This window comes from Aulonocara stuartgranti (genome assembly GCF_965226115.1).
Source record: "Aulonocara stuartgranti genome assembly, chromosome: 17".
NCBI lineage: Eukaryota > Metazoa > Chordata > Actinopteri > Cichliformes > Cichlidae > Aulonocara > Aulonocara stuartgranti.
Window position 1 is genome coordinate 20,384,498 of NC_138953.1, and position 285,408 is coordinate 20,669,905.

A 285,408-nucleotide genomic window follows, 5' to 3' on the forward strand; every position below is an offset into this window, starting at 1 on the left:
ACGGGTGAGAGGTTTACATGTGAAGAAGGGGAAAGAGTCATGTGATTGTGGGCCACGTGCACTCTGATTGGTCGAGTGTCTTGAAATTCAAGTTAAAAGTGTGTGATTTATTTATTGTTTTTCCCACATCCATCTTTAAATGGGGCTCATCATCATCATCATCATTGGATGAGAGTGATGATGCTCAGATGCTGAATTCCCCCCCCAACCAGGTTTCATCGTTGCCATGGTGATGGGGCCGCTCCTCCACGCCCACACTGCTTACCCCCTCTCTCTCTCTGCTCTCTCTCATGCTCACAGCGAGCGAGCGAGGGAGAAAAGACAAGGAAAAAAGAAAGAGAGCGAGAGAGAGGTGTGTTTTCTAACCCACGCATTGGAGTGGGAGACAACGTGCACACTCACACGTGCACACACACACACACACACACTTGCATCCACAGTGTGTCATGCTAGCAGTGTGTGGGCTGAGCCGACCAGCCTTCCACTCATCCTGCTTCTCTCCCTCTCTCTCCCTCTTCTTCTCCTCTCTCTTTTTGTCTCCAGATACTCCTCTTCTTCTTCTTCTTCTTCTTCCTCCTCTTCTTTTCTCCTCATCTTCCATCCTCTCCCATCCTCTCCTCCTCTGTGTTTCTCTCTCCATCTTTTCTTTTCAGTTTATCATCATGGAGAACGAGTCGGCAATCTTCTGGGTGAGTCTCTCTCTGCAGCGCTCTGTGTGTGTGTTTGTGTGTGTGTGTGTTAAAGGTTTGTTTGGATGATGTTTCAGCAATATGTTTGCAAGTGTGTGTGTGTAGGTGTGTGAATCAGTAATTTGTAACTTTAAAACTCACGATTCCTTTTATTCACACTTAACCATTTTTACCTCTTCTTATCATATGTTTCCTTCCCTCATCCCTCCTTCCCATCTCTTTCCTTTCCCTAACTGTCTTTCATCTCCTCCTTTCTATCTCTTGGTCCTTTTTTCTTTTTTCTTTCTTCATACTTTTTTCTCCCCCCCCCCCCCCATTAGTTTCCTTTGCCAATCTGTCCCCTTCCTCTTTTCTTTATCCCCATGTCTCTGTTTTCCATCTCACCTCTTCTGTACCTTACCTTGTCTGTTCCTTCCTTAATTTTTATTCTGCTTTCTTCCTTCTTTCCTCTTGATTCCTTTACTCTTCTCATGTCCTTCTCTATCTATCTTTTAATTCCTTTACGTCTGCATACCGCCTTCCCCTTCTCTTCTCCTCTCCTCTGCTTTCCTTTCCTTTCCTCTCTTGTCCTGCCTTTTTATTTCCTGTTTCTATTTCCTCCAGCATCACTTTACTGTCCTTTGAGTATGTGTGTGTTATGTAAGCGCAGCTGTCAATGTGTAGGCTGTAGTCTCAGACCGACCACCTAAACACATGATCCCCTCCAGCCCATCCCACTAAAAAAAGAGAAAGAAAAAACCCCACTTAAAACAGGAACAGGAAGTAGATCTTCTTCTAAAGCACTGACTCTCTTTGACATCTTGTTGCTGTCACAACTAGGTGGTTAAAAGCTGTTGTGAAAGAAATTTATATCACAAATTAATGCGAAAAGAAAGTGTAATTTAAAAAATTATAGAGGCTGATTTTTTTCTGGAAAGCTTTGGAAAAACTCCATTCTTAAATGCCAGATCGTGGTTTTGAATGAATGGTATAAATGGCGTTCTTCACTCATCAAACAAGACAAGACATCTGACATCTGATAATTAATCCGGTTTGCAGTTTGTGGAAGCTGGCTTGTGACTGAAGCTGGCCAGATTTTTAAAAATCATACCTTTCCTCTGATATTGATTACATTCTCACATCGTAGAGACAATGTTAGATTCAATTCAAAGACAGTTTCACTAAGACTAGCTACTAGCAGCTAACCACAGCTAACAAAAATAGCAGCAACAAAAAAGCAGCGCTTTCAGACAGAAAAATTCAGCATATCCTCAACAACTCACCACAGTATAGTTGTCATCAGTCAGAAGTGACTTGTATCAATGACTTGTATCAGTTCTGACTGATGACTCCAGAGTAAAGAGTGTAGAGACTTCTCACCCAGCATTAACAGCTGAGGTAAGCAGTGGACTGACAGCCTTCCACAAATAGGGAAAATCTGCAGGTTCCAGTACAAACAGTAGTAGAAACACACAGGTTGGCTTAAGCTATTTTGGAGATTGAAACATTTTTGTCATACAGCAGCCATCTTAGCTATTGTTATGCACTTGAACTGGGAGGGGTAATAAAGCAAAAATCCGCTGATCCACTGACATCTAGTGGTGAAACTTTTACACATTAGCAATTTTAGAAACCTGTTTATTTCTTCTGTAAAGTTAGACATTTGAATGTAGGAGTCTGTGGGGACTGGCTGTTGCAGCCAGCTTCAACTTTTTTAGTTAACCTAATTGTTAAAAAGGGTTGTTTTGTTGTCCATTAAGCTCATTTACATTTCTCCGAGGAGTGATTACACTATTAGAATTTATTTGTGTGGAAAATGGTGAAAATTGTAGTTAACAGATGTTTCCAAAGGTCCAGCTGTGTGGAAACCTCCGAAAGGCCCCGAACAGGCTGGCCTTGGCCACGCTAACCCCCATTTAGTCCATGAAGGCCCTGAGGCCAGAAACACTAATTGTCTTGTATCTTTGTTGGAAAACATGTTTGAATTGGCATTTGCATTTACAGTCTCTTTGAGTCTTTATTGTCCGTTTGTCATTCTGTGGTCTTTGCGGTTGTTTTTGAGCCTCTTTTTCTCAATATTACATCTTGTTACAGCCTTATATTTGATATTGATATTTTTAAATCTTTTAATGGTCATGCTATCTTTAAAAGTATCTCTGTGGTGATTTATGGGATAGAACAAGAGTGTCCACCCTTGGGCACTCTTGTGCTGTTGTTGATCCATGAGACAGCTGCAGAGAGATGTTCTAACATGCAAAGAGCTGAAATTAAAACAACCGTTAAAAACAATAAAAAGTGTCCACTGTACCCACTGTCTGAGCTTTTTGGTCTTTGGTGTCTTTTTCTCCTCTTCTCCTGTTCCTGGTGAACTCCTTTGTCTCTTCTTTCCTTGTTCTGGTCTACTAGTCACCCATTTAGAATTAGATTTGCATCCGGTGTGCAGTTCGCATTTTGGAGGACTGCACAGGAGCTCATTTATGATGAATAAAAATGCCTCTCCATAGGCTCTCTGTAAGCAAATTTCTCTGTAAATAGTCAAAACAACAGTAGCATAAGCTAAACTAAGTAGTTTTTAGTACCTAAACCAAACCAGGTAGAGTTCAGGAACTAAATCAAACTAAGTTTTTACATAAAACAAATCAGCAAAGAGAAAAACACATGCATACCACATACATACAGTGTATTCTTCCACCACCTAAAGTGGGCACTGTGGGGCTGTAAAACGAGGCCTTTATCTCTTGGCTACAGATATTGCTGCAACCACTTCGTCAGGGCACCGATGCCAAGTGATGCCTTGAGTATAATGAGAAAACGCTGGATGCATATGTTGAAACAATATTATGTTATGTCTCGAGATCAGAAATCGTTGTTTGGTTTTTATCTTTTCCAATTTGCTGTGCTTTGTCTCATTCAGGAGAAGACACTGATGCTCATTCAGTCCATTGTATCAGATGCTGTAAGAATTCTTGTTCTTACTCTAATGTGAGAAGTACAGATTCTCCTCAGATTTTAGGTTCCCAGTGATGTGCGAAACTTGACAAGATAAAGTGTGTGTCAGAGGGAGAGAAATTCAGTGTGTATTATCAGCTCCTGCTATTGGTTACCATGGTAATGGCCAGGGGAGCTGCATTTCCAGGACACACACACACACACACACACATCTTGTTCACACCTTACAATAAAAAGCATCTTTGGTGATCTGACCACAAATGGATGGATGGCTTTAAATCCAGCTGTGAGCACACCTGAAGCATTCAGACGTGCTATCAGGATGTGGCTGTTTATATTCAGAGCGACACATGTGGCGAGAAGTGCAGCAAGAGCGCAGATACATAATGAATGCAAATGCAGTCAAAAGCTCTCTCAACTGCTGGGAGAGGACTGAAATTATCATCAAATTAAAGTCATGAATTCAAGATTCAATTTAGGGATGTTTTCACTTTGGTTCGGCTAAAACAAACTGGTCTGTTTGCGCAGCTACTTCGACTCATTTAGGCGAGTGAGAAATCTCATCTCGTATAAGGACAATTGTTTGAAATTCAATTCTGGATTTTACAGCAAGGCAATGAAGAGAAGCCAATATGAGAGAAATATGATGTCTCTTAGTACTCTCACAGCAGCATTTTCGGATCACCTGGAGGCTTTTTCAGAGAGCTGTTAGGACTTCCTGATATTAAGGATAAAGGCCATTTTTCACTTTCATTCTGAGACAGGGTGTTCCTAATTTTGACAAATTAAGTAACTGAAAGAACGTGGTCCTCCAGATGTCTTTTGTGTGCGAGTTAAAGGATATGATGACTCCAAGATTCCTTACAGCATCACTGAAGGCCAAGATAATGCATCCACAGTGACTATTTGATTGTTAAGTGTGACGGTATTAACCTTTTCTAGGTCCATATCTTCTTTTATTTCCCAAAAGTAAACAAGGACAGAGTTAGCACTAAGAGTTTCAAGGGCCAAAACCTATAACAAGTCCAATAAAGTTTCCAGATATTATAGTCAAACATAGAGGCCAGTCATCCGTGAAGGAGATAATTTAGTAGGTTGAGGTGAATTGGAAGTTTGGAAGTAAGCTAGCTCCAACAAAAACATAGAGAAGTTGGTATAAACCTTCAACCTTTAAAATACTTTTGTATTTTGTTATTTGGCTGATTTACGGTAGCGTGAACCTGTACGCAATCTTAAGGAAGGCGCCTCTTTGCTTATAAGGTCAGTCAGTAGTAAACCAGAAAGGATATAGGCTCCAGGTCGGACACAAAGGATAAAATAAACAAACTAGTAAGCGCCTTGAAGCAACTGTTGTTGTGATTTGGCGCTATATAAATAAAATTTTATTGATTTGAATCTGGAGAGTTAGCTAGTTTGGCTGGTTTACATATAATTATCTCTCATCAGATGGCTAACATAGAAAATAATTTTCAGTGTAAGGGTTAAACTGCACACAGTGAAACTATATATTCTGAGGTTCAATCAGTGAGGTACAGCAGTGGCATCATAAGTTCCTACTGCCATCACATATCAGCACAAACACCATCCCCAGAGTGGTTTGGTGTGACATGCTGCTGTGTGGTTTGGTCTACTCACTGTGATAAAACCCTGATCCTCAGCCTCAGAAAGCTTAGAAGCCCTCATAGTGATTCTTTTATGAAGCATGTGTGGTAATGTACACCATGACTTTTTAAAAACAGGAGTAGTCCTAATAAAAAGCTGGAGAGGCAGAGTTTTTAGGGTTTGTGGTCTATACAAGTTCAATACAATATTTTTTAGTAGTAGTTGCAATTTTGATTTAAAAAAACTATAAGATTTCTAGTTTTTTGGTTCAGAATTTGCCTCTGAGAGATAATAACTTTATTGGCATAAATTAAAAAAGAGAGTTGACAAAGTTTCTTGACAGACATCACACAGTATGGCCAAAAATAAAACAATAGTGTGAATGGGAAATTAAAACAGTACAACTCTCCATAAAAGTATACAGCACATTTTTAAAATGATACACTAGCAATTACAAAACAATAAGATATGATAGAACAATAAATGTCAGAAAGAGCAACGAAAGAGAGAATGCATCATATAAAACACATAAATATGTGATTTTTAGAAGCAATTCTGAGAAGTCACACTGATTTCAAAGGTAGGTCATTCCAAAGTCCTGATGGCAAAAACATCATCTACTTTAGATTTAAGTCTCAGAACAGCCAGGAGGGCTGAGGATCTAAGGCTTTGAATTGGCTCATGTGGGGTCAACATATTTGCTATGCAGCTTGGAGCCAAACCACATCGGGCTTTAAAAATATCAGTAAAATCTTACAATCAATTCTAAAACCTACAGGGAGCCAGTGATGAGAAGCCAGGATCTGGGTGATGTGACGCCATCTGCTTAAACCAGTAAGAACCAGAGCTGTTGTATTTTGAACCAGTTGGAGACGAGTGACATTTCATTTATACCAAAAAAACAAAAGAAAGCGAGAGTAATCTAACCTGGAAATAAATGCACGGACAACTTTTTCACAGATCACATTTTGAAAGCACTGGTTTAATTGTGGCGACAGATCTGATTTCGTTGAAGCAAGACTGGAAGACTTTCCGGATGTCTCAGTTAAAGTTTAGGCCTGAGTCAAACTGTAGCTTTAAGTGTCTGGCGGTTGGGTACATGTTAACATGTGTGTTGGCATGATGGCATCCCACAGTTGCTGCATACTTACATACATCCATGATGGAAATCTGTTGTTTCACCACATCTAGTGAGATCTGGTGACTGTGGAGGCCACTTAAGTAAAGTGAACTCATTGTCATATTATAGCGTCTGTTATAATGGCATCTACTGGGGGGGTCTTCCCACTAAGACCCCCAGAGTGTGTGTGTTGCCTATAGCCATTACAGCCAGCCAGCCACACCTTTCTCATGTTCTCCTGAGGGAGACCTTACCTTTGTAACATGTTGATACAGGTATCTACCTGAAACTGACACATGTAGAGCCGTGGAGACCTGTCCTGTGTGGTCTTGTTGTTATGCCAAATAAAAGCCTAGTGTTCTACCTACCTGCCTGGACTATGAGTTATCTGGTTGTCCCAGGCTAACTAAGAAATTAGTTTGAAATGATAGGAGCTTCTATGACATGGATTGTAATCCTGCTGGAAGCAGCCATCATAAGATGGGCGTAGTGCGGTCATAAAGGGATGGACATAGTCAGCACCAGTAATCAGGTAGGCTGTGGGGTGTACAGGTTTCACAGTTGCTACTAAGGGGCACAGAGTGTGCCCAGAAAATACAAGGTATGATGGATCCTTGTTTTCATTTTAGTTATTCAAAATTCTGTAGCAGAAATCAGACAAAGCAATATTTTTCCAGTCTTCAATGTCAAATTTTGGAACTTGTGTGAATTATAGCCTCGGTTTTCTGTTGTGGCATCTGGTGTGTCGTTCTGCTGCTATCACCCATCCACCTCCAGGTTCGACATAAGCATTCAGAGATGCTCTTTTATATACTTTGGTTGTAACAAGTGTTTGTTTGAGATAGGGTAACGCAGATAACCACTTTGATTGTATGGGAAAATCCTAATAGACAAAAAGATAGCATTTCTTCCCCGTGGTTGGTTCGAACTTCAGTAGGTCGTCTTCACCATTTCTATATACCTAGAAGCATCAAGCTGCTGCCATGTGATTGGGGTATTAGACACTTCCGTTAAGAAGCAGTTGAACATCCATCCATCAAGTCAAAACAGAGAAACTCAGACCCTACACCCTCTTCTAGCTCATCCGGAAATTCCCAGGCCAGCTATGAGACATAATATATCCAGCATGTCCTGGATCTTCCCTGAGTCTTCCTCCCAGTAGGGCATGCCAAGAACACTCACCTTCACCTAGGACAGGGGTGTCAAACTCAAATACACAGTGGGCCAAAATTCAAAACTAGAACAAGGTCGCGGGCTAACGTTAATATTTATTGAAAAATATATTCCTCCAGATTTAAGAATTAATCTCTTCTTATGGACTCAAACAAGTTTTGCTGAAAAACTGAATGTGGAACAAGCAAAGCTTAATACTAAACAATGTATATATTAGCTGTATAATACCAGTAGGCCAGCTCTAATAGTAATTTGGTATGGCTTCGCGGGCCAAATGTAATTAGGCTGCGGGCCAAATTTGGCCCGCGGGCCAGAGTTTGACACCTATGACCTAGGAGATGCCGATTAGGTATCGCAGATATATGCCCTAATCAATTCATTTGTCTCCTATCGATGTGGAAGAGTAGCAGCAGAGCTTAGGTAAATCAACAGCTTCACTTTCAAATTCAGCCCTTTCTTCACACCAATAAACATGTACAGTATGCGGGGCCCCAATCCATCTTTTAATCTCTTGACCTCTGCTGGAAACAGCACCACAGGGTAATCAATATATTTTGGCATAATTTCTGGACAGCTGTTGTGTTCCCTACTTATATTCAGATTTCACATACTCAAACCGTTAAAAGCACTTAAAAGTTTCAGTTGGTTTTGTCAAATCTGTGGTTCATAAAGGCCATCAGAAAAACAAAACAATCCCACAGTAATCATCCCAGTATGTTTCTCTACAAGACGCCTGTTTGTTATTATTCATGAAGTGATTGATTTGCAGGCGAACAATGCAAACTCACTACAGGCCTAAAGGGTAACTATAACCCTAAATTAGACGTGAAAGTGATCGCTACTGTTAGTCTTTGCAGTCGTCTCTGAATAAACTCTAGTGTCTACATTTATAAATAGAAGGAACAGTCTTTCTCTCTGAGCAACAGTGCAGCTCACTGATGGTTTTTTTGGACAACAATGGAGCTCGATGACACAGAAAAGACATGTACAGACAACACTTGTAAATAGGGTACATGCTGTGCTGCGTTTGGTGTTGTGATGGGCTATAATATTTTTAAAAATCTCCAAAGATCGTTTAATCCACACAGGATTTGGGGGGGATTTGTAATGTGTTCATCACATAATGTAACAGCAGGTTTTAATACTTCATGTTGGATGTGAAATATATCAAATACAAATTAGGACACAATTAATGTGGTCTTGTTCGTCCATGTTTATTCGGACTGTGAGTATTAGACCTTTTTTTTTAAGTACTTTTAGTTCTGTTCTGTAGTTACAGCTAAGGAAATAACAATGAGGCTTCTCAAAAAGATGTAAATAGAAGAATATGTGGATGTGTTCTTGTTCAGGTATCAATGTGAGGACTTCTGTAAGCGTTTGACCTTCTGAGGACATTTTGTCAGGTCCTCGCTTTCTTAGAGGCTTGTTTGATGGTTCAGGTTTAAATGAAGTCACATCAAAGCAATTGTCAATGAGGGACCTCAAGAAGATATACAAGAATATGTGTATGTGCATGTGTTCTTGTTCAGCTGTGAGAACTAGTGTGAGTGCGGGGACATTTTATTGGGTAATAATGTTATTGCAGAGTTTAGTGGGGTTTCAGGTTAGAATCAGGTTACAGTTAGGAAAATGTGATTGGATGAAATCGATGTCAATCGCCCAGTTAATTCTCTGGAAACAACATCAACATTCCTGGATGAATAGCGGGAGGGTCTAAACTTTTTCAGTAGCGTTTGTCTTGGTGTTTACCTGATGAGCATCAGTAAAAAAAAATATAGTAAGAAATATACATTTTTAGTGTTAACCTTTTTTTCCATTTTATTACTCTGTGAGTATTAACCCTTTAAAACCGGTCAGAGCGGGCACGCTCCGTTTTGCATAACTATTTTTAAATCCCGGTAGCACAGCAACCACGTGAGCTAGCGCAATAATTTTTTTTGCATATGAGACCGGAGGAGTTGTACTTACATCTTATGCCATCAGCTTGTCCTAGGTCACAGTTTCCTTCCACATATAGCTTTGCAAAAACTTCATAAAAAGCACTTGCAGCAACAAAAACATGATATTCCAGAAACACGCTTTGCCGATCCGATCAGCTGTTCATAACACTTCCTACGTCCATCAGCGTGAACTATCGCATGTCCGCCATGACCTGCCCAAAACCGGAAGTGACGTCATTTTCGCGGAAATGTAGTTTTTTTACCATCAGGGCCTCATGAGCTTATACTGGTGTTTTTAAAACTTATGTTTGACTTTATGACTTTCTGTATCGTTTCTGGGATGCTTAGGACTCATATTGCACTGCTGGAAATAGTTTATTTTGATGCATGTGCTGCTTTTTTGCAAATTTGCAGTATAATATTTATTTTCGTTTTTCCTGCAGTGTATAAAAATTGGTGTATTTCAAAAATAAAACTATGAAGACACTCAAAATAAATTTCCTGTGGTGGGAAACTAGTTTGTGCAACTTTTTTGTATTTACAGTTTTGAGGGATAAGCCTCTTAAATTTCTCTAACTAGAAATATATGTTAAAAAACAAAAACGATTTTAAATTTTTTTGCAGTTTATTGCACTTTTTTTTGCCATTTATGTAATTACTATGCACGTAATGCATGCATATTATTACAATTTAGGCTGTAATGGTTGTATTGATGTATAGCAACTTGAAATGCTCCCAAAAATGGCTCTACAACATGTAAAAATATAATATAAGCTCTGGCGGACTTGGTTCTATAGGTCTTAAAGGGTTAATGTATGATCCTATAACAGGGCTTCTGGACCTTATATCAAATTTGCATGTATTCTGAGTCTAGTCTGTCTGAATTCTGTTTTTATAGTTAACATTTACATTCAGGCATTTAAACACAATCTGTGTCTTAATCCCAGAGGTCAGGATTTTTTCTCAATTTTTCTTCCTTCAAATCGTCTTAACTTGAATAATATAGTAGGTCTTTTACAATCTTCCTAATAACAAAACCAGCACAATGTCATATCCTCTTCCATCTATTGATTTATGCAGAAATATGGGAATATGGTACTCAAGAAGCCTGCCTCAAGTGGACATTAGAGCAATTGCAATTTTTCTTCAGCTTCATTTTTCAGCCCTCTGGGTTGCCTCTTAAATTTTCAGTGATGGGGCATAAAATGTTAAAAAGCTGTGTATGTGTATGTCTGTGTTCTTGTATAGCTGTTTTTATGAGGACTAATGTAATAATTATTATTATACCATCATTGGGTTGTCTTTTTATCACATGCCTTTTTGAGGGTTTAATGTCAAATCAAGTTGCAGTTAAGGAAATTTCAACAGGGTCTGTCACAAAGATAGAAGTTAAATGTGAGTGTTTGTGTGTTATCAGTGAAGTCCAGGTTCTCAGCTTTTTCCTGGCAAACATCCGTTTCCTTGGCAACCCAGACAGGAAACAGGAAGCGTGAGTCAGAGGAAGTCCTTCTAATCTTTGTCTTTACTTGTTTTAAATTGTGTTCTTGTTTGCAACATGTCCTCCTGTTGTCTGCGTTGCTGTGGACACATTCCGGTTTTACAGACAGACCCACACAGACCAGCTGGCTAGCATGCTGTTAGCAATTAGCAAGCCACCAACTGCCTGCAAGTAGGCTAACATAAGCTATCATGCTTTTTACAACTACATGAATGTACTATTGCTGTGTGATTCATTACTATTACTGAAGGCTACTCACCATACCAATACCAACTAGATTTTTAAATCTTAATATAAAATGAGTAGCAGTAGGTGGACATTGGGTAAGGCATGCATGTGTTGTTTGGGTTTCCACCAGCGTGGAGTTACCAAAAATAGAGAGAGCATAGCTTAATATATGAAACAAGAAAAGACCGCTATGTAATCCATTTATTTCAACAAAGTAACTGTATTCTGAATACCACCTTTTGAAAAGGTAACTGTAACGGAACACAGTTACTCATATTTTGTATCTTAAATACGTAACGCCGGTACATGTATTACGTTACTCCCCAACAGTGCATGTAGCCAAATTAATCGAATAAACCGAATTAAAGCAACTGTTGGATTGCTGGTTAAGAAAATAGAAGGACAAGTGTAAGTTGAAATAACCTTTTGCTCATTTCCAGCTCCATATTCTTATTCTTGGACTCTACTAGAGTACCATGCTTGACTTATAGTTCAAAATAATCCTTGCTGGGTTTTGGTGCAGTTCTGCAGTTCATCTTCTCTCTGAAACTAGTTAAATTAGCTCTAAATCCAAAGACTTTAAAAAGCGGAATAAGTTAAAAATTTACAGGAAAAAAATGGAGTTCATTTTGTATGGTAAAATAGCTCTATAAATGTAATATAGAAAAATAAAACAGAATTTACTTACCAAATGTAATAGAGAAATACTTAATGAGTAAAATAATTGGCGACTGGCTCCCTGATGCTAAGTCTCATGGTTCAAGGTTATCTTTGAGTGTCAGTTTGCAGTCCATGCACTGGCTCGCTCGTACATGCTAGCAGCTAATCAACCCTGCTAGCATGTACGAGCTTCAGCTGCTGCAGTGAGGCCCTCAGCCAGTTCACGTTTCTTTGTACTCGGCTTAGAATAGAAACTGAGAAATAAATCAATATGTAAAACTTTACATAATTCTGCCAGCATGGCAGTGGATAAGGAAAAAAGGTTTGCAGCCTTGTTGCCATGCTAACAACTTCATATTGTGTAACTAAGTGAACCTGAAATGGCCTCCGTGAAATGCAGCTGTGTCTGACCCACTTCTGATTCACACTGCTCCACCATCTCCTAACATGTTTTTTCTCCTTCTTTTCCCCCTCTATATCCTGGCCTCCCTCGCCTTTACCTCCCACCCGTCTTCCTCTCGCTCTTCCTCATCTCTCTTCCTCCCTTTCTACAGGATGGGCAGGGCAGCTCCCAGAACACAATCTGAAACCCTGAGACCTCTCACTCCCCTGCAGGATTACTACACTTTAACTACAGTATTACAACACAAAATCTTTCATAGTTTGAAGGGTTCAACAAAAGGCACTACAATATAAAGGTCTCCATCTGCTGCAGAAAGCACCCATCCGACTGCTACTACAGGATTACACCACATCTTCATCCAATCAAAACCTTTCAGAGACACAGGAAGCAGGCACCCCAGGCTGCACCAGGCTGCCCCAGGACCAGAAACCAAAGAAATCACCAGACCAGTAACCCAGACCAAAACAGAATCAGGAAAGACCAGAAGAGACCAGTCGAACTCAGTAAAGGACAGTGGAAAAGTTTGATGGGACTCTTGACGATAGGTGAGTAAATCTATCTTGATATTACTAGGTTTCCTCTCTTCACTTGAAGCGATGATGGATTTGCTTTTAGCCATTTCTGACTCTTTGTTGTCACTTTCAGCTGTTATGAGACTGTTTTGAGTTTGTTTTAAGTCATTTTTGCCCTTTGAGTCCATTTGGAGTCTTTTTTTAGTCATTTGTTTTGTCTCTGGAGTCAATATTAGTTGTTTTATGACTGTTTTTAATCTTTTTGTTCTCACTGTTGGCTATTTTTTGTGCTTTGACTCTGATTTTAGTCATTGTAGTCTTTTTGTGGTAATTTTTTGGGGGGTGTTTTTTATGAGGCTACTTAGTCATTTGTCATTTAGTCAGTTTGGTTTTGGTCATTTCATTCTTTTAGAGACATATTTAGTTTTTCTGAGGTCATTTTGTTGTTTTTAGCGGTTTTATAGCACTGTGCAAAAGACTTGAGCCACCACTCATTTTGCTAGAAACACAATATATTGAGAGCATACAGAAATCGAGTTTGTAACATTCTAACAAACTTGACGGTCAATATTTGATATGATCACCTTTATTCTTCAGCACAGTTTGAACTGTCTGAGCCAGCTTTCTGTAATTTTTTTAAAATAGTCTTCATGAACATTTCTGCTGGCTTCTTGAAGGACATTCAAAGCTCTTCTTTGGATGTTTCTGCCTTTTATTCTGATCCCACACTTCTTCAAAATGTTGAGGTCCAGGCTTTGGGGAGGCCAATCCATGAATGATATTGTTCAACTGTGTGCTTTTCTGTCCAGATATGCCTTTATTACATTAGTCTGTTTGGAATCATAGTTATGCTGAAAAATGAATCTATTGGTACTTTCTTCATAATTCCATCCCTTTTTGTCAAGATCTTCAACACCACTGGCTCAAATGTAGCCAGACCATAACAGAGCCTCCACCATCTTTTACAGATGGCTGTAAACGCTCACTGTTGGACCTCCTTCTGGAATTCCTCTCCCTGTTTCCTTTATTCAAGAAGGGTTTCTTGATAGCTGCTTTCCACTGAGACCATTTCCAATGAGACTTCAGTAAACAGTAGATGGATCAACTTCAGTTTTTTCTTATTTCTTACACACATGACTTTAAGGTAATGATTGTCTGCTGTAGATAGTTTTTGGGCCTGGTACTTCTTTTGTATTTTCCTGTCTTACAGTTTCGACTTGAACACTGCACTCAATGCTGAGATATACCAAGTTTCCCACTATTAGTCCTCTGAAAATTGTCAGGTTCAAGGACTACACTGAAAATCAATGAAAAAGCCGCCAATGTCCTTAAGAAACTCTGAACAACTATTACTCAAGAGCACTTTAAAAACATTACAAGTCACACTTCCTAAAAGCAAATTATAAAGACATTAGTGGTGGTTCAAGACATTTGAGCAGTATTCTACATTGCAGTGATTTTAGGACATTATGTGGTCTTTTCTTAATCTTCTAACTGAGCTTTGTGGATTTTACATGAAAAACAATTAGAGCCGCTTCAAGCAAACAAATATCCAGATGAAAGTGTGTTTTCAATCTTAGGCCAGTATCATAGCACCTGAGAAAATGATGTAAGAAGATGGCTTGTCTTATTATGACTGAACATACATTTATGGAGCACTGACATTATATTCTGAACCTAAAATCTGGAAGCATTTAAGTAAATTTGTAAGTTATTTTCATCAACAACTGATTCAACAACTGAGTAATTTGCCTGGATAAAAGCCTGTAACTGCATGGAGTGAGTCTTTTATTTTTTATTTATCCTGGATCATCTATCAGTTTTCAGATGTGTGTGTTGAGAAACTGTCGATCCGGAGACTTGATGCTGCTACATCGCTGTTTGCTTCAGGACAGGATTTGTAGTAAAAGGACTAACACAAGAAAAAAAGGACAAGTGTGATATTTTAAAACACTTCCAGACACTCATTCATTTGCAGTCTAATATAGGACCCCGTTTCTGCTGGTTCATCCACCTCTTCATTTAGGTTCCTCCAGCATATTTAAGGTCAATGAAGTCTCTTTTTTTATATCTCAGTCTATAAAGAGCATAAAAAACACTCCTCACTGGCTCACATTCATGCCACAACATTGCAAACCTTGAGTCATGTTTGCAGGTCTGAAGAAGAAGTGAATTAGCTTTTCTGCTGCCGTGATTCAAACAGCGCTCACATCCTGCAGCTATTGGCTGCAGTGAAAGCAGCTGAGGCGCCCTGTCAGTAGTGGAGGAGGAAGCCATTTTTTCTCTCTTTGGGCTTATTTTGAGTCTCTTCATGGCTGTTTTTAGTCATTTTGAATATGCATGTATAGAATCACCAGTCGAATTTTTACCTTTGGAAGTTATGCCTCTGCTGCCACCTTTGCTGTTGCAGAACTCTCCCATAGGTTTAATTCAAAGTTGTCTGAGTATAAAGTCTATATGTTATCAAACCTATGGATAAATACACTAGAGAATTTAATACTGAAACTAGTGAAAAAATTAACTAGAACTCAACTACTTGATATAAACTGAAAGAAAACTAAACAGAATTAAAAAAAAATAATTGAATGAAATGCTGGACAAGTACTTGAGTAACAAAACACAACAACGTGATTAAAGAACAATCACCAAAGAAAAAAAAATATTTAAAGGTACGAAGACCCCTTTCTGACCTCGAGTCCAGGAAAACTAACCCGGTGTTCCCCTCCTGACTCCTCCAATAATAACGGCAATATCTGAAGTGCCTGATTAATTGGCTTTAGGCCAGTTCTATTGTAACAAGGTGGAAGTGTGTATGTAGGCTGAAGGCAAACTGTCAGCACAAGTAAAAACGTGCTTCTCACTTAGCCTTCACTCGACAACTTGCTGTGCTTTTTTCCTTCTCTTTCAGCCTCTGAAACAGAATTTGAAATTCAGGACGTCAAGCTAATTTTTTTTTCCAAATTATTTTATTCTGATCACTCGGTGTGTAAAACAGCCAGACTGTGATCGCTGTCAGCTGGAAACACAGATGCTCTTCTCACTACAGAGGAACATTCAGTCTTTCTGAATTATACAAGAGGGCCGTGAAAGTACATCTGAGCTTTTTATCAGTTTTCCAGCTGTCAACTAAAATTATACTTAACTTTCAGATGTCAAAATGTAGACTGCTGATACACTCGTTGGATTTAAAATGTTTTTTTGAGTAAAAAAGGCCTTTTTTAATGGAATTTGGTTGGTATTCATCACATGACAGCTCATCAATTTCAAATGTACTGAGAGAAACTGAAGGCTTTCTATGGTCTTCACCTTAATGTATCAGTGACATATACCATATTTACATATTTGCCTAAACTGCCATAAATACAGCTGTGGTCATGCATATCTCATGGTAATTTGTTTTTAATGATTTCGTTGAACTGTTCTTTTTCCACGGTGGGATGATTGTACAGCATAGGTCTTTAATTACTGAAACAAGAACTGGAAGCACAAGTTGGAATTCATTTGGGATTGTCTCTAATACTTTTGGTATCCATCAACAAGCTGCAATAAATGAAACCCATTTGACACCTCAGAGTTAATAGAAAAATACACCTGTTATGGGATTCACAAAGATTTAGATTCTGTTTGAAATAGATGGACTGTATCATTGGGCAGTTAATGTTCATCAACCAACTGGTGACAGAGAAAATTCAGTGTTTGTGTGTAAACTCTTACTATTAATCAATTCTTATCGGACTCTTCCTGTGGTCTTCAGGAACCAAAGCATTTTTAGACCTCACTTCTACTTCCAGATGAAGAATGTAGCCTCAGCATTGTTCTGTGTGGGAGGACAGTGGCTCCACTCAGGACAAAAACTGGAAATGATCAAAGTGTTGACCCCAAGTTATTTCAGGACAAAGTCTCCTGCTGCTCTAATCGAACAAACAATTTCTACTTTTTCCCAAAAGTCGAGCCTAAATCGGAGAAGCACAGAACATCCTTGATCAGATCGGTCCTGAAAGAAACCTGAGGACCAACCCGAGGAGACATTACATAACAGAGCACTCTGCAGGGTAGAGTGGAGGAAAACAGTCACTGTGAGCAACACAAAAGCTGCTCCTGCTCCCACTGAGTATTACCTGAAGGACCCATTAACATTTACAACAGCAAGCACAAAGATAACAAGGAGCTGCGCTTTTACCAGGGAAAATATACTTTGATTGCCGATATGTAGCAGAAACGTTTTGCTCACTCAGGTGTGAAAGTCTGATTTTCAGAGCGGCTGAGATGGAGGGAAGAATGGGAAGAGAAGAGGGATGAAACAAAATGGAAGAAGCAATGAGAGATGGAAAGAAAAAAACTGAACCTGTCTACATTTTCCAGGTGTTTGAAGATCTATTTGCTGAATTGATTTTAACCTTTTTTTATTAGCTCTACTTCTCCGTCAGATTTATGAAAGGGCAATACTAGAACTTTACTCAAATTTCTTATAGATCGTCTGCTGTTTGGCATTTTAGTTAATGAGAGGATTTATACTCCTAACTTGTCTCATATTGCCATTTGGTTAAGGTCCTCTGGTATAACATTTAACAAGCTGGGCTCCTCTCTACCTTCATTTTTCAAAGTCTAGTGCAGGGTAGGATCTGTACAATGAAAATAGAAACTATATTTCCTTTAAGGCTGAAGACATTTGCCTTTAAAGTGGATATAAAAAAAAAATCTCAGGACTTTTCCCTTGAAGACAGCAGTTCAGATCCAATAAAAAATCAGTTGTAGAAACTGCATGGAAGCATTTGTGTATACCTGCAGGTCATCAAAAGACATCTGATAAATATCAGATATGGTAAAAACTGCCATTGATCGACAAACTATTCAGTTTTATTCCATCTATCTAAAACATGTGTGGGCAGATTTTTTCTTTTCTCTGAGAATGTGAAAAAACTGAAACATGAACCATAATGCTGAATTGTGGTGAACTTCATGAATGTGGTAATCATAATGTAAAACTTCGTTACAGTACACTAGGACCAGCTAGGTTCGACTACTAGAGTAGTAATGAGTGTAGCGTGTAATAAAGACCACAGACCAGAAAATAAGTTACAAAGAACAAAAAAATGTAAAAAAAAACTGAAAACAATTCAGCAAAAGGCTGAATAACCCCTTAAACAAACAAACAATCAAAAAAAGAAAAGTTGTCTCTGTGTCCTTTAACTATTAATCCCAGAATTACTCTGAATGCTTATCCGGTGCTTTGAGAGTCAACTGTTCTTTTGCAGAGGTGTATGGATTAATCCTACCAGTTTTTTTTTTTCAGCGAAAGAGCGCAACCTCCAGCAGGGGGTGCTTTTCCCGTTTCCTGCTCAGCACAGTTCAATCGGTCTGTTGGTGGCTCACCATCTTGTTTCTTGCTCAGCGAATCAAGCTTTGATTTTAGCTCGGCATTTCCCAATCCAAACCTTAATGGCCAAGTCCCGTTCAGTTATGTTCAGAATGTCACTAAGGCAAGGACAGGTTGGAAAGACCAAAATACATTCTCCAGAGTACAAAAATGGCTTTATGTAGACTTCTGGCTTGTTTTTGAATATTTTTTTCACTTGTTTAGGCAGCAGCTCCGCAAGGACTGTCTGCATTTCTCCCTCTACAGCAGGGGTGTCAAACTCAAATATACAGTGGGCCAAAATTTAAAACTGGAACAAGGTCGCGGGCTAACATTAATATTTATTGAAAAAAAAAAATCTTCCTCCAGATTTAAGAATGAATCTCTTCTTATGGACTCAAACAAGTTTTGCTGAAAAACTGAATATGGAACAAGCAAAGCTTAATACTAAACAATATATATATTAGCTGTATAATACCGGTAGGCCAGCTCTAATAGTAATTTGGTATGGCTTCGCGGGCCAAATGTAATTAGGCTGCGGGCCAAATTTGGCCCGCGGGCCAGAGTTTGACACATATGCTCTACAGCATCAAAAGGAAGGAGCAACCCGGTTGGGTGTGGCTGGTCACAGGAGTCACGCTGCAGCGTGCCCTTTCACAATAAGAGTCTGAACACATATTTTAGCCATCTTACCTGACTTAACATAAAAACACCATGAATTAGCAAGTTTAACCTTTATGATCTATTTATTGACTATTTATCACCTGTAATATATTTCTTATGACTGTTTTTACTAACAGGCTTTTATTTATTGACAGCTATGTTAACCAGGGTTACAATAACATATTTCTTAACAATAAGATTGAGATCCTTGTTTTAAAACCCTTTTAGAAACAGATGACTTTGTGTTGTACACTGCATTGTGTAAGTCCTGTACCAGGAGTAAATGGTTGTATCAACCAATGACAGAAATACTTTAAAAACGGACACCAATTAGGAACATAATACAGACCTGAATTAAGATTAAGGTCATATTTGCAATTTATGATTTTTTTTTTTGTACATGGATTCTGTGAATTATGAAATGTTGTCATATATCTGTAGACCTTTCCATAAAAGGTTTGAATTATGGCTTCTGATGCCAAAATATCCACTATAAAAGGGCAGATGTTTAGTTCAGGGGCAGTTTGTTTGCACAAAAACACGACAAGCCCTCTCAAGTCAAGTTAAATACCAGTACTGACTTTTAGAGTTATTTGCCTAGAGTTTATCTTTTACCTTTTTTACTTTTAGAAGGGTTGTTTACTTTTCCCTTCAGGACGTTGAGAGCCTGCGGGTCTATTTTAGTCTAAAGTCACACTAAAGCACTTTACTAAGGATTCAGTATTGTCAGGGCTCTGTGTGCGGGCAGGCAGAGATGAGGATCCAAATGCAGGACTCGAACACAGAATTGAAACTCAAAAAACCTCAGCTTTATTGCTGGCAGAAAAACAAACATGGAGTGAGGATGGAACACTGAGACCAAGGACACACAGGCATAATTCTGAGGGTACGACGCGACACTGAGCATGGGAAAACACAGGGCTTATATACACAGGGTAGTAACGGGGGAATCGGCAACAGGAGGGAGACACAGCTGGGAGAGATCAGGGCTAACGAGACGGGGGAGCTAAGCTGCACACACTAACATAAGACAAAGACTCACAATAAAACAGGAAACATGAATTACTAAACAAGCATGCAGACTTTACACTGAGAGACAGACAGAATGACACATGGAATCTGAACTAAACTAAACGTGAGATATAACTGAGAACAAATCCTTAAGCACGGATAAACAGAAACAAGAAATAATAATCATCATCATCACTACGAGAAGAAAACAATCCATGAAGCAGAAATAAACCAAAACATAATAAACTCAAAATACTGGGTCCAACGGACCCAGAACCGTGACAGTACCCCCCCCTCTAAGGGCTGGCTCCTGACAGCCCCAAACAACAAAAGCACAACAAAGCACCAGGCCAGGGCAGGCGGAGGGGGTCCAGGATGGAGGGACAGGCCCAAGCAAAAAAAAAAAAAAAAAAAAAAACAAGGAGCACCAGAGTCCAAAAAACGCAGGAAAGCATATCAAAAACAAAACGAAACCAGAGCTCACTAAGAGTCTACAAAAAGTCCAGGGGGCCGACCGTGCACACGGCAACGGTGGCGACGTGCGAACAGTTCTGGAGGCCGACCGTGCGGACGGCAACGGCGGCGAGGAAGCAGTTCTGGGGGCCGACCGTGCGGACGGCAACGGCGGCGAGGAAGCAGTTCTGGGGGCCGACCGTGCGGATGGCAATGGCGGCGAGGAAGCAGTTCTGGGGGCCGACCGTGCGGATGGCAACGGCGGCGAGAATGCAAGCCTGGAGGCCGGCCACGCGGAAGGCAGTGGCGGCAACAGAAGTCCGGAGGGCGGCCACGGTGGTGATGATGCCCAACAAGCGGCCTGGCAGATGACCGACAATGTGGAGGTGGTAGGAGGGGACCCGAAGGCTGCGTGGCCCCTGCAGCCCCAGGCGAAGCGGAGGTTGGATCAGATGAGGCAGAGGCTGAAGCCGAAGCTGGGCCAGGCGACGCTGAAGCGAATGCGGAGGCTGAACCAGGTGAGGCTGATGCAGAGGCGGGGCCAAACGAAGCTGGTGATGCGGGAGCTGGACCAGACGAGGATGCGGACGCGGAGGCTGGACCAGACGAGGATGCGGACGCTGGACCCGGCGAAGCTGAAGCCGGAGCCGGACCAGGCGACGGCGTGGGTGGAGACGCGGAGGCCGCAGCTGGCGTGGGTGGAGACGCGGAGGCCGCAGCTGGCGTGGGTGGAGACGCGGAGGCCGCAGCTGGCGTGGGTGGAGACGCGGAGGCCGCAGCTGGCGTGGGTGGAGACGCGGAGGCCGCAGCTGGCGTGGGTGGAGACGCGGAGGCCGCAGCTGGCGTGGGTGGAGACGCGGAGGCCGCAGCTGGCGTGGGTGGAGACGCGGAGGCTGGACCAGACGCGGAGGCTGGACCAGACGAGGAGGCTGGACCAGACGAGGATGAAGCAGTGGCTGGACCAGACGAAGCAGCTGATGAGGATGAAGCAGTGGCTGGACCAGACGAAGCAGCTGATGAGGATGAAGCAGTGGCTGGACCAGACGAAGCAGCTGATGAGGATGAAGCAGTGGCTGGACCAGACGAAGCAGCTGATGAGGATGAAGCAGTGGCTGGACCAGACGAAGCAGCTGATGAGGATGAAGCAGTGGCTGGACCAGACGAAGCAGCTGATGAGGATGCTGAAGCTGGGCCAGGCGAAGCAGCTGATGAGGATGCTGAAGCTGGGCCAGGCGAAGCAGCTGATGAGGATGCTGAAGCTGGGCCAGGCGAAGCAGGTGATGAGGATGCTGACACGGAGGCTGGACCAGACGAAGATGATGCTGATGATGATGCTGATGATGAGACCGCAGCGGGCGAGGATGATGAGACCGCAGCTGAAGGCTGGACGGGCTCCTCGGGCCCCCCAGCTGACGAGGCAGGTGGCTGGACGGGCTCCTCGGGCCCCCCAGCTGACGAGGAAGGAGGCTGGACGGGCTCCTCGGGCCCCCCAGCTGACGAGGAAGGAGGCTGGACGGGCTCCTCGGGCCCCCCAGCTGACGAGGAAGGAGGCTGGACGGGCTCCTCGGGCCCTCCAGCGAGAACAGTCTCAGGACCAGTGGGCACAGGGGCCCCTGGAACACACAGGACAAAACCAGCAGGCACACGGGCCTCTGGCAGGGACAGAACAGGACCAGCAGGCGCACGGGCCTCTGGCAGGGACAGAACAGGACCAGCAGGCGCACGGGCCTCTGGCAAACACATAGCAGACTTCAGCCGCCCAGAGCATTGACTCTGCTCAGGCAGTGACAGCCGGGTGCAGTCCTCAGCTGGGTTCCTAGCCTCCAGGGGTCCAGAGTAGGCTGAGGGCTGAAACTCAGCCTCTGGGGAGGCCCTGGAGCGCGTCACAGTCTCTGAACTGGCCAGCTTTTTAGGAATGATTACATTATCATGAGGTTTGTTGCTCTGCTTAGAACAAACTGATGAAACAGTTCCTTTTAGATTGATTTGACTGAGCTTGAGGCCGGGCGGCTGACTGAGCTTGAGGCCGGGCGGCTGACTGAGCTTGAGGCCGGGCGGCTGACTGAGCTTGAGGCCGGGCGGCTGACTGAGCTTGAGGCCGGGCGGCTGACTGAGCTTGAGGCCGGGCGGCTGACTGAGCTTGAGGCCGGGCGGCTAACTGAGCTTGAGGCCAAAGTGGTGGTGGTGGAGTTGGTGTCTGGGCTACAGGCGGCTTCTGAGCAGGAAACACAGGACACTGAGCTACAGGTGGCTGCCGAGCAGGGGACACTGGAGACTGAGCTACAGACGGCTGCCGAGCAGGGGACACTGGAGACTGAGCTACAGACGGCTGCCGAGCAGGGGACTGAGCTGAAAGCGGACGGGCAGCTGACTGAATAAACATAGCTCCAGAATAAACAGATCCAGACGGAACAGTCTTAACTCCTGGATCTGAAAAAACATCAGGCGCACAGTCTTCTGAACCAATGGGAAAATAGTCATTCTTAAAACGAAAACTCTTATTTTCCCGAACCGGAGAAACACGAGCTGTAGTGTTCATGTAGCTGGCGTTCACAGCTTTGGGGGAAACAGTCTGTCTATCCCTTGACAAAAAAGGCGAATGAAGGGAGACTCTGTCACTCACCCTAGGCGGTTGTTTAAGCTGAATCCCAGGCTCCTGCTGGAGCTGTGAGTGCTGGCTGCGTGTTCGCTGCCTCCCTGTTGAAGAGGGAGCGGCGCTGGCGGAATGTGACGAGGGAGGACTCTGCTGTGGCTGCTCCTGCTGTGATGTGGAAATGCTGGGTGAGTCAGGTGGCACGATAATAATCCCTAACATCTTGTAAAAGGCTTGTGCAGGCGTGAGCTGATTGCTTGCAGGCTCGTAGTAATCCTCCCGGGACCGGCTGGAGCGTTTTCTGCGAGACCTGGGCGTCCGCGGGGAGGAAGCAGACGAGTGGGCCGAAGGGTAGGCTGCCAGCGAGGAACGGCAGCACGGAGGCCCTCCAAGCGCTAGCCGAGTCCCGTCAAAACGGGAGCTGCGCTTCCACGGTGAGTCCGCTGGATCCATTACTGGTCGCGTCGTTCTGTCAGGGCTCTATGTGCGGGCAGGCAGAGATGAGGATCCAAATGCAGGACTCGAACACAGAATTGAAACTCAAAAAAACCTCAGCTTTATTGCTGGCAGAAAAACAAACATGGAGTGAGGATGGAACACTGAGACCAAGGACACACAGGCATAATTCTGAGGGTACGACGCGACACTGAGCATGGGAAAACACAGGGCTTATATACACAGGGTAGTAACGGGGGAATCGGCAACAGGAGGGAGACACAGCTGGGAGAGATCAGGGCTAACGAGACGGGGGAGCTAAGCTGCACACACTAACATAAGACAAAGACTTTCACAATAAAACAGGAAACATGAATTACTAAACAAGCATGCAGACTTTACACTGAGAGACAGACAGAATGACACATGGAATCTGAACTAAACTAAACGTGAGATATAACTGAGAACAAATCCTTAAGCACGGATAAACAGAAACAAGAAATAATAATCATCATCATCACTACGAGAAGAAAACAATCCATGAAGCAGAAATAAACCAAAACATAATAAACTCAAAATACTGGGTCCAACGGACCCAGAACCGTGACAAGTATAGTGTTTCAATCAGGAGCACAGGCAATGTCTGAACTAACAAATAACAGAACCTCAGTTTTGCTGTTAAGGTTTATGGACATCCAGATGTTTAGGGCCCCTAAACAATGTAAAACCAATTGCTAGGTCTTCAACTTTACTAGTAAACGTAATAGAGTATCGTCTGCATAGAATGACATCCGTTTTTAAAGTAGAGCCTAAAGGAAGCAGGTATAGTTCAGAAAAGAATAAGACCATGAATGAAGCCTCGAGGGACACCACAGGTTGGGGAAAACTCAACATGGCTCCAACCTTGCACACTGTGTCAAGCGAGAAAGCGTGATACTGTTGAAAGAAGCAGTGTAGCTTGACAATGAAGATTTCTTAGATTCCATGCTGGAATAAGGGGCCAGCTTATTTAACTGCCACTTACAAAAATAGTTCAATGAAATGTGTTTTTGAGAACACTTCATTATTCTGTCGGATGGTATAATCACTTTTTGGGAGTTTCCAAAAGGGAACCGTTCCCCACCTCACATCTGCCTCAACTTCAGACAAATGAAGAGGCAGCAAACGTGACTTCTAGAAAAGCAGTGGATGGGATGCATAAAAAGGATTAATCCTGGGGACACGTAGCATTTAGAAACTCCTGTGTAATCAAGCTTTTCATCAACAGTGCACGTCGCAAATTTATATTTGAACAGCTGTCACATTGTTGGCTCGCCTTTTGTCTTTGCCTTCATTTTGAAGGTTAATCCGTCAAAACAACAGTGAAAAGCTCTAATTTATTGAGCTTTTATTTCAGGCACTGAGGCATGAAAATGCAGTTTGGCTTTTTCTGTGCGTTCTTTTGTTACGACCGATGAGAGTGTCTCAGTTCAAAACCCTCAGAACAGGTGGAGATAAAAAGAAAAATGCACACAGGAGTGAAAACCTCAACAGCTGCAGGGCTATTCAGAAATGCTTCGTCGGTGAGTTTGGCTTCAGAAGTGTTTGTTGCCTTTTTAAACAGACAGAGAGGGGGATTTCTCGGGTCTCACCATGCTAATCACAAGCAGAGAAAACATAATCTTCAGTCAGTTTAGTGTTTCTTGACTCCAGTCAACCACCTTCTCTCTCTATGAAAGGTTATTTGAATGACAGGAAAGTGATTCAGCGTCTCTGATTGGTAGAGCTGAAGTGGAAGCTGAAGTGGAGGCTGAAAATCAAACCCTGCAACTTAAAGCTGATTGCAGTGGGAACTGTCAAGGCAGCAAGTGGACAGAGCTGGACATTAATACAAGCTCTGTGTTTGAGAGTGCACCAGGTTATTTCAATAAGCACAGATGCAGTACACTGATATTATATGACCTCCTCTTTTGGTGTTAGGAGCCATTATTTACTGGGAAAACAGGGAGCACAGAAACACTCAGTGAGCTGATGACAAATTGATAATAACACAATTTTCCGCTCATTTTGTACAACAGAAATTCAGCGGCAGAAGACAAAAGAGCTGAGCTGAAAAAACTAGGTTACAGTAAGTGTGTCTCCTGGGATTTCACTCACTTTTTGTCCACACTAGTATTCCACTGCTATTAGATGGATTATGGATCAGCCACAACATTAAAAAATCCACTTTTCCATCCATTGTCTTCCTCTTATCTGAAGTTGGGTCATGTGGGCAGCAGACTAAGCAGCATTTTCCTGGGGGGATCCCAAGTTGCTCACAGACGAGATGACTTATATAACATCTTTCAGTAATCTGTCTAAGGTTAGGGTTAGCGTCAGAGTTTATTTCACAATCACCTTTTATATACTTTTATAGTTATATATAGTTTTTCCTAATTACGGATTTAAAGGGGGAAAAAATCTGTTAAAAAAAACACTGCAAGACCAAAATGAATGTGTTGCACTTTATTTGCCTAATTGTTGTGTGGCTAACACAAACTATACTAGTGGATGTTAAGAGGTTAAAACCATTCATCCAGTTTGTTTTGCTCATGTAAAGTCAGGTTACAGTTGTAGTGGCTGAGCATTGTCCTCTGGATGTCATTTCCTCTAGCATTGTTTTCTAGTTCCTCTTAGAAGATCACGAGGCACTCCCATGTCAGATCTGCAGGAAGTTCTGGGTTTACCCCAATGTCTCCTCCCAGCTGGATATTCTCAGAAAAACACCAAGGAGAGACACGCAGGAGGATTGTCTGACTCTAAAACCAGAGGCAAAATGACTTGATCATCGTGTATCACAAGCATCGCATTAATGGTTGGTTCCTAGTGGGCATATAAAACTATGTTTGCAGAGGTAACCCTTTAAAGCAGCGGTCCCCAACCTTTTTTGCACTACGGACCAGTTTATGTCCGACAATATTTTCACGGACTGGCCTTTAAGTTGTCGCGGATAAATACAACAAAATAAAACCAGTACTGGTACCAAAAAAGAAGATTTATTCATAACACACGGGATAATGATAAAAATGATAAATGATAAAGAAAAAAAAAAAATGCTAAAAACCACTAAAAACCCTGAAAACCATCAATTTCACACCTGAGCCTCAACTCTCACGGTACTGGTCTCATGATCTCATTCTTTTGGTTAATACCCAGGCTTAGATTGACTGGTAAACCTTTGTCTTCCAGCATTTGAAACCAGTTGCCTTTTTGTTTAGATCCTCTGTGTGCCAACCAAGCTCCTCTTGTCCGTTAGGAAATGGATATATTCCTTAGGGTTGTGGGGTGAAGTCTCCCTGGATCAGGCTTGTTCTGGCCCATGCCAAAGACAGAGTATCAGAATCTGGAGGCCTGTTTAACAGGCTCGGCTCTTTTGGAGCAGTATTTTGCATCGGCCATGAATAATTTCCAGGAGAGTGCTATTGTCGTAGTGTATATGGTGGTCTGCAGTGGTATTTAAAGTGGGAGGCAAATTTAAAAAAAAGCACGTTTAAGACATCCTCCATGGATCAGGGTTACTCTAACGCCTCAAGCATTCAGGTGCTAATTGGGATCTTGGGAGACTGGAGGGCAGTTAAACACCTTGGGCTCTTTGTCGTGTTCCTCGAGCCATTCCTTAGCAGTTTGTATGGCAGAGGAGGGTGCAGTGTCTGCATATGGATATGATCCAGGATGTTGGACCTGTCACCCCATAGAAACATTAGAAGCGTTTTGGAGCAGAAATGATGACAAACAAAACTCTGAACATTTAACCAGAAAAACTCCCACATCAAGCAAGAACTGTAAAGGGTTCAGCTTTAACAACTACACAAATTTGTGTCCTCGGTTCCCAAAACACTTACAGAATGTTGTTAAAAGAAGATCTGATGCAACACAGTGAAAACTCTGCCTCAGCCCCAACTTTATTTGAGTTTTTTTGCAGGCATCAAACTCAAAATGAACTGCTATTCTAAATAAATAAATAAAAGTTCTCCATTTCATCATTAAATCCATTTTCCCCACCGTTTTTTAAATTAAATGTAGAGTTTAAGTTATAAAACGTCATACAGAATTCAATTTTTTTTTAAAAACAGGGATTAGAAAAAAATGATTCAATTGTGATATTTATATTGATGATGTTTTTAATCTTGATTTTACCGAAGTTGTCAGAAGCCCAAATGATCGTTTAAAATTATCATTGCATCCCTACAGTAAAACTATCCTGAATTAACCTTTAACAGTACGAACAAGTCAACAGTAGGAAAACGTCTTAAGAACAAAGACTTTATAAACCTTGCATACGTGTTTCTATGAATGTTTTTGTTTTTAGCTTTGTGTGACCTCTGCCCAGTGCATGCTGGGAAACTCTCGAGCCTGCTCTAGCTCTGAATAGCTGTGTGTTGGTGTAAAAGGAATGAAAGAGTCTTTTTAATTTGGTCCTGTGACGTTTTACAGGCTGACATGTCATCCTGTCTGCTGAGGATTCCTCCACAGGGTGAGATGTTAGAGTGAAATATATCAGCAATTACGGGGCTTTTACTGCAGTAAATGAAAGGAAGTGATTCATTTCAGGGAGCCGCTTCTCTGTGTCCTGTTGGCGCTGCTTGATTACCCTCAGTTCACTTCAGCATGCTGTCAAAATCAGCTTAAAGTGTGTTTGGGGTATTGGCTTTTATGGAAAACTGAAATTATGGTTGTGTAGTAATGCTGCTGAGAGCGGGGACCGCTTTGAAAATCCGCTGCTGGTGCATTCAAGGACACTTTCTCAGTATCTGAGATCTTTAAAGCTGGGAACTCAATGGAAAGATTTTAATGCAGCAAGCAACAAATTCAGACAGTTTTCAAAAGCTCACTTTCCGCTCAAAGCTCACTTGAAACATAGCTATTTATGGAGTGCGAGGGTACTAAAAAGGTCCAAACAGCTGCTTCATGTCCACTAAGTGTCCAGGTGTTCAGAAGTACTACTGCGCATGTGCACAAAGTTGAAGTCCACAAGCTGGAAAAGTTTGTGGAGTTGGAATGTAATGAAATTAAACTTTGCATGATTGGCCAACACAACACCAAAGGAACAGATAGCGCCTCGTATTTTGTCACTAATCCCATGAAAATTTGGCATTTCGACCATATCATTGAGGTTTGTTCAGATTTAATTTAATTAATTTAAGTGTTCATACTCTCTATTTTGCCTTCATCATATTTGTAGTCATCAAAGCAGATCTGGCAGCAGCTCACGATTAGATTCTTAATATTTTTTTAAAAATACCAGAACAATACTACACCATACTCAGCTCGCCTGGCCTCTCTTCACCTTTTTGTCTATCCAGGATGAGCCCCATTTATGTTACGAGCCAGCTCAAAAGCTGCGGCATAAATAAATATGGAGACTAATACATACCAACGTTGGCTAAAATAGCTGGTACCACTAAGAGTAGTGAGCCACCATGAAAGGCTGCCTTTATCCACACCTGACTAGGTGTGGTCAATTAGCAACAGCTGAACACTCTTGCACTGCAGCTGCAAAGAGATGAGGGGCTGCAGAGGGACGCAACAGATCCATCTTATGGTTTTATTATTTGTTTCTAGTAACACCTTTAATGGATCAGCATCACCATAGCTGCAGCGTCAAGGTTGCTGAGGTGCAAGGATCAGTGTCTGCGTATGGCCATGTTAGGACATTGGCAGGTCACCTGATCTACGACCTCATTAAACACTTTCCTTATCATTTCAATCAGTACTTTCAAGCACAGACTGGATATAAAAGATGGAGGTGGGCACTGTGACATCACCTGCGAGAAATCATATTTTTGAAGCTTTAAAATCACAGTTACCATCTGAGCTTTGAAAGCAGGTGACAGAGGAGAGACTTAGACAGAGAAACCACAGGACAGGACACTCATGAGTCATGACTTGCCAGCTGCCCTGTTTCATTGTCCTTTCTGAATCTAATGAGAGTCATAATTTACAAAATGAACATCATACTTAATTCTGTAAATCATCAGATGTTATTTAATTTCTAGTCTGGTCTGATCCTGAGATGTGCGGCTGCGATTATGAACAACCAAACCAATTATTTTGTTGCCTCCCTCCTCACAATGCTGCTCTGGTTTTGTCTTGTTGTTATGAATCCAGCCAAATCCTTGACAGCATATGAATAATAAAACCAAATCAGCTTCTTAGTCCTGTGGTGAACAGCACATATGCTTTTTTTTTCTTTTTCAAAAGCTGGGTGTTAAATAACCATGATTGTAATTTTTGCCCTACTGAGATTGGTCTGTTTTTAAAAGTTTAATTGTTTTTATATGAAACTTTTATATTAAGCTTTTTTAACCGTGTTGTCGAAGAGCCTTTTAAGGAGTTGCCTTTTTGACCTCAGGGAAACAAGTCTGTTGTTTTTAAGAACAGGCATTAAAAAGAAAGCAGTAGTGTGGTCCTTTAAACATGAGTGGGTCCTGCTGAGTTCATAAATCCATCTTCAAATAGCTGAACTGCCTCTGAACTCCCATCTGCTTCTCCTCCCGTCAGCTTACATCGATCCTACGCTGAAAATCATTGCGTTCCCATAGCTTTTATTTCTTTAAATGCAGCTGAAGTGTCTCGGAGTGGATGGACATATAGACTTTAAGCTTAGTGCTGCGATGGCTGAGCAAGCATGACAGACAGGAGAGGAGGAGGAGAGAGAGAGTCAGCAGGTTGATGTTTTAAACGGGATCTGCGAAAATTGTTCAACTCCGTTGCCATAGCAACAGCGAGCATGTAGATCAGGAGGCTTTTTTAAAAACACGCACACACATACAGAGTGACACAGTGAGGTTAGCACAGGATTCCCTGCTATTCCAGTTTCTATGACAACTCACAACTCATCCTCGCCTCCCCGTCTTCCTCGCTTTCATCCTCAGCTGTAATGGAAGCAGCCATTAAGTTCTGACTCCGGCTCTGCCCAGCTTTATCAGCGTGAGGGGTAATCAGCTGTTAATTAGTAGCAGTGATGATTAATATGAACAATGATTAAAGGAGTACTAATGCAGTGTTAGAGCATCAGCAGCAAGAGGAGCATCGGTCAGGAGAAGCTGCTGGGAGGGACTTGTGTTAAAGCTTTTTTCTCCTCTGACCTCTTTAGCTCGGTGGAAGCGATTGGACCATTTGGCCTGTCAGTGTTGTCCATTAAGGCTAACGACAAGGTCGAGTCTCTCTCTGCTTCATGTCCAGAGTCTCTTAGACTGTTTTCAACCACAGGACTTCGCAGGTTTGGTGTGTCCTTCTTATCACAGGAACTGCTGCTTTCCCTTTTTTTTTTTTTTTTACTTAAATCACTCAAAATCACAACAGTCATCAAGCATGTTTCTAGTATAAGGTGAAGGCCCAATAACATTATACACTCAAGACCAAGAGATCCAACAAGCACAACAGCAGGGAGAAAAAAATCAGCTTCACTTTAAAAGGAAACAACAGTCAGTCTTCTTCATTCATGCTTCATCTCGAGGACACACATGGTCTGATGTGGCTTTCATTTCCAATTAACCTGTTGTTGTGACTCAACACAGGAACCAAAAACAATACCTAAATACGTCGGAGAGCAACTTAGGGTTCGTTTCTTACCCAAGGATACTTTGGCATGCAGAGTGGAGCAGCAGTAGTGCTCTACCTCCTGGCCCCAGCCACCCAAGTAGTTTGTAGTACCTAAAGGTAACCAAGTTGTTTGTGATATCTTAACCAAACCAAATAATCTGTAGTAAAGGTGCTTGCAACTTAAACAAATCAGGAAGTAAATAAAAAACACAGGCCAGACATAAAACATGACTTCCTGGCAGAGGTGGGACCAAGTGATTGTTTTGCAAGTCTTTATCCTCAAGTCTCAAGTCAAGTCTCAAGTAATGTCAGGCAAGTCAGAGTCGAGTCTCAAGTCACTGGTGTAAAAGTCCGAGTAAAGTCACAAGTCTGAAATTTTGAATTTCAAGTCCTTTCGAGTCTTTAAAAAAAAAAAAAAAACGAAAAAAGCATGTTGCAGTTATGCTAAATGTAAATATTAGACCATGTAATTTTAAAATCTGTGTTTTTCTCAACACATGACAAAATAGTGAACTTAGAAAATATACACAAATTGTGAAATTGCACCTCTTTAAAATGCAGCTCAATTAAACCTAGCTCCAAGAATAATTTTCACCGACAGTTCTGAGATAAGCTGCATGTTATTCTTGGATGCGGTTGTAGGACCAGCTTTAAAATCGCATGACAAAAATATCATACACATTAAAAAAAACTGTATCACCAACGTAGCCTGGACAACATTTGCTAGTTAGATGAAGTCAGCTATCTCATCGTAGCATATTTATATGCATATTTATAATTATACGGTTCTTGGAGTGAGCGCATACACTCATGAAGTTTAGTAACTTCAGGTCACTGCAACAAGCCCAGGTACAGTTTACCGACGGATGGGTGCAGGACCTTGAAATGCACCGTGTAGAACGAAAGACCATCGTACGTATCATAAGTTTACCAGTCTCACAAATCGTCTTCATAAATACACATTCGTTAACCGTTTATTAATAGGACCTTTGAGCTCAAGGGTAATTAATTAGTAGTGGAAATAATTTCTGGTACGCGTTACAGAAATGTAGCAGTGACAATAATATTGTATGCTGTAATCGTACTGGGCAATTAGTGATACAAAACAACTGTTTTATCCTGTGAATAAAAGTATATGTTTTTGTTAATGTACCATAATAACAGAAGCGAAACACAATATCATGTCAGGACAATTCACTATTTATGCACAATAAACAAAGGAGCATAGCGCGACAATTTCTTTTCAGTGCCAGACTTGCTTGTAACCTATATCACCAATTATGTTAAGAAAATGACATATTAACTACTAAAAAACACTGACCTTCGTGTAAATGCTTGGAGCAGACTAACCTGTGAGCTGGAGTGTTCTGGGACGTTATATTTGATCTTTGAATGGCTGCAATCCAGGCCACCCGTCACCTCTTTGTTACTTCGGAAACATGGCTCGAACAATTTCTCTTCAACGACGTAATCCGATAACAACCGATCTCTTTACCCGTCGGCTTCCCGTGGCTGTCATGCGACCGGCTATTGCAGTTAATAATACAACAGCTTCTTGACATTTTTGTGTTTCTTTTTATCGCTGTTTGACTGATTTCAATTGAAAGCCTGCGTGCGCTAGTACCTCTTGCCACGAGTTCCCAGAATCCTTTGCGGTTTTACCCCTGAATGACGTCACATTTTCAATCTCTATATAATATGCATGTTAAATTTTACATTTGGGGTGAAATATCAAGTCTTTTCAAGTAAACCGGTTCAAGTCCAATTCAAGTCCCAGGTCATTGGTGTAAAAGTCCAAGTCAAGTCACAAGTCTTAGAACATTTTTTCAAGTCAAGTCTAAAGTCATAAAATTAATGACTCGAGTCTGACTCGAGTCCAAGTCATGTGACTCGAGTCCACACCTCTGCTTCCTGGCAGAGCATTTCACTACTTAGGCCATTTCCATCACTTTAACCTGCTGACAAAGATGCAGTTTGTAGCTGTTATTTCTCTGAGGTTCATATTGTGGCAGCTGGCGGGTCAAGGCAGCTATGCCAAAGGACATATTGTACACAGGTGGCTTCTGACAAAACAGCATCTTATTGGCCCCTGGAATGAGAACATATTGGACAAAAGCTCTGAGAAAACAAGGCTCAAGGAGGAGCAGCCATCTGTTGTGACTGGTTGCAGAGTGAAGGGAAAGCAAAGAGAGAATAGAGGAGCATAAGGACCACTGACAACAAACAGGACAAAAGACAAACTACAGGAGAGAGAAGACAAACATTAAAGACATCCAGTAGTGGCAAAGAAACACCTGAAGACTGAAGAAATGCTTATTGCAATATGGGAAGTCCCCCCAGCAGCCTGAGCTTAACGAAGAAAACAAAGTGATGGTTCATGGTCACCTGATCCAACCCAAACTATTAGCTTTTCCAAAAAGGAAAGTTTGACGATCGATCTTAAAGGTAGAGAGGGTGTCTTCTGAATCTGAACTGGGAGGTGGTTCCACAGGTGAGGGCCTGAGAGCTGAAAGCTTTGCCTCCCATTCTACTGTTAGAAAGTCAGGAATCACAAATAACCCTCCACTCTGAGAGCGAAGTGTACTGTTGGGATATTAAGGTATTATGAGGGCTTTATGATATGATGGGGTGTTGTTATGGATCAAGTGAAGAGTTTTCAGGGAGCTTTACAACCAGATAAGAAATAATTACAAGTCTAGCCTAGAAATAATAATTATGTAGACTAGTTTTTCAACATCACTCTGAGACATGATGTTTCTCTTTACTGCCATCAGACTTTTGTTTAATGTTTGGTTGAAGGACATGTCCTGTCCAAAAATTACTCCCATGTTCCTCAGTTATGCTGGAGGCACACTAAGTATCTGATTAGACATTGTGGTTTTCAGGTTTTTAGGCCCAAGAACAATAACCTCCATTTTGTCTGAATTTAAAAGAACAAAATTACAATTAATCCAGGCCATTATGTCTTTAACATAGTTCTAGTCTGGCCTAATGGATGTTAAATGGACTGGTTCTTTTATAGCACTAACAGCACTTTAACATGCCCCATTCACCCATTCAAATCATGTTTTTCTACTCCATTCGCAGTCCAATGAACACTTTGCGAAAAACTTGGGTTCATTATCTTGCCTAAGGATACTTGCTACTTCACATGCTAAATGCAGCAACCATCTACATTTTGATATTCAGCCATGATCAATAGAGTTCGGTGTAGGGTTGGGCCATATCATACCGTTCACGGTAATATCGGTATAATGTTGGGCAACGATAAGAAAATGAAATATCGCGATAGAATATGGGTAAAACGCGCATGCGCAGTGCTTTTGTTTTCATACGCACATGGCAGCGACTAAGAATGAGGAGGGCGAAAGCGGATTGTTGAATGTAAAGGATGAACCAGAATTGGTTTGCAAAAATGCTGCAACTTCAGTGGTGTGGAACTGGTTTAGCTTTTGTCCGTCAGAAACACAACAAAAAACTATTTTTGGTAGAGCATGCTAGCGGGCCGTCGTTATTACCGTGTTTTTTGGAAAATACGGCACACTTAAAATCAATTCTTTGATTTTTCTGAAAATTGACATTGTCCCTTATAATCCCGTGTGCCTTATGTATGAATTCTGGTTGTGTTTACTGACCTCGAAACGATTTTATGTGGTACACGGTAGAGATGGCACGATACTACTTTTTTATGTCCGATACCGATATCATAAATTTGGATATCTGCCGATACCGATATGAATCCGATATAGTGTGTTTTAATCAACATAACTATTTTTTTTAAATATCTTGCTGCATTTTGTATAAGTTCATACTCAAGTTTAAAACAACAACTACACTAAAGCTATTCTGTTATACCTGTATGCAAAAAAAATATTTCATAGTTCAGCAATACTGATCAATCTAATAAACTCAAACCTACACCATCCTCCCTATTCTGGTATTTTAAAGAGTACTTAGCATAAATATTAAGCAACCTAACTAATAGGGTTCCAACTCCCAGCAACAACAAAAATAAATAAATAAAAAATAGGGAACCACCCCTCACGCTCCACCTCATGATGCTTAATTGACGTAATCAACCTTAATTTGATGCAGTGTGAAAAAAAAATGCACAGAAATCAATTATTTTTCAATATATTAAAATATTAAATAAATTCAACATCTTTCTTCAACAAAATTGCACACTGCACAGATGGTACCTTCCCAAAGGAAAAAGTACTATAGCTTACATATTAGTTAGGTATATATATATATTAGACTTAATAGTTACTATATACAGTAATGGACTTCTATTCATTTTACATCAAATTAAAACTTTGGGTGTCAGATAATTATTTATCAAAAGCTAGACATTTTAAATGAGAATAAGAAAGAAAAATATGTCTTTGTGCCCCCTTTTCCCTGTTAATGCCCTATCGGCCCCCCTGGCTAAACTTTGCTAAATCCGCCCCTGCACAGTTACCAGCGTCAGCTACGTAGAAAAAGATCCTGGTGTAGAAAGTAATATTAAATAAATTCTAACAACAGCTTATCAAGCTGAAACGTGCTGCTGTTGTTCAGCCGCTGGTTTCCTCTTTCTGGTGCAAAGTGGGACAAAAACAAAGAAGCGATACGGACTCACGACAGAAAAGCCGATCAGCTGATCATTAAGCAGTTTCATGATTGAAGTCGCAGCAAGAAGAGGCAGTTGCTCCATATATCGTTTGTTAAGCTTAACACAGGAATGCTTTACAAACATTCAGAGATGGACTTACACACTTGCTTTACTTCTCTCGGGGATAACTTTGTCGGAGATGAAATGCCGGGTTGCTAGCGAAGCTCCACATGCTATCCAGACCACCGACAGGTCCCGCATGCCACAGCCGCTCTATCACGTGATGCATACTGCTCCGACGTGCTAACGTTCTGAGGCGAGTTACGGCGTGTTGCAAGTTTTGTGAGGTGCTTTCGTGATATTTAATGGATCGGATTACATTTTTTATTTTTCTCTGATATCCGATCCAGTAATTTAGGTCAGTATCGGACCGATACCGATACGTAATATCGGATCGGTCCATCTCTAGTACACAGCGCTCGAAAATCTGTCAAATGTTTTAGTACGACTTTGCTAAGGCACGAAGCCGCACCGCTTGATGGATTGTCTGAGCATTAGGATATCGTAGGCAGGAGCCTCGCGGAGTGGTACGTACTGTGCTTCAACATAATATTACCGTACTGTGTGTGTGTATAACCTCTTTTTAAGTTTTGTGGATATTATACATGGTTATGCTGAGGATATGTCGGCCAATTTCCACTGGAAATGCCTTTTGGTTAAACTGTCAGCAAGGAATTTGCATTTGCACTGCAAATTTTTTATAAAACTTTAATGCACATATAAAACAGCTGTTTGTTTAAGTGAAAATACATTGATTTTTTTTTCACTAATAAAGTTGTGGAGTTGTAAAGTATTTTGTCTAGTGTCAATTATATCGTCAGTTACATCGTTATCACAATTTTTCAAATGTATATCGTGATAAATATTTTTGGTCATATCGCCCTGCTCTAGTTGGGTGTCATCTGCAATGGCGTGAAAATGTGTGCAGTGTTTTCTTATAGTATTTCTGACGCAAAGCATGTATAATTGCAGTTAAAAGTATGGGTCCGAGCATGGAACCCTGTGGAACACCATGACTTGCTTTAATGTGTGACAAAAACTCTTTGGAAATAATCTGCTGAATATCTAATAAGTGCGCATGCGCCAACCAGCGTGCAGCCTGTTACAGTCGCTCCTGCTTTTCTCTTAGTTTAGCTCTTTTTTCTTACGTATTCTTTTTTTTTTTCTGACTTGTATTTTCCTCCGTTTTCTATCTCTTACTCAATCACGTGGATTGAGAGAGTTTTTGTTCTTCTGGTGGCCGTGGAACTGTTACTTTTATCAAGGAACGGGACCGCGGCACATCTCCTACACGCACGGACTGTTTACTCCAGAGATCAGCTGATCGCCCTGATGCCGGCCGGCTCGCTGGCCAGGCCCGCAGAAGTACCAGCTGAAATTTGGAGGAAAACACATCGGGGATGCAGAGGTCAAGGACAGAAGAGAAGAAAAAAGGTGACGGTGAGACAGCGGAGGCTCGAAGCGAGGAGGAGGTTTAAACCGTGTCTGCCGTCTATCGTGATGGGAAATGTGCGATCGTTGGCAATTAAAATCGACGAGCTCTCAGCACTGGTACGGAGTCAGAGGGAATACCGAGAGTGTAGCCTGATGTGTTTCACCGAATCATGGCTGCACCAGGACATTCCCGATGAGAATGCTTCCGTGGAAGGCTTCCACACTGTTCGGGCGGACAGGGACAGCATCGCTAGCGGTAAGCGTAAAGGAGGTGGGCTTGCTGTTTTAGTTAACAACCGGTGGTGTAACCCTGCCAACATAACAATCAAAGAAAGGATTTGTTGCCCGGACACTGAACTGTGTGCTGTTGGACTCAGGCCGTATTATTTACCCAGGGAATTCTCTCACGTCATCTTGGTGGCTGTCTATGTTCCCCCCTCTGCTAACCCCACAGCTGCATGTGACACTATCCACTCTGCCATAGCTCAGCTACAGACTCAGCACCCGAGTGCCTTTATTGTGATCTCGGGTGACTTCAACCATGTATCACTGGACAATACACTACCAACATTCAAACAATATGTGGACTGTCCCACCAGGGGAGAGAAAACTTTAGACTTACTGTATGCTAACGTCAAGGATGCATACAGCTCCTCCTCCCTCCCCCCACTTGGTAGGTCAGATCATAACCTGATTCACCTCACCCCCCGCTATGTGCCAATTGTGAGGAGGGAACCTGTGACCACCAGGACTGTTAGGAGGTGGTCAGAGGAGGCAATAGCGGAACTACAGGGCTGTTTCGCGGTGACCGACTGGGAAACACTCTGTGAGCCTCACGCCGAGGACATCAATGGGCTTACTGAGTGTATCACAGGCTACATAACTTTCTGCACAGACTCCATTGTTCCAGCTCAGACTGTTCATTGTTACCCAAATAACAAGCCGTGGGTGACTAAGGACATCAAAGCCCTCCTCAACAACAAGAAGAGGGCTTTCAGAGGGGGCAACAAAGAGGAGGTGAGGAAGATCCAGGTGTTACTAAAGGACAAGATCAGAGAGGCTAAGGACAATTACAGGAGGAAGCTGGAGTGGAAACTCCAGCAGAACAGCATGAGAGAGGTGTGGAGGGGCATGAAGACCATCACTGGATTCAGGCCAACCAACAGCAGGGGAGCTGAGGGAGGTGAGAATAGAGCCGACGAGTTGAATCTGTTTTTCAATAGATTCGACACCACAGTGTCTGCTCCCACCCCCACAACCTCACCTGCAGTCAGCCTGGAATCCAGAGCCACACCACTGTGCCAGCCTCTCTCTTCACATGTTGCCTCCTGTGAGATTCCTGACACCCCTCCCCCACCCATCACCTTCACTCAATACCAGGTTGAGATGCAAATGAGGAGACTTCACTCAGGCAAGTCTGCTGGACCAGACGGAGTGAGTCCCCTTGTCCTCAAGGCCTGTGCCCCCCAGCTGTGTGGAGTCTTTCATAAACTGTTTATGCTGAGTCTGAGTCTGCAGAGGGTCCCAGTGATGTGGAAGACATCATGCCTCGTCCCTGTACCAAAGACGCCTCGTCCCAGTGGCCCCCAGGATTACAGGCCCGTGGCACTGACCTCCCACATCATGAAGACCCTGGAAAGGCTCATCCTGGACCAGCTGCGACCCATAGTAAGACCACATCTGGATCCCCTTCAGTTCGCTTATCAGCCTCGTCTCGGAACAGAGGACGCCATCATCTACCTGCTCAATCGTGTCTACACCCATCTGGACCAGCCGGCGAGCACTGTGAGGGTCATGTTTTTTGACTTTTCCAGTGCTTTCAACACCATCAGGCCGACCCTCCTGGGTGATAAGTTAGCAGCGATGCAGGTGGATGCTTCTCTGGTGTCCTGGATTGTTGATTACCTGACAGGAAGACCACAATATGTACGTCTCCCACAGTGTGTGTCTGACAAGGTGATTAGCAACACAGGGGCACCACAGGGGACTGTCCTCTCCCCCTTCCTCTTCACCCTCTACACCACAGACTTCAGCCACTGCACAGAGACCTGCCATCTTCAGAAGTTTTCTGATGACTCTGCGGTGGTTGGATGCATCAGCAGGGATGATGAGACAGAGTACCGGGCTGTGGTCGACTCCTTTGTCACGTGGTGTGAGCAGAATCATCTGCAGCTCAACGTGGCAAAGACCAAGGAACTGATCGTGGACTTCAGGAAGACCAGGAAACACTTGACCCCTGTTTCAATCCAGGGGGTCAGTGTTGACATTGTGGAGGACTATAAATACCTTGGAGTACACATTGACAATAAACTGGACTGGGCTAAAAACACCACAGCACTTTACAGGAAGGGCCAGAGTCGTCTCTATTTTTTGAGGCGACTGAGGTCCTTCAACATCTGCCAGAAAATGCTGAGGATTTTCTATGAGTCTGTGGTGGCCAGTGCGATCCTCTATGCTGTTGCATGCTGGGGGAGCAGGCTGAGGGTCGCAGATGCCAACAGACTCAATAAACTGATCCGTAAGGCCAGCAATGTTGTGGGGATGGAGCTGGACTCCCTCAAGGTGGTGTCGGAGAGGCGGATGCTGTCCAAGATAAAGACAATGTTGGATAACACCTCCCACCCACTCCATGACATGTTGGTCAGTCACAGGAGCACGTTCAGTGAGAGACTGAGATTACCGAAAAGCACCACTGAACGACACAGGAAATCATTCCTGCCTGTGGCCATCTCCCTGTACAACGCATCCACTTAACACACTGTTTGCTGCTACAGCTACACATGTTTCTTTTCCAACTATTTATTTATAAGTGACTTATGTATGTATGTATGTATATATATGTATATATTGTACTATTCTTAGTTAGCGTATTGTCTGTCTTGTCTTAATGTTGGTTTAAAATGGAGCACTGTAACAAAAAATAATTTCCCCCAGGGATCAATAAAGTATTCTGATTCTGATTCTGATTCTGATCTAGTGCAGCTCCTTTAATCCTTTTGATATGGCCTTCCTTTTAATTTAAAAAATAATAAAGATCATAAAACGTTATCAAAACATGTATGTTACAATTATCAACAAAACATATAGTACTATTAAAATACTACATTATTTTCAGAATGAATATTGCAAGATAACTGAGGAATGAATTTCATCCAGCTCCTCTTTCTCCTCTTTCCTTTCCCTTCCCTGTCTAATCATTTTCACACAGCAACTAAACTTTAGTCAAACTGTTGTACAGACACTTCCCACTGTGTGAACGCTTGGTTAAGGGGTGAAAAACAGGATGTGATGTAACATCCTGAGGACATTATTAGCGTTGGAGGAGGTGGAGGTCATATCAGAGTCAGCAGCAGACTATATGAATAAGATATCGTCCCACGATCACAGAGAATTAAACTATGAAGATACCTGGTGTTTAATTACATGAACGCTGATGTGCTACATTTGGTGTGCGGTGGAAAACACTAATGGAAAGCAGCCATTTTAACTGTTAACCTCTGTAAATGCAAAATATCCCCTGTGAGTGTCATGATTCGGCCGTGTGGCAGGCAGGATGAGGACCCAAATTGCAAACTCACAGACACGGGGGATAAACTCAAAATGCAGCTTTATTGCTGACAGGTGATAAACAATAACGATGATACAAAAGCAATGCAAAACTACACTAAACTGGGAAAAGCTAAAGTAACATATACTGGAAGACACGGGGAGAACCACACACGGCATGAGGGAGAACGCGACGCCGAACAGAGGGAGACTCAGACAGAAATACACAGAGGGTAAACGAGGAAAGTGGGCACACACGGGGAACACAGGTGATACTGATAATCATAACGAGACAGGGCGGGGTGAACTGAACATGACATGTACAGGCACAGAGGTTCAGACAGGAGGAGAGAGAGCACGGGGAAAACACAGACATAACGGGCTGGGGAAACATGAAACAACCACAAAGGGAGACGAGGGCTCATAAATACATAGAGGGCACACAGGGTGGAGAGAGAGCACGGGGAGAACTTAGACATAAAGGGCAGGGGAAACATGGAATAAAACATAAGGAGAGACGAGGGCTCACAGATACACAGAGGGGCACACAGGGGGTAAAAGCCATGAAGGGAAAACACTTAGGGAACAACACAACAGGGCAACTCAGAAAACATGGCCTAAATAAGGAACGAAATACAAACATACAAGGAACTAAGAATACTGGGCCCACATGGCCCAGGACCATGACAGTGAGAGATGTCTGTAGGAGGCTGTTAGATTCATGCCAATATCTCTGTCATAATAGAGACCATTTTTCAATCCATATTTTAATATGATTTTAAGGTCTGGACATCTCTTCATTTAAACTTTATTTAAAAGTTAAAGTGGGTCCATGATTGTGTGTCCCAACAAAGCAAAAGTGTGCAAAGCTGACCCAGTAACTGTGTCAGAGGAAACTGAGCACAACAAGTAGAAGCAATGTGAGGATAGACAGACAACAAAAAGGCACATAGAAGGTAATAAATAGAAATAATGCAACAGACATGGGTTTCATTCAGAAACAATGTGAAATGAAGGATTTAGACTGGAGACAGGTTGCAAAGTCACTTGCAGCAACTCTAGCCAGTCTAAAGCAGCTTGAGTAGCACAGTCTATATGGTAACAGCTGATCACTGGCTCATGCAGACTGGTTTAGGTTCAGCTGAGTTTGATTACATGGCCTGTCTGAATAAGCACACTATTCATTGTTATCTTTCACTACTGAAAGGGTTCTCATTCTGGAGTGTTAGTATTTTGTGAACTTAACACGAGGTGTATTTTGGCATCTGTGCCTTGATGTGCTGCCTGTTGAAGTACAGTGGGGCAAAAAAGTATTTAGTCAGCCACCGATTGTGCAAGTTCCCCCACTTAAAATGATGACAGAGGTCAGTAATTTGCACCAGAGGTACACTTCAACTGTGAGAGACAGAATGTGAAAAAAAAATCCATGAATTCACATGGTAGGATTTGTAAAGAATTTATTCGTAAATTAGGGTGGAAAATAAGTATTTGGTCACCTCAAACAAGGAAAATCTCTGGCTCTCACAGACCTGTAACGTCTTCTGTAAGAAGCTTTTCTGTCCCCCACTCGTTACCTGTGTGAATGGCACCTGTTTGAACTCATCATCTGTATAAAAGACACCTGTCCACAGCCTCAAACAGTCAGACTCCAAACTCCGCCATGGCCAAGACCAAAGAGCTTTCGAAGGACACCAGGAAAAGTATTGTAGACCTGCACCAGACTGGGAAGAGTGAATCTACAATAGGCAAGCAGCTTGGTGTGAAAAAATCAACTGTGGGAGCAATCATCAGAAAATGGCAGACATACAAGACCACTGATAGTCTCCCTCGATCTGGGGCTCATCCCGTGGGGTCAAAATGATCATGAGAACGGTGAGCAAAGATCCCAGAACCACACGGGGGGACCTGGTGAATGACCTGCAGAGAGCTGGGACCAAAGTAACAAAGGTCACCATCAGTAACACGCTACAACGGCAGGGAATCAAATCCCGCAGTGCCAGACGTGTTCCGCTGCTGAAGCCAGTGCATGTCCAGGCCCGTCTGAAGTTTGCCAGAGAGCACATGGATGATACAGCAGAGGATTGGGAGAATGTCATGTGGTCAGATGAAACCAAAGTAGAACTTTTTGGTATAAACTCAACTCGTCGTGTTTGGAGGAAGAAGAATACTAAGTTGCATCCCAAGAACACCATACCTACTGTGAAGCATGGGGGTGGAAACATCATGCTATGGGGCTGTTTTTGTGCCAAGGGGACAGGACGACTGATCCGTGTTAAGGACAGAATGAATGGGGCCATGTATCGTGAGATTTTGAGCCAAAACCTCCTTCCATCAGTGAGAACTTTGAAGATGAAACGAGGCTGGGTCTTCCAACATGACAATGATCCAAAACACACCGCCCGGGCAACAAAGGAGTGGCTCCGTAAGAAGCATTTGAAAGTCCTGGAGTGGCCTAGCCAGTCTCCAGACCTCAACCCCAGAGAAAATCTGTGGCGGGAGTTGAAAGTCCGTGTTGCTCGGCGACAGCCCCAAAACATCACTGCTCTCGAGAAGATCTGCATGGAGGAATGGGCCAAAATACCAGCTACTGTGTGTGCAAACCTGGTAAAGACCTATAGTAAACGTTTGACCTCTGTTATTGCCAACAAAGGTTATGTTACAAAGTATTGAGTTGTATTTTTGTTATTGACCAAATACTTATTTTCCACCCTGATTTACGAATAAATTCTTTACAAATCCTACCATGTGGATTCATGGATTTTTTTTTTCACATTCTGTCTCTCACAGTTGAAGTGTACCTCTGGTGCAAATTACTGACCTCTGTCATCATTTTAGGTGGGGGAACTTGCACAATCGGTGGCTGACTAAATACTTTTTTGCCCCACTGTACTTGTTGCAAAGAGATAACAGTTCTTTGAATCTGTATTAGTTTCTTCTGTGAGTATGCTAGGGTTCTGCTTGGGTTCAAGTGACATTAATAAAATCATCAGCTGCCGATCCAAGGCACACGTACCTGTCTGCTAGTTTTTTGGAACCGCATAGATTCATCTATGGGGCATTACACATACACAGCACCAACTGAGCATGCACTCTCCACATATGTGGACATCCCAAAATGTGATGTCCACATATGTGGACAGCAGGTCCTAGGAGGTTAAAGAACTAAAATGGCACGATAACTTGTCCATTCTGTTGTGTTTGGCGTGTGGAATTTCTAAGACAATTTTTGCAACCATATAATCCATGCTTAATGGTCATCTGGAACCTATTGTTTGTGCATATTTTTGTTGTGCAAATGGTTTAGCTTTTTGCCAGTCACTGCTTCATTTCATTTTTATTTGTTTGTGCTTTTAACAAAAAACTACTTGGTTAGATTTAGGTCAGGTTTAGACACTGAGAATAACTTGGTCAGGTTTAGATACTGAGAACCGCCTAATTAAGTTTAGGCACAAAGAACTACTTGGTTGGTTTGACATGAAGATTGTGGTTTGGGTTAAAACAGTCCCCCATCCATGATGACTTGGGAGTGGCAGAGCTGTCTCAGTGATTTACCAGCAGCTTTGAATGGCATTATTAAATCCAGCGGGTGTGACAAGGTTCTAAAGTTTTGCCTATATCTGCTCTGTGATTAGTGCAGCAGTCATAATCACCATTCTTTCTGTTTCAGCCACATGCCTCTGAGTCCGGCTGCTGACACCAAACATGATCGCCCGCGGCAACAGGCGGTTACAAACGGCAACCCGGCAGGCTCTGTTGTTGCCAGGGACGACGAGGGAGAGGACACGCCCACTGGGAACAGCATCGTCGTCCGCATCGGCATCCCGGACCTGCAGCAGACGGTAACACACACGCACACACACAGGCGTACTGTGTGTCGATGTACAGTTTGTATATAAACATAAGGCACAGCACAAACCTGTCTGTCTGTCTGTCCGGCTGTCTCTTTCTCTGTCTGTCCGCCTGTTTCTCTGTCTCTGGCTCTCTCAGAAGTGTTTGCGGTTGGACCCAGAGTTACCAGTTTGGACCAGTAAGCAGAGGGTTCTGGTGACGTTGACTCAGTCTCTGTCGGATGTTTTGAACTATGGTCTCTTCCAGCCGGCGTTCAACGGCCGAGCCGGAAAGTTTCTGGACGAGGAGCGGCTGCTGAAGGAGTATCCTCTCCCGCCCATCACACCCATCCCGTACCTGGAGGTAAACTTTACCTCAGTGTTTCTACAACACTGAAACATACTAAAACGTACAGCACTGCTATAACTTATAGAACATTATATTAGGACTGAAGTGTTGTAATATTTAGAGAAAACCCTGTAATATTTTTCTAGATTAAAGTTCAGTTAATCAAAAACCCATGTAGTTTCAATTTTCACATTTAAGTGAAGATATACATAACAAACAGATATTTGAACCTGTGGATTAGAATATCAACAACACCTCTTTAGAGCAACTTTCTTCCAGCAGGCTGTTTTCTCTTGTTTAATCTGCATGCAGACCTGGCTGTGAAGTTTTCTCCCTTTGTTGTTTTTTAGTAAAATTAACTCTTAATGATACAGACAAACCTGTGCACAAGTATAAATGCAAACATCTGCATCATACTAATGCAGTCAGAGTATCCCCCAGTCTCTTTTGAAAAGTAGAATGCAACTAACTATCAATACCATAGATAGTATAAAACAAGGGATGTCAAACTCGTTTGTTTTTTTTTTGTCATGGGCCACATACAGCCTACTTTAACCTTAACTGGGCCAGACCAGTGAAACTCCCCTTTCTGTCAGTATTATTTACACATTTAAGCCTTGAGATATCTTAGTATAAGAAGAAGTGCAATTTCAACAGTGCGTTTCAGTTTTTTCTGCATGAAAAAGAAATGCTGCTGTAGTAAACGACTACTGCAACTCTTAAATTGTAAGGAAAAAATAAACAATTTCAATAGTAGATAGTGAAAAAAAACAGGAACCTTTCTGTCATTTAATTTTTTCTGTATTAGACCTTAGAGGAAGTCTTTACTACTAAAGATAAACTAAAATACAGTTAAAATTAGCCCCAGGGCCTAATGTTTGAAACCTCTGGTATAAAATATGGATGTAGCTTACATACATTTCCCTGAAGCACCTTAAACCTGCTTTCTTTCTTATGGGCAGTAGAGGGCGACTTTTGTGGTTCCAAATAACTTGCAGTGGTAGACGTGTTTGTGAAAACAGATTTCCGTATGGAGCTCTGTAAACACTTTCTTGATCAGTTTATTATGGTCATTAAGTTATGGTCACAATAAAAATCAATAACGGGGATTATTTACAAGATGCTCATTAGCTAATCATGAGTCATTCACAATTGGCCAATGAGCATGTGATATCACAGTAAGCCCCACCCCTTTCAAAATAGACTTCTTGCTGTGGTTCCAGCAATTTTTCCCACATAAACATGCTGCTAATACACCAGAGGGCGCTACTGAAAGAGGTTAATGTCAGATATTTTTAACAGGGAATGACACTTATTGCTCTTGGCTGTTTGGTGATCTTTTTAATCACAGACCGATTTAAAAACATGACGCTAACTCTTGAAATCTCCTCTACATGCATCATGTAGCTTCAGTTTATTCCAGACTTGACTGTTTGTGTCTCTTTTTTTGAAGTTTCGTTACAAGAGGAGAGTTTACACCCAGAGTTACGTGGACGACAAACAGCTGGCAAAGCTGCATACCAAGGTAGGAAACACAATACTGTTAATGCAAGATTTAAATGCTGCAGAATTATTACAGTATTAATGCAAAATGCTCACACTTTGTCTCTAAATAAGGACACAAAGAGTTTTACTGCTGTATTCCCACAGTTACAATACTGCTGCAAGTGATGATATGAAGCTTGGGTGAAATAAATAATGAAAGGATTTAAATAAATATGTACAAAAATAGTTGTACATTTAATATGCAGAGGGATGCTTTCGGAGATGTGTTATTTATATTTGGCTGAGAGTGCAAAAAGGATCAGGAAATTTTAGCAGCGTTTGCTTTACTGCGACTCCTCCACACTCACCTCAGATTTAATTTAGGGAGTTTGTGCTGCTTCTTCATAGAATATTATTCAGTAAATAAGAAAATTATGTTGTGTTTCTTTCCCTGTTAGGCCAATCTGAAGCGCTTCATGGAACATGTTCACCAGAAGAATGTGGAGAAGGTCTCCAAGTGGTTGGAAAAAGGCCTCGATCCCAACTTTCACGACTCTGACACGGGAGGTGAGCAGAAGCAAATCCCTTCAGCATCATTTTTCAGTGTGTGAAATTGCATTTTGGAAATATAAATATAAACATATTTCTGCTGTGCAATTAATTTTACTAACAGTCCAAGAAGTCTGACCTCCAGTTTTGTTGAATTAAACTTCTGTATTGTATTTATTGGCTGGATGCTACTGAGCATAATTAGCATGTATCTGTATCTGTGTAATGTATTTAAAGGGACTGTTAAAGCTAATTTGGATTTTCAAATGTTTCCACCTGAGTGAGAGAAAGTCCTCCATAAGCCAATTGCTACACAAAGAGAAGGACTAAAAAGGTTCAGTTTTAAAGAGTTCAAACACTGTTGTCTTTCCATGAAGTTTTGAGTGGCTATGTATTAGTAGGCAGGTTGGTGGGTGTCTCCATGCCAAATTTTCTTAGGCAAGGAACCCCAAGTAGCTACCAAAATGTTTATTAGAGGGTGTCTGAATGTTAGATAGGAAGTAAGTAAAAGTTTATTTGTATGATTGGGTGAATGAGACATGTTATATAAAATGCTGAAGTGGAGAAGAAAAGTATGTATGAACCAGTCCATTTACCATCACTGGCTCTTCTTTCCCAAAACCATCCTAGCTATGATTAGTCTGAGAAACATCCTACAGTCTGAACCCACCACATGCTTCCCTCAGGCAGCATCATTAGAAGGCACCGCATCCATATTCACTGCTTTGCAGATGATACCCAACTTTATCTATCCATGAGCCAGGCATGAATGAGTTTTTCCTTCCCAGTGTCACCAAGTGCTTGCTCAAACAGGGTCCTTTGATTGTCTCTGTTATTGTAGCATCTTTATCTTGCAGTAAAGGTATTTAAAGCCATTAGAAAACAGTCATGGGTAAACTTTTAAAGAAACATTACTAACACACTTGCATGTGCAGCTCAATCTTACCTGACACAGAAGGAGCCGGGAATGTACTTCATACTTTTCTTGGTTAGCAGCGACTGGGTTTAAATAAATTATTGCCCCCTGCTGGTACTGCAACTTAAGCGTGTCCATTTCACGCCTACGAGAGGCAAAACCGTGACATCCACACGATGAACCAGTGGGTCTGTTACATGCTCTGCAGTGATATAGGTGCTTTATAAATAAAACTGAATTGAATTGAACATCATCCCCACTTGGTTTCCATGTTGCTTCTCACATATTAAACAACTTGTAGGTGGTTTTCTGATTAGCATCGATACCCCTTCTGTTATCTGTTATGTACCAACCTCTGAATCCATTTTAAGACTTCCTGACTCACTGTTAGGAGGCTGTTTTTTAGTTTCTAATTACAGCTTTGATGAGGCAGACGTGAAAATGTACGTTTATACAGTTTTTCCAGATTTTATTTCTCTCAGGAGTGTCTGATCTTCGGTGAGTGTCATTGTTCAGTTTGCCCTCACAGCTGTGGAGCTGTTACTGACTTTAAAGATGGATATTCTCCTTCAGCCTAACAAAGACTTGTTTCCATGTGCCTCAGAGTGTCCTCTGACTCTGGCCGTGCAGCTGGAGGAGAGCTGCGAGCTGATTAAAGTTCTTCGCAATGGAGGAGCTCACCTGGACTTCAGGACCAGGGACGGCATCACTGCCCTTCACCGGGCCGTCCTCTGCAGAAACAGCGCCGCCCTCACCGTAAGAAAACACTTTTTTTTCTCTGGTTCTGTCTCCATGTGTTCACTTTATTTTGAATCACACCACAGCTCGCTAATTTTTGTAGGTTTCAGCCAACAAAAAGACATTTCAGCCGAGCTTTTCCATCTTGTGAGCTACCAAAGTCCTGCTTCCTGTCTGGGTTTAACATTAATATACAGCGATGTTTCTTCAGTGAGGACAGAGTGACTCATTCCATCTGACAGCAACATTTTAAAAAAACCCGACTGAAAAGACACATCACCTGATAAAATCCACCAACTCACCTTTATATAAATGTCGGCTGCTGCCTGCCTGTTCAGTGTTTCAAGCTAGTGAGTTAATGCCATTAAATACATTTTTTTTAACATAAGCAAGCCAGAGAGCAGTATTTATACAACAACGTGTTTTACAGGAAACAAGATTAAAGGAACAGAAACTTAGAATAGCTAGAATATATACGGTGGCCCTGAGAGGCCAAATGGACTGCAACTTAAGAAAACACCAGCAATAAGAAAAACGCTGCAAAAGCACACAAAACTCAACAGAAATAGGAAACACGACAACAAAAATGGTAAAAAAAGAAAACAGAAATAGTAAAAAACACATGGAAAGTTTTTCTGGGGAGACAATAACCCGACGGACCAGTTGCAGGAACCCAAAACATGGTAGGCGTGTTTTATCATGATTCATATAATACTGACGACGGATTCTTAGGCTAATAGTTAGGTTAACACACTTATCTCTCATCTTTTCTTTCCTCACAAAACCAACAGATCCTTCACTTCTTTTCAGCAGGCAGGGCCTCCTTGGATAACGATGTCTAGTGATAATTGTCGAAACACCCGATGAATCCAAGGTCCACTACTGACGATGTGTCCCAAATTTTAACAATTTAGATCAGATCTCTAATCCCTGAACCTAACCAGGGAAAATGTCAGGTTAGCCTGGGTAAAAGAACGAGATTTGAGGCACACAACGATGTGTGCTGCTGGTAAAGTTGCTGGGCTGCTTTTCCTCATAACAGCCATCCCTCAAGATTTTCTCCATTAAAAGCAGTACATTGTCCGGGATTGTAACATCTAGTCCTTTACTGAATCAGTGTCTCTCAGCGCAATTCTTTCCATACTTTGGTTCCTGCAACTGGTCCGTTGTCTGGTAAATATATCCTAATTAAAAGCAAGAAAACACAAAACCAACTACATCAAAAACAAAAGCAGCTCCTGCAGCAGCAGTGGCTTAATTAATTAGTAATTTCATGATTAGTGTGTCTGCTTGACCTCCATGGAGGATGGTTATTAAATGGATTAATGTCAAACTGCTCCGTGTTGGCCAACATGTTTCCACCACACTGCTGCCACCATCATTTCAAAAACAAATTTAACACCAAACCATCAAAACCTGCAGTTCCTCTAACCATTTTAAATTAAAGACTTTATTGGAATTTAAAGAATGCATCTTTAATCTAAGAGAAAAAAATAATATTGAACATATTTTCCTCATTTCTTTGGCTCACTTGAGATTTAATAAGCTGTTTATGGCCCATGAATTAAAATCACTGAGACCACAGCTGACTGTTTTCACCATCTTAGTGATGGGGATGAATCTGCACGTAACACGTGAGGGTTGGATTTACTGCTTTATGGTCCTTTCTAGTACTAATAAGACCCTAAATTTAGATTTTTACTTCATAGACTTCTACACAGTGGGTGCAGAGGAGTCTCCCCCGGCTGCGCATTAGAAACAATGCAGGTTCAAAGTACTTGCTCATTCTTTAACATCACTGCATTTTTGTTGTTTCTCCTGGTCCTCAGACTCTGCTGGACCTCGGGGCATCTCCAGACTACAAGGACAGCAGAGGCCTCACTCCGCTCTATCACTCGGCCATGGTGGGCGGCGCCCCCTACTGCTGTGAGCTGCTGCTGCAGGACCACGCCACCATCGGTATGAGGGGGTCTCATAGGACCGATCTGACGAATCATCTGATATGTTGTGGAGCTCTATTATTATGTATTTATTTTATTCATATTTTTGTGTTAAAAAAAAACACTTTAGCACTAAGAGTACTTGTTGTCATGGTTACAGGGATGACAGATGAGAACGGGTGGCAGGAAATCCATCAGGTGACACACACACAAACACACAATCAGGAAAATTACTTGCACTGATGGCAAGTTCAAGCCCTGTACAATTATGACTCTGTGTGTGTGCGTGTGTGTGTGTGCTTGTGTGTGTGGGCGCATGTGTGTGAGTTCAGGCATGTCGCTATGGCAACGTGCAGCACTTGGAGCACCTGCTGTTCTATGGCGCTGACATGAGTTCCCAGAATGCATCAGGAAACACTGCACTGCACCTCTGCGCTCTGTACAACCAGGTAACACACACACACACAAAGAGGTAATGCACATGTTGGTCATGTGATGGCGCCCTGTGGGTGTAATGTATGTTGTTAGTCACATTTTGGGGGTTTGGGGTTTTTTTTCATTAGGATAGTTGTGCCCGAGTGTTGCTGTTCAGAGGAGCCAACAAGGACATCAAGAACTACAACAACCAGACGGCCTTTCAGGTAAACCAGTCAATCAATCAGCAGATCAATAAAAGAAGCCTTTAAAGTAAAAAAAAAAAAAACCAAAACAACCAGACAGCTTTTCACATGAAAATAAGTAAAAAAAAGATTATTACACTTTAAAATGAGCTTTTAGTTTCAAAAATTATAATCCAATAATTAATAAATAAAATAAAAACAACAACAAAGTCTTTTTTCTTAACCTTCTATTGAAGTAAAAAACAAATAAAATGATAAATAAATATCCAAAATAATCAATAAAAATCAAATAAAGACTAAATAAATAAGATAAACATAAAGAAATCTAATGAAAAAAACATTTCCGATACAATATTATACAATATTATAAAATAAGAAACATATATAGACCGTTTAAAAATACAAATAAAGGAACATTATGTGCCTTTAAGTAAAAAATATTTTTAGAATTATTTATTATTTTATTATTTATTTTTTAATTTATGTAATATAATATATAATTTAATATAATGCATTTATTATTTTTTTATTTCTGATAAATAAAAAAATGAAATACAAACAAGACTATATCTACCCTGCTCGACATAAAGACCAGGAAGTCAAAAAAACGTTAAAGTTAGAGCTACAGAAACAAAACACAGCAGTTACTGGAAAAAATAATTAGCCCACCAAAAACAGAAAGGAGCGCTTGTTTCAATGCCAGAAATGATATCACTGCATTTAACCATCAGCACATCTAATTATGTTAACATCTCAGCTTCACAGACACATTTGCAGTTCTGTGATTGGATGCCTGCTGCTATACTGGCTCTTTAGTTTCTCTTTAATCTTGTGCTTTCACGCCTCATGTTGTACCTGTGAGTTTTTATTATTTTCTAACCAGGAGACTTGTTGAAAGAGAATTTTACTTTGAAAATCCTGGAACTCTCTGGAAATCTCCGGAAATTATTTGCAACTTCAGAGATACAGAAATGTGAATCTGTTCAATCTGCTCCTGTGATGTTTCGTGTTTCAGGTGGAAACGAGATTAAAAAGCTGTGAGTTTAATTTTGAGCCCTACGGTTTGTGTGTTTTTATGACTCCTGGCTTGTGTGTGTGCAGGTGGCAATCATTGCCGGGAATTTTGATCTGGCAGAAATCATAAAAATCCACAAAACGTCTGACGTTGGTGAGTTTCAACACATTTAAATCGTGTGCGTGTGTCAATGTTAGCACAGTGGCTGGATATTAACTCTCTGTGTGTTTTTATGTGTGTGTGTGTTTGTATATATGCGTCCAAGTAGTTCCCTTCAGAGAAACTCCCTCCTATACCAAGCGCCGCCGCATGGGCTTGACCCGGACAACAGCTGGAAACGGCCTGTCATCTCCTCGCTCCCTGATTCGCTCAGCCAGTGACAATGCCTTGGAAAGCCCTGCCTCCTCACCTGGCCCCTCCCTTCAAAGCCTGGAGACGCACCACGACACGCACACACACTCGCTACGCCGACACACACGCCGACTCAGGTAATTATAAGTCATTAATGGTGCCTTTACACATGTAAAAGTTACCCATGAGATGTGCATGATTTCACCTAATACTAACAAGGATGCTGGCTTTGTGTTGCTGAAATAAGCAAGATCATCCCTGAAAATACATCTTCTGGTCAGCAGCACATGAGGCTCCAAAAGATGCTCCGGTGTAGCTCATTTATACATCTTTCAGCATTAATGGTGCCTTTACAGATGAGTTACCAGATTCCAGGTTCTCATTTTCTTCCTGAGTGGTCGTCAACAGGTTTCTCGCAAAACTACAACATCACAACAATGTGATTGGTTACTTGCAAGTCCTCAGACATATCCGTTATGCACGGAGATCTTTTGATCACATTATGAACTGTAGATTCATCCATCGTGTCGACTGCTTATCCAGTTCAATCCAGTTCCATTCCAGCATGTTACAGCTTTTCTAGGCGTTTCTGGTTTTTGACACAACTTTTTTGAAGCCGGTTGCAGGTTCAAATTGAGCATGTGTATATAACAGGTTTCTCAGTTTTACATTTAAAATGTTTTGTTTCATTTTCTCATAAAATGGTTTTTCAGTGATTTTATTTGAAAGTTGGTTACAAGATGTCCTTTAAGGTGTAGTCAAGCCAGTATCTCCTTTCTCACCTGCAGTCCAAGTGGGGGAGGTCATGTGGAGACCAGCCCTCCCTCCTCTCCTCCCCCGACCCCACAGATGAGGAAGAGGAGGCTGTATAGCGCCGTCCCGGGACGCACCTTCATCGCCACCCGGTCCCACGTCCCTCAGGGGACTGGAGAGATCCAGCTGCACCGAGGAGAGCGGGTCAAAGGTTTGACCAGGATAATGATTCTTATCGAAAGTGTAAATCAGGAGCTAAACAAACTCTAAATGTCTGACTTTTATAACTCAATAAGGATATATAACTATCACCAAAACAAAGGCCAAAGAATTAAGAATAAATAAACACTGAATACAAAACTTCCATAATCAGATTCAGACCTCACGTTATTTATTTATTTAAAAAACCTTTATATCTGCATAGTTCTACATTAATAATCCTCCATCACAATAATGAGCTCAAACAGAGGCAACGCATGTGTGAGGTGGTGATAATGAGCGTGTGCTGTGTTTACAGTTCTCTCTATCGGTGAAGGAGGATTCTGGGAAGGAAGCGTTAAAGGCCGAACTGGCTGGTTTCCTGCCGACTGTGTGGAAGAAGTCCAGATGAGACAATACGACCCAAGACTGGGTAAAAAAACACATCCACAGCAGGGTCAGGGTCTTCTCTGCGCCTAGAACATGCTGCTGTGCGTCACAGAGGGAAAGCAGCATTGTTTATATATCAGTACTTTAACTTTGCGTTCATTTACTCGACCATATGGGTAGCATTTGATGGGATATATTTAATAAATAATGTGCTATGTAACATACATATGTAACACGTATGTTTCAGAGACGCGAGAGGACCGCACCAAGAGACTGTTCAGACACTACACTGTAGGATCCTACGACAACTACACCTCCTACAGGTAACACAGCACCACTAACACCATCTACAGGTAACACAGCACCACTAACACCATCTACAGGTAACACAGCACCACTACACCTCCTACAGGTAACACAGCACCACTACACCTCCTACAGGTAACACAGCACCACTACACCTCCTATAGGAACTCAATGGCAGGTTCGACTTTCTTCAGAATCAGGATCATCTTCATTAAAGTGGTTTTGTTTGCAGATTCTTCTGCTGCATGCATGAACATGTGACAGACCTAATGAGACAGGTGACCCTCTCAGGTGTAACCCGGTGATTCAGCAACCGTGGCTGTTTCAAACTATAGAGGAAATTTTTATGTTTAAGATGACGCTTGTTGATGTTTTCAGCTTTTCTGTCTCAGTTGCCGGAAAACAGACGCCAGGCTGGGGAAGAACTAATAAACATTTAGAGATGTTCATTTATGTGAATGTGAAGTTCTCCCTGATTCGTGTGTTATCAGTGTTTATGGCCTTTTTCAGTGAGCTGTTCATATAACACCATCACTAAGAGAGGGTGCAGGGTCTCCTGCTCTGGCTCTAACTGTGAGCTTTATCAAAAAGGAAAGTTTTTGATTCTGAAAGCAGAAAAAATGTTTGTCTTCTGAATCCAAACTTTGTCTGAGAGCCAACTGTACTTAGATTTGAGCTCGGGTCACTGATGAAGAGGTCATGTTCAGTTGCTGTCCTTGCTGAGGCTTTTACAAAAAGTACCTTTATTAATAAATCATTCATTTCATGTCTGCAGAGCATTGAGAGCGTGGCTCAAAAAGCTGGTGGAGGACAGTTTAATGTTTTAACGATTATCACTTGTTCGTCGTCATCTGTAGTTATGCTTTAAAAGCAATTTCATTTCAAGTGGTTCAAACCTTGGAGGCGCAATAGAAGATGGAGGGATCTTTTGTGAGCCTCGTTTCTTTCTTCATGTTTCAGCGATTATGTGATCGAGGAGAAGACGGCCGTGCTGCAGAAGAGGGAGAGCGAAGGATTTGGCTTCGTCCTCAGAGGAGCTAAAGGTAGAAACCGAGGGACGGGTAGTGGAGTGGTGGGCGTTTGGAGGAAGAGGAGGAGAGATTTAAAAAAAAAAAAAAAAAAGCTCCTTGCTGTGTTTCATGACACCTACACAGTCCACAGAGTCTGGCTTCCTGTGGAAGCAGAATCACACTCCGTGGACTGAACCCTCGCTAGTCTGAGGTGGGAGGAGCTTCCCTAACTCACCGGCTCTCTCTTCATTTCCAGCTGAGACGCCCATCGAGGAGTTCGCTCCAACCCCGGCGTTTCCCGCCCTTCAGTACCTGGAGTCAGTTGACCAAGGGGGCGTGGCATGGAGGGCGGGGCTACGGACCGGAGACTTTCTCATTGAGGTACTAGCGGACTTCATTATATATTCAAGTAGACATCAGTCAGCTGACACATTTACTGACATTTTTTCATGTTTTTTTTTTCAATACTTTATTTTGTTTCTTATTCATTTTATTTTTAACTTATTTTTTATTTTCATATTTTTTTGTTGGTTTATCATTCTCAAGCATATTTGTCATATGAGCACGCTCTGTGAACAGAAAAGAAAAGATTAAGGTGGAAACTTGATATTTTCTGACCTCAGTTTTAACAGGTTTTTTTTAACTTTTTAATCACCTACAGGGACAAAAAGCTGTGAATCTTTGTGTTTGGGCCCGTGAAACATTTAAAGCATTATGACTTGAGTTGTTTGTCTTTTCTCCAGGTGAACGGTACCAACGTGGTGAAGGTGGGTCATCGGCAGGTCGTCTCTCTAATCCGGCAGGGAGGAAGTCGCCTCCTGATGAAAGTCGTCTCAGTTTCCAGGAAATCTGAAACCAACCTGATCAGGAAAAAAGGTAGAGCCACCTGCTGTCCAGTCTTAGTAAGATTAGATTTTATTGGTACACAACAGTGTACAGTGATTTAAAGCAAAGAAAGTCAATCTTTTCAGGCCTAAAAAGGACTACAATACAATAACTTAGGTGTCATATAAAGTGGGTTTTATTCAGTTCTGTTAACATTTAAATAAGAAAAATAAAAATGAACTGGGAAGAATAAAGTTTTATTTTAGTTTTACCCCCTTGTTTCAATAAATAATCAAAACAAATCAAGATGTAATTGTAGATGTAACAGTCAAACCATTGTATAAATACAAGACGAAGTTCAAGTTTAGTTAGCGAGGAGGCAGCTGCACGTGCTCACTGGAGCTTCTGTGTATTTGACATGTCAGTGACATGACGGCTATCTGTGAACATGTGACTCTTTACAGGGAAACTTATCTCAGCGCTCTTTCTTTTTATAAGTGCTGTAGACCAAAATACCCCCACCCCCCAACACACACACACTGTGTACCACTAATATGCAATCTTGCCTTGTAGCACCGCCCCCTCCAAAACGAGCCCCCAGCACCTCCCTGACCCTGCGATCCAAGTCCATGACGGCTGACCTGGAGGAGATAGGTAAACACACACACACACACACACACACACACACACACACACACACAGTTAGACTGTAGCGGTGTGTGTTGCTGACCTTTGCTCTGTCTGCAGCCAGGAGGAGACGCTTCGGTGAGTCACATCGACCTCACGGTCATCGTGTTGTGACCCTGCGGTGACATTTGTCTTTGCAATCTGTTAGCATGATGTCGCAGTGATGTCATCAGCTGCATTTCCACCAGAGTCCAGGTTATTTCTGTGCAGACAGTTTTAACCAGACACAGTCGCACAGCAATGACACCAAGCTCTGAACATCCACTGGAACTCCAAATACCCGCCTTTGTGTAGTGACCGTGGACAGGTTGCTGGTGACTGAGTAATGGTTTAAAGATGAGGTGTCCGTCAGAGTCGCAGTCTGACAAATATTTAGCAGCCCACCCTGCAGTGCAGTGAAACACTGTTTGTCCCCTTCCTGATTTCTTAGGGGGTTTTGCATATTTGTCACACTTACATGTTTCGGGGATTTACGAACAAATTTAGCGCCTCTGACCACACACACAACCAAAAGATGAAGCCGTGCCTCCAAGTGACACTAATCCCCCAAATACTCAGAACATTAGCACGAACATAACTCCTCCCAGCCCAGATGGGGACTTTGTGAAACCCACAAAGTTAGTCACCTGGCCAGCCTTCATCGAAGCACAACAAAGCTGATTTTAAGGGCACAGGGTGGATGACAGAGGAGACAAGAAGGCACAGAGTTAGGATTTTGGGGAATTCGGGCCAACACTTTGGCCTAATTTTATCTCCTGGAATGTTAGGTGGAAAAGCAGCTGATGTTTTCCATTGATGTCGCGACTTTTCAGGGCTGTAGCTGAATCGAGTATAGCTTCTACAATTACACACAAACAGCACATGTTCGGTTTTTATTTGAGGCGTCCATTTTTTTAAGGCATCATTGATATAAGTTCATCTACCCCCTGACCCCTGTTTTTCCCAAAAGGGGGGGGATGCTACAAAAAAATGATGCTTGAAAAACCTAAAAAAAAAAAAAAACAGTAACACTAAGTGCTTTTAAATTGAAACACCTCTTTTTGTCTATTTTGACACTTTTGAGAGTTGTTTTGCGTGAAGTCCTGCTGCAGCCCTGGTGACTGATGTTGTGATGTAGCTCTGATGTCATGATTTCGCCACAGTGTTTGTCACGCTGTTTGGAAACTTTCACAGTGGTGTGGTCGTGTACCGGATGCTTAATCATGTCTTGTTAGGAGTCTGTTCATGTTCCTTTTTGTCGCTCCAGAGAAACTGGATGAGATGTTGGCCGGAAGTCAACAGGAAGTCGTCTTGAGGGGCCGCCCATCAGATGACTTCAGGGCGGCGACGGTGAAGCAGAGGCCAACCAGCCGGCGTATCACACAGGCAGAGATCAATGTAAGACACGGTTGAGCTAATGTGATAAACACATAGCAACCGTAGCGAGAGGATGATTTTTAATCAGAGATTCCTGAGTCGCAGGCTTTCACAGCTCAGTGTTTACCTGCACACAGATTAATCAGATTTTCTTCTCTCAAAGCCTTCAAGCCCCCATAACATCAAATAATAAACTAGAGATGGCACGATACCACTTTTTTATGTCCGATGCCGATATCATAAATTTGGATATCTGCCAATACCGATATAAATCCGATATAGCGTATTTTATAAACAATAAAATGTTTTTTTTAATATCTTGCTGCATTTTGTATAAGTTCATACTCAAGTTTAAAAAAAAAACCAAAACTAAAGCGATTCTGTTATACACTACACCGAAAATATTTCATACATCAGCAATACTGACCAATCTAATAAACTTAAACCTACACTATCCTCCCTATTCTGGTATTTTAAAGAGTACTTAGTGGAAATATTAAACAACCTAACTAATAGGGTTGTCAACTCCAAATAAAAACCATAGGGAACCATCCCCAACCCTCTGCCTCATAATGCTTAACTGATGTAATTGACTGTAATTTAATGCAAGTGTAAAAGGAAAATGCACAGAAATCAATAATTTTTCTACAATAATTAAATAGATTCAACATCTTTCTTCAACAGAATTGCAGACTGCACAGATGGTACCTTCCCAAAGGAAAAAGTACTATAGCTTACTAGGTTATAAATTTAATTTCTATAAAATGTTCCTATATACAATAATGGATTTCTATAAATTTTACATCAGATGAAAACTTTGGTTGTAAGATTCAGATAATTATTTATTAAAAGTAGTGCTGTCAGCGTTAACCTCATTAAAATGATGTAATTTTAACAAGGTTAACGCTGACAGGACTAATTAAAAGCTAGACATGACAATTAGAAAGAAAAGTATGTCTTTGTGCCCTCCTTTCCCTGTTAATGCCCTATCGGCCCCCCTGGCAAAACTTTGCTAGACCCGCCCCTGCACAGTTACCAGCTGTCAGCTACATAGAAAAGGATCCTGGTGTAGAAAGTAATATTAAATAAATCCTAACAACAGCTGATCAAGCTTAAACGTGCCGCTGTTGTTTATCCGCCTGTTTCCTCTTTCTGGCGTAAAGTGGGCAATAAACAAACAAGAGAGACGGGACTTGCGTCAGAAAAGCCGATCAGCTGATCATTGATTAGTTTCATGATTGAAGTAGCAGCAGGAGAGGGAGAGAGAGAGGCAGTCGCTCCCAGCATTCGCTGGGAATGCTTTACAGACATTCAGAGATGAACTTACACACTTGCTTTACTTCTCTGGGATACCTTTAAATGCCGGTTTGGAAGCAGTAGCGAGGCTCCAAATGCTCAACCAGTCCGCCAATAGGTCTCACACGCCACAGCCGCTCTATCGTGAGACGCATGCTCCTCCGATGTGTAAAGGTTATGAGCTGGGTTACGCTATGTGGCAAGTTTTGTGAGGTGCTTTTTTGATATTTAATGGATTGGATTACATTTTTTATTTCTCTCCGATATCCGATCCAGTAATTTAAGTCAGTATTGGACCGATACTGATACGTAATATCGAATCGGACCATCTCTATAATAAACAAGCATTTATTTTAGCTGAACTGGTCGCTACTTACTGGAAATAGATTTGGTCACGGTAAACATTTCAAAATCGGTGGAACGGTCTCTGTGCAGATCAGTCAAATATGGCTTGTTTGTAGCCGGGTTCATGCTCAGAGGTATTGCTAATCAGGCACAGGTCAGGCACCTGAATGTCAGTAGCAGAATAATCTGTTTGGCATTGCCAGAGAGAGATGGTGGATGGTAAAAAGAAAAACATTGTGACTAATAAGTATTTCTGTCCAAAGACTGATTTGAACACTTTTGCTGAGAAAGGGGAAAACACCTGTACTTTAAAGGATGTGGTTGAGATCACAGACACCATAAGAATACTTACTCGTTGGGGTTGTTACTTTTCTTAAAAGTACCAAGTATTTAAGCATTTAAGCAACACATTTATTTAAGAGTATAAGCAGCTGACTGAGAAACCCTGGGTTGATTTATTGAGCCAATAACCACCTTTGTTTGAACATTTACCCTGGTTGCCCAGGAAAATAAACTGGGTTTATTTACTTCATGGCAGTACTGACTTCATATGTAAAAAGTACATAGTTGTTAGCATAGAAAAGCAAATAAATATCTTAACTCTTGGATTTTTGACAAAATCTTTGTGTTGTTTGTGTCTGTAGTCGCTGTTTGAGCGTCAGGGTCTGGTGCCCCCTTCAGCTCCAGAGAAGAGCACCATGCCTTTACCCAGAGGGATGTCCAGAACCAAAAGTTTTGGTGAGAAATGTAGCATTACACCAAACTATCTCATAGGCTCACATTTTGTAAAATATGTCACTGGCTGAGCATAAGAGTACCGGAAATAGGAAAGTCGAGGCATCATTGGCTTCCCATTTTATGACCCAAGAAGAAAGCCAAATCATCATAGTGCTGCTGTAATAGGCAGACTGGTTTCAAGCTAGCTAACACCACAGATAACTTTATACCAAGAACTTTAATTCATTGATCCAATGCAGACATAAGATCTCTTCGTAAGACCAATCGGTGTGGTCGATTTATTTTGACATCTCATTGTTACTACAACAGGCACACCGGACGACGACAGAATCACAGCTCTGATCAATGAAAGTCGGTTTCCACGGAGCTCTTCGCTGACAGACAGCTTCATCCCTCCTCCTCCTCAGACAGCACCGCCTCCTCCACCCTCTGCATCCTCTACCTCCTCGCTCTTCATACTCGACTCTGGCCCTCCTCCCTCTTTTCTCCCTCCTCCTCCTCCAGCACGAGGAGATGGACTGACCCGCTCTAGTTTCAAGCCAGGGGCAGAGCCAAGGCTTCAGGAGCTTTCAGATTCACCAACGAGGAGCCACACCCACGCCGAGCGGCAGAGGAAAGCAAGGTCCATGATCATCCTGCAGGACACGCCTCCACCACTGCAGCCTGATGCTCACGGTGCCCCTGCTACTCACACACTTCACACCGCCACACACACCGCCACACACACGCTTCACACCGCGACACACACATCTACGCTATCTCTGCACAGCACTAGCCCCGCCCTTGGCCACTCACCTCTGTCGCGACGTCGGGGAAGAGCAATAGAAAACCCCTATGCTAATGTGGGACAACAGGCTCCGCCTACCAAACCCCAGAGGAGGAAGTCACCATTACTGAAACAACTTCCTGTTGAAGAGCAGGGTTAGCATTTTTCTGTCTGATGTCTGTGGCATGTTTGTCTCAACCCTAAGTGCATGATTGGATATGTTGTTCAGAGAACCATGACTCGTGTTTGCTTATTTTTTAAATATATTTAAAATAAAATTAGGCTGAGACACCAAAACAAAAGAAAAATAGACTCCTAATATTTACATTTTCCAGGTCTTGGGATCAAAGATCACGATTCATCCAAAGAAGGAGGTGGACCCAGCAGCCCCAGCAGGGCTGAGCTGTACCAGCAGCAGGTTCTTTCAGAGCGTGCTCGAGTTCAGGGTCGCCGGTCGTCTCTCTTCTTGTCAGTGGAGGGAGCGGGGTCCGAAAATCAGGCACCGCCTCTTCTGACGCAGAGCCACTCGATGGATGACCTCGGCGAGCTTCCCCCTCCAGCTCCGGTCCTGTCACCTTCACCGACGCCTCATACCTTCCTCCACCCACTGACAGGGAAACCTCTAGGTCTGTCTGACAGCACAGAGTTAATGAATGTTCTCAATGAGAATCAGGCTGCCACATTTTGTATGGGTTAATAACAATAATCACCTCTGGAAAAGTTAGTTTTATTCAATTCAAGCTTAGAATAGAAAAGAATAGTAGAGCCTTGAAGTGCTTGACAGATCAAAAGGGGTATACAGGTAAAACCTTGCGGTACCGGTGAAGAAAATAAATAAAAAATAGAGATTTTAAAACTAAGGAGGTATTCCGCAAAACACTAGTGGGGAACAACCCAGGCCAGAAAAAGTGTTAAGGCTGAAGAAGGTATCAGACAAGATCTTAATGTTCTCCACGTAGTAGAAGAACACTTTACAAAATAAAACACAACCTAGAACACAGGGTTGAGGCTCTTAACAAAACATGAAATGGCCAGACAAAGTAAAGGCATTAAGACTGAGGGCAGACAGGGCCTTTGTGTACTGTGCATAGTAGAAGGCAACTCAAAAGAAAACCACTTTACAGAATATAACAGGACCCGGGACAGAGCTAGCGACTTCAGAAAACATAAGATAGAATATTAAGAGATATTGCAAAACAAAACACAACCTAGGTAAGATCCTAGACCTTGACAATATACTGAACCTTGGAATTCAAGTTTTTGTCTGGATGGATTTTTATTCTCACTTGTGTTGTTTGTCTTCAGACCCGTCCTCTCCACTCGCCCTGGCACTTGCTGCAAGAGAACGAGCGCTCACCGCCCGCACACCGAGCCCTGAGCCTCGAACTAAACACGCTTCTGGCTCCACCACACCAATCCCCACCCCGGCTGCCAGTCCTGAGGGCAGACACAAGCGAACGCCCATCACCACCCCACAAAGCAGTCCTGAGCCACGATCCAAGCGCACCACTCCTCAGACAAGCCCTGAGCAGCGGACCAAACGCACCACTCCCCAAACGAGTCCTGAGTTAAGGCATAAACGCATAACCCCACCCCTTTTCCCAGATGGACAAGTTGAGCGCCCAGAAACAGAGGGAGGAGTGACATCACCTGCCGCACCCTCCCCTGAGCGCTGGAGACCCTCCCCTTTGCCACCACTGGCCAATGAGGCTCATTCTCCTCTGATTGATAGACGTAGAAGCCTCACAGTTGGCAGTTCAGAGGAGGAGGGAGGGGCTTACACAGTGACACTCCCACCTGCCTTGTTATCATCCAGCGATGAGGAAACTAGGGAGGAGCTGCGTAGAATTGGTCTGGTGACTCCCCCTCCTGGCTTTAGCAGCCCTCCTGCTGCTCCTCCCCCATCCTCTCTCACCTTGTTGCCACGACGAGGTGGAGAGGGAGGGGGAGGAGAGAGTGGTCCTGAATCTTTGGGTAGACGAGGAGATGAGGAGGAAGGAGGTGATGAAAGGCTTCATGACAGCTCGTCTTCCCCAAGCTCCCTTCCACCCTCCATCACCCTGGCTTCTCCTCCTGCTCCATCTTCCCCATCTTCCCCACCCGCTACTCACCCATCTCCTTCATCCGCCGCCGTTTCCCCATCAGGTTTGAAGCCTCGCCTTCGTTCACCTATCGGTCGAGGACGTTCTGCACTCCGGGACCCCCTATTAAAGCAGTCGTCAGACAGTGAGCTCCTCCCATCTGCTGCATCATCATCCTCCCCCTCCTCCCCACTTTGCTCCTCTCCCACCAGTGGCGGAGGCCGACAGCCACGCTATTTGTTTCAAAGGAGGTCTAAGTTGTGGGGGGGTGGGGATCAAGATCGACGGGGCCTCAGTCCAGAGGAAGGGGGGGGGCGTCCAGCAGCCTTGGGAGGCCAGGGATCCGGCTCAGCTGTGGATCTAACAAGCCGGTCAGCTTCTGCACTAGAGCTAAGCGGCAGAGCGGGGTCTGGACTGGATCTAGCCAATCGGCTACAGCTGCTCAACAAAGATAGCCACTCTCTGGGGGAGGAGCCAAGCCCCCTCGATCCAGGTCGAAGGTCACCAGTAGGAGGTGCCAGGTACATCAAATATTGTAAATACTGGTGTGGTGTGCTGTTGATCTGGCAGTCATGCAGTGTGTTTGCTTGAGTAGATGTTTTGTAACAGTCTGTTATTTGTATTGTTCCAGATGTGTGGACAGTGGGGAGAGTAAATCGTAGGTTTTAATCTCTGGTAAACATTTCTTGTTATTACCAAGAGATGGCTTTCATCAGCTAACAGCTGACTAACATGCACCACCCTTGACTAACTACTAAATATCTCAAATTACTCTCCCATCTGTCTTTTGAACTAAAGTAGGGAAATCTTTGATAACCACATCACCTGAAAGGAATAATCTTTTTAGTGCTCAGCAACTATAACAGAGCACAACAGCCCTGTCAAGCCTTGTATTTGTTTATATCTTGAAGTTGTACAGGAAGTTTTTGGGGGGAATAGCTTCTGTTATCATTTTCAAATCACAAAAATAGAAGAGGAGCTAGGACTAAACCTAATATACACCAAAACTAAGAGTGGGGCTAGGACAGAGACAGGCAGACACTAAGGAGTACTTTGAACAGTATTTTAATGTACTTTGATCTAAGACAGATTACATACTAAGAAGAAGGAGATAGCCTAGCTTAAGACATAACTCTAAGGTACTTAGCAAAATAAAAAGGACCTAGACCAGAGCCTTGAGGTACTCCACGAAACATGATAGGATGTTGGCCTTTGACAAGGCATCAATTGGACATTTTATCTTACCCTAATCTCTGTGTTTCTTGTGGGTAGCACAAGAAACACAGCCATCTTCATATATTCTGTACAGAAATGTAAACAACCAAACCAAGTTATGTTAAAATGGTTTATCGGTGTGATCTGACGGTTTAACTTCCAGTGAAACAATGCTACACATGAAGTTTCATGACTGTACAACATGATCAGTATTAGCAAAGATATGAAATTGCTTGCCCAGCGTTAGCCCCAGTTTTTCAACAGAAAGAAGCCTGAAGTAGTTTTCCAAAGTCCTGCAGAACCAAAGGTTCTTATCTAGACAGTCAAAATGCAGGGTGTTCTCTTCAACAACTGTTTCAAAATTTGAAAAGAATAATGTACAATTTATCTGCCACAACTTTCACATAAGAATACAATACTTGACAGGAAGCTGTAACTAATGATTATAAGGCTTAACAAAGGATCATTTACACTGTGTTTAACTCATAACTAAACATTCTATTTGCTGTGTTGCAGGTTGTTCTCCAGTCTCGGTGAACTTCACACCATCTCCCAGAGAGGATATGGCGCCTCCTATACAGTCCGACCTGGAAGTCGCTACCCTGTCACTCGCCGGAGCCCTTCTCCTTCTCCCTCGCCCTCTGATAGGTCAGTGGGACTCCCCTCCACTACCGCCCCCTGCTCTGAAAGGCCAGATCTGAGCTCAGGTCGCGGTCTAACCATCCTAAAGTCCTCCAGTCTCAGCCTCCCCTCAGAACCAAAGGAGGTTCGGTTTGTGATGCGAAGCGCCAGTGCACGAACCAGATCCCGTTCCCCTTCCCCTTCACCCCATGCCTCGCCCTGCCCCTCCCCGGTCCTCAGTGGGCCCTTGTTGTCCCTACGACCATGGAGGCAGCGGCCCCTCAACTTGTGGAATAAATACGATGTGGGTGACTGGCTGGAGAGCGTGGGTCTGGCCGAACACCGCCAGCGCTTCCAGGACCACGAGATTGAAGGCTCCCATCTCCCTGCCCTCACCAAAGAGGACTACGTGGAGCTGGGAGTCACCAGGCTGGGACACCGGATCAACATTGAGAGGGCACTCCGACAGCTGCTGGATGGTTCCACTTGACCCCTCACCTCTGACCACCCACCTCTTAGATATCCTAAACTGTAACCTCAGACCCCCTGACCTCTGGTCAGACAGTAGGCCATCTCTTTGAATTGAATAATCTTAGCAGTGACTGATATTTAGACCTTAGACCAGAAGTTTTCTGGTTTATCAGCTCTTTGATCAGCAACATAAGGACTGGTAGCAGCTGCAGACCTCTGATGTTTCGTTTGCCTGTTAATGTCTGCATGCCCCATAAAAACTCCCAACCAAACCAAACCAAACACTGAGTTATGACTGACTTATGGTTGCGTAGATTCATTTAAAACAAAATTAACATGAAATTAAATGTGCATGGCATGTTTTTAATAATCTTGAACATTGTGTTAACTCAATGTTCTTGATTATACCAAAAGTTTTAAGTCAAATGAACTATAGGCTAATATTTTAAATGAGAAATTGAATCCTTTTTTATTTATGTACAGTGATGAATGATTAAGAGACAAATTAACAATCTGACACCAACAAAGGTGGTCATGAGGAAAATCATGAGGTTCAACTGCAGTATTTCATTTGGCGTTGAAAATAAGTCCATGCTTCCCAGAATATTAAAGATCAGAGAATTATTTTTTTCAAATACGCCACCTCAGTATTAGTCCAAAACAGTTTTCTTTTTGTCAAAAAACCCCCAACAAAAAACACTAAAACATTTAACATTCCCAGACATGGACACTCAGTCATTTAACTGGGAATTATAAAATGTCAGAAGACACTAATAGAAAATATCGATGACAGACATGTGAAAACTGGTCGCTGAACTATTGAAACAACCAAATGAACTGACTAAATCTTGTCAGCTGGACTCGGTTTTACACTGTGACAGATTTGTCAGTGTTCTCTGATAGCATGTTTGCTAGTCTTTCCAATTGCTGGGATAACATTACCTATAAAAGCAGAATCTTCTCCAGTATACAATTTCACTACAAGCCACTAAATTTTACTATACTTAGAATTAAAATGTACCAGTAAGTCCCACAATGTGAACAAACTGGGAACCATCAAAGTTTCCCTGACCGTGATGTAACTTATGAAACAGCTGCTTCTGTACAGCCAGGATTTAAAAATGAAAAATAACAGTCAGTGCATCTGAGAAAGGCAGAACAATGAAAGGAACTGAAAAATCTTATCAACACGACTCTGCTCTTAAGCTACGAGAGATTTGAGTGGCCTTTTTTTTTTTTAATCCAAAGGTAACTACTCAGTAACTGTTAATAAAATTTATGATGTATTACGATTCTTGAAGACTATAAGCTGCAGCTTAAATTCAAACAGTTGCTTGTTGTTACAGTTTTTGATGGACAGTAAACACTCAAACATCTGGAAACATCAGCTATGAAAGCATTACCTGAATTCGGGTCTGGACCATTACAAACAGCTCTGCTGCCAGCCTCTAATGGTGATCAAAGAGCTGATGTGACAATCCGACTACAAACACATCGAGACGGGTCGTGTCCTCGTGCCGTTCTGCTTCCCCAGACGAGTTTAGCTGGACCTTTGCTAGCGGAGCTGGATGACTGGCAAGCTACTGGGAGTCTCTACTGTAACACCAGGAAATTATAGCTGCGGATATTTGTCCGTCCTTTTCTTGTGACTTAACTTTTGTTTTCCCAAATAATCACTCATGACGAGTTTGTGTTAATTTTTGAGTTCATACTATCTTAAAGCTGATCATTTAGAATTTATGAATAACAAGTAACAATAATGTGGTGGTGATGAGTTTATAATAGTCCGGAAAATGATTTTGAGTTCCTTATGATTTGACAATGAGTTGAATTTCAAGGTCATCTCGATGATGTTTTTGGAATTCATAATGATTTGTCAATGAGTGTGACTTTGTGCTGATGTGCTATGTGTTTCAGGGAGAGCTGCAGCAGAGCTCCAACTGTAAACCTCTCTGGTTTCTAACCTGCTTATTGAGGGCTTACTGTACATGGTGCTATTTGTTTAAAGCCATCTGTACAGAAAATACTTTCCTCCTTCCCCTCTTTATCTTCCCCACCCTGATATCTATTAATTAGCCCCCTGAAATTTAATCAAAGAACGACTTTCAGGAACAGGCCATAAATGGAGTTTCCTCCCTGCCATACTGGGGATTTTTCATCCCTGCCATATGTGGGGTTTCCTCCTGACCGCAGAGTTTACATCAGAGTTCCCCTGTAAGACTTAACATCCATTCATTTTAATTCTACTTCATCTTATTTAATTTTTCACCGTGAAACGTTTTTATGTTAAGTCACAGTTGAAATGCAGAGGTGAAGGATTTTTGTGCAGTTTCAGTATCCAACACAGCTGCAGACTCTAGATCACTCTCTTGCAATTAATTAAATTGAATGTATATTTACACTTACCAGCAGTATATAAACTTGTAATAAAGTATTAGCGCCACTAGATGGATAGGCAACAGGGAACGATATTATAAGCAGTGTAAGATATGGCTTTTCTGGAGATTTAGCGCCTTCCCCTAAAGGAAATTTACCAGGACTCTTATAAAGATATATTTCACCATTTGGATGGATTCAATTTAATCAAGCAAACAAAAAGAAATATTGATCTGTAGAGCTGTCACTCAAAATGTAATCTCAGATAACAGAAAAGGAGACTCAAATGAACCGAAAATTTCTGAAACATTTTGGGTTTAAATACTGAATAAATCCATGATGTTTCCAAAGTAATCGAGTTTAAATCAAATTATGATCACGGCTGATCAAAATAGTCAGGATTGCAGTTTTTGCCATCACGTCACCAGAAATAACAGAAAATCTTCTGCTTGCAGTTGTAGTTGCTCCTCAAAAGCTCAATTTGAGTTGGAACAAACCTCTGGACATATATGACACACTACAAATATTAACTACATGTTTATATGCTGCTAATAAATGTAAATAAGTAATTTATCTGCCTGCTGTGGAATCTAATCACAAAGAAGCTGAAAGAATTCATGTAGTTGGAGATACTGTCCAAAATTACAGGAAGCTATCTAAGTTAGAGTTTATGGAAACCGGCTGGCGCACTTTATCCTGATGTGTCGTTCACGCCAAATGTGAAGCAAAGTTTCACCTCCCGTGGAATCAGCCACACTGGTGACCTGTGAATATTCACCGAGCAGCCAGCGGGATAAAGACGAAGCTGCAAACAAGTTCCAGAAACGCATCCTCACAGTTTACACTCTGTTTCCTCCGAGCTCGCTCCTTTTTTTCCCTCTTTGTCTAAAAGCAAAGTCGAACCTTTCAGCTCCAGCTGTTCTCGACCAGCGCCGATAAGCTCCTCCCTCATTTCTGATCTCACTGGTATCAGCAGAGGATCACCGCTGATGGGTTCTCATGCGAGCAAATGTGGATTTGCCTGTATTATTAAACAGACTGATCGTATCCGTACCGTGTGAAAACTCTGCTTCACGTTTGTTGTGAACGCACCGTTAAAGGGGACCTTTATATTTTTATACTGGCGCTAGATCAGAGTAGCTTTGTACAGGTCAAAGTTCAAATAATCTTCATAGTAACATTCCTGTCTTTATACAGGCCCTCAGTTCACCCTGTCTGAAACAAGCCAATTTATCTTCGGGCTCTTTCCTTGACAGCCTACTTTGCTCTTATTGGCTAACTTCTGGAAGCCTGCCGAGGGGCGGCATCCAGTGCTTGTGAGGTGTACTCTGAAGGCCAAGTGTTCGGCTCACAGGGATTACTTCTACTCATGTTTACCTCATTATGTGTTTATATACACACATTAAACATCACAACATCAGACAGATGACAACAAAATAAGTAAAGGTTTCATATTTTACTACAGCACTAATAATGATACTATTATAATCCATCACTTTGACCTCTTGCCCTGAGAAAACAGACTTATTGAGAGCTTTGTGTTTATCCTAACTTAGCACAAAGCATGGAAGCAGGAGGAAACTGTTAGCCTAGCTCCATCACAAGGTAAAAGTGAATGTTCTAGCTTATGTACACAGTGTAGTGTTGTATTCAGAAAACTAAAATAGAGCAGTCCTGAGTACAACTCAAACAGCCTCCTTTTTATTTCACTGTCTTTCTACATTTGCACATTAACAGCAAGTGGGTGGAAACTGGATTCCTCCAACCTATAAACCAGCGTTCTTTACATACCGGAGACTTGAATAGAATTTTATTTCAGACATTTTCTTAAAGTCACATCGCCCCCTTCTTTTCTGAATATTTGAATTTGGTTTAAAAAAGAATCCCTCCGTTTGCCGCCCTCTAAAGCACAATCGAAGTTTCAGTGCCTGTTCCCGCAGCAGATCGACTGCTTCTGTCTCGTTTCCTTCCAAGTCCAGTTCCCAAACAACCTGCCGAGCTGCAGTCATGATTTCCAAAGTTCTACAAGTTGATGTTGACATGCTTTTATGGACAAAATAATATAGAATGTACAGACTATTTACAGCACATTACAGTAGACTATATGGTCTGTATAATATATATTATGGTAGAATAAAATGTAGCTATAGTGTAAAATACAAAGTAGACAAAGTTTATTTAAAAAAGTAATATTTTGGTAGGCTGTAGTCTATGAAGTCTTTAATCTAATGAGATATTCAGAGCTTGTAAGCAGCTACACTGAGCTCCATCTGGAAACAGTGCAAGTTTCAATTAAACCAGGTTTCATTTTTTCAATGAAGAAATCAAACGTGCGTACATTTAAATATACAATAAATTAACGGTGTTTTTGTCCACAGAAACACTCACCAGTACTATTACCTTACATTATTGAGGTGACTGTTGTTGTGATTTAATGCTATATAAATAAAACTGAATAGAACTGAATTGAATTGAATACACTATAAAATAAAATTCTGCTTAAGTTCAGGATATTTTTGCGTTGGGTTCATCCAATCTTAACCTTCAGTTCTACTTAAATAAAGCTACACATCTGATGGGAAATCAGATGACCAAAGTCTGGCTTCTTGTAATTCTTCCTCTTGCGACAGACATCCTGGAAATCAGGCCTATACTTTCTGTTTCTGGTTATCCAGACTAGACTGTAATGACTCTAGTCTGAAATAACACTGGAAAAAATGTGACCAACAAAACAAAAAACAGAAGTGGCAGAGAAAAGAAAATGGCTAGTACCTGATTCTTTTCTTGCTTCCCTCAATTGATGTTGTACTTATTGTGCGCAGACTGAGCAGAGAAAGATGCTCTGCAGAAATGCTTTAAAATAAAACACAATAAAAAGAGAATCAGTGGATGGTCTGTGTGGAAAGCTACAAAAACTCAGTTCGGGTCATCATTATTGCTTCCTTTGGTTTTATCGATTAGCCAAACCGGTCTGGACCAAAAGTGTCTTTGAATGTTTAATCTGCAGCTCAGAGTCCTGCAGTGTGGCTGCTTACACTGAGAGAATATCACTTGAGTCAGGTATTCTGTACATGTGTAGTATATATTATAATGGACTACTGATAGTCTACTGTACAGAGTCATGCGCAGAATGAGTCAGTGAAGCAGGTTGGAAGCAGATCAGCGACCTCGGGTCCCCGCCTGTGCTCTGTTACACCTGACATGAGGTCAGTCGCCCATCGTAGGACTTCTCAGCCAATCAGAAATGACAACATTTAATCAGTTCTGTCTTATTTGAGCCAATCAAATGTAAGTAGGGCTAAACAGCAGGTGGCACCAATTCTTCTACTCACCCAGTGAGACTATTGTTTTTCAAACTTTCTTTTTTTTGTTGGTTATTAACAACAAAATAGATCCAAGTAGACGTTTACGTAAAGCTTCGTGTCATTTGACTGTCGTCATCATGGTTTCAGAACCACCTCATTAAACCATTGAATAATGTCATTACAACAGCTCCAGTTATTTTTTTTTTCAGTTAACCCTGTGAGGCCTCAGTCATTGAATCCATGCACAGCCTGCAACTGAGTACGTAGGTCGCTGACAACATTCACAACATTTATATACTCGTGTGATGCGCCCCGCATCACTCTACTTAACCACCAGCTAGTTTTTTGGTGGTGGAGTTTCTTCCATGAAGTGACTGAAAGCAGATGGAAAGTCAGAAACGTGTATGAGGAACTGATGCTATCGAGAGCCAATCACAGTCCCTGCGGCCTCAAAGATGTAATGTGTGCTTATATTTCAGTTACAGAATCCCACTTTGCACTAACTGTTTAGATTTGGACTCTTTTAAGAAAAAATGTGAATTTTTTTGTGTGTGTGTTTTAATGGTTTTAAGACGTCCCCGAACAAAGACTGAGACCGCACAGTGTGAACATAATTAATTATCCATAATTAAGCCAGTAATTATACAAATAAAGTTTTATCATTTCTATGACTTTTACTTTACTTAGGCAATAAATAAAGACGTGTCTGTTAAATCTCAAAAACAAATTCTCACTAATACCATTTATTGACACTCATATTGGCATAGCAGTTTTATAATTAAAACTATCCTTAAATCACATGTAAATAAAGATCTGGGCTCATAAACCATCCCATTCAGTAACTTTAAATACATCTGAAGTGAGCTGGATTACAGTGTTATTCAGTCTACAAGATAAAACCCTGTCCAAGTACTTTTGGTCATTTTTGGTTCTACAGTTTGTGTTTGCGTGTTCCGGCCATCTACAAAGATAATAAGTCAATCGGAAAACCACAAAAAAGCTGCCTCGTGATTTTTGTGCTATTTAATACGAGCTCAGATTGTTTATTTCTCTAAAAAAATACCTGCATATATTCATATGTATATGTGAGTGCCTCAAAACTTTTGCACTTGGCACTACTTGGTCACTCGAGGGTTAAATATGAGCTGTAAACCTATCAGAACAATGTCATTTATATTTGACTGTTATAATCAGGTCTGTGATGAAAAGATTTTTAATAATTCCTCTAAGAGAAAAATGAGGATATAAATCAAACCATAGCTCCTCAGCCGTGGTTTAAACCTCTAATATTTATTATTTATGTTCCTCGATGTTCGGTAGCTGAGGATGGTCATGCCTCTTTTACCAGCGTTCATGTCCATGAAGTGTCAGAAAATACACAAAGTTCAGTAACGTTCACGCCCACGGCAGAGTAAGGAAACTCAAGAGTTCAGATTTTTACATTTTTGTGTTTAAAAAAATGAGAAGTTTTTATTTAGAGATTTTACAGTCCAAAAACAGAAGGGAATAGAAAGCCATCATTTATAAATGTTCACTTCACATATTTGTTGGTTAAAAGTTGGTTGAGAACAGAATTTCTTTTGCTTAGGGTTAGACAACTGTAGAAACCAGAGGCCACCCAGCAGGGGGTGCTGCAGATAAACGTTGAAGCGATAACTTAAAAACTTCCAGATTCTTCCAAATCTGTGTGATAAAGTGATAATTGATCAATAGAAGCAGGATAAATCTGAAAGAATGAGCCAAAATGGAAAACTGGAAAATAATCCACAGCTTCCTGCTGATTGGCTGAGAATCCTGGCTTTCTAACCTGCGTGTGAAACCCTCCTCCCCCTCCTCTTAAATCTCCACCTGCTTATAAGTTTATGGTTTTATGGTTCCCCCCCCTTTCTAGCTTCCTCTTTTTACAGTATGTTTGTAGTTTCTTCTGGAGTGAGTGGTGTGCGTGTACTTGTAGTTTTTTCTTCCCTTTTCTAAAAACCGAAGAGCACACGATGACAACTGATGAGCTCTGCAACGCAACAGATTGTAATCTTTATAATAAACTGTCATTTATTACAAACTGCACTCACAGCCTTCACGTGTGCTTCTTTCACAGGTTTATGACCTCAGACCTTCTCTGGCCACTAAAGTGTGAAGTCGAGTTAATGACTGATGAGTTTCACCTCAGATGTGCGCTGATGATGATTTACTACCCGACTTCATATTAAAACAAACACTAAACCTGAAATATTTAAAATATTTGAGAAGTTCAAACTGTTTAACAGCTGAATAATGAAAGCATCAAACTTTATAACAAAGTCCTTTAACAGAAGATTTGATGTCATGATTTTATCCCGTCTTTCCTGTGATGACGCATCTCTTCTGTAGCTTCCTGCACTCTGCCTGGACATCTTCCCCTTTCTTCACTCCTTCTCTTTTTTAAACTAACAGTAAATATTTAAATATCATCTGACATGAAAACGTCATGTGGTTAGCTAGCCAGCTGTCAAAAAGTAGCTATATCTTGATTTATGGAAAATATGGAGGGTAGGTATGAGTAACTCCATGGCTACGATTTACTGTGATGTCAGCACAGCTCCATGACCTTTTTACTCTCACCTGAACAATAGGTGTCAAATCAGGGAAGATTCAGGTTTCCAGTCATGTGACTGTTAACCATGTGACATTAACTTGTTTGCTATTTTGAAATGTATAATGCTGTCTCAAGAGTCTGAGAGACTCATAACCATTGGTAAATAGGAGCACTAGGAAAAATGTGGTTGCTGGCAGTCCAAATGCTGCAGTCACCTTTCATTTGCATGGAAGACGCCAACTTGTCTGCAAACACTTGCCAACTGCTCACCAAGCAGCAGTGAAGCTGTGAAAAGTAAAACTGCAAATGGACACCGTTCTCCTTCAAAGTACAAGCTGACCCTTTTGAAACTTTTACATTAAAGGCAAGTGTTCTCAGTTTCTGGTTTACATCAAACTTTTTCCACATTTTATACCAGTCTGTGAACAGTTGGTGTCTCACATGCACTTACACGAATCTGTAACAGTGTGCTAGTGAACAAAGCTATCACAGGAGATTTTAGTGACCCTGTTCGGGACTGACTTCACAATGACTGCCAGCAACCTCCAGCAACAACTTGCCAACCAGTCAGGGAAACCTCATACCTAGAGGTTGCTAAATGTTATGGACTGCTCTCTCGGCCTGTGTGACTGGGGCCTTACTCAGTGATAAACCTGTGTTTGTCACTCATTTAGTGTTAAAAGCCTTTTCTTACTCTAAATACTCCAATAATAACACACAAAAGACTAAACTTCCCACTGAAACTTTTTCAAACTAACCTAAAAGTAAAGTTTTTAAAAGCTTAAAGTGGCACTGAAAGGAGTAAAGTCACTACAACTGTCATGGTGGATGGAATTAGAGGACTCAGGTCCGAGAGTCCTTGCGAAGTGATGGTGAATTTATTTACAGTGAAAACAAGGCAACAGTTCGACTGTAATCAAAAAGAGCACGGTGACTTCTCCCAGCGTGACAGTGCAATAATAATCCAAAACTCCGTCTCTCGCTGCTCCTCTGTTCCCCGGATCCTGGAGACAGGCGAGAAAACAAACATACAGTAACTAAACTGTTCTCTCACGTTCACAATCTTGAAACACTAACCGCGGCTGCGCTACCCGGCTTAGCTCAACGTTCCAGTGCTGGCTCTCATCCGACCGCACCGGTAATTAGGTCTGGATGTCAAAAGATTAGTAAGTAAGTAAGTAAAGTTTATTTATTAAGCGCTTTTCACAGACAGACAGTCACAAAGCGCTGTACACAAATATTAAAATAAACAATACAATCAATAGACATATACAGTGTAAAAGATCAAATGTAAATAATGTAAAAAATATATATAAAATGAATAGAACAACAAAAGGCTTGTTTGAACAGAAAAGTTTTTAACTGTTTTTTAAAAGAATCCACAGAGTCAAGCAAATGTAATTGTAGTGGTAAACTGTTCCACAGCCTTGGTGCAACAGACTGAAAGGCTCTGTCCCCTTTTGTCTTCCGTCGTGTACGGGGAACAACCAGACTCTGAGTCTGTGAGCGGAGATGACGAGCAGCAGTGTATTTTCTAAGAAGCTTGGATAAATAATCTGGAGCCTGGTCATTTAGTGCTCTGTATGTTAAAACAAGAGTTTCAAAGCGAATTCTAAACTCTATTGGGAGCCAATGTAAAGAATATAAGATGGGAGTAATGTGGGCACGCTTGGTAGAACGAGTTAGTAGTCTGGCTGCTGCGTTTTGTATTGCCTGGAGGAGAGAGAGAGATGATTTATCCAAGCTAGTAAACAGGGAATTACAGTAATCTAAGCGTGATGACACAAATGCATGAGTTTTTCCAGTTCAGCTGAAGAGACCATATGTCGCAGTTTAGAGATGTTTCTTAAATGATAGAAACAGGAACGAGACAAAGATTTTACATGAGAGTCAAGGACTCTAGTAGCAGCCGGCGAAGCGATTAAGCACAGGTGCGGCGGGTCAGCTGCCGTTCTGTGCCACGGCTCCCCGGAAGTACATGTTTCCACATCACAAGAAAGAACACAAACACACACGGAACGGAGAGGAGAAAACAGCAAAAGTGCACAAAAACACAACCCAAACTGGCAGATCGACCGGTGATGACCGTCTGTCTGTGACAACAACAAACTGAAACTAAAGATTTACCGGCAGTGGCTCTAACCGCAGTGCGGGTGACATTATTTGTCAGACAGTGCATTAAAAACTCTCCAAAACACACCAAAAGCTGCAGCCATCCACCTGCCACTGCTGCAATAATGCAAGCTTTAAACCGTAATACAGTTTAAACAGGTGAGTTATAAACCTGCGCGTCTCATAGAGTGAAACGTGATGCTGTGAGCTCGCGAGACTCCCAGTGACAGGGATTTAAAACATTTACATTTAAACAAACAGCTCTCAGTAACCTAAAACAAACATACACCATTCAGCGCGGAGGAAGACAACTCCCACATTTCTTCTGACAGGTGCGTCATGGAGGAATCCGACAAACAACCGGATAACCTGACCAAGCGGTCCAACACAACGAGAAAAACCGACTCATCAGCGGATACCGAGGACCTACTCGTACCCGACATGCAGGCAAGTGTGTAGAATCCAACAACAAAAAGCTGGATGTTCTAGCCATGCTTCACCACGAGATCAAAGATTTAAATTCAGTTTCCCCTGCGCGCTCCGGTGTTCCAGATCTACTGGCGTTTAGATCAACTGGCGTTGGTCGAACAGATGTGTGGCAGTCTTGCGTTTCAGTAGCTCCTACCGACAAACCAGCAAAAAAAACGCCAAATGTGTCACCTGTGACACTTGTGAGGTTGTCTCAAACACACTCCGTCAGTCTTGATGCTGTTGAACAACAAAATATTTAAAAATGTGGCGAGTTTACCTGGTGATATCCTCATGCGCGACGCGATCGCGAAAACAGCAAACAAGTAACACCACGCCGTTGTTGTTCACAGGACAGCAAGAGTAAACGATCGGGAGACTCTTGTCGTCGTTATCGTTCCCCTCGCACGGTTTATTTCTCCGAATTCAGCGTTTTTGCTTCACAACTACAGCGTGCAGTTTACTTTGTGCACTAACATGGACTCGAGTCAACCAGCGCCACCTCTGGCCAAGTGCCACAGCCTACAGCCAGATCAACCTGTGACACATCTGCACCACGTTTGAATTCGTGTCATGCACATTTGTACCTTTCAATTGTGTCTGTTTGTGCGTCATGCAAATAAACCTTTGGAAAGAATGAAATGATATCATATATTCCTTATTGGCCTACATTTGTACAGAATTCCAAATTATATACACAAAGTCATAGAAATCACTGCTCCAATTGGTCATCATGATTTTAATATTCTCTTTTTCCATAACAATGAAATACGCCTTGGACAAATATGACACATCAATATTTCATTAGTGTTGTCACATCACATCCTGTAAGCATCGTCTGTCTGTGTCTTTTCCCTGAAAATGAATATTTCCAGCCAATATAGGCAATTCATCAACATGGCTGGAGTTATATACAGTCTGTATAAGTGTGGTTAATCTAATGAAGATTTGTAAGGAGACGGCAGTTACTGTGAATTCACAGCAGTTACACAGTGATTAGTAATAAACAGCCAGTGAGAGTGAGTGGATATGACTGTTCCCACCACTAACACATGACCATAGGCCACTACTAGATTAACTTGTGACACATCTGCACCTGCTGCTATGATCACATTGAGTAGAGGCTGAGTGGCTGCACTTACCCCTGGTACATCCAAATCTGCCCACAAACATGTTGAAAGATGCAATGCCAGCAATGTGGATTGTCAACACTAAAAACAATCGGTAAGCAAAGACAACAGGGATCACTTTTTTCTGTTTATTTAGCACCCACAACATTTGTAGTCGCCTTCTGCACAGGGGAAGTCCACACACACCGTGTGGTACCACTTTCCACAGAAGGTGCAATCTGCAAGATTGAATGAGATTGTCAGAGTCATTGTCTGACTGTTTATTACTAATCACTGTGTAACTGCTGTACATTCACAGTAACTGCCATCTCCTTATAAATGTTTATTAGATTGACCACACTTATGCAGACTGTATATCACAACCAACTCTAACATGTTTGTTTGCAGAGGGAAGACACAGGCAGACTATGCTAACGACATGTGATGTTACAACACTGGTGAAATATTAGTGTGTTCACGACATTTTTCGTATGGGCAAAAGTATTGATATCAGGATGGTGATTCTTATGTGTATGTCATTTGGCATTTTGTACAAATGTAGGCTGATAATAAATACATGATATCATTTCATTCATTTCAAAGGTTTATTTGCATGACGCACAAACAGACACAATTGAAAGGTACAAATGTGCATGACACGAATTCAAACGTGGTGCAGATGTGTCACAGGTTGATCTGGCTGTAGGCTGTGGCACTTGGCCAGAGGTGGCGCTGGTTGACTCGAGTCCATGTTAGTGCACAAAGTAAACTGCACGCTGTAGTTGTGAAGCAAAAACGCTGAATTCGGAGAAATAAACCGTGCGAGGGGAACGATAACGACGACAAGAGTCTCCCGATCGTTTACTCTTGCTGTCCTGTGAACAACAACGGCGTGGTGTTACTAGTTTGCTGTTTTCGCGATCGCGTCGCGCATGAGGATATCACCAGGTAAACTCGCCACATTTTTAAATATTTTGTTGTTCAACAGCATCAAGACTGACGGAGTGTGTTTGAGACAACCTCAAAAGTGTCACAGGTGACACATTTGGCGTTTTTTTTGCTGGTTTGTCGGTAGGAGCTACTGAAACGCAAGACTGCCACACATCTGTTCGACCAACGCCAGTTGATCTAAACGCCAGTAGATCTGGAACACCGGAGCGCGCACCGGGCAGCAGCTTCCATTCAACAACTAAACTGTTTTACCTTAGTGAAACAGTGAAAGATGAGTGTCGGTGCATTGCCTACGGTCAGTTTGTGGGTTACAACAGAAAATGACGCATTTATTGTTCTCGGGCGGGATTATTTCAACAACCCGAGGACGTTCGGCCGAATAACAGAGAACCGTGTCTGTGTAAACGCCATCCATACATCCATTCGCTTCCGCTTATCGATTCACATTAACTTTGACGCTGAGTATACGTTCTAAAACCACGCCTGTCCAGGATTTGGACAGGGGAGCAAACTGCGGCAGGGTCAGTCTGATATTATTTGTTTCATATTTATAACTCAAGTCCTCACAGCCCATCTCCATCACACAACACTTTCTCATATATTCATAAACTTTAGGCTACACAGACACACACCCAGATCCCATACTGCACATACATACATCTCCTTAGGAAACACATCTACAAAGTTCACATTCTTTGTGTGGTGCCTGTCACTCTGGTTTCTTGGAATGTGCGCGGTATTCGTTCACAGGTGAAAAGCGCAACAATTCTGGAATATGTCACAAAATGAAAGGTAGCCATTCTCCTCAGGAAACACTTCTACAAAAATCAGAAGAAAGGTACAGGCTCTAATTGAATCTGTCCTTTTCAGCTTGTTATAATAGTAAACAAAGAGGTGTGTCTATCTTGTTACATTTGCTCTAATAGACACAGAAGGTCGATATATAATTATTAGGGGTGCAACGACACTCGTATTGATATAGAATCGTTCATACAGTGCTTTCGGTATGCATATGTATCAACAATACAAAATTTTTAATTTATTTTATCAACTTTTCTTCTGACGATGCTGTCTGTGTTGAGAGCTCAGTGGACCTGCGTTCGACTACTCCGCCTAGACTGCACTGTCTAGCGCAGATCCACTGAGCACAGCGTAAGTCAGAAGCTAAGCTCAGTAGTGATGGGATTTCCAGCTCTTTTTAGAGAACTGGCTCTTTCGGTTCGCCTCACTAAAAAAGAGCCGGCTCTTTCGACTCCGAACCGGCTCTTCAGGTTGTTTTGTTGCTTTCATTTATTTATTATTAGCAATAATATAAAATTATGCACAAAAGGAATTACTAATGTAAAAAAAAGTGGTTTCATTTACATATATATATATATATATATATATATATATATATATATATATGTGTGTGTGTGGTGGCCCCTAGAGACAAAGCACGTACAAACTCCAAAAAGCACATACAAACTCCAAACCCCATTTCTAGCATGAACTGAACTTCCAAAACAGAGCTACCAATTAAATTACACAATTGCAAGCATGAAAGCATATGTGTATTGTTTGTGTATTTATACACAAGCATTCATATATAGTCAAATAATAAAAATAAAAAAAATGTTCATTTACCTGTTATTACCACACACCAAATCTGGTCGTTGGTACTTGCTGGCTTGTGTAGCCACTGGGTAACAAAAGCTCAATGCTGCCCCTAGCATCCTGGAGCAGTTCTGTTATCTTTTGTACGTGTTTTGAGTTTTTATGTTTTTCTGAGTTTTTACGTGTTTTGGAGTTTGTACGTGTTTTTACATGTTTTGGAGTTTGTACGTGTTTTGGAGTTTGTACGTGCTTCAGGGTTCGTACGTGATTCGAAGTTTGTATGTGCTTTGTCTGTAGGGGCCACCGTAAATATACTTTTGTTTATTCACTCCACATGAAATGCAATAAATAAATCATATAATACAAAAATCAACTACTCACATTTCAACTTTTAACTATTTAAATTTTCAGCTTTTTCCTTTTACAAATTTAAAGTGAAACAACACAAAACACTGCAAACCACAACACAATTAAATATAAATTATAATATGAAAACAAAAGGAACATGCATATTCTCTGTCATATGGGCCTGCATGAATAAACTTTCTGAATCCTTTATAATCCGCTACTGAAAATAGTTGTGGATGATTACTATACCTTTCTAATGTGACGTTGTTGTCCCTGGCTCTCTTTCTCTCTCTCTCCCTCCTGGGGCCCGTTCTTCGTACCTCGCTAAGTAAGTTAGCTGGATTTGATTGTTGACGATTTCACGTGATCTTAGATCGTTCGGTTCCCCGAAGCTCATCCGGGACTTGCTGCCATAGCAACAGAGCCGTAAGCGTAAACCTGCTCGGGAGCAGGTTTACTTTATGTAAACAGGATTAGATCGCGGCCACGCAGGTATGTCCGCTTCATGTATACGAAAGCAACAGCGATATTCCACCACTGTTTCACCATAAATAAATAACATCAATGTAACTAAAGATAATGCAGCACTTGATCCTGTTATTGATGTCACACAGATACATACAGGTCATTTCCTAAAAAAGGGAAATGTACTATTAAAATTCTATTACATGTATGTGATTATTACAGATGTAATTCATATTTCAGAGTAGTAATTGCAAATTACTTTGTGTAATCAAGATGAGAGACCACGGCTATAAAAGTGAAGGTGGATTTGGGAAGCCTGTCCGTATATGCGAGCCACCCATTGCGGAAGGTGCAAGATTGATAAGGAGAGTCCTCAGAATTCAGCGTATATTGCGGGATAGACAGGATCCTTTAGCTCAGCGCGACAGTGTGCTCATAGAGAGATATCGATATTCCCGTGAGGGTATTATTTACTTAACCAACTTGTTGACGAGGGGGTGCAGGACCACCACCTGTCTTTTGTTGCTCTGCCCTTTTCTTGGTTGCTGTCATGGACAAACAAACAGATTATTTCAGGGTCTCTTTCCAAGAGACGAAAAGCAATATAAGTGATAACTAGAAAAATTTGCATTTCCTGCGAAAATGCTGTGTGGATGCCTTAATGCTGAAGATGTCGGCTGAAAAAAGCTGAAAAAGTTGAAAAAACAAAAACAAAAAAACATTGCCCTGAGCAGGATTCGAACCTGGCCCTTCTGGTCTAAAGGCAGCGTCTCACCTCAGTGCGCCAATCTCTTTCTAATAAACAGAGGTGGATAGACTGACAATTCTGGTGAAATTAGCAGAAGCTGCTTAGAATTGTGCTGATAAGAGGTGAAAAGACTAAAAACTTTGCAGAAAAGAGGTAAGGAAGCAAAAAGATGAGCTGCAAAGAGATGAATCAGCAGAATTTCTGCTCAAAAGAGTTTTTTCTGAAAACAGCTGAGATTTGTGCTAATAAGAGGTGAAAAGGCTGAAAGTTTTTCAGAAGAGATGAATAAGCAGAATTTGGGCATAAAAGAGGTGAAAATTCTGCTGAAAAGAGTTCAATCAGCAGAATTTCTGCTGAAAAGAGTTGAATGAGCAGTATTCTGCTGAAAAGAGGTTTTTGCTGAAAACAGCTGAAAAAGCTGGTATTTGTGCTGAAAAGTGGTGAAAAAACTGAAAATTGTGCTGAAAAGGGCTGAAAAAGCTTAAATTTGTGGTGAAAAGAGTTTAAAAAAGTTTTACTGTTGACTGAAAGAAATGTTGCCATAAGCGGGATTTGAACCCGGGCCTCCCAGTCTGAGAACGGACGCTCATCTCACTGAGCTAAAACACAGGTCAAGCCGGCAAGGAAAATCAGTGAGGCCACTGATAATATGCAAAAAAGGGCAAAAAATATTGAAAAGAAAAATCAATATCTCAAAAAGTATAGAAGTTATGAGCACCAAAAGATATAGCACCCATTAGCAGAAAGAGCAGAATTTTTTAAGATTTGAACGGTGAAAATAGCACAAAAGCTGTGGGAGGAGTAGCGGTCCAAAAAACGTACGGAAGCAACTAGAATAACTAGAAAAAATTGCATTTCCTGCGAAAATGCTGTGTGGATGCCTTACGCTGAAGATTTCTGCTGAAAAAAGCAGAAAAAGTTGAAAAAACAAAAAACATTGCCCTGAGCGAGATTCGAACCTGGCCTTTCTGATCTATAGGCGGCGTCTCACCTTACTGGACCAAACTGATTCTTACAAAGAAGAGGTGGAGAGACTGACAATTCTGGTGAAATTAGCAGAAGCTGCTTAGTATTGTGCTAATAAGAGGTGAAAAGGCTAAACATTTAGCAGAAAAGAGGTGAATCAGAAGAAGTTCTGCTGAAAAGAGGTAAAGAAGCAAAAAGATGAGTTGAAAAGAGGTGTAGAAGTGCTTGCTGAAGATGGCTGTATGTGTAATGACACACTGGAGAGTGTCAAGAAAGCAGAGCGCATGCAAGCAGGGAACATGTGTAGCAACTGTCACAGGTAGGATTCGAAACTCTGCCCCCGGGTCTCACGGCAGCTGCCCTACCCTCTGAGCCAAATGAGTTCTGGTCTCAAGCAAATATATGATGAGAGAGAAAATGTGCACTGTGGAGCAGAAGCTCAAATTAACAGAAAAGAGGTGAAGAGGAAGAACTTTGTTGTGAAATGAGGTAAAGAAACTGAAATTTGTGCTTAAAACAAGTGAAAAAGCTGAACTCTGAAATCCTGCTAAAACAGTAGTAGAGGCTGATATTTTTCAGCTACTCACTGAGCCAAACTGGTTCTCACGTAACTGAAAAAAGGTGGAAAAGCTTAAAATTCTAATGAAAACAGCAGAAGAGGCTAAGTGCACTGTGGAGCAGGAGCTCTAATTAGCAGAAAAGAGGTGAAGAGGAATAATTTCTGCTGAAAAGAGGTAAAGAAGCAAAAAGCCGAGTTGAAAAGAAGTGTAGAAGCAGAAGTGCTTGCTGAAGATGGCTGTATGTGTAATGACACACTGGAGAGTGTCAAGAAAGCAGAGCGCATGCAAGCAGTGAACATGTGTAGCAGCTGTCACAGGTAGGATTCGAACCTCTGCCACCGGGTCTCACGACAGATGCCCTACCCTCTGAGCCAAATGAGTTCTGGTCACAAGCAAAGATATGATGAGAGGGAAAATGTGCACTGTGGAGCAGCAGCTCAAATTAGCAGAAAAGAGGTGAAGAGGAAGAACTTTGTTGTGAAATGAGGTAAAGAAACTGAAATTTGTGCTTAAAACAAGTGAAAAAGCTGAACTCTGAAATCCTGCTAAAACAGCAGAAGAGGCTGATATTTTTCAGCTACTCATTGAGCCAAACTGGTTCTCACGTAACTGAAAAAAGGTGGAAAAGCTTAAAATTCTAATGAAAACAGCAGAAGAGGCTGAGTGCACTGTGGAACAGAAGCTCAAATTAGCAGAAAAGAGGTGAAAACAGCAGAAGAGGGTGAGATTTGTGCTGATAAGAGGTGAAACTGCGGAACCAATCAGAGGTACTGCTTCTGTCTGCTTCATCAGGCTGTGTACTTGTATGTATTTCTGCCATAGACTGTTAACCAGAATCTGAGGTCCATATTAGAAAAGCTGCTAAAATCATTAAACTTTGCAGAATTGTAATAAATTATCAATATGAATTACCGGTCTGTGATAGTGTATAAATTTGTAGTTAAAAAAAAAACATGTGGGCCAAGGTGGAATCGAACCCACGACCTCTGGTCTGAAGAGCGGTGTCATTACCAATCGCGCCACCTCTAAGGGGGCGGGCGCTTTGAAAAAAAGGGTGATGAGGAGTCAGAATTAGATCGCGGTGAGACGCGAAAAACGCCGTTTTTTGGAGTTACAAAACGTCGTGTAACTCAAAAACTAGGTGGGATAGAAGCATAATTCTTGCACTGGGTGAATCAGCGGACTTTGGTGTACTTTGACTGCGATTTACATAGCTCTTTGTATCTCCGTCGCGGAGATATGACGAGAGAAGAAACGGCTTCATTTTCGGAATTTGAAAAATGAGAGGAGGACAGATTTCCACCCCTCAAACAAGTCTAACTCATCTCAGAACGGTAATAGGTGAGAAAATAATTCTTGAATTGTGAGTGTCAGGAGTGTCTGAAGATATACAGGGACAAGCCTCATGTCTTAACTTTGCTTCGTTAAGGAGATATGACGATTTGAAAATGCCTTCAGTTTCAGTATTTCAGCTCTGAGTTTCACAACCTCCCCATAGACTTTGAATGGGGAGTTTTTAGACCATGTGTCACTTCGAGGCAAATTGTGAAAAAAACGTAACTCTCACAATAATTATAGTGACACTGTCTTAAAGCCAGCAAAAATACCTACGTTTTGATGTATAATTTGTGGAAGTTGAGTGGAAATTGAGCGAGTAGCAAGGAGTTGTTCAGACATGAAGAGAAAATTCAGAACGGACGAGTGTGCAGTGGGAGTTAATTGCATAGCAACCATAGCAACACATGTATTTTCTGAAAAATCACAAAGTTGTAACTGAAAACTTAAAGAGTCATTACATGAAAACGGTAACAGATATGAAAAAGCTGAATCACACAGGAATAGCCCAATCATCTGAGAACGTTTTAAAGTTTGAATGGAGTTTCTAGGTGAAAGTATGAGGAAGTAGTTAAGTTTCAAAGACAAGCAAGTTTTAGCAGAATTGTAGAAGTTTCCCATTCATTTCAATGGGACAAATTAAAGGAAAAAAGTGTAATATTTTAAAAAGTATAATAGTAATAAGTACCAAAAGATATAGCAGTCGAAAGCAGAAATAGCAGAACAGTTTAGAGTTTGAATGGTAAAAATCGGCTGAAAACTGAGGGAGTAGTTAAGCGGCAAAGAAACGGAGCAACTAGAATAATAAAGGATAAAGAATAAAGAGAAACAGGATCTCAATAGTGTGGATGCCTACGGCATCCACCCAACTAGAAAAATTTGCATTTCCTGCGAAAATGCTGTGTGGATGCCTTACGCTGAAGATGTATGGTGAAAAAAGCTGAAAAAGTTGAGAAAAAAAACAAAAACAAAACATTGCCCTGAGCAGGATTCGAACCTGGCCCTCCTGGTCTAAAGGTAGCTATTTAGCTCACTGAGCCAACCTCTTTCTCACAAAGAAGAGGTGGAGAGATTGACAATTGTGCTGAAATGAGCAGAAGCTGCTGAGAATTGTGCTGATAAGAGGTGGAAAATATGAAATTTTTACAGAAGAGGTGAATAAGCAGAATTTCTGCTGAAAAGAGTTGAATGAGCAGAATTTCTGCTGAAAAGAGTTGAATGAGCAGAATTTCTGCTGAAAAGAGGTTTTTTCTGAAAACAGCAGAAAAAACTGAATATTTTGCTGAAAAGAGTTCAATCAGCAGAATTTCTGCTGAAAAGAGTTGAATGAGCAGAATTCTGCTGAAAAGAGGTTTTTGCTGAAAACAGCTGAAAAAGCTGGTATTTTTGCTAAAAAGTGGTGAAAAAACTTACAATTCTTCTGAAAAGAGGTGAAAAAGCTGAAATTTGTGTTGAAAAGAGTTTAAAAAGTTTTACTGTTTTTTGCTGAAAAAGAGCTGAAAAAGTTTGGATTTGTGCTGAAAAGGGGTTAAAAAAACTGAAAATTTTGCTGAAAAGGGGTGAAAAAAATGAAATTTGTGTTGAAAAGAGTTTAACTGTTAAGTGAAAGAAATGTTGCCATAAGCTGGATTTGAACCCAGGCTTCCCAGTCTGAGAACGGATGCTTATCTCACTGAGGTAAAACACAGCTCAGCCCATCATGCAAAATCAGTGACCACATAGATAATGTGTTCCATTCATTTCAATGGTCAAAAGTCATAACACACATCAGCAGAAATAGCAGAACTTTTTAAAGTTTAAACATAGCATTTCTGCTAAAACTTAGTATTTATACTAAATAATATTTTTTTCCTGCCAAATCATAGCATTTGTGCTGGAACACAGAAAGTTCCACCAAATCATACAATTTGTACTAAAACATTATTTATGATTTAGCAGAAACATTGGGACTTGGTAGAAATACTATGATTTACATGAAATACTTTGACTTAGCAGAAGTACTACAATCTAGGAAAAAAGTACTAAAGCATAGCAGAAATTCTATCATTGAGCAGAATTACTAGGATTTAGAAGAAATACTAAGATTTGGCACAAACACTGATGTGGCTCAAGAACCTTTATTGTGCAGTTATACTATGATTTGGAAGAAATACTATACTTTGGCACAAATACTATGATTTGGAAGAAATACTATGTTTTAGCACAAATACTATGATTTGGCTCAAATACTATAACTATCCTCGGTCAGAAGGAGAGGCTGACATCCAGGGATTAGATTACCACAGGTGGAGTTTATTGCGGTCAGATGGATGGTACAGGGAGGTATGGCATACAGTAGGAGGATGTGGAGAGGTGATATGGTGTGGTTTCTATGATTAAGAACAGGGTATGCATTACAACATGCATACAGATTAAAGATTAAGAAAACTGGTAACAAATTCCTCCACTACAAATCAGTCTGATGCCACTTTTTACAGGGTTCCCGTTTACTAAGGCACTACCCAAAAGGCGCCACAAGAGGGCACTCCAACACAAGAGATGACCTATTTACACTGATGCACTTAGTAAACAGCCCCTACTTAGCCACTACATAATACAGTGATATTACAGTATACAAATTCACACAAATACTATGATTTGGCAGAAATACTATGACTGAGTAGTAATACTATAACATAACAGATTTCCTAAAAAAAACTATTAAATTGCAGTAATTCTATGACTTGGCAGAGATACTACGTTTTAGCACAAATACTATAACAACGCAGAAATACTATGACTTAGTAGTAATACTATAACATAACAGTTCAATGTTCTTGCACAAATACCACAATATGTTTTAGCAAAAATACTGTGATTGAGCAGAAGTACTAAGATGTAGTATATGTACTTTGATTTAGCAGAAATACTATGGTTGAGGAGTAATACTTTAACATAGGAGAAATATTGATACACACAAACATACACAGAGGGTAAAGTGAACAGGGGCTGTTGAGAGTCTGGGCTTGGTATATCTAGGTCAGTTAAATTAGCTGCACCTGCTGTAGTCAGCCCTTACACACACAGACACAGAGAGAGGTGTGAGTTTTCTTCAGTGTATTTCTGACATTCAGGATTCCCCTCGAACAAATAGCCATAATTTCCTAATTTCCTAATTTCCTGCAAAAATGCTGTGTGGATGCCTTAACGCTGAAGTTGTCTGCTGGAAAAAAGGTTGCCCTGAGCAGGATTCGAACCTGGCCCCTCTGGTTTCAAGGCAGCTACACATCTCACTGAGCCAAACTCATTCTAACAAAGAAGAGGTGGAGAGACTGATAATTGTGTTGAAATGAGCAGAAGCAGCTGAGAAGTGTGCTAATAAGAGGTGAAAAGGCTGAAAACTTTGCAGAAAAGAGGTGAATCAGCAGAATTTCTGCTGAAAAGAGTTCAATCAGGAGAATTTCTGCTGAAAAGAGTTGAATCAGCAGAATTTCTACTGAAAAGAGTTCAATTAGCAGAATTCTCCTGAAAAGAGGTTTTTGCTGAAAATAGCAGAAAAAACTGAAAAACTTGTCTGAAAAGAGTTCAATCAGAAGAATTTTTGCTGAAAAGAGTTCAATGAGCAAAATTCTGCTGAAAAGAGGTTTTTACTAAAAACAGCTGAAAAGCTGGTATTTGTGCTGAAAAGTGGTGAAAAAACTGAAAATGTTGCTGAAAAAGGTCTGAAAAAGCTTAAAATTCTGTTGAAAAGAGTTAAAAAAGTTTAACTGTTAACTGAAAGAAATGTTGCCATAAGCGGGATTTGAACCCAGGCCTCCCAGTCCGAGAATGGACGCTCATCTCACTGAGCTAAAACACAGGTCAAGCCGGCAAGGAAAATCAGTGAGGCCACTGATAATATGCAGAAAAGAGCAAAAAATATTGAAAAGATAAATCAATATCTCAAAAAGTATAGAAGTTATGAGCACCAAAAGATATAGCCACAAAGAGCAGAAAGAGCAGAATTTTTTAAGATTTGAACGGTGAAAATAGCACAAAAACTGAGGGAGTAGTTGAGCGCCAAAAAACGTACGGAAGCAACTAGAATAAAGTAGAATAAAGAATAAAGAGAAACAGGATCTCAATAGTGTGGATGCCTATTAAGGCATCCACACAATAAAGAGAAACAGGAACTCAATAGTGTGGATGCTCAATAGTGTGGATGCTTAAGCATCCACACAATAAAGAATAAAGAGAAACAGGAACTCAATAGTGTGGATGCCTAAGGCATCCACACAAATATTACCATTCTGTAGAATATTCTTATATTTCACTTTTACTTGTTCCCATGTTCTAGTGGGTCCTGTCGTCGCTCTAATGTGAAAGGGGATATAATATAACATAATATAATATAATGTAATATAATATTGGATAATATAGTGTAATATAATAAATCTACCCTACCGCCTACTGGTGTTGGCCAGAGGGGCCGATGGCGCGATATGGCAGCCTGGCTTCTGTCAGTCTGCCCCAGGGCAGCTGTGGCTACAACTGTAGCTGCTTCCACCAGTGTGTGAATGTGAGAGTGAATGAATAGTGGCATTGTCATGCGCTTTGGGTGCCTTGAAAAGCGCTATATCAATCCACTCCATTATTATTATTATTATTATTAAATTACTTACGAGTTTAATTTGTCAGCAACTTTCTGCCAGCCCTCTCTCCTTGCTTTTGCAGCCTTTGCAGTGTTCCCTTGCGTTCTGATTAAACTCTGAAACTCCTGAAATCGCTCACTCAGGAGTTCTTGCTCTGCTGCCGAAAAATACCGAGCGCGCCCCTTCGACATTTTCGCCGACCAATCAGAGGGTTGCCGATCAATGTTTCCACTATCAATGCGTAGCCCCTTTTACGACACCCAGTGATCTCACATTACTTCATCCAGCTGTACTAATCGTCAACAGCAGGTGTGTTCGGAGAACCGGATTAGCGAGCTCACGGTTAGCGCGATGATTTGGTCTTGGATGTGTCATTTGATCTTGGATGTAGTAAGCGACGTACGAAGAACGGGCCCCTGCTCTGTTCCTGTGCTACTGAGTGTAACTACCGCCCCTCCCCCCTCTGCCCAGCGCAAAGCACAAGGCTCGCATGCTGAGTGAAGCGGATAAAAAGTGCGAGAGAGGGTGAGAGAAAAAAAAAAAACATGGCTCGTGATAAGGATTCGGCTCGCGTCGTTCACTTCAAAGAGTCGGCTCTAAGAGCCATTACGTTCGCGACCGACCCATCACTAAAGCTCAGTGCAACATGGCAAATTGAACCTCCCCCACCCTCATTCAGATCTGGCCTTTGGAACTATTTTCATGTGATGTATGACCCTGAAGGTAAGCGCGTCATGGACAAAAGTAAAACAGTATGTCGGATGTGCCACGCAATGCTCAGTTACATGGGTGGGAACTAGTGCTTTAGCGCAGTTAGCTCGTTAACGTGTTGACGCTGTCCAGCCCCAGGCACGGATAGCTCGTTAACGGAGATTTGCCGTGTTGTGGCGTTAATGTCATTTCAGATTAACGCTGACAGCACTAGTGGGAACACAATGAATATGACTACACATTTACGTCGACATCATCCTAGTGCAAAGACAAGTGGAAGCAGACAAAAACAACAAGCACGCATGCTACAAACTTTACCCGAGTCATCTAGACAGCCGTTAGCACATGATTCTCCTTATGGGGACCTGATATGTTTAATATGCTGCTGAGAATATAGCCCAGAAGAAGCGTATAGTATAGCTTTTATTTTGGAAAGAGCCATTTCTCTGTAATAAACTCTCTTTTCCAAAGATGAGTGATTTCTCGATCAGATAGATAAATTTTTTTTATTACTTTGTTGTTTCAGCAATATTAAATTTAAAAACTGTACTTTTAAGTTAAAATATCTATTCATAATTTTAATAAATGACAAATTAAAAAAGCATGAACATTTTTTTGTATCGAAAAAAAATCGAATCGTGACACCAAAGTATCGAACCGAACCGTGAATTTTGTGTATCGTTGCACCCCTAATTATTATGTACTATTTCAAACAATATTTTTACAATCATCGATCTGTGTGCTCCTAATAATGATGATCCGGCTTTTTTAAATACAGTTTTCTATCAGAGACTGAAAATGGAAAATGTGACATCATTTCCGGGGTAAAACTGCAAAGAATTGTAGGTACGAGTGGCAAGCGGTAGTAGCGCACGCAGGCTTTCACATGAAAACATTCACACAGCGATAAAAAGAAACACAAAAAATGGCAAGAAGCTGTTGTATTATTAACTGCAATAGCCGGTTGCATGACAGCCACGGGAAGCCGACGGCTAAAGAGATCGTTTTTTATCGGATTACGTCGTGGAAGAGAAATTGTTCAAGCCGTGTTTCCGAAGTAACAAAGAGCTGACGGATGGCCTGGATTGCAGCAATTCGAAGACCAAATATAACGTTCCAGAACACTCCAGCTTACAGGTTAGTCTGATCCAAGCAGTTCCACAAAGGTACGTCTTCTGTTGTTGTTATTACGTAATTTATCATAACATAATTGTTGATGTAGGTTACAAATAAGTCTTATATTGATTTGAATTGAATTTGTTGCGCTATGCTGCTTTGTTCACTGTGGCTTTGCGGGCTAATATTTGTTGTGTTTTGTAGGAAAACCAGCCTACAAAATGCTGGAATGCGATCCAGACTGGGCACCTCTATCAACCTGGGTCATACCGAGTTTAAAGCTGCTACCACAGCGGGATTTGATCGGTTAAGAGAGAGAGCGATATCAAAACAGCCACGAAAAGTCCCGCATACAGTGGGGCAAAAAAGTATTTAGTCAGCCAGCGATTGTGCAAGTTCCCCCACCTAAAATGATGACAGAGGTCAGTAATTTGCACCAGAGGTACACTTCAACTGTGAGAGACAGAATGTGAAAAAAAAAATCCATGAATCCACATGGTAGGATTTGTAAAGAATTTATTCGTAAATCAGGGTGGAAAATAAGTATTTGGTCAATAACAAAAATACAACTCAATACTTTGTAACATAACCTTTGTTGGCAATAACAGAGGTCAAACGTTTACTATAGGTCTTTACCAGGTTTGCACACACAGTAGCTGGTATTTTGGCCCATTCCTCCATGCAGATCTTCTCGAGAGCAGTGATGTTTTGGGGCTGTCGCCGAGCAACACGGACTTTCAACTCCCGTCACAGATTTTCTATGGGGTTGAGGTCTGGAGACTGGCTAGGCCACTCCAGGACTTTCAAATGCTTCTTACGGAGCCACTCCTTTGTTGCCCGGGCGGTGTGTTTTGGATCATTGTCATGTTGGAAGACCCAGCCTCGTTTCATCTTCAAAGTTCTCACTGATGGAAGGAGGTTTTGGCTCAAAATCTCACGATACATGGCCCCATTCATTCTGTCCTTAACACGGATCAGTCGTCCTGTCCCCTTGGCAGAAAAACAGCCCCATAGCATGATGTTTCCACCCCCATGCTTCACTGTAGGTATGGTGTTCTTGGGATGCAACTCAGTATTCTTCTTCCTCCAAACACGACGAGTTGAGTTTATACCAAAAAGTTCTACTTTGGTTTCATCTGACCACATGACATTCTCCCAATCCTCTGCTGTATCATCCATGTGCTCTCTGGCAAACTTCAGACGGGCCTGGACATGCACTGGCTTCAGCAGCGGAACACGTCTGGCACTGCGGGATTTGATTCCCTGCCGTTGTAGTGTGTTACTGATGGTGACCTTTGTTACTTTGGTCCCAGCTCTTTGCAGGTCATTCACCAGGTCCCCCCGTGTGGTTCTGGGATCTTTGCTCACCGTTCTCATGATCATTTTGACCCCACGGGATGAGATCTTGCGTGGAGCCCCAGATCGAGGGAGATTATCAGTGGTCTTGTATGTCTTCCATTTTCTGATGATTGCTCCCACAGTTGATTTTTTCACACCAAGCTGCTTGCCTATTGTAGATTCACTCTTCCCAGTCTGGTGCAGGTCTACAATACTTTTCCTGGTGTCCTTCGAAAGCTCTTTGGTCTTGGCCATGGCGGCGTTTGGAGTCTGACTGTTTGAGGCTGTGGACAGGTGTCTTTTATACAGATGATGAGTTCAAACAGGTGCCATTCATACAGGTAACGGGTGGGGGACAGAAAAGCTTCTTACAGAAGACGTTACAGGTCTGTGAGAGCCAGAGATTTTCCTTGTTTGAGGTGACCAAATACTTATTTTCCACTCTAATTTACGAATAAATTCTTTACAAATCCTACCATGTGAATTCATGGATTTGTTTTCACATTCTGTCTCTCACAGTTGAAGTGTACCTCTGGTGCAAATTACTGACCTCTGTCATCATTTTAAGTGGGGGAACTTGCACAATCGCTGGCTGACTAAATACTTTTTTGCCCCACTGTATATGTGCCCAAGTGTTGTATTGAAGCAATCAAGTGATGAACAACTGTTTTCCAGTATGTTGTTTTGCAGTGTTGTTGTGTTTTTTTGTTTTTTTTTTGTTGTTGCATTGTTGATTTGTTTTTCACCAAAGCAGCTAATAAAGCACAATGAAATACAATTTTGCGTCTTTCCTGTGAGATTCTATAATAGAATGAAACAATAATGCCAGTTATAAATAAAGACAATAATTGAATGAATTATGAAACTCATTTTTTTCTATTAGATCCGAAAATGTTGTGTAATACTACAACCTGAAATGACAAATAGATTGTGTTGGCCTGTGAAGGAAATAAAGAAAAAAAAATCTAACAACAGCTGTGAAATGGAATAGTCCAAATCACCAAAGTAAACTGGGCGGGGCTTGTTGCAGGGATCTGAAGTTACTAAACATTTTGTGAGTGTATGCACTCACGCTTAGGACCATATAATAATAAATATGTGTGTGATGAAAGTTGGGCAGCACGCTAACATCCTTACTCCACTCTGTATGCTCGTATGGGTCTAACACTTTCACGCCTTTGATTTTTTTCCTCGTACCGTATTTTCACAACCATAAGGCGCACTTAAAAGTCTTAGATTTTCTTCAAAACGTACGGCGCGCCCTATAGCGCAGTGCGCCCTGTGTGTTGTAATGAGGCCGTAGTAGAAAACACCATGAGAACGCTAAAGGGTGAAGTGTATGCGTTGACTTTATCACACATACCTGTATAAAAGAACAGGTATGTGCATTATGCAGGACATCGTTGTTTTAACAACCCTGAAAATGGCAAAGAGACACGCTTACGAAGCACAGTTTAAACTGAAGGCCATCAGCTACGCGGAGGAACATGGAAATCGAGCAGCGGCGAGAGAATTTAAGATTAATGAATCGATGGTTCGCAAATGGAGGAAGCTAGAAAACAAGCTCCGGCAGGTCAAGAAAATGCAGCTGAGTTTCCGCGGACATAAGGCGAGGTGGCCCGAGTTGGACGAAAGACTCAAGCGGTGGATCATCGAGCAAAGCGGGAGAAGCGTTTCGACGGTCACCATTCGGCTAAAAGCAGTTTCACTAGCTGAAGAGATGAACATTGAACATTTCCAAGGAGGTCCGTCTTGGTGCTTTCGTTTTATGAAACGGTGCCATTTTTCCATCCGGACCAGGACTACGGTAGCGCAGCAACTTCCAGCGGATTATAAGGAAAAGCTGGCCATCTTCCACTCCTACTGCAGCAAACACATCGGCGACAAAAACATCCAGCCCAGCCACATCACAAACATTGACGAGGTCCCGCTCACTTTTGACATCCCGGTGAGTCACACTGTGGAGAAGAAGGGGACCAGCACGGTAGCTATACGCACAACGGGGTATGAAAAGTCTTCTTTTACTGTTGTGCTTGGCTGCCATGCTAATGGACAGAAACTGCCGCCTATGGTGATTTTTAAGCGAAAGACTTTGCCTAAAGAGAAGTTTCCAGCAGGAATCATCATTAAGGCAAATGAAAAGGGCTGGATGGATGAGGAAATGATGAAAGAGTGGCTGAGGGAGGTGTATGTAAGGAGACCAGGTGGTTTTTTTCCACGCATCACCATCGCTCTTAATCTGTGACTCTATGCGTGCCCATCTCACAGCCGATGTGAAAAAACTAGTGAAACAAATGAACTGTGAGCTTGCTGTCATTCCGGGAGGCCTGACAAAGGAACTCCAACTGCTGGACATCGGTGTGAACCGCCCGTTCAAAGTAAGGCTGCGAGCGGCCTGGGAGCGATGGATGACCGATGGAGACCACAGTTTCACCAAGAGTGGAAGGCAGCGCCGGGCGAGTCATGCCACAATTTGCCAATGGATTGTAGATGCTTGGGCTAACATGTCTGCTGGCACTGTTGTTCGAGCTTTCGCAAAAGCTGGCATCATTTCCAAGGAGCCGCACGGCACGGAAAGTGACTCTGACAGTGAAGAAAGTGAACTTGGCATGTTTGGTGGAGATTTAGCGCAGCTGTTCAATTCAGACACAGAGGATGAGGACTTCGATAGGTTTGATTGATGATAAAAATGTGAGTACCAAACTTTGTTTTGCTCCTGCTTTATTTTTTAAATATGCACACTTGTATGCTTGTGTGTTGTTGATGATGATGATTACTGGTAATAAAAATGTGACTAAGGTACCGAACTCGGGTTTGCTCCCGCTTTATTTTTAAATACGCATACGGTACTTGTCTGCGCCCTATGATCCAGTGCGCCTTATGTGTGTGTTAAATACAGTAATGGCGCACATAACTGAGACTGCGCCTTTTAGTACAGTGCGTCTTATGGTCGTGAAAATACGGTACTTTTTTTTTGTCTTTTCATCAAGTCTGTCTTTGTAAGGACCTGCCGTGTTCTCCGTCGTTTTGTACATAACTATTTTTGGGCCAAATAAAATGCAAGTAGAGGTTAAAACCGCAGAATTAATGATTATCGGTGCTGGAAATACTAGCGCTTGATGCAGTGTTTTGATTTTGTTGCTACTGGTACCTACAATGCAATGCGCGAAAGTCACGTGACCTTACTGCAAACTCGTATTAAACCCTTTGAGCGCTCCAGTAATTCAGCTAATATAGCACATTTACAGTCTGCCCGAATAATACATGAATATATGGAAGATTTTAGTGTTTGTGATGTCTGGAGACTCAGAAATGAAGCAAACAGGAATTATACTTTTCTTCTTTTTTTTTTAAAGTAAAGTGTGCGTGTTAGTCCCCATAGGGAAATAGTTCCTCTGCATTTAACCCATTCACCCAGTGAAGCAGTGGGCAGCCACCAATGCAGCGCCCGGGGAGCAGCGTGTAGGGACGGCACCTTGCTCAGGGGTACCTCAGGGTAGCCGTTCAGTGGAGTCGAACCCCTGACCTTCCGATCATGGGGCCACCACTCTACCTACTGAGCTATCCCTTCTGTATATCAATCTTTTTCAGGAATATATTTTTTTCATAGGAGTAATTCTATCATTGAAAAAACAACTTCTAGAATACACCCTATTACAATAAGTGAGCATGCACCCATATCCTTAACTTATAAGATAAGCGATAAAATAAGACTTTATTGATCCTGCAGTGGAGGAATTAATGCATTACCGCAGCTCAGGTAAAGATAGCAGAATTGATCCCATTTTAAATCATCTCATAAAGTTTAATATCACCCTTTTAATGGATTCAGAATTTGATAAATTTATAAGGGAAGAGTGGAAAGTGGAACAGAAAGTAGAACACGATATTGAGGGAAAAAATAAATATCTAACAAGCAGATATGCAACAAATCCAATCAAACAAACATGGAAAGAACTGCAAAATGTTAAATTACAACTAGACAGTGTTGGGGAGTAATGGAATACATGTACCGGCTTTAGGTATTTAAAATACAAAATATGAGTAACCATATTCCATTGCAGTTGCCGTTTAAAAAGGTGGTATTCAGAGTACTGTTACTTTGTTGAAATAAAGGGATTACACAGTGGTCTTTTCCTGTTTAATATGTTAGGCTATGCCCTCTCTATTTTTGGTAATTCCACGCCGGTGGAAACCCAAACAAAACACACATTAAGAGGCTCTAATGCCTGTGTCTCATGACGTGAAGAAATATTTTTAAAAATTGTTATTCAGAAAATTATTTAATATGAAGGCAATAGGCAGAGTGTTACAGGCAAAGCCCTAAAGAATGTAGACTCATGGGCAGTGTAGTCCGTGCTGCAGGGAGAGTGGACTGCCATTAGTGATGTGCGGATCGATCTTGAAATATCGATTCCTCCGATACCAGTCATTTATGTTCTAGAACCAATTCCCACATTAAATATCGATATTTTTAGTAATTTAGGGTTAATTTGTAGTTTATCATTAACAGCAACACAGTGGAAAGAAACTATAACATTCGGATTGTCTACATTCAAAGGAACTACTTCCTCTTCCGCCTTTCATAGTCATGTGCGAAATACGGCTGTATAAATGTCTGCAGCCCCTTGGCTCGCGCACTCACAACAATGGCTGAGCGTAATTGTGTGGACGTATTTTACCTCCACAAACAGCTGAGACATGGTTTGCGATACATGTGGCAAAAAAGTGCTCCAAGAGTGAGGTGTTGTGGCCATACTTGCCAACCTTGAGACCTCAGAATTAGGGAGACATTCAAAAGGGCTGTTGGGGGGAGGGGGGGTGATAAATACATTTTACAGTGTTTATTTATCGGATAAAATACGTTAAATGTCACCGTTATTATTAGCCGGCCTGGAAACAGCGGGGGGTGTCCAAATTCAGAGGCTGCTTCCACCTGAGGACCCGCCCTTCGCGGTCTAAAGAAAGCCGGGTAGTACGTCACGAGCTCCCTCGGTGGAGTGAAACAGCCGCCTGCTCCTTGCCATCTAAAATATAACCGGGCGCTGGCGTAAACTCTCGACCGTCTCACACTTTCTTTAATTAGTTTTCTGTTTGATGTTTATTCAGCTGTGTGAAAACCCCGGAGGAACCCTCCTGAGGGATTAATAAAGTTAAATTGAATTTAATCTAATCTAATAACTTTAATCTCAGCCAATCCGATTTACTCACGAACAAATAAAACACTGAAAAAGCCCAACAATAACATTTTTAAGTTATCAAAGTGACTTATATATCATGTTTAACCCGAGTAGTGAAAGACCGCGGGGGTTTGAAGACGATGTGTCGATCGGCTCAGATATTTGAAGTTTACACAGCTACATTCTCACCTGAAAACATGTTAAAAGTTGTTTGTTTTTTTTGCGACCCAGAAAGAGAAATAAGAGTAATATTAAAACTAAGTAGCTGCCGCCATTGTTGGAAACTGGAATTAGCTCGGCCGCGCTCCGTGAGAGACGTCTGTCTCGCCCTAGCAGCACCTGTCCCTCTCCTCCTCTTCAGTTCGTCTCAACATACGCTCGTCATATTCTGTGATATGATTTACTCTAAGGTGTTTGACAAGGTTAGTGATGTTGCCACAACCATACATGCCAACCCTCCCGATCTTTCCGGGAGAATCCCGGAGCCACCATTCTCCCGAATTTCCACCCTTTAGTGCTGCAGGCAGGCAGGTGTTCAAATAGCGCACAACTTCAGTTTTTTTATTTCTATATGATGAACTCTGCAAGTAATACGATGTCGTGTAATCATTATGACGCTATAATTTGAGATACACTAAATAAAATATGTTTTTGCATAAAGTATCGGTATCGGATCAGTATCATCGATACCACCCTGAATATTACTTGGGATCGGATCGGAAAGGAAATCAGTGGTATCGCACATCACTAACTGCCATACCCGTTATGTGTCTGTGAGGGAGAGGAGGGAGAAAAAGGAGAGTCGAACAGTACGAGTTGTCACCGAGCAGAAACAGGAGATGAAAGCATGTAAATATAATAATAACCACTGCAGCCAAAGTAAGTTTAAGTAAGCTATTAAGACTCGACTGTACACCGTGTTCGCGTTTTCCTCTGAAACAATAAGTTCTGTTGGAGCAGCCTTTCAACACCTCTCTCTGTCTCTCACTAGCAAAGTTGACCCAGACAACAAAGTAAAGCTAGTTTTTGGCTACAAGCCCGACAGGAACCCAACGTATTAGCCAGAGGTCCCTTTACTACGGTTTGGGGCGCGGACCTGTTTTATATACGCACGAATAGTTTTTTATATGAGATCGCTGCAAAAAGTGCAGCCTTACCTTAAGATATATTAAGATTTAAAATTCTAGTTGGTATTGGTATGGCGAGTATCCTTCAGTAATAGTAATAAATCACACAGCAACATTCATGTGGTTGTAAAAAGCTTGATAACATATTAAGTAATCCAAAGTATTCCGTTATGTTTGGGAGCATGTATTCTGTAATCTGTAATGGAATACATTTTAAAAGTGACCTTCCCAACACTGCAACTAGATTACATTTTATCACAAAAAACAGAATCTCTTCGACAGTGAATGCAACAATACTGGGACGGGAAATCAATAATACTTACTATTAAGTATTACTACTACTTTTACCATTATTTCTATTCTGCTGAAAATAAACCTAATCACCCCTATCTGCCAGGGACTTACACTGTGCTCTAAACCAAATGCCTAATGGCAAGGCACCAGGCCTGGATGGATTCCCTGCTGAATTTCTGAAACATTTCTGGTCCGTGTTATCTCCACTATTCTTCATAACTGGCACAGAAATAAAAACAAAAAAACTAAAAAAACAGTCTAATCCCTCCCCATATGAAAACGGCAGCAATAAAATAGTTACTAAAAACAGAAAACGACGCTACCAGCCTTTGTCACTAATTAATACCGACATTAAAGTTATTCCTAAAGCACTTTCATCTAGATTAGAAACAGTTCTGCCCTCAATAAATCATAATGACCACACAGGATTCATCAAAGGCTCACATGTCAAAAAATGTTTTAGTACGACTTTGGTAAGCTACGGAGCTGCACCGCTTGATGGATTGTCGGAGCATTACGGCTACCGAGGAGCCTCGCGTAGTAATACGCACTGTGCTTCAACGTAATATTACCGTATTATGTGTGTATAAGCACCATAAATGGCACCTGAAGCGGATTTCAAACTCCAGGCTGTCAGTCACGCAGTAGAAGTTGGGAACAGAGCTGTACAACAGGCAGGGAAAAAAATCCATGCTCCTTTTGAAGGAAAGTTTAAAATGAAGAAACAAACGTCCGGAGGCAATTATTACAGTTAAACTAAACTTAAAATACCTTTAGTTATTCCGAACTTCTCGTAACTCGCACATACTTTCATATCCTTACAGCACATACAGAAAATGTTCAGAACAAAATAAAAGTAAAGTATTTAAAATAGTAAAAGCGGAAGGAAAAGGAGCCCAAAAACTGAAACCGAAATACAAGAGGACCCGTCTGAACCGATAACAGCTGCCTGCACGTGACACACAAATAAACAGATCATCTGTAAACACACAGCACATGAACTTCACTTAGTGGGGACATTTGTCAGCTTTTTTTTTCTCTGAATGACCAAATCAGAGGTCAAAGGTTAGTGGCTCACTTGTTTTCCTCTCCCTGCTCTCCTATTGACTGACAGACTCACTTTATGAAGGACCACGGGGTCGATGCCACTTCACAGACTGCAAACATCAGACCAGGTACTGTACTCTGACTCTGTCTTACTCTCATAACAGGGATGTTTTCCTCTTCTTCAGAGCTGAACTGTTAAATTTTACCTGTGGTTAGAGGTCGGTATGGTTAACAGAAAATCTGCAGGGGCTGAATGGATTAAGGCTGTTTGTTAATAAGTTTTTAAAGTGTTCATTATTGTTCCTATTGTTGTTTTAGAGTTTAAACAGATGCGCTGATTGGTTGGTTTATTTGAGAATTCAGAAGGTAGAGAAGAGGAAGTGGAGACAATAAAAGCAAAAACAAGTCACAGGCTTTATTTTGCTAATTAGGTGCCAAACACATGTATTATTATTGTTCTTTTGCCTGTAACGTGATGATTTGTTAAATCTCCCCGATGTTTCTGTGTGATACAGATAAGGAGCTGAATGTCTAAAGTGACTAAAACCTTTGCACAGTACTGAACTTTCACCAGCAGAGCCACCTCTGACTTTATGAGTCCAACAATAAACTGGAGTCATGGCAGTACTGGTCCTTTGAGTCACAGAGGGTGTATAAAAGATTTACAGCTGGCTAAAAAATAATGATAATATCAAAAATAACAAAGCTAGCTGGCTATTAATTTTTTTCTGCCTTTGCAAAAGAAGTGAGTCTGTGAAAGATTTTTTGCTGGGGGAACTAGATGCTCATCCTGATGTTGTTTCTGCTGAGTCCATTTATAGCTGCTGCACACACACACACACACACACACACACAGAGAGAGAGAGAAACTTGCCATCGTGCTGCTGCGCTGTTAATCTGCATTGCACCAGAAGCTGGCTGTGTGGTAAGCATTTCGATTACAAAGTGCTGCAGAGGAAGCAGAGGTGATGTATGAAACAGCTTTATGTAGGACAGGTGGCTTTCCACCAGCTTCTTCAGAAAGATGATTCAGAGGAACAGGGCGTGTGACTGGCTGTTTTACACAATTAGTGCTGAGTTAATTAATTGTGCAAGTTTTAACTTTTATTCCTGAAAAGAATTGTTTTTTGATGCTTTTTTACTTTATATACTATTTTTTATTACTTAATTGTCAATTAATTACATAAAATTTGAACTTTTTAATCTTTTAGGAAAGTCAGTAACAGAAACTCTCCATGTTGATATATTTGTCTTTATAAAATGAGAAAGATGATGTGGCAGCTCAAACAGATTGATTCCTGTTTTAATGCCTTAACTCAAACTGTGTTGCCTTCTCAGTACTGCTAAGAGGTTAATCTACTTTGTTTGTGTTTCAGTTTTTTTGGCCCTGTCTTTTAAAATCCAGAGAAAAAGGAAAAACAAGTACACAGGAAAGAACTATTAATAAAACCAGATCCTGGTCACTGAATGATTGAAAATTTTTAGGTCTCAACAGACTTGTAATGTTTTTACTTCTAGCAGACATGATAACAATCCCAGATCTGATCAGGAAGAAGAGGGATGGAGGACAGTTAAGTGATGACGAGATCAAAGCCTTCATCCAGGCCGTTAAAGAGAAAACCATTCAGGACTCTCAGACAGGTACAAACCATCTGACATGCATTCACATTTCCTCCTTTGCATCTTTAACGTCTCCCACTCTTTGTATTTAAGGGGCCATGCTGATGGCTATTTGGCTGAATGGGATGGTCTCCGCCGAGATTAAGGCCCTGACCCGAGAGATGATGTCATCGGGAGAAGTGATGGAATGGCCCGATGAGTGGAAAAATTTCATGGTGGACAAACACTCGACTGGCGGGGTGGGAGATAAAGTCAGTCTGGTGTTAGCGCCAGCGCTAGCTGCCTGCGGCTGTAAGGTATAGACTTTAACGATGAAATCTGATTGGTTAAAACGTTAAAGTGAACCCATTCTGTTCATGCCCAGCTGGACTGCGCTAAATTTACATGATTAATATTATTTTAGACTGGGACACAGTGCAGCCCCCTGGTTCTGTTTAAGCTCCTCCCCTTTTAAACAAACTTCTTGTGATTTGTTACCCCACATTAGTAGAAGGTGATTTACTTGGGTGGGTGTGTCTTCCTTTTCTCAAAATGTGAGATTACCATATTAGGAATATTAATTCAGTCCATGTCCACAGGTTCCTATGATCAGTGGGCGGGGCTTGGCTCATACAGGAGGAACTCTTGATAAACTGGAATCAATTCCAGGATTCAAGGTGGAGCAATCAAGAGAGCAGGTGAAGCAATCTGTTCTGGCTCACATATATTTACACATAGTTTTAAAAATTAATAGTTTTAACTTTTAATAAATGTCAGCAAAATGTTACTCTGGGGGGAAAACACACTGAAGCACTTTGCGCACCCCCTGGTGGGCCATGAGGGTACTGCATGTGATTCACAAGAGCTCAATTACAATAAATATACTTAAAAATCTTTTTTTTTATATCAAATATTTTTGATTTTATGAGGTAAATAACCACTGGTCCACTGGAGTGGGCGGTTCAATTTGCCAACTACCAATGAGAGCCAAGGATACTGTTGGCTCACATAACAGAGTTGCCAGGCAACTAGACCCTGGAACAAGTGAATAACTTCCTGTGTCGCCTCTTTAGGCTCACGTGAGGATCATTGATTAAGTTATATTAAAAGTTTTAGGCTCTAAAGATTTTCAGATATTAAATTGGGCTCAAGGATGGCATAGACTGTATATAATAGATGGATATAGCCACAGTGACAAACACTAAATACTGCAACACTGCATGCTCATTGGCTCACCTCTTGTCAGTCACATGTCATTGGCGAATGAGGATGAGACTTTTTAAAGTGTCTTTTTTTTTAATTATTCAAGAGTCGAATCTATTGACTGAGACCATTTACTCAAAAGGAAAGAATTTCCTAATAGTCAAAATAAAGTGAGTAAGTCTCTTCTGTTTAACCACCAGAGGAGTCGCCCCCTGCTGGCTCTTAAAAAAAAACTAAACAGATGAAACTATTGACTGTTTGGGGAAACAAGGACACTGACATCTTTACTGAAATTTGTTAATTAATTCCAATGGTAGCTCTTGTGATAAGGGTACAAAAATAACAGAAAATTAAATATTTAAATTCATAAATAAATAAAACTACATACGGATAATAAAGAGTGATAAACACTCAAAGTCATTCTCTGATTCAGCTGTTCTTCTCCAGATCCTGGAGATCCTGGACTCAGTGGGCTGTTGCATTGTGGGTCAGACAGAGACTTTGGTTCCTGCAGATCGAGTCCTGTACGCTCTGCGGGACATCACCAGCACCGTGGACAGTTTACCTCTGGTTACTGGTAAAAACTGGGATTAGTGCTTCAAGAGCCAAAAACCCTTTTTGTTGTGTTGTTTTTTGGTTTTTTTTTTTGAGAAATTTAAGCTTTTCCACCCGTGTGTTGCGAGGGTCAGGGGACCCGACACACAGGCGGAAAGGATTTAGACTTTCTTTACTTGATATGTGAGCCCAATCAGCCTTCGGGGGAGGGTCATTTCTACCTGAACATAAGTTTGAGCGGTTATAGCATTATGCCCATTTAAACTGATGAAAAGAACCAGATCTTTTGATACCCACATAAAACTGGTGTCCAGCACCTGGCTGGATTTTGCCGTGGATATCCGTGTTTTTTCTAGTCAGCTTACAGCCGTCTGTGCTGTTTCTGCAGGTTCGATCATCTCAAAGAAAGGAGCCGAGTCTCTGTTTGCTCTGGTGCTGGATGTCAAGTTTGGACGAGCTGCTATCTGCAAAGACTTGGAAAGTGCTACAGAACTAGCTCAGATGCTAGTGAGTACAACAACAATTCAAATATTTCACCACAAAAGAGGGAGGGAGGGATGTGAAACATCTGTGCATGGAGTGATGCAGCAACACAACATTGAACCACAGGGGAGATAATATTGGGTTTATTACAGGTTATTTTAATCCAAACTCAGAGGTTTAATTTACAGCGCAGCGTCCAATGCCACAGCCCGTTAATGGCAAAGCTGACCTCAAATTTGGATTTTGCTGTTTATTTTTCTTTCAGGTGGAAGCAGGAAACGGCCTGGGCATATGTACAGCAGCTGTGCTCAGCGGCATGAACAGTACGATCGGTCGATGTGTGGGAAACAGCGTGGAGGTGATCGAATCTCTGGAGACGCTGAAGGGAAACGGACCCGATGACCTGATGGAGCTGGTCACGACTCAGGGTGATGACGTCGCTCAGCAGCTCTCGTCTGTCAGGGTTTGATCACCAAAGTAACAACGTGTCTTATCCGAGGCATTAAAAAGGTCCTGAACCCCAAAGGAACACCACTTTATTAGGAACACCTGTGGCCATTTTATTAGAGACACATACCCTGTGGTCAATTTATTAGGACCACCTGTGGCTCTCTAAATGCAGGAAGCATCTGAACCATTTCAAAGTGGCAACTGTTTTTATTAGCACACCCATGGCCACTTTATTAAGTACAGCTGCGGTCTAATAACGTTGCAGCATCTCTTTTGTGCCACCTGCCTGTTTACCTCTTCTAGCAGCAAGCCAGATAATTTGCAGTGTCGAGTTAACATTAAAGATTATGGATAAATAACATGTATCTTATCTTCATTCTTCTCCTAGCTCTATATAGTTTTAAATATTGCACTCCATACAGATGCCCTCTGATTAAGAAAAAGAAAATTATTATTTTACACGGTATGCAGCCCCTCAGTTTACCTCCCGTCTCTTTAAGGTCCTCCTCCCTAAAAGCCTACTTTGTTCTGACTGATCAGTTTCTGGCAGTCTACCGAGGAGCAGCACCCAATGCTTGTGAGCTGTACTGCTTGTATTTTTTGGACTTTGTACCCACAGGAACTACTGCCACATAATTCTTTATCTTTTTTTAAAACTCTGAACTTGTTTAATATTGCAGATCCGCATTAACTTGCTAATGGGGATTTGCCGCATTAATGAGGTTATGGTGTTAATGCTGACAGAACTAATCTAAACCTGTAACTTTCTTTATACATCCATCCATCCATCTTCATCCGCTTTATCCGAGGCCGGGTCGCAGGGGCAGCAGCCTAAGCAAAGAGGCCCAGACCTCCCTCTCCCCAGCCACCTCCTCCAGCTTATCTGGGGGAACTCCAAGGCGTTCACAGGCCAGCCGAGAGATATAATCACTCCAGCGTGTCCTGGGTCTGCCCCGGGGCCTCCTCCCTGTGGGGCATGCCTGGAACACCTCACCCAGGAGGCGCCCAGGGGGCATCCTTGTCAGATGCCCGAACCACCTCAACTGGCTCCTTTCCTTTATACATGAAAATTAAAATTAGAAAACGCAGAACAGCCTCTCCTTTGTGAATATCAGAGACATGACAAGAATCTCATTGTTACCTTTGTTATAGAGTCCTAGTGAATATTACCCTTCTATAATGATGATAATAATTTTTTTGCTATAGCTAATAAGAAAAATAGACCACTTGGGTTTAAAATTAAAAAACAAACAAACACTTAATTCTGACAGCTGTAAAAACATCATGGGAATCTAAACCCACTGCATGCACACCTTTACAGACAACAACTTGCTTTAATTTTAGTCTATTTTTAAGTTTATTTAATTTTACACTGGTGTAAAAATTTCCCTTTAGGTACATTTAAAAAAGAAAGCATGATAAATATTTAAAATGTGTTTTGTCTGTGTTTGTAGGCGGCTTGTTGCTCGTGATGACTGGTCTAGTGTCTGACCTATCAGAAGGCAGAAAGCAGATTTCCGAAGCTGTGGTTGGTGGAGCAGCGCTGTCAAAGTTCCAGGCCATGATGGAGGCTCAGGGCGTGAACAGCGACACAGCTCAGCTGTTGTGCTCCACCAACGCAGATTACTACAGCATCCTGAGAAAAGCGAAGCATCAGCTGGAACTGAAGGCTCCTGCAGACGGTAAAGCCAATAAAATGCCTCCATTCACTGTTGATGCATTCAAAGACACACTCAGGAAATATGAACTACCTGCACTTACAAAGAAAATTTATCATGTTTAGGAATCTAAAGAAACTAACAAACACAGCTATCTTTGATGACACGGGAACTTTTATGCTGAAGCGCAGGTTGTTACACAGTTTGTGATTATAGTTACATTTGGGGTTTGTTTTAAGAGAATTTGTTACCAACAGAAATTAGACAAGAACTGCACTGAAAATCAGTGGCAGGAGGTCTGATGTAGAGATGAATCCAAATTTGAACATTTTGGTTTAAATAGTCAATATGAACAAAAAGAGGTACAACAGTGAGGGTCTGCAGCCATCAGTAAAACACGGTGGAGGCTCAGTCATGGTTTGGGGCATTTCAGCCAGTGGCGCTGTGGATGTTGTCAATACTGATGGAAATATGAACACAGAAAAGTACAGTCAGAGTTTGATCCAAAATGTAATCCCAACACATGCACTTGCACATGTGTACTTACATATGTGAGCCCTCGTATTTGATAACATGTATTTTTACTGTGTCTTCCTGCAGGTATCGTTTTGGAGATTGACGGTTTGGTTTTAGCTCAGGTGCTTCACAGATTGGGTGCGGGGCGATCAAAGGCTGGAGAGCCTGTCAATCACAGCGTGGGGGTGGTGCTACTGGTGTCTATAGGTCAGAGGATCACAAAAGGTAAGAGGCTGTTGCTACTGCTGCTGATGGTGTGAGGGACATCCTCCTGATGGAGTCGTGTGTTTTCAGGCGACCCGTGGCTGCGGCTCCATTATGAGGATCTGGCGCTGACCCCAGACCAGAGGAATCACCTCGAGAGCGCCCTGACTGTGGGAGCAGACAAAAAAATACAAACACAACAGAAACACACTTTGGTGGAAAAGATACTACCTGAGAAATACCAGTGATTCTTGAGATAAGGGACAAAACATGTCCGCCAGATAAAACCCAATTTGAGGGTTAAAAATATGCATACAAGACTGACTGAAAGAAAAACCAAGGCAATGTTTATACAACAAAATTATGATTTTGCATTTTTTATACATATACATTTATTTTAAATGGTACAATACATTACCAGTACCTTAAAAATCCATTGTCCAGAAGCAGGTGTGATAATATTAAAATACAGAAAAAAAATTAAAAGTAATTCAAAATGTAAACATCATGGCTCTCGTCACTAAATATTTAAGTCAATATCTTATATAATATCAAAATATGCAATTGAAAATTTATTTTTACATATTTTTTAAGTGATTAAAATCGTGTCCAGAGTTTTTGTCAACACCATCAGATTTTTTTTAAAAGTACAAAAAAATCAGGAATTATTGTGGTTAGCTTACACTCTGAGGACCCCTTTACCACTTCCTGTTTGATACACATGCCATGAGGTCACTGCTGTGATAAGGTTTTTTTGTTTTTTTATTTCATTTATCGCATACCTTTCTGAGAAAACCCTGTGTCACAACCATAGTGTGTCAACACCAAAGTCGATGAAATGCAAGATTTAAGTATCTTTTTTATAAAAAGCTTAATTTAGGTAGATTGTAGAGGCCATAAGCAAATGATGCAAAACAAGATGGCTTTTGTCAGAAAAACATGTGTTATGAGAGAAAGTAGGGTGTCAACACCATCAGGATTTTTGCCTGACAGTGTTGACCCATTTCCAGTGGTGTTGACAAATGCCACAAAAGTGTCCCATTCACTAATTATATTAAGTTCTTTTAATTAATATTTCAGTCATATTACTTCCTGTGTATTTTACTGATATTTCTGCTTTACAGATGTGTTGAATATTATCGAATTTGCCTTATCTCGAATCTCATTGTTTATGTATACTATGTCTATGAAGCGCCTTGAGGCGACTCTTGTTGTGATTTGGCGCTATATAAATAAAATTGAATTGAATTGAAATTGAACTTTATTATTCCTGTAGGAAAATGCTTAGTTCTCTGCATTCAACCCATTCACTCAGTGATGCAGTGGGCAGCTACCAATCGAGGATAGCCGCTGTTTGTTGGATTTGAACACCCAACCTTCCATCATGTGGCATCTACTGAGCTAGCTGTGCCCCAAGAGCTGATCTTTAAGTGATGATGGATGAATCCTGCTTCTGGGCCCAAACTACTCTATTTATTAAGGCTGTTGTGCTTTTAACATGTTTTATTGCTTTTTATCTTGTTCTATTTAATCTGAACAAGCCCCTAAAAACAGTCAGTGATCACTGTCAGCCTAACCATCAGAAACCCTTGCATTACCTTTTATCGAGTGGAAAAAATTTAGCGTCCATCCTCCAGCTTCACTGTGTTTATGTTATGCTAACATAGCTGTGTCACCAGCGATCACGTAGCACATCATTATATACCAGCTAGTCCAACTTCAGTAACCCTTCAGTAACCCTGCAAAAGTCACTGTTGTTTAGTTTTCTGGCTTCATTTATGTTGGAATGTAGGTGGAAACCAGCGAGCTAACTTCTAACTCTGTTAAATTTCATATATTCTGTTTTCATGGATGCCTGGATGTTACACCTGGAAGAGCAGCCACACTGATCATTTTATTAAAGATGAAGGAAAGAAAGAATTTAGACAGTTTGTAACTCTCAGTGATGCCGCAGAGTTCCTTTGACTTTGGGATCTGCAGCGGAGTTTGGACCTGGAAACAGCTAATGACATCAGACTTAAAGACTGGATAGCATCTCTATTGCTTAATACATAATTGTGTTGTGAATATTCATCCTTAATCTGTATAAATGCATAAGGTTCAGAAAAATTATAGTACTTACAAAATGGTACATTTCAGGCTAGAATTGCAAAGGGGAACCTGTCAGAGGAACGAAAGAGGAGGAACAGGGATGATCAAATAAGGAGAAAAAAATTAACAGCCAGCCTGAGTTGAAGAAAGAGTTTCTCATAAAGGAAAGGGAAAGATCTAGAAAGAGAGTGAAAGAGGGAAAAATAAAGAACATCGGTGATCTGAAAGGAAGAGAAAAAAGGGAGAAGGGAAGGTTTTGGAAACAAGCAAACACACAACCAGAGTACTTTAGGTATCAAAGAGTAGTAGGCAGCTACTTGCTGGTGAACTATTAAGATGTAGAACTTGACATGTGCAAAAACAGAATTGTTATGATGTGTCTGATATTACATAAGTTGTTAAACTTTAATGGTCATTTTGAAAGAAATAATATTTTGTTTTCTATTAGTGTGTCACCACCGTCAGCACCTTGTCAACTCCATAATATGGATTTCTTTGTTTATTTTTGTCTTTTGAAGAACCGTATATTATCCTCCCTCATGATCTTCCAATAAAAATACGTAATTTTCTCAATGTGTCATTTGCATGCTGCTAAATAGGATTGTTTCTTTTCTGAAAATATGTATGACTGTAACGCTACTAATAAAAAGCCAAAACAATCTTACTTTTAAACATAGTATAATTCGTTTGAAAACATATGTGCATAAACAATAGAACAATATGCTGCTAATAGTCAAAATAGCTGAAACAACCTAAAATATATATTTTTGCATTTGTTTGTGTCTGATGGTGTTGACAAAAACCTTGCACTCCTCCAGCAAAAATATAAATTATTAAAAAATATTACACCTGGGAGATTGTACCAAAACATGGTGAGACAGCCAAAACTTTGTGTAACAATTATATGTAAATATCCATCCATCCATCCATTCACTTCCGCTTATCCTTTTCAGGGTCGCGGGGGGCGCTGGAGCCTATCCCAGCTGTCATAGGGCGAGAGGCGGGGTACACCCTGGACAGGTCGCCACTCTGTCGCAAGGCTAACACACAGGGACAAACAACCGTTCGCACTCACATTCATTTGCACATTCACACCTAGTGACAATTTTGGTTATCCAATTAACCTATCCCCACAAGTAAATATGTAAATATGTTTTTGTTTTGTTTTTTCAAAAAATATATTTTAGAAAATTAAAACCTGTTTTGTCCCTAATCTCAGGAATCACTGATACACATATTAATACTTTTAAGTTGTAGAGTTTAATCTGCCTGTAGGAACAATGTGAATACTGCTCCCATGACCTCACCGTCCGTCCGTCTCTGATGCTGCTGCTTCCTGCTGAGCTGATTAAAAGATCGGCTCCGTGCTCACGACTGCTCATCCTTAAACTTGTTACCTCAGTTTATCTGGTCTTCAGGTGATTTTATCCAGCTGCTTTTAACCATTAAGCTTTCCTCACCATGGCCCTCATGTAAAACTTCAGTATTTATCGATCTGTCACTTCACAGATATCAGTGTTACTCACACCTTTAGTGTTCACGCCATCTTTTCACCATCTATTTCCTCCTCGCTCTCAGATGTGCAACTGATGTAAGGATTCATTTAGAATTGTCATTTTATTGCTGGCTCTGCAGATCTTTCGTTTAAATAAAAATCGCTTCTTGAAGAACTGAATCTTGGTTGTGGCATACTCTATCTCAGAAGCTATTCGATTTTTCTCCTTCTCGAATTTAAGAATCAAATTTCTTTCTCATAAAGTTTTCACTTTTTCCTCTGATCAATATCCTCTGACTAAAAATTATAATTTGTCAAACATTTTTGTTGAGTAAACAAACAAAACAAAAACGCTTTTCTTTTTCAGAACACAACAAATTAAACTTTATTAACAGTCTCACATTGACAAAAAGACTTAGGAGCATAAAAAAGTTCCTCTAACATTTTCATCATCTCACTTCTTTATTTATAAAAAGTACAAACAGAAAACAAGAGCCAGGAGTCAGAGACAGGAAGCAGGCGAGCAAGTTATCAGGATGCTCCGGCTGGTCCCGGATAATTAGCACACCCGCTCCTAAAACAGACTTCCATAAACTTTATTCACACAACAGTCACGCTGTCATCAGGGGTCAAAGGTCAGTGGACGACAGAGTTGAGGGGCTCAGCTCTGATGTTTCCTAAATCCAGAGTGGAGTCCGTCTCCTCATCGATCTCCCCGATCACCGCACTGTAACCAAAACAAGAAAAAAAATGTAACCACGAAAACAAACGAGAGGATTACAAACAAAAACAAACAGGAAGAACAAATAAAAACAGAAAGGAAAACAATAAACAATGATAAACAAACTACATAACAGAACTGTTAACAACAATATTTTTTGTTCATTAAAGTAAAACAACATGTAACAAATCTACATCTATCATGTATGTATGGATCCCCACACATCATTTTCCTTATAGTTTAAGAATAAGAGTCTTTCTCTTGGTTTTCCTTCATAAAAATAATTTTAAACAAACAAAAACAAAACTCTGATAGGGGTATCCGGATCAAATGTGCAACCACAGCATTCATCCTTAAAGCATCACAGAAAAAAACTTTTACATTTTTTTTCTTAACTCTTAATGATTAATTATCCTGTTTTGCAATAATAAATTATATCTTTATAAAATAATAAAATTGGTAAATCATGTTAATCTGATTCTGTAGATTAAAATTTACATTAAGGCCTCACTAATCTTTTGTCTTCAGTATTGATTCATCATCAACAAAGGTCAAACGTGACTTACACGTTGTCACCTCGGACAATGTAGAGTCCCAGCACCACCTGCTCGACCCCCTGACTGGAGCTGAACACTCTCTCGTGACTCTCATCCAGGATCAGGTTGATGGTCTGATCAAAGCCCTTCAGAGTGCCCTGAAAAACAAACAAACTGACATGAACACAACTTACAATAACAAAAAGTTAACATCCAAAATAATTCTGACTTCACTGAATCCCAAATATTGTGAGTGGTGGAGTTCTGATGAGGATGTGTTCAGACTCACCACAATCATCCTGCCGTCCGAGGTGACAATGGCCACGGTACCTGGATCAGCACGAGTTAAAGAAACAGCACCTTTATGGACCAAAACCTCTCTAATATTATTCAGAACCTACAAATAGAAACAATTATCATCACACCAAAATTGAAAGCTATCCCGCCCACCCATTCTGGCCACAAGAGGCGCTTGTAACCTTAGCTTCTGTCTGTTAATGAGCTCCAGCTTTAAAACTGTAGGTTGTATGGTTCCAAAATTTAAAAAAAAAGAAAAAAAAAAGCTTAAGATTTTACAATTTTTCAAAGTGGTCCAGATGTGATGAGTCCTGATGAATCAAACTGTGAAATCATTTACAGAACTTCTCTGATCAGCGGGTCCAAATAATATAAACACAGCAATAAAATCACGAGATTTTCCTTCTTGTGAATGTGAAATCTACATTTAAGAAGTCTGAACATGTTTTAACTCAGCTCTGAGCAACCCGTTTCTCACAGACATCTCTGAACTGCCGCTAATTAACAAAACAAGTAAGTATGCAGCTAAGCTAACTAGCATTTTCCCATTCATTCAGAGGGTTTGCACATTAGTGGCTAACGGCGGAAGGATACGGTTAATGTAGCTCTCCAGCGCAGTGGACATCCTAAGTCCCGGGCTCGGTGTCTATTTATCCAGCGGGGTGGTCGACAAATACTTATAGTGGTAGTCCGGTGACAAAATAAAACCGTGCGCACTCGAACAGCAGCAGTAGCAAACGGCTAACAACACACTGGAGCGCAGACTAGAGCAATCAAACACTGAGCATGCACGAGAGCAGAGCGCCGAGCGGAAGCGTCACATCCGGTTTGTGTTAACTCTCAAAAAAGAAAACAGTAAAAACTGCGAAACTTAAAGAAATAAAACAAAAAAGGTGGGAAAATGGGAAATACAAAAGAAAAAAAAGTCAAGTTTTCTAGTAAATTTGTCAAGTTTATAAGAGAAAAACAAAATTATGATACAAATTGGTAAACTTACATGATACAAACTATTTTTTTGACTATTTTTTTAATGACTCTAAAACATTAAATATTTATTTTGTCGTTTTTCCACCCTATCCCTTAATTTTTATCTTTAATTATTTTAAATATTTCTTTCCTTCCTATGCTCCATCATAGTTAATAACCACTTTCTGTTTATTTCAATATATTTTCAGAGCCCTCAGATGCTTCTTTGAATAGTAAAAATATTTATGACTCATTTCTGAAATATAAATGATGTGATCCGCAAACAAAATGCCCACCGGAAGTGATGTCATTTCCTGTAACTAGAAAAATACAAACATATTTTTACAGTTATGTGGTCCTCACAGGAAAAGATGGTTAAAAAATTATGACGATTCTAACAAATATAAGCCATTAGCGTAGATTTAACTACCAAACACAATAATGGGCATTTGAAATTAGCTTAACATGGAATAAAACAGTTTTGGGATCTTTTGGATAATTAAGGAAATCTAGTTAATGCTCTCTAAATGCACAACTATTACGTACACTTTAATGTCATTTTGAAAACTTAAAATAGTGGTAACCATGAAGGTGAAGATGTCCAGGCTGAGTGGTAAAATGGTGTTGAGAAACTTTCAGCACAGGAAAGACAGGCAGGTCTGCTTTGCTTTTCTTTCTGTCAAAGACGTAAAATTAAATATGTATTAGGAAAAAAAATCATAAATAAACTTGTGTGTGTTGATGTCAGACAACACACAGAGTCCAGTTCTCCCAGCAGGTCTTCATCTTTATTGTTGCTCAGTAATCGTCCATACAAAGGCGGGTGGAGGAGAGCAGTGGAGCCCGACAGGACAAACAACAGGAACGTCATGCTACCAAAGTATTAAATTTGTACAAAAATACTTTACAACATCCCTGTTCCTTTAAAGAAAAATACAGTTTGGTTGGTTGGTGAAGCTACATGGAAACTAATCTGACCCACTATTTCAAATGGCAGTGCAATGCACGTGTGTGTGTGTGTGTGTGTGTGTAGGTAGGTGGATGTCTTGCTGAGGTGAATCACTAGAGTGCAAATCCCTGCAATGTTATACACACATACACACACACACACACACACATACAGGCTCTAACAAATACACACCCACACACATGGTAATGTTAATACATGCGCACAAACAGTGTGTATGGCTTTAGGTCTCACTCATCAAACCTTTGTGAAGCCACACCCCTCTGCCGTGTGGCTTGTTCCCATTGGTGGAGCAGTTCTCTTGGCTGAACCTTAAAACACTAACATCTATGTGTTAGCCCTCAATTCAAGGCATTAGCTCTATATTAGCAATGTAAACCATTTCCTTAGACCTTGTTAATTCCCTTTAGTCAACCTGTAACTACTACCTCGGCTAAATGCTAGCTGCAAGCTAAATTATAGTTCATGTTAGTTATGTGCTAACATAAACCACAAATCAGTAGAAGCTGACATAAAACTGACATACTCTCTTGTTAGCAGACATTTTTAGCTCCTTGGTTACCCGTTGTGTTTACCTACCTACAAACCAACCAAGCCCTTGCTATGTTAAGTTGTAACCACACCAGTAAATAAGTGTTGAAAAATTGTACAGCTAACTTACCACCCATGTACTATGTGCAACTAGCCACATGTTATAGTTAGCTCTAATGCTCTGCATCAACTACCACATGCTAAACTGTAGTTCTATTATTTCCCATGTTAGCTTTTTGCTAACAAGAGAAAAACTTTGTTTTGCAAATGTAAGCCCTGTGTTAAAGGTCTGTAAGGGCTGTGCTGGCACTAGCCGTGTGCTAACATAAAAAGTTTAGGTTTGGATAGCTCTTTATTCATATGCTAATTAAATTACTTATACGCTTATTAACTAATAAATATAGCAAGAAATGGGTGTTACACATAGAAAGCCTAATTTTCTTGTTCTATGTGTATAGTCATGCGTTATGGTTAGACTAGTCCTATGCTCAATGTCTGCTAGATACATACTAATCATGTGTTAGTAATGTCCTCAGACCAAGTTAGGCTGCTCACTTGTCAGTTGAATTTGATGTGTGGTATATTGCTTTTGCTAAAATTAGAAACCGTGACTTAGTACTAACCATAAGCTAAATAGCTCTGTTATCCCCATGTAAGCTATGCGTTAACATAAGCCAAAAATCTGTAAGAGATCTTCAATGGAGCTGAAATACCCTTATGTTAGCATTGGCTGCATTACGTAAACCCCGTGTTCAACATCTGTTGGTCACATGCTAAAATGTATTTCTGTTATCTGTTATGTTTGCCTAATGCAAATAAGAAAAAAAGTCTTTATTTAACACATTAGCCCAATTTTAAAAATGGGCACAAGTTTTGCTTAACTGTGTCCTGACATACAATAGGATGTTACAATAAATGTTAGCTTTGGCTAGCTGTTTAAATATATGCCAACCAAGTTCTTTCTTTGTGATTAGCTAATAAACATAATAATAAATGGATATCAAACACAGCCAGCCTATGGTCCTTGTGTTATGTCTGTTATGATTACGCTAGCCCTTTGTTTAGTGTCTGCTAGCCATATGATAGCTATGTCCTTAGATCAAGTTAGCTTGCTCAAGTGTCAGTGTAATACCAGTGTTTCAGCCTTTTTCTAGTCAAGATGCTAAAAGACATTAATTAGCTCTACAGCTAACCGTACCTTAGTGAAGTGCAAGGTTTGTGCTAACAATACACAGACTGTGCTAGTACTGGGATAGCTGTGTGCTAACATAAAAAAAATGTTGGTTAAATTTAAGCTTTGGTTAGCTGCTTTTACCCATGTGCTTACAAGTCTCTTGCTATGTTTATTAGCTAGTAAACATAGTTGGGATAGTAGTTTGTACTGTGTTTATAATTATGGGTATGCTCTGCGTCTGCTAGCGTAATGCTAACTACATACTAGGCATTTTCTTGCAAAAAAAAAACAAAAAAAAAAACCCATCTGAGCTTTTAGAAATTTTTGGGTAGACCAGAACAGCCAATTACAACTATCCACATAGAAACAGCCAATCACAATGCTAATCCAAAGCACAGCAGCAACTATTGGAGTGTTTGGCTCAGGGATGCTGAGGGAGGGTTCTGATTGGCCACTTTAAATAGTGAGTTAAGACTAAGGTGAGAGCAGGAAGATGTTGACATCACTCGAAAATAAACACTCACTCACTCTCTCTCAGACACACACACACACACACACACACACACACACAGTGTTTACTGTAACAGGTTTCCTGTTTTAACAGGATTTTTTTTCTTTTGTAACATAGTTTTTGTGATTATGAGATGGTGTTTTCAGGGTTTGATGGTTTTTGATGTGAACAGCGATGGGGACTGAACTCTTTTTTTTTTTAATCTATTTTACATATTTTCTGGTTCAGTCACCATGGAAACAAACAAACAAACAGAATTGACAACAGTCAATCAAAAAAACCACACCAATTGATTAGCATAAGAGATCACTGTCACTGGGGCTGGGGAGGGGAAGTCGGGGGAGGGGCATGCGTGGCTTCTTCCTGGAAGCTGATTGGTTGTCTTTGTGTGTAAAAAAAGAACCAATCACAGACAGGCAGGGAAGGAAATGTTTATGTTTCTGATTGGTTCCAGCCAATCAGCTGAATTTTTCAGAACTGCCGTCCATCATCCTGGCTGCCTATTGGTCAGGGGGTAGATTGGGTGGGGCTTGAGGTGGGAGGGGCTTAACTGGCCTTGTGTTTAACATGTAACATACACACACACACAGACACGCACACATACATACACAGTGTGGCCAGTCCAACAGGTGTAAACAGTAGAAAAAGTATTATTGAACTTGCTCAGTGTCATCATCATCATTATTATTATTGACAGCGTGGTTATCGTAACTCTTCCAGCCTGTAGCTCGTCCATGGCACAGAACTAAAATTTTAACAGTAAACCCTTCGTTTCATTTAGGATGCTCCGATCAGTATCAGCTGATCATTAGTGAAAATGCACCGGTTTTTTTTTCCTAAAGGTAAAATTCACAAATAATTATTTAAAAAAACATAATGATATTGTCCTTTATATTATATATAAACAAATTTCTCTAGTTGACATATTAAAGCATATAAAGTAGCTGTTCTGAAGCTTTGGATCCTACCACATGTTCTCCCTTAGCAGATGGAGTGTGCCCAGTGTTGCAGAGGTTCCTTTTTTGTGTTTTTTGTTTTAACTTAGCTTGCCAAAATTTTAAATTAGAAACTGCATAATTAAGAAACATGTTTATAGGAAGTAGCCATTAATAGATGGTTTTCCACAAAATATTTCAAACTGTTACTTTTAATGGGAGGCAATGCATTCCCAAATTCCTAAGATGATATGGACTATAGGCACTTTTGGACCAAAAAGCATCAAAGATGTATAGCTTTCCAAAATACACTTTCCAGATATACTAAGCTAAGCATGGTTTGCAGATTCTTTTCTATTCAAACTGCCTACATACCAAAGATGGACAATTTATTTTCCCAAGGAGACACATGCTAAACTGGGACTGTTTTGGAGCTGAAATAAGCTGAAATAAGTTCTGCTCAATATTATTTTTTTCTCTTTATAAGTTCATTGGTGCAGAGCTCCACACCAGTCCCAGTTTCTCATGGCCTCCTCCTGGAGCATAGATATGCAGAAGTGATGTAAAAGCTGAATAGCATTAAGTATACATGAAAAATCAAATTACCTTGCCCTCACACAGAGCCAAGGTAAAATTATTTCTCTGTGCTTTGCTCCATTTTTTAATCACTGAGAGTTTTATATACTCAGCTGATGTTACACCCATTTTTATGCAGGCTTTTTAAATGTACTTTTTTGCAATTACCTTCTGCAAATTTTAACCTAAACTCTTTACCACAGTGATTTATGTGTTGAAATGTTTTGAGTTGTGTTCTGTCAAATTTTTAGTATTCCTTTCTAACCATACTCGAATTTCTTTTAGAACTTTGGTGATGGCTAGCGGTTCTCCAATCGTGCATATCATGTGTATCTAAAAAAACTAACAAAGGCTTGTTTAACAAGACCAATAAAAATTTCTCTGGTCCGAAAGCACCTTATCTTTGTCTTTTCACTAGCTTCAAGCTGAGGCGCAACAAACATAAATATATATGCAGCTGCAGGTTTTCCTGCTCAGTAAAAACCAGTATTGTAGACATGATCAAAACAGCAAAAGGTGACCTCTAGCGACCACATAAGGTATTAACCCAAGAATGGCTCCTACAAGTATCATGTTTCAATGTCCAGCTCTGGTTTAAAACTTTAAAACAGTGTTCATCCAGAGACCAACATCTCTGCTCAAATGCTAACTTTTCTCATATTATTCATCTGTATAGCGGCAATGGTTAGTAATAATGTAAATTTTGTGAATGGCGTCATAAAATATTAGAACTGTCAGTTGTAATTTATGGAGAATTTAGGAAATTAAAGTGATAGAGAGCAGGTTACATAAAATATAGCAGCCGTTCAACAGTGGAGCCAAAGTACAAGCCAAACCTTGTACAGTTTTAGTTCAGTAAAGTGCATAATCGAACTTGACTAAGTGCTAGTTATTATTTTTCCAATAGAATGGTAAATAAGAATGCAACAATGTTAAAACCCCTCAAAGCTGTCTGTCAACCTCTGCCAACTATTTAAACCAAACTAGTGAGCCTTAGTGTCTGAATTTTATCTGGTTATCATGAAAAACTACACCTGGTAATGCCCACAGGAATAAATCTCTGGGTTGCCAGACGAACTAGCTAAGGAGGTCTTTCCTTTTGTACTGTTTAATTTGGATATCTCTTCAGGTTTCCATGTCATGTTGAGCATTTATTTTAAGGAGGTACATCTCATCATAACCTTATGAATCCAACCTTGTATACTTGCCAAACCTCACCTAATCCCAACCATTTTTGAGCTCGAACTCTCTTTCTATCGTCATTTCCACTTATACCCTTTCTTCAAAACCTGCAGTTAACCAGAACCATTTTTATTCTCATCTCTTAAACCAACCTTCTGATACCGGTTTCTTGTGGGATCTGTACCTTCTTGTTCGAAAGCTTCTTTCTTTAATTCTATGTGGGGCAGTGCCTAAAACTACCTTTCCATCAACCTTCCAATGTCAAGCATAACTACTTGGAAAAGTTACACCTTCAGTAAATTCAGACTTACCGTCTTCTGCATTCTGAACAATCTAATTTTTAGTGTACTGAGGACCAGTTATTTCAGCTGGTTAAATATCAAATAGAAGACTTTCATAAGGATTTCTTATACACAAGCATAAGGATTTAGTAATCAGTATATGTTCAGTAATATCATCAGATGTAGACACTGATCAGAGCATCCCTAGTCTCCTTGGCAACTGTTATGCCCATCAGCAGGTTTCGGTATCTGGACTAGTGTCCCATCAGTCTTTGTGCTGCTGTGGATCTCGGCCAAATGCCACAAATCTGGTTCTAGTAGGCCCAGGATCCAGGATGGACTTCCCCAAGCACTGGCCATGGCAATGGCACAGTATCCATAGTTCCTTGGCCAGTGAGACCACAAACATGAACCATGCTTTGACCAGTAAGACAACTAGATTAGCCTCTGGTTTCACTAGAAACAATAGCCATTGTCCTGATCCCACTAAGACCAGTACCTGTGTGTCTTGGTATGCTAAGACTATTGGCTCAGGTGCTTGTTTAGTAGGACTTTGGTGGAACCTGGAACCATAATTCCAGAACCCATGTGTCTTCAACCTAGAATTCTAGGCTTCTAGAACCAGTAACCATCAATCTTAAAAGAGTAAGACCATTGGCTGCGGCACTGACTTCATAGGGATATATTTCTCGGCTTGTAGACCGTTAAGACTATTGGCTGTAGTTGTGGCTTCAGTAGAACCAGTAGCACTGGCTCTGGGCTAGAAGGACCAATAACTATTAATCTTAGACCAGGTAGGCCAGTAGCCCCAGTTGTGGCTATAATAGGATCATTAGAATTCTGGTTCCAGTGACACTAGTAATACCAGTATACAGAACTGGTTCAGGTTAAAAGGTGTGGAGTTGCTCCAGTCCATCACTGTGCTTTCAGGCTGCTTTAGCAGTTCAAGGGTCAAACTATAGTAGTCAAAGGTCATCCAGAGGGTGTGTGTAGCACCATGGGCGGTCTACTCCGAACCAGTTTAAACCAGTTTTAAATCAGTTTGATTCAACTTTGTTGTCCCCTTTTTCCTCACGATCTCTCCAGTCTGGTGTGGTTGAATCCAGTGTGACATAATTTTTGTCTGCTATAAGGAATTGTTTGTAACCTGCCCCATCCCAATCCCTGTCCCAAAGCCATCTCCTGGTTGGCTCCACTTAATTGGACCACTGTCCTCTCCCTGGCCAACAGAGAGCTCTGAGGATCCCAGGTCACTGCCAACTGGCTGAGAGGGGTGGCTGCTGTTGGTTGTGCCATCGGTGTGATTGGCCATCAGGGTAGAGGAGGAAGAGGATGAAGGGTTTCGGCTGATTACAAGCTCCAAGCGGTTTGGAGACTCTGCAATCAGGGGAACTACAAGGCAGCAGTCAAAGTCCCTGGTCCGCACATGGTTAATCTGTAAGAAAAAAGAAATCTTAATTTAAACCAAGAAATGAAGAGTTGAAGGCTGTGGAGAGATTAGTGAAACTGGTATATTTTTGTACCTGTAGTATTCGGTCATAGGCTTTGAGACCACCCCGTTCCGCTGGGCCTCCGGGTCGGATGTTATTAACATAGACGCCGCGGTCCAGCAATCCATCAGAAACGCTGAAACCAAAATCCTCCAGGTCTGTCGCCTTCTCCAGAGTGAGCTATGAGTACAAAAACACACCTGTCAGTTAATAAGGATCACAGGGTTTGTGAAACTCCCTAAAGAGAGCAAACACAGGCCAAACATTACCTTGTGAAGTTCCACAGGGTTCTGGTTTAGGATGTCATTTACTTCCTGTCTCATCTTCCTCATGGCGAAGGCTCGGCGCTGAGGGTCAGAGGGCAAGGTGTTGGATCGAGGAGTCACCTGAGAACAATCACAAGAAAGTTGTCTTCAAAATCAATATTTCACAAAATAACACATATCACAGAGAGAGGTTAAAGGTCAGCGGCATGTACTTGTGGTCTGGAGTTGCTGCGCTCCTGGAAACTCGCCTGGCGTCCCAGTGTGCTCCGCAGAGGGGTGGGATCATGGTTTAGACTGAGGGTGGAGCCTGACATGATGGTAGCCTATGAGAGTCAATCAGAGAACAGCAAGCGCAAACATCCAATCAGAACCGGATAAATAGCAAACATGGTAATTAAAGATTGCTGCCTTTGAACCCAGGTGGCAGGAAAGGACCTCTTTCTAATCATACATCACTATTATTTACTGTGCCTCTACTGATGTTTCTGAATTTCCATTCCTAGGATCTGCTGCTGTTTTTGAGCAGGCTCAACTGTTGTCACCATTGACTGTTTTAACTCATATTTACTGACAGGATCTCTTGTTTTGTACAGTTTAATGGCCTGTAATATGAAGCAGGTTCAACATAACAAAGAAAATCTGACTTTGCTTACTCTGATATCAGCAAGCAGCCACACGAAGGTGGTTATTGGTACCATTCAGGTCTATACAGTAAACTGTTTGGGGGAGTTTTTTGGCATACACTCTTTATATTCCCAGTGTGTCATTATGTTTTCCAGTGCTTTTAGATTTCATTTTAATATTTATTAACTGGAATTTTCTAACCTAGCAGTAAGTTTGACAACACCTATCAGGAGCTGATGATCTCTCTATAATAAACACACACCAGCCACATTTTTTTTTCTTTTTTTTAGGTAAACCTTGCTATTACCTGGTTGCAGAACTATCTTAATTCTTCGAAGTCCAAGTTGGAACTTCTTAATGTCATCTTGATGACATGTAGAAATGCACCATGTCATTTCTACATGATTGGGTGATTAGCTAATTGCTTTAACAAGCAGCTGAACATGTATACCTAATAAAGTGTCTGGTAAGTGTATATTACTCTATTTAAGGCTTATAGGAAAATAAAATTGCTTTAAAACGGCAGTTTTCCATTTTTCTTACTGGTCAGGGAAATAAAAACTACATACTAGTCATCAAGGTGTGAGGGATCTTCTAAGAATCAATACTGATTGATCAGTAGACTAAGGCTTTGTACATGCAGGTCTCTTATCTCAAGCATAGCCGACATAATCTAATAAGACATGAACTCTGAAAGCTCAGCATTCAACCTGAAGTTAGCTGTCTAATCATAAATCCTGCTTCGTAGTACAGACCTCTACAGATAGATTCTACTTTTGAGCTCACCCAGAGGATTTCAACTCTCTGACTGTCAATGTTTGATGATTGTGCTTATTTTCCACATCACACCCTTTTTTTTTTAATGGCTAAACTTCCCAACCGATGCCCACTTCAGCCAATCAGAATCAAGAACTCATCAAACGCATGCATGACTGACAGATCTGCTTCATGACTGGCAAAAAAAAAAAAAAAAAAAAAACTACCCATGAGGCCTTGCGCAAGCTCTCCAAGCATGCCTTGCTCAAACTGCCATGCCTGGTGCAACAACATGACTCTGCCATGTGACTGTGTTTGGAAGCTGGGTGATGTCACTAAGATGTCACAATGACGTCACCATGGTCTGCTGTTAGAATGCAGTTAGAGTCACATTCAAAACCAGCAAACATGTCAGATGTTTGACAACGCTGGAGGTCCAGTTAGAGGAGACAGAAGAAGAGGAGGACAGGAGGAGTTAGTACAGGGGAGGGAGGATGGGGAATACCAGAGTGAGGAGGTGTGTCTCCTTTCCAGACTCCTGGAAGAGAAGGAGTCTCTTTTTTACTTCTGTGTGCCAGAGAAGGTATAAACATGTAGTTCTTTCAGCATGAATTGGACAAATATGACTAAACTTTGACTGTCAGTCCTCAGGGCTGAACAATAAGCCTCTCATCAGTGTTCACATCACTACATGATTATTTGTGTTAACAGTTTTTGTCCAGTTCAATAATTAAAGTGATCAATATTTCAGCTATATTTGGTTTGTCTTCATTCTTGTGGATGTGTGATGTGGTTTTTAAGTGTTTCTGTGGATAAGAAGAGCATTATAGTTGAGCTCATTACAGACTTCCAGCCTGTGTTGCTGTTCAGATCAAAATATCAATGTCATCCTGTAACAGTGCAGTGTATTGGGCACAGGAATGCTACAACTGTTTATTACAGAAGGTCTATACTGTAACTTCTCCAAAGCCAAGTGGGGAGACTTGATCTGGCTTGCTGTCCAAATGTTAAGTACTTGTGACAGTGTGGTGTATGGGTCACAAAAAGTTTATCTGTTTTTAAAAAATGCTTAATGAAGACTGTAAAAAGTTCACTTATGTTGAGCGTCTTTTTCAAATTGTGTTGAAATTGTGGACTTCAACCTACAAACCAGTTTTTAAATTGTGTTAATCAGCAAAGTAAAACCGCAGTTATGATAAATATTTTATGCCATACTTCCTCAAAACTGTCCTCATATTTAGTGCAGGAAGAAGCTATAAAAATGGGATTTTCTAAGGACAGTGACAGTTCTATCAGAGAGATTTATGACACTTAGTGTGTTTGGACTGTGTTCTTAGTAGTGGTGCAACGGATCAAAAATCTCACGGTTTGGATCAGATCAATTTTCGGATCAGCAAAAAAAAAAAAAAGTTAACATTTACTTATTAACTTATTTAAGTATTTTTTGCCTATTAAAAACATTCAACTCAAGACTCATTCCACAGAATTATATAAAAACAAATTAAGGTGCAATATAGGGCAGTACAGGGCTTTGTATCTACCACTCCGCTGTGATATAACGAGCGGTCACGGTCACGTAGCTTTCCGTTGCCCTGGAGGTCGACCCATTTGTAGTTGGGCAACAGAAGATGCCTGGGACAGTTCAGCCATAACTTTAAACTTTTCCTGCTCATACATGCCTGGGTACGATCTTGTCACTGAAGTGGACGCGCAACGGGATATCATAGCGTGGCTCAAGCACGTTCATCACAGTTTAAACCCCTTGTTTTGCACAACGGAATACGGCCTCCCGTCTGCAGCTAAACACCCCAGTAGCTTTTGTAATAGCTTTAGCCCGGTTGGACTGGGCAGCAAAGGGCTGCTTAAATGCCGCAAACTCCTCTGCTCCTCCACTTGGACCGCTTTCGCTGACCATAACTATCGCTTAACAGACTGACCACGCGCACCATACACATACTTTTTTGAATCTTCGGATCACGTGCGTGCCGAACCGTGGAGTGGGATTGGTTCAGATAACGGATCAGCCGTGATCCGTTGCACCACTAGTTCTTAGTGTGTAGGGTAGTTTTTTTTTTTGTTTTGTGTGTCATAACATTGAGACGACTACTGAATGTCACAGATGCCAGTCAACAATCCACCAATGGCAGACTGCAGCGTAAACGCTGTCTCCTGGTGATCCACAGGAGGAGTTTCTACACCTTCAAGGTGTCAGGCCTGTGATGTGCCCCCTTGTCTTATGGTAGACAGGAATTTAATGTAAATAACTACCACATTTGTACAATTTGAAATTTACAATTTATATTTGCATTTCAATGTTTGTGGTTTTCACACTAATAAAGTCTAACTGTTGCAACTCTGATTTTTTTTGTGTGTGTGATTTTAGGTCAATTGTGTTAATACAGTATGTCAAAATGGAAAATAACTGTAAAGACATACATGTGAGATTTTATTGAAAGTAAAATCAAAAACCAAATAAACTCAACTCCAGAAGGTTAAAAAATGAGCCTTAATCCATCATCTTTTCAACATTTTTTCTATATCTTCTTTGAGAAAAGCCAGCCTATCAAACTTCACAGTGTAGGTGCTGGTATCCATACACCAGAGGGCGATGCAGAAAGGCATTAGCATCTGAGAATTCTTCATTTGCTGAATAAAAATTTCAGAAGCCTTACTCCTGCTAATACTCAACTCTTACTGTAAATACTTCTTCTACTGCTAACACTTCTCACTATAGTAGATTTCGTGGCGTTCCTCACCTCCAGCTCTCTGAGGATGCCGCTCTGTCCACAGGTCTCCAAGTCCTCCAGAGCCTGAGACCAGAAGTTCTCCTCCTGGTCTGGTTCTGTCCCATCATGTCCCACATTAAACCTGAGAGGGAAAGGTAACAGGTTAACCAGTCAGCATGATGGGTACACACACACACACACACACACACACACACACACACACACACACACACACACACAGGAAGCTAGTGGTCATGCTGGAGAGTGTTTTTTTAACAGGAGGGGGCATGGGCAGTGATGACATACACATCCACCAGGTATTGATATCGGTGTGCCGGGGGTTAAAGGTCACCAAGTGAGGGTATCTGCTGGAGGTTACTGGGTGTCACAGAAGACTGTGTGTGAAGGGTTAAAGGTCAAAGGTCACTGTGGTACCTGCTGTCAGAGATTAGACCGCTGGGCAGATTACAGCCTCTGCAGAAAGACACACTACTGTTATTGCTGTTAGCTCAGTGCTACATACTCCATTGTTCTGGATGAGGAATGCTAACAGCTACAAAAGATATGCTGCAAAATGTATCCGTGCACATCCATCTTCAGGCCTCTCTTCTGATGTGCTTCTGGGTTTAAGGGTATACACATACTAGGCAAGCTGAGTTTGTTTAGACTGATCTTATCACACAGTTTGAGCATCAGTGTCATAGTTTCAGTGAACTGCGCCAGTTTGTGATGTAGAGGAGGAGGATCGAGTATCTGTACCCTCAGTATTTCATCTGTATCTGATAATTCATGGGAGAAAACTTGAAAAATTGCATTCTGAGTAAATTTGGAAATCACTATGTGGCATAAGTGGCTGCTCAAAACTAGTATGAAAAGCATATTAATCCTTCTCCCTCCTCTGTAACAGTTTTGAATAATTGTGTTGATCAAAGTACTTTAAGCCCTGAAAACAGCTTGATTAAACCTGGAACAGTTGAATACTGTCTGTTATATAACAAAGGTTATTACAGTTTTCTTTACTCAAGCTTTTATGTTTTTCACTGTGCCGTTCACTCAGTCTCTCACCCTCCGAGAGGTGGCCGGTCCCAATCATCGTCATTCAGACCCAGATCCGACAGTGGATTGGCTCTCTGGCGAGTGGAAGATGATGATTGGCTGTTGCTTGTCTTGGCGCTGCGCCACTCGTGGAAACTGTACAGTGACGACTGAAAAGTAGGAGCTACACACACCAGCAAAGGAGAAGTGTTTCATTACTGAGGCATTAATGAGGTCAGCAGAGGTCAGAGGTCGGTCCCTACCTGGGGTGGTGAAGCTGCTGTCCATGTTGGATCCATCCCAGGACTCCACAGCGCTGTCCACGGACGGCAGTGTGCTGAATGCTCTCTGGCTTGTCGGAGGTGCAACCATGACAACAGGCTCCTCCTCCCCATCCTGGTTCTCCAGGTTAGGCCCCACTCCTGGCCCCAGACCCGAACCAATCACGCAAGACTTTGGGCTTGACACTGCAGACAGACGGAGTACGTTTGTCAAACCACCAATGTGCGTTCGTGAATATAAATGTGTAAATCTGTAACTCCACTGGAAGTGACACTGTGTCCCGTCCCTTTAATGAGCTGTACGTTCAACTCTTCCCCTACCGCAAGGGGTCGCCACAGTGTTATGGGTAGCTCTGCATCTTTGATTCGGGAGCTTTATTCCCTTCCAGACAGAAAAGAAGGGACTGAAAAGGGGACTTTTCGCTTGTTGGGTGCTAGTTTGCACCACCAAACTATGGAGCCACTTAATGACCTGTACAAATAACGACCATCATTCAAACCTCTCCATGAGGTGTTAACAGCAGCGATGGCATAAAAGTGCAGGTTATAAAACTTCCCTAATGAAATCTTTAAATTACGGTAAATTATATTCAACATGTGCTCTGTGGAGGACTGTTTATAAAAATGGTTCTAATTCTTGAACAGTTAATGTTTAACTTTGTCAAACAGCCTGAATTAAAGCTTAAAGTCTGACTGTTCGATTTAACATCCAAACCACCGCCACAACTTCAAGCTGGATAAAACACAAAGCAATAAAAAGGAAAGTTGATGCCGAGGAGGGAGACTGGGTTGTCAGTTTCTTTTTTTCAAAGATCATAACTGGTGCTGATATTTTGATGTTTGAATCATTTGAGTCACAGAGGGGGAACAGAGGCTTCAGAAAGTCGCTGAAGTGGAACGATGCATTCAGCCACTGCACAATGTGTCTCTCTGAGGCCATCTTAAAGCCATGGAGCTGTAAAAGGAGGTTTCCTTTTCATGTGCAGCCGGTTTCACAGCAGAAGGCTTGGCAGTTTGGTACAGGTAACTGCACGATCAAAAAGCTTTTACTTTTCTTTCTGTTTAAAATGAAAACTCCCACACAGCTGCTGTAAGATCAGGACTAGAAAACAGTCTGTGGGCTGCTTGTGTGCAAGAACAAAACTTATAAGTTATTATTTTGCTCTTATATCAGGACATATTTGTTACAATTAAATGTCCAAAGCTGGTGAAACAGTTGGTCGTGAATTATTCTGCTTTATTAATAGTTTATAAAGGCTACTGAGTGATTGTTACTGGTTAAGTAAGCTGTATGAGACACACTACACAAGCCTGGCTCTTGATGTGAATCTCATTTCCTTGTGTTTTGCATTTGCTGTTGATGCTTGTGATTATGAACGGTGTTTATGGTGTGAAAAAAGCGTCTACGTACGTTCTCCCTGCTTCTTGATCTTCAACGTGACCGTCTCGCCCGCCTGCTGCAGCAGACTGATGGCTTCACTCAGAGGTTTCCCCTTCAGGCTGCTGCTGTTGATCGCAAGAATACGGTCGCCTACATGGATCGCACCAGTCCTGTAAACAACACCAAAACACACAGAAATATACACTCAGGGTTCAGCAACTCAAAAATCATACTTGACAAGACTTTAAAGAAGACTGGAACTGAGTTAACAGTCTCAGGGAAACACAAATATACTTATACACAAAATAGAAATGAGAATCATTTCTGTAGGAAAGAGGTGAAAACCCAATTGATGATGAGGAAAATAATTATTTTTAAACAGCAGAGGGCGACACTCTCCACTTCATCTGGCATCCTAAGCTTATCATGTCTGTCACGGTTTCACTCCATATTTCATTCCTCCAGTCACTGATGTTATTTTTAGAAAGATGAAAAATCTTTTCTTATTTAAAATTTCCTTAATTTTTTATAGTGAGACCATTTAGATGGCCTGCGCTGATACTGTATTTCTTATTTTATACATCATTAAACATAATCCCTCAGATTTAGGCAGCCAGCTTTAGCATTTCCTCTGTTTACGACCTTTGACATAAAGATGGCGTTTACACAAACAACCCTGGTTCTAAGCTTCTTAGTGTCTGAGTTTCTGTAAATAAAATGCCGTATTAAGCACAGAATGTATTTAATACTAATCCAGAATCATACATAACACCAGCAGGGAACTACTAAAGACAATAGAGCCTGCACTAATGATAATAATAATAATAATAATAATAATAATAATAATAATAAACATCTATTTATGGCACTTTATAGTGAATAAATGCGATCCTCCAAATAGCTGAAAAGAACAGAAAACTAGATGTGCTGATTAAGTGATTAAATAATCCACAACCTTGACATGTTTTCTACAGGTGTGACCTGTAATTAATTTTTTATGTAATGTAATTAGAGTTCATGTGCGTGCACCTCTCTGCCAGCCCCCCCTTGCTCAGAGAGGAGATGATGATGGGGTCGAAGGGCTCCTCGGTGCCTGAGATGGTGATTCCCAGCGGACCACCATAGCGTTGAAGCTCCACTGTGTAAATGATGCTGCCAGACACCTCCTGTTCATCTGGAACATTCAATAAAGATTGATTCCACATAAGGTCAGTGGTGAACAGATGATCAGGAGAAGATGGCATGGGAAGGGATGATGTGGTGACACAGACTAAAACACGCTAAAACTAAGCCAGAAGTGCAACGTTTGTCCTGAAAGTAGCATTAGACACCTCCTTTAAACCTTGAGTAGGTTTTCAGGGACTTAAGGGCCCTGTGTACCCTTAAGAGCGGCTGAGGACATTTAGAAAACCTTGACTGGGATCTATATCGCCATTAAAATGTTCTAAAGGTTATCAAGGTCCAGGGTCTGCCATAAGTTTAGTGAAATCCTCAATCAAGGTCAAAGTATTCAGCAATGTTTGAGTTAGTTTTGAAAAGAAGAGCCACCCTGGTAAGACACTTGAGAGTCCTTGAGGAGTTGATGGCAGATTTCAAGCAAACAGTTTGCTTTCCAGTCGTCCTTTAGGACGGTTGACGATCCGGCTCTACATCTAGTAGTAGTAGTTCTAGTAGTACCTTAGTAAATTTCTGTTCGTCCTTATGGACGATCGAGTCGATTTAGAAAATATGAATGGGGTCCTGAAGGATTCAGGGATGTTCTAGTTGGTGTTGAAGATACTTAAGATTGTGCTGGTCCCTTAGAGTCACTGATAAGGTTTGAAAGAATTTGGCCATCCTGAAGATCACCAACAAGATCCTAAATGTTTTTGAGAACATTCATTTTTTGGAAGAAGATTTCAAGAATAATGGATTAGTTTCTAGTCCTCGAAGACTCCTGACAGTCAGGTTGTGATCAAGTTACGATTAGATTTCATGTTTAAAGAGGTTTTAAGTTTAACTTAAAATGATACAAGACAAATGATTTCAAATCAGCTATTGATCTAGAGAGTTTAGGACCCCATCAGGACTCTCTAAAGTACAATAAAACTGTCATAAAGATGCTAAAGATCTCAGGATTGTCAGAAGATTAGTGAAGATTTTATGAGCACCAGTTTGGCTCCTACATGCTTTTAAGTACCACTGTCTTTTCACTTATTCAAAAGGATTTAGGTGTGACTGTTGGTGTTGCTAAAGCTCTTTAAATATGATCTTTTGAGGAGAATTTGGAAAGGTCCCACAGCTTATTAAAGTTGGCAAGTAGGTCACCACGGAACGACTCTAGAGGTTCTTTTTAAGGAGGATTAATGATACTGTGGGCATCCCTGAAAGCTGGTTTATCACTCGGCCTCTTGCTTTTGGGAATAGACTTAAAAGCGATACCAGAGTTGTCTTCATCTTTGCGGATCTTCAGTTTGACGAGCTCCTCACACTGCTGGAGGATCTGAACAGCTTCCTCCATGGAGCAGTTCTCCACACGGATGTTATCAATGGCCAGCAGCTTGTCTCCCAGCTCCAACGTCCCCGTCCTGAAAACACATTCAGGTAAATTAGAGGAACAAGTTTAATAAAGAAGTCAGCTGAGATCGTTATTATGTCATATTATCATAATCATGACTGCAGTGCATCTGCTTTATGGACAGGATGGAATTTTGCATTAATATCAGTTCTTCAACATATGAAATATAACCTTACAAATTTTACATGAAGATATGTTAACTTGTACATGAAATAGGAGTGAAGATATTGCTTTGGGTTTAAACCACGAGGTACAACTTAAACCAATTTTTTAGGCTTTATTTGTTTACATTTTGGGAAAATTAATCCCAATCATTTTACCTAATATCAGTTCTTTTTTAGTTTGTAAAGGACATCGAAGCTGGAAGATATCCTCTGAAATTGGTCCAAAATCTTGTAAAACTGCCGGCACTTTCTTTTCCGTATGAAGGTCTATAACTAGTCCTCTGCTTCCTGTTTCTAAAAGTCCTGCAGAGTAAACAGATGCTACCTGCCAGCAGAAGCCCTTTAGCTCATATTCTGCTTCACAGTCCAAAACACATGACCTACAAACCACGACATGCACAGGCCTGGACCGTTAGCCTAATTAGCCAAACACGTACAGGCGGCAGTCTGAGGTTTAACACAGCTGACACTGTTTTATTTTAGCCTCACATACTGTGTGTAGAGTTCAGCCTCGGTTAGGTTTAAGGCTGGATTAGAGTTAGTTTAGCCATAGTTTGTGTCACCTGTGTGCGACGCTGCCTTTTTTGATGTCCGAGATGATCAAAGGATCACCTGGTTTCCTGTTGGACGGAGCTGCAGACACACAAAGAGACGAGTTGAAGATGAAACAGAAAACTGTAAATAATTAAACCTGTTTACACCACTACAACCAGAAGTAACGATTAAATGTTAAAGGGGAAAAGTAAAATCAAAGCAGGAAATGTAATATTGAAGTGACACCCAAGAGGAGGTCGGGCTGGATCTGGTCTGATGAAATTGTCTTTCAGAATGAAAATTTAATTTCCCCGATGTGTAAACATGATGAATCACCAAATTAAATCATTTAATAAAAAATAAAACTACTGTCACTGACAATAAAAAGACTTTTATAATATTCTAGTTGCTTGTTTTGGCATTGGCACTCTTTCTTAATCAATAATTAACACAGAGCTGTGTTACTAATAAAGTCCATCTAAACCATCCACAGTAGCGACCTCACATTAGTGTACGTGTTTGCGTAGTCGTTTCTCTTTACTTACAGCTGATGGTGATTCCCAGTTCCACTCCTGGTTTCTTTGGGAGCTTTACGTGGAACGTCCCTGAACTGGGGATGACTGACTCTGTGCAGAAAGATGGAGACATTTCAGCAGTAGAAATGTTTAATTTACTGTGAAATACATCAGAAGAGGAATAAAGGCTTTCTGCTCAACATCTTCTCAGTCAGAATCAGGTGATTAAGCTTCTGTTCGAGGCTTTAATCATACGCTCTGTATACAGTCCTGCCTGGCTTGATGAGAACCAGGGTTTCAATCTTACTCACACTTGGTTTAACGGTTATAAATACAGGAAGAAATAGAAATATTTTTTACTCAGAGACCTCAGCAGACATGTGGAAAACAATTTCAATAACAGTCAATGATTAATCACAAAGTGAGCTCATAGGTACGACGTATATGTTAGCTGTCCATGTATTAAACCTGATTCTACATAACTTAGAGGACACATCATGCTCTCAAATGTTTATAGAAGATCAAAGTTCAAAACTTAGAGGTGATCATACATAAAAATCTTTCCTGCAAGTCAAAAATCTTTAATGCACCATTTGTGATGACATCTGTCTGTTTTGCAGCTATTATGTTAAGAATGTTCAGGAAGTCTTTTGTGCTGTCCATTTGTACATTTTATTAATTTATTAAGTGAAGTATTGAGATTATTAATTGTTAATATCAACACTGACTGATAGAGACAAAAAAAGACTGCTACAGATTCACACTGGCCGTAGATGCTGACAGTAGGTGACGTAACATTTAACTTCACCATTATTAGATGACGCATAGCTATATCGCTTCTTCGCTACCATTCGGTACAGTAGACTGGACATCACAAAATAAATTGGGAGTTAATCTTTTACATAAGCCTTTGTTTATAACTGGCTATGAGCATGTTCATAAACATACATCCACTGCTTGGTCCCTTTATTCTGAATATCCAAAGCACTGTTAAGAACTCATGTTAAAACTGAAAATCCAGATGATCTTCTAATTATTAAAAAAAGCTAAATTGATCTGTTCTTGTTGAATTATCCTGTGTAAAGATTATCTATTACTCACTTTCCATAAAATCAATCAGCATAGATGATGACATTATAGAGATTTGTAAAATAAATGATTGTAGTATTTGGCTCCTTGCAGGTTTTGGAAGATGTCCCCTTGGACTGACTTCAGTTATGATGCTTTCAGGAAGTGAGGAAAATTTTCTCAGCCTTATGTTTCTCTGGGAAATAACATCCACGGTCTATATTCTTCTTTTGGTTAAATAGTGACTCTGACTGTCCTGTAAATGACATCTCATACAGTTAACCGTCCTGCAGCTACAAATCATACAATATGCCTGTGAGTCACTACTGACAGCTTGTTGTGTCGTTCTATTAAACTCAGGCGTAGGTGGTTATTTACACCAGCTGGAGTACGTTACATCCACAAAGAGTCTGACAAATTACAGAGAAGCAGAACCAAACACAGACTGGCAGTCAGTCAGCCAAAACACGACGACACAGAAAACAGATGTCTTTGCCCAGCAGACAGACATTCATCAACAAGCACAGTTTTCAGTGCTGATCAGAAGCATGAAAACACAATTCTGATAAAATGATTTTTTTTTTTTACCAGCTACATCGAACTCAATTTCCAGTGTGAGCTGAGCAGTGATGGACGAGTCTCTGAGAAGCTGATTGGTTTCTTCAAGGGTCGAATCTTCGGTTGGAACGCCGTTTATGGATAAGATCCTGTCACCGATCTGCAGGATGCCACACCTACACATATATACACAAATATCTGATCACTGGAGCTCTCCTTACAATACTGTAGAGTCTGTACAGAAGGACATGAGGTAATGGCATTTTGAACTGGTGCTGCAAACATAAAATGCAAAGCTGCGATATAGAAAATAAAAATTATATATATGTTACCATGATTATCAATAAAGACAAAATATTAAATATTTCCAAATTTCACAAAAAAAACTGAAAATTGGGGGGGAAAGTTCAAATCTGAGAAGCAAGGGCAAAAGAATTTTTTCTCAAAATTTTTTTAAAGCCATCATAGCTGTGTCAGTGTGTTTACCTCTCAGCGGGGCTGTCGGGGTCGATGTAGGCAATAAGTGGCGGGGATGACAGCGTTTCCGTGGCGAACACTCCTCCCTGCAGTTGCAGGCCAAACCCCATGATGCCGTCGCCAAGCAGCGTCACCTCGGTGGTTTCCGTGTGGACTACCTGACCGGCCAGACCCACAGTGCTGGACGCCAGGGACACTGCCAGAAACAAAGATTATTCTATTTTTTAGTCTCATTTTCCTCCCGTCCTGTGACAGCACCTCAGTCCTGTCCTTGTTTTCTGTCATACATACGCTGTTAGAGGGTGCAAGCTCATATTAAAATGTCATGGTTTAAGGGTTTGTAATGTTTTTTTACATTTTGTTGGTCATTATTGGTCATGTTATGAATTCATGTCTAAAACCAGCTAATAAAATAATAAGATTTGTTGGATTTGGAGACAGACTCACAGGAGCTCTTAAAGTCCTTTTTCTTGCCCTTCCTCCTCATCAGTGTGCCCCGTGGACTTGTGGGATACATGTTCCTGGGCAGGGTGCTCATGTTGAGGGAGGAGAGGCTATAGGCCGACATGGAGCCTGGAGAGAAGGAGTGGCTGAGCGCTGCAGAAAGAGAGAGGGCTGATGAGGAAAGGTCTCTCTCTCTCAACAGAAAACATGAGAGAGAGTGAGAGAGGTGCACGTACGAGGATTGTTTGTATGGCGGTTGTGCGATCTGGCGCCTGATTGGTCAGGGTGGTATGTGTTGTAGTGGTAGGGGGGGAGGATAGGGGCAGAGCCTCCGGTCTCCCAGGGGAGGGGGCGGGGACTACGCTGCACCTTGACTGCACAGACACACACAGAGGAGGGTGTTTAGGTTAAGACAAGAGGAAAGGTCAAAGGTGAGGCAGGTGCTTGGATCACAGCATCGAGATACCTCACTGGGAAGCCAGATGAGGAACTGTCATGCATACACAGGTGTGTGTCTTTCACGGCTTTATAAAAGATTACTCCTCTCTTCACATAATCTTTTATAGGGCCTCTTGAGTGTGTGTGTGTGTGTGTGTGTGTGTGTGTGTGTGTGTGTGTCTATACTGGTCTGTGGTGCATTCAGGGCCTTGTCGGATGTGATGTGTGTACGTTTATACCGTGCTGTGGTGCGTTCAGGGCTGGTCGGGTCTGGTGTTGTGGCAGGATCTCCAAGCGGACGGTCTGACAGGAAGCAGAAAGCAGCTGAGTGGCTTCAGCCAGGGAACAAAACTCCATCGACTTCCCATCAACGGACAGGATATGATCTCCTGCATGAAGAGCACCACACCTACACAAAAACACAAAAATAAACAGAGAATTTAAACCTGAACTTGGACAAAACTCATAAGTTAAATTTCTGCAGTTAAAAGTGCAACAAAATATTTCAGTTTCTGCACAAATACTGAAGTTAAAGTGTGACTGAATGAAGCTGAAAGATGACAAGGTGGTTAAAATAACCAAATTTACATAGAATCAAATAATAAGATAAGAAAACGGTGGTAATATTAGTTAATAAGCTGAAATTCCACTTTAGGCAAAATGAAAGCAGCTGGAACGATGCTCAATACGTGAAATCAATAAATAATAATAATAAAACAATGCAGTTAAAACAGTAAAACAGCATCAGGGTCAGAGGTTAGATACCTGTCTGCTATACTGGCTGGTTTGACCTTGTCGATGATGATGACCTGCTTGTTGCAGAACATGGAGGTGGACAGGGCCACACCCAGGCTAGACCCTGCCACCTTGGCAACTTCAACCAGCAGCGGCCCTGATGCCGTGGCAACAGAGTCTGAAGGAGGGAAAACAGACAAAGTTTTTACAGTTTTTACATCGTGTAATTTACAAACGGTCCAAACGGTGTTCATCAGGGTTCCATCCTGGGTCCTGTTTAATTTTATGTAAAAGTTCCAAATAAACTAATCATCTGAAATCTTTATAATTCAGATGATACTCTTCTTTACATGTTGGTAAATTTTTAGAATTTTACTCTACACAGTACAAAGTACAAATGATCTTTTATTTTAACCAAAAATCACATTTTGGGTTTCAGATAATAAATACAAAATAATACTTCTCATGCACTGTTTCCTAATGTTAACGTTAACCAAGAACAGGACTTCACATAATACAGTTGGGATCAAAAGTCTATATCGACTTAATCATGTGCATGAGTGTTATGGAAATTCCAGTATCTATTAGTAACTGTTCTTTTTCCAGGGTTAAATGATTGTGCAGCATACATCTTTAATTACATAAAAAATAAATAAATAAATAAATAAAATTAGCTGCACAAGTTTGAATTTATTTTGGATTTTCTCTACTCCACAGTGCCCCTAAAAAAAACCATGTTTCTGCCATAATTCGGGCTAAACGTTTGACCAATCATCTTGGCAGAATTGATACAGTCCATTTAAACTGACTGGTTTCCTGGGACATACTTATGGTCTACTCTCTTATTATTTTTCTACTTACAGAAAAACATTAATGAGTTCTGCAGAACACAAACTTACTTCTTTAAATTGCTTTTGTCATTCAATGAACATCTCAAAATTGTATCTAATATCCACATATCAGGATGGACACAAATTCGAGCTCAGCTGCAGTCCTGGCACACTGTTTGGCATCGTTTCTCATCTGTAAGCCCCCTGGCAACCTACCTCTACCCAAACTTTCCATTAAATGTAATTTCAAATTTAATAACAATAAATGTCAAAACCAGTACAAGCAAGATTTCAGCTTGAATCCCCACAACCTTCTCCTTTTCCTGCACAGTTCTGATGTTAACTGATTAACGCTTTAAGCTCTGCTGGGAGGGGACACTGATGACTGACCCATCACGGAGACGTCATACTCAATCAGCAGCGTGGCCTCCTGTCCACACTGCTTCAGGATGCTCATGGCCTCTGAAAGTGTGCTGCCATGGAGACGAATCCCATCAATGCTTAACAACCGATCACCTGGCTTGATGGTTCCTTCCCTGCAGGTAAAAGAGAAAGAGAACAGTTTTTAGTCTGTACAAAGGCTCCCAAGGGACAAAAATCAGACAGACAGGTCAGAGGCCACGTACCGGTCTGCTGGGCCGCCTGGCCGGATGGTTGTAATGACGATGGGACGGGACTTGTTCCTGTCTTCATGGGCTCCACCTGCAAACACGCGGTCACATCACCATGTTTATTTTGATTTATTCTAAACACACAAACAGAACTCGCCTCACCTCTGATGACGAAACCAAAGCAGTTTCCTTCTTTGTGAAGCGTGACTTCCACATTCTTAAACATGACCCCTGACCCCTGCACCGCTGCAACACACCAGAACATCAACAACACGTCAACATTGCAGCCGGCCGGGTGCAGCTGAGTGTACACGTCTTCTGCTGGCAGAACTTACAGACAGGCGGCAGCTCGTACTCGACCTCCAAGACGACCCGTTCACCCACGTTCTTCAGCAGACTGATGATCTCATCGTGTCTGAACTTGGCCAGGTTGATGCCGTTGACAGACCTGATATAGTCGCCCACGTTCAGCTGGTCACTCCTGAGCAAACAGCCAAAACATCAGCTTTAATTTTACTTAATCAAACCTTAATGAGTTCGTTTAAGAAGAGGCTGTTCCAGAAAGGATGCTGCTAAACATTAATAACTGCCACTGCTGCACCAATATCCATTAATCAGTCACCCAAAGTGTTCTGTGTCATTTTTGCTCATTGTCGCTTTGTAGCTGGTAGTTGATCGTACATTGCAGGCTCCTGCTGCAGCCCAGTCACCTATGCCTAGAGGGTAACGGCTGAGAAAAATATATATTATCAGGCTGGTTAAAGAGGGGTTGCTGGAGGTTGCTGGCTGTCTCTAGGTAAACTCAGTCACAAAAAGGGTTCTTTCAGTTTGCATGGAATATGCAGATTTGTCTGCAAATACTCATCGACTACCCACTGAGCGTTAGTAAAACTTTAAAAACGTCCGACCAGAAACCTTCACAGTAAAAGTTAGTTAGTATCTTGCCCAAGGATATTTGGCATGCAGACTGGGGAAGCCAGGGATCGAACCACCAACCTTCCGATCAGTAGATGACCCACTCTACCACCTGAGCTACAGGCTACAGCCACCCCTGGAGCCCACTATGTGGAATATTCATGTAATCTATAGGTTTTCACTAAGTACAAAGTGATGTAGAACACGTTTTGTCTTTTTAATATCTTATATCAGATTGCTCATCCCTTTAAACAACTGAAAATACCTGGCACAACTCCAAAGTTAGTCTCAATGGCGATTCTTTGTTTTTTGGCTCAAGTCCTAAAAACACAAAGACCAGATGTAGAAGACATTACCGGGCCGCGATGCCTCCCTGCCGCAGGTTTGAAACTCGAGGCTTCCCATCTTTGTCGATTCCTCCTGAAACTGTCAGCCCGAGCGTCGTCCCCTCCTTCTTCATCAACTCCACCACCGTGCATCCCCGAAACTCATCTGCAAAAAGGGACATGGGATGAACTGAATGCTCTGCCTCGCCATTAAGGATTTTTTTCTTTTCTTCTTCCAGTAAAAATTATTCCTATTTGCTTTTTCTTCTTCTTGACTGCATAGCTTCTACTCTCTTTATTTAAGCATGGAAAAAATAAATAATAATCTGGATAAAAGGAGAAATGAAGTCATCCTCTGTTCTGTCATCCATCTATATTTCATCAAACAGATGAAATATTTAACACACACACAGAGAGAGAGAGACAGAGAGAGACAGAGAGACAGAGAGAGAGAGAGACAGAGAGACAGAGAGAGAGAGAGAGAGAGAGAGAGAGAGAGAGAGAGAGACAGAGAGAGAGAGAGACAGAGAGAGAGAGAGACAGAGAGAGAGAGAGAGAGACAGAGAGAGAGAGAGAGACAGAGAGAGAGAGAGAGAGAGAGAGAGAGAGAGACAGAGACAGAGACAGAGAGAGAGAGAGAGAGAGAGACAGAGAGAGAGAGAGAGAGAGAGAGAGAGACACAGAGACAGAGAGAGAGAGAGAGACAGACAGAGACAGAGAGAGAGAGAGAGACAGAGACAGAGAGAGAGAGAGAGAGAGAGAGAGAGACAGAGAGAGAGAGAGAGAGAGAGAGAGACACAGAGACAGAGAGAGAGAGAGAGAGAGACAGAGAGAGAGAGACAGACAGAGAGAGAGAGAGACAGAGAGAGAGAGAGAGACAGAGAGAGACAGAGAGAGAGAGAGAGACAGAGAGAGAGACAGAGACAGAGAGAGACAGAGAGAGAGAGAGAGACAGAGACAGAGAGAGAGAGACAGAGAGAGAGAGAGAGAGAGACAGAGAGAGAGAGAGAGAGAGACACAGAGACAGAGAGAGAGAGAGAGACAGAGAGAGAGAGAATTTCAGATCAGACCTGCTACGATGGGCTGTGACCAGTTATAAGGTAATGAAACTGAAATCAGGTTCATCCTCTTTCATACAGGCAGGATTAAGACGATCAGTCTTTGGCAGTGACCATCATCGTCTCCTCTTCACTCATCTTCCTCCTCCAAAGAGGCTTTACAAAAAAAGCAGCAGCGCCCTTTTCAACTTTTCGAAAACGGCACAGCTGACTCACACTCGGAAATAGAAAACCCTCAAATCTCTGATAAAAAAAACAAGATGAACAAGTTTCCTGCAGCGGCGCTGGTGTCAGCAGCGCGGGGGGGGGTTTAAAGTTAGCTTTACGCTGAAGGAAGCAGCACAAAGTTTCCCTCAAAGGAACAGAGCTTTGTTAAAGAGTTTAACATCAGGGGTATCTGGGCTAGGAAATCCAGACTGTATATGATGATTTAGCCTCTACGATGTCACCCACTCGTTTCTACAATCCGTGTTTTCAAGCTTCAGTATTAGAGCTCTGGTGTTTTTGGAGTAAGAAATGACCATATTTGAAGAAGAGGGTGCTAAGCTTATCAGCTAATATTGGTTAGTTTCATTTTTAAGGGCGGTTACCAATGCTGCACTGATACATTTGACCAATCACAGTACACTTATGTCCCTCAAAGTCTTTCTAATCTAGCAAAGGCACCCACTTATACTAAGAGCTGAGGAAAGACCTAAAACTGAAGTTCTGACGTCTACGATATCATCCCTAGGCTGTCTCTGACGTCAGTCTGACGGCTCTCCAAATCAGTGATGCAATTTTTATTCTCACAGAATTTTTGATTGTAGCACAAAGACATCACAAGTAGGACACCAGCTCCAGGTGGGAGGAGATAAACTGCGACTGCAAGCATCTTCCTCTTCAGGTCACAAAATGGGAAACATCAGCTGTTTCTGAGCGTGCTCTATTTTCAGCTGTGTTAATGAGCTCAGCTGGTGGATTCAGACACTTTGATTATAAAAATGTTTGTTACCTGGTATACTCTGCCTCCTGATGGCCAGCGCTCCATCTGGAGGTCGCGACCCGGCGGAGTGTTTCGTGTACGGCCCTTCATCTGGAACACAAGGAGACATGCAAGAATATTACAGACTGGATCCAGACTTTAACTGGTTCCAGTAGCTAGAAGTAACGCCTCATAAGGCAGGTTCTTTTCAATAGTTTGGAGACAGTGGCTCTGATGGCATATAAACCCCCATCATCACCTTGCACTGAGTCCAAATCTCCATTTCCTCTTGTAGAAGGTACCAGACCTTAACCATTTACTCTAACTTGTTTCTAACCAGATCTAACTGGATCAATCGGGTCCTTTGACTAGTTTTAAAGCCTTTCCTAAAAACTGGTTAAATAGTTGGGATTTTTTGACAGAATGGTTACAGACCTTCCTCAATATTGGTATCTGACCTCTACCATCTCATCAACATGGTCTGTTTGATTGGTTTGGAGACTCCACTAGTGTCTGTAATTGGGTATAAACATAAACCAATTTCTTCAACTGGTCTCCAAGCCCAGATTTTTCCTCTAAGCGACCCTTACCAATTCAAACCTACTAACCAGCCCGGTTTTTCTGACTTGTTTTTAAACCCGTAGAACCACCTCTAGCTGGACATATACCTCACAAAAAATCATGACGCGTTTCCAAAGTTTTGGTCCTTCAAAGTGATTCTAAACTATATCCAGTTTATCAACAGTGTACCTGGCGGTACATCTAACTGGATATATTCCACAATTGTCCCACAAACTGGTTCTGAGGTTCTACCAGTTCTCATCACTGTTTTTAAATGCTTTCACTGCCCCTACATTCAAAAAGCAACTAGTTCCTTTAATTGAAATGGAGACGGTTCAGTTCCTGGTCCTAAAGTGTTTAAGAGGCTTTACTACGTCCTCTACATGGATCCAGACTAAAATGGCAAACTGGTTTTCCTTGACTGCTTCCTTTAGCAAGCTCCAGTTCAATCAACTGGTTTTGGAGACAACAGGAGATTTCAAAAGTTAATCCAACAATTTAATTTAAACTATACAAATATACAACCAGTGGCCGTTTCCAATATATAAAAATTCATTGGTTCCTTCAGCAGGTTCAAATGCTCCACCAATTCATCCAACTGGTTTCAAAAGTCAAACTGTTCATCCTTTAACTATTTTTCATTATCCATTATGTTTAGAAGCTTAACCAAGCTTCCTTTAACTAGTTGTGAAACTCTAAAATTAAACCTGCTGAGTTCTGACACAGATTACCTCAGACAGTATCCCCACACCAGGCTCCCATAATGCATCTGTACTCACCATCATCATCAGACAGTGCAGAGCTTCCACCACAGAAAAACATATCAGGGATGAGCTAAACAGCGAACACGTTAGTATGCTCGCCTTCAGGTTCTTTTACTCATCATCATCGTCCAGCAAAGCTCTGAAGGAGATTTCTCCTGACCACTGGTGTGTCTTGCTCTCAGCCTGAACAGCTGCTGAGCAGTCTGTCAACTCATGAATAAAGAAGCCACAGCCAGAGAGCGGTTACCTCATCAGCACAGCGACCAATCCCTGTGGAGAGCAGAGGTGGTCCAGCTAAGTCTGCACCAATCTCAGCAGCCCACCGGGAGATCCCGCCGGTGATGTCATCACGCTAAAAGCATGATGTCATGTAGATATATCTGGATGGAGTGGTTTGACTGTTTATTCCCAGTTTACAACAGGTGAGACTCTCCTATCATCTACTGCACCTGACACCAGGTACAGGCTTGAACAGCATTTGATCAAACCCTCTTATTAAATCTGACGATCCACCTGAAAGAGGGGAAAACTCGGGAAGATACGCATATTGCCTGTGAAGTGAATACTTCTATTATTAATTAAATGCTAATCTTCAGTTTTGTCTCCTTTTTATTCCTCTTTAGTGTGGTGTTGTTCTATTTTAGTTCTGCGTTTGGCTCTATTTTATGTCATTCTAATTTATTCTAATCTGCTCCGGATCTATTCTGTTTGGTTCCAGCAGCTGAGCTCAGAAACACAGCGAGGCCATTACGTTACATTCACCTCCTGAATATAACCTGAATATAACCTACCGTGAACCCCAAACCTCATACCAAGTCTTTATGGTAAACTCTCACTCGGGAACTTCCTTTTGTTCCCAAAAAGAAAGTCGAGTCCCCACAAAATGAGCATGCAAACAGAATTAGGTCCCCACAACATGAGTAATACACGCACACACGCGCACACACACACACACACACACACACACACACACACACACACACACACACACACACACACACACACCATAACAAACTGAAGATGAAAGCTAAGCCTCCTCCTCCAGATGTAGGACAGCAGCAGCAGCAGCTCATTTTTTCTGTCTCCATCTACAGTGCAATCTACATATACACACATATACTGGATAATACTACATTCTACACGCTGCAGTATCTCCTGTGACACACATGCACACAATCTTAGCTCCTATTACTGAGCTGCAGTTCTTTAAACGAGGTCATGCATCATCTTTAAATATCAAGCATCTGAAACCAGCATTTGAGTCCAATCAGGGAAGAAAAATACGAGTAGCTGTGAAATGGTACATATAAAAAAAAAGACTCCATGATAGCAACAACAACAACAATATTGATAATAATAAACACATCTTACAGGCAAGACAAATGCAACCAGTCAAATGTGTCTGCAAAAATGCCCTCACCACTAACAGACAATAAGGAATCACTAAGCAGCTGCAATAGAAATGCAAATTACACACAACGCCACCTACAGGCAAGACAGGTAACAGTAAAAATTTATAAATGAAAGGGCTCAAGAGTAACAATAATAAATGCAAGAAAACTAAGAAAAACGCAAAAAAATATACATGTTTTATACACAAACGTCTGCAAAAATTTTTTTTTTATATATCTATGATTATTATATGTAATAAAAATCATAAACAGCTAGGATGTGCAGTAAACAGCAAAACAAAACTGTACATCATGCTACTTAGGTAAGTAACAATATTAAAGGTAACTAAAATGACAGCAATAAAACTGAAAAATCAACAATAAAAAAAAGAAAATGTTAAAAATAAATGCCACCTACGGGTGAGAAATGTATTGTATTAGAAAACTGGGAGATCTATATAAAGCAAATGTGTTTAAGTCCTTTCAAGAATTCAAGGGGTTTAGCAGAAAGTGAATCATGGAGATATTTACAGCTGAGGAGCTGCATGAAAAGCACAGCAGTTATCGTAAGTAATAAACAAAACGTATTCTCATCCTTTTTAAATCTGTCTCAGGAAGCTCAATCAGCATCAGTTTTCTATAAATACATCCTTTGAATCAGTGGTGGCAAAGACTAAGGAAGTGTGGTCTGACATGGAATATGAAACTGACAGAATATAAAGGCAGGTGCTCTTTTCCATTTTCTGCCTCCACTAAGTTTTTGGAACCACTGTCCAAACACTAGTACTTAAAAATTGTATTCATCTATTATCATTTAATTTATTATTTTTAAAATAATATTTTAAATATTTTTTTTCTCCAATTACCCAGACTGTAAATATGTTCAATGTGTTTTAGATACTTTGATGGAAATGAAAAGATTTCTAAAAATTTGAGTTACAAAACTAAATAAATAAAACAATAAGTGACGATGCATTAGCAATGGTAAATATCCATATATAAAAATATCAACAATAAGAGTATATGAGAGTATATGAGGTTTATGTATATAATACCTTTTACTAGATTTACATATTGTTTATTAATACAATTCAGACTATTCTCTTGCATAATCTGTTAGTCTTGACTTTTATTATTTTTTGTTAATCATTTTCAGAAGATAAAACATTTATTGACACATCTCTAAAGAGGAAACAATTATCAAACTAGTAGGAAACCTTTTGCTGAGATTAACTGTTAAATTTCCTAAGCATAAATTATTATGTATTTGTTTTTGTACAAGTTTTTAAACTTCCTACCTCCCGAGCACAGACGTTGTTTTACTTTTAATTAAAGGTTTATGCACACGTTTGGGTTAATTGTCAGTACTGACTGTGCAAAGTGTTTTATATTTTACGTTTTTAAACATCTTTTAATGTGCAAATGAGCTGGCACCGCTAAATGAACCAAAATGTTTTAATGGCATTTTTACTAATTATTTAACTTTTACGCACCAACAAATTTAATCACTGCTGTAATTCTCTGTACAATTGAGCAGATGTTTATTTATTCAGATAATTCACATGTTGGCTCTCTACTTTGATATTTAAAAACCTGAAAAACATGGATGTTCAGCCAAGCTCATGGATTTTTAAAATAAACCTCTTCCACTTACATTCATTTACAAAACCTCCCAAAGCTAACATCTAAGGTTTTACAGCCACAAGCTGAACTGTGTTTTCACTTGTATAATTAATATCCACTGAGAGCTGGAGCTCAATTTTTAATTATATTTATAACGCTCCTCACAACACATTCAAAGATTTCTCCAAACACTCAAACTTTCAGCAGACCTTGAACAGAAGTCAAATCTCCCAAAGAAACAAATACAAACAGCAGAACTATCAAAGGAAAACCAGAGCTGTGAAGACTTTGAACACAGCAGGGGTAAAACTTTCTTTGTCTGTATGATTATCTCAGCGCAGGAGGTGTCATCGAAGCCTCGTCTAATTTACTGGAAAAGGAGGATTTCAGCTCTTCCAGATTAACTGGCTTCCAGTTGAGGACAGGGCTCCGCATGTTCAAGTGTTTCTTCTTATTTCCATAATTAAGAAAAATCAAAGAGGCTGGGTGGACTCCAGAGCCAAACCCGGCTGTGTGAAGATAACACTCTGAGACCAGCCAGGTTTCCTCCATGTCTTCTGCTGCCAACAAACTGAACAAACTACTCATGCAATCCAAGAAGAGTCAAACTTTCCTGGCTTTCAAGTGGAGGCCAAACAGTGGCTGCTGAATTTCTCTGAACTCCTTCCTCAAGATGTGGACGTCAGCGACTAAAGCAGCTTTTTGTCCTTTGTCACCAATTTAAAAGCTTCAAATATGTGAACCTCACAGTTTATTTCACCTGTTTATGAAGTGATGGAGCGCCACATAATTTAGAAACTGGACTTCATGTTGTGTTAAATATGACCTGAAATTACTGAATGAAACCATAAACTGATCAAAAAAGCATTTACTGAGGTTGTAAATGAAGCCAGGAAAAGGTTGATTTTCTCATAGACGTCAATACGATCAGACTTCATATCAGAACCAAAGCATTCACCACTGGTGGCAATTAGAAAGAATGCAGATTTGCTTTACTACCTCATCACTACACCATTTTTATATATACAGCCCAGAATCTCAGTACTGATACTGTTGTTATGCTGGGTATAATAGTATCACTAAGTATCCAGCCCACCTAAAGATGGAATCAGAGTGTGAGGAGTTCTGTCAGATAACAGACTAGCGTGGATCCAACAACAGGTTTGGTGAGTGTATCATCAAATAATTTAGAGGTTTTAAGGCAAACAGAGCTGCTGCAGAAATAAACCACACTTTCATCTGGTATTCTCACCTTCATCCACATGATATCCAGCATTTCCTACAGATTTACAATGAATTTGTGTTTGTGCCCAGCAGCACATGAACCTCCTGCAGGTTTTGCTTAGACCAACTTTTGAAAGTGGAACAAGCTACTGTCACCAGGTGCACGTGGAGACAGAGCAGATACAGCTTGTTTAATCATGAGATAGAGACCCTCTGGAGAGGAAGTTGAAGAAATCGAGGCCCTGTACAGCCTGTTGGTGGGCAACACTAGTGCGTTTTCAACACTAGGGCCAGCAGAAAATAAACTAAAAATAAAAGTGAAAGATGGTCCAAGGATGACAAATGGAGCAGTAATCAGAGGCGTCTACAGTCAGTCTCTCGTCCCATGGACGGACTTAACCTCTATTGTCTAGAACCACAGATGGAGATGGTAACCAGTTTTCCACCTGCTGCATTTTCTACTTTGAATCTAATTTAGCCTGGACCAGATCACCAGAGTAGAAACAGTAAATACTGCTTATAGCTGCATTTGGAGTTGGAGTGTACTGGAATGCAGGATGAGAGACTGAGTTTACTGTAGCAGCACAAATCCAACTTGTCTGACTGGAGCATCCACCTACCTCACAGTCCAAGATGCTGGAGTTGGAGTCTATTCAACAAGGGGACAAGAAACCTCCTCTCATGAACAAACTCAAGGTTAAATGTTCACAAGCCCGCTCAGGTCTGAGTACGTAAATTTGATTATTAGACGGTGACCACAAAGGTCCATGTGACTGTACACATGTTAGCCTCTTTTTTGAGCTCTAAAAATGTTAACTATAATGCACTACAGGCAATGGACTTAAAATAAACTTGAAAGAAGTGTAACAGGAATGACTGCTCAGCTGTCAGGTCCACTAAGAAATATAAACAAGGCTTCCACCATCTTGGACTGCAGCTGGTTAAACAGTTAGTAGTTCAAGAATGGAGACAGAGTTTGACTGAAGTTTCTGAACATTGAAGACCGCCACAACAGCAACGTACAGCTAGTCAACAGCAAACCACAAGACGGAAAGGGCAGCAACTTTTTCTTCCAACGAGGGAAAATAAAAATAGCAGAGCAACATTCTCCTAATGCCATTCTGTAGATGAGTTACAGGTCAACTGTCTCAGACTGAGACCGCCACAACAGCAATGTACAGCCAGCTAGAAGGGAAACATGACAGGACAACAACTGAGCTTAACTTAATAAGGAAAACTAGATGGTTCAGGGATGAGAAATTAAAAACAGCTGTTTCTATATTCAGTAATCCAGAGAACAAACTCCAGATCAGCTGTCTTAGACTGCAGCTGGTGACGCAGTCCTTGTTCAGCTGAGTAACATGTTAACCAGCTCTCCACCTGCTGCAGTTTCTGGTTAGAGTGGCCATGTAGAACCACCATCACCAGCTGTGGTCTACAGCGGCAGACACCGAATTCATCTCACCAAGGGAGGACAGGCTTTCAGGACATCGAGGACCGCCACAGCGGCGACTTGTGCCGCCTGCTGGTAGGTAACACAAGACAGAAAAGGCAAAAGCTTAACTTTTCAAATACGATTGAGGGACTGTGCATGGAGGAAAGAGATATAATTTTTTTTTTTTAAATGCTCAAATGAGTCATGAAATTTAATTGATCAGCCTAAATTGATGAATAAAGTTAGACGCTGGACACCTGAAGCTTCAAACTGAAGGAATTTCATAATCCTGATCGCTCTCTCAGGCTCTGCCTGCCCTGCTTTCTCTTCCCTGTTAATACAAACCATGAATATTACATTCATGAAAACAGGACCCCATGCTCGCGCGCTCGCTCACTCACTCTCTCTAGGGGTCTCTCGCCCCACAGCAACCTGCAGCCATCGACTGAATGAATCCATCAGGAGATCATTTACATCACCACACACACACACACAGACACACACACACACTTACAGCCGGCGTTGGTCATATACAAGCCACTCTCTCTCTTTTCAATGTCAGCAGTTTACAGCAAATGTCTCTCGACCACTCCTGCATGTATGTTGCACATGAAATTCTCCTCCATCACACACACATCCTCTCTCTCTCTCTCTCTCTCTCTTCCTCCCAGTGTTCCTCTGTGTCTCTCTACCTTTGTTCACCCTGCGCAGGATCTGGCAGCGACATTTAAACGACACGGCGATCATGGTGAAGCCGAGCCGAGCGCCACCTCCCCCCCAGTGCCATGCAGAAGACGTGCAGCCACCAAAAAAAACCCTACACCTCCCAATCCTCTTGCTCGCTCTCTCGTCTGCAAACGACCGAATGACCGACGACCTCCTCCTCAAACAGAAACCATCATCGAGGCGCTTCCTGAGGCTCGAGAGAGAGGGTGGGAGGGAGGGAGAGAGAGAGAGAGTGTGCTGCAGATGTGAAGCGCCTCCATAAAATCAGGGAGGGGGAGGGTGGAGGAAGAGTCTGCGCAGATGGGAGGATGAAGAGGAGCGGGAGGAGGAGGGGAGGAAAGAGGCTGCCATATCTCTGTGCTGGTTTGTAATGTGTGTTTGTGCAGCTGGAGGGAAGGAAGGATAGATAAAAAGGATTCTGATGTGCGACTGTGATAAGGAGACAAATGGAAGATGGAAAAAGGGACCTGAAGAAAATTATTAAAATTAAAAATGGAGGAACAAACATAAAAGAACAGAAGGAAAAAAGCAAAGAAATAAGAAAAAGGTTAATTGGATAATCCAAATTGCCACTAGGTGTGCATGTGAGTGTGAATGGTTGTCTGTCCCTGTGTGTTGGCCCTGCGACAGACTGGCGACCTGTCCAGGGTGTACCCCGCCTCTCGCCCTATGACAGCTGGGATAGGCTCCAGCGCCCCCCGCGACCCTGAAAAGGAGAAGCGGATGGATGGATGGAGATGAAAAAGGATTACAGAGAGAGAGAAAATGAGAGAAGAAAGGAAGGACATATTGAAGGAGAAAAGTGGAAGGATGGAGGAAAGGACTGAAAAATAAGGGAAGAAAGGTAGGAAGAAGAAAAGGGAAGAATTGAAGGAGACAAGGAATAATGGAAGGGATGTGATGAAAGGAAAGCAAGAACATTAAAGAAAGAAGGGAAAAAGAAACAAGGAAGGAAAGAAACAATAAAGGAGATGGAAATAAATGAAAAGAAGATAAAATGAAATAAGGAAGGATGCAATAAAGGATAGAAGGAGACAGAATAAGGAAACAAAAAGCAAAGGGAACGAAATTAAAGTAAGAAAAGGAAAGAGGGACTGAAATTGATAAAGAACAGCAAGGTTGGAGGTCAGCAAAACAGGAGGGAAGGAAATGAGAAAGTGGAGAAGGAAAAAAGAAAAGCAAGGAACTGAAACATAACAGAAGGAAGCAAACGAAAGGAAGTGTGAAAGGAAACAAATAATGAAGAACTAAGAAGGAACGGAATGAAGAAGGAAATGGGAAAGTGAAGATATAAATAAAAAGGCAGGAAATAAGGAAAGCAAAATGGTGAGTGAAAGAAGGAAGCATGAAGTGCAAGGCAAAGGAAAAACACTGGGCCTTAAAGTGTTTCTGTGGACATCAGCTTGTGATGTGTAAACCGGAGTTTAAACCCTTAAAACTGAAAATTTAATCAGAGGAATCTGAGTCTGCAGCCCTCCGGCCACCGCCGCAGTTTTCAGGAGTCAAACAGCAACAGATTTGTCTGCAGGAGGAGCGAGGTGACGAAGATAAACCTTTTAAAATCGCTCAACGGGGAGCTGTAAAGGTACTTCAGAGCCTTCCCTTACCACTCAGCATACGCAGCTGGTCTGATTTACATGATATGATTGGTCAGCTCCTGGGGGGCGTGTCCAGTAGCAGGTAGTGAAGTGGTCAGACATGTAGGTCAGTGTTTCAGATGCAGATTATTCTGGATTAGTGTCAGTGTGCGAGTATTAAAGGTATTAACAGTGATGTTACCATAACTGCAGTGAAGGCGGGTCAGTGTGTGTGTGTGTGTGTGTGTGTGTGTGTGTGTGTGTGTGTGTGTGTGTGTGTGAGAGAGTGTGAGTGTGAGAGAGAGAGAGAGAGAGAGAGAGAGAGACACGCACAGTTATTATATCAGGACATTTTTGTTCATGTTATTTACAATGAGGCATGCTGCTGCTGATCTCTGCCGCCTCCTGCTGGAGACACTGCAGCAGCACAACAGCAAGAACTGCAACATGAATTTATTTAGCTTTTTATAACAGACAAACTCCTGAAACACAGAAAAAAAAAGAAAAAAAGAAGAATCACAACAGCCACAGGACGAGTGGAGACCCTCTGTGATGTGTTTTAGTACTGAGGAAAAAAACAGAAAGGACGTGAGTGAAAAGAAAAAGGGACAGAACACTAATAAGGGGGGGGGGGGGGGGGAGGAAGGGAGAAAAAGCAAGGATGAAAGGTGAGAAAAAAGGAAGGAAGCATAAGAGTGAGAAAGAAGAAAGAAAATAGACAGGAAATGGGAGAACACTAGGGATGAAATAAATCCAAAAAACAGAGAAGGAAAAAAAACAAAATGGGAAAAAGGGAATCGGGGAGGGAAATAATACAGTGAAAAAAGGAACAAAATAAGGGCATAAACGGGCATAAATGAGGATGAAGAAGAAGGAAGGTGAAATGGTCCTTAGTTTGGAGGGTTTTTTACGCCATCGTCTTTCCTCTGTAGAAGTTTTTAACTTGTCAGGAAACTGAGATCAACAAGAAACGCCGGTTCTCCTGTCAGCATCACCCTCGTTATGTTGGCTGTAGCACATGTTTTGAAGCTTTACATTAGTCATTATGGTAACAAAACATGATCTAAAAGTCTTATCGACCCACAGTGAGATCATAAGCTCAAGTTCTGGTTTTATGTGGTCTTGTTTCTGTTGTTTTCTGTGTCAGAATCACACTGAATGAATGACACACACACACACACACACACACACACACACACACACACACACACACACACGTTCTTTGATTTAAAACACAAAAACATTCAATATAAACTTTACAAGCAGAACGTCCTGTTTACAGCCCCACATCACTGATAAAACACAGAATAATGAAGTGTTGAAGCCCGTCCTGCTCATGTCAACACACACACACACACACACACACACACACACACACACACACACACACAAGAATGGCTGCAGCTGTTACCATGGAAACAAGCTGATGAATAATTGAGGGGAGAGAGCGAGCGACCCGAGCTGCACAAAGACTGATTTTTGAGAGATGAAAGAAGTGTTCACACCGGCTCACACGCACAAACAGACACACACACACACACACACACACACACAACTACAGGTTATCATCACAGCCGGCAGCATTTCAAAACAACCAAATCAGAGAATAAACCCTGACATGTAGTGTGTGTGTGTCTGTGTGTGTGTGTCTGTGTCTGTGTGTGTTAAACATGAGTTTGAGTCACTGTGCCATCGTCACATGCCCCCACACACTCACAAAAACACTCAGAGTGCTAATGATGCCGTTACAGAGGTGGGTGGGGGAGGGGGGAGGAGAGGACGGATGTGCAAACCTTTAATTAGCGCTAACGGTCGCAGTCAGACTGACGGGTTCACGTGTGTGTGAAGAACAGATGGGATGAACTGTCACTGCCGCCGCCACACTTGCTGTCAGACCCTTCAAGCAGATATCAATGCTGAATTTCCACTTATTGAAGGTTATTCAAAGTAGTCAGGACAAAATTGAAACACGCCTTGTTCCCACTTACTGCTCCTTACTTACTATCATTTGAAATTAATCTTTTTCATCTCAGTAGAGAAGATGCATTGTAACAGCTGGAAAGCAGCTCTACTGACTTGACTTGACAACTGAAGGTAGGTTTGGAGAAGAAATGGTTAACTACGTCAAGCAGAACAAGAGGATGTGCATACTAGCAGATAGCAAAGAATTAAATGTTTCTACAATGAAGTCAGCTTTCATTTTTCTTCTACAGCAAAGCACTCAAGCGTTAGTCTCAAAAACACCAATCTGTGAAGGGACGTTAAATGAAAGTCGCTCTACACACACAAAAATGTATACTCCATTACTAAATGATACTAAAACCTTCTGGCAGTATCCATCAGATAAGACACTTATTCATAACCGTATCGATATCAACCAAGAACTGCTGCAAACACGCAGGTACACAGCCCTTCCCTTCACTAGCAACTGCACAGACAAGCTCCCCTCTTCCCTAGTAGCTGAACACACAGTCCCTCCCTTCACTAGTAGCTGAGCACACATATACGCCTCCTCTCAATAACAGTGAGGAGGAGCTAAGTATGTCTGTGCTCAGCTCACTAGCAGCTGAACACATACAAAGCTCCTCCCCTCACTAGCAGCTAAACACACAGAGCTCCTCCCCTCACCAGCAGCTAAACACACACAGAGCTCCTCCCCTCACCAGCAGCTAAACACACACAGAGCTCCTCCCCTCACTAGCAGGTGATTATGTGAACAGGAGTTTAAAAAACTGATCAACACTTTAGAAAGAGTTTCAGGAGGTCATTAAAGATCCTGTTTGAACAACATAAAATATTGAACACTTATAAATGTTAGCTTTGATTAAGCTCATGTTACTGTTAGCTGTTTAACTATTAACAGTTACCCAGTAACCACATTAACCATTGGTTAAGTAATCATATGCAGTCAGTTCTGCCCATCTGTGACACTGTAACAGAAATGTTCTAACAAAGTAAAATTCAAATTATTAGAAAGCTAGGAAGTACAATATTAGAAAGACAAAAGTCAGCAGCAGCTCCAACAAAAGCTGAGAATTGAAGTTTAAGGAAAGCAGGATTTATCGCATTAGTTTGAGATACGTGTACCTAATAAACTGGAAACACTCTGAGGACTCTGAAGAGTAAAGAAAAGGAGGAAGTCGTTGTTCTTTAATTTAAAAGAACTAATTAAACATCAAATCCAAATAATGTGGAGAAAGTGCTGTGAGTCCCGAGAGGCCTGCAGATTAATTAAGGTGGATTTCTGCTCTACTTTCCGCCTCTCTGGTCAAGCGTGTTCATTGGCTGCAAAGATAATCCAACGGCGAAAAGCACGCCGCCTCCGAACCACCACGGATTCAATCTGAGCAAATGGAAAAAAGAAGGAAACGTGGGCCGGCAGAGTCGAGAGGATCTAACGCAGTTACACATGAGAGCATGTGGGCGTGATGGCAGAGCTAACGGCAGCCGGGAACACAGGAGGACGGTTTCACCACTTCATCAGAAAAATCCGAAGCAAGAGTCGATGAAAAAAGAGAAACAAAATTACTATTCGAGGGCCAGCCTTCCCTCCTGCAGCCCGTTTTCCTCTTTAATCTCCATCATGTTGAACACAGGACCAGTTATGCTAATGAGGGCCTTATTTAAAGCTTTAATTAGCAAATATTTCTGTGTCAACAAGCCTCACACAGCACAGAACTGCTGTGAACTCTTCACCGTGTTACAGTCACTTCATTAAGGTGCAAATTTATGCATCGTAATGTTTCAGCATGTAATGAGATCAGCAAGCACACGGAGAGGAGATGGCGGCCGGGCGGCGGGCAAGCCCGAGAGGGACAGGTGAGTTAGAGGTGTGGCCTGAGGCTGCAGACCAACACTTTTAACCTGTGCCCCTCAAAACTGGCAATACAAGGCTAAAAATACTCAATATTCTCGTATTTATTTATTAATATAAGTGATTAAGTGAAGTGATGAAACAAACAGTGGAGAGATATAACCACACATTGAGGTTAAAGGACAGCTTCAGGTCATTCCTCCCACCTGAACCATTCCAGAATCAGCTCATTGTTTCTGCTTATGTTTTTACAAAATGATTATATGAGATTGTTTTTATGACTCAACAGGAATCAAAGCTAAAAGATGAGCCTGGTATCGAATATAGGCAAAAAGAAGACCTTTCATATGCAATAATTAGTTTTGACTGGTCACCTATTCCACATGAGTTTGGTTGATGTTAGGTTTAATGATCCCCCAGTTCATTTCCCATGTTTTGAGTGGTGCAGGATAATGATTTTAGGTTTTTGCACATCCCGTTCTCTCATGTCAAAATAAGGATTTTTTTGTTCAGGTCCATTTTGTTCTGCAACAAAAAATGATTTTATTATATGCTATGTGATGGTTTATCCTTTAGGGTGTCTTAATCTTTTCCTTTTTCAAAGAACACCAGAAGACAAACACCAAAGAACTACATCCATCCTACACACGCTTCGGGAAAATCATGAAAATACATTTTAACCAGTCACCAAAGTTCAACACAAAACAATCCTCCAACTCTGTAATGGCAGTAACGGTAAATCAGTGAGTTAAAATACTTAAAAACTTCTTCAATTAATGATCAACGGTGTGCTGAAACAACTTCTATGACTTTATAGGGGCGATCGTGGCTCAAGAGTTGGGAGTTCGCCTTGTAATCGGAAGGTTGCCGGTTCGAGCCCCGGCTTGGACAGTCTCGGTCGTTGTGTCCTTGGGCAAGACACTTCACCCGTTGCCTACTGGTGGTGGTCAGAGGGCCCGGTGGCGCCAGTGTCCGGCAGCCTCGCCTCTGTCAGTGCGCCCCAGGGTGGCTGTGGCTACAATGTAGCTTGCCATCACCAGTGTGTGAATGTGTGTGTGAATGGGTGGATGACTGGATATGTAAAGCGCCTTGGGGTCCTAAGGGACTAGTAAAGCGCTATATAAATACAGGCCATTTGCCATTTATATCCAAAACATCTGTGTCTTGTGTCGAAAGGATATCTGCAGCATTTGAACTCAATCTGGGGCACCCTTTCCCGTAATACCGACTCGCACCATAGGATGGTGCCATGAGCCAAACAGGCATTGAGAGTATAGTCTTATTTACAATAGAATCCACCTGAGGAAATAGTGATGTGGCAAAAGAAAAAAAAAATGGCAAAATGCTGCCCCTGGGGGTGAAAGTTTTAGTTTAGCTTTGTAGAGCATAATTACAAAAAGTCTTTCCTCCACAGCTCGGTTCAGGTATTTGATTTCTTACTTACAAAAATCATGAAACGGGAAATAAAAGTTTGTATTTCTTCATTTTCACGAGGATAGAACTGTTACATTTTTTAGCACAGTCACAGTCAGCACAGTGATTGTTTTTCACAGCATGTATGCAACAAACATTCAAGACTCATCAAAGGACCCATCACACTGTTAACCAAGAAAATAAGTTATCTTTTAACTCAAACCATCATATTTTTCAGGACTTAACTGTGTAGTTTTTAATACATACATCCAAACTAGTAGTTTCATATTAATATTATATATATATTAACAATCTAACGATCCAGTTTGTGGCCTCTAACCTCCAACTTCTAAACTCAGGCACACAGTTTCCAGCTTCCAGCTTATAGCATCCAGGTAGCATCTAGCCTCTAGCTTTTAGCATCTAGTCTGCAAAAGTTCCAACCTTGAGCTTCTAATTTCTATCTTCTAGTTTTCAGTTTCCAGCCTCCAATTTTGCCATTTTACAAGTAGAAAATAGTTATTTTCTGCTCTTGGATGAATCAATAGATATGAGACTATGAGACTGGTGTGTGAAACATTTGAGTTCAAATAAATTAGATCTGTGTCCAGAAACACAAATCAATACATCGTAAAATACTCAAATCAGCAGAAACTGACATGAGACTGTATAATATTTACAAATGATAAAGAAAATAAAAACAAACATCCCTCACAACAACTTAAAAAAAAATAAAGTGCAGCCGTTTATCTCAATGGTTTATAATTTTGGTAACAAAGAGACAAACCAATCCGGTCACAGCGCTCCCTTGGTGCAGGTAACAATGTTTTCTCCCTCTTTGCTGATTTTCTGTCGTGCTTTAAGGTGAATTCTAGGAGGGAGCGTTTCAGACACGGTTAAATGGACTCGACTTTAAAGGACTGCATGGAGGCTTCACCGGACAACCTGCTCTACCTCCTGAGGCTAAACGCAGACGCCGAAGTGAGCATTACAGACCAGGACCAGAAACAACTGATGTCATCTTTGTGTGAATGTTTTATTCATGAACTCTTTAAGATGCTCGGTCCAATAAACCAGGTTAACAAGGTCAAACCAGATTGAATCAAAGAGGAAATACGGGACGAAAATCACCCTAAACAAGGAGTGAGGAGAGGAGGAGAAAGAGTGTGTGTGTGTGTGTGTGTGTGTGTGTGTGTGTGTGTGTGTGTGTGTGTGTGTGTGTGTGAGCCAGTCAACCAACCTTAAAGTGCTTTCATATACAATCACATGCTGTGATAAACACACACACACACACACACACACACACACAACCCCGTTCAGCTATCTTAGTGAGGACCTTCATTGATATAATGCTTTCCATAGCCCCTTACCCTAACCATTAAAAATGAATGCCGAACCTTAACCCTTACCCTAAATCTAACCATAACCCTGACACAAAAACCACATTTTGAGCCTCAAAAACACCTTTAAATGCCTTCAAATTTGTGAGGACCGGGTTGTGTGTCCTCAATAGTGACTGTTGGTTCTCACAAGTATAGTAGAATGCAGATTTCGGTCCTCACAAAGATAGCTAGACAGGATCACACACACACACACACACACACACACACACACACACACACACACACACACACACACACACACTGCTAGCTGGTAGCTTTGAGAAATGCCTCCTGGCAGTTCTGCACTACACACACACAAATGGTTTATTTTCACACAGGAATAATAAGTTCAGTGTCAGCTATTAGCATCCAAACACTCAAATATGTTGCTCTTAATTATTAAATAATTAAATTTACACCCATAAGATTCCACAAAGGCTCCAGAAGGTGTGTGGATTTATTTTTGTTTAATCTGTGCAGAGAATCGGTCCAAATGTGTTCCTCGAGTTCATTCAGAAACTTCTGAGACACCAAAGTGCCGCTCGCGTCATCTGCTCGCCGCCCGCAAACACTTCTTAATAGGTGTAAATGGTTTAGTAGATGGCAAGTTCAAGTCCTGCTTGAGTTTTCTCTGCAGGGAGACAGATGGAGATGGGTGAGGCGTGAACCAGAGTTCAACTAAAAACATAGGCAGTTTTTTCATTTTAGCTCAGCTGACAGTTTTCTGAGAGGAACGTGTCAGAAACACACTTTCCTAGAAGCATGTGGACACAAAGAAGTTTCTGAGGGTGGATTTCACTTGAAAGCATTTCAGAAAACATTATCTTGATTTTGAAAAAAAAAAAAAAAAAAAGCCATCAGGAGGACTGTGAAGGTGAAAAAATAAACTAGAGCACAGTAAGCTTCAATTTATCACTACCTGACTGGTTCCTTTGTTAACTCCTAGCTCAGCTCCCATCGTCTCATCAGAGTTAAAAATAAAGAAGAAAAACTTCAGAATGTGCTTTAAAAACACATCAAAGGGCATCAGAACAAACAGAATCACAATCAGAGACCAGAATAGAGTCAAGACGAGACCAAAATAAACTGAAATTCACAGCAGATCATTACCCGACAAGGGTCTGACCACACTCCTCCTGCCCTAAAGCTTAAACTCCTCCTGCTTTATCACCTGCTCTTTCTGTAACGTGAAACTAAATTTGCAACATGAACATCATCACCTTAAAATAGCGACTGAGAACATAAAACGATCAGGAAGGTGTTTGCAGACAAATTTAGGAAGCGGGTTATTTTCTCGAAGACATGTTTTTAAACCAGAGGAGGCGCCCCCTGCTGGATATCAGAAAGAACATCATTTAAGACACCTCAGTATTGGCTTCAATCTTCACTCCTGGAAGCTACGTCCATCTGTTGCATATATCAGAGTTATATTGATGGATAACCTCGAGCACCGATGATGATCAGACTGATCAGTGATAATTTACTGATATAGGTGGTTGTTAGCTTATTTTTGCATTAATGCAGGGGGCCAAGTGGGTGAGAAAATTGCAGTAAAGTTTTTTTTAAAAACCAAAAGAGAAGAACAGATTCACTGCTTATTACAGAATGCTGGCCAGACCCACTTTAGATCAAATTGGGCTCTTTGTAGCCCATGAACTAAAATAAGTTTGACACGCCTTCGCTGGCGTGTCAAAGTTACAACATCATCATTAAGAGATTCGTATTGAAGTGAATCAGCCTCGCTAAGTGACCAACACTTCCATCGAGTTCAGCTGTCTTATTTCTGTCTGCAGGTGACGTGAACGCTGCTCGTGTGCAGCGACGATCGTTAAACTTCATTTGCCGGTGAAAGACTCGGCTGTTTGTGTGGAGAGCTCGATGATGAGTGGAGGAGAGACTGGTGACATGTTTTACACAATTACAAAGCGGACTGGACGAGTTAGTGGAGCTATGAAGAAGACAAAAGGCAGGCAGATGTTATGACTTAATAACACTTTATCTGCTCAACTGATGTCCATCCACTTCAGCTCACTAATTACTACTGACTGAATCATTAATCGATAGGCGAACGAGGCTCTTCAGCTGGGACAGCTTACATTACTTTCTCGGTGTGCATCAGGGAGGGAGGATAGCGTGATCCCACGATAACACTATGGAGATCACTCAAGCCTAAGACAAAGTTCACAGAAGAACAAAGAAGGAGAAGAAACCATTTCATATGATCCAGGTCCACACCTGTGGGGCTAAAAACAAAGCTGCATCTCCACCACCAGACTGTAAACACACCAAACTTACAGTTTAACAAATCAAAAATCAAACTGTCTGTCACAATATGTATTCATTCAGTCATAAACAGCATGAAATGGAGGAGATGGGTTGCAAAGCAACTTGCAGATGCACAACAGCTGTAGGAAGGCTAAAGCAGCTTATATGGCTGCTAATAAGACGTCTAGAAGAACACCAGCAACGTCAGAAACAGGCTTCATTTATCCACAAACACAGAGGAAGAGTCTGGAGTGTGCTTAACTAGTCGATCTCAGTAGATCCACCAGCATTAGCTTTGTTGTTGTTGCTGATGCTCTATAAAAGTGGCCGAGCGTAAAATAAGTGTAAAAGGAACCCCCAGATATGGGTCACAAGAAGACAAATTATATCTAAATGTAATTAAAGATCAGATAATTAAAGTGGAAGTGTGAGCGCCTAGAGCTAAACACATTATTCACGACTTAGTGTATCACGATCTGCTCCTGATGGGGGAGGAAATCCCAACTGGTCATATTTGGAGCAAAAGTTTCGTAGGTTCAGTCAAGAACATGGAACAAAAAAGGAGTAGAAACTACCGCAGGGCCCCAAAGAAGGACTGAAGCGTGCAGACTAGAACAACACAAGACGTCAAACCTGGAATTAGTGTGCGCTTTCCCACATTGTTCACATTCCTTCCTGCAGTAAACATCCTGCCCTGTTATTACCCACAAACCACCTGGTTCATGTCATCTGAATACCTGAGTGAGCGTGTGTGTACTGTAACTGAGCAGCTTCACTAACGACCTTCATCTATAATACAAGACCTTAGACACACACACACACACACACACACACACAGTGAGAAGAGCAGTATTTCCATCCCTTCACAGGACTAACCTCAAAGTCTTCACCCTGAACTTTACTCCATCACCTTTAAGAGGACTCAAACTTCTACACTGAACCAAGGTGAGTCTTCACAGTAAAAAAAAAAAGCAAAAACATACACACACACACACACACACACACACACACACACACACACACACACACACACACACACACACACACACACACAGCTAACCCTGAAATTTGTTCCTTCATCTTACAGGGACTCGAGCTTTGTCTCCATGAGGACATCGAGTTTAATTCAAACTTCAAAGTCTTCATCTCCTCTTGGGAACTAATTTTAGTTCCCTCAAATTGGACTAGCTCTAAGTTCCTCTGGTCAGAGGGCCTGGTGGCGCCTGTGTCCGGCAGCCTCGCCTCTGTCAGTGCGCCCCAGGGCAGCTGTGGCTACAATGTAGCTTGCCATTGCCGGTGTGTGAATGTGTGTGTGAATGGGTGAATGACTGAATGTAGTGTAAAGCGCTTTGGGGACCTATGGACTAGAAAAGCGCTATACAAATGCAGGCCATTTACCATTTACCATTCCAAGCCTTCAACCTGAAATTTTCTCGATTACGGTGGTTTTCCCTTCATAGGGCTCACTCTTTATTTAGACTCATTTTTTGTTCCCATAAGGAAGTCAAGTCCCTACAGTGTAAGAAGAGCAAACACAAATACGTCAAACCAATTACAATAAGACACACCTACAGCCCCCCCCCCCCCCCCCATTATATCATTACTATATATAGGACTCGCTTTTTGTCCACATGTGCTTCCACGTAACCCATAAATACAAGACTTCACACTCTAAATATTTCCACCACTTTAAAGGTCTCGAGCCAACCCTGAAAGTCTTCACCCTGACATCTGCTCCCTCACCTTACGGGGGAGGTGGAGTGCAAGAAAGTACCCACAAGCCAGTGTCCCAGGAAACAAATTAAAATAGCACACACCCATGGAGTTGTATTTCCATCGCTTCAGAGGATTTACGTTTGTCCCCTGAAGGAAGTTGGGACTCCACATTACAGAAAAATTAGTGCATATATTTCCCCCTTAAAACACAAAAATTAAAAGACATCACACACACTCATTGGATTTCTTTTACTTTTGAGGAGTCGAGCTACCTGTAATATCATCATCCCTGAAATTACAGCAATTTTGTCCCCTTGAGGAGGTCCCCACAGAGCACTAAAGTAAACACACTCGAGTCCCCACAATACATTTAAAACAGCGCACACCAACACAATCTAGGCCACTTTGAGTGCCATAATCTGTTGATAAGCCCCTCTCTCTCTCTCTGCATCATCTCTCTACCTCACTCGCTCTACAGTAGGACAATAAAACAAAGCCTCTCTCCCTTTCTCCATTGTTTCTTTATGGGACTCACTCACTCAGTAGGTGTGTGTTGTACTTGCTGGTGTAGTAGTAAACGTCTTCGTAGCCTTCCTGGTAATCATCATCCGCCCGGTACCTCCTCCCTCGCCTCCTCCTGCTCAGCAGACGTAGCAGGGCCAGGAACCGCTCCATCCCCACCACCTCCACCACAATCACACTGGGTCCAAACTGGGCCGGGCTACGCTGCAAGCTAACAGCAAGGCCAATAACGGTGAGGGCTAAGCGTTTATTCCACACAGAGAGATAGAGAGAGTGAGATCAGGTTTCCTCCTCCTCGCCTCCTCTTTCTGCTGCGCGCACACACACACACACACACCTCTGGATATCACACACACACACACACACGCATTAGCGCACATGTAGCACACACACACACACTCCCTCACACACTCCCTCACTCGCTCGCTCTTTGTATTCTCTCCTCTATCTGCAGCCTCCCTCTCCTCTGTTCCCGTCTTCTTTCGGCTGTTGGTGCATCTAGCCGGGTTCAGCCAATCACAGAGCTCGCAGCTCACACACACACACACACACACACACACACACACACACACACACACACACACTTTGCTCGCTTGCTGCTCTCGCCCTCTAACACACCACTCCTCCATCTCAGCCCTTCGTCCTGCACTTCCTTTCCTTCATTAGATCCTTCCTTCCTTCGTTATCTTGTCCCTCTATTTCCTTCCTTCCTTCAATCCTTCCTCTTCTTTCTCTTCCTGTCTTCACATTTCCCTTCCTCTCCTCCTCTTCCTCCTCATTCATACACTTCATTCCAGTGTGGGGGGAGGGGAGCCGGTGAGTGAATTCCTCAGAGTCTTCTGTAAGTGTACCAAGAGGAGGAGAGAGGAGAGGGGTGGAAACGTGCAGGTAACTGGTGGAAAACTGAGATAAAACCAGATTTCAGGAACTGAAAACCAGGATTATCCTCCTGGTATCAATATCAAGGTCCTGTTTGGGTTTGGGAGAGCACTGGTGTAGTTTTACACTCGATTCAGGAAACAAATGAAGACACAAACCACAGACAAAAGACGTGAAACCCGGATAAACATCAACAAAGAGCTCTCAGGTTCCATTTACCTCAGAAACAAGTGAACAACATCTGCAGTCATCCTTGGAGCACATCTGGCTGACAACATCAACTCAGGGACAGCCACAGGTCCACCTTACATGATTACTGACCTTTTAGGCCACATCTGGCCCCGTTAACCTCTGCCGTAACCGACATAAATCCCAGCTCCTTACTTTTTGCCTCATCTAGTTCTTGACAACCGTTGGAGTTGCAGTCCAAAGCCTAGCTTGTGACATCTGGGCAACATCTGGCCCGAACAACTCTCGCTGTACGTCACAACCATACTGTCTTGTGACTTTTGAGCCACCTCTGGCATCAACTCATAGACAGCTCCAAGTACAATTTATATGTTTAGTGGCATTTGAGGAACATCTGGCTCATCCAACCTTTTACATAATCGACATCTGGATCACATCTGGCTCATCCAGCCTTTGCTGTAACCCATGTAAAGCTCAGTTCGTGACTTTTGGGCCTCATCCAGTATCAACTCAAAAACAGCTGCCAGTACACATTCAAACACACATTAGGTGATATTCAAGGAACATCTGGCCCTGACAACCTCTACTGTAACCCACCTCGATATCAGTTTGTGACTTTTGGGTCACATCTCAGGCATTACAGCTAAGACTGTATTTTTTCCCCATTTAAACTACATTTACAGCACAAAGAAAGAACTTGTAAATAGATCATATTGTATATATACTGTAAACTTGCAGGATGTTTGTCAGGTTAGTGAATAATTGTGTTACACAATCATAATAAACTTTTGGTTTCAAGCTCTTATACTTTTCCTGCTTGCATCACACAAAGAACTGATCACTCCATCGCTGCCTCATATATGTTACACCGTGAAAAGCCCGACTGTAACAGGATAATCAGTGTTATTCATCTTCAGTGTTTTGAACACCTGACCAGTGTATAATCCCTGCAGGTGTTCTTGGTCGGCCACCCAGAGTCTACACAACCTCCACAGAGACCTGAAGTCCAGACCTCACGCTTCCTGCATCAAAAGGGTCTGGTCAGGATAATAAATGGAGACACTTGTGCTAAAGCAAGGACTAAACAACGCTGAAAACAGCTTCCACTCTGAGTCAGTGGATGCGATCTGCTGAGGTAAGCCTGCTGCATGATGGCAGCATCCTCTGGTACCTGAGTACAAGGCTTCACAATAACACGGGCACTAAAGATCCTGAAACACCTTCATGATTATATCCAGCTGCTGACAACTTCTGAGAGATTTTTTATTAAAGAATAAAATAAATAAAATAGCAAACTTTTGCTTTTACCCTCATCTCCATTTATTTTATATTTATGCAATAATCATTTTTTGTCTTTTGCTGATCGGAGTTACGCTGCTGACAGATGTTTAGAATTCATCATATGATATACGCCGTCATTTTACTCTGCCTTATTTATTGATTAATAAAAATGATTAAATCACAATGACAAATAAAGAGAAGAAGCAAAAAGAAAATTAAAACATGATCACGATCAAAAATTATATACGAAAACACTGACAAAATGAAACATAAAATAAAATAAATAATAAATTACTGAAAAATTATACTTTCAGCAATGATGAATAAAGTGTGCAAAAAAAAGGTAATAATATTTGGCATTATTTAAAAGCATAAAATATGACTATATTAATAAATAAGATACGTTACACAAAATACAGTAAAAAAATAAAAACAGAAAATAATAACAAAATAAAAATAGAAATAAGTGTAATAATGACAAGTGAAAATTAAACACATGTTTTTAAAATAAAAATAAATAAATAACCAAAACTGGAAAAAGAGTATTTTAAAAAAAATAAGGCTAAATAAATCCTGGCAGACTTACACATTTCCTATGGTCCTACTCCAAACTGCAGGAAATCTTGTGAACTGGAATTGATCTCAGCGGGCGCATCTTCAACCAAAATCTTCAACCCAAAAATAAACATCTGTGAAAACTAATGTTCTGATTTTTCATGCCAGGAAAAATAAAATATAATCTACAACATAGAAACGCTGGAACACGTCCCATTGGACTTCATGATCTGCTCGGGTCAAACATTTAGCACAATGTGTCGTTTCTTTCTTGAATATGTTGACGTGGACGAGAACGACAGCTTTTGTTGTTTTTGCGTAAAACTCTGAGCGACGGTCACGACATGATAACTGATCACAAGGACGGAGGTATGAAAAGATCCACGCTGAGCACGATTATTACTGTTACTGTTAGTTAGATTTGTTTGTGTTTGGTTGTCAACAAGTATCACAATTAAGTCAAAGCAAATCTAAATATCTAATGATATATGTCTAAAAAAATAACACAATAAAAGCTATAGGGAAAAAATAATCAGTACAAAAAAATAAAATAAAAGCATAAAGTTTGTTTATATAGACCAAACTATATTGATGTTTATTGGGGGAAATCGTCGCAACATTTATCAATAATGTAAAGAATCTGGCCTAGTTTTAAAAGCAGCTTTACAGATGTTGCTATTTTTGGTTTTTAACAGCTACACGCTCGAGTACAACCCTCAAGTATTTGAGTAAATGTGATTCAGCGTCAGAAAATCTGCTGAAGGCAGCACACAGCGAAGGACAGACTGCTGTGAAATCATAATAAAATATTTCTACAGTTTAAATTCCTTTTTTTTTAATCCATTTGCCAAACGGTGGATTGGAGGGGAGCTTGCCGCTCGTCCAACTGGGTCCCAGTCGGCCCTGTTGGCTCAGGAAATGACAAACGGGAGGGGGGCAGCAGATTGTGATCAGAGGGTATTTTAATCATGCACATAAGGAGGAGATTAACCAAGTTACTGAGTGTTTGAGGGTCCCGAAAACGATCAGAGTGGGGACGGACTTCACGCCAAAATTCGGCCGTCAGGCTCTGGGACTGTTCTTAAGCCAAGAGTATGACGGCTCGCGGCGGCATGAGATTTCTACAGAAAGAGAGGGAAAACCCAGAATATCACCAGAGATGAGTTTAGACACAGGTGAACTGGTCCAGGCAGGTAAATCTGGACCTTTCCTCTCTGTGTGGCCATCACACTCAGCCCCTCTCCAATGTGACTTTTGACCTCTGACACACAGTGACTGACAGCTGGTCGCCAGGGTGTTCAGTGACAGTCAGAAAGCCCTGTCTCTGAGCTGTGAGTGCTGACCTTTGACCCCTGTCATGTCCTGGAAGCTCATGTTTCCCACGCTGCGCTGAAGCCTGACAGGCACAAAACTTCTGATGGAAAAATGACAGCACACACACACACACACACACACACACACACACTCATAGTAAATGCATTGATTACTGGATCAGCAGCGGGAGTGAAGGAGAAGCTTCAGATTTTGTGGATCCTGCTGCACTGACACCTTTTGTCATCTGATAAACACATTTTGAAGCTGTTGGCAGAATAAAATCAGCACTCTGCTTTCATCCAGGTGAGAATGAAGTCATGTGGAGTCAAGTTTTTTTTTTTTTTGTTCCACTCTGAAAGTGACGTTTACACCCGGAAGGAGAATCTGCTGCAACCATCTCCAAACAGCGTCACGTCTTAGACTGTGCACGTGATTTATTTTCCTTTTACAGTATAAGAAACACAAATCTAAGGCACATGACTTAAAGCTTCAGAACACAACTGCAGACCACGCGTGAACCGAGCAGCTGGATCTGCTTTCATTTCTAAGAATTTCTGATCTCACAGCGACTCTAAAACTGAATCAGTTGCAGCTCAGGTCTGCTAAATGTTATAGATGCAAACCTGTCTGTAAGGGCCTCTCTGCCAGGTTTAACTCAGCATGTCGTTGTCTAGTGCAGGAGATGTTTAAAGGTTGCAGCACTCGCTCGTTGCTAGCAGAAAACTAGCTGATTAGGAAGATTACACTTATCTCAATGAGACGTTTTCCTGTGTAATAATATTCAACATAGCTATCAATACATTTTTCAAAAAAAATGCCTCTCTGTGTAAAATGGGTTTAAAAACTGTGGGAAACCGTTTTTCCGTGATTTGAACCGAGGGAACAAATCGTGGCAGGATCAGCCTGATGTTATTTGTATCCCACTGTAACTTTACTGTATAAAGAGCTAATATCTCCAAAATGTCAGGAGTAGTTAGTCATTACAAGAAGTGTTTGTGAACTAAAAATCATAATGTGGGATACTGTTTGTCTGTGATTTGAACAGCCCAGCGCTGCTCCTGGAGGGAAAAGCAATTCTGCAGGCTTCACCTTGGCACTTGTGCAGGTGAAGCCAAAGGGAATTTGATATACCTTTATTAGTCCCACAAGGGGAAATTTCATAAGGCTGCCGACCTATTGCACGCAATGGCGGTGCCATCTTACCCTCCGACCATACATACATTACACAAAACATCACATGGGGAAGACAGGTCAGAGAGGTATAACAATGGAAAAATGCACCACAGGAGGAAAGATAAGGAGAAACAAAAATAACTCCCCCCAGACTGAGCTCCAACAGGGAGATCAGTTTGAGAACAGCAAAAAACACCTCTGCACATAGCACATGAAAAAACTCTTAATGCACCAAAGAAACACATGACAAGCAACAGGGGTGGGTAAAGGGTGAGAGACAGCCTGTGCGCAGGTCTCCTTGATCCACCGTCAGCATCGGAAGGAATAAGCGTCAAAGGCGTTTGGAAAGCGACGGGGGATGAGTGTGTGCATATCAGTGTATATGTGTGTGCGTGTCCAGAGTTCAGCTGAGACAGTGTCCTTCGCCCTGCCAGGCTAAGTAAACAGTCTTCCAGCCAATCCAGGTGGCCTTGCATAGAATGGGAAGGAACAGACTAAACACAGTCGTTATCAGGGAGATTTTGTTCGGCTCCAGCCTTGAGACCGCAGCTGGAGCCGAAGGGGTGTCCGCATAAGTGATGGTGGTTTTTACTTTAGTGCAAACAGCTCATATGAATTTCAAAGCAGTTCTACAGTCCAACAGTGGTCTCTCAATCTCCCGTTGGAGAGCCGCGAGCTTCGCCATACTTGCGTTCTGTTATTTTGTCATTTCTTGTGCTCAAGGAGCTGATTCTGAGAACTCACGACAGTGTGCCTCCCTGACATGCTTCACCATATTTTCTAGTCTTTGGCTTAGAATGAAGTTGGTTTGGAAACATATTCAGCGATGCTTCATCTCTTGCTTTGCGTTAGTGTGGCCGCCCCGTGCTAGCAGTGTCCAAGCGTTGTTGTTTTTTTTTTTTTACCCTTTTCATACCGCGCCCCCCCTGCAATGGCTCTGCGCCCCACCTAGCGGGCGGGCCCCACACCTTGGGAAGCTCTGCTCTAAACTAACACAGGATGTCATGCTGGTTGTTTTTCACCTTTTTCCTAATGTTTGATTAGTGAGTTCATGGTGAATACAGCTGCGTCTCTGCCTGCAAGACCTGGACTACAGTACGGTCGTTCAGACAGTGTTTTTAAAGTTTCTCGCATGAGCTGCTCTCACAACACAAGAGCTGCCATTAAATGTGAGGGAAGAAAAAAAAAACCCAAAAAAACCCCCCACATCAGCGGGCCCTAAAATTAGACTGGCTCCGCCTCCCTCACCTGTCAGACATGCCTGGGGCTTTAACGGCCCTCCAGGTGCCAGCGGGGCAGATGGTCGAGTCACATTTACTGACACAGGTGACAAAAAGAGAGAGACGGAAAGGGAGAGTGATGCTGCTGCTGCTAAAAATGACAAGTGAGGCTTCATTTGCATATCGCTGTCAGGATTCTGCTGCTCTGCAACCTGATTGGCTGCCTGCCTGCGTGTGCGTGTGTGTGAAATCCTTTTCTCCACGCTCCTCTCTGAGAAAGACTTTATACCCTACCTCCCCCTGGTGGTCACTCAGAGAAGCTGCAGCTTTTAAAAGACAAGTCTGAGGAGAAGACAGAAAGTGTCAGACGCTTTAGACGTCCAAATCCTGCCAAAAATACCTATGATTTAGCTGGGCAGACGTGCAGACAGCGATTGATAAAGCCGGAGGGAGGACAGCAGAGACGTAGAGACCCAGAAACCAGCAGAACAAAAGAGAGCCTTAATGGACTGCTGAGTGACTGACCCTGATTCCTAATGGACACAAACACATGACGCATTGACTTTCATTCATTCCCCGAAGGGTCGGCCTAACCTGAACACAGACCAGAGGGAAAAAAAAAAAGCAGCTGGGTAACAGCTGTCAGGAGCCACACAGATTCATCTCAGAGCAACAAAGAGGTTCAGTCAACAGAAACTCGTGTTATTGATCCAGAGGGGATCGCAATCCATCACACAGTGATTGGGCATTTCAGAAATCTAAAAGTTAGTTTTAGACTTGCAATTAAAAAATGTTGTTTAATTAAGGGACATTTCTTCCAGCTGCACCACTTTAATTGCTTTCAGTTTAAACAGGCTTTTATTTGAACACCTGGATTAACACCAAAAGCAAACATGTAGGTTTGAAATGAAATAAAGATTTTTATTGTGAGTTAGCATTTTCCTAGTTTTACACCGCTTTTACAACCTGACATGGAAAGTGTAGCAGCCTACATGAGAGTTATCTATTTCTATTCATATTTAAAGAGCTGGCTATTTTCAGCCAGCCTGGAAGATGAAATATGGCATTTTTAATTCATAATAAAAGTCGCACCTTTATGGTTGTGCCACCCTGAAATCTGAGAGCAAACAAATCACTGGAAGTTGTTTTAATAATCACAATGGTTTTGAATGTATTGCTGCTGATAAATATATATATATATATAAAAATATAAATGTATTATTTTCAGAGTTGTATACAATAAGGATTTTTGAATTCATCATTAAAACAACTGTGCCACCGTTTTGGTGTTTAGATATGAAATTATAAAAACATATTAATTATTTGAATGCAGTCAGAATATATTCAAACTAAAACAGTTTTTCAGGATGAAGTCCTGAAATCATGAATTAGAAATAAATTATTTTAAACAGAAATGATGCAGAGACACAAAGATCAGTCTGCACATGGCATCATTAACCTGAATATGAACAACAGAAGTGACTTCATCAGACTCCAATGACTCTCTTCTGCTTACAGAGAGAACGTTTCACTTCTGCTAATCTTTTCTTCATCATTAACAGTTTCAGTACTTTTATTTCCTGGTATTAAAGCATCTGCTGCTCTGGTTTTCAAGTAGTTTGTCACTTATCTGCTAGCATAGCATTGCCCTTTTGCTGTTGTAGCAGCCTTAGCCGCTGCGACCCTTTATGGTTATTTGTGCCGAGAGCTTCTTGTTAATGTTTGCAGGAGTGTCTGCTAAACACACACATTCACATGGTGAAGCAGAGCAGTTAAAGTTTCTGCCACCTTGATGTGAGCCTGTTAGCTTTAGCATAGCATTAACCAAATATGTATATGTATATAAGTTTAACAGGGAAGTTCTGCATGCCTGTCACCAATGAAATGAAACTGTGATGTTTAGCGGCTTCGTTACCTACAAACCTCAGCTCCACTACCTTACTGAAGATAGCGGGTGTACTTCTCTGGGCTCAGCACTGATAGGCTTTTACTCATGATGTAACCATGGAGCCCAAGTTGAAACTGGCTGGGAGATGCGCTGAGCTAGTTTAAAAAATTGGTGAACATAGAGAAAGTCTTTTATTAATTAATTTAACTGCATTATTATCAGAACAGAGCTAATTAGAAAAATGTCTCACAAATAAAAAACTCAGCAGCAACCGCTTCCTGAAGGTAGAATATGGTGAACAAACAAAGATGGCCTCAGTATGTGACTACATTTCACAGTAATCTGACACTATGTCGACTGTGGGGCTGTGGCTGGTTTCTGTATGATGGTTAATCTGAATGTGGTGTGGGTTTAAGGCGGGCCGAGGACAGCCTGCACAGGAGTGCTAATGTTTTATTTTCTAATGCTGAACCTTAGAGAGAAAGAGGGACAAAGACAGTAATCGGGCAGCTGCAGCTGGCAAACACACACACATGCACAATAATGGATAAAACAGATCAGAGAAAGCAGTGGAAATACTCTCCTCTCTCCCCGTCTCTGCAGGTTTCAGTGTCAGACTGACTGCTGGACCATCAGAGACACCCTAAGACACAACACATATGAGTGTGTGTGTATTAGTAAGCGTGTTTGTTAGTGTGTCCATGCTGGGCTTATTCAAGTAGAAAATGAGTGAGTGTATGCGATGCCAGAAGCTCGGCTGTCCACCTGGATGCTGCCCAAGGCTCAGTATATGTGCGAGTGTGTGTGTGTGTGGGATTGTGAGTGTCAGGATATAACAGATGAAGGGCAGTAAAGCAGATTCTCATCATGAGTCTCTTTCCTTCTGGAGTCCACAAATTAAACGTTTTTAAAGCTTCCTTGCTGCTAATTCTCTGATTTCATGTTCGGCTGTTAAATGCAGCTCGATGGTTGGAGGTCAAGTGATTGAGTCAGCCATTACTGAATTTTCCAGAATCAATAAACAGCACATTGGCAGTCTATACACATGCCTACACTGCCTCCTTCTCCATACTTGTTTCCTCTTACTAGATGCAGATGCTGGTTTTCCAAAGAAAAGCACTCTTGAATTGTTCTTTTGTTTGTTTGTTTGTTTGTGTGAGTGCGTGCGTGCGCGTCAGTCATAAAGTTTCATTTCACATTAATGTTTTGGAGACTGATCTCTGGTTTGCACCTTGAGGGGAACCCTTTTTACCATTGCAACAATCCTGAAAACCTCCCTCACAGCTGACTTCTGTGATCACTTTTAGGCTTGGGTATTGCGTTCTGCGCTGCTGGATGTTCTGATGGGGGTTCCTTTTTTAGCATTGAAAGGACCCAAAGATCATCCCCTATGGCAGCTTTCTGTGGACCTCCAATCACCTTGTGCCAAACCCTACTGTCTGCTGTAAAGTCTTAATAATAAATCATCTACTTCCTGGTCAATGCTCTACATTTGGCTCTGTGTTCTGAAGAAGGTTTTGTTAATCATGGAAAGAATTCTGTGGTCATCCCCTGCAGCTTTTTTTGTTTTGTTGATGGCAATAGTTTATCCTTTCACCAAAAATATACCAAACCCTTGATTTGGATTTGTTTTTCTGGTACGTCTCCAATGACCTTAATGAGGGTATTTCTGACTTGCACTGAGAGACTCTTTGAATGTGTGTTTTGGCTCCACAGCCTCAACTTTCAAATGCAACTCTGGAGCTTTGACCTACTTCATTTATGATGAAATATCAAAGAAATAGGCCACATAGGTCTGGAGATTACAGAAGTGAACTGTCAGCAAGTGTTAATATGGGTTAATGCATACACAGAACTTTTCTGAGCAACCATCCAGAAAACAGTCAGCCAGTCGTTAACCTTTAAAGAGTTCTTCCATATGTCTAAATTTGGTTGAAGTGAAATGTTTTCTTTTTTTAAAATACAATTTTCTGTTGACTATAGATCTAACAGGTCTAAATCTAAAGCTAATCATCTACTGCTTTTTCTGATCTGGATCATGGTTCCTTTTGACCAAGAGGACCAAAGACTTTACTCTGAGGTGGAGCCTAGACACCCTTTATGGGAACTTCACTCCCACCAGACCTTTGATTTCATTCAGTTAGTACCCACAGCTCAAGGCCACAGGTGATGGTAGGAACAAATATTGACCAGTAATATGAATTCTGTCACTTCTGAAATTGCTGCCTCAGAGAGGTTGATTGTGGGCAATCTATGGTGTCGCAAGCAACTTACTCTGGTAGGGCTTCCCAAGCTAAACTGGTCCCGGGTGAAGGGCCAAATTAAAGAGGACTTAAAGGAAAACCCAAGAACGAGGCGCCAGTGTACACTTGAACACAAAAACATAATTCCCGTGTATCCATAATGTGAATTAAAGACCTGAATCCAGGTCTCAATCTAAACATGCTCTTCTTCTCTGTAATGTGCTCCAGAACGTCCTGGGTCCAAGATACGGCTTAGTCAACCCTAAACTTTTGTTCCAGGTGGGTGAGAGGTTGCTCATGTATATTACAAACAGGCAACAACAGAATAAATCACCTACTTTTATTTAACACATAAGACTCTTAGTGACCTCAACATTTCTGTGTTCGTTTGTAAGAAAATCCCGTCAGCCAAGTTCAACATTTGGCTTTAAAATCCCCGCAGGTCCACTTACTTTTGGTCATGTAGACGATTACACAATATTTGCACACACCTTAACAACATACACACTCACACACATTTAAATGGATGAAAAAGTCAGGAGATGACACACACAGAGTCAGCAGTTTGTTCAACAGAGTCGTGGTGTGTGTGTGTCTGTGTGTCTTGGTAAAATCTGTGAGAGACGATACGAATAATACATTAAGCTGAGAAATATGGATGTAAACACAAACACGCACACATACAGAAGCACATCATCTATTTGAGGAGCCAGGCAATATGTCCTCATAATACTGGTGTCAAGTACAAACACACACACAGATTCAGGTCTGCTTCAGTAATCCTGAGGACAAAGATGAGCAGAGTTCTGACATCAGCACCTCTTAAAGGACACAGTGTGTATTTTACTGTGTGAGAGTCTGTCGCAGTATAGAAAACGATTTTGCGACAGTGTGTGTGTGTGTTTCAGTGTGTGTGTACTTGTGTTAAAGCCATTTTCTCTGCTTCTTAGCTGAAAAGCTTAAAACAGTGGGATGATGTCATGCTGTGACACACACTCTTTATCGCGCACTTGCACAGACACACACACACACAGATGCAGCCTAATCATAACGCCCTTCTATGTGTGACTTCTCAAAGATTTTCTCGTCTTTTTAGGGAAAGAAACACTTTAAAACCCGTTTAATATTTTTAAAGAAACAAGTCGATCTGACAGCCGTTCAGCTGCTGCTCCACTCGTGTCACATGACCTTCAGCGCCAAAAGGGAAGCTAAAAATTGACGACACAGTCTGACTGCACTTCACTGAAACAGCCACAAAATGTATTTAATGTTTCCATGTTATGACACATCCCTGACTTTACAATCACTTTATCATAGTCACCAAAGATCTTTTCATACAAAAATACAATTTAATCTTCGATGACTCATCTGTGATCCAAATTGAGAAGACGGTTGACTGTTTGGGTCATTTTTCACCAAAAGATCTCAGTAAATAAACAACTACACAAACTGCATTTTCCAGCCTGTATTTGGAATACCTGGAATAATTATCTCATTTACTTAAGACTGGTTTAACAACTGCAGCTGTAAGTCTATGGAGGGCCGTAATTGCCAAAACACATAAATACAATTAAATGTTTAAGGAAAAAAACAACAACATAAAAACGAAATAAAAGAAATTTAAAGAAAATCTATAATATATAGATTAAATAAATAAAATCTAAACTTTTATTAAAATATAATAAATTCATTTGTTAATTTATTACATCTAATATAAATAAATCTATTCCCACAATGATTTTTTTGTTTGGTTCTAGATTTCATGGCACATAAATCAGAGACATTTATTTATTTATATTAATTTTGGCAGCAACTGTCCTCCATAAATCACTGTCTGTATGCCGGCGGCTGTAGTCTGGACTCTGTGTTTATGAGGACATCTGTGAGGTAGATGCTCCTGTTGAGCAGCACATCAAATCTGGCCACGGATCAGACTTTCAGAGCGGCCTGCAGGCGCACAGGTGCTGGACCCTTCTGGACCTGCCAGGTAAGAAATCGGGGTCACGCACCTGACGCTGTCACCGCTTGCATGCTGCAAAAAGCTGCCTGCAGCATCCGTGTTCTCCTCCACAGGCTGGCCTCAGCTTCGTCAGTGAAGCCAGGAAATAATCATTTACTAAATCCACCACAGTTAAACGTGAAAGAGGAGACATAAAAACAGTCTGAAGAGCCTTTTCACCTCGTAAAAGTTAACAGAGCGCACGCACACACGAGCTAAAGCCCCATTCGGATGGGATTAACCTTACAGAGGGAAGCTGGGGTTAAATATTCCCCCGAGGTCTCTGGCAGGGATTTGAAACTTTGCAAGATTACAGGAACAGACAAGCAGAAAGCCGCTTAGAAATCACAGAGAAAGATTCTGCAGAACTTCCCTGAAAATCGCCACATTTTCATAAAAAATAATCCTGGGATAGCTTCCTTTAGATCCACCACATTTTAATCAGGAAGGTCTAACAGCTAATACAGCTGCTTCTAATGGCACCAGGTGCGCTTAAAAAAAAAAAAGAAAGGAAAAAAAAAAGGGAAAGGCGTCATCATGATCACGTCAAACTTGTACAAGGCAGCGAGTGTAATAGTCTCATCATTAATTTCCAGTACTTCAGATGTCACTTTGCACCAAATTCTAAAGTAAAACACTGAACTTTAAACATATCTGAGCCCTCACATGTTAAATACTAACAAAACATGAGCTTAAAGAAAATTACACCTCAATATAAATGAAACTACAAATCTGTAAGAGACACTGAAAGAATGTGATATCAATGGATTCATGACAGCAATTAGAGGTCTAAGAGATGTTGACATAACCATCCATCTATCGACTTTCCACCTCTTCTCCGGGGCTCTGTCCCACGATGCAAGTTCAACATAGCCAGGATATGATTTCCCTCTCTGGCTTCATCCCTAAGGTTTCCCAATCCAGCTTGAAAGAGACAATGCTGCCAGAAGTGACCAATCAGAAACACAGACAGGTCTAATGGCAGCAGATCAAACTGCAGTATTAGGAAAAAAATGGAAGAAAATGAAAAAACAATTTTAATCAAAATAATGGACTGACAGTTTCTGAGAATCTCGAGGGAGAAGGTTTTTCATTTGACGACGTCCATGGATACTCGACTTCAGACAGTCATTCACTGCAAAGGATTATTATCAAAGTATCGAAAACAATTACTAAAATGAAAATTATATTTGGTTTTACAATTACTTCTGGACCTCTGAAAATGGGGTAGTATATGAAAATCCCTAAATTCTGGAGACTTGATGAAACACTTTTTATGAGAACAAGATCACATATTTTACTTAGGATCAGGGGTTACGCTTGGAGTTTGGGTGATTTCTTAGAGTATTTTAAATTAAATATCAGTAATTTAAGCTGTTAATTTGCTCACTTATGTTCTTGTTTTTCTGTCTTTCTACCTACAAATCAGCTGTTGTCACATCTAATCACTGCCTGAATTTCTTGAACATGAGAACATAAGATTTATTTTTATTTAACTCTGGGTTTCCCTGCTCAGTTAAGAAAAAAACTCATGGGAAAATTTAACTAATTAACCCAAAATTCTGCTCAGTTTTTCATCATTTTATCTCACGGGGCTCCTGCGTTACTCCTGACTCCTGTGTTTAGATTTAATTTCTCATTTTCTTTGAGTCAAATCCCTTTGAGATGAGTAGTGACATGAAGCAGTAGCGATAAACAAGTAAGTATAGTAGTACACCGTGTTTCCGTCATGGTCTGTCTATGTATTATTTACCCGTTGTCTATATTTATTCTGCTGCTTTCAGCTGCGTGATATTTTTTTTGTCCTGTTGTGTTTGGGTCTTAGCGTTTAACATTTTGGTGTTTTGTTCTTTTTTCCCAGCATCCCGCTGTGAAGGACTCTGACCAGTTTAGCTGGAAGCTGTACACACACGCGCACACACACGATTATATTATTATCTCTCCAGGAGCCCCACACACAGGTTTACAACACAACACCAAAGCAGCACCGTAACGTGTTTGGAAAATGGCTCTGAGGCTCAAACTGCTCAGATTGTAGAGGCTTTTTCAGTCACTTATACTCATCCAAAGCTAGGAATAATTATTGGGTTCATTATCAGTTAGTTTGTTTAATGATGCTTTTGTTCATTGTTTTGTCTGTAAATTGTAAGGACACTGTGAAAACATTGGTTTTGATTTTTTTTAACAAGAAGCAATGGAAAATCCAAATACAGAGTTTACTATTTTTTTTAATCAAAAGAGTCTGAAACATGGGACACTGTTTGTTTATTTTATTTTATTATTTTTTTTGGGGGGGGGGGGGGGGTGTTTATTTGTTTTGTTTGGGGAAGTGCATAAGAAATTAGTCAAATATATCAATAAATCACATTTTATTTATATAGCTACTGAATTCATGCCAGACAACTTAAGGGCCCTTTTACTTTCAAGGCACTTACTTTTTGAAGCACTTACTGGTTCAAATCTTCGTGGTGTTCCCCAGGGCACAATTCTGGGGCTACCGTTATTAATTTTATATCTGATACACTCGGGACAGATTACTGAGACGTTTTCCATTAGTACCGTATTTTCACGACCATAAGACGCACTGTGCTAAAAGGCGCAGTCTCAGTTATGTGTGCCCTTACTGTATTTAACACACATAAGGCGCACTGGACCATAGGGCGCATACAAGTACCGTATGCGTATTTAAAAATAAAGCGGGAGCAAACCTGAATTCGGTACCTTACTCACATTTCTATTGCCGGTAATCGTCATCATCAACAACACACAAGCATACAAGTGTGCGTATTTAAAAATAAAGCAGGAGCAAAACAAAGTTTGGTACTCACATTTTTATCATCAATCAAACCCATCGAAGTCCTCATCCTCTGTGTCTGAATTGAACAGCTGCGCTAAATCTCCATCAAACATGCCAGGTTCACTGTCTTCACTGTCAGAGTCACTTTCCGTGCCGTGCGGCTCCTCGGAAACGATGCCGGCTTTTGCGAAAGCTTGAACAACAGTGCCAGCAGACATGTTAGCCCAAGCATCTACAATCCATTGGCAAATTGTGGCGTAACTCGCCCGGCGCTGCCTTCCACTCTTAGTGAAACTGCGTGGAAAAAACCACCTGGTCTCCTTACATACACCTCCCTCAGCCACTCTTTCATCATTTCCTCATCCATCCAGCCCTTTTCATTTGCCTTAATGATGATTCCTGCTGGAAACTTCTCTTTAGGCAAAGTCTTTCGCTTAAAAATCACCATAGGCGGCAGTTTCTGTCCATTAGCATGGCAGCCAAGCACAACAGTAAAAGAAGACTTTTCGTGCCCCGTTGTGCGTATCGCTACCGTGCTGGTCCCCTTCTTCTCCACAGTGTGACTCACCGGGATGTCAAAAGTGAGCGGGACCTCGTCCATGTTTGTGATGTGGCTGGGCTGGATGTTTTTGTCGCCGATGTGTTTGCTGCAGTAGGAGCGGAAAATGGCCAGCTTTTCCTTATAATCCGCTGGAAGTTGCTGCGCTACCGTAGTCCTGGTCCGGATGGAAAAATGGCACCGTTTCATAAAACGAAAGCACCAAGACGGACCTCCTTGGAAATGTTCAATGTTCATCTCTTCAGCTAGTGAAACTGCTTTTAGCCGAATGGTGACCGTCGAAACGCTTCTCCCGCTCGCTCTTTGCTCGATGATCCACCGCTCGAGTCTTTCCTCCAACTCGGGCCACCTCGCCTTATGTCCGCGGAAACTCAGCTGCGTTTTCTTGACCTGCCGGAGCTTGTTTTCCAGCTTCCTCCATTTGCGAACCATCGATTCGTTAATCTTAAATTCTCTCGCCGCTGCTCGATTTCCATGTTCCTCCGCGTAGCTGATGGCCTTCAGTTTAAACTGTGCTTCGTAAGCGTGTCTCTTTGCCATTTTCAGGGTTGTTAAAACAACGATGTCCTGCATAATGCACATACCTGTCCTTTTATACAGGTATGTGCGATTGTCCCGGTATATACGATCAACGCCCACACTTCACCCTTTAACGTTCTCATGGTGTTCTCTACTACGTCCTCCTTACAACACATAGGGCGCACCGCGCTATAGGGCGCGCCGCACTTTTTGAAGAAAATCTAAGACTTTTAAGTGCGCCTTATGGTCGTGAAAATACGGTACCACTTATATGCTGATGACACTCAACAATGTTTAATTTGCAGTTACATAAAAAAGAGAAAGTGTTATAGTTTCACATTTCTCTTTCTGAAAATCAGCAAATGTTTGGGATTTATTTAAAATAAATTAAACTTTTATTTTGGTCTAGGCCGTCTGGAAAGAAATTGAAGGATGATCATAAATAAGCCTCAAATATGAGTCAATAAGCAAGCGATATTAATATAGTACTTTTTGCAGTCGGAAAAACAAGAAGTTTTTACAATGCGAGAATAAAATTATTTTATAAATGAGAATAAATGAATGAAATACATAAATGTGAACAAATTCAGAATGAAAAATTGGATTTTGACAGAAAACTAAAAGAAAAGATGCTCCTGGGATTATCATTCGTTGTTATAACCAAGTAATTAATAATAAAAAGGCAAAGATTTTATAAGAGGTCAATCAGCACGCTGTGGGTGGATAAGTAAGACGTGAAGACACGACCCCTTCCAATTAGGATATGTTTACATTTCATAGTTTCATTTATGAAGTAGATTAATTGGTACCCACTCAAATCGCAGGCTTCACTATTTTCAGAATTTAGCAGTTCAATAAACTTTATTCATCCTTTGTGGGGAAGTTAGACCTTAAACAGCTGCCCAGAATTTGGGTGCTCATCTGCCAAATTTATAATGAAGAGACAAAATTGTTGGCAACAGAGGAATTATTGCATCTTCAGTTTGTTGCACCACCCATTGGTATTCATGTAGGTCTTCTTAGTGCCCATAAAGGTTCACTACAGAGCTGGGATCCTATTGGGAGCAGTTAAAGGTTAACTCTTACATTCATGACCCACAAATCTGGATAATGTTAAACACTTAGCTGTCTGTTCAGGAATAATGTGAATAAAAACACACCTCTTAAGTAAAGTGGAGAATGTGTGGCAGTGGTCATGAATAGTTTTTATAAAGTGAGCTAAAATGGTTTGCTGAATCTGACACAGAGTATAAAAGGAGGAAAACCTACTGTGAGTACACCTTAGGTGAGTGTTGACATGTTTGTTTCTATTCTAGCTTGGCCATGTGGTCAATCAAAATCTTCTTAAAATCAGGTTCATTAAACTTCAGCTTATTGTCATGACAGGATGCCTCTGTATAGACTCAAGTTTTATGTACAACAAAAGAGAGCTAATGATCATTTCTAATAAATACTGGATTATATTTAAAACCAATTACGTTATAATCAATATGACAAAATGTTCAATCCAATTTAGAAATGCCCAGATAAACAGGAGTTCACCTACTTGCTGAAGAGTGAAAAGTATCCACATACATTCTACACAGTGCTTTGGTTTGTGGCTTTCAAGACCACAGAAGAGCACAGTATGGTTAAAAAAAAACAAAAAAACAAAAACAAAACCTTTGACACTAACTTTCATTTACAAATGATTGTTTAGTAAATGAAACCCCAAAGATATTTGAATTTATCCTACCAAAGACTACGATAACAAGCAATGTCTCCACATTCACGATACTTGGAACAAGCTTTTTTTTTTATCTTTTTACCCAAACAGTTCGCTCACTGAAAAATAGAATAATAGGTGGTAGGCTTTGCCAAATAATCTGACTGATATTTTTTTATTCCCCTTATTAACTCTACCAAGAAGGTCAAACTATCCACTGAGGTTGAAGAAAGAGATGATGTGGCATCCAAAAGACAACAACTGTCCACTAGCTAGATTGAATCATTTTAAATGTAGACGGGATTAAAGTTCAAGACCCTAGCTGACTGTGGGGACATGACTCTTCTCTAATGCTTTTCCCAGCCCACACATGAAACAAAGCTGCTAGATTATTTCCCAACACATGAACAGGGTTCCATATCACCAATGGCTTGATCGTGCAGAGCCATTAAAAAAAAAAAAAAAAAAAAAAAAAAGTATGTCCACCAATCACAGCTCCAAGTTCACCCGTGAAGCAAACCTCACTATGAAGTTCTTTTCTTGAGCCAGTCGGCCTGTTCTCACAGTAAAGAATGAGCAGTTGTTTGTTCATAGTAATAAATAATTGTACCTTGCTTTTTGAAATGGAAATGAACGTGTGCAACGTAAAATCAATCACAAGTCCAGTGAACATACTTATCCTGCTTTCTACCACTTAGAGTGACCAGAATTTACAGAACTAACTTCATCCATTTTCTACTGCTTATTCAAGGCTGGGTCACGGTGCAGCATTCTACTCCTCCACCTCCTCCAGCTCATCCAGAGAACACCAAAGCATTTCCACACCAGCTGAGAGATGAGTCTTTCTAACGTGTCTTGGGTCTACCCCTGTGGTATCCTACCAGGAGGACATGCCTGAACCACCTCACCTGTGGAGCAGTAGCGGCTTAACTCGGTGCTCCTCCCAAATGACTGAACTTCTCACCCTTAAGTCTAAGGGAGATCCCAGCCACCCTTTGTAGAAAGTTCATTTTTACCCCTTGTATCTTTGATCTCATTCGTTCGGTCAATACTCAGACCTCAAGGACCAGAGGTGAGGGTAGGAACGTAGACTGAACTTTGCTTTTACACTCAGATTATCCACAACGGACAGGTACAGCATCCACATCACTACAGACACCACCCGAGGTACTCAAAATCCTCCACTTTGGGCAGTAACTCATCCCGCAAAATGACCTTGTTTTAACTAAAACTGGAGTCATGGATTCAGTTAGTAGTAGGGTAATTTTCCCATAGACTTCTATTCAAATGTCAGACTTTTTGCAACCAGGAGTGTCGCCCCCTGGTGGGGTCTGAAAAGAAAGTTGCATCCATGTTTATACTGTATTTAGGAGGACCTGTGCCGATAAGGACAGTGAAGATGGCCCAGTCTTGCTATTTATTGGGCTTTGAGTACGAAGACAAAACAAAGCTTGGTCGTTTTGGGTCAGAAGAGTCTTGACCAGCATGCACAAAACACATCTCCTAAAGAACACACTTCCTACATACATCCTAACTGACTAATAAATTGCTTTTTCGAGCTGTCACTGCAGCTCACAAGAACTCAGAGCTGCCCATCAGCAAGCTTCCAGAGGCTGGCCAACTGGATGAAAGGGAGAAGGGTCTTATAGAGAGAGCAGAGTGGCGATAAAACAGCTTATTTTGGACATGGAGGCACAGAATTAGATTATTAAAGCTTACTCTGAACGTGAATGATGCAAAAGGCATAAATGGTTCCCTTTAACAAACACCACAAAACATCCAAATGCACACACTCACTGTGGGTTTAACACCCTACAGCATTCAGCCATGTGTGGCGTTATGGAGGGGGTGTTATGGAGACATTACAGGCTGCTGTCAGAAAGCCTTAGTCACCGATTTTACCGAGCACCGGTCTGTATGCCAGGCATTTAAACGGCTCACCTGTCATCATGTAGTCAAGCCCTCCATTTCCACATTCATCCAACTAAACTGAGGTCACACATTTCACTGTAACACCGCCCGCGCGCACACACTCATACAAGGGCAGACCTTCGCTTGACCAGCCGTTTATCCCGCTCGGTTTACCCGCCTGTTAGCCCGTTAGCAGCCCCACTGCTAGTAACCGGTCACCGGCTGATCAACGTAAAAATCACCGTAACGTCGCTGTAACCTCAGCCGCTGCGTCAGATTAACAGGAGACAACACACACACTCTCGCGCGCATGCATGCATGCGTGCGTACACGCGCGTGCGCCGCTCTCACTCACTCACTCACTCACTGGGTATCAGTTACCAAGTTTCACTAATTTAAAGACACCAACCGTCTGCGCGAGCTCCACCAGCGGCGCCAAACCACGCTGCACAAGAGATTGCACGAGCGATAATTAGTGTACACATACACACACTAGTCGCCGGTTTGATCGTACCTCCCTCCTGGTCCGGTTGGAGGCAGGCCGGGATGTTTTTCTTCCAGCCGGGCATGATGCACCTCAGGGTGGATAGGGAGTCCAGGGCGGCCGCTAGCAGACACACACCACCAGCAACGGAAGGAGCAACAGCAGCGGCGACAGCAACATGGCTAGTTAGCTTTAGCTTAAGCTGCTCCACTACACAGGGATCCACCTCCCCCTGCACGAGCCTACCTCTCTCTACCTCTCCCTCTTTTCAACCTCACACAGGCACGCGAGCCTCCCTCTCTCTCTCTCTCTCTCTCTCTCTCCCCACTCCTCCTCTTTGTCTATGTCTCTCTACCCCCTCCCCCCATCTGTAACTCTACCCCCGCGAGCCTCGCTGTGGTCTCACGGGAGCGGGAGAGCGACGTTTACAGAGATGGTCAAAAGAAAGAGAGTGGGTGACGTGATGACCGTGAAGGAGCCCGCGAGGCACTGACGCTTTGATGTTACAGAGGTTTCTGAAGACTGTTAGAAATGTATCCAGGTTCCACTGAAGGCTCTAAAGACTGTTACAAATGTATCCAGGTTCCACTGAGAGTCCTAAAGACTGTTACAAATGTATCCAGGTTCCACCAAAGGTTCTAAAAACTGTTACAAATGTATCCAGGTTCCACTGAAGGCTCTAAAGACTGTTACAAATGTATCCAGGTTCCACTGAAGGCTCTAAAGACTGTTACAAATGTATCCAGGTTCCACCAAAGGTTCTAAAAACTGTTACAAATGTATCCAGGTTCCACTGAGAGTCCTAAAGACTGTTACAAATGTATCCAGGTTCCACTGAGAGTCCTAAAGACTGTTACAAATGTATCCAGGTTCCACCAAAGGTTCTAAAAACTGTTACAAATGTATCCAGGTTCCACTGAAGGTTCTAATGACAAATGTATCTGGTTCATAGTTTAGTTCCTACAGAAACGTTGCTAGTGGCGCACCGTTCTACTGTCTTCATTCATTCAGAGCAGAGATAGAGAGAGAATCTGTAAAGAGACAGAAAGAAATCAATAAGACTGTGAGCCAGACATCCTCCTCCAGCAGCCAGTCAGCCTGTACAGTGATGAAGATCCATAGAGGCAGAGGCGTGGAGGAACTACTGAACCAGAACCAGCAGGACATGGTCCAGAGACCATATTCTGTACACAAAGAGGTGAAAAACAGCAACAATGGACAAAATGATGACAAGATGAAAAAACAAGCAAACAAAAGAAAAACAGGCAAAAGAGCTACAAGTCGATACAACACCAACAAAAGCCACAAGTAGTGAAAAGTCATCACAAAAATATATATTCTAATAATAATTTGATGGTGATCTTGGTATTTGGTATTTTCATTGCCAAGTTGTGTGTCTTACTCTTACTTATAGTTGTAAAAGTATGTCAGCAGAATTCAGCTGAGGGGGCACAGTGACCTTTGTGAATGGGCCTGGACCCCTGGGCTGTCATAACACCAATGCTGATGCAGAATTAGAACAAAGAGGGAAAAATGTAAGTTAAAGTGAAAAAACGACAACTATTACAGAGGGAAAGAAAAAAAACAAGCATAGAGAGAAACAAACCGACAACAAATAATAACAAGAACACTGAAATATACAATATGACCACAGTGGCTCCAGAGGGACACAAAAATATTCAAAAAAATACCTCTACTGGAAATTTAAAAAAGCATAAAATCATGCAAAACGGCAACAACGAGAAACAAAAGAATGACAAAGAGATTTTTTTTTTAGTTTGTTACCCAGAACACTGCAGTAGTTATTTATAGATACACATATAGTAACAAGTAATTTGGCAAGAACAGATAAGACTTTTGAATCCATGAAAGAATTGTTGAGGTTTTTTTTTCTGTAAAGAGGACCCAGAAATGCTCCTCTGGACTCGAAGAGTGAAAATATTCTGAGGACTGAATCTGAGCTTCTTTGAGATCATGAACACTATGTCCTTCCAGACCACAGTTATTCCAGGAAGGGTTTTGTTTATTTAAGCAATGCAATCGAAGCCCAAATTTCAAAGCCAGCGTCTTTGATTGTATGGAGGATCATTATTGCACATGTTATCGTATATCTGTGAGGGCCCCAATAATGCTGAACAATTTATACACATTTGCCATTGCTTTTGGGTAACTAATGCATTAATTAATGTTTTGCTTCTTTGTTGTGAAGCACTCTGTAATACGTATATATGTTATATATATGTTTTAATATAACTATGAAAATAATGGTTTAGGCTGAATTTCATGGTGTCCATAAACATAAATCATTATGTGATTTTTAAAATAAGCTGTTGATATTTATCCAATTCTGTCTCAACCTCTTGTTGCCAGGAGCAATGTTCCCTCTAATTTTTCATGTGTCTGAGCGAACACACAAACTCCCTGAGCGATCCCGTGGACCACTGTGAGCAACAGCAGACATGGTCACTGTGGTCACGCCAGCATCAAATCCATCCAAGTTACATGGTTTATTAAAATAATCAAATTACAGCATTTACATTTATGTTAGACTACTTTTAATTAACTGCTTTAGCCCACTTACAATGAAAATTAAAAAAAGAAAAATCTTGTTCATGACCTGTGTAGTATGTTAACACTATTGGAAGTAAAAATAACTTGAACTCCAATTTTGAAAACACAACTTTCCTTTTTTTTTTTCTTTTCTGATTTTTATAAAGCTCTGACTTGTATTATGAGTATGAGTCTGTGGTCTGGGAGAGAGTCCTGTAACTCTCTGTCTGTATATACAGTATATAATGACCAATGTTGGGCAATTAATTATATAGTTACTTCTTCAAAAAAGTAACTGAGATTTTTGCAGCTGTTTACCTAAAAATGCAGCCAAGGCGTTTTTTTAAACAAACATTTCAAACTATTTACAGAACAATCAGCTGTTCTGCATCAAATTTGATGCCACACAAATTATTTGTGCAACTCCCAAAAATAATTTCTCTCCACTATGAGATGAAGGAGAACAGTCTGATACCTGCAGGCCTGACAACAGGAGATGTATCACTCCTGTAACACCTGTAACATTCAGCAGTCGCCTCATTGTTCTGACACACACAACAAAACTAGTGGCTACACTACACACTAACTACACAGGATTTGCACTAAACATCACAAATGTCTCACATCTCAAAACACCGCCATCACTCCTAAAACATCCCCCCTTCCTAAACATCTAAATGCCATGTTGCCATATCATTTTTTGATTGGTCAACATGGTACATTTTTCGACCAATAGGAAAGGGTGGGGGTTTTGGGCGTTGTTTTTGCTCACAGGCGAAGAGTGCTTTCGAGCGTTTTCATTATAAAACGCCGTTTTTACTGTTTCTTCCCGCAGTAAATATAAACAACGATAGTATTCAGGAAGAAAACCAAACATTGCAAATATTTTTATCATAACTCTGGTTTTATGTGGCCTATCAACACAATTTATAAACTGGTATAAAGTCCACACTTTTCCGTCAATTGTTCCTTCTGTCCTGCTCACATCTCCAGTGGTTGTACATGTTGTCAGTGCGCAATTGCGCACATGCACAGCTTAGAGGGAACGTTGACCAGGAGATGTTTACAGGGCGGTATTACAAAGATCTGCGAATATTGAGAAATTAATTCTCACTACAGAAATGTAAAATTGATGTATTAACATACAGTTCTGGTGTTTTGTGGGCCATGTGGGTCAAAAATAAGCACAAGGGCTGACAGCCAAGTGTGAAAAAACGGACTGATCTAGTCAGTGTATTTTTAAGTTTATAGCACATCTGCAAACAACAGACCAAAATGCAGAACAGCACAAAGTCAAAAAATAAAATAAAACGAAATAAAATAAAAATAAAAATGAATGAATGAAGAATGAATTTTTTAAACTTCATATAAAAGATATTTCATTATACTTTTACTAAAACATTTGGAATGATTATCCGGGAAAAGCTTCTTGTTATCAGCAGACTTGAAATGAAATGCCCAGCTGTTTTTTTTTTTTTTGTATTTGCCTCTCTGGATTTGTGTAGACTTCTGACCTTTGACTCCCAAACAACTTAAAATAAATGTACACCGAGCACTGCTGGGAGTGACTCCTCCTGATATCAAGACATGTTTGGGATGGTTTCTGCCTCAGTCCTAGCAGTGGGATCTTTTTAAAGCATTTCCAACCTCCTGCAGTAATTTTATTACATAGGGTATAAAATAAATATGACCCCTGTGTTTGATTTCCAGCTTCAGCTCTAAAATGAAGTGATAAAGCACACAGATGTGGGCAGCAGTGAACCTGCAGATGTATTAACAGGAAGCCACACACAGATAATGGCTGCTTGAAGATATTTGAAATCTGGTTCCTGTCCCGACTCGCCTCTGAGGAATTCACCCCATCGCCTCCCAGCTGAGGATTAAAGGGCTATTCCACTAAAAGTTTAAAGGAAAGGAGAACGTGGTGTAGGTGACGTCATGTTAATGAAGTGAGAGAGTCATGTCACCATGGCGACCGAGAGACGGGAGCATTAAAAGAAAAAGGGGGTGTTTTAATCCAAACTGTAATGTTTCTAGAAACGTACTAAAGTTGTTTTTTTTATTATACTTAATAATTCATTTAACTCAAAGCTATTAAAATTAATATAAATTGCATGTAATTATCTTTCTGAGTGATTATTTGCTCTGAGTTTTATACCCTCTAAACACAGAGAATAATATTTTTGTGTGCATGTACACAAATTAGTACATATGCGACTGAACAGAAGAAAAACTTGGAGGAAATTAATATGAGTCCACAAACACCAATCAGAACATTACAGGCCATGATCATTTCAGTGTGTAACTGAGGGGTGCGATTGCCCTGTCCCACTGAAAATGAACAAAATGACTACATAAACATGACATGGAAGAACTCATTTTTGAAAACTGTGCAGATCTCAAAGTCCAGATCAAAATGATACACATACCCAGTTCTACTTTTTAAAATGTCTGGATTTAAAGATGAATCTCTGTAGGACCCATGAACCCATCTTTATCCTGCCTGAACAGGTTATGACATGATCTCTGGTGCTTCTGTGGGTCAACTTATCTCCTCTCTGAAAGGGTTTGACAAACTTTACCTTCACACTATGAACATCTTCTGAGTTACAGGCCCTCAGAGGGCAGAAGAGTGCATTGAAATTTGGTGTTTAATCCCTCATAGCTTCATGAGTACCGAGACATCAACATGATGGTGATCCACATTAAAAACAACATGTAAGCTGTGTTGGAAACTGCAACCGAATCCATTTCACACCAACTCCAAGTGTCACAATCTGAAGCCAACATCTCGTTTCTTTGTCAGTAACCAACTCTGAGCATCACAGGACATCATAGTTTAGATGAACTGCAGGAGTCTAACATCAGATTAACAGAAACAAACACCGATGCTCTGGATGTTTGATCTGATTCTGACTCACTGGACAAAAATCACCTCCTTTCTCCCACACTGTTAAAGCTATAACTGCATTAACATGACTGGAAAGAGGTTCTGTTGATCCCGCAAGTTAGAATATGCAAATTATTATTATTATGCCTTTATTCTGAATATTTTTAAAATAAAACAACAAAAAAGACAAAACCACAAACAAAAAAAACATATTCATAATTACAATAAATAACCTCACATGTTTAAAAAAGAAGTAGGAAGAAGTGCCTAATCACAAGAACGCTAACCTCAAGGTGCTTTATATTGTATGATAAAGACCCTATAATAATACAGAGAACACCCATCAATGAGTCAGCTCCCAATGACCAAGCACTTGGCGACAGTGAGAAAGAAGAACTCCCTTTAAGCAGGAAGAAACCTTCAGCAAAACCAGGCTCAGGGAGGTGCGGCCACCTGCTGTGACCAGTTCGGGGTGAGGGGAGAGAGACGGGACGAAAGACACTCTTTTATGAGTTTTTTCATGATTAAAATTTGTTTTTATGTTTTTAAGCATTCAGTCATTAACATGTTGCTGTGTGGATTATTTATGCTCAACAAGCAGGTCAGTGGAACAATATCTGCAGCTGTGGTTAAAGCTGAGAGTACTTTATCTGAAGATGTTTTTCTCCTCTTGTCAGAAATAACAGTTTAAACACAGAGACAGGTGGGACTACATCTGCAGTGGACTCTGACAGGAAGGAGTAAAAAAAGAAAAGAAAAATCCCCTGTATGTCAAAACAACGGCAGCCTGTCTGACAAGTGCAGCGATTAACTGACAGCCTTCAATGTGACGAGCGGCCATCTTTCATCCCCGTGGATTGGCACAGAGAGGGAGGAGGAGGAGGGACAGGAGGAAAAGCAGCAGTGAAGCGGAAGAATGAGTCTCTGCAGGCTACAAGACAAAAAGCAGAGACTGACCTCGATATGAAGAGAGCGGGCGGGACTCGTGTGGTCCCATCAGAGAGAATCCTGCAGCTTTACAGCTCTCACACCAAACCTGCACTCACAAACTATCAGCAGTATTTATGGTGAACATTGTTTATCTCCTCACAGAGTCATCTGCACTCAGTCAGTGTGTCTTCAAATATGTTCAGACTCTCCATTTTCAGCCTGTAAGGACTCCCAGGACATCATAAAATACATCCAGTGAACTCCTGACCTCAAAAACAGCTGATCTCACCACCAGGTCCATTTAAGTCTATGCCCGGTAGCTTTGGACCATCTCACATGATCCCCAGCAGCAGCAGATGGAGCCTGGCCTAGTCCTTCACACTTAGTTCATATATAAGTTTGATGATCTTCCAGTCTAAACATGTAATTCATAATTACTGAAATCAGTGCATGCTCATTCTTCAGACTCGGCTCATGTGTTGCCGGGGGCTTCAGGGAGCTCTGTGCCAAATTTGAGGTCATCTGGTTGAGCGGTTTTCATGTTTTGGCTAAATGTTGCTCTCCATTAAAGGGACTGCTGCCTGGGAAATTCATTGCTTTATATCACAGATAAATGTGTTAACCTGAACCTTAACCACCAAAAAAACCTAAAATGGGTTTTAAAAAACCTCAAGAGCCAAAAAGTTCTAAATTTTTGCAACTCACTGGCTCTCAGAACAGAGCTGCATTGTTTCCAGTGACCAGCAGGGGGTGACTTCTCTGGCTGCAAAGAAGACATTTTTTAGCCCTTTTTGATTAGCATCTACTTGAATTGTCTTGTGACAGCTCAATAGGGTTTAAAGGTTTTTCATTAGGTTGTAGTACCTGGCAACAGGTACCTTTTTAAGTACCTGCTCACCCGGGGTTCCAAGTAATCTGAGGTGATCTGAAAATGTGACATCAACAGACTGAATGAGTCATGAAAGCGACTCCTTGAAAATCAATTCTGCCAATGCTGAAATCTGGCAACAAGAGAAACGTTGAGTCACATCAAGCTTATCCGAGTAGGTACTAATGGAAATGGGCTATATAGAACTTCAGACTTTGTTTGTCGCCAGTTTTAAGTCAGTGCAGCATGAGGTTCATTTAGTAAACTGTGGTGTGACTTAGAGTCAAGCACACATTAAAGCAGGGTACTTGGTGGGACAGTGTGGGTTTTGATTCAGCAGGGGCTTGCTTGCAGTTGGGTGGAGATTTCCATCTTCAGATCTTCTTTTCAGGCAGTTGATGGAGTTTGGATGTTTTGTAATCTTTGCTAATGAAGTAATTCATGAGTTACCATGTCAACTTAAAGGGGGTTTAGATTTGAATTAGTCACCGTTATTGATTTGGGGCAGTGAATGTGAGCTAAGCCTGGTGTGGCTAGGTGGTTCTGTGGTGTAGCGGTCATCACATCTGCTTTACACGCAGACGGTCCTGGGTTCAATCCCCAGTGGAACCACAAATCCAGCTTTGATGCCAAGAATGTCTTAGATCAGAGGTGGATAATGAATTTTGACAACTTTTTTTTTTTTTTAAAGACAAAAACATGGTCTCCTTTTCATCAGAGAGTTTATATAGTAATTTAAATGTATATGATTATTTGAAAACTGAGTCTAAGTAGAGGATTGGCTGGAGCTGTTTTTCAGACTAACCAGGTGCTACGAACATGTGGAACTTGGGAAAGTTAAATATTGCAGACGTACATGGATGAGGTTAGAGCGATAAGAGGAACATATCCCAAAAGAAATTCCACTAAACCCAGAGCTGCTACAGTTTGGTTTGTATCCAGGAGGACAAACAGCAATAAAACAGGCAAACATCAGTGAACTCTTTTAGTATAATTTTGTGTCCAAACTCAAAGTCTCACAGCTATCAGAGGAGGTGAACGACACTCAGAGACTATGGGTGGATCAACCACAGGTGACAGGAAGTGGGGGGTTTAAATCAAACCATGCACCAAATCCCCATCTTTTATATACAGTCTCAAAGCCTTGGTGTGGCCCTTCTAGTAGCTTCCAGGAATTCATCAATCAGACTAAAGTGGACTTTTAGGGAGGGAGGCTCTTAAAGAAACAGGAGAGGATAGACTGAGGGGCTTCATTCAGTATAAGGACTATTTTGACAAGTTAATTAGAGTGGGGAGTCCATGTGGCTAATGTCATCTTTTATTTACAGTTTATGGGGAAACCAAAACCAAAACTGCAGCTCTTGGTGCTTCAGCCTGAGCTTCATCTGTCGGACCCTGAGCTTGGGAGCTTCATTAACATGCAGGACATGAACACAGTGATGAACTCAGGTGAGCCTGCGAGGATTTTTCATCTTCATCAAGCCAAGGCTGATGATAAGCTGATGAGTCTGAAAGTGTGAATGGATTAATGATCGTCTTCATTGCGTCTCCGTCGAGTTAGAGAAATAAAAAAAGTGCATCATCATTATTTCCTCAGAGATTTCAGAAGAAGACTGTGAGTACTTGAGATGCAGCTGTAGCCTCATTTCATAGATTACTGTCAAACGCTGTCAATGCTTTAACACACTCGTATGCAAACACGCACACACACGCTGGAATCACAGCGTGCATATGTCAGAGGCTGCATTATGTGTCAACAGAAAGAGAGAGCGCCTGGGGGTTTGTAAACATCCCACTCAACTGATCTGTGACTCATCACACACACCACTCTGCTCCCGCCTCTGTGAGGACCCCTCACTAATGCCAAGCATGTCCTTTTCCTTCTCTCGGACTCCAACCTGAACCTGAAAATCAGGCCTGGAGAAGCTCCAGCTGCACCCGAAGCAAGGACAAGCTGAAGCTGAGGCTGGTTCTTCCGAAGGCAGACATGAACACGCCCCCAGCCTCATGTTTCCATAATTTCAGAGTGTGTTACACTGACTCACAGTAACGCAGAGGAGACTCTGTGGTCTTTTCGTGCGTTACTTTGTTTGTTTTTCCTTCTTTTGTTGTCATTTTGTGCAAAAGCCATGTATTTGTTTGTGTTCATGGATGCAGCTGGTGATGAGCCTGTTATAGTGAAAATCAGCATGAATTTGTAATGTTTCTAATGTATTTCAGCAGGAAACTATTCCCTGTCTGCAGTTGTCCAGACAAAGTGGGAACACATCACCATGGTAACCAAGAAAACAGAGCCTTAAAAGAAGTGGCAACCTAAACGTAAGCGAGCAACGCATCCTGAATCCTTCAAAGAAAAGATAATTATGTGTGGAAATCAGTGACGTGCACAACTCAAATTTGGGTCTTTGTGTGAGCTGCATTTGCTTCTCTGCCAACATGTCCGACCTCACATTTTGTTTGTCTGTTAAAAGTGGAAAGAATAAAAAAATAAAATTATCCCCCCAAAAAAGAAGAAGTGGAAATAACCCTGCTCATTTCACTCAGAACAGAGATTCAATCAGAACATCTCTTACAAACTGAGAAGTCTTTCTTCTTCTGCCTTTCTTTCTCTCCCACTGCCTCCTAATATGCCTATCCCTCTCCTCTTCTTCTCTTTCCTTTATCACAGTTTCCACCAGCACCTGCTGACCAACAGCATTGAGGTAGTTATTGGTAATATGGGCTCCGACTGATGCACTATGGAAATTTCATTCTCCTTTACCCATAGGTTTGGTTTAGCAAAGATTATACACTTGATGCATCCCTCCACATTTGTTCTACATTGTTCATGCATTTTGAACTGTCCTGTAGATTCACACAGTTAAGCAGCTCACATGGAGCTCAGTCCGTGTAATACAGCTGTGAATTTTTTCTTCAGTTCAGGATGTACATGTTTCTGATCTGATTAAAAATGTTCTAACTGTGCTAAGCACTCAACTTCAAGGAGTTTTTCTCTTCATTTACTTTTATGACATCACCAAGAGCAGCTATTCCTAATCTCAGGCTGAGGGGGAGGGGCTAAAACTGCCTTTTTAAGACAGAAGATGAATGTGAATCATGCAAAGCTGCCCTAGCAGAGTCCGAGGATAAAATACAGTCACCATTTACTAAGAGCAATATTTTATTTTATATTAATTCCTGAATTTCACGCAGATGACTTTTAACATCAAATAAAATCCAGATTTCATTTTAATGTTCATATTTACACAGTGAGACTCGTTGTTTTAGTCCCTAGAGGATCCTACAGTACACCTCTGAAAACAGTCATGTCCTCACAACATCAGCATTACACACACACACACACACACACACACACACACAGAGAGAGAGACTGAATTGCATACTGAATGCATTCAAGCAACAAAAACAGCATCCTGAATATCCTGAGTGCGTCTCCCGCATGTATAAAATTACTGTGTGTGTGTGAGTGGTGATTCATTTCTGAGCAGAGGATAATATGCTCAAAATAGCTGTAAACACACACAGGCACACACACACAGTTTACAGATCCTGTTAAAGGGCGGAGCTCTCACTGAGGCTCTGAATAAAAACACCTGCTGCAGGTGAATCACAGCATTGAACACTGCTTGTAAAACTGCTGGATTCAAGAACACAGTTTAGTCCAGATGTTTGCAGCCTGCAGTTTTGAGTCCCTCTGCAGTGACAGTGGGTAAATCTGAGGGGCCGTGAGAGGATTTCATGGAATCGAGTGTGAAATTACATCTTAAATATATAGGGCAGAGCAGAATGACTGAAGGAGGCAACTTTTATGTCCTGATGGGGGATGTTTTTTGTTTTGTTTTTAAATTTCATATGTGATTCTGTTTAACTTTTATGCAGAAAGTTAGAATTAGAAGATAAAAAAAATCATTTTATCCTTTGTGTCTTTTATTTCTGATGTATGAGTTCAATGACTGAGGCTGTGTTTTAAATAATCATTTAGTATCTTTATCTTTTTTTTTAATCTTCCCTAAGGCTTCATTAAAATGGAAAAACAAATCTTATAAATCAAATTTAACTTTGAATTTCTCATCATCTACGCTAAATAACTGAAAGATTCTGGAGGAATCTCTGTGCGCAATATTGGTTGCCTGTGATCTTCAGGCTGAGGTCAGACAAATCAGAGTTTTAAATTCTTTTTGGAAAACACAGATGCTAAATGGAAGAGGGGCCACCAAGCTCGTTATCAGCGCTCAGTTCAAAGCCTGCATTTCTGATCGTATTGGGGTGTATTACTGTCAATGGAATTAGCAGCTTTCACATTTGGAAATACATCACCAATGCTAAAAGGTATACGCAGGTTTTAGTGCAACATCTGGTCCATGGGACAATATTGCTCTCCCAAAAGTTCCAAAAGTGTTCTCCTCAGTTCCCAGATCTTTACAGATTGGTGGACCAAAATCGTCAACAGTTTCTACAGATGTGCAGTTGAATGCATCATCATCAGTTCAGTCACGGGGTGGCATCGAAGCCCCTCTGTTCAGGACAGGAAGTATCTCCAAGAGAAATTAAAAGTTGCCTTCCTATCAACACTGGACATTATCCCTGATGACTGACTGTCACCTCCTCAGTGCAATCATTAATCTTATCTCTCCAAGTCCGTTTTTTTTTAAGCTGACATCTTCTTGCCTGTTCCTCCTGCCTGGCAGCTCCATCTTCAACATCCTTTATCTAATACAGCAACTATCCCTCCTCTCCACATGTCCAAACCATCAATCAGAGAAGGTCACACTAACATCTTGTGAACCTCTCCCATTCACTCTTGCTGCTATCATTCTATTACTGCCTCACTGTTTTTTAAGCTGGCCTCTATTTAACTATTTTTTAAACTATATTTTATGTATCACTACTTAATTTTACTGTCCACGTGATAATAAAACCTCTTAATCTGATTCTTTTTGACCCCAGTCAAAAAAAAAGGAAAAAGAAGGAAAAAAAGATAAAATGTCGAATTTATGATTTAAAGACTTTCAGTGAATCGTTTTAATTCACACTTTGGACTCGGGTGAGTGTTTTATGCAGATTTTCATTTTACTTGGGGTAAAATGACCTTTTATGAGGGTTTAGAAAGACAAACTGACAGAAAAATTGGTCAAACTGTGACCTTCGACCCCACATCGTCCAGCGCCGCTAACCCCGCCCCTCTGCGGAGAGAACGGGAGCTCCATTCAAACACACCAAACTGGTAGCCCCGGGATGCGACAGTCGCTGTAGCTGAAGAGAAAGGTGGAAGAAGTGGAAGAAGAACAGAAACACACTCTCTACCCCCGAAATCATCCGAGCAGGGCGGTCACACAGCCAGCCAGAGACACCAGAGCCCGCAGCCGGAACATCCTCACCGAGCGCACTCTGCTAGTAGGAGGCTAACGGCACCAACATGGCGAGCGCCTCGTACCACATCTCCAACCTGCTGGAGAAAATGACCTCCAGCGACAAGGATTTCAGGTAAAACAACGCCCGGGTGGAGGGATCTGACCGTCAGTTGTTGTTTATCGCATCGGAGTGTTGTTATTTCGCACTGAAAGCGGCGCTTTGCTGCGGCGGGCCTGCCGCTCTCAGGCTAACAGCTAGCATGCCACCTGTCTGATCATCGTCATATCCGCGGTTAGCTGCTAGCATTAGCAGCTAGCCTGCAGGCTAGCGGGCTAGCACCAACTTCTGTCAATTCGCAGGCTGGCTTAGCATGAGTGACGGCGCTCTGTGATGTAGATTCAAATGTGAAGGTAGCCCCCCGCTAGTGGGATTTCTCCCGGGAAACGGGCGGGTTTAACGTCAAAGTGTCGCTCCAGCTAACGGGGGTGTGGTGACGCCGGTAAACAGACGGAGAAGGTCGGAGCTTTAGCCTTGCACTCACATAGACTCTGTCAGCGTTAAAGGTGTCTTATTCTGATCCCATTTCTGTGGTTGATTTGTTTTAAAACTCTCGTCAGAGCAGCTTTGCGTGAGTCACAGTTCAAAATAAGCCAGCTTTGTCTCTCACTGGGCCTCGGTACAGCCTTGCAGTTCATCCTCCCTGAAATAAGCTGCTGTAGCTCCATCAAAACAGCTTGTTTCATACAGAAAATTGGCTACTTTCTGGAAGGAAAGTAGACAAACGACTTGTTTCAGACAGAAGGTAGTTGTTTTTAGACAGTAAGTGGCTTGTTTCAGATAGGAAACAAATAGGAACAATTTCTGTTAGTCAGAAAATGTCTGGTTTCACACAAACCTGGCTTGTTTCAGACAGTTTGAACAGTAGGTAACAGAGCTTCTGGGAAGCTGCTTTCTTTGATATTGAACTAAGTCAAGAGTAGAATATGAAATACTACTGTCCTCCTGAGGGGTCAGCTTTTAGAAGCCTGCTGTGGGGCAGCAACCAGCACTATACATAGTGTATTTAAAAGATAGTTGCAGCTAGAGTGGCAGCACCTTTTGGCTACTGGACTGAGTTTTTGTTTTTGTTGGAGTAAGAAGAGACCATATTCAGAAACATGGAAGCTGCATCAGTACACTGTACAGGGTCAGCATACCTGCTAATTAAAATCCAAATTAAATCTTCGATTTAGGTTCGTCTTTAACCTAAACTGGGGCTCAGACTTCTTGGATAGTCTGTTAGTATGATTAACTACACAACAGCCATATTATTAGTCAAATAATTTCATTAAAAATGTTTTAAAAAAATGCACAAACGCTCCAATCCAGAGGTCTAGTTCAGACAGCTACTGTAATAGAAGCCAATAATGCACACTTTAACCCTTAATTGAATTTAATGGGATTTAAACAGGGCTGGACTGGGACAAAATATCAGCCCGGCACCAAAAGCCCAGAAGGGCCAGCACAAGAGAACAAAATTGCTCCTAATCACTACATTTACAGAGACAAAAGGGTTCGCCCACCAGGTATTATAGGAAAAACCATAAAGCCTTTGAATGAAAACAAACGCTGTTGTCACAGTGATATACACTATCTTGTTGGCATATATGTATCAATCTAATGAACTTAAAGTTTATTAGATTGATACATATACACCATCCTCCCTATGCTGGCATTCTAAACAGTACAGAAACCCAAAGACTGCTTGGTTGAGTTAACCTCCTGAACTATCTACAACACATGGTGGAAACCTGAAATTAAGACAGAGAAGACTAGAGGTGAGACATGACCATTACTGAATATTAAAAATAATAAATGACAGATTTAGAGATATTTTCATAAACTATTCATTTACCACATCAATAAACAGCATGGCAGGGCAAGATATTTTTTCTAACATGACAACCTTTAAAAAGTGAAAGGAGACAGAGAGACAGGTGAGAAAGAATAAAGCTTAATTGACTTTTTGATGGTATTTTACACAAAGTACTAGTACAGTATCTAGAAAATGTTGGAAAATACTGGCATCATATACAGTACTTATTTCTGAAGAAATTATGATGGGACCCTGAAAAAAATTACTATGAAAGATAATGGATTTCTATACATTTAGTCAGATGACCACTTTTGTTGTAAGATTCAGATAATTATGTATTCAAAGTTTTTAAATGACATAACAAAGAAAAATATTTCTTGGTGCCCCCCTTCCCCTGTTAATGCCCTACCTAGCCCCCTGGCAAAACTTTGCTAGACCTGCCCCTGCACAGTTACCAGCTGTCAGCTGCTTAGAAAAGGATCCTGGTGTTATTTGTTTCTCAGAAACAGCTCATAACTTTGCTTCAACTTAGAGCTGGGCGATATGAGATTTTTTCATATCACGATATGTCTTTTTCATTTCAGGCGATAATGATATCTATCACGATATAAGCCAAATAACTATATTTGTAAGATTTAAATGTGCCGTTGCTCACAAGTAAAATGTGAAATAATCAGCAGCTTGTTTTTATTTAAATATTTATTTCCCATAATAAGTTCAACAGGGTAGATGTACTTAAGGAACATGAGACTTTTTCAGATAAATAAAGGCAAATATTGCAAACTACACAAAAGGCAGCCGCTAAAGCGTTTAAGTTTCAAAATAGAACAAACAAAACAGACTAAACTGTCAATTCCACTTAGAAACAAAATATTAATTCTAAAAATAAATCTTAGTTTGTTTTACAGAAGAACAGACAAAACTGACTAACTTTTGTCAATATCAAATAAACTGAGAACTAAAAGGAAATTCTCAATCTCTCCTTGTTGTATAGCTTAGCTTTTCAAACAGTTTTAACAGTTACTTTAGTCTGACAAAAGCCGAATGACGAATTAGCGCTTCCAGTCAGAGACTGAGGCTACGTCCACACGTACACGGGTATTTTTGAAAACGGAGATTTTCCGTTTCCGTTTTAAAAAAGAATCCCGTCCACTAGGGCTGGGCCATATTATACCGTTCACGGTAATACCGGTATAATGTTAGGCAACGATAGGAAAATGAAATATCGCGATAGAATGGGAGTAAAACGCGCATGCGCAGTGCCTTTGTTTTCATACGCACATGGCCGATTGTTGAGTGAAACAGATGAACCAGAATTGGTTTGTAAAAATGGTGCAACTTCCGTGATGTGGAACTGGTTTGGTGTTTGTCCGTCAGATACACAACAAAGCACATTTTTTTTGCAGAACATGCAAGCGGCCGTTGTTATTGTCATATTTGTCGGACTAAGATGCTCTTAAATCTGGGAGTAATCTGGGTCCTAAACTCAGGTCAAACAACACTGCAGCGTCACTTAGAGTTAAAAACTGTCTAAATTCTTTTATCTTTAATAAAACGATCAGCATTGCTGCTTTACCAGGTGTAACTATAAAGTTTAACTTCCAGGCATCCATGAAAACAAAAGTTATTACATTTAACGGAGTTAGAAGTTAGCAGGAAGCTAGCGGAAGTTAGCTCGCTAGTTTCGCTAGTTACCTAAGCATGATATAGCATGTTCTGACTGAGAGATTTCTGAAAAAAATCAAACGTACAGCTCTGCTATAACTTCCAACATAAATGAAGACAGGAAACTAAACAGCAGTGACGTTTGTAGGGTTACTGAAGTTGGGCTAGCTGGTATATAATGATGTGCTACGTGATCGCTAGCGACACAGCTATGTTAGCATAACATAAACAGTGAAGCTGGAGGACGAACACTAACACTTTTCCACTTATAAAAGTTAACGTGAAGGTTCTTCATGGTTAGAGACAAATGCAATCGCATGGCAGGATGCTGTAAACGGACCAAACTTCAGTCAGGAGAACAACTGAGATAATCCATCCACAATACGAGGTTAGTCATTAATATACTGCAACAACATGGGAATAGAGCCGCTGCCAGAGAATTCAACATTAATGAAACAATGGTACAGAAGTGGAGGAAGCAAGAAGAATGAGTTTAATAAAGTTTGATTTATCTGACTGCTTTGTTTCGCTTAATGTGCCTTATAATCCCGTGCACCTTATGGTCCGAAAAATACGTACTGCACACTGCAGTTTAATGTTGCAAAGCACCTCTTTTTAACTTCAGTGGATATTATACATGGTTATGCTCAGGATATGTCAGCCCATTTCTACTGGAAATGCCTTTTGGTTAAACTTTCAGCAAGGAATTTGCATTTGCACTGTTACATTTTTATAAAGCTTTAATGTACATAAAAACCAGCTTCTTGTTTAAGTGAAAATAAATGGAAGGTTGTCTTTTTGCGCTAGTAATGTTGTGGAGTTGTATTTTGTCTCGCATCAATTATATCGTCGGTTATATCATTATCGCAAATTTTCAAATATATATCGTGATGAATATTTTTGGCCATATCGCCCTGCTCTACCGTCCACACATAAAGGCAGAAATGAAGGAAAACGCTGCTATGAACATGCCAAAGCAGCAGGTGGCGCTAGATTCCTAACCGTACCGAAATGTTGGCCAATCAGAAGTCTAGAAGCCTCGGTGGGAAAAAGTAAACAAAGCTGGGGCATAGAAGCAGAACCGAGTCGTATGTGTGGACGGACAGTAACTGTGTGTATATGTAAGCATTTAAACACTGCAGAGAGTAGAATTAACAGTAACAGTATTGTAGAAATTCATTTCACCGAAACAATAACGTGGCGCACAGTGTGACGCATGCACCAGTTTATTGCATTTCCAGACTTGCTTTCGGCACAATTTACAGTGCACGCTACTCTGTTTTTTGTCAGACTTGAAATAGCCGAAATACCTTCACACTACGGACCTTCTTTGGCTCTTCCGTTTGACAATCTCTCCGGCATTGGAACCATCATCTGTTTTCTCTTCGGTCACGCTCGGTTGATTTTTCTAGTCGGCACACTCATTTCCTCCATTACGCGCTGGCTCCATTACCCGCTGGCTGCTTCCCAAACAAACACACGTGCGGCTTGGCACTTGTGCTGTACGTAACAAGTCATGCGACGTGACGCTGCGGCTGTGATTGGTTCAGCTCTGCGCTACTTAATTTGGATTGGCTGACTTTTTTTTTTTTTGAGGACAAGAGCGGCGAGGTCTATCGCGATAGCTTAATTTCTCTATCGAGTAAAAGTTATATCGTGATACATATCATTATCGTTCTATCGCCCAGCTCTACTTCAACTCATTCATGTCACCTAAAAGGTAAACCTGTTTCTCCATCACCTGTTCAGCTCTGATGATTCAGTAAGGACATCTCCTGGTTTCATCTTCATGTTTCCCTCTCACCACATGTCCAAACCAACATCATGACCAGCAGCTTTTACAGCTGTGGCTCCAGCAAACATCAGCTGATACTAGAAATTAATATCAAATAAATTCTAACAACAGCTGATCAAGCTTAAACGTGCTGCTGTTGTTTAGCGCGACCTCCACTGGTTTCCTTTTTCTGGTGCAAAGTGGGCGATAAACAAGAGAGAAAAGCTGATCATTGATCAGTTTCATGATTGATATAACAACCAGGGGGCGAGAATGAGAGAAGAAGAAACAGCTGTGCAGCATAAAGACACAGAAAAACTCCAGCTTTGTGTCTTTTTCATTGTAGCTGAAGTACCGGACAAACTGTGTTCCTTTTCACCTCAATACGAAACGCGTAATATTTTCTCTGAATACGAGACGATTCCGGGACGGTTGGCAACTCTAATAATTAACCTTATGAATTAAATAAAGTTCACTATTGGTACCATCATAGCACCCACCCAGCTGTATAGAAACTCCATCACTCTCCATAAAGTCGCTATGGAGAAAGAAACTAGTTGTAGAGGTTGTTTATTGCTGGGTAATTATGTCATTGGCATCGATGAGCCACTGTCAATATGTGACATATTGAAATCGCGTTTGAATTTGCGCTTGTTTTTTGCTTTCACTTTGCAATCGCACGAACTGTGTATAGAGAGCGACAGCACTGATCTGTGAGTGATGATAATTTGTGCACCAATTCCTCTGACATCGTCTTATCAATCGTTAGCTTACTACGCAAACATGACAAGTGAAATCTCCCGCAGCTTAAACATATGAGAGGTTGATCGCGCAGAGAATCGCTGAGTTATGTGAGTACGTGTGTAAAAGCAGCAGGATATATATTTTAGTTCTGCTGAGCCAAATAAGACAGGTCAGGGTGAAGAAGTGACAGCCAAAGAAAAGCTTACCACAAAACGGAAAAGTTATGACAAATCAGACTATAAGGCAAAAAGAAAGTGCAGCTTTATGGTTTCATGGACAAAATAATTTCTGTGGCTGCAATATGACGAGCTATATAACCAGGGCTGCACATAAGTGGTCCGCAGGTGCGCATTCGCTGTCAAAATAAAAAACGCGCACAAGATAAGAAGTTGCAACGCGTGTTTGCGTACATAAGATTTTCAGGAGGACAGACATTTGTTTAGAACTCTTAAAGATGTCGAAGAAGCTCCTTTAAGCAATTACTTTAGTGTTCCTCTACCTCCAAAGAAATGTCAGAAGGAGTCCGAACCACAAAAGAAGCGCGTATTCTCGGAAAAGTGGTTGCAGGAGGTGAGCTGGCTTCAAACAAATGATGAACGCACAGAGATGTGGTGCGGAATGTGCCGTGAAAATCCCACTCTAGCGGACAAAAACAGTGCTTTTTATATGGACGCAAACGCGCGTTGCAACTTCTTATCTGGTGCGCGTCTTTTATTTTGACAGTGAATGCGCACATGCGGACCACTTATGTGCACCCGTGTAAATAACATAATGTTCTGCCGGGTGTGTTGTTGGTTTTCCCTCGATTTCTGAGTCGACAAGCGCCTTTGTTACTGGGACCAGTCATTTTAAGAAAGGCCCCCATTAGAACCCATGACAAATGCAAGAAATGCATTATTGCTCAGTCTGCAATATCTTTCCCAGAACAAACACCAATTGCAAATAACATACTAAAAAGAAACCTGAAAAATCTGTTTAGAACAGCGTACTATGTTGCAAAGAGTGAACTACCACTGGCACAATTTAGCAGTCTTTGCAAACTTCAAAAAGCAAATGGCCTCGATCTTGGTTCCACTTGTCTCTTACCCGTGACTTCAGTGGAAATTTCAAATTCAGGATCTGACACAGACTGATTCATGTCCTACACAGTTCTTACAAGTTCATAGAAATTTCTGTTCAATTAGAACCAAGTATTTGAGTTGATTGAGTTGTAATTTTTAGACAATGTTATAATTTGTGTTTCAACAGTTTTTTGATTAATGTTTTGTTTCCGTTACAATATTATACATTATAATATTGTAATGGAAACAAAACATCAATCAAAAAATTGCTCTTTTTTTATTCGGGCTACTTAAATTTATTTGGGCTACCAAAAACTGAAGAGTCCCTGCCCGAAGGGCTACCAGGGACTTTGAAATTTTGCGAGCCCTGGTGTAAGCTGAGATGATGGTGACGGAGCATGCTCTTTGTAGAAAATAAGTGTCAAGCCAACAAGGGAAACTCTTGGTCAACCTGTTCTTCCTCTTTGTCATTTTCAGGATGACATAAAAAGCAGTTGCTGCTTTTTAACTGATTACCAACTGCATCCCTCACCCCCCACCCCACCATAGGGGTTTTAACCACAGAAACTCGGGGATAAAACCTACATATATAAATGACAGTATCTGAAAAACAAAGGGGAGTTCACAAAAGGCCTTCTTGCTGTTTTCTGTTGCTGTTTTTCATAATGTTTAATCGATTCATCTTCAGTATAATCAGCAGGTGAAATTGAAATGCTGCAGTCGCAGCCTGAACTGAGGCTTCAGATTAATGAGTTTATTAACAGGCAGACTGAAGTGACACAGTTTGTATTGATCATCTGCAGCTGATATCGTCTAGCAAATAGTGAAGGCAGATGAAGCGTCTGACAGGAGGTCCGTTAGCGCCAGACGAACACAAATATGCAATGATTTATTTATGTTGGAGCGTTCAAAACTGAGCTTATAAACTGATTTGACAGGAAGAAGAACGTCATCAGGCCCTGCGCCAGGAGTTTGTTAATCCTGAGCTCAGGGGGAAACTGGGTTTTCTGGTTCACAGTAAACTTAAACTCTGTGCCAGTTACCATGGTAACAGACTCTGTGAACTAAAACTGTTCTCTGGCTCCTCCCTTCTTACTGCACCTGAACCAGCTGACTGACACTCAGTTTCATTTCCTCATTCATGAAGTCGCCGCCGAAGATTGGAATGAATCCATCTACAGACAATTTTACACACACTGAAATCCCAGTTTAGGTGTTAAGTGTGTTTTTACTTTACACAAGCGCTTTTAAGGTCAGTCAATCGTCAATATATGAGGGCAGATTCTGCGACTACATCACTGATTTATAATCAGCTCAGAATAAACTGTAGTCTCATCTTTCTGCCTCCGAGACTGTGGGCAGTAACACAGCCGTCAGACTGTCAGTACTAACGTTTACTGTACGTTACTGAGAAACAGTGGTTAAATCAAACTAATCTGTGTTGTAACTGATCACACTGATGGAAAAACATCTGCCACGACTGGAATTTTGGAGATGCAAAGATGAAACTGAACTAAATTTATTTAAAATTTAAAAGTGAGTTTTTGGAAGCAGCTGCACACAGTCTGATTGTAAACTCATTACGTGTGTTCATCGATTGAGATTCAGTGATTAAATGATGCCAAACAACATTTTAAATGGATAATTAGATTTAAAAATCTAATCAAATTAGGATTACTGCGTCATCTATAAGTTAAAGTGCGGTTATCAAGTTTCATTCAGTCAGTGATGATGACAGAGTGAACAGAGCTGATTAAAATCACTCTCTTCTTCCCTCCTGTTTGAATATCACGGTCAGCACTAAAACGTCTTCATAGCCCTGCTCATCTGCTCTTTAGTTACCTGTTACCATGGTGAATTATAGTGTTGGAGCTCCATTGATGATGGCTTTCTTTCATTAACTCAGGGTAAACATATTGAGAGCTGATTGAAGTAACTGATCAGCTGTTCAGGAACAGGAAAGAAAAGAGTTGTCGATCCCAGGTCTCCACGTTTTTGTTCTTAGACTGTGCAAGCGCAGCTTTGCATGATTCATAGTTCAAAATAAGCCACATTTAACTCATGTTCAGCCATCCTTGGTCTAAAATGAGCTGTTTTAGCTCCTCGCCCTTTAAGCCACCATTGAACGACATTCATAAGCATCAGTTGGGCGGGGCTTCACTTCCAAGAGCAGTCTGATGCCTGTTAACGTAAAACTTTGCCACTGGAGAAAGAAGTACGTGGCAGAAAATAAAAAAAAGGATCCTAGCAAAATTAGAATACTAAGATAATTTTAAACATAAATACTACTTTAGTTTTATCTGTGCGGTCTTTATTTCCCTCGGTATGTTTTTGCTTGATTGTGTTGGTTTTTTGTGGTGGTCGTACTTTGAGCCATGTTGATGTGTTTGTGAGGAATGTTGCATAAAGAGGTACAGAGTGGCTTGGATCAGACTCTTTGACCAGTAAAAAGAAGCTCATATTTAGCTTGAAATTCAGAGCAGCCTGGCCCTCTTTGTGTCAGCTGCTCGGGGACGATCACAAGCTGGCAGCACAGATAATCAGCTTCGGCCGCCCTCTCAGAACTAGGAATCCTCGATATCATGAAAAGCTGTCAGTTTTGCCTCCTGTTGGGTAAAAATTGACCCACTTTTAGGCCTGATCTGAGCGTTTCCACACGGCTTCTGTGAGACAGGAACTACATATTAGTTATTTTATAAACGTATGGAGCATGAGGTGCTTGGTGCAGATGTCTGAAATTGCCCAAAAATGAAATAAAATTCACAGAATGCCAAAAAGAATATACTAATATTCAGTGCCCCAGTACTGTTATATGGAAGATAAACATAGGCATAATCTATAAAATACATTCATGTAAATATAACATTTAATGGTATTTAATTTTTCATTACATTTTAAAATGTGTTTATTGTTTATTTCTCAGATTTATTCATTAATATAATAATTGTTAGACTTATTTTTCTGTTTTAATGCTAAAGTTTGCACACTGATACTCTATGAATGACCCACTCCTTATTTTCATAATTAAAAAGAAAGTAAATGTATTAAAAAGATATAATGAAACATTTTTAAGGTGGGAAAGAATGCAGAATTAAATGCACAAAAAAGCAGACAATGATTAGATTTATAATTAACTGGTTATGAATGAAATGGCGAAGATTTCAATTTATAAATGAATGAATGCCCACAGTTGGTAGATTCTATTCCATAGTTTTATTGATCTTTATTTACTCAATTTTTAAAAATTCCTTAAGTTATTCATTGTTAGTTAAATAAGCAATTCTATTTTTTTAAATTAATGACAAAGTAAAGAAATCCGAGAGTAAATTAAATGTGGATTTTATTCATTATACTTTGTCACATTTTTCTTTATTAATGCCAATAATAAATTCAGCGTAATTTGTGAAATTTGAATTCATTATTTTGTCAATAGTATATTTTTTGACATCACTGTGTATATTTATAATAGGTTTATTGCCTCTTTTATTAAAATTTATTTACTGATGGTACATATTTTGAATATTTTTTTACATTTTGCCCTGTACATCTCAGGGTTTCTTTAATTTTATATATATGCTTTTAATTCATTACATTTTATGCCTTTATTTTTGCATATTATCTGACTTTCTCTGAGAATTTAGTACTTGGCTTATTAGGTAAAATAAACAAAATAAAACATGTATTAAATATGTGCATTAGTACAAAGAAAAACGCAGTTTATACATTTCTTTCTCTCTGATGTTGGCAGCTTCAATCCTCTGTATTGGGCTCTATATATGTGAACCTCGGTGGACTGACAGCACCTTTGATTCTGCATTAAAGGATTTGGATCTGCAGCAAAAACGGATCCATTTAAAGAAGTTAATAAAAGTGTCCTAAAACGGCTCGTTTGTCATCCTCCAGATTATTTTTACCAAGCTCGCTTTAGAGGAGTCCTTTTTTTCTTAGCTTATGTAAAATCCTTTTTAGCATGTTTGCACAGTCGGGGGGAGTACTTTTTTAGCCAGAAAAAACATTTCACTGTATGTTGTACCAGCTATAACTACATGTGACAAATAAATAAAGAATTGAATTGAATTGAATTTAGAGAGACGCAGCTCAGACAAAAGAGAGGGTCTTACATAATTTCATTTATTTTCAGTTTGCTTCGTTGGTTTTTATAAAAGCTCTTTTAGCAGAGGTCGGCATGTCTGAATGAAGCACTCAGGACTTTGGCTGATGCACATTTGAGGAGCTAAAAGACTAAAACTTAAATACTCTGAAGGTTGATCTCTCAACTGTCCTGCACCAGCGTCAGGTCCGAGGGCTTCATCCTGACACCCAACAGCAGTCAGACTTCAGGTTGTGGAGGTCAGTGTGACATCAGTGACCCACTGCCAAACCGGTTGTGTTGGATGACGTCACAGACGGGAAGTCCGAGAGTTTGGTGAGAAACGTGCAGGGGGTCGTTTCACTGCTCTGACACACAAACAAAAAAAAAGACACCAGCTGCTGAATCCTCTACTGATCCTCTCAGTGTGAGAGGAGCGAGGTTTTTTTAAAATTTTTATTTTATATCGTCTACTTGCTTGTTTGAAATCCTGCTGTAATGAGCTCGACCTAACGGGGTTTTGGTGTAAAAATGAACCGTTTCATTAGGACAGCTGGAGAATAAACTGACGTGAAAACACTTTGGGAAGAACATGGACTGATGAGTCTTAAATATGCAATTTTTTCAGAGTTCATGATCTGATCTTCTAGCAGAACAAATAAGTCCTTCTTTGTTGCCCGTTTTGTCATGTCCTTTTCCCTTTTAGTACTTTCCATTTCCTGGTCTCTTCAGCGCCTCCTGTTGGATGTTTTACTCCAAGCTTTAAAAACTCAAATTAAAATCAATTCTTTTTTCTGAGATTTTCAGGAGGAAAGCTAAGACTTCAGCTCTGTCTGAAGCAGATGTTGTACTAATGACTCGCCCATCTGTGCGTTTAATCACCGCACACTTCGACTTGCTTTATTCATTTGTTTGTTTGCTATTTTCCAGATTTATGGCAACTAACGACCTGATGACGGAGCTTCAGAAAGACTCGATCAAGCTGGACGACGACAGCGAGAGGAAGGTCCGTGTGTATGACCTCGCACTGCTTCACCTGGTGTCTGTCTAATGAATGATTATAATTTATTGATAATTTATTGAACTTTTGGTTGACACTGATGAACAGGTGGTGAGGATGATTCTCAAACTGTTGGAAGACAAGAATGGAGAAGTTCAGAACTTGGCTGTCAAATGGTAATTTATTTGATTTTAAGTTTTAATTTCCTATTTCCTGTTTGATCGTGTCCATGTGTGTGACTGTGGGTGTGTTTGTTTCAGCCTGGGCCCTCTGGTCAGTAAGGTGAAGGAGTACCAGGTGGAGACGATCGTGGACACTCTGTGCACCAACATGCTTTCAGACAAAGAGCAGCTCAGAGATATTTCCTCCATTGGACTCAAAACAGTCATTGGAGAGCTACCGCCGGCCTCCAGTGGTAAAATATTTGACTAGTACTGATCTCATAACAGCACATATTTCATTCAGTATCACTTCTGAGCGAGCGAGTTTTGATCTGTAAAATGTGAACATTTTCAGCATCCAGTGATTTCATGAATCTTCAGATGGTTTTGCTGTGAAAATGTGAAGATTCATCTTTTCTCCTCCTGCCTCCGTCTCAGGCTCGGCTTTAGCGGCCAGTGTCTGTAAGAAGATAACGGGTCGTTTGACGAGCGCTATCGCCAAACAGGAAGACGTATCTGTGCAGCTGGAGGCACTTGACATCATGGCCGACATGCTCTGCAGGTACGTAGTTAGGCGGTCGCCGATGGATGGCGCTGGTGGGGATGGGTGAAGTTTTGAGTTCTTCTCCGTGTCTTTGTTTGCAGACAGGGGGGTCTGCTGGTGAATTTCCACCCCTCCATCCTCAGCTGCCTTCTGCCTCAGCTCACCTCCCCCCGGCTGGCCGTCAGAAAGGTCTGTCCAACCGCTTTGACTTTTGTGTTTTTGAGCTTTCAGGAAGCTGTTTGTGTCCTTACCTGTTGTTCTTTGGGCGTTTCAGAGGACCATCATGGCTCTGGGCCACCTGGTTATGTCCTGCGGAAATCTGGTATTCATCGACCTGATCGAGCACCTCCTCGCCGAGCTGGGGAGGAATGACAACATGTCGACCACCAGGACATACATCCAGTGCACGGCCGCCATCAGCAGACAGGCTGGACACAGGATCGGTGAGACGCCCGGCCTCCACACAGTCATGTCTCTGATTTAGAGATGAATCCTCCCTGACCTCTGACCTCTGGTCTCTCTTTAACAGGTGAGTACCTGGAGAAGATCATCCCTCTAGTGGTGAAGTTCTGTAACGTGGACGATGACGAGCTCAGAGAGTACTGCATCCAGGCCTTCGAGTCCTTCGTCAGGAGGTAAAACCGTCTCAGACCGAAGAATCTGTGGCGGCGGTGCCTCGTGTGCTCACTGCTTTTATTCTTTCCAGGTGTCCCAAAGAAGTTTACCCACACGTCCCCACCGTCATCTCCATCTGCCTGCGCTACCTGACCTACGACCCCAACTACAACTTTGATGATGAAGATGAGGATGACAACGCCATGGATGCTGAGCAGAACGACGAAGACTATCAAGGTACTGAAACCCTGTCTCTGGCTATCGCTGCTGAAGTAAGACACCTCCAGTTTATGTTAAACTGTTAAAGGCTCAGCTGATTGGTGCTTTGAAATCACATGACACTGCCCACTCATTTACATCCAAATTAAGCGTTTGAACATTAATCGGTGACGCCATCTCTTCATTTCCTTTCCAGGCAGCGACGATGAGTACAGTGATGATGACGACATGAGTTGGAAGGTTCGAAGGGCGGCGGCGAAGTGTTTAGATGCTGTCGTCTCGACTCGTCATGAGATGCTCCCGGAATTCTACCGCACCGTGTCTCCTGCGCTCGTCTGTCGCTTCAAGGTAGCGTCGTTCGATCGGCTTCTATCTCTGAGATGTGTAACGATGACCTTTATGTCTGACCTGCCTCTGTGTGTATGCGCGTGCAGGAGAGGGAGGAGAATGTAAAGGCGGATGTTTTCCACGCCTACTTGTCGCTGCTCAAACAGACCAGACCAGCTCAGAGCTGGTTGGCTGATCCAGACGCCATGGAGCAAGGAGACACGCCGCTGACGATGCTGCAGAGCCAGGTATGCTCCTGCTGTGGACAGAGCTCTTTTCTCTTTATGCTTGCCACGCAGAAGCAGAATTTTTTTTTTAATTAATGAAATAAAGAGATATTAGAGATGTATAAAGTATGAGATATTAGATTAAGTTAAGGAGTAGGTTATTTAGATACAGGAGATAAAAGTTATCACCTCCTTGCAACCAATCAGTGCTCACTCTATATGAGAAATGGGTGTAAAGTTTTCTCTCAGCACAGTTTCTCACTGGTCTCTGGCTGTAGTTCAGATTTCCTACAGTAGATGTCAGTGCTGCACAGCTTTTAGGAGCATATCTTTGGTTCTCACGGCGACAGGAAACCCTCAGCATCCTGCAAGGCTGACCGCAAGCAGCAGGAAGTACCTGCGGTGGTCTCCTGTGATTCTCTGGTAACATCTGTCGCCCTCCACAGGTCCCCATGATTGTGAAAGCTCTGCACAAACAGCTAAAGGAGAAAAGCGTGAAAACCCGTCAGTGCTGCTTCAACATGCTGACCGAGCTGGTGAATGTCCTCCCGGGCGCCCTGACTCAGCACATCCCGGTCCTCATACCAGGTGACGCTGCCGCAGGTCAAGAATAATCTAGATATGATAGAATAAGATAAGATAAGATAAGATAAGATAACCTTTATTAGTCCCACACGTGGGAAATTTGTTTTGTCACAGCAGGAAGTGGACAGTGCAAAAGTTATGACGCAAAAATTAGAATACAATAAGAATAAATACAGTACACAGCTGTACAGAATAGAATAAAATAATATACTATATACAGTAGAATAAAATAGAATAAAAATATACAATAAGATAAAAATAGAATACGAATGCTATATACAACTGAGTAAAAATACAACGATGCCAGAAAGGATTATTGCACTTAGTGTTATTGCACATGTATGGATGTGTGTGTTTGTTCAGTTAAAGTCTTTGTTGTGGAGTCTGACAGCAGTGGGGAGGAAAGACCTGCGAAATCTCTCCGTCCCACACCGTGGGTGCCGCAGTCTCCCACTGAAGGAGCTGCTCAGTGCTGTCACAGTCTGCTGCATGGGGTGGGAGACGTTGTCCATCAGGGATGACAGCTTAGCCGCCGTTCTCCTGTCACTCACCACCTCCACTGGGTCCAGAGGGCATCCTAGAACAGAGCTGGCCCTTCGGATCACCCTGTTCAGTCTCTTCCTGTCCCCAGCAGAGATGCTGCCGCCCCAGCAGACCACACCATAAAAGATAGCAGAAGCCACAACAGAGTCATAGAATTTCTTCAGGAGTGGGCTCTCCACCCCAAACGACCTGAGTCTCCGCAGCAGGTACAGCCTGCTCTGCCCTTTCCTGTAGAGGGCGTCTGAGTTATGAGTCCAGTCCAGTCTGTTGTTCAGATGAACACCAAGGTACCTGTAGCTGTCCACAGCCTCAATGTCCATACCCTGGATGTTCAGTGGTTGCAGTGGAGAATGCTTGTGCCTGCGGAAGTCTACCACCAGCTCCTTGGTTTTACTGGCGTTGATCTGGAGGTAGTTCAGCTGGCACCAGTCCACAAAGTCTTGAGTCAGTCCTCTGTACTCCTTGTCGTCCCCATCAGTGATGAGGCCGACTATTGCAGAGTCATCAGAGAACTTCTGCAGGAAGCACTGGGTGGAATTGTGGGAGAAGTCTGCAGTGTAGATGGTGAAGAGGAACGGAGCCAGAACCGTTCCCTGTGGGGCCCCCGTACTGCAGACGACCCTGTCCGACACACAGCCCTGAGTCCTCACATACTGTGGTCGGTCGGTGAGGTAGTCCAGGATCCAGGTAGTGAGGTGATGGTCCACTCCACTCCAATACAGTCACTATACACAGATACAAATATTTTTCACCAGTATTTTTGTAGTTCTTTACATAATTCTGTGGCCCAGTCGTGCAGAGTTGGTGCCATAAAACTGTAAGCCCCCCCCCCCCCCCCCCCCCCAAACAGATTTCAGGGAGGACTCAGGAACACACCCACAAAACAGCATCTTAGTCAGATGTCAGAATGGCTGGCTTTTCTGCTGGGGTTAGGTTACGGCTCCAAAACGTTTTGTATAGGCTCTTGGAATGTTTGATGTTTCTGTTTTTGCTGGGATTACTCTTTGGAGCGCTTTGGAGCTGTGTGTCTTGATAGCAGTGAGGTAATTGTGTGTGTGTGTGTGTGCGTGCGTGTGCGTGCGTGCGTGTGTGTGTGTGCGTGTGTGCGCGCTGCAGGTATCATTTTCTCTCTGAACGACAAGTCGAGCAGCTCAAACCTGAAGATCGACGCTCTAGCCTGCCTCCACGTCATCATGGTCACACACCCCGCTCACGCCTTCCATGCCCATGTCCCTGCCCTTGTCCCGCCCGTGGTGTCATGCGTGGGAGACCCCTTTTACAAGATCACCTCTGAGGCTCTGCTCGTTACTCAACAGCTTGTAAAGGTGGGAGTCAAACTCACAACCTCCTCCTTTCTGTTTCTAATGTCATAGCTGATTTTTATCCTCCATCCTGTTCTGTGTCTCCACCAGGTTATCCGACCACTGGACAGCCAATCAGAAGCCAGCGACAGCTTCGATCCCTCCCCTTACATTAACGACCTGTTCACCTGCACCATCAAGCGCCTGAAGGCCGCCGACATTGACCAGGAGGTGAAAGAGCGAGCCATTTCCTGTATGGGGCAGATCATCTGTAACCTAGGTAATGCACACACTTCCCAGTCACATGATGTGATGTCACAGAGCTTTCCTCGGTTTAATGTCTTCCTTTTTTCTGGTACAGGTGACCATCTGCCTGCTGAGCTTCCGGGAACGCTGCTGATCTTCTTAGAACGCCTCAAGAATGAGATCACAAGGCTGACAACGGTGAAAGGTAAGCCCCGCCCACACACCAGTTGTGTCTCAAAGGAAGCTTGTCTCTTTTCTGCTTCCATATCAAAATGAAGTGTTGGATATTGTTCACCGGGCTGGAGCTGTTAGTGTTTGATGTGTGTGTGTGCACACAGCTCTGACGCTGATTGCCGGCTCACCACTGAAAATCGACCTGAGGCCCGTTCTTCCCGACGCCGTTCCTATCCTCGCCTCCTTCCTCCGGAAGAACCAGCGTGCCCTGAAGCTCTGCACGCTGGCCGCTCTGGACATCCTGCTCAGAAACTACAGGTAACACACACACACCAGTAAGCCCCACCCACCAAACCTCAGCTCCACCCTGTGCACCACCCTCACCCTCTCATCCTGTGCTTCAGCTCTGCGGTGACTCCGGTCATGGTAGATGCTGTCCTGGCCGAGCTGCCTCCTCTGATCTCTGAGAGCGACATGCACGTGTCTCAGATGGCGCTGAGCTTCCTGTCCACGTTGGCAGTAACTCACCCATCCTCACTGGGTCAGCTGAGCGGAGGGAACATCCTCCAGCAGCTTATTGCGCTGGTTCGATCCCCGCTGCTGCAAGGAGGCGCGCTTTCTGCTATGCTCGACTTCTACCAGGTACTTCCAGCTCCGCTTACCCTTCGGCGTGTATGGTGGGCGTGAATATGCATATTAACCATGTGACTTCCCGCTTAGGCGCTCGTGGCCACCGACACTCCCGGCCTGGGCTACATGGACCTGCTTAGGATGCTCACTGGCCCCGTTTACTCCCAGAGCGCCGCCCTGCCGCACAAACAAGCATACTGCTCCATTGCCAAGTGCGTCGCTGCTCTGACCAGAGCCTGTCCCACTGAGGGGCCCGCCGTGGTGGGACAGTTCATCCAGGTGAGTCAGAGTGAGCAGCGTTCACCTCTCTGCAGGTTAATTGAGCTGTTTTTAAAGGTTTTCACTGCCTTCCGATGAACAGCGAACAGTAAGAGCCACGAGATTCAGAGACCTTGTGTTCCTCACAGGATGTGAAGAACAGCCGTTCCACAGACTCCATCAGGCTCCTCGCTTTGCTCTCATTGGGTGAGGTTGGACACCACGTGGACCTCAGCGGCCAACCAGAGCTCAAGACTGTCATCCTGGATGCTTTCTCCTCCTCCAGTGAAGAGGTAAGTACACCTGTCTACACTCTGAATCCAGATGTGACATCCCCCAGCTCTGCTGCCCTTCCTGCACTGTTCTATCTGAATAAAATGAAAAAGTTCCATAAAAAAATTTTAAGAAGGATTTTACTGACTAAATAAAGATGATGGAAAAGATGCTAATCTTTGACGTGATGTGTTCAAAGGAAGCAATGAGCTTTCCTGCGGTTGTTCACCTGTGCTGTTGTTTCGGTGGAGATTAAGCCACCTGCTCTCTGTGTCGCAGGTGAAATCGGCGGCCTCGTACGCGTTGGGCAGCATAGCAGTGGGGAACCTGCCAGAGTACCTGCCCTTCGTCCTGCAGGAGATCTCCTCCTCCAAGAGGCAGTACCTGCTGCTTCACTCGCTCAAAGAGATCATCAGTGAGGAAAAACACATCACATTTCCTGTGTGTGTGTGTGTGCGTGTGTTTGGTTTTAACATTGTTTGTTTGTTTGCAGGCTCGGCATCCGTCTCCGGGCTGAAGCCCTACGTGGAGTCTGTTTGGTCACTGCTGCTCAAACACTGCGAGTGTCAGGAGGAGGGAACCAGGAACGTGGTAGCCGAGTGTTTGGGCAAACTGACGCTGATCGACCCCGAGACGTTGCTGCCCCGCCTCAAAGGATACCTGCTCTCAGGTGACCCATATGGTTAGCCAATCAGATGGGTCGTTGCTGGCGATGAGGCTGATCAATATCAATACTGATTTATTGATTTCTGCACGTTTCCAGGTTCGTCTTACGCCAGGAGTTCTGTGGTAACGGCTGTGAAGTTTACCATCTCTGACCAGCCGCAGCCCATTGACCCACTGCTGAAGAACTGCATAGGTAACCCACACACAAATCCAAATGATTTATCTTTCTTTGGTCCCTTTTGGGTTCTTTTGGTTTTGGTTTTTGTTTACACTGTTGTCCCAGAGCTCCTCTTCTTGTTTTTCTCTGTGATGGGTTAGTGTTGCCTGACCAACTGTCTTGTCGTATGACAGTCAGCGGTGTCATTTGCTGTCTCTGGTCTGCTTGAAATTCAGGAACGTTTAACTCGGGACCCACAAGCTTCATGTTGTTGTTGTTTCGTTTGGGCGGTGTGGACATAGAAGTTTGTGAATGTGAGCAGGAGCAGCTAAAAATCTCAGACGAGTTTGAATCCCGGTGACCTCGACCTAAAGGTCAAGGTCAGGGCTCACGTTTTCTGAAAGTCTTGTGAATTCGATAACTTCAGAACAATGTGATTTTGCAATTGATGCCAGAGGTCTGTTTACTAGGAGGCTGAGGGGTAGCTGTGGCAGTTGCAGATATTTTTGTCTAGTCTGTGTCGTCAAAACATTGGTTGGCAAGAACAGGGGATGAATTTTTTTTCTGCTGCTCATATCCATGTTTTCATTGTTTCGGTGACAGGCAAGGGTCTGTGATTAAATGAAAACTCGAAAAACCACAAATGCTAGCATTACTGCTGGCTTTCCATCACTTGTGAACATGAGATACTTCAGGTTGACGCTCTGGGTGGAAATCGCCCCACCCATCTTTAATCTCAGACTTGGAGACGCTGATTGTCATCACAGTCACTATACTCACAGCTGGACGAGGTGAAGGTGGCGCTCTGATGATGCGAGCAGAATCAGGAGACACAATTTTCAGCAGTGTGTGAAACTAGAAAATGATCTATCAGACTTCTCGTCTTTGTTTTATTCTCGGGGTGGCAGCTTTTGGTTCTTGTTTTAATTTGCTGATTAACACATATTTAGTAATATTGTGGTAAAAACGCCCATTCAGTTGTAATAAACACAAGTTATGATAGAAAAATTTGATCAGCTGTGAAAGGCTATAGATGCAGGGCTTTTTCTCCTTCTTTATGTAAACTCTAAATGTGACAAGAAGACCTTATTTTCTTAATTAAACACTATAAAATGTCTGAAGTTGATGTTTTTATCATTAAAGTCAGAGTTTGTCACACTCTGGTGAGAAATGAAAGTTTCCCCCTCTGTCTGTCCTCTGATTGGCTGTTTTTGTCCTCAGGTGATTTCCTGAAGACGCTGGAGGATCCAGACTTGAATGTGCGGCGTGTTGCCTTGGTAACGTTCAACTCCGCCGCCCACAATAAACCCAGTCTGATCCGCGAGCTGCTAGACTCGGTTCTACCGCAGCTGTACAACGAGACCAAAGTCCGGAAGGAGCTGATCCGAGAGGTGAGGACACCTGCAGCGGGGAATCGATTGCTGGGAGTGGGCAAGTTCATGCGTCTGACTACTGTCCTACTACTCTGCAGGTGGAGATGGGACCCTTCAAACACACGGTGGATGATGGGCTGGACCTTAGGAAGGCTGCGTTCGAGTGTATGTACACTCTGCTGGACAGCTGCCTGGACCGACTCGACATCTTCACCTTCCTCAACCACGTGGAGGACGGTCTGAAGGACCACTACGACATCAAGGTGTGTCTGAGCCCCAGGGCCTGGATCCTGAGGACGGAGTTACAAACCATAAGTGTATTTTAACCTTTAGCATTTTCATTAAATTCAGGTTTAATCCTTCCATTAAAACTCAAATATGAGTGGCTGGCTTCATTTATGGTCCAGTGAAAAACCAGGAGTCATTTGTGTATATCTGAGATCATGATGTTTAAACACCATAAGGTATTTGAATCATAGATACTGAAGCTGCTGCTGTGTTTGCAGATGCTGACCTTCCTGATGCTGGCTAGACTGTCATCTCTGTGTCCCAGTGCTGTTCTTCAAAGACTGGACAGACTAGTGGAGCCACTGAGGGCCACCTGTACCACAAAGGTATTTTTAAACCAGTTTCGATCCAATGTGTCCAACATATTTGTTTATTGTGGACTTTTAAGGATTTTTCCTGGTTAAAAATAACCCCCAAGATTCCTCATGGTGTTCCTGGAGGCCAAAAATGTTCATGCTTTTTAATTTGTCATTTATTAAAATTATAAATATATATTTTAACTCAAAAGTACAGTTTTTAAATTTAATGTTGCTGAAACAAAATAATAAAAAAAATAAATCTGATCGAGAAATCACTCATCTTTGGAAAAGAGAGTTTATTACAGAGAAATGGCTCTTTCCAAAATAAAAGCTATACTATACGCTTCTTCTGGGCTATATTCTCAGCAGCATATTAAACATATCAGGTCCCCATAAGGAGAATCATGTGCTAACGGCTGTCTAAATGACTCGGGTAAAGTTTGTAGCATGCATGCTTGTTGTTTTTGTCTGCTTCCACTTGTCTTTGCACTAGGATGATGTCGGCGTAAATGTGCAGCCATATTCGTTGTGTCTCCACTAGTGCTGTCAGCGTTAATCTCGTTGAAATGACGTTAACGCCACAACACGGCAAATCTCCGTTAACGAGTTACCGCGGATCGCCCCGTGCGTGGGGCTGGACGGCCAACACGTTAACGAGCTAACTGCGCTAACGCACTAGTTCCCACCAATGTAATTGAGCATTGCGTGGCACATCCAACATACTGGTTTACTTTTGTCCATGACGCGCTTACCTTCAGGGTTATGCTTCACATGAAAACCAAAATAGATCCAAAGGCCAGATCTGAATGAGGGTGGGGGAGGTTCAATTTCCCATGTTGCAACGAGCTTAGCTTCTGTCTTACTAGCTTGCGCTGCGCTCAGTGGATCTGCGCTCGACAGTGCAGCCTGGGCGGAGTAGTCAAACGCAGATCCACTGAGCATCGTCATAAATATTAAGCAACCTAACTAATAGGGTTGCAAACTTCCAGCAAAAAAAAAAAAAAAAGGGAACCACCCTCCACCTCATGATGCTGAATCGACGTAATCAACTTTAATTTGATGCAGTGTGGAAAAAAAAATGCACAGAAATTAATTTAAATTTTCACCAATTTTCAAAAATAATTAAATAGATTCAACATCTTTCTTCAACAGAATTGCAGACTGCACAGATGGTACCTTCCCAAAGGAAAAAGTACTATAGCTTACTAGGGTATATTAGACTTAATAGTTACTATATACAGTAATGGACTTCTATATATTTTACATAAGATTAAAACTTTGGGTGTAAGATTCAGACAATTATTTATTAAAAGCTAGACATTTTAAATGAGAATAAGAAAGAAAAGTCTGTCTTTGTGCCCTCCTTTCCCTGTTCATGCCCTATCGGCCCCCCTGGCTAAACTTTGCTAGATCCGCCCCTGCACAGTTACCAGCTGTCAGCTACGTAGAAGAAGATCCTGGTGTAGAAAGTAATATTAAATAAATTCTAACAACAGCTGATCAAGCTTAAACGTGCTGCTGTTGTTGAGCCGCTGGTTTCCTCTTTCTGGCGCAAAGTGGGCCAAAAACAAAGAAGAGAGACGGACTCGCAACAGAAAAGCCGATCAGCTGATCATTAAGCAGTTTCATGATTAAAGTGGCTACAAGAAGAGGCACTCGCTCCATATATCGGTTGTTAAGCTTAACGTGGGAATGCTTTACAGACATTCAGAGATGAACTTACACACTTGCTTTACTTCTCTCTGGGATAACTTCCTCGGAGATGAAATGCTGGTTTGGTAGCAAGGCTACAAATACACACAGCCACTCTATCACGTGAGCACACTGCTCCAAAGTGCTAAGGTTATGAGCTGAGTTACGCCATGTCGCAAGTTTTGTGAGGTGCTTTTTTGATATTTAATGGATCGGATTACATTTATTTTATTTTTTTTATTTCTCTCCGATATCCGATCCAGTAATTTATGTCAGTATCGGACCGATACGTAATATCGGATTAGTCCATCTCTAAAAAAAAAAAATATATATATATATCTCACTGAAATCTTTTTGTAAATGGTGTTGAAGGTTCTATGATGTTTTCACGTCTCATGCGTGATGATGATTGACTATAACTGCCAGCATAAAAATGATTTGTTTGACAGCACTGGATTCATGATACTCAGATCAGTGGGAAAGTCCAAGTAACTCTGTGATCCATGAAGCAGAGTTATAGATTTAGAAAAGTCAGAAAGGTCTGAGGCCATTTCTAAACATCATCAATTTCTAAGTTCATCAGTTCTAACAAAACTGTATGTAACTACAAGTTATTCAGATTTGTTGCCACTTTGCCAACATCTGGAAGATGACCCACACTATCACCCTCAGATGAGAAGAAATTGGTTTGGATGTTCAAAGAACGACACGAGCCACCAAAGCTTGAGCCTGGCATGCCTGCCATGAATTGGAAAAACTGCCGGAATACCTCCATCGCTGTCCACAGTGAGGTCACTTTTAGAACACTGAGAAAGAATTCCCTGCTCTAGAATCAACACATTCAGTCAACTTGGTATGAACAGAATGACATCTGCAGAAAAGCTTTATGGTTAGAGAAGACAAAGATTGAGCTGTTTGGCCTCAGTAACAAGGTATGTTTGTAGTAAACATAGAACATTGGTAGCATCATGCAGTTGGCTGTTGTTTTGTACAAAGTGGATGGAGTAATGATGGAGGAGAACTGCTTTAAAATTTTTCAAATTTATCTCAGATCAACAGCTAGATGGTTGAACCTTGGATATACTTGGGTGTTTCAGCACAGCAATGATCCCAAACACTTCAAAACTGGTTATGGAATGGCCTTACCGAAACCTTGATCTCTCAAACCTTTTGAAAATTTGTCTAGTCTGTGTCGTCAAAACCAGTTTAAATGACCTCTACTGAGTCTACCAAGAAGAGTGGTCAAATATCCATCCAGAAGTATGCCAGATGCTTTGTTGATGTCTACCAAAAGCATCTGGCTAAAGTATATTTAACCAAATGTTAGTGAGGTGTATTTGTATATTTAGTTTTGGCCCTGTGTGGATGAGGAAAAAAAATCCAAAATGTATCCAAACATGTGCTCCCAATTCTTGTTTTTAAACTTATTAAAAGTGTATGCAAAGATATACAATACTTCCACCCAAAAAGAACAGTTAAAAAAAAATAACAAAAAGCCTAAAATTACCCTGAGATTTATGCCCATGTTGAGTGTGTATAAACCTCTGACCATGACTGTAAAATGGAAAAAGTATTAGCTCCAGCACAGAACCCTGAGGAACACCATGACTGACTTTTGTGTTTTGACGACTCATTTATAGGAGGCATCAGAGTGCTGTTGCATTTTACTAACTGATGTCCCTGGAGTTATGATTGCCTAGCTGTTTTTTTGTTTTTTTTTAACGGTCTCCACTGTCTCTGTAGGTAAAGGCGAACTCAGTGAAGCAGGAGTTCGAGAAGCAGGACGAGCTGAAGCGGTCTGCGATGCGAGCCGTTGTCGCACTGCTCACCATCCCCGAGGCCGAGAAGTCACCGCTGATGTCAGAGTTTCAGTCTCAGATCTCATCTAACCAGGAGCTGGCGGCTATCTTCGACTCCATCCAGAGAGACTCCAGCTCTGCCAACATGGAGTCCATGGATACCAGTTAAAAAACCCCATGGACAAAAAGAAGTTCCCACGATGCAACACGGCACCACCCGCTGCTGGAGCGCTAACCCTGCAGCATGTTTCCATGACAACAGGACGCAAACACACACACACACACACACACACACACACAATTGTAGTGACACACCCTCTCCTAGCGATCGATCGTTCCATGATGCATTGCACTGAATCAGCTGTTGGAAGAGAAAGGAAGTGGACGGACGGATGGACGGCTCACACACGGAGAAATAGGACAAAAACAAAAAATTACATACAAGGCTTGGAAGCTCCTCCCACTTCCTCTTTGTTTTTCTAGCGAGGTCATCTAACTGGTTGATCTCCTTGTTCATCCTCATTCTTCTCTTGTTTTTTTTCTCTTTTCTTTTTTGTAATTCCTGAAAGTTCCACAGGTACTGTACTGCAACCTGATTCGCCGCTGCTGAGTGACTGACAGTTGGCATGTTATCGAAACTGACCAATGGAAGGGCGGGGGGGAAACAGCCTTTTCCGCCTAAGCTGTGGTGACCAATGGGAGAAGGGCTCGCTCTGGGTTTTTTTTTTTTCTTTCTTCCTTTTTTGATTGATGTAGGCAACCAATAGGAGGCTATGGGGAGATGAGCAGCGGGCGGGATTTTACTGTGTGTGGACCAATCAGCATCTTTGTTTCCTCCTGATTCAGTAGATCCACCATTGACCCCTCTTAGGAAGGAAGTGAGAGTGGAAAGAGGAGGGATTATTGGATCAGGCCTCATCTGACCAGACCTGATTGGACCATAGTGGCTGTTGCCGTGGTATTGCAGTGTAAAAAACAAAGTAACAGTGTTCTGCTGGTTGTCCACAGTCTGGCTGCCTCAAACTCATTTCTGCTGGTTTAGTCCAGTCAGCATGGGGTTGATTTTTACTGTCTTACTGGTTTCATTGGTTTAATCCGGTTAAACTGGGTCCAGTCTAGTTCATTCCGGTTCATTCTGGTCTGGTCAGGACAATCCACTGTTGTTAATCGCCCGAGGAAAAATAAAAAGGTCCATTTCTGCCTGCCTTCACGTTTTGACTGGGTTTTGTTTTTCTGTGTTATGCGTTGCTACATTTTAGAGATGCTGATTTTCCTGATGGTTCGATTATTTCTGAAAAGCAATAATCAGTATTTTATAATAAATTTTTTTGATTAGATGCTTATTAAACACACAGCTCATGAAATGAATAGAGAACAATAACAAAGTTCTAGTTTCCAGGCCACAAACAGCTCAGCAAAGACATTGACTGGCCACACCTCCACAGCCAGACTGCATCCAGAAATTCAGTTAACTTACAAGCTGTGCCAAATGACATGAACCCTCAACAACAGTAAAGTTAAGTCTTACTCCACCTTCTTTCAGCTCATCTGGAAACCCAACACAATACGCATGTCTAATATGCTGAAAATTAACACTAGCTGATCTGGTTTGATAAGAGTTCTATTAGATTATCAGCGGCTTCTTAGGATCCATGTGTGGGTCTCCAAACAGACTTTGCATAAAGTGAATTATTTCTGGCTCTTTAAGCTGATCTACCCAGACCCTCTATTACAATCTACCTTTGGTACAGTTTTATTGTGAAATCATTCGTTACAGATACCCCCTCAGCTTCAGTCCTGAGTACAAACGGTACACTGGGGTTGTAGCTATCGTGACATCACCTGCTCATCTCTGAACTTCTGAAGCATTTCTGCCATCACCATCTTGGTTCTAGGAAATTGGATGTGATAAGAAAAGGCTGGTGTAGAGTACTACGTGACAAGAATTTACCCAAAGCAAGCATCTCATAAACTGAGTGTTCAAAGAGGTCCAGCCAGAAAGTCATTTTCCCAGACTTTTTGCAGCTGTCGCCATCTGGTAGTCTTCAGTTTACAGCACTTCTACATTGACATAATTTTTCCATCTTGGAAGCTACAATGCTGTGATCTCTGTCACTGCCATCAAATCCTTGAATATTTCACTCTCCACAAAAAAGACTGAAAACTGACTAAAGTCAAAAATATAACCAAAGTGTGTATTTGCAGCAGTTTAAATTAAAATGTCAAATTAACAATTGACACACAACATAACATTAAAATCAGTGTGTATTCGATGTATACCCCCCTAAAAACATGATGACCTCTTTAAAACTTTCAGTTCACTCTGAGTTTTTTTGTTGTTGTTTTTTTATTTTCAAACTTGTGGCGGTTGACTGTAACTGCTTGAATCGTAAAATGTTCAGAAATGCGGACCTGGATTTGGACTGTTTGTAGGGATTTATCAAAATATCTGTACATAACTGAAGTTATGAGAAGACCGCCATGAGTGTTTTCAGTTTAGTTAGTGTAGTTTTTAGCAGCAGAGGGAGCCAGAGTTCAGGTCACAATATAAACCCAAGACCTAATTGAATGAACAGTTACAAACAGGAGTCTTAGCTCTGTTTAGTTTAGTTTTATGGTCAGCCTACATCTGCCTTAAAAAAAAAAAAAAATACTGTCTTAGACGAGCCCTGGCTAGACAGAACAGGCACTATGCAATAATATAGAGACTTTGGACCTGCCATTCATTAGCACAAACATGAAACATGTATGCTTCAAAAGCATCAACATCAGCTCTTCTCTGACAGCATGGTTGGAGTTTCTAAAAATGACTGAGTCTTCCCGTGGAAACGTAGATCCTGACATACTACAGAACAATAATATGATTAACTTCCCAGATTGGAGTTGTAAAGGAATTAAATACTTGAAACATATATTTGAAGGAACATACTTTATTATGTTTAACAGATTAGTTATACGATATGGGCTTAAGAATAGATAGTTAGAATATCAACAAATTTAATCTATAGTAAAAAAGAAAGTTAAGCCTACGCAAGTCAAATGACAAACACCACCAAGTGTGGTACAATTCCTTAATCTGAAAACCCCAAAATTACTAAAATATGCGGGGCACCCTCCAAGTAGATGGATCAATCTCCCTTCCTACTGCAAAATGGGAGAGGGATCTATCAGCCAGCTCAGACCAAAACATCTGGTCTCACATATGTTTAAAAACCTTTACATTGATTAGAAATGCTCACATTGTCAAGGGAATACACCTGACAGTTACACCCATGTTCTGTCCCCCAGTTCAGAGGTTTTGGTGCTGGATATGTGAGACTTCTCAAAGTGTCTGAAATGTAACATTCCACCCTCCCCTTCAGTTTGCTTATTGGGCAACTTAGATGAATACAGTCCAGATGGCTCTCACTGCCTAATGCTTTGCTAAGAAGACTATCCTCATGAACTGCATCTGGGGGTTCCCTAGGGGTGGGTTTCTTTGGGGGCTGGACATGAGAGCTGTGTTCCTGACCTGGATGAGGCTCTGGTGGCTCTTGGGTAGTGATTCTCTGGCGACTGCGTATGGCAGGGCCGGAGGAGCGTCTGTGCTAGCGGACGTAGGTTAAAGGCCACGCTGCTCCTGGGTGGGGCCGGGCTTGGGGACTTGGCGTCCTGGGGGTGCACCACCTCTGGGCTGGCGTTCTTGGTGGCCCTGGGGGGCTTGGTTCCTGGTTTGGTGTGTCACTGGGGTTGTGGGTTGGTGCATGCACGGGGCCCTGGCCCTGGCATGGGGGCCTTCGGTGCACCGGTGGAACTGGAGGCCTATTCAGCTGGTGGCGAGGTTGTTATTATCTTTTGCATGTGATCTCTGCTCTTGTGGAGTCCACTCTGCAGATTGGGGGATCCAGTAGAGGTGGAGGATGAACTCAACCTTGGTGTCTATTGTCTTATGTAGTCTGAGAGTTGACTCAATGTTGGGGTGGGTGTAGTTTTTCCCCTGGGGTGGGGTCAGCGCTCTGTGGGACTTGGTGATGCTGCTGTTGTGGGCCCCGGCCTGGGCCCCCTGACCTTGGTGAATTTCAAGGAATGGGGGTGCCTATGGGGGTCAGTGGGGGAACTTGCAACATGAAAGGGGTACTTTGCCTCAGTTGGGGGCTCATGGGTCTTGGGTCCCTCGGCCCGCTGCTTAGGTGCAGCAGGCTTGTCGCCATGGCCCCATGGGGCAGGGCTGTACCTCCCCATAAACACTGTTAGATACTTAAATGGAGAAACCTTATGAATAAGGTGCTTGCACACACAGGTGTACAAATGGGTAAGCATAGACGCACACTATCTTGTCTGCTGCTGCCTCTAAACATATCATGTATTATTAGTCCTGTATGCTCCATTTAATATTTATTATTTACTGTTACTACTTATGTTGGTTGTTGCTGTGTTTTCCCTCCTGTGTTGTTTTTGGGAGGATTTTCAGCAGGTGTTTAAGCAGATTTTCAGTGTTTTTTCTCTCTATATATCCCTATTCTTCTCACTTTTTCTCTCCCTCTCCTTTGAACTTACTCTGCAACATTTCTTCCCAAATCATCCCAATAAAAATCTAATAAAATATGAATGAATGAAGTGGACTATCATAGCAAAAGCTGCAATGGTCCACTTGGGAAAATAAATCTGCTGGGCATTTTTTTGGCCTTCAGACAACAACTCTGATTGGTACACTCCCGGACAGGAAAGGCAAAAAAAATCCCCAAGACCCGAGTGAATGAACCATTACAAACAGGAGTCCATGCTGGGGTCAGTTTAGCTTCATTGTCAGCAGCAGGGCTGTTGGGTCTCACCTGTTTACCCGGCGTGCTGATGTCATCACAGATCCAAAGGTGAGAATCAGAGGGCCGCACTCTGATTGGCTACTGAAATGAGGCAGAAATTCATTAGCAGGCAAACAAACAGGATGACGCTGGTTCAGCTGGTCTCCTAGCAGCAGCTGAATTGATGAGTTTGTATTTGTATGTGTGTGTGTGTGTGTGTGTGTGTGTGTGTGTGTGTGTGTGTGTGTGTGTGTGTGTGTGTGTGTGTGTTTTAGCCTGGCTGATCATTGACATGCTGATGATTTTTACCCTTTGAAGTTTAGTAATTTATTCTGCTCAGACAGACCCCCGCCTCAGCACCAATGAGCCGAGAAGTAAAACAGCTCCAAGTCAGAAAAAACTTCCTAAAAGAAAACTATTAATAGGAACAGAGGAGACAGGAAATGCATACAAAAGCAGCACAGCAGACTCACAAATCAAAATGACAAAATTAAAAACAGCATATTTCATAAAAACATAAAAATTTAACCTCAGTTTGCTTCTTTAACTTTGCTTATTTGGAGACAAAAAGAATATTAGCTAGCATGAAGTTGTTCTGCAGCACGTTTGTGTGTTTGATGACTGACCAACAAAGCAGGATAATTATTCGTACATGTATTAATATTATTATTGGTGCTCATCAGAAATTAGTTTCTATTCCTGAGCCTTTCCCTGAGGTCCAAGGGATCTTCCAAGAATGAGGAGCCTGTTTCCCAAAGATCTGATTGGTCAGTTGGTGTTGTTTTTACACCTGTTGATCTCTTGTCTTGAACATCACCTGCTTTGAAGCAGCTAAGGTCTGCATGATGAGTTACCCTGGTGGTACAATTAACTACACAGCAGCCATATTATCGGTCAGATAATGTCATTAAAAATGAGCCTAAAGGCTCTTGTTGTCAGCTTCACAAATCTGGGTGGATATTTCCTCCTGACATTTTCACACAAAGCTCAACTACAAGAACTCACAATAAACGCTCTTCATAATTTAGAGTTAGAAGAATACAAATTTATGTATCAGGCTTAATTGGATGACATATCAATGTTTTATCATACAGTTTCATTTGGAACGGCAGTGAGGTTAAATCAGTCTGAGGGAGAAAATGCTCTGCTGGCTCAGTAGTGTTGAGTGGAGCAGGTGTGACAGTAATCCTATATAAAAATAATAATAATAAATCAAAGGTCAAAGGTCACCAGTGAAAGAACAAACAAATTACAGAGCAAACTGTGTATTAGGGGGTGTGTGTGTGTTACTGGCATGAACAGCAAAACGTGTCAGAGCGTGTTGGAAGTACGCCTCAACACACACACACACTCATGTTTCCATCATTTCATTCCAGGACTTAGACCAAAACATCACCTGAATGATTCACCTTAAGGCGACCTTTTATGATGCATAGTCAGATTTGCTGTATTGCCACACAACATGAGTAACACACGCAGGCACGCACACACACACACACACACACACACACACTGTGTTTACTACAATCATAGATACAGTACTGTGAAGCCACACCCAAACAGGAAGGAGTCACCAAGAATAGAGTTGCCCTCCACCCAAACAGCTTCCCTTTCACTGACACACACTTCCTCAATGTGTGTGTGTGTGTGTGTGTTTAGTAGCCTGAAAGCTCTGGTGCAATATGTAGAGTTCTTCACACACAAATGTAATCCGGCTCAGTCATCAACGATGATGCAGCACGGGGGGAGGAGCAATGTGTTGGTATTGGGGTGATTGTTGTGTCAAAGCAAAGGGAAGTCCAAATGAATTTCTTTAGTTTTAAATTGATGGAAATTTTGATTAATGTTGTCATATTACAGCCAAAAACTGTTTGAAATATCAGTAGTGTGCTCAGGAATATCAGCAGGTTGTTCTATAGAGACATACTCATAAAAAAAAACACAAAATGTTATTCGTGGTTAGAAAAAGATGACATATAAAAGTCTCCATTTTGACTTAAGGGTATCTAAATGTCCCTTTTTCATCATTAATTTATAGATTAAACAGGAAGAAGATTGTTTAATAGAGGCATAATAATAATTTAACTTTTTAATATGCCAACTACAAACTTTATTATTGTTATTTATGGTGGGTATTATTAATATTAGTTTCCAGATTTGATGCTATTTCCATATCGTTTGAATTGTAAAGGACAGAGGTGAATGTAGGTTCAGAGTTTTAGAGGGGCTCAGCCCCCAGTCATAATGTCATGCGTATAGCACCTTACAGTTAATATTAATGGAATATACCACTTTCAAATGTAGTCAGCTCTTTTCACATTTGCAAACCTTATTTCAATAAATAAAAGCAGTAAATTTAAAAGCAACTTAATTTTAGTTATCAATCTTCAATCAAAGGCTCAATAGATCAGAATTTTCCAAAGTAAAGAACAACTTGTGAGGAGAAAGAAGAAACATGCATTGTGTATTTTCAGTCTCTTAACCACATAGAAGCAGCTGACCAGATCATTAAGCACTTAAAGCAGCACAATTCAACAAAGAAAGTGGAAAATCACACTACCACTCCATACACCTCAACATGAAGTAAACTGATAAGACAGCTGCTTTTACATTAAAGATTGTAAATTCATACAAACCCTCCTTTTATTATGCAGAATCAGCACAGAGCATCAGCATGTAGCCCCAATTCAAGAGTGGAGAACAGATTTGTAGTCTGTGACATCAGTGTAGTTTCAACTATCGTTTTATGCCATGTTTAGAGTGATATAGATCCTGTCAAATTCTACTACTCACGTCAATAAATATGTTCTTTCGAACATGCACCATTTTCAGTGTGCTGCTGGAAAGCACACAAAGCATCCATGAAACGCATGTCAACATATTTGGTAAAAAAAACAATAATCATTTAATTTCAATTCAATTTTATTTATATAGCACCAAATCACAACAGCAGTCGCCTCAAGGCACTTTATATTGTGCAGTAGATACAGAGAAAAACCCAACAATCATATGACCCCCTATGAGCAAGCACTGTGGCGACAGTGGGAAGGAAAAACTCCCTTTTAACAGGAAGAAACCTCCGGCAGATCCAGGCTCAGGGAGGGGCGGGGCCATCTGCTGCGACCGGTTGGGGTGAGAGAAGCAAAACAGGATAAAGACATGCTGTGGAAGAGAGACAGACATTAATAACATGCATGATTCAATGCAGAGAGGTCTGTTAATACATAGTGAGCGAGAAAGGTGACTGGAAAGGAAAAACTCAGTGCATCATGGGAATCCCCGGCAGCCTACGTCTATTGCAGCATAACTAAGGGAGGATTCAGGGTCACCTGGTCCAGCCCTAACTATATGCTTTAGCAAAAAGGAAAGTTTTAAGCCTAATCTTGAAAGTAGAGATAGTGTCTGTCTCCCGAATCCAAGTTGGAAGCTGGTTCCACAGAAGAGGGGCCTGAAAACTGAAGGCTCTCCCTCCCATTCTACTGTTAAATACTGTAGGAACAATAAGTAGGCCTGCAGTGCAAGAGTGAAGTGCTCTAATAGGCTGATATGGTACTACAAGGTCCTTAAGATTTAGTCACCTGGTTCTTCTTCTTTCTCTCCATCTTCCTCACTCCTCCATTCCATACAAAAACATTGTATACAACTACTGTGATATCAGTATAATAGAATATTTAGTTATGTGAGTCATCAACAATAAATGTGGGAAAAACAGAAGCTGAAACTCTAGAATATTTTGCTGTTACATGTTGCCTACGTGTCCACTGTTATCTGTTTATTTCTGCTCTCTCCTTTTCTCTCCCTCTCTATCCTCTTCTCTAAGACTGTGTGCCGTCATCCAAAAGTTAAATGTTAAACTCAGTTGTTATCAATATTACGCAATACCGGTCATGTTTAACCATATGGGAATTTACCCAGATTTATTTATTTATTTGGACAGAGATCTTGCCCCCCCCCCCAAAAAAAGAAAAAAAAGTTCAGCACAAAGTTACCCCGATGTGCAACACTGGATAGTTTTCACTCTATCCTGTCTGCAGTAGATGAGTTGGGATATATAACATTAGAAGACAACATACTATTGCTACAGTTATTTTTAGGGATGCTGTAATTAAATTTAAGGGTGCTTGAGCACCCCCAGCAAAGGACCAAGAGCACAGCCCTGGGGTACTCCACAGCTCAAATGCCTCTGATACCACATGGTCACATGGAAACTTTTGGTAGTTTCATCATTTTCCATGATTGTAAATACAAAATCTTACCCAGTGGTTAGAAAAAAATATAGAAGTCTGTATTTGAATTACAGTGCACAAAAATGTCCCCTTTTCATTATTCCTGTGCAATTTGTACATTAAACAGGAAGTAAATTATGTTATAGACGAACGGTGATTATGAAAATGTTAATAATTAGTGTAGACTTTTTTATTTGTTGTTATTAGTGGATATTAGGGCTCTACGGTTGCTGTATTTGATAACATTTATATAAAATTTGAACAGTAAAGGCCCAAGAACAGAGACGTGGCAGTTCATTTTTAGCTAGTGAATATTTGGCAGTTTCATTATTTTCTGTCACTTTTAGAATGTTGTTGTTAATATACTTAAACAAAACCCATTATGGATGCCAAACAATCAGATGAAAGGAAAAAAAGTTTTTTGTAGACTTCAATTGGTTAAAAATGTTTGTAAACATTTCTGACCTTTTACATATAAAAAAAAATACAAAGATTGTTCTAAATGAAACAATTGATGGATATATTCCCACTGAAATGTTTTCACAATTTTATCTTATTTTATCTAAAAACCTGACCTGTATATGGATCCTAATTGGACTGATGATGAGATGCTGACAACATTGACAACAACAACAATAGAAAACTGAAAGTGTTTAATGTGACTTTATTGAAATAAAAGCAGAAACCACAGAGAAACAGAGGTTCTGTTTTACAGGAAACAGGAAGCAGCTGAGAGCGAGGCTGAAACGTCACAAGAAAAAAGAAGAGGGGTCTTGAACCAAAGCTGTGACGAAGCCTAGGAGAAACCGGAAGTAAATGCAGTCTACCTTCAAAATAAACATATAAGCCGAGGACAAGAGTGGAGAAAGTAATTTGGTTTGATATTAAATAAACGTGTTTTGAATGGCTTCTAGTGAGTAAAATACAAAAATACAAAGTCTCATCAAATCATACTAATCTTCAGGTTCATGGTTACAGTTAGTTAATGTAAACATAACATTTTTGTTTGTGTTTAGTTGTTAATCTAGCTGTTCATAACAGAATTTAAATTATCTTCTTGTGCTAGTGCATTTATAGACATTAATTTGTTTTTATTTCTTAGCTTATTAGCAATAAAGACTTCTTGACTTCTTAGCTGGTTTCTTCACTAGTTCTATATTTTTAACTATTTATTACTAGTTAGTTACCGGGTATTAGTTATTTGTGTTTTGTATTTTTTTTTTTTTTTTTTTTTGCTTATGAAGGTGTCTTTACTTTGAAATTCTGAAGAAGAACATCAGTTCTGTGTTGTATTATATTTATTTCATTCTGGCTGCTTATTGTCATTTTGTTTTGTTTTTTTCAATTATTTTCACACCAGTAAATTTATACAACTTTTTCTCAGCATTTTGTACTCAATGCTCAGAGGAAAGCTTTATATTGAAAATACTGACATGAAATGCCTGTTTTTTGTTTCATGCTGAAAATAATTGCCATGCTATTTATGCTTGAATCATATTTTTAGTTCATTTAATTCAAGGCTCACTTTTTAAAAAAAAAATTGTAGCTTTCAGCCATAGCTCACTATCATGGCCCAATTCAAGTATACAGAGCTACCTGCGGTAGCATCACCTTGTAAATAAGCTGTCACTATTTGTCATTAGAGGTTTGATTCAAATAGAATTCCAAAATTATATTTCTTTATTTATTAAGGTATATAAATTTCCACTTATTTAATGCTATTTTTTCCAAATCGTTTTTATAAATAAAATATATCTTATGTTATCTTGTCTAAAATAAAATATAACAACAGAGATATCTTAATAATGTATAATGAAATCCAAATTATTAGAAATTAAAGTAAGAATAATATGTTATTTATATTTATTTTATGACTTTATGATATAATAATATGTAAAAAAACCTCAAGATGAAGCAGAATTATATGTTTAAAACTACAATTTATTTCATATTTGAACCAGTTTTTTAACGTCTTTTATTTTGAAAAGTCGAACAGGAGGCTCTTGCGTTCGCCGCGTCGAGCTTAACGTCAGCGCGTCGGGAGCAGGAGGGAGCGGCTCTGGTCGAGCGACGTTCACTGCGAACAGGAGAGAGAGTGAGCGGCGGAGAGCGCAGCGGAGCGGACGGGTGGATGACTGTGAGTACTGCTTCTTTTCTCCCGTTTCGCGCTTTTACCTCTTTTTCCTCGCTTCCCCCTCCTTTTCCCTCCCTCTTTCATGTAGATATGAGCTAGCCTGGGTCGAACCGGGAAATGTCCCGGCTAGCAGGGACGGGCGACAGGCCGGTCGGGAGCCGCGCTGGGCTGGGTTTGCGGAAGCAAGCGACCGGCGGACAGACAGACGGATGGACGTAAAGGCAGACAGACGGACGGCGGCTGTCCTGATGAGAATACAGTTTATATCAGACACGGGCTGACTGCTTCACGGCGTCACGGCGGCTGTCTGTCCGTCTGTGAGTCTGTTTCCGGTCTGTAGAGCCCGAAGTCCGCTTCTGCTCGCGTTTTGTCTCCGCTCTTCTGAGGCAGCGGGGCCTGCTTGCAGAGCTTCCCGGGTAGGGAGCATTGTGAGGCGGCCACAGAGCTGCGGAAGCCCCGTTGCTCTCCCGGAGGCAAAAAAAAGAAAAAACGAGTGGAAGTGATTGATGAGAGGATGCAGAGTTTGGGAGCTTGAGGGAACCTGCAATCAAAGCCAGTTTGGTTGCACAGACACTGCTTGGTTTTATTCCTCTCCTGTTGTACTGCCTGTCAGCAACACACACACACACTGAGTATTGACAGGCCCCACCTAGTTCTGCTTGACTCAGGGATCTGTGCGTATTGTGAGTCCATATTTCTGCTCTGACAACTTCACTTTAGTAGATTAACATTATTCGGTGATTGCTGGAAAAAGCAGAAGTGCCCACTGAGTGAGCAAAATACTGAAATATAAGAATAAAATGCAGGTTTCAGGTTGGGTTGAACTGTGTGTATCTGTGCAGTGATGCTCTGGTAACTAAAGATTAATGTATTTATAGCCTATAAATTAAGGCCAGCAGTCTATGTTGATAGCAGCAGATCCTCTTTTTGTTCACATGTAAACAAAACAAGCAGGAAGCACTGACGTGAAGTATGAAGTTTCAGGTTAAAGTCTTCCTTTCAGTCAGCGTTTATGTGGTACAATCACAATACAACATAAAAGCCTCAGTGACGCCTCATTTTACAGTTATATAATAATTTGCTGTGTAGTTTGATTGTTGTTGTTCATGCATTGAGTCTGAACTGGAGTTAAACTTAAACAGACCCACAGTGAGGGTTCATTTATAAGGAAATACACTCATAGTGTGCAGAAAGGGCAGTATTTCTTTTTTGAATTGTTACAAATTTGGACTATAAGGAGATATGGAAGCTTTCTTCTTCTGTGTATTGTTGGGACATGACTGTGTGTTGCTTTCTCCACAGACTGTGTATAAAAGATGGTGAAGGCACCATCGTTTGTGTTTTGTGGTCGTTTTGGAGATATTATTGGAGTCCAGTTCACAGACTCCAATTAGCTGAAGCCACCTGCCTCTCCATCTTTCTATAGCAAAAACAGTGTCTGTTCGATATTAGGGAAACTGCAGCTTTTTTGGTACTTCAGGTTAATTTTCCACGTCCCGAGGTTCCTGTTTGGCACTTCCTCTGGGTTTGATGCCTGTGGGTGTGCCAAACCAGGTTTAGGCAGCCTGAGCTGTAAAGACAAATATTTCATGAGCAGCAGTGTTGGTAAGAGCAAATCAGCTGATATTCTTTAAGAAGTTTAAGAGAAGAGTGTGTCTATTTTAATTTGCTCACTTTGCTCTGACCCAAAAGTGGATAAGTGGAAGTATATGGATGGGTTATGAGAGCTTTTTAAATTAAAGTACTTTCTAAACCTTAGTTCTGATTTATTGGAAGACGTGATGATCTTTTTCTTCCTGCTGTTGCTGTGTGTCTGTGCGTGTTTCTGTAACGTCTCATTATATTTCGTCATAGCACAGCATCGTGAAGCATGAGGGGGAAAGTCCCGATGCAGGTGCTCTCCCGCAGAGGCAGGTTTGTGACAGGCGGACTTGTAAATGTCCAGAGATAGGGCTTCAGGTGTGATCGAAGGGTTTTAGATGTTTTGGCTCATCCAGCTTTCCCCTTGATGGCCTCACCTCTGCTGCTCCAGTGAGTGAGTTCTTGCGAAGCGTTGAACCCGTCTGGACTTGCTGCAGAGCGTTGTAGTGAGGCAAGCCTGTTCAGACCCTCAGGCAATGAAATCCATTACTGCTGATGCCTTCACTGACAATAGGGTAGATAAAACCTGAGATTTGAACTCCTCCCAGTCTCCACCTGATCACTTGTGTGCATTTAGCGCATTTATACAGCTGTCGTGACTGGAGATGGAGACATTTAACATTTTTAGGGTTTTTTAGGGCGTTTTCTGTGACCCATACACCACACTAGTTTTTATTTAAAATATGAACAAAAGCCCTGAACAATAAAATCCACTGGGAGTCGTTCTCTTCTTGTTTCTTGTCCCCAAAATAGAATAGATAAACTCTGAAAATAGGATTTGGGCAAAAGTTTCAAGCAAGAGTACTCACTGAGTGTGATTAGTCACAACAGGAGTCTTGCAGTGACTTAAATATATAACTACATGAAGACATTAATAGTCCTATTATTTGAGATAACGGATTTACCTAAAAATTGTAAACACTTGTTGCCTCCAAAATATTAAGCAACTTTAACTTAAGCTGAATGTTTGATGGTAACTTGTTTATCATAAGTGTTTATTCTCAGATTGGTTACCAAAATAAAAGCTTTAAATTTAAGAAGCATTTTGTCTTGAGTTAGTCTTGTCTTAGGTCAGTTAAGAGTATTTGTGACACAGTATTTACGTTTTTGTTGTACACTGCACAGTTACAGAAACCAAACTTTCATGCATGCGATTCTTCTTTTATATCCCTGCAGCCTCTAAAATTAAAGTAACAACTTCTGGAGACCTGATCTAACATGGTTTCCAGGTTGCAAGACTTTTATCCTTCTTTTAAGTCACCTTTGTTCTGATTGGCTGCCCCTCGTAAAGAGAATGTATGAACCACAGACAGGATATGAGATGGGTGTAGCCAGTGTTACATCACCAGCTGATCAGTGAAGTCTCGTAATGAAACCTCAAACTCGGTAATGAAAAAACAGAAGCCTGTTTGTGGCGAGGAGCCGCCCCCTGGTGGTCAATACATTTCTGGTTTTAACAGCAGGCAGGTTGAGCTCTGGAGCCTGAGATGATCAGATTAGGGATATCTGCACTCTATGACATCACAGAGATCCGATAATAGTGGAAACTGTCTGAATCACAGTGTTTAGAGTGCAAGCTTTTGGCTCATGGGGCTTATTTTTACATATGCTGACCTTATTAGAAACTTGGCCATGCTTAATATGAACATCCACCATCGGAGCAGGAGATATGTGGCAGGGTATAAGGGTCGACTTTAAATATTAGATTACACCTGGTGTTACTCACTTATAGAGTCTTTTCTGGCTGTCAGTTAGTAGTTGTATTTGTATTGTTTACAGGCTGTGATGGTAAAATTTGAAATGGTTTTAGGGTCTGTAAACACATCGTGTCAGCGGGGGTCCTCACGAACAATCTTAAACGTGTGTGTATTTGGGTGTGTGTGTGTTTGTGCATCGTGTTGCTTCTTGTTGCCGTGACAGTGAAGGTTTGCACACACATGGCGAGGAATGATTGGTATGCATCCACACACTGAGACATGAACGCATAGCAACAGTAACCAGGAAGGATTCAATAGCAGTGACATCACCACCAGCTGTGAGATCATGTGACTCCGCAGTTTTCAGTAACTTACCACATGCATGCTGGGTAATCATTATCTCCCAGTGAGGGGCAGGAAGTTTTCATTTGTGTGTTTGTAATTGATGGTGTTACATCTCCAGGTGCATCATAGGAGGAGGTGGGGCTTACTGTAATCCTGCTGTGTGATTGGTAGCTGTGACTGGATGTCCAATAGCGACCTGTTAACGGTCTCCTCCTCTGTGTTTGTGTCTCTCACCCAGCAGACAGACAGTCAGGATGCGTGAATACAAACTGGTTGTTTTAGGATCAGGAGGCGTCGGCAAGTCAGCTCTGGTAAGTAAAAAAAAAAATCCACGTTAATCAGCTGTTTGCATTAAAGTGAGAGTCTGATGTTATTCTATTTAATGTCAGTGAGTGCCAAAAATAAAATGTAATCAACACTGAAATTATCCTGCTGATGAGCTCAGAGCCACATGGCAACACCTTGCACTTTATTTTAACTCAAATATTCAATGTCGATTAATCCGCTGCTGAAAATAGTCCCCACCAAAAACTAATAAAGAAATAGAAAAACTGAAAATAAATACTTGTAATATGTATATAAAACCCCCCACTGAAATAGTGACAAATATTTATATAAAATATATGAAAGAAAAATAGAAGAAAAATAAATAAATTATTATTTTTTAAATATTTAAAATAAATAAAAATTGATAAAGAATGAATAGGAAGATAGAAAATATATTTATGAATACTGAATAAGATAAAGATTAAAGATAAAAAATACAATATAAATAGACAAATAAATAATATAACTAATTATATAAAGATATAATAAAACTTATATAAAGATAATTATATTCAAAATGTGTGTATGAAAGACTAGAAAAACAATTTTCAGTCATTATGTTTTACAAAACTTTATAAGAAGAGTCAAAAATTAATAAGAGGTGATGTAACGTTGCGGGAAATTGCGTTTCCTGTTCTTGCACTAGTGTTTGTATTATTCATATACTGATTTTTGTGCATTCACGTTTGTACATTGAGGTAAAACTGTGTTTGCAGCTTTGGGACTTGCATGGCTGGAGTGCTCCAGTGCAGATTCCTGTGTAAATGGCTGCACAGTGATGTCACTGTGCTTCGTTTTTGCGCCGGCCATCACTGACACACTAACACGGCGGTGTCAGTCACACTACAATGAAGTGCTTTACTCCCCATGATATAATGGAGACGTGTCACAGTGTCACATTAATTCCGCTCTAATGACTCCCAATGGGGAGCTGAACAGAGCTCCATTAACACTGCTGTCCTACTTCTCTTTGTCCCGCTACTCATGTCCGTCCGTCTGTCCATCTCCAGACTGTCCAGTTTGTTCAGGGAATCTTTGTGGAGAAATACGACCCCACGATAGAGGACTCCTACAGGAAGGTAGGACCTCTTCATCCTCACACATTTTTAGAAGCATCTATAGTTTAATTAGTTTTAGTTATAATCCACAGTTATGATTCATTTCTTTTGTTTCTGCAGCAAGTCGAGGTCGATGGACAGCAGTGTATGCTGGAGATCCTGGACACAGCAGGAACAGTAAGACCTGGCTCTGTCTACATACTTTTGACCATGAGATGTGCCTGACTGAGTCCTGACCACCTGTCTGTCTGTCTTTAGGAGCAGTTCACAGCAATGAGAGACCTGTACATGAAGAATGGCCAGGGCTTTGCTCTGGTTTACTCCATCACGGCTCAGTCCACCTTCAACGACCTTCAAGACCTCCGAGAGCAGATCCTCAGAGTGAAGGACACGGAAGATGTAAGAAACCACAGCACCCTATACTTTGCCTAAACTCACCCTAACATGCAGTTTTAAGTCATGGTTTCAGTTAAGTTAAGCACTGAAGCTCCTCTTAACGTTTTCTGGAGCCTTCTTTGTCAGATGAAGGAGTCTGTAGCATAGTTAAGGAGCTCCTGAGTAATTTGTCCGGTTGTAGTTAGTCAGTTGCTGATGTTTGTATTTAAAACTCTTGTTTCTTGGCTCAGAGGAAGTTGCCTAGAAAACCAGTGGAGAAAGGGAGAAGTTTCTGGTGGCAGCCAAAAATAGTTTACAATGATATAAAAATGTAATTTGAGATAAAGCAGTTAAATCTGAGTTTAAGAGGAAGTGGACTCTATCACCTCCACATAATCCTGCTGTCAGGCTTATGCTAAGCTAGCTAACTGACTGCTGATGGGTGTATGTGTAATTTATTCTCATGAAACAGAGGTCACTTGTTTTAACACGCCACCATCAGCCAGCCTGTGTGGAGGCCTTTAGCATTGCTCCCCCTGCCAGACATGAGTTACATTACATAGGTTCCAAAAAGTTTTATTTTTAATCAGCATCTAGTGGAGAAAGAAGAAAATAAAAAAACTGCAAATTTGCAATTTAAATGTAAAAGAATAAAAAAGCAAATTTGTAATTAAAAAAAATAGAAAATGCTTCTAAACAAGCTTTTAAACAAATAAAATAAAACAAGCAAATTAATTTATAATATCTACATTTAAAATGAGAATAAAACAAAAAAAATGAATTAAAAAAGAAAGTAGTAATAAAAAGAAAACATTGTTTTGTACAACATTTTTTAAAAACCCAATATTTTTAATATGTTTCAAGTTAGAAATGTATTTATATTAACATGAATTTAAGATTCTGCATTGATTTAGTCAATAAAATCACTGAATAAAATTTCAAACATGATGATTTTATTATGAAACAGATGATTTACAAAATGGATAAATATAAATAAAAAAATTAAGGAAACATACATTCTGACTTCATGTCAAACGTTACAGATTTTTAAAACCAGATGAAACACTGATGTCCTCTTTTCTGGTTTTCACATGATTTTTCTCCCGTTAAAATAATCCAGTGATCATCTTTGAATGTGCTGCAAACAGCTGTCTGAATGTGAGTGTTTGGTGCGCCACTTTAGGTTCCCATGATCCTGGTTGGAAATAAATGCGATCTGGAGGTGGAGCGTGTGGTGGCCAAAGAGTCAGGCATCGGTCTCGCTCGCCAGTGGAACTCCTGCGCCTTCCTTGAGACCTCGGCCAAGAGCAAGATTAACGTCAACGAGGTGACAAAACACACCCACAGCAAAGTTTACACAGTTACTCAGAGCTGTATTTAAACCTAAATATCTTTGGGCTTCTGAGTTTTGAGCACCATTGATTCGGCAAAATGATGTACACATCATCTGGAGTTTGTAAAAAACTGAAATAAAGCTTACAGCGTGCAACACGAGAGAATCACTGTGATGTGTGCGATCCTGGCTCAAAAACGCTGGAAGCTGTAATAATACAAACATCAGACTATTCCTCCAGAGTTTTTGTCATAGACAAAGAAAAAATGGATTTCATTGTTAGTTTCAGACATTTTGAAGCCTTAGCATTTGTGTTTCAGCTGCTGCTCTGTTGGTTTTGGGGATATGAGCATTTTAGGACTATTATAGTCTAAATATGCATTTAGACTCTTTCAAACCATCCTCTCTGTCCAAAATGTGTACATTTGAAAGAGGAGTAAAAGAGGCCATTTATGTCCACTGTGAGCGACCATCTTTGAACAGAGGCAGTGGTTTACAACACCAACTGTCTGGCATCTATAATCCAGTTTTGAGATCCCTCCCAGACGCCTTAACGCCCACTCACATCCTGGGCCATCTGACCTCAGGAAATCACATGATAGGGTGGGGCTAGGTTTCACAATGAGCTCACCCAAAACCTTGGCTGATTGTGACCTACACCCATTTTCACACCTTGGCTCGTGTGATTAGGTAGAGGATCATTAGGGGGTCCATTGTCCCTCTTGGTGGGTTACTCCCACAGAGCTTAAATCTGGGAGTCTCCACCATTTGACCCTAGAACTGAAGAAGCTTCTCGGATGAGAAGCTTCTCAGAGGTGAAACGTCTTCAAGCCACTTAAAGAAGTCCACACACTTTTCTTTCCAAGCTCCTTAGATTACGATGACCTGGATGACTGAGAACCTTCACAGACACATTTTTAAGTAGTTTTTGGCATTTTATTAGTAGTTTGGGGAATGTTTGGCAGTTTTTGGCAGTGTAGGTTTCATTTCTTCGTGTTTGTTTGCAGATCTTCTACGACCTTGTCCGACAGATCAACAGGAAGAGTCCCGTTCCAGGGAAAACCCGCAAAAAGCCCACTTGTCAGCTTCTCTAATGGCAGGTAGCTTCTATTGTCCCATGCGCGCGCACACACACACACACACACACACACACACACACACACACACACACACACACACACACATTGAGTTTATCACACACGTTGTTGTTCACACACACTCTGGTTCTCTGTGTCCAGATTCCTGCTCACCTGATAACCAACCAACCAATCACAGGACATCTTCCAGCTGGCCACGCCCCTTTAACACAACCATGTCATCATCAGCATCAGCCACTCTGTTACCATGACGATCTCTTCTCCCATCCTTCATCACACTATGTAAAGGAGACTGTTGCCTTGGAAACATTAAAACAGAACATCAAAGGACTGCTACGGTGGTGGCGATGATGATGATGATTCTGCTGTTGCGGGAATGCAGGGGCTTGATTTAAACTACGGTTCCCATCATGCTCTCTGCTAGGCTGTCTTTGCAGTGGGGAGTGGCTTCTTGCTTTTTTTTCTTTTCTTTTTAAAAAAATTTAAACTTTTTTTTTTCCGTTTCTTTCGCCTTATTGTTTTCCGGCAGCCCTGAGCCAATCACACGCAGTGTGACCGTCAGCTGTGTCGGCATCGCCGCGGTGATGACGATGACGCCGACACGGCTGACTGTGTGTGTGTGTGGCTTTGGTGAAACCTGTGGATTCATACAGCGGTTATTATTACAGTGATTATTATTATGATTCTTTGTGAAAACAATTAAGTCATTTTATGTTTTTGATTTTTGGGGCGGGAGGGGTGGGGGTGGGGGTGAGGCAGGGTTGGGGGTTGTAGCAGCAGGTCAAGAGGTTAGCTTACTGTGCTGATAGCAGTGCCGTAATTAAAATTAGCCTAAAGTTAACAAACTGGGCGGAATCAGGAAGAATATAGATATAACGGGAAGATGTTAGGTGGCTTGTTGCCATAGCAGCATGGCGAGCTGACTCCTGATCTGCTGCTCAGGGCGGACATGTTGCCTTTTTGACAGCAGACTCACACTGGTCCAGTACCTTAACTCTGTGTGTGTGTTTGTGTGTGTGTTTGTGAGTGTATGTGAGCTACGTAACAACAGTGAAGCAGGCCACTTTCTGTAATGATCGTTTTTTGACCTGCGCGGTTGAAACACTGAATTATTGGTCCTTTAGTCACTTTAACTGATAAGATATTAAAGGGGGCCTGTCATGCTCTTTTTCAGCTCTATATTATTTCCACTAGAGCAGTTTTACCTGATTTAAAAGTAAATTAATGCCCTTACTGTCCTTTCCCGGCCCTTTTTGGAGCTTCTGGGCTAATCTGCTTAAAATGAGCCATTTTAACCCGTCGCTTTAAGGACATCCCCATCCCTGAAAGCCCGCCTTCTTCTTATCGGTCCACTGATGGGAGCCTGCAGAGGGGCAGCACCAAAAACAAACTGAAGCCTGAGCTTTGTGTGTACAGGTACAACTTTCACACGTTTTCATCCCATTATTTAAAACTATGGCCATGTTTAAAATAAATATCTGGCATTAAAGTTTAGAAAGGAGTACCAGGAACATATTAGGGAAAAAATGTGTTTGTATTGTCAGAATAAAGTTGCAGAATGATGTAGGTATTTCAACAATAAAGTCAAGAGTTTGAGAATAAAACTGAAATAAGATTTTAATTTTAAAAAAGTCAAGATTTTGGAAATAAGGTCAAAATTATGAGGAACAAAGTAAAGCTTATGAGAGTCAAGATTTCAAGAATAAACAAAAAACTAACACAGCATAATCGGTCCCCTTTAAGCTTCTGATGGATGGATTCCCAAATACAATCAGGATAAGGCGGAGTTTCTTGTATTCTTGGTACGTCGTGCTAACACTTTAGCATGCACCGTGCTGAGTAATACTTAAATGTTAAATTGTTAGCATCGATAGATGGAGGTGTTTTCTTATCAGTTGAAGAACAAACATAAAGTCTCAGTGTTTCAGTTTAATAGTAGCATGGCTGCAGTCCAGCCGGAGGGGGTTAAACCCACAGAAAAAATCCTTTGAATATGTGTTTGTGGGCGTGGTCAGCTCACGGGAAACGCTTGCTGGACCCGTGACCTCTGTGAGTGCTGCTGTGCACAGTGTTGTACTATCAGCAGGGTACTGCTGTCAGTATTCTGGGTCTCCTCCAGTGTCTTCAGTCATGTAGCATGTTGATGTTTCTGCCAGTACCGGGTCTGACCTCCAGGAGGTGCTGCTGCAACAGTTTGCATGACACGAGCAGAAGCTTCCGGGCCAGAGAGCCGTTTGTGGCTGCGGCAGGCCGATCGCCAACTGTTTCTTGCAAGCACGTTATGATGATTCCAGCTTTATTCTTGTAATATCAACAGAGGAGGGGCTCATTACTGCCTCTGTTGGTCGTAAAGCAGAAAACACCTACTGCTGTTATTTCTGAAAGCTGCAGGTATAATAGGTGTTTCTGTGTACGCCACAAGGGGCAGCGCACAGCACCTTTTATAGCCAAAAACAAACACGGATTATAAAAAATACACCCCATCGTACTCTTGATAATGTTTATAAGCCACTTTCATGACAGTTTAAAACAATATGAGGCCATTTTTAAGTATATTTTATCACTTCTCCTACACAGTATCCATAACTGGTGTATTAGCAGTTAATGACTGATGATTAATGATGATTAGCAAGCATATTTAGTTACATATAATGGTGTGATTATGTTTATTTTAACTGTTTATTCACATATACATTGTGCATTGCAGTGTATTCTCAGTGTTGGAAAATATTTCTTCATGTATCAATAGAGACGCTTCATATTATGTATTCATTTATGTGATTATAGCTGATTATGGTTATGAGTAATTCATTAAGAGGGGAAATGAGGTGATAAATGCTTGAAATGTCCTTTAATCTGTTTAGAACTGCTTCAAAGTGAGTTTGTTAAGGGTTCTGGCTTTAAAGCGGGAGTTTCATCCTCAGAAACAACTTTTAGTCATTTCGCTGGCCAGCCGTGGCTGCACTCTGACCTTTCGGGCCTTCGCCAAGAGGCTGTGGTGCCATTTGTCATTTCCTGTGACTTCTGAAGGCGTCAGTGTGGTTTAAGAAGAAGAAGAAACAAGTCTGATGTTTTGGAAAAAAGTTCTTTAGATCTCTTAATCGTGTGCGAATCAACAGAAGCAGCTGTGTGAAAACACGAGAAAGGGAGCTAGGCCTTATTTTCACACATCTGCAACGATGCTGCAGACTGAAAAGTAGCTGCAATTGTTGCTTTGAAGACGCGAAGCCAGGACTGAGTGTTTGGACAGAAACAGACGTGTGTTAAAGTCTTTACACACTTCATTTAAAGCGCACTGAGGTCTTGACAGCTACAGTAAATAGGTGCAGATGGTAACACTTCACTTTAAGTGCCCGTATTTGGCATTTAAGAGCAGCATGTAAACATTTAATAGAAGTGGTATTGCTGTACGGCAGCTGTAAGCAGATATGAACATGTAAATGTGACTAAAAGAAAAATCTGACTACATTTCATGTGTTTAAGCATTAAAGTTCACTCTTACAGCTGCATTACAGTGTGTCACAGACCATGTGAGGCACATTTACATACTTCACTCTGCTTTCCAGTCCTCAATCTGATGTGAGGTCAAAGTGACCATGGCAGCCACAGCCGAATGCAAACTGGAATGAGCAGTTCACAATACGAAGAAATTATTTTTATTTTTTTTTTCTCAGTACTGATATAATTCTGCTTCTTTTTCTCTGTATGGCATGATGACCAGTGAAATGTAAAAGAAACCAGTTCAACCAGTGATGTATCAGCTTTGAAAAAATAAAGGAAAAAAAAAACCACCCAGTAAGCTGCTGGGAGATTAAACACTGGTGCTGAAATGGTCTGAACTGGTTTCTTCCCAGTACGGAAACCCACAGTGGCAGCGGGAGGCAGGGGGAGGGGAGGGGGCAGTGAAGCCAAATGTAAAGTTAAAAACTAAAAAGCCTTAAATGAATAAAAGTGGTGCAATTTTGTAACAGCAACCTGTGATGTGGAGTCATTCTGAATTTCAGCCACTCGTAGAAATCAAACGGCGCAAATCACTCGAGCTCTAGTTACCATCTTCAAAGATCTGTGTCGACGATTGAGCTGCAAAACCAAGAAATGGTCACTGGGACTTCTTCAGCATCACAGACAAGGCTGTGTCCTATCTCTGCTCCTCTTCTTTGTCACCCTGAAGCTGTTTAGAAAGGCCTCAGCGACCTGGACTTTGGCCTACACCTCGCTTTGCACAAACAGGATGAGATGAAGCTGCCAGGTATGACAACCAAGGAGCCACTAAGATGGACATTAAATACTCAGAGAGCACTTCCTACTACTGGACATATTCAACCAGTCACACACACTCACACTCTGATGGATGCACCAGGGGAAACTCTTGAGTTCAGCATCAGGAACCATCCGCCAATCTTCCAACTGGTCTACCACCTGAGCCGCATTGTGTGCGGATGTGGAGGCAGATGTTGGGGATCTGCATCAAGAGCATATATGTCATGGCCTGAAGTTGGGGAGTGTGCATCAGTGTGAAACATGGGAAACATGGGTATTGGAAGGTGGCAGCTGTGGGAACTAGAAGCTTAGTGTCATAGAATTCATAAGATCTAATACTTCTATCACATCTATCACATCACCACCAAAGTGGTGAACAAGTGGTTTGTGTAAACCCCACACACCGTCACCCACAGAAGACCGACTGATCCGTAACATCTTCAGCGTGAAGAACCATCAGATCTGGTGGTACTGAGATCAGAATCTCTGTTTGAAGATTAATGAATGAAATAATATATGTTTAATAGATTATGACCTGAATCATTAGTGATGTCAATGCTGTCAACTGTTCCTGCATTATGAAGCCTAAACATTACCATCTTGTTCACTTTTGGAGCCTGAAGTGAACATAAATCATTGTAAAACATAATTCTCTGCAAAGCTGTTGTTAAAAAGAAAAATGTTAATAGAGGCAGCATGTTTTTTTTAACCAGGCTGTAGGGTGGATGGTTTTAAATGGGAGCCTCTGGTGGACGTTGGAGGAACTGCCGGTTTTGTCTCTTCAGCACTTGCTTCAGCTGGATTTAACGTGTCCGTTTCTGTTTCTATATAAAATACCAGATGTCTATGCTGCATTTCGACTTTTCCAGTAGGAGAAAACTAAACACCATGGTATGATTTTTCACAGGTGAGTACCTCCTGTGGGACATCTCACTGTTAAAATATCACAATAAATAATAGTCATTTTAACCCGACTAAACTGACTTAAATCTTGGTTTACGTAAACGAAATAATTAAAATAATGTAACCAGGAAATTCATGAGAATTATATTTGTCTGTTGAATCTGTTACCCATTTATTAGACCTTCACATCTGAGCTACAGCTGTCCAGTTTTCTGTTTAGCCGTTTGACGACTTTGAGCCACGTGATTGACAGGTCAGTACACGTGTTGAAATAATTACGTTATTTTAATTTGATGTTTACAAGCTGCAGGATTGTAAAATAAATATTAGGCAATATATTATTATACATAATTATATAATAAGTTAAAACATTTTTTATTTAAGTAAACTTCCGGTTTCGTAGACAGCGCTGTAGCATTTGTAACACATCCAAGTGCTTTAATGGTGGTTTTACCCTGTTTGGACCTCTGCCTTCATAAGATATCCCGGAGCAATATGTCGGTCCAGTGACGCACCGTCCTACGCCGCCCCGCTGTGGACGCGCCTGCGCACGACACTAAGCTGCCATGGCAACCGGGGTAGCTTGTTTCCGTGATTTAGTCCGAAGAGAGAAGCGGAGCCGGTCGTTAGCAGCATGTTGGTCAGGCTAGTTAGCTAGTTATAGCACATTAACCGACTAGTTAACGAGTTAACCTGTCGCGTGATGACAGAGGGGTGACTTCTCGCGGTGTCTGGAGAGCAGCAAGCGCGCCATGACCGTCCGATTCAAGGTAAACAACGCAACAGGTGTTAGCATTAGCAGCAGATGCTGCACAATGAGTTATCCTGACCCTCAGTCTGCATGTGATAGCAGAGGAGGGATTAATCTGGATTTAATCCGATGAAGTCAGACCATCCAAATCATTCAACACAATATACACCTCACTGCAACACCGAAAACACGTCGACCTGAAGCTGTTTCGCTTAAGAGTGCACCATATTACTGCTTTTATTTTGAAAGATGATTTTTCAGACAAAGACGTGAAGAACTGGCGCTGAACTGTTATAAACTGCAGAGTTTTATTTTGAAACTAACCGGTGGATGTAAGGACCTTAAATCTACCTGCACAGCAACAAGTTCCAATATTTATATTAAAAAATAATTAATCTATTGATGATTAATTGATCAGCAGTTTTTTCAATCATACCTTGTACCTGTTTCCATCCTGTGAGCCTTTGCACCTCTGTGTCTTTGTTGTAGAGTCAGACTGAGTATCAGAAGAGCTTTGGTGTTTCCCGCTCCAGAAATGCGTCTCCTCAGCGCTGCATGCCGTTGGCTGGTCTTCGCTCCGATGAGATGGGTAAGAAACACGAAACCACCACAATAAAACAAACACAAGCTGCACCTGAGCTCTGACATGAAGTGGTTGAACACATGAGATGTTCGTCTGTCAGGTGTCAGCAGGGAGCCGGGTCTTCAGCGCCTGAGGAGGCCTCTAGGCCCAGCTCAGTCCTCCACCTCTCTGCTCCATCCTCCAGGTGATGAGCAGCAGCACTCTCTGGCTCACAGAGCAGCGCCCTCTGCTGGTAGGAACCTCATGCTGCTGCTGCATAATGAAGGTGTATATGAAGTAGAAGAGGCTGCAGATCCAGCTTTGACATCCAGCTGTGGCACACGTGTCTTTAATGTGAGCGTCACACTGGAGTTCAAGGATGACTGCATTCAGTCACAAAGTCCTGTTTACCTTCATTGCTCTTTCTAACAGCCTCCACAAAGAGGCCAATTTGAACAGCAGGAGGAAAGCAGAAGTCGTTCACACTGTTCTCTGACTACAGATTAAGCCTGAAGTTTAGTTCATTTTGCTAAAACAGCTTTAACTAAAAGGTCAGACTCTCCAGGATGTTTCATTTGATCGTGTTTGTCTTATCAGTGAAAGAACGAGCCGGAAATTTTGATGATTCTCAAACTGCCAGGTTTTAGGAGCCACTCAGCCCACAGGAGGATGCCCTCCCCAGAGCCCAATCCACCAACAGCAAATCCCGGATCCCCCACAGAGCCGGAAACTCCAGCCGGACCACGACCTGCTGAGGAACCGGCAGCTGATGGAAAACCTGGTGAGTAAATACATGGAGCAGCAGCTACGTGATGACTGATTCAAATATCATAAAGCAAAGAGAAACTAAACCAGCTCCAGATGACCGACAGACCTTTAATGTTCTGAATGTTCAACACGCAGTTTCATGTTCTTTTTCTCCTCAGTGAAGCCCCGTCCCCTGCAGCCTGACAGCCAACCACAGCCCAGCCAGTCTGTGACAACAGCAGCTAACGGGCAGCCAGCGCCATCAGGGGCTGAGGTGAAGTCTGCAAAAACTGACAAATCCTCATTGTTTCTTTGAAGACTATCCAACAGCATGTCATGTTCTTGTCCTGTAGATTGATTATGCGCTGAGACAAAAGGTGGGGCTGAGATCAGGAGGTCAAAGGTCAGGAGGGAAACACTCAGAGTATCACAGACAATTTGGATGGAAGAAGCCAACAGCCGCTGCTGCTTCGCCCATACTGACTGCAGAGCAGGTGAGACCAGATGCACACCTAGGTTTGAGCTCCCACAGATCCAGGTGTGCTGCTGCAGAGCAGGCCCACCGACGGCTCATAAACCAAACATGCGGTGCTCCTCAGGTGTGACCTGGAAGTTACCCTGAGGGGCCTTGTGTCCAGCACACTCCGATCAATAAAAACTGCCGAGTGCAAGAAAAATAAAAACTGTAAATATATTTCCAGTAAATTAGTTCGAGATCATAATTTCAAAGACAGTGAGTTTCATAAAAGTCTCAGCCAATCAGAGTCATTTTGTAGAGTTTCTAACATGCTGCATTTTTTGTCTTGTTTTTATTAGTCGTTAAATTTATGAAAGCATCTTATTTTTAAAAGTTGCAAAAGTTTATCATCTGTGTACAACTGTAAATAAAACACAGAAATAAAATAAATAGAAAAATTAAAGAAAAAGAGTAAAAAAGTTAATAGATAATATTAGGAATTATGCTTGTTTCTTTGTGGTGCATTTAATGATAAACGTACAGTTTTAGTGAGTCATTTGAAACAGTATCTAAATAAATGGAAGCATTCATAAAAGTAAAATATTCACATCAAAGAAATGAAATGAATTTCTATTTGTAAAGTTTTTTATTTCACAACCGGAACTGAAATAAAATTAAGTCACAAACATTCATTTCTGTAACATTTTCTGATCAGATCAGTCGCACATGAATGCCACAAAGTGCTGATACTGTGTAAATCAACTGTTTTGTATAGTTTTTTACTGTGGTAATCATATGTGGTTGTCACAGATTTTACCCTTTGATGAATATGCCACTGCTTACTCAGAGTTTCTGGGTGGTTTGATAGCACACTGTGTACTGCTGTGCACAGCAGGGGTCAGCACCGAGCTTTAAACACAGATACAGGGGCGCAGAGTGAAAGGTGGAAACGAGATGATCACACCTGTGGATGCTGTGGATCTTTTCATTGATTGATTATCACTTCTGCTCTCTAGGTGCTGCACTCCAGCAGCCGGTCTGTCCCGCCCTTCAAGATAAACCCTGTCTCCATGAAAACAGAGTATCAGTGCAGCTTCCAGGGTCTGGCGCCACCTGCTGGCCCCCGGCTTCGGAAACACCTGGAGGGTCAGAGAGTCCCGCTCTTCCAAACATACAAGGTACAGATGTGTGCAGATGTGAAGACCTACTTAGTGTAGTGAACTATGCCCTGAAAAGTCACATAGTATTTTGAAGGTCACACACCAACCTGATGGTCCTCTGCCTGAAGGTCAACAACCTAAACCTCTGCTTGGCACAGGCAGTGTGAAAGGTAGAGGCTCAGCTCGAGGCATCCTGATGCTGATTTCTGCACTTTATACTTTGGTTAATGGTGTGTTTGGATCCTCGAGTGTTTTTGGAAACCAAACCAGTTCATGTCTTTTTTTTCTGTCTTATATCTTTGAGTTTATATGTAATTCTGCAGTAGGAAGACTTTGCCCCACATTCATTTGCTGTTCTGCAGGCAAGACGATTCTTCTTTGTGTCCCGCCAAGCGTCAACCTCCAGGGCTGACTGGGTTAGATTTTATTGGTTTTGTGCAGGAGACTAGGAGAGAGAGAAGAGATGAGGAGTATGACAGACAGAGTTGCTGGCGAGGTGAAGAAGAGTGTCAGATAGGCAGATAAGACTCCATTACCAGTGTGTCACAGTTAAAAGCTCTGCTTTCAGAACAGAAGCGGGAGAAATGAGACCTGTGAGTGTCAGTTTCCAGGAAGTCTCGAGCCATAAATGAGCAGGAGTGGTCATGCAGAGCAGACTCCAGGTCAGTTAAAACAACCCTGAATGCATTCAGTGAGGTCGGCTCTGTGAAATTTTATGATTTCTGCGTGTGACTCAAGCACAAAGACCTGTAAATGTGATTTTTTTTAAGATTTGAGTATAATGGCACTTTGTAATGGATGTATGTCAGACTAAGAAAGTCACTGTAAATAAGCAGAAAGCAGAGGTTGAGTTGAGGAAGGGACCAAGCAGAGCATTTTGACTGTGTACTCTATTTTCATATTTTTTAAAGCCTTTGTTCCCAGAGGCATTTATACCATTACTCATCTTTAAAGCCATTAATCAGTGATGGTGTAGGTTTAAGTGTAACACCTCTTTAAGCAAACAGCCACAGCTGCTGATGAGCTGCACACACACATCTGTTCTGTTTCAACCTACAGACCACCAGGAGGAGGAAGGAGGAGTCACAGAAGAAGCCCCGCCTCCAGCGGGATGCTCTTCAGAGAGATATGCCCCCTCCGCGCCAAGTGCGGAGAGGATACAGGTGTGTGTGTGTGTGTTGCTCATTTTTTGTGCTCATAAACTAATTCATTAAATCGTTTGTTTGTGTCTGGCAGGATGTTAACAGAGTATGAGTCGAGCTTTCGTTCTCCCCTCTGCAGGATCCCAGAGGGAGGCGGAGCCATGGACAGCGCTGCCCAACAGGTCAGGATCCGGCGAAGCCGTTCACAGTGCTCAGCCTGTTTCACACATATTAATTTATGTATAGTTATGCAGGTGGAGACGCTATCAGACACTGACCAGAGGTCATAGCAGAGCACAGAAGAGAGAGGTTCAAAGTTTGTTTCTTACCTGGTTATATGGAGGACCAAAACTGACAAAACCACAAATTTACAGAAATAAAGCCTACAAAATGACCCAATCACAGTGCCCATCCTCTAACAGTGGGCCCTCTGCTCACAGTGCAGCTCAACCTTCCTTCACAGAGAACACCAAAGCTTGTCGGGCCTCCAACGGTGCCTTGTTCTCTGCACTGAGGAGAGCTCATGTGACAGGTCTGAAAGTGTCTGGAGATGCCTGAAACCGTTCCCATTCATCTCTGTCTCCTTATCTTTCACACAACCTGTTAACTGATTTCCTGAGTCAGGGTCAGATTGGGTGCTTGCTCTGCACTGTTACACAGCTTCCCCTCACTCTGAATTTGACATTTTCCACCATCCAGCAGCAGACAAACACACCGGAGGATTTAAAATAACGTGTTTAACATTCAGTGTTTCAAACAGTATTTAACCATGTTTAACTGTAAGCCCCAGTCATCAGCATTGATCACTGATCACCCTCAATGCTGCCTGAATAGAGTGTGTGTTTTCCTGTTTTGTGTTTCTGTGTGCATGCGTGCGTGTGTGTTTCTGTGTGCGTGTTTGCGTGTGTGTGTGTGTCTGTGTGTGTGTGTGTGTGTGTGTGTGTGTGTGTGTGTGTTTGTATGTTGCTGATAGAAAACCAGAGTGCTAGTGTCAGCAGTGAAACCACAGAGCTTCATTTCAGGGAAACATGTCAGACTTAGTCATACACACACACACACACACCCACACACACACAGGTATGCTCCTACCAGATGGATGGAAAGCGTTGTCACAGCAACATGAAACACTTTAAACTCTCCTGTTTCAACTGAATATTTCCTGAAGCTGTTCCTGCAGCTCCATCCATGCTGCTGCTTTGCTGCTCTTATAGTGAGCTCCTGCTTCCCCTGCAGAGAGCATCTGCTGCCTGATGGAGGCAGTGCCCAGAGTCTGTGGTGCAGCTGGCTTTTGGGCCGCTCCAGCTTTGGGTGTTGCTGGTCCATCAGCTACAGAGAAGAGTGAAGTTCTTTAAAGATCTGAAGTGAAAGTGAACGTGTCCACTGCAACCGCTGTCTCTATGTCTCATGCCGTCTTTTTAAATCTTTGACGTTTCATTCGAGCTTCTCCTGTTCCTCTTCAACCTTGCGGTAGCTATTTTGGCTTTTCCTACTCCTCAACCAATCAGCATTCAGCTTACACAGCGCAAGTGGGTTTCTGGAGAAAAGGCCTTTCTGCAGGCAAGTATCTACAAAAACACGCTGCACAAAGGCCTAACTGTTTGAAGGATGGGTGTGGAGTCCAGTGATAAAGCGTTTTCACCATCACCATCTTTTCTGCACACTTGCTGGCTAACTAGTTGTCAGTCAGAAGTTTGTCTGACACTTAAAAAGACCAAAACAACCGGAATTGACTTTATATTTGATTCCAGGGGCATCAGACTGATCTTTGCTCGTGGGCAGCATGCAGCCTAGTTTGATCTAAAGTGGGTCAGACCAGTTCCATTTATAAATGGAAATAACCCACGCACGACTACAGAGGTGCTTCAAGGTCAAAAATCTTACAGCGTCGGGCACATATTTCTGTCCCTTTCTTTAACATATGTATTGCATAACTGGCTGTAAACAGCAAGCATTTACAAAAGTCTTTTAATGTGGTTTGATTGTGAATTTCCGCCCTCCTAAAACCAGACCTCCACTCTTCACAGGAAACTTTGTGAAGTAGCATTCAGGAGTATATTTTTGAGGGTTTTGTCTAATAAAGTCAGTAGAAGATTAAAGCTACCTGTGCTGCAGATTCTTTCACACAGAAACAGCTGCTCAGTGAAAATAAGATCAGTGAATCTGTGGGAGGTGTAACCATCTGGTTAAGCTTTCCAAGCCTGCGGTGGCCTTCAAAAACTTCCAGTGTGTGCAGGGAAGTTGTCGGCTGGCGTCACAAGCTGTGAATTCATCAGGGCGACAGTTGTCAGAGAGAGGTGCAGCGTCAGGCTTACTGGTGCTGGGTTGCTCGGTTAGGTTCAGACTGGAAACATTCTGAGGTTTCAGAATAGGGTCAGGGTTATCCAGGGTTGGGCTGGGGTCAGGGTTGGGTGACTTTTTACAAGAATCTACTGTGACACATTACACAATCAGAGCAGATCAGCATCTTTATTAGCAGCTTCATTGTTAACTTTTGATCCCAGCATGATCTGAGAAAGGCGGAAGAACTTTTGAGCAAATGCACATTTGGTTGCGCAAACCTTTAAATCATTTCCCATAAATCTGCAGGAAACTTGTTGTTCAGCACTTCCCTCCTGCTCACTCATTAATTTGCTAATGTGCCAATCACGTGCACCAACCAACACACTTTCTACGAATTTGTGTTGTCTTTTGATCCACTCTATTCCGATTATTCACACATGCTCTTGTTGCCTCATCATGTTGCTGCGTTCCAAGTAACTTGGGCATGATTGGACTGCAGCATTCACTGTCGAATCTGTCAGGCTGCACAATATAGTCAACATGCAAGTATTTAAATTTGTCATCTTTGTATAACTTTTAGGACAGAAGGGTTCATTGGAGCACATACAGATCTGGAAATGTTTGGACTGCTGACAGAGTTTTCTGAGTTTTTATTATACCTCTCAGAGCACATATGAAACAATCAGCTGAAGCTGAAGTGCAGATTTATCAGATTTCATGTCTCTAAAAAGGCTCAAAAGATGTGGAGGGTCTCAGGATCAGTGGATGCAGTATGAGCCAACAAAAGAGGACACCACACTGAACATGTGCCTCTGTAAAGTTTAGCAGTGAATGAAAGGGACTCAGGCATGGCATGACCCTATGTAGTTTGAGCTCCTCTTTGTACTCAGATTGCAAACTGTAGAATTTTTTGAGGGTCTAATGTTGTTGGTAGTCAAAGACAGCAGAGGGGGATGGTCTTAGGATCCTTTACATGAAAAAAACTCTTCAGAATGTAACACTGTCAAGCTTTAGGTATAATAGTTCAAGACTCTTTGAGAGGTACCAAAGTCACTAATGGTTATTTCTATACGTTGTTGAATTTGTTTGGGATCCAGTGGTTCCTGGTCAGTCTTGTTGCTTTAACCTCGTCCTGTGTAGAAACACCTTGATAACAATGTATTTGACATCAATAAGAAAAGTCAGGAGGTGCTAAATCATTAGGAAGCTGCCTCAGGCAACCCTGACGCTCTAAAGGCAGTCTGGTGAGTAACTGCTGGACTGAAATTATCTTCAGCCAGTCTTAATGTAAATGTATAAAGTGTATTAAGAAATATTGTTGTAGCTGCTGCTTTTGTTGGAGCTCCTTTAGAGTGACAATTAGAAAGTTCTTTCCTAACAGGGAATATTTTTGACATAATTTTTGCATCCGTCTTCAAAACCTTTTGCTTTATCCCTGCCTTTATCCCACTGTGCAGATGCTATAGAAAGGACTGATGATGTGACATGATGCATTTCTTGCTTATTGCCTTTTTTAGAAGGCAGGATAAAGCTGCCGAGGCTTTGGCTGCTTACGGTTACTGCTCAGACTTAAAGATCATGTGTGGTCGATTGTATGCTGTCACGGAAGTATCTGTCCGTGCTGTTTAAAGCTGTGGTTCTTGTTTGATAGCTGTGGTGTGTCAGCACTACACCACAGGAGTTCAGGGATACAGAAGCTTCCACTAAGACTTTAACTGATGTGTTCCAGTTAGGATATTAACACCAAACACCGTTACAGTCAGTGAAGACTACCTGACTACCTGACAGTCACAGCTGAGACAGTAACTACGCGCTGTGGTCACAAACAGCTGCAGTTTTCTGCTAAACACACAATGCTGTATCTCAGCCTTTTTATGTGGTCACAGACAATGGAAACTTTACTTCAAGTAAACAGAGAAATTATCCAGAAAAAAGAAATCCCCCTCTGTGACCATAAGGGGGTTTCATAGCATTCCTATGCAAACTTCAGAGTAAAGAAAACAATGTACAATGGCAGCAATGTTAAAAGTTCATCGAATTAATCTTGTTAAATTAATTAACCCAGTTAACATCCTTGAGGTCACCAGGAACCTGTCAAGTGTTACAGTTAAGTTTTGTTTTAGCTGCATGCTAAATTAGCACATTTTTAAAAACTAGATATTAACATTTATTTCAACTTTAACGTTTTCTGCTTAAAGCGTTTCCATATGCGTGTTCAAAGCCTTGCAGAAATGGCTGGAAGTGAACCCTAACCCTAGATAGGTTGGCGGTGACCTATGTGTGTGGAAGTTAAGTTGAAACCACTCCACTCTGGTGTTTTTTACTTTTCAGTGGCATAGAAATATGGGCTCAAATTGTGGTCATAAATATTTTGTACTTGTTTGTAAAAAATATTTACACAAGTTGCAATTTTTTTTTTTCGTTAAGGTCTGCTTACAGATACAAAGCAAAATACTATGTGTAAAACTCTGCGCTCAAGTTCCCTGGCTGTGTGTGACTTTCAACTTGCAAGCACAAATTTTGACCCAATTTTTCTTCCTTTCAGCTGATTGGTCAATGTCATGTCAATCACAAACTTAACAATCCAATCAGAGAACAGATGGATTTGGCTGTTGGTGGAGTGCTTTCCTGAGCTTCAGGTCCTGGAAGGGTAATACAGTTTAAATCTGGAGGATCTCTATATTAATACAGTGGTCCCTCGTTTATCGCAGGAGTTAGGCTCTAAAAATAATCTGTGGTAGAAAGTGCTTTGAGCACGGAGCATTGAGTTGAAAGGCACTATAATAATAATATTAATAATGGATTGCATTTATATAGTGCTTTTCGAGACCCTCAAAGCGCTTTACAATTCCACTATTCATTCACTCTCACATTCACACACTGGTGAACTATGTAAGTACCAGCCCATTTACCATTCATGTCTGGATTATATCATCTTTATTTTGATTTTTGAAAGTGGATGAAGTCATGGGAAGAAAAGTGCACCACAGTTTGGTCGTTTCCTCTGAGTGTCTGACCTCTCAGGACGTTACAGAAGAGTTCCACACCGACAGCCTCAACCTGGAGGATGAATCCCAGTGAAACAATCACAACCATTTTCCTGGTTTCGCTCCTCACCTGATCTTCTGCTTTCAGTATTAGATAATGTAAATTTTTCTACTGAAAACTTCTAGATTGAAGTAGAAATGAGAAAGTGCAATAGCAGATAATAATAGTTACAGCAGTGATAGGGTAGGAGAGGGGCAGTACTGATTGTCTTATTCAGGAGTCTGCCCTTGATTTCAGACCACTGTAGCATATACTGAAGGGCAGAAGTTTGGGTAGGCGATGTTATGGACACTCCCTACAATCCTGTAGGTGTAAATGTCCTGTAGTGACGTCAAGGCTGCTCCTGAGATGTACTGAGCTGCAGGAGATAAGTCTTCCTGTTCTGAAGCTGCACTGTGACTGAGGTAGCGACTGCACATCTGTAAACGTTGCTAAGGACTTTGGCCGATATTCCAAATTTCTTCAGCAAAGTTAAGTCTGTGCTGTGATTTCTTTAGAAGCTGCTGGATGCTGCAAGACCAGGTGAGATCACACATGTACATGCCTTGATCTTATCTGCACTTAGAGAAAGGTTATTTTCCACCTGGCCTCCAGTCTTGCCTCATCTCTGCACAATGACTGTATTGTCATCCGCAAACTTCATAATGCTGGTGTCAGACTCACCGCGCACACAGTGTTTACAGTTCTGATACTCATACAGTTTCTGACCGACTGGCGTCTGTGGCCAGTTATCTGAAGTTCATTTAGATAATGCTTTAAAACAGCTATCCAACTAAGTTCTTACGGGAATTCAGTTACAGTCTTAACCTCCATGAGCTGCTTATTACAGCCAGCAAAAAATGTCTGGAAATAAAGACTTCTTCCTTAGAAGGTGGGATGATCCATTTATTTGTTTCCAGGTGAAGGAGTTGAGGCAGAAGGCGTTGTTGTATCGTCATCGCGCCTGGGGGACCAACTTTTCCAGAGACCATCTGAGCCAGCTGGTATCCGAACACAATGTTCTGTGGGAGCCGACGGACACTACGGTCTCAGCTAATGACCCTGCCTCCCCTTGCTTTCCCCCCGACTCCTCACCTGACCGCCACAGCTACAGCACTTCCTGTGTGGAGCCCCTGGACCTGGCTAGGTGAGAGATGCAGCTGGTTAGAAGTAAAAGAAAGAACTGAACGCTGCTCTGTGCTGATTTCTGTCGTCTGTTCAGTCACTCCAGTAAGAGATCCTCCATCGCAGGCTCAGAAACACAGCAAATGAGCAAGGACACACGAATAAAAAAACAAGCCGTACCGGGACCTCCTGCTGAACGCCGTACAGCCTGGGGGGAAGAAGAAAAAGAAGATGAAGAAGAAGAGGAAAAACAGGAAGAAGAAGAAACTACAGATGAGTGAGTTTCCTCTTTACAGTCTCTCTTTTCTCTCACTGTTCTCTGTGAAAGGATAGCAGAGTAATGGAGGGACTGTCTCTACTGGATTTGACAGATAATCTCAGGAGTTTATTGATAAAAAATGAGAAAAAAATAGAAGAAGAAATTATTTTAAAAGGTCAGATTGAAGTTTGAGTTATCCAGAAAAATAAAGGAAATAAGCCTGATGAGGCTGGTGACAAATGAAAGGAAAAACCAGGATAAACTGTCAGAGATCCTGGATACTCGTCTGTTTTTTTTCCCTTCAATCTGTCACCTCTCTGTAGATGAGAACACACTACAGCCAATCAAATGCAGCACCAAGGAATGACATCATCAATCATAAAGACCAGGACAGACCCACAGGTTAGATGAGGTCTGCTGCAGCTGGTTTAAAGGTTCAGTCGTCTGCTAGCATTAGCTGGTTACTTCACATGAAACCGACGTGACGTCTGAGAGGAGACAGAAGGGCCTCGATTCAGCTCCATTTCTGCTGAAGAAAACAGTGACTCAAAAGTTTGACACTCAGATCAAAGCGTGTGTGTGTGTGTGTGTGTGTGTGTGTGTGTGTGTGTGTGTGTGTGTGTGTGTGCGCGCGCATAGAGAGGAAGGAAGGCTGCCAACTCCCGAGATAAAAATGAAGCCGGTTCAGAGGACTCATCACGACCTGACCACCCCTGCTGCTGGTATGCAGACATCTTTCCTTCACATTAGATAGATAAATTTCATATTTAATAAGTAAATAGATGCAGTGTAACCTGTAACATTAAGCTGGTTCGAGTCGAGTTCGAGTTCTGTGACCTAATCACATTTAATCTGGCATCAACTGCATGCAGGTTAAAAAGGTTTTTTACCAGATCTTAAACCCACTGGCTCCTATCTGAGCTTTTTATTTGCTTTTTAAGTGTTTGAGGTCCAAGTCGTCAGGAATCCAACACCAACCCTACCAGTTGTAGAAAAGCAGAGTGGTCATGTTTTGTCTCCCGATTGCCAAGACCTGGGAGAAGAATATTAACTAAACTGAAATTACACATTCTGAATGGATTGAAGTTCATCGGAATCCATGAGGAAAGACCAACACGTAAAAAAAACCTCTGATATCTGTCAGCTGTAATTCTCATTCTTTTATCCCAAAGACTTATGCATATTCCCATTACTTACTTTGACATTTATCTTTTGTTCTACTGATGGATTTTATTATTAAACATGACCAATGTTTCAGGTAATGAAGTCAAGTAGTCAGTGTGAGCCAGAAGCTCAGTTTATCACAGTTTTTTTTTTTGCTTTTAGGGCTGTGTGATGTCAAAGAGCCTATATACGAAGGGCTTACCAATCAGAAGAGTGTGTTAAAGGGAGAGGAGCTAAAACAGAATTTTTCAGACAGAGAATGAACTGAGGGTCCGCACTAAGGCCCTGTGTAAGATAAAGAAGGATTATTGTGATCTGTGAATCATGCAAAGCCACGCTGGTAGAGTCATAAATAAATTGGTGTAAATGAGCAGATGTTACTGCCAGCACATAAATACATTAATGCCTGTGATTGTCCTGCAGGAGGCGCTATATTGGTTGGGAAACTGAGGAACACTGATGGCTCTTCTCCACTCAAACATCAGGTAGTGATGAAAGTATAGATCATCTGAACTTAAATGATATCGGCTTGTGACACTGATGTGATTCTTTCTGTGTTCAGAGATGTGGGTCGGCTGTTTCCATGGCAGCAGGGTCAGAAACACCAGCCAAACGTAAGGAAGCGTGGTCAGACAATATCGCTGTCTCCTATAGCCCAGCCCATGACCACAAATCAGCCTCCAGCCCTTCGTTTAGACCAATCAGGATGAAGCAAACACTTTCACCTGCTGCAGCGCCACCGCCTCTTGTCCCGGCCCCGCTGCATGGTTTCCAGGGCACCCTGAGACACCCGGACTTTCAGCACAACGGTGAGCATCAGAACTGGAATTAAGGCACTTGATTGGGCTGTGCAGTGGTGTGGAAAGACCTGGAGAAAGCCACCAGTTCTGTTACTGAGCAGTTAGAACAGATTTAAAGTACAAGCTCATCAGCAGGCAGGATTGCTCTAAATAAGGTGTCATTTTATATAAACTGCCTCTAAGTTTTGATTGGTCACTCAGTCTATTAGTATTCCTGCAGCCTATCAGGATCAAGTTGTGTTAAAGGGTTGGAAGTGGCCTCCAAAACCGTGTTAGGATTAGAGATCATCGTCTTCTTCAGACCTCTTGCCATGTTCTTATCCCCTCAGCAAGCGGATGAGACCTCAGACCTTCATACATACGATTCATAAACTGTTCATAGTTCAGTGAGGAGTGATCATTTGGAAGAGTTCAACTTGATTTATCTCACAACAGAATTTAGTAATAAACTCTCCAGTGGTTAGACCAGGGTGAAGAAGAGATGGGGAGGGAGGTCTCAGTCTGACAGGCAGACTGATAGAAGAGTGCTGAGATTGAAAGCATGAAGGCTCATTGGCTCACAGAATGTGAGGGAGACAATGATTAGACTAAACCAATGATGTCACCATTAAGTTTGGCAGTATGGGAAAAAGAAGAATAGACTAGCAGCTGAATAGCCAAGTGAGCAGGGAGGTGAGGGATTACAGGTCTTCCTTCATGAAATTACACATAAGGTTAATCATTAGAGACTGTAAATTAAAGATGGAGTCTCCACTTTGGAGATTTAAATGTAGCATTCTGGCTACCACGTTGTTGTTCTCTGTAGCTGCAAGTGACTGTGTTTGAGCAACAGGTTGGAGTGCTAAGCCAATAATTAATGCTGGCTAGTTAGCATAGACTTACTCATCAAAACTGGAGCTCCGAGTTCTTGGACGATCTTTTGGCACAGTTACAATACAGCAGTCATATTATTGGTCAGATAATTGTATTAAAAATAATACAAAAAACATCAACAGCACAAACATGGTCTAGAGGTAGAGTTCAGTGACTCCAGTTAGATGAGGTGAAGTCTAGCAGACAGCTAGCACCTTTCAATCAATAAAATACATGCCAGTCAAAGAGGCCAATATAATAGTAATAATAATAATAATATAATTAAAAAAATAAAATAAAAAAAATATATATATATATAATAATACAGACTGTAGGCCTTCAATTCAACCGGGGTAAGCTAAATAAAGGTTCAGCTCCTGTGGATCTGTTATGAAAGAAGACAATAGTTACAGAGATAAAACAGTGTTTGTATCAGGCTGTGAACATGTTTATTTCTGCTGTAAACAGATTTTTATCATGTGAGCCTGTGTTGACTGACTGACTGACTGCTGGAGCCTCAAGAGGAGTTGGAGGAACTACATGCTTTGGCAGTTTTTGAGTAAACATGAAAAGTGTTACATTTAATGTGGAGAGCGTGGTGTAACACTGGCACACTTTTATGAATTACTCCTCAGTCCTGATTACTTGTATGCATGTAGTCCTTACTACATGCATTACTGACTATATTAATTTCTGTGTGGATAACACCGTACCTACCAGGACTGTACGGTGTTTCTCCAACAACAAACCTTGGATTACCCCAGAAATTAAAGCTGTCCTCAAGCAGAAGAGGAGGGCCTTCAAATCCAAAGACAAAGAGGAGTTGAAAAGGGTGCAGAGAGAGTTGAGGGGACTGATAAGGAATGGGAAGGACAGCTACAGGCAGAAGATGGAGAACCAGCTTCAGCAAAACAACGTTGGTGAAGTCTGGAGAGGCCTCAGAACCATCTCAGGCCACAAACAGCAGAACTCTCTGCCTGGGAGGGATGTGAGGTGGGCAAATGAACTGAATCATTTCTTCAACAGATTTGATTCAGCCATGAGGCAGTCTGCAACATCGGCTGCAGACTCACCCACCCCCACTGCTGCTGTTCCACCTCAGACACTTCACACCTCCTCTATTCACCCTGCTCACTCCTCCCCACCCCCAACAACAGCATCCAATACACACTCAACACAAGGCTCCAGCCTGTCTCTCTCAACCACCCAGGTTAGGAGGGAACTGAGGAGGATTAATGGCAAGAAGGCAGCGGGCCCAGATGGCATCAGCTCGAGGGTCGTCAGGTCCTGCGCGGACCAACTGTGTGGGGTGATGGAGCACCTCTTCAACCTGAGCCTGAGGTTGGGAAGAGTCCCACAGCTCTGGAAAACCTCCTGTGTTGTACCAGTGCCAAAGACTTCACGCCCCAAGGACCTCAACAGCTACAGGCCAGTGGCTCTGACATCCCACCTGATGAAGACCCTGGAGCGGTTGGTCCTGGCTCAGCTTCGGCGCCTAACAAGCTCATCACTGAACCCACTTCAGTTTGCCTACCAGCCTGGCATTGGAGCGGATGATGCCGTCATTCACCTCCTACATCGTTCCCTCGCTCACCTGGAGACCGCTGGAAGCACTGTGAGAATCATGTTCTTTGATTTCTCCAGTGCCTTCAACACTATTCTTCCCTCGGTTCTGAAGGACAAGCTGGAGAACTCTGGAGTGGACCATCACCTCACTACCTGGATCCTGGACTACCTCACCGACCGACCACAGTATGTGAGGACTCAGGGCTGTGTGTCGGACAGGGTCGTCTGCAGTACGGGGGCCCCACAGGGAACGGTTCTGGCTCCGTTCCTCTTCACCATCTACACTGCAGACTTCTCCCACAATTCCACCCAGTGCTTCCTGCAGAAGTTCTCTGATGACTCTGCAATAGTCGGCCTCATCACTGATGGGGACGACAAGGAGTACAGAGGACTGACTCAAGACTTTGTGGACTGGTGCCAGCTGAACTACCTCCAGATCAACGCCAGTAAAACCAAGGAGCTGGTGGTAGACTTCCGCAGGCACAAGCATTCTCCACTGCAACCACTGAACATCCAGGGTATGGACATTGAGGCTGTGGACAGCTACAGGTACCTTGGTGTTCATCTGAACAACAGACTGGACTGGACTCATAACTCAGACGCCCTCTACAGGAAAGGGCAGAGCAGGCTGTACCTGCTGCGGAGACTCAGGTCGTTTGGGGTGGAGGGCCCACTCCTGAAGACCTTCTATGACTCTGTGGTGGCTTCTGCTATCTTTTATGGTGTGGTCTGCTGGGGCGGCAGCATCTCTGCTGGGGACAGGAAGAGACTGAACAGGGTGATCCGAAGGGCCAGCTCTGTTCTAGGATGCCCTCTGGACCCAGTGGAGGTGGTGAGTGACAGGAGAACGGCGGCTAAGCTGTCATCCCTGTTGGACAACATCTCCCACCCCATGCAGCAGACTGTGACAGCACTGAGCAGCTCCTTCAGTGGGAGACTGCGGCACCCACGGTGTGGGACGGAGAGATTTCGCAGGTCTTTCCTCCCCACTGCTGTCAGACTCCACAACAAAGACTTTAACTGAACAAACACACACATCCACACATGTGCAATAACACTAAGTGCAATAATCTTTTCTGGCATCGTTGTATTTTTACTCAGTTGTATATAGCATTCGTATTCTATTTTTATCTTATTGTATATTTTTATTCTATTTTATTCTACTGTATATAGTATATTATTTTATTCTATTCTGTACAGCTGTGTACTGTATTTATTCTTATTGTATTCTAATTTTTGCGTCATAACTTTTGCACTGTCCACTTCCTGCTGTGACAAAACAAATTTCCCACGTGTGGGACTAATAAAGGTTATCTTATCTTATCTTATCTTATTATACAAGCAGCTCCTCCTGCTGCAGACAGGCGGATGGCCTGGCCTTCCCCTCCGCTCCTCACTTCCTTCTCATTTTCTTTTCAGATTTCATTTTTCTCAACAGCTCGGATTTCATATTGAGACCTGAACACAGGGAAAGATAGTGTACCACAGGAGGCAATCTGTGCGTGTGTGTGTGTGTGTGTGTGTGTGTGTGTGTGTGTGTGTGTGTCTTTGCTAGCGACTGATCAATGAATCTGGTTGTTGTGCATGTTCTTAGGTGAGCTGGGGTTGAGGTTCAGGGAGCGTCCGTGTCCGGGCGGAGGCTGTGGCTCAGACGAAGGTGAACCAAATGTCTTTTAAGATAAACTCCTTCTAATTAAAATGACAATTATTTGACTTTTTTTTTCTTTTTGCATCTGTTACCCAGACGACAGGGTCTCTGTGCTGTCATGGCGCTCTGGAGCCTCCTGCTCCATGGCGTCTGCCGTTCTGGAGCGCGCTCAGAAGAGACGGGAGGACTTCTGGGGGAAGAGATGACCCAGCATGTTTTTTAATGTAGTCAGGATGAGGTTTTTATAGATTAATTTAAATAAGAGCGATAATCGTGTGTTTTATTGATTTTACTGTAATCCTTTGACCTTTGAGAGAAATACAAATGAAAATGATAATACACTGACTCAATTTTGTTTCCTTTTACTCGACTTTCCTTAAAACTCCAGGACTTTAAAACCTTTGAAAAAATGTAGACATGTTGGTGTGAAACAGGCATGAATTCTTCCTCAGGTTTTGAGGGAATGAGGTCAGACCGGTCAGTCGGACAAAAGTTTCCACCAAAGTCGTGACAGTGACACACTTTGAAGGGACACACAGCGACAGCTTATTTTAGTTCCTTATGAACACAACTGTACATAGATTCAATATAATTGAGTTCAATTTTATTTACATAGCGCCAAATCACAAACAAAAGTTGTGCTTTTTATTTTAAGGTAAAAACCTACAATAACACAGAGAATTTTATTTTTTTGTTTCATGTTTTGTTACTAATAATAAAGCTAAAAACATGAAGTTTCTTTTGAGGTTGGCATGAAAAAGGTTCCTATGAATCAATCATGTTGCTTTGTTTCCTACAGGTCAAATGTCTGATTTTATATTAGTCACTTTCATTAAACCAGGAAAGAACAGAAAAATTCCTGAAAACCTTTTTTTTTTTTCCACACCTAGTGTCTCTTCTTTAATGGTCTGTTCCTCTGTAAGCATTGAGGTGATGTCACCCTGGGAGGAAAAGCAAATATTTAAATCACTTCCTTCAGTCAGAGAGGATACAATACCGAGCAGCTTGCTTTGTACAAACACAATGGATATACCAAAACATCAAACAAGCGAATAGCAGCTACTTTTTTTTTTTTTCCAACTTTATTTAAAGTAAACAAGTTTACATATAAAATGCACATACACATACAATTACATATACAAAACCTTGAGCACATACAAAAGGGAGAAACAAGGAGGAAAATCTAGCATCTGAGTCCACACAACGCTCACAAGACTTACAGTTTTAATTCGTTCCAGGGGAAAACTTTCCCAAGTTTCAGGTCCATTGTTCGTCTTCTCCGAAGGTCTGTAATGATATGTTTACTCACCACATCACTACTTATCATCTTTTGTTCTAACACTCCTTTGGCACGAGTTTTCCAAATATGTGTGTTTATTACACACATTACTAACCAAAAGAGTCTCCTTTTGTCGTCACACATTTTTTCTTTAAACAAACCATATTTAACTGCTTTAATATTAACATCCACATCATAGCCAATTTCTGTCATTTTCTGCCTGATCTCAGTTGTCCTATAACAATCCAATAGGAGATGTTCTAGGGTCTCATCTTCATCACAACCTGTCATAGGGCATTTCATGGTGGTAACAAAACAACTCCATTTTACCACCGCTCTCACAGGGAGGCGCCCGAGCGAGATGAGCCACACCACGTCTCTCATGCTTTCAGATAATAATTTGTCTTGTATATTTTTAACTATTGAAAGGTTTTCATCTTCATTTGCATACTTATATTGAATTACACCTTCATTTTTGGTTTCATTAATTTTTTTATAGATATTTTTCGTATTATCTTGGAGAAAATTTAAACTATATTGTTCCCATTGACTTGATAAGTCACCGAACATAAGTCTGTGGTATGGAACACCCGCTCTGGCCCTGCCCCTTTTCTTTTGCCACAATTGCTCCTTCCCTCGAACCCACGGGGCACCCCGAGAAATTGCGCTTTGAGTAATTTTTATAAAAGGAATTCGCAAAACAATCTCTAAGTCTGGGGCTCCCAAGCCCCCGTGCTTCCTACTCTTGTACATAAATTTCCTCTTAGTCACTTCTCGATTGGATCCCCAGATAAATTTAATGCACATCTTACTTATTTTCATTACAGTTGTTCTCGGGGGAGGAAAAATTGCGGCAAGGAAAAGAAGTTTCGAAATTATGTGTGTTTTTACAATATTAATACGTGTTTTATAATTTGTATCTTTATTTTCCCATTTCATAATTTCCATTTTAATTTCATTTTCTTTCTTATTCCAATTTAGTAAACTAGAGTCAGTATTATCAATCCATATACCCAGAATTTTAATCTCCCTACATAGAGAGATCATCATTTTAGGTTGTCTGGTCGGATGTCCAAGCCACACCCCTTCAGTTTTGTCTTGGTTCAGTTTGGCACCTGATGCCTGTTCGTAATGGTGTAATAGCAGCTACTGAATTCCCCTCATAACAATGTACAGCACAGAGCAAACAATGTAAAGCTGAAGGAGCGTGTGGGCGTTAGCTCTCCTGCGATGTCATCATACTTTGTGAAAGTCCTGCACAGAGGAAAAATAACCTGCATGGTGGGTAATTTTTCCTCTAGATCAGATTAGAGCATTTTTCCCTTTTTACTCATTGGGTCACTGGGTAAGATTTAAATAAAAAGTGATCCAATAAAAAAAACCAAAAAAACACAATATATATTTTCCAGCCACTTTATTAGGTGAACCTAAAAAAATCTTAATTGTCTCATTTAGGCATGTAGAGATGAGTTCAAACTGAGCATTGGCATGAGGAAGAAAGTGGCTTGGTTGGTGGTGTCAGACGCACAGGTCTCAGTGATCTGCTGGGATTTTCCTACATGACCATCTGTAGTGCTTACAGAGTAAGGCCTGAAAAAGGGAAAAATATCAGCAGCAGTTCCCTGGGAGAAAATGCCTTGCTGATGTCAGAGGTCATTAGAGAAGCAGCAGCAGAGACCACATCCGTTGGCGAAGATCACCCTGCAGGGCTCCCTTGTCACTGACAAATCAATACCGTAGGAGCATGCCGTCTCTCATGGCTTTTGGTTGCTTAACCTCTAATTTGTGAAGTTCCAAACATGGAACTTGAAATTAGATTTGATGTCATGGCGTCTGCATCCATCAGTGTGTGAAAAGTTACGCTGCGACACTGAGACGTGTGGCATGAACAGCATGAAAGGGTGGGTACATCCTGCTGTATATACAGGGAGTGCAGAATTATTAGGCAAATGAGTATTTTGTCCACATCATCCTCTTCATGCATGTTGTCTTACTCCAAGCTTTATAGGCTCGAAAGCCTACTACCAATTAAGCATATTAGGTGATGTGCATCTCTGTAATGAGAAGGGGTGTGGTCTAATGACATCAACACCCTATATCAGGTGTGCATAATTATTAGGCAACGTCCTTTCCTTTGGCAAAATAGGTCAAAAGAAGGACTTGACAGGCACAGAAAAGTCAAAAATAGTGAGATATCTTGCAGAGGGATGCAGCAGTCTCAAAATTGCAAAGCTTCTGAAGCGTGATCATCGAACAATCAAGCGTTTCATTCAAAATAGTCAACAGGGTCGCAAGAAGCGTGTGGAAAAACCAAGGCGCAAAATAACTGCCCATGAACTGAGAAAAGTCAAGTGTGCAGCTGCCAAGATGCCACTTGCCACCAGTTTGGCCATATTTCAGAGCTGCAACATCACTGGAGTGCCCAAAAGCACAAGGTGTGCAATACTCAGAGACATGGCCAAGGTAAGAAAGGCTGAAAGACGACCACCACTGAACAAGACACACAAGCTGAAACGTCAAGACTGGGCCAAGAAATATCTCAAGACTGGTTTTTCTAAGGTTTTATGGACTGATGAAATGAGAGTGAGTCTTGATGGGCCAGATGGATGGGCCCGTGGCTGGATTGGTAAAGGGCAGAGAGCTCCAGTCCGACTCAGACGCCAGCAAGGTGGAGGTGGAGTACTGGTTTGGGCTGGTATCATCAAAGATGAGCTTGTGGGGCCTTTTCGGGTTGAGGATGGAGTCAAGCTCAACTCCCAGTCCTACTGCCAGTTTCTGGAAGACACCTTCTTCAAGCAGTGGTACAGGAAGAAGTCTGCATCCTTCAAGAAAAACATGATTTCCATGCAGGACAATGCTCCATCACACGCGTCCAAGTACTCCACAGCGTGGCTGGCAAGAAAGGGTATAAAAGAAGAAAAACTAATGACATGGCCACCTTGTTCACCTGATCTGGACCCCATTGAGAACCTGTGGTCCATCATCAAATGTGAGATTTACAAGGAGGGAAAACAGTACACCTCTCTGAACAGTGTCTGGGAGGCTGTGGTTGCTGCTGCACGCAATGTTGATGGTGAACAGATCAAAACACTGACAGAATCCATGGATGGCAGGCTTTTGAGTGTCCTTGCAAAGAAAGGTGGCTATAATGGTCGCTGATTTGTTTTTGTTTTGTTTTTGAATGTCAGAAATGTATATTTGTGAATGTGGAGATGTTATATTGGTTTCACTGGTAAAAATAAATGATTGAAATGGGTATATATTTGTTTTTTGTTAAGTTGCCTAATAATTATGCACAGTAATAGTCAGCTGCACACACAGATATCCCCCTAAAATAGCTAAAACTAAAAACAAACTAGAAACTACTTCCAAAAACATTCAGCTTTGATATTAATGAGTTTTTTGGGTTCATTGAGAACATGGTTGTTGTTCAATAATAAAATTATTCCTCAAAAATACAACTTGCCTAATAATTCTGCACTCCCTGTAGGTCCATTCCTTTAAGAACAAAATACATCTTTTCTGTGCTATAAATTGCTTGATACGATATGAATTGATATGAGTAGTTAGGAAAGCTTTTTTTTTCAAATGATGACAAACAGCAAATGCAGATTTTTAGAATAAATGCAGCTTCTGGAGCAGCTTCCTTGGTTATTTTTAAATGCATAGAAAAATCCTGTTTGGATCCTTGGACTTGTATCAAAACTCCCAGCAGTTCTGCTGAGATGTCATTCACTTCGAACGCGATTGTGTTTGCAGTTTTGCAAAAAAAAAGAAAACATGTTGCAACAGGTCAAAATTGTTATGTAAGGCTGATGCAGTGCCTCATCTGATGCACAGCTCCTCTATTTCACAACAAACTCAGCAGCTATCAGAGGAAAATGCTGAAGGTAAAAACAGAAAAATATTACTTTTGTTACTGTTATAAAAGTCTTAAATTGTCAACAGATGACTGATACACTCAGCACCTTTGTGTTAGCTGCAAGTCTTAATACCATCATCGGTTTTGGAGGCATTCTCACACCCACGGCCAACAAAATAAAAGAAACCAGATAAAGGAGCAGGCCACTTGATCCCTCATGTCAAAGACGGAAAATATAACATCCCAGAATTCAGTAAGCGCTAAGGGGAACTGGGTGTTGGCATCTATCACATGACCCAAGGTCATTATTCAACCACTGGAAGAAGGCATGATTACAATATCCTTGATCTGGAGCTAGATTGTGGAGCAGTGTCTCACTGATACAGAGACACAGCCAATGTTAATGGTCCAGTGTGTCATGGAGTCCCCCAGGGATAGACTCAGGGGCCCTTTTTATTCTCTCCAATTTACTTGTTTATTTATAAGCTTCCCTTGGGGATATCGTTTGCAAACATGGATGTGCAGGTAATATTCTCTTTCACACCCTGAGAAAGGATGTTGTTAATCTGTTGCATAATAATGGTCTAAAGCATGCTGTCATCAAATTTCCACCAAATGTAGCACAAAACGTGACCTACTTTTCAAAGGAAATGTTTAAAATAAAAAAATGTTTATTGCCTACTTAAGCTGGTGGTGCAATTTCCATTCAGATACTTTTAGACAGTTACCAAAGTATATTAATTAGAAGAAGGCTAAATACTATTGCAGGACAAATAAAGTCAAGTTTTTAAACTAGTGTTTTTTTCCCCAGAGTTTCTTTATTTTTATTTTTTTAAATTGTCTCCATTCTGACCTTTTATATAAATTTTCAATTTGTGCAAAACAGGCAGAAGAAAAAGGTTTGCTGCTGTTAAAACATATATAAAAGCTAAAACAGCTACAAAATCTTGTTAAAAAATAAATTAGCTAATACTAAAAAAATAGCTACAAATGCAGATTTTGTTAAAAACAAATAAATAAATAGTTACATTTAGATTATAGGGCATTGATAAACAGCTATTATTAAAAAAAAAAGCAAATTTTCATAGCAATAGATAACAAAAGTTAGATTTTTGCTCAAAACTCGAAATCCATTTTTGTTTTGTGTAAAAAGGAGCATATTTTAGCTTTGGCTTTGTCAGCTATGTCTAAAATATGCTAATATTCTTCAAAAAGATTAATATATTTCAGCTAGTTTATCAAGTTTTAGCCATGCTTTGCTATTTGGCTAGCTGTTATCAGTCTGTTTTAATCCAGACTAAAATGTATCTCATATTTTCCAGAGGATGAGCTCAAAAGATTCCCCACACTCACTTAACCCACGGTCTCTCCCAGAACCTTTAAATGGTGTCTGGACCCCCAGGGAAACATTTGCCCAAACACCTTGGAGAGAACACAGGAAACACAGGTGAGTAATCACATCTTACAATCACTTCTTTGCGCCCCCTTTAATTCTAGACCTCCGCACACACATCTCCATTAGTTCTCCTTACTGGTAAACCTTATTTTCTCTAAGTCACAACCTTTTCACAGACAACCACCACAGTCCTTAATGAGGAGCAGCTGTACAGGACTTGAAACAAAGGCTACCAACTGATTTTAAAATACCCAAAAAATATTCAATAAATAGTTAAACTTCTTGTGTGGAAATGTTCTCCTGTGCAAATCCATGCTTAAAGTGCGATGCTAAACAAAGTGCTAGATAAGGTGCTTTTTAATCATGTTAAAGGTGCTCCTAAAGTGCTATACAGATTATAATGTAAATAGTAGTAGGGAGTCTTCTTCCTTACAAAATGGCTATTTTTTATATGCAGTTTGCGTTATATATATTAATAAACTCATTTGAATCTATTAGTGTAATATATTTTATTCCAGCAGTTTGAGTGCTCACAATTTTGTTGCAATAAAAGGCTATTCTATTCTAGTGGATGGAAAGATGCATTAATTTGTATTTTTTTTCTTAATTTGTTAATTAAAATATACACAATTTTTCACCATGTATCACAGGTCTAATATCTGACGGTGCAGCCTGGGAGTGTTTAACCATGTCTTAAACATATACTGATACTCCTACAATATTAAGAGTTATGTGAGCTGAAGTCGAAGATTTTCTATACAATACACATTTTCCTTAAATGTAATTTTAGGTGCAAATATATATATATTTTTTTTATCAAGGACTGAAACCATGTTACCATTTATGATGAAAAGTCATGCTTTAAATGTGTGTAATATCTGTAGAAGCTGGTCTATTTGAAGTGAATGTTGAATGACGAATTCTATAAACGAGTTTTTGTTTATGGCGGCCCATCCGGCTGAAGAAGATGCTGCAAGTTTAAAGCATAAACTTAGAAAAATGTCCATGTTGCTAATGAAAAGCTAGGATGATGCTGTCACAGAGTGTGAGAGGCTGCGTTTGCTCTGTCCTGGAGTTCTTATGTCTGTTGCATCTTAATGCATACATTAGAAAACAAAGCCTCTCCACAGCTTTATTTAAATTGATTTATTAAAACATTTTACTACCCAGCCTGCATGTCAGCGCTTTTTGGTAAGTGTTGCATAATACTAAGATAATAAAGATAACATCTAAACAGGTGTCACAGACCGGTTAGACGTGTTTTTTTTCTTCTTCTTTTTCTTCCAAGCAATTGTGTAAATTCCAGTTCTTAATCCACCAGGGACGACGACAACACACACACACACACACACACACACACACACACACACACACACACACACACACACACACACACACACACACACACCAATACTGAAAGAAGGAAATGATGTCACTGGATAACTATAATTAATGTCTCTTTGCTGATCCTGCGCAAGCACACCTTGAGTGAGAGTTAATTTCCTTTTTGTGTGACAGTAAACACACTGACCTGCGTGCGTGCGCGTGTGTGTTTGATGAGGTTTTTTTGATGGCCTACATTCTGACGAGGGGGCGGAGGTTTGAGGTGTATAAAAGACGTCTCAGAGTTGCCTTCTCTCCACAGCAGCACCTGCTAACAGGTCAGGGCTCTCTCTGAGAAGCAAAATTATTGCTTTAAGGTGAAGCTTCTTCAGGACTTTGTTCTAATTTCATATGTTTCTCTGTTGCAGGTTGAAACTCTCAGACTCTCTCTGCAATCTAAAACGACTGAGATACACCTATCCACCTGTACTATGAAGCGCAACACTGCCACTGTCGCCTCCTTCTTCCGTCCCGCTGCAGCTGCAGTTCTCCTTCTGCTTTTCTTCGGCTGGGACGAGCAGGCTCGGGCACACCCTGTGGACCGTCCATTCAGCCCGGTGCTCAGACATCCGCAGACCTATCGGGACGTCGGGCAAGTGTCAGAACATGTGAGTAGTCAATTTGATTGTAAATTTGAGACATGTTACAGAAACATAATTCTGAATTACATTTGAATGTAGTTTTACATTAGAGAAATTCTGCATTTAAAAAAAAATTGTGGTGATATTCTTCAAATTTACTGCTGCCTTATGAATGACTGCGGTAAAAAAATATAAAGGGACGCATCAACTTTAATCCAGAAATTTTGGCTTTAAGTCTCACACTGAACTTTAAAGTATATATAATTATTTAAAAAATATAAAATAAAAAAAGGGTTATAGTTTTGGCACTATTTGTACTCCACAGTTTGCAATCAGGAGCTAAAATCTGTAAATGTGTTCACTTTAACCCACATGCTGCACAAACTTAACCACTTTTAAAACAAAAAAATATAAATGGAAGCCTATTTCATCTCTGATACATATAAATGTTTTACTAATTTGGCACTAATCTTGCTCCGTAGGGTTTTAAGCATTGATTCACATTTTAAAAGGGATTTTATCAACCAGAGGAAAAAAATTTGAGTGAACCACAATTAAAAATCAAGTTGATTCAGTTCAATATTTGAGAAAAACAAACTGGGCTGATTATCCATCACCATCAGCGTTTAGGATCCTGTTTTGACTCAACTTGAATGCATGAAATGAAGAAAATCCAAATAAACGTCTCTGTGTCTCTGCAGTATCAGAGGATCCAGCCGAAAGACGACGAGGACGACACCAGTATGAGAGTGATACCCAGAGTTAATGCTAAAGATGTGAGTAATCTAAACTTTAAGCAGCTTCTTTGTATCAGTACTTTGACTTGAAAGCAGTACTTGTAACAGAGTACTCTGAATATGTCCACTCAAGACGATGAAACAGCCTGACCTCTCATCTCCCTTCATTGTCTTTAGCACCACTTGGAGATCTGCTGCCTGCACGCCAACATCCTGGACTATTACCTGACCAACATCCTGCACCACACCAACAACGACCATGCCCAAATGCACCGGCTAAAGACCAACCTCCACCGCATCAGCACCGACCTGCAAGCCCACGGCTGCGTAAGTGTTCCACTTGATGGATTACTTTAGCAGACAGTGCAGGAAGCAAACGCCTTCTATGTGTAACAAATTAGCAAGTTATAAGTAGGTGTTTTAACCGGGGTGGTATTTATTGGAAATGTTAAACGAGACATGCACAAACTCCACTGTAAAAAGGACAAAATCCCACATCACTGCATGCTTTTAAAGTTCTCCTCCTTCATTTGGAGGATGGAGCTACTACAAACTTTTTGCAGCCATGTGTGGCGGCGCTGTGGTTGATCCTAAAATCGATAACGACTTTCTGTGGTTTCGTGCACACATAAATAGAAGAGATGGGACTGATAACAGTTGCTAACTTTCTCGATGTACCTCTGCAGAATGTCACTCAGTACCACGACCACAAAAATGCAGTGGATTTTCGCACCAAGCTTGAGAAGGTAAGATTGAACTTTCTTTTAAAATGCAACTTTATTCTGAAGGTTTGTTTTATAAAGAAGAAGCACAGAAGGAATAAAAAAAAAATCATGAAATCAGGAGGCGATTAACTTCGGAGGAGGGCTCAATAATAAGAGTGGACTCGTCATGCTTTGACCTGCTTTCTGTAACGAGGTCAAGAAGTCCCTGGGTGGTTTCAAACTGCTCCAAACACTATCATGGTCATCTCAGACGCAAGAGGGGCAGCCAATAGGAAGAAAGCTGGGTAAAAGAGATGTGGGGAGGGAGATAAAAAAAAGCTTGTTTCAGAAACAAAGGGCCGCTGTAAAATAAATCAGGGTTATTTGAATCCAATAAATCATGCAGAACTGCAAAAGAGACTAAACTGACAACAATTTTGACACTTTATCAATCTCTCAAGTTGTTTTCAGTGTTTTTTAATCCGTAAATGACAGAAATTAGTCAGAATTCATGTTTTAAGGGACAAAATTTTATGATCAGCTTTGAGGATTTACATTTTCATAAGTTAATTCCAAACTGTTAGTTGGACACAGTGAGTAATGTGATGATTTGTACAACTTGGTATTCACCAGATGGCAAGTGGATTAAAGATAGAAGATAATCCGCATGATCATAGTACAGGAATTTAACGGTCAGCTTCAACCTGATGAATCTGACAAAGAGCCCACATACAGATCTAAATACCTGAAAACTGCAGGGCTTCCCTTTGGCTTCTTTTTGGGACTATTTGTAACAGCGGACTGATACAGATTTGGTGCTCTGCTGCATATTTGGATGTCCTATAACTCACCCTGTGTTTGCTTCTGTTTGCTTCAGATGGAGAAAATGAAAGGCATCACCAAAGCAATCAGCGAGCTTGACATCCTGTTCAGCTACCTGCAGGACTATTGCGTGGAGCCGAGGAACAGCACTGATGCCTAACACCGCCATATTTATCACCAAGTTTTATACCAGCAGCTTTTATACTTCTATTTATTCATTTATTTAATTTGAGGACATATTTAACATTTTATAAATATACAGTTAAAATATTTATATTGATTGAAGTATGATTAGTCAATGGTCTGAGTTGATTTATTTATTGATGATCATAACATTTATTGACAATTTTTTAATGCCGACTATGAAAGGACTCTGGCGTTGGACTCTCACGTTGCCATGTTATGGCTGATTGTTACAGTATTTAAATGCTGATGTTGTTGCTGTTGGCTGTAATGAACTGTATAAGATTTTGAAATAAACATTTTTAAGATTTTATCCCCTTATTTCATTTTTTAATCATATAATACAATGGCTACATGATTTCTGTTCACTTTTACACAAGTTTTACACGTTTTGGGGAAAAACCAAAAACATATTTGACAGAAAATAAGAAAAAAAACCCTGGTCTCCTTGTAAGCTTCCAACCTGCCCAAAAATATGCCAATGAGAGTACCAAATGTAAAAGGAAAATAACAGGAATGCAAAGTTGAGAAACCGACCGTCAGAATCAGAATACTTAATTGTTTTGTTAGGTGCTCTATTCAAGCTTCAGGTAAATATTCCAAAGGTTAACAGCAGTGATACAAACTGTCCAGGTGTCACGGAGAGGAGGTCTAAAGTTTGAGAGCTGCAGGTAGGAAAAATGTCCCGTGTTGGAATGAGTCTACTGCTCGTCACACTCTTTTGAAGATCCAGCACATCACGGAGGCGCCGCAAGGGACTTTCCAATGTTGTCCGTAGTGTGGACAACATCGCTGTCATGCAGTGTACACCCATTTATTTTAAAAATACACAGAACCAACAAATGCTAAAACAACAACAGTACCCCCCCCCCCCCAAAAAAAAACAAAAAAAACAAAAAAAAACAAAAAACAAGCATAAAGAGTCACAAAAACAGAAAAATCATTTGGCACGCATTAGCACATTGGTTTATTGAGTTTATGGGTCACCTCAGACGTTGACAGTCACTGAAATGAAAATGAAATTAAACAAAATAAAAGCTAATAAAATGTTAAAACCTACATCACCTCTGTGTGTCTATTAGCTTTCATGGTATAGGCATATTAAAATGCGTCACACTGATCTGAATCTTTGCGACAGCCAATCAAATCTGACCCAGACTGAATCAACGCCATTTTGAACAGAATTACGCAACTCTCTTGGCACGTATTTGGCCTCTTAAGTGTTGAGAGGTTACGGGTAACAGTCACAGGCAGGGTGAGCAGTGGTTAAAGCTTATTGTAGCATTGGCGCTTGGAAAATAGGACAGTGGAGAATTCTGACGTGTTCTGGTGCATCGAAGCGCTGCCAACATGCAACACCGCGACCTAAGCGAACAAAAAGAGTGGGTGTTTGTGACTTGACTCATACGCTGTGTCAATGTACAAAGCCCTTTAACATCAAAATGTTGACATTAAATCAAAGACTGGTGGGTTGTCTGGTGAAATACATTTAGATATTCATGTACTTTCTCCACCACAGGTAAAGCAGCAACACCTGAGCAGACTCAGGCCTTCTGGCAAAAAGATTTGGGCCTTAAAATGGGTGAAAATTGACAATTTCTTAATAAAATCCTAAAAACAAACAAACACATGACCAGAAAAAAAAGCCTACAACACAAAACTACCAAAGAACAATTCCAGAAAAACAGCAACCAACTGATAAACAAAACCCAGCAGTAACAATGTAAGTATTTACTGCTAAACACCAAACAAAGAGCTAAAGAGCTGTGGACGATGAATAAACAACAATGCTGAAACACACAAAAAACAAACCACCTAAATGACCAAAAAAGAGGGACAAAACTAATACACAGAGCTAATTATACACCCAAAACTTAAAAGAACAAACAAACAAACAAACAAAAAAGATGAAGTGAAAGAATAAGAAAGCGCTGAAAACCAACGACCTTTACTCTACAACCAATAGAAATGACATAAATCTTACCCCAAAAAACAAATAAACAGTGCTAAACTGCTACACAACAGGTAATAGTGCCAAAGAACTACACAAAAAACAATACACAGTGCTAAAAACTGCAGAGAATAAAAATGCCACAAAAAAAATTAAACCACAGAAAAAAATCCAAAACAACCAGTGACGAGTGACGAGAACAATCCTGAAAAATTCCCCAAAACTGACATTAGGGCTGAAAAAAAAAAGGCCCTGTGGTTGGATCTTATTTCAAAGCTCTTTACGACACACTGCAAGCTGCAGGTCTACTAATTTGACATACTTTACATGAAATCAAAATTTCGTTTCATAATTGACTTTTTTTATGAGATTAGATTAAATATAAAATGATGGCCTCTTATTCTCAGGGTGACACAGCCACTTTAACTGGTGCAACATGTGCAGAGACCGCACACAGACCTTGCAGACCTACTAACCTACTATCAGAGCTGCAGGCTTAGTTTCAGCTCTCTGCTAATTCGTATATGCAGATACTTGGTATGAGGTGTGCGAGTGCGTGTGTGTGTGCGTGTGTGTGTGCGCGTTTGTGCGTGTGTGTCGGGGGGTTGGGGGAGGGGGGTCAGTGTGTTGATCTGAAAAACAAATCTGCAGATATAACTTGGTTGGAGGTTCTCCAGCTCGTGGATTTGCTTTTACTCTTGGTTTCATGTCATCTCTTCTTGAAGCAGTAAAAAGGCATCTCGGTCTGATAAAGATAAACATCTTATAATTTTTAACTTTTGTTTTGTTTTTTACATGAAAACCAGCCGTAAATCAAAGCCCGTAGTTCCTTTAACATCACTTATTAGGCTGCATCTCAAAACAAATATCTTTCCCTTTGAAAGTGTCCTTAGTGTAAGTTCGTAAAATTAAAATAACCTATTAATCATCCCTATTAAAGGAGCACCTTGAGCTTTATTAGAAATGAGGACTGTTCTTACTTCACACTGGAGAGCTACAGCTGATCCTCACAAAGGTAGAAACACTCTTCCCAGTTATTTACCTCTCAGTGAGGGGGAGGGGTCAGCATTGCTCTACCTGTGTGATGTCATCACAGGGGATTTCCTACACATGTCACCAGGTAATGCAGGAAACTTAGCAAACTTTCCCCCCAATGTGTGTGAGAACTGAATTTAGCCATTGAAAGAGACGCTGAAAGAAAGCCATGGATTTCAAACAATGATGACTCAGTGCGCTGTGGTTATTTATATAACTTCGAGGTAAATGTCTAAGGTAAATAGTGCACATAGTGTCTCAATGACCAGTAATAGAAGGGCGTGATGACTTGAGGCGACGGTTGTTGTGATTTAGTGCTATATAAATAAAACTGAATTTAACCGTTTGCTCTGCTGCCACATTCATCTACATCTACACTGCTGCTTTGTTGATGTGTCTGGGTTTAATGCAGATAAGACTTTCATTTTCACTCAGACCCCTGTTTAAATGTGTCTCAGTCAGATCGGAAATCAGATAAGAACCTGTTTCACCGTCATATGCAAAGCAAGCTCAGTCCACAAGGAGGCATTAATGGAGCTGATGTTACAAAAGTACAAAGGCCAGAAGAACAACTTCTGATCCATAATTACAACAGTAACAGTTTAGCTTCAACCATTCGGTCTGGGATTACGTGATAAAACAGAAAAGTTTAAATCCACAGAAGAGTCATCACTCCAAAATATTTCTAACTGGGTTAAATACAACAACCAGAAACAAAGTCTGAAACCAGAATACAGCCAGCCCTCAATCAAGTCTGATATCAGTCTAAAACCTCTTTAAAGCCAAAGGTAAAACACTTTAAAACCAGTCAAGAATAGTGTGAAACTAGAAAAAAAGTCAATCGAAACCAATGTAAGAAGGACAGAATTAAGTATATTGAAAAAAAAGCACGTCAGAAAAGTGTCTAAAACATTACAATACCCGAAAGACCAATCTGAAACTCAGTCCAAAAGCAGTCTAAAACTACTCCAAAACCAACAACTAAGCAAATGTTTAAACCAGTTTAAAGTTAGTCCAAACAGATTTACAAAGGATAAATTTGAAGCAATGTCCAAAAATGACCCTACATCAGCCAATACTGCATCTAAAATTCAGCTGAAAAAGCAAGTCAACTCAAAGTCAAAGTCAAAGTCAAAGTCAACTTTATTTGTCGATTCTGCCACATGTACAGGACATACGGAGAATAGAAATTGCGTTACTCTTCACTCCCTAGATAAATAGCAAATGAACATTTAAATATATTTAAATATAAAAGTGATTAAAAAATGCAAGTAAAATAATTAAAAAGTAAAAATTTAAATAAATACAATTTTACATATAACAAGAAAGCTATATAATATACAATATAATGGGTAAGTGACATTGAGTGTAAGCCAGGCAGAGTAGTGCAAATAGGCAAAAAACTCAGTCCACAATTATTCAAAACCAAATCTAAAATGATCCAAAGCCAAACCAAAATGAATTTGAAACTGGTGTCAAACCCCTTCAAACCAATCTGCGAAAAATCACTTCAAACCAAGGTCCAAAGAACCAAATCATCTAAAATCAGTTTATACAACTCAAAAACTAGTCAAAGCACAAAGCAAGTACCAGTCATCAAGTATATATCAGCTGAAATAAACCATAGATGTCCATAAATTATGTGTAATACTGAGAACTGATACAAGGAAAAGCCTTGGTAGCCGATCAGTCCTCCTGGACCTCCGCTTCTGGCCACCGCCCAGCTCACAATGCACCCGACCCCTACGCTGCCTCCTGCGGGTGGTGGGCCTGCAGGAAGATGGGCCCACGTCCCTTTTTTGGGCTGTGCCTGGCTGGCTCCTATGGACTAAGGCCTGGCCACCAGATGCTCGCCCTTGGGCACCCTCCCCGGGCCTGGCTCCAGGGTGGAGCCCTGATAACCCTATCCAGGGCAGGGTAAACTGTTCCCTTGATGGTCTTGTCATAGGGGTCTTCTGAATTGCTCTTTGTCTGGTCCCTCACCTAGGACCAATTTTCCATGGGAGACCCTGCCTATTGGCAAAACAGCCCCCAGAAGACATAGCCCCTGGGATCCCTGGGACACACAAACCCCTCCACCACATTAATGTAGCGATTCGCGGAGGGGGGGAGGAAGCCAGCAATAAGTCTGACTCATTCCTGGTGGGTGATGTGCTCCGCCAGGGCTGTCCTTTGCCACCGATTCTGTTTACAAATTTTATGGACAGAATTTCTAGGTGTAGTCAAGTGGCGGTAGGCTTTCACTTGGGTGGTCTCAGAAGCTCATCTCTGCTTTTCGCAGATGATGTGGTTCTGTTGGCTTCGTCAGGTGGTGGCCTTCAGCTTGCCTTGGAACGGTTCACAGCTGAGTGTGAAGTGGCGGGAATGAGAATCAGCACCTCGAAGTCTGAGGCCATGATCCCTAGCCAGAAAAAGGTGGAGTGCCCACTCTGGGTCAGGGACAAGTTCTTGCCCCAAGTGGAGGAGTTCAAGTATCTCGGGGTCTTGTTCACGAGTGACGGGAGAAGGGAGGGGGAGATCAACAGACGGATTGGTGCTGCGGTGGCAGCGATGCGGACGCTGTACCAGTCTGTTGTGATGAAGAGAGAGCTGAGTATAAAAGTGAAGCTCTCAATTTACTGGTCGATCTACATCCATAGCCTCACCTATGGTCACAAGCTGTGGGTAGTGACCGAAAGAAAGAAATTGCAGATACAAGCGGCATTCCTTTGAAGGGTGGCTGGCCTCTCCTTTAGAGGTAGGATAAGAAGTTTAGCCATCTGGGAGGGGCTCAGAGTAGAAAAGGAGCCAGTTGAGGTGGTTCGGGCATCTGACAAGGATGCCTCCTGGGCGCCTCATGGGTGAGGAGTTCCAGGCTTGTCCCACCGGGAGGAGGCCCTGGGGCAGACCCAGGACACGCTGGAGAGATTATATCTCTCAGCTGCCTGGGAACGCCTTGGTGTTCCCCTGGACAAGCTGAAGGAGATGGCCGGGGAGAGGGAGGACTCGGCTTCTCTGCTTGGGCTGCTGCCCCTGCGACCCGGCCCTGGATAAGTAGAAGAAGATGGATGGATGGATGGACACAAGGAAAAGTATTGAACACATGAAGAAAGGGAGGCGGAAAAGCCATGGAAAGCCATGGCACCAGGTGAAATCTATCAGTTATTAGAAATCAATCCTGACACTTTGTGCAAATTAATCTCAGCTGGTTCTGTCCTAACTGATGGCTTAAAAAAGTGTCTAATTACTGAGGTGTCACACAGAGGAGAGAATTATTAAAGTTTCTTTCTGGGCAGAGTGTATAAACTGAACATTGACTGCAAAATGATCAGCAAAGAACAACAAACAAACAAACAGAGGGAGAAGAATGGAAAGTAATCGCTGAATTTAGCGATATCTATCTATCTATCTATCTATCTATCTATCTATCTATCTATCTATCTATCTATCTATCTATCTATCTATCTATCTATCTATCTATCTATCTATCTATCTATCTATCTATCTATCTATCTATCTATCTATCCATGTGTGTGTGTGTGTGTGTATACAATGTGTCCTTTACATATTGTTGTGATATACATCATTGTTGTGCTTGAGAGACAAGCTTCTACTGGAACGAAATTCCTTGTATATGTTTTCGCATATACTTGGCCAATAAACACAATTCTGATTCTGAGTATGGAGGATTTTCAGTACAAAAAGAAGAGATTAGGATAGGAATCAACTTTATTGTCATTACATATATATATAAATACAGGGCAACAAAATACAGTTTGCATCTAATCAGAAGTGCAAGTGTAGTACGAGAGCGTTGAGGGCATTGCACAGCAATAAGCATTTCACCACATATCGTACTGTGTATGGTTGTGTGTATGACAAATAAAATTTGAATTTAGTAAGTGCAATTAGAGCAGATTATATACAGATAAGTTAAGCAAATATACAGATGTAGAGAGCATATATACAGATGTACTACGGGCAAATGTACTGATATACAGTGGGGCAAAAAAGTATTTAGTCAGCCACCGATTGTGCAAGTTCCCCCACTTAAAATGATGACAGAGGTCAGTAATTTGCACCAGAGGTACACTTCAACTGTGAGAGACAGAATGTGAAAAAAAAAATCCATGAATTCACATGGTAGGATTTGTAAAGAATTTATTCGTAAATTAGGGTGGAAAATAAGTATTTGGTCACCTCAAACAAGGAAAATCTCTGGCTCTCACAGACCTGTAACGTCTTCTGTAAGAAGCTTTTCTGTCCCCCACTCATTACCTGTATGAATGGCACCTGTTTGAACTCATCATCTGTATAAAAGACACCTATCCACAGCCTCAAACAGTCAGACTCCAAACTCCGCCATGGCCAAGACCAAAGAGCTTTCGAAGGACACCAGGAAAAGTATTGTAGACCTGCACCAGACTGGGAAGAGTGAATCTACAATAGGCAAGCAGCTTGGTGTGAAAAAATCAACTGTGGGAGCAATCATCAGAAAATGGAAGACATACAAGACCACTGATAATCTCCCTCGATCTGGGGCTCCACGCAAGATCTCATCCCGTGGGGTCAAAATGATCACGAGAACGGTGAGCAAAGATCCCAGAACCACACGGGGGGACCTGGTGAATGACCCGCAGAGAGCTGGGACCAAAGTAACAAAGGTCACCATCAGTAACACACTACAACGGCAGGGAATCAAATCCCGCAGTGCCAGACGTGTTCCGCTGCTGAAGCCAGTGCATGTCCAGGCCCGTCTGAAGTTTGCCAGAGAGCACATGGATGATACAGCAGAGGATTGGGAGAATGTCATGTGGTCAGATGAAACCAAAGTAGAACTTTTTGGTATAAACTCAACTCGTCGTGATTGGAGGAAGAAGAATACTGAGTTGCATCCCAAGAACACCATACCTACTGTGAAGCATGGGGGTGGAAACATCATGCTATGGGGCTGTTTTTCTGCCAAGGGGACAGGACGACTGATCCGTGTTAAGGACAGAATGAATGGGGCCATGTATCGTGAGATTTTGAGCCAAAACCTCCTTCCATCAGTGAGAACTTTGAAGATGAAACAAGGCTGGGTCTTCCAACATGACAATGATCCAAAACACACCGCCCGGGCAACAAAGGAGTGGCTCCGTAAGAAGCATTTGAAAGTCCTGGAGTGGCCTAGCCAGTCTCCAGACCTCAACCCCATAGAAAATCTGTGGCGGGAGTTGAAAGTCCGTGTTGCTCGGCGACAGCCCCAAAACATCACTGCTCTCGAGAAGATCTGCATGGAGGAATGGGCCAAAATACCAGCTACTGTGTGTGCAAACCTGGTAAAGACCTATAGTAAACGTTTGACCTCTGTTATTGCCAACAAAGGTTATGTTACAAAGTATTGAGTTGTATTTTTGTTATTGACCAAATACTTATTTGCCACCCTGATTTACGAATAAATTCTTTACAAATCCTACCATGTGGATTCATGGATTTTTTTTTCACATTGTGTCTCTCACAGTTGAAGTGTACCTCTGGTGCAAATTACTGACCTCTGTCATCATTTTAGGTGGGGGAACTTGCACAATCGGTGGCTGACTAAATACTTTTTTGCCCCACTGTATACCGATAAGGGTACTATAAAGGGTGGAATAGTTATGAAGAGATTATGGACAGAGAGACCAAATATACAGATGAACTACAGACAAATGTACAGATGCACTGTGTATACATATGTACAGATATACAGATATGCAGATAATCTGTATAGTATATAGATGTTCTACATTGCTATGCAGACGGGCAGATATACAGATGTACTATGAACAAATATACAGATTTGCTAAATATATACAGAAGTGCTATATTTATATATATATGCTAATGTATCGGTGTGAGGTAAACAGATCACTAAACTTGCATCTTCTTTAGCCGTCCTATGAGTATATCTACAGCAATGGGAGCGTAGTGCTCTGTGTTGAGTGTGATGGTGGTAGAGTAGTTATGGCCTGACCTAAAATGCTGGGGTCTGTTGGTCAGAAAGTCACAGCCAACCTCTCTCGCGCCATCTAAAAAGCAAAGAGTGCACATGCACAAAAGATACAGTTTGTGGCAGGGCATTCAGGCCGTCAAACAGTACAAGCCTGCACCAAAAGGCTGTGATGTAGATATCACACTTCCTGAGGAACTGAACAAATTCTACGCACTGTTTGATGCACTGAACAACACTCAAGCAAAGAAAGCCACGCCCCCCACCACCGACCAGACCATCTCACTGCCCGCAGCCGACGTGAGGCAGTCTCTCACCAAGGTCAACCCACGGAAAGCTGCTGGACCAGACAACATCCTAGGTCGTCTGCTGAGAGACTGCACTGATCAGCTGGCCAATATCTTCATAGACATTTTCAACTTATTGCTGAGCCAGATGATCGTCCCAGCATGCTTCAAGTCCACCACCATCATCCCGGTGCCAAAGCAATCCTCAGTATCCTGTCTGAATGACTACCGTCCCATCGCCCTGACCCCTATCATCATGAAGTGCTTCAAGAGACTTGTCATGGCACATGTGGAAAACAACCTCCCCTGCACACTGGATCTGCTGCAGTTTGCATACTGGCTGAACTGGTCAACTGAGGATGCCATTTCCACTACACCTTACCTCTCCCTCTCCAACCTGGACAAGAAAGACACCGATGTCAGAATGCTGTTCATAGACTTTAGCTCAGCATTCAACACCATTATCCCCCAAAAACTGTTTGACAATCTCAGCAAGTTGGGACTGAGCACCTCTCTCTGCAACTGGATACTAGATTTCCTGTCAGAGAGCCCTCAGTCTGTCCGATTAGGCAACATCTCCAGCACCATCAGGCTCAGCACAGGAGCTCCTCAGGGCTGTGTCAGCCTTTGGTTGTTCAGTCTCCTGACACACGACTGCCTTACACAGTTCTAACCACATCATCAAGTTCACTGACGACACAATCGTGGTTGGACTCATCAGCAGCAACGAGGAGTTGGCGTACAGAGGTGAGGTTCAGAAGCTGGTGTTCTGGTGCAGCGAAACCTGTCACTGAATGTGGACAAAACCAAGGAGATGATTGTCGACTTCAGGAAGACTCGCTCCACCCACACACCACTCAGCATCCACGGTTCCACAGTAGAGACTGTTAACTGCACCAAGTTCCTGGGAGTTCACATTTCAGATGACCTCACCTGGACCACCAACACCACCCCTATCACCAAAAAGGCCTAGCAGTGTCTCCACTTCCTGAGATGCCTGAAGCGGGCCAACCTTCCTCCTCCCACCCTCACCGTGTTCTGCAGGGGCACCATAGAGAGCGTTCTGACCAGCTGCATTCGGGATAGAAGCTCCTCTTGAGTCTCTCTGTCCTTGCCCGGAAGATGCGGAACCTTCTACCAGATTGCAGAAGTTGGAACAGTTTGTTGCCAGGATGGGACGGGTCCTTCAGTATCTGCGCTGCTCTAGTCCGGCATCTCCTGGTGTAGGTGTCCTGAAGCGGGGGGAGAGCAATCCTGCAGCAGCGTTCTGCTGTACGGATCACTCTCTGGAGAGCTTTTTGGTCCTTCACACAGCTGTTCCCAAACCAGGATGTGATGTTCTGTGTGAGGATGCTCTCCACAGCGCCTGTATAGAAAATCCTGAGGATCTTTGGAGAGACCCTGAACTTCTTCAGTTGCCGTAGGTGATACAGGCGCTGCCTAGCCTTTTTGGTCTGGACCTGAATGTGGGCAGCCCATGTCAGGTCTGAGGAGATGTGGACACCAAGATACTTGAAGGACTGCACCCTCTCCACTGGAGCTCCATTGATGATAATGGGATTGTAGTCTCTGTGCTGACCCCTTCTGAAGTAGACCACCAGCTCCTTGGTCTTGCCGACGTTCAGCTGGAGGTGGTTGTCCTGGCACCACGATGCCAGATTCTTCACTTCATCCATGTAGGCCGCCTCATCGTTGTTGGAGATGGCACCCAACACCACTGTGTCGTCAGCAAACTTCACAATGGTGTTGGAGCCATGGGTGGCCACACAGTCTGAAGTGTAGAGGGAGTAGAGCAGTGGCAAGAGGACACATCCCTGAGGTGCTCCTGTGTTGATGGTGATGCTGTTGGAGAAGCACCTGCCCACCCTCACCACCTGAGTTCTGCCAGTGAGGAAGTCCAACACCCATGCACACAGACGGCTGTTAAGTCCCAGATCCCTCAGCTTTGTGAACAGTCTGCAGGGCACTATTGTGTTAAACGCTGAACTGTAATCAACAAACAGCATTCGCACATAGTTACCCTGTTTCTTGTCCACGTGGCTGAGAGTGGTGTGTAGGACGTGGGCGATGGCATCCTCTGTGGATCTGTTGGATCTGTAGGCGAACTGCAGCGGATCTGTGGTGTCTGGGATGGAGGAGGAGATGATGTTCTTCAGCAGCCTCTCAAACACCTTCATTACTACCGAGGTCAGTGCAACTGGCCGGTAATCGTTCAGGGATGAGGGTTTGCTGTTCTTGGGCACAGGGATGATGGTGGATCTTTTGAAGCATGTGGGGACCACAGACTTCGCCAGGGACTCGTTGAAGATGTAAGTGAACACACCTGCTAGCTGGTCAGCACAGCAGTGCAGCAGACGGCCGGTGATGCCGTCTGGCCCCGCCGCTTTCCTTGTGTTCACTCTCCTCAGTGCCGCTCGGACGTCATGCTCCGCGATGCTGGTCACCGGTCTCTCGCTGATGACGTCACTGTCCTCGGTAGTCAGGCGGTAGATAGCATTAGCCGCCTGGCTAACCTCGAACCGGGCGTAGAACTGATTCAGCTCGTTGGTGAATGCAGAGTCAGCGTTGATCAGCGCAGTGTCCCTGGCTTTGTAGTCCGTAATGGTGCGTAGTCCGTGCCACATACTCCGTGTGTCACCCTGGTGGAAGTGGGACTCCACACGTTCCCGGTACCGGCGTTTGGCATCTCTCACCGCACGCCGCACACCGTATGAGGCCGCTTTGTAGGCGCTCATATCGCCAGTGGCGAGACCCGCGTTGTAGGAGGCGGTCCTGGCGTTTACTGCAGTGCGGATCGATCTGTCCATCCACGGTTTCTGGTTTGGGAATGTGGTGACTCTCGCAGTGGGGATAATCTCCTCCGCTTAAGGCCAAGAAAGATGCCAAGCGGATTTATTTTACCAAGTGGATCATCATGGCCTTGCCATATTGGTCCATTTGATTGACCTTTATTATAATTATGAATTTATTTTAATTTCAGTTGCTACAAACGGGACAGACATGACTGGGGGATAGGACAGGGAGAAAGAATGAAAGAAAGAGAGGGAGAGAAAGAAAACCAAAGGGGAGAAGAGACGGTGAGAAGGGGGGGGGGGGGGGGGGGGGGGGAGAAAGAAAAAAAAACAAACAAACAAAAAACAAAACAAAACACCTGGGTCAAGTCAAGTCAAGTCAAGTCAAGTTTATTTATAAAGCACATTTAAAAACAACCGAGGCTGACCAAAGTGCTGTACAATAAAATACAAATATAAAATACAATAAAATACAAGTACATAAAACACCTCACTGATAAAACAATAAATTAAAACAATAAGTTAAACCTTGCTAAAAGCCAATGAGAAGAGGTGAGTTTTAAGAGCAGTTTTAAAAGTTCCAAGGCTTGTGGAGAATCTGATGTGAGGAGGTAAACTGTTCCACAGTCTGGGTGCAGCCACAGCAAAAGCCCTCTCTCCCCTAGTCTTTAGTCTGTACCTGGGAACATCTAAAAGCATCAGGTCTGCTGACCTCAAAGATCTCCTGGGGCGGTAAATGCTAAGAAGCTCTGCCAGGTAAGGAGGTGCAGTACCGTTAAGAACCTTAAAAACCAGCAGTAAAATTTTAAAATCAATCCTAAAAGCAACTGGGAGCCAGTGGAGAGAGCAGAGGACCGGAGTGATGTGGTCTCTCTTTTTGGAACCGGTCAGCATGCGAGCAGCAGCGTTCTGCACCAGTTGGAGGCGATGCAGACAGGAACGATCTAAACCAGCATAAAGGGAGTTACAGTAGTCCAGCCGTGAAGTAATAAAAGCATGGACCACCCTTTCTAGATCGTTCCTGGACAGGTAGGACTTGACTTTAGCTAAAATCCGTAGATGATAAAAAGATCCCTTGACTGATTTGTTTATCAAATTTAAAAGCACTGTCAAAAGTAACACCGAGGCTCTTAATGGAGGAAGTACATTCGGAAGTTAGGGGTCCCATAAAATCAAAGGAAAGGTCAGGGTCTTTAGGAAGCCCAAACACAATGACTTCAGTTTTACTTTCATTTAGATGTAGAAAGTTAAGAGCCATCCAAGTCTTAATGTCAGACAAACAGGAGAATAACGGCTGCAGAGAGTCCTTACAGTCTAACCTCAGAGGGAGGTAGATCTGAATGTCATCAGCAAAGGTGTGGAAGGACACATTATGTTTGCGCAGCACATCGCCCAGAGGGAGCAAATACAGAATAAACAGCAGGGGGCCTAGAATGGACCCCTGAGGTACACCACAAGTTAAAGGAGCTCTGGGAGATGACAGTTCATCGAGGTGAACAGAAAAACTCCTGTTATCCAGATAGGACTGGAAAAACTTTAAAACAGTACCTTTCAAACCGACACAGTGTTCTAGGCGGGATAACAGTATGTTGTGATCAACAGTGTCGAAGGCTGCTGTCAGGTCTAAGGTTACTAGGACAGCAGCACAACCAGAGTCTACAGTTAAAAGCAAATCATTAAAAACTCTCAGTAAGGCAGTTTCAGTGCTGTGACGAGCTCTAAAACCAGACTGAAACTTCTCATAGAGACTGTTGTTGTCTAAAAATGACTGGAGCTGCCTGAGGACAACTCGTTCCAGTACTTTGGACAGAAAGGGCAGATTGGAAATGGGCCTATAATTGGAGAGTATAAATGGATCCAGATTAGGCTTTTTGAGAAGAGGTTGAACAACTGCATGCTTAAAAAGTGTTGGGAAACAACCAGAGCTGAGACAGGCATTGATCAGGACCAGAAGGACAGGTCCAACTGAGTCCAGGACCTGCTTCAGAAGACGAGAGGGAATAGCGTCAGTGGAACAGTTGGTAGACTTGACCTTGCAGACTGTTTCATGCAGCTGAGAAAGAGAGATTAGCTCAAACTGGTTAAAGGCAGAGTGGCACGAGGGAGAAACACAGGGGTTGAAAAGTGGAGGTGGAATGACAGACTGCAGGGAGGAAATCTTATTTACAAAGAAATATAAAAAGTCATTGCAGAGGGTGGCAGAAGGTGTGAGGCAGGGTCAACTGTATGGAGAAAAAAAACAGAAGAGAAAGCAAACAACAAAGAGCAACATAATAAAAAAAACGGCACCATCACAAACTAGCTAGCAATATATATCATTAGATACTAAATAATAAACGATATTGTGCAGCACGCAAGATAGACAGCACACAATGTGCTTTGAGGCAGCAGCCAAGAAAGCTGTAGTCCGCGTCTGTGAATACCCGTGTGTACACCTGTGTGCATACCTGTGTGGATCAGCATGCTTGCATTCCAAAGGTTTCTCCATGTAACGATCTGCTAGGGAGTGTGGGGGGGCCACAGCCCCGTCCTCCAGGGTATGAAGCAGGTAGGGAGGAGATCAAAACTCCAGACATCCAGAGGCCCCCAGAACACAAGAGACCAAGGAAGACCAACAGAGGGGCAGCCGCGCCACTGTCCCAGTAAGAGCTGAGGAGAGTCCCAGATGAGGGCTCACTCAGCAGCCACGGAGCAGAAGCCAGGGGGAGTTGCAGTGACGCGCCCGTGAGCTCCGCCGGCAGCCAGCTGTGCCTGAGTGACCGAGCCCCAGGCCGAGAGGCCGGGGGCACCCCACCTCCTCCCATCTGACAGCTTTTTCCCACAAGCCATCAGATTCCCAAACTCACTACCAGCTCCCCCATTCCCCCCACCACACACCCCCACAGAAACCATTAACTGACTCCATTGCACTCCACATACGACTGCCTTTGTAAATACAGATGCTGCTCTATGGACAATCCTAATCTCAGGAATCCTGCTCATGTTGGTGATCAAGATGCAGCGACCCAGAGTCTTCATTTCAATGTGGGTCGAAAGTGTGAACTTCAAACTATATACCAGTTTTAAAATTGTCTCAATAGGCCACGTAAAACCAGAGTTATGATAAAAAATACACGT

General features: G+C 41.6%; 8 protein-coding genes and 1 long non-coding RNA gene across 35 annotated transcripts; 6 read left to right on the forward strand and 3 right to left on the reverse strand.

Moving 5' to 3' along the window:
- The first annotated feature begins 10,780 nt into the window (after window positions 1-10,780).
- shank3b (SH3 and multiple ankyrin repeat domains 3b) lies at window positions 10,781-73,054 on the forward strand. 4 transcript variants are annotated; one of them, XM_082510436.1, is made up of 27 exons: window positions 10,781-11,121; window positions 12,393-12,786; window positions 44,129-44,300; window positions 44,449-44,652; window positions 46,091-46,162; window positions 46,581-46,689; window positions 48,192-48,343; window positions 50,155-50,284; window positions 50,426-50,463; window positions 50,598-50,714; window positions 50,829-50,906; window positions 51,987-52,053; window positions 52,166-52,388; window positions 53,040-53,215; window positions 53,522-53,635; window positions 53,840-53,915; window positions 54,859-54,941; window positions 55,165-55,289; window positions 55,652-55,784; window positions 56,307-56,387; window positions 57,667-57,797; window positions 60,062-60,155; window positions 60,465-61,076; window positions 61,257-61,547; window positions 62,227-63,523; window positions 63,634-63,660; window positions 64,734-73,054. In XM_082510436.1, the coding sequence occupies exons 3-27, from the start codon at window positions 44,133-44,135 to the stop codon at window positions 65,326-65,328; spliced, it is 5,193 nt and encodes a 1,730-aa protein (XP_082366562.1). In that variant the 5' UTR covers window positions 10,781-11,121; window positions 12,393-12,786; window positions 44,129-44,132; the 3' UTR covers window positions 65,329-73,054. The 4 variants fall into 4 exon arrangements, with proteins under 4 accessions (XP_082366562.1, XP_082366563.1, XP_082366564.1 ...); XM_082510437.1 differs by having other exon boundaries at window positions 52,169-52,388; XM_082510438.1 differs by lacking the exon at window positions 63,634-63,660 and having other exon boundaries at window positions 10,782-11,121.
- On the forward strand, window positions 60,773-110,077 carry tymp (thymidine phosphorylase). Of its 6 annotated transcripts, none has more exons than XM_082510441.1 (11): window positions 60,773-60,830; window positions 99,711-99,771; window positions 101,162-101,284; window positions 101,357-101,559; window positions 101,842-101,940; window positions 102,893-103,022; window positions 103,389-103,507; window positions 103,749-103,911; window positions 105,388-105,615; window positions 106,192-106,332; window positions 106,402-110,077. In XM_082510441.1, the coding sequence occupies exons 1-11, from the start codon at window positions 60,822-60,824 to the stop codon at window positions 106,557-106,559; spliced, it is 1,434 nt and encodes a 477-aa protein (XP_082366567.1). In that variant the 5' UTR covers window positions 60,773-60,821; the 3' UTR covers window positions 106,560-110,077. The 6 variants fall into 6 exon arrangements, with proteins under 6 accessions (XP_082366567.1, XP_082366568.1, XP_082366570.1 ...); XM_082510442.1 differs by having other exon boundaries at window positions 101,165-101,284; XM_082510444.1 differs by lacking the exon at window positions 60,773-60,830 and adding an exon at window positions 87,603-87,615.
- Window positions 110,078-110,257: 180 nt separating this feature from the next.
- Window positions 110,258-112,276, reverse strand: lsm8 (LSM8 homolog, U6 small nuclear RNA associated). The gene is made up of 4 exons (XM_082511371.1): window positions 112,046-112,276; window positions 111,444-111,484; window positions 111,185-111,312; window positions 110,258-110,624 (listed from the first exon to the last, which is right to left on the reverse strand). Exons 1-4 carry the CDS (start codon window positions 112,074-112,076, stop codon window positions 110,534-110,536), a joined length of 291 nt encoding a protein of 96 aa, XP_082367497.1. The 5' UTR covers window positions 112,077-112,276; the 3' UTR covers window positions 110,258-110,533.
- Window positions 112,277-113,178: 902 nt separating this feature from the next.
- On the reverse strand, window positions 113,179-181,091 carry grip1 (glutamate receptor interacting protein 1). Of its 10 annotated transcripts, none has more exons than XM_082511364.1 (26): window positions 180,487-181,090; window positions 139,358-139,438; window positions 137,336-137,471; window positions 136,400-136,545; window positions 136,227-136,310; window positions 136,080-136,155; window positions 135,844-135,989; window positions 134,654-134,801; window positions 134,128-134,297; window positions 133,687-133,824; window positions 133,454-133,603; window positions 133,016-133,202; window positions 132,560-132,705; window positions 130,934-131,014; window positions 130,418-130,487; window positions 129,555-129,700; window positions 128,163-128,307; window positions 127,164-127,303; window positions 125,735-125,938; window positions 125,502-125,655; window positions 124,872-124,910; window positions 124,467-124,578; window positions 120,543-120,653; window positions 120,334-120,450; window positions 120,098-120,244; window positions 113,179-120,009 (listed from the first exon to the last, which is right to left on the reverse strand). In XM_082511364.1, exons 1-26 carry the CDS (start codon window positions 180,539-180,541, stop codon window positions 119,701-119,703), a joined length of 3,438 nt encoding a protein of 1,145 aa, XP_082367490.1. In that variant the 5' UTR covers window positions 180,542-181,090; the 3' UTR covers window positions 113,179-119,700. The 10 variants fall into 10 exon arrangements, with proteins under 10 accessions (XP_082367490.1, XP_082367487.1, XP_082367491.1 ...); XM_082511361.1 differs by lacking the exon at window positions 180,487-181,090 and adding an exon at window positions 159,758-160,480; XM_082511365.1 differs by lacking the exon at window positions 180,487-181,090 and adding an exon at window positions 147,018-147,247.
- An 11,745-nt stretch (window positions 181,092-192,836) lies between these two features.
- Window positions 192,837-218,822, forward strand: cand1 (cullin-associated and neddylation-dissociated 1). 2 transcript variants are annotated; one of them, XM_082510304.1, is made up of 26 exons: window positions 192,837-193,178; window positions 205,166-205,241; window positions 205,344-205,411; window positions 205,496-205,650; window positions 205,835-205,958; window positions 206,042-206,129; window positions 206,215-206,383; window positions 206,470-206,575; window positions 206,647-206,792; window positions 206,971-207,122; window positions 207,209-207,349; window positions 207,775-207,931; window positions 209,573-209,781; window positions 209,869-210,037; window positions 210,119-210,208; window positions 210,342-210,495; window positions 210,582-210,819; window positions 210,898-211,086; window positions 211,215-211,358; window positions 211,618-211,753; window positions 211,832-212,008; window positions 212,102-212,197; window positions 213,383-213,552; window positions 213,633-213,797; window positions 214,041-214,148; window positions 217,557-218,822. In XM_082510304.1, exons 1-26 carry the CDS (start codon window positions 193,111-193,113, stop codon window positions 217,779-217,781), a joined length of 3,720 nt encoding a protein of 1,239 aa, XP_082366430.1. In that variant the 5' UTR covers window positions 192,837-193,110; the 3' UTR covers window positions 217,782-218,822. The 2 variants fall into 2 exon arrangements, with proteins under 2 accessions (XP_082366430.1, XP_082366431.1); XM_082510305.1 differs by having other exon boundaries at window positions 207,775-207,916.
- A 9,825-nt stretch (window positions 218,823-228,647) lies between these two features.
- On the forward strand, window positions 228,648-237,309 carry LOC309692107 (ras-related protein Rap-1b). 3 transcript variants are annotated; one of them, XM_082510322.1, is made up of 8 exons: window positions 228,648-228,756; window positions 232,678-232,747; window positions 233,774-233,842; window positions 233,942-233,998; window positions 234,080-234,220; window positions 235,380-235,523; window positions 236,537-236,629; window positions 236,768-237,309. In XM_082510322.1, exons 2-7 carry the CDS (start codon window positions 232,691-232,693, stop codon window positions 236,621-236,623), a joined length of 555 nt encoding a protein of 184 aa, XP_082366448.1. In that variant the 5' UTR covers window positions 228,648-228,756; window positions 232,678-232,690; the 3' UTR covers window positions 236,624-236,629; window positions 236,768-237,309. The 3 variants fall into 3 exon arrangements, with proteins under 3 accessions (XP_082366448.1, XP_082366449.1, XP_082366450.1); XM_082510323.1 differs by having other exon boundaries at window positions 236,537-236,625; XM_082510324.1 differs by having other exon boundaries at window positions 228,653-228,756; window positions 232,675-232,747.
- An 82-nt stretch (window positions 237,310-237,391) lies between these two features.
- LOC309692112 lies at window positions 237,392-241,347 on the reverse strand. Of its 2 annotated transcripts, XR_014272225.1 has the most exons (3): window positions 241,291-241,347; window positions 240,968-241,088; window positions 237,392-240,706 (listed from the first exon to the last, which is right to left on the reverse strand). It is a non-coding gene; the product is annotated as an uncharacterized lncRNA (long non-coding RNA). The 2 variants fall into 2 exon arrangements; XR_014272226.1 differs by having other exon boundaries at window positions 237,392-241,088.
- A 163-nt stretch (window positions 241,348-241,510) lies between these two features.
- mdm1 (Mdm1 nuclear protein) lies at window positions 241,511-259,674 on the forward strand. Of its 5 annotated transcripts, XM_082510315.1 has the most exons (17): window positions 241,511-241,793; window positions 241,969-242,042; window positions 243,030-243,129; window positions 243,224-243,355; window positions 243,743-243,883; window positions 244,029-244,123; window positions 244,203-244,343; window positions 245,323-245,484; window positions 246,526-246,629; window positions 246,703-246,790; window positions 252,836-253,062; window positions 253,138-253,317; window positions 253,939-254,021; window positions 254,887-254,948; window positions 255,026-255,272; window positions 259,276-259,338; window positions 259,426-259,674. In XM_082510315.1, exons 3-17 carry the CDS (start codon window positions 243,096-243,098, stop codon window positions 259,533-259,535), a joined length of 1,869 nt encoding a protein of 622 aa, XP_082366441.1. In that variant the 5' UTR covers window positions 241,511-241,793; window positions 241,969-242,042; window positions 243,030-243,095; the 3' UTR covers window positions 259,536-259,674. The 5 variants fall into 5 exon arrangements, with proteins under 5 accessions (XP_082366441.1, XP_082366439.1, XP_082366440.1 ...); XM_082510313.1 differs by lacking the exons at window positions 241,511-241,793; window positions 241,969-242,042 and adding an exon at window positions 242,176-242,559; XM_082510314.1 differs by lacking the exons at window positions 241,511-241,793; window positions 241,969-242,042 and adding an exon at window positions 242,177-242,559 and having other exon boundaries at window positions 246,748-246,790.
- A 6,143-nt stretch (window positions 259,675-265,817) lies between these two features.
- On the forward strand, window positions 265,818-270,531 carry LOC309691706 (uncharacterized protein). 2 transcript variants are annotated; one of them, XM_082509580.1, is made up of 7 exons: window positions 265,896-265,917; window positions 267,385-267,527; window positions 267,618-267,857; window positions 268,532-268,606; window positions 268,745-268,894; window positions 269,254-269,313; window positions 270,149-270,531. In XM_082509580.1, exons 3-7 carry the CDS (start codon window positions 267,681-267,683, stop codon window positions 270,251-270,253), a joined length of 567 nt encoding a protein of 188 aa, XP_082365706.1. In that variant the 5' UTR covers window positions 265,896-265,917; window positions 267,385-267,527; window positions 267,618-267,680; the 3' UTR covers window positions 270,254-270,531. The 2 variants fall into 2 exon arrangements, with proteins under 2 accessions (XP_082365707.1, XP_082365706.1); XM_082509581.1 differs by lacking the exon at window positions 267,385-267,527 and having other exon boundaries at window positions 265,818-265,917.
- Window positions 270,532-285,408: the final 14,877 nt, after the last annotated feature.

Coding starts and splice junctions, on each gene's coding strand:
- mdm1 (XM_082510313.1), top strand. Junction 246,791..252,835: donor TGGACAGCGCTGCCCAACAG/GTCAGGATCCGG, acceptor ATTTGTTTCCAG/GTGAAGGAGTTGAGGCAGAA. Junction 255,273..259,275: donor CCCGGACTTTCAGCACAACG/GTGAGCATCAGA, acceptor GCATGTTCTTAG/GTGAGCTGGGGTTGAGGTTC.
- LOC309691706 (XM_082509581.1), top strand. CDS start 267,681: ATGAAGCGCAACACTGCCACTGTCGCCTCCTTCTTCCGTCCCGCTGCA. Junction 267,858..268,531: donor TCGGGCAAGTGTCAGAACAT/GTGAGTAGTCAA, acceptor GTGTCTCTGCAG/TATCAGAGGATCCAGCCGAA. Junction 268,607..268,744: donor CCAGAGTTAATGCTAAAGAT/GTGAGTAATCTA, acceptor CATTGTCTTTAG/CACCACTTGGAGATCTGCTG.
- grip1 (XM_082511361.1), bottom strand. CDS start 159,893: ATGGAGCGGTTCCTGGCCCTGCTACGTCTGCTGAGCAGGAGGAGGCGA. Junction 133,203..133,453: donor AAAGGACTTTAAGAGCTCCT/GTGAGTCTGTCT, acceptor TGTTTCTGGCAG/TGTCCCTGGCGTCCAGCACT. Junction 124,579..124,871: donor GGTCTAATCTCTGACAGCAG/GTACCACAGTGA, acceptor TTTCCCTCTCAG/GTTTAATGTGGGACATGATG.
- cand1 (XM_082510304.1), top strand. CDS start 193,111: ATGGCGAGCGCCTCGTACCACATCTCCAACCTGCTGGAGAAAATGACC. Junction 209,782..209,868: donor TTACTCAACAGCTTGTAAAG/GTGGGAGTCAAA, acceptor TGTCTCCACCAG/GTTATCCGACCACTGGACAG. Junction 210,496..210,581: donor ATCCTGCTCAGAAACTACAG/GTAACACACACA, acceptor CCTGTGCTTCAG/CTCTGCGGTGACTCCGGTCA.
- shank3b (XM_082510436.1), top strand. CDS start 44,133: ATGCCTCTGAGTCCGGCTGCTGACACCAAACATGATCGCCCGCGGCAA. Junction 57,798..60,061: donor TCACACAGGCAGAGATCAAT/GTAAGACACGGT, acceptor TTGTGTCTGTAG/TCGCTGTTTGAGCGTCAGGG. Junction 61,077..61,256: donor ACTTCCTGTTGAAGAGCAGG/GTTAGCATTTTT, acceptor TACATTTTCCAG/GTCTTGGGATCAAAGATCAC.
- tymp (XM_082510441.1), top strand. Junction 103,912..105,387: donor GGAGCTGGTCACGACTCAGG/GTGATGACGTCG, acceptor CTGTGTTTGTAG/GCGGCTTGTTGCTCGTGATG. Junction 106,333..106,401: donor AGGTCAGAGGATCACAAAAG/GTAAGAGGCTGT, acceptor GTGTGTTTTCAG/GCGACCCGTGGCTGCGGCTC.
- LOC309692107 (XM_082510322.1), top strand. CDS start 232,691: ATGCGTGAATACAAACTGGTTGTTTTAGGATCAGGAGGCGTCGGCAAG. Junction 232,748..233,773: donor GCGTCGGCAAGTCAGCTCTG/GTAAGTAAAAAA, acceptor GTCCATCTCCAG/ACTGTCCAGTTTGTTCAGGG. Junction 233,999..234,079: donor TCCTGGACACAGCAGGAACA/GTAAGACCTGGC, acceptor GTCTGTCTTTAG/GAGCAGTTCACAGCAATGAG.
- lsm8 (XM_082511371.1), bottom strand. CDS start 112,076: ATGTCCACTGCGCTGGAGAGCTACATTAACC. Junction 111,485..112,045: donor GCTGGAGAGCTACATTAACC/GTATCCTTCCGC, acceptor GTGCTGATCCAG/GTACCGTGGCCATTGTCACC. Junction 111,313..111,443: donor CGGACGGCAGGATGATTGTG/GTGAGTCTGAAC, acceptor TTTGTTTTTCAG/GGCACTCTGAAGGGCTTTGA.